The sequence below is a fragment of the Manis pentadactyla genome, chromosome 1, assembly GCF_030020395.1.
Source record: "Manis pentadactyla isolate mManPen7 chromosome 1, mManPen7.hap1, whole genome shotgun sequence".
In the NCBI taxonomy this organism is placed as follows: Eukaryota; Metazoa; Chordata; class Mammalia; order Pholidota; family Manidae; genus Manis; species Manis pentadactyla.
Genome location: NC_080019.1, coordinates 120,491,539 through 120,779,896, shown reverse-complemented (window position 1 = coordinate 120,779,896; position 288,358 = coordinate 120,491,539). Strand labels below are relative to the sequence as shown.

At 37.0% G+C, this 288,358-nt stretch overlaps 1 protein-coding gene and 1 long non-coding RNA gene across 5 annotated transcripts in view; both read right to left on the bottom strand.

The window, feature by feature from the left end:
• LOC118907074 (uncharacterized) overlaps positions 1-95,105 on the bottom strand; it is a 106,271-nt gene extending 11,166 nt beyond the window's left edge. Inside the window, exons 1-2 of the long non-coding RNA XR_008997277.1 lie at positions 93,093-95,105; positions 92,659-92,756 (exon numbers count right to left, since the gene is read on the bottom strand). This is a non-coding gene — a long non-coding RNA (uncharacterized LOC118907074). The remainder of the gene's footprint in view (positions 1-92,658; positions 92,757-93,092) is intronic.
• A 36,986-nt stretch (positions 95,106-132,091) lies between these two features.
• On the bottom strand, positions 132,092-277,763 carry CCDC50 (coiled-coil domain containing 50). Of its 4 annotated transcripts, none has more exons than XM_057501172.1 (12): positions 277,038-277,763; positions 238,933-238,995; positions 237,986-238,112; positions 233,809-233,899; positions 217,851-217,968; positions 212,896-213,423; positions 207,957-208,072; positions 207,147-207,191; positions 206,934-207,038; positions 205,040-205,119; positions 195,869-195,972; positions 132,092-132,302 (listed from the first exon to the last, which is right to left on the bottom strand). In XM_057501172.1, the coding sequence occupies exons 1-12, from the start codon at positions 277,084-277,086 to the stop codon at positions 132,271-132,273; spliced, it is 1,458 nt and encodes a 485-aa protein (XP_057357155.1). In that variant the 5' UTR covers positions 277,087-277,763; the 3' UTR covers positions 132,092-132,270. The 4 variants fall into 4 exon arrangements, with proteins under 4 accessions (XP_057357155.1, XP_057357162.1, XP_036789080.1 ...); XM_036933185.2 differs by lacking the exon at positions 132,092-132,302 and adding an exon at positions 183,872-189,879; XM_057501179.1 differs by lacking the exon at positions 212,896-213,423 and having other exon boundaries at positions 132,163-132,302.
• Between the last annotated feature and the right edge of the window lie 10,595 nt (positions 277,764-288,358).

The following is a 288,358-nucleotide window of genomic DNA, read 5'->3' as shown; positions in this document are numbered from 1 at the left end:
AGCTGGCTTTTACAAACTCAGTGCCTACCTTGGGGTCAGAAGATGATGTTTTGTTCTTGTTCTGCTAATGTATGACTTTGATCAGTTATTTCTGTATTAGATTCTGGCAAGGTTAGCAGACTAGAATATCATGTCAAGAATGGCATGCTTAAAATGGCAACATAAATAATAAATTATCAATTTGCTATATACCATGCTGATGAAATAAAACTCAGTAACCTACATTCTGCCTACTATGTGAAAGTTCCATACAAGGCCTAATATCATTGATGAGTTACTCAGAAACATTGCCTGTATCATGGTAATTTCTGTGAATCTTAAAAGACACTGAAGGTTTCCTGTGTTAAATATTAGGAACATGTCCAAAGGGAACTGCTCCTCATTACTTTTCTTTGAAGGTTTCCCTCCTCCTTAAGCTTCCTCATTAACTTAGCTATTTCCCTCTCTGGATACAAAAGCAGCTAAGGCAAAAGGGTCACATTTACGGTATGGTGATAAGTTTTACAGAATCAATTTTTAATTTTTAAAATGCTTAATTTAGAAGGCAAGAGAGGCATGAAATTAAAACAAATTACAACTAACAATGATTATCTCTGGGAAACAAAAATTCTCCTAGTATTCCAGTTCCATACATCTCTTACAAAACTTATTCTAGGTCCCTTCAAATTTAGTAGTTATCCACAGATTTTTCAGCTTTTAATATTCTCCTGTAACAGGGAAGTTGGCAAAGATCAATTGTGTGACAAGAATCTCAAACCACTGCTTATGGTTTATTCTAATTTCAAGTTTCCAGAATTTGTGGCATTTCATTAAAATTAGTATCTAAGTGATAATCATAAACACATACAAACATGCATATCTATACACATGCATACACCAATCATAAATACATATACCCCATAAGATTTGGTAAGAGACTGTAATTGTCATCTTTTATTTTTTTTGAGTGTTTTCAATTCTTGATGTTTTAACCCCATGCATAATTTTCCCTCTTAGATGCCTCCCATAAGACATCAACTGCAAATCCCTGATTAAAAGCAGGGGGAGGAAAAAGAAAAGAGGTAATTTCTTTCATTAACTTCTCTGAAAAAATACCATTCCAATAAGAAATAAGGGGCCATCCATCCGATCAGAGCTCCCTTAGGGAAGATTTCCTTCTCTGATAAAGAAAAGCCCCCTACTTAATTGGCTTGGTGCATTCATCCTATCTCCAGTGCAAATGTGTAAGCTCTTGCATCTTGAAGCTGATGCAGCCATCAGGCAACACATTTAAAGAAAAAAGGTTGACATGCTTAGCATGGCAGAATAGAAAATTAGTAGATACTTGATCATCAAAGATATTCCTACCTGGAACCAATTACTTAAAGATATATTGTTATATGAAGTCAACAGATAGCTTGTTTACTTAAACTATCTCAGGTATTCTGATATCTGCAGTCAGAAGGCATCCTAGACACAACCGAGACAAAGCATTATTAGTCCTTCAAATGATCTGGTGCGTGTAGAGCATTTAGACCTATGTCTGGCATATAGCAAGGGTTATATGAGTTTTTCTTTGTTGTTTTGTTATCTGAACTCAAAACACTTCTATTCATATGGCTATTCAACCACCCCACTTGTATGTTTAAGCACCTCAAACTTGTTACATACAAACCCAAATTCCTGATATTTTTACCTCCAAACTCACTTCTCCCTAAGTCTCCCTGATCTATCGCCATTGCTCATGCCAAAAAGCTGAGATTCTTTTTTTATTACTCTTCATCTTTCAATCCTTTCATTCAACAAATGAATGTAACTGTTGGCATTACCCTAAAAATGCATCCAAATCTAATTATTCTTCATTATCTGACCGCTTTCACCCTAGTTCAGGTCTCCAGTGTATGTAACTACCCTGCTTCTGCAACATTGTTTCTACTTTTGCTTTTATCCTGTAGAATTACATGCCCCACAGAGGAGCTAGAATGATATACTAAAAACATAAATGGAACCTTATTGCTTCCCTATGTAGCTTCAATGCCATTTCACTGCTCTTAGAATATAATTCAAGCCTTACCATGGCTTGAGGGACTGCCTAGTCAGACAACTACCTATGTCTTTGACTTTTTCTCCTTCCATTTTTTTCTCTCTCATTCATTTGACTTTAATGATGCTGGACTTTTTGGTATTCTTCAAAGACAACAATTCTTCCCTAACTCAGGACCTTGGCATTTGCTGTTTCCTCATCCTGAAGTTCTGTTTGCCCACACCTTGGTATGACTTGCTGCCTTATTTCATTCAGGGATCTGCCCAAATACCATCTGAAGAGATATTATCCCTCAATGACTCTCTTTAAAATTGCATGATAAGTAGATTTGGATTAAAGCAGAAAGTAGATTTGGATTAAAGCACCACAAAATCTTGAGAATTGATTAGTATTAGAAAAATCACTATCTCACTTTTCCCATCAGTCACTTTTCTTATCAGTCAAGTGGGAAAAATCATGCATGATTACAAGGTATGGCAAAATTCTGAGGAGGTATCTGCATAAAAGTGGCTCATTAATTGCATAAAAAAGTAAAGATGCAAGATTCTATTTTATGAGTGATTGCTAATAACTGGGAGCAATATTTGTCTGACACTGGATATATGGCAAAATCATATATACACCTATACTGGTATGATGTTTTGGATTTTACAATTTCACAAATGGCTATATAATGATTCTTAAAGTGAGCCTATGACAACATAAAAAATAAAAATATACAGTACTATCATAATCATTTAACGATGAGAAAACCGAGACCCTAACAGTGAAATAACCTGCATTCGTAGCCTACAAGTGTTAGATTTTATACTTACTCAAACATTCTTACAACTACAAATCTAGAACTTCTATATAACAACATGCAGTAGAAGACCTAAATGCCCAAAAGAGATATAAACCTAAATATTCTGTTAGTTAAGAACCACATTGATTGTTACATTCCTATACACTAATGATGAACTAGCAGAAAGATAAATCAGGACAATTCCATTCACAATTGCATCAAAAAGAATAAAATACCTAGGAATAAACCTAACTAAGGAAATGAAAGACCTATACGCTAAAAACTATAAGATACTCATGAGAGAAATTAAAGAAGATACCAATAACTGGAAATACATCCTGTGCTTATGGATAGGAAGAATAAATATTGTCAAAATGGCCATCCTGCCCAAAGCAATCTACAGATTCAATTCAGTTCCTATCAAAATACCAACCAACAGCATTCTTCAATGAGCTAGAGCAAATAGTTCTAAAATTCATATAGATCCACAAAAGACCCTAAGTAGCCAAAGCGATCCTGAGAAGGAAGAATACAGCTGGGGGGATTATGCTCCCCAACTTCAAGCTCTACTACAAAGCCACAGTAATCAAGACAATTTGGTACTGATGTAAGAACAGACACATAGACCAATGGAACAGACTAGAGAGCCTTGATATAAACCCAAGCATATACGGTCAATTAATATATGATAAAGGAGCCATGGACATACAATGGTGAAATGACAACCTCTTCAACAACTGGTGTTGGCAAAACTGGACAGCCACATGCAAGAGAATGAAACTGGATTACTGTCTATCCCCATACACAAAAGTAAACTCGAAATGGTTCAAAGACCTGAATGTAAGTCATGAAACCATAAAACTCTTAGAAGATAACATAGGCAAAAATCTCCTGAATGTAAACATTAGCAAGTTTTTTCTGAATGCATCTCCTCGAGCAAGGGAAACAAAAGCAAAAATGAACACCTGGGACTGTATCAAACTTAAAAGCTTCTATATAGCAAAGGACACCATCAACAGAACAAACTGGCATCCTACAGTATGGGAGAATATATTTGTAAACGACATATCCGACAAGGGGTTAATATCCAAAATATATAAAGAACTCACACACCTCAACACCCAAAAAGCAAATAACCTGATTAAAAAGGGGCAAAGGATATGAACAGACAATTCTCCAAAGAAGAAATTTAGATGACCAACAGACACATGAAAAGATGCTCCACATCACTAATTATCAGGGAAATGCAAATAAAAACCACAATGAGATATCACCTCACACCAGTTAGGATCGCCAACATAGAAAAGACTAGGAACAACAAACGCTGGTGAGGATGCAGAGAAAGGGGAACCCTCCTACACTGCTGGTGGGAATGTAAACTAGCTCAACCATTGTGGAAAGCAATATTGAGTTTTCTCAAAAAACTAAAAATAGAAATACCATTTGACCTTAGAATTACACTCCTAGGAATTTACCCAAAGAAAACAACTTCTCAGATTCAAAAAGACATCTGCACCCCTATGTTTATCACAGCATTATCTACAATAGCAAAGATATGGAAGCAACCTAAGTGTCCATCACTAGATGAATGGATAAAGAAGAGGTGGTACATATACACAATGGAATACTATTCAGCCATAAGAAGAAAACAAATCCTACCATTTGCAACAACATGGACGGAGCTGAAGGGTATTATGCTCAGTGAAATAAGCCAGGCAGAGAAAGACAAGTACCAAATAATTTCCCTCATTTGTGGAGTATAACAATGAAGCAAAACGGAAGGAACAAAACAGCAGCAGGACTCACAGACTCCAAGAAGCGACTAGTAGTTACCAAAGGGGAGGGGCAGGAGGGAGAGACTGAAGGGTATTATGATTAGTACACATGGTGTGTGTGGGGTCATGGGAAAGACAGTGTAGCACAGAGAAGACAAGTAGTGACTCTGTGTCATCTTACTACACTGATGGACAGTGATTGCAATGGGATATGAGGGGACTTGATAATATGGGTGAAGGTAGTAACCATGTTGTTTTTCTTGTGAAACCTTCATAAGATTGTAGTGTATCAATAATACCTTAATTAAAAAATTGTTAAAAAAAAAGAACGACATTGATGAATTATCTAGTAATTTCTAACATGTCGATTCAAATACTAAACTATTCCCACCTCTCTACACAAGGAAGAAGAGGTTTTCTTCATTGCTACACTTATAAAAGCAAGGAACATGCAAAATAGTTTGGAGTTAAGAATGCTCTTTGAGTTCCTGAGATAGTCACCACAAATGAAAGGCTTTCACAGACCATAAAATTAACTTTCTCCATTGCCAATTGTCCAGCTGCATAAGACAACCTACACATACTTGTTAATTGGGTGAAGCCAGCTTGCTATGTTTCTTTCTTCCTAAATCGTGACACAAGCTGAGTGAAGTTTTCCAGAGGAAAAACCCTCTTCGACAAGATTTACTCCTGACAAGCTCTCAAAACAGGGTAGGGCCCAGGTTCCAAGGAGTGAATATAAATGAATTACTGCCACCATAAACACAATATACAATCAGGAGACTTCTCCAGGTCATAGATCTTTAAAGTACATGTCTCAGAGAGTTTTTAACACATTAGTATTCTGAACATGAGAAACAGTGTGAGGCTCCTCATCCCTTTTCTACAATGGTCCAGGGAGCATCAAGCTTTAAGTGTAATGGTTCCAGAATGTCCTTTTCATAATGATGGATTCAAAGTTTAAAACATTATCAGAGAAATCAGTACACCACACAAAGTTTTCAGTTTGAAAATATATGTCTTTTTTCATTGTTTAAATTTTTACTGATTACTACTATGTGCAAGGTCCTGTATTAGATTCCAAGGAAGACACACAGATCAAGTATTGCTTTTCAGCTCTGTGGTGCTTCTCACCTGGAAGGAGTGATGGAACACTTTATGTAGATGACCATAGGATGAAGGCAAAAACAATTTCTATAAAAGCAGAAGAAAGTATCAAATTTGGGGAGTTTTGAAGGATGACTCTTATCAAAGATTCTGGGTTTTAGAGCTGGTAGACAGTTAGAGGTTAGTCTGTTTTCCTCTTTTTTGATAAAAGGAAATCTGAGCCCTGTATGGAAAAATAATTTCTTCTAGTACTGACAGCTAATTAGTAACAAACCCCGGAAGAAAATAAGTTCTCTGAGTTCCCTGTCTTTTGATACTTACAGGCATGGCTGTTCACAATGGTTAAGAATGACAGCCTTGGAGCTCAGAAGAACACCTGGATGTGTTTAATACCAGTCAGCCATCTAGTTGCCACACTCACCACTTAGAATCTTGGCAGACACATGTGGCATCCGATTCTGCCTGTTCCAGTCAGGGAAATACATGAGGGAACAGAGAAAAGAAACGAAACCAACTCCAGCCATCCATAATCCATAAAACACTTAATATTGTAACGTGGCTAAGGATTCTGCCACTTCCCACCTCTGTCTACGACCTTTAGCCCCAGTGCCTTGAACCACTGCCATTGTGACATACAAATCTCAGTATCCTGTTCATTCTTCTTTCCAGTACCCAGGTTCATACTGCGTATGGGACAGTTACGCCTTGATATTCAATGTGTACTTCAATCACAACATATTTAAAGCTGATTTTATCACTTCCCTTGTCTTGACATGTTTCTTCTGTTTTATTCCCTTTCCCAGTGCAATTAGAAATGGAAGATCAAAAATAATTTGTCTTTGTGTTTTTAAATTAATAATGAATTTTCTATCCTTGTATCCTCCACTGTAAAAACTCAACTGGCCCTTCTTTCCTCTAAGCTCCATCACTTTCTAGTTTGACAAGTTTCTTAAAATCTCTGGAGGTTAGCATCTTCAACTTGTAAAATATGTTTCTAAAAATGTATTTATTTAATATATTTTGGAGATTAAAATATAGATCATTCCTTTTTAACTGCTGTATTTAATATATCCCTTATTGTTGGAAACTTATTTCCACATGTTTTCTATTACAAACAATATTGCTGTTAACATTCTTTGAGGACATACAAGAATATTAATTTCTTACAAATGGCTAGGTTATATTTGCATTTAAAATTTTGACATATAGTTTTATGTTTATATATGTAATTTCCTACTGATGAGTTTGCATCAATTTACATTCTTACCACAGTTTATAAGGGTAGTTGATCTGCTTTGACTTAACAAGCATGATATATTAGCAAGATTATGTATAATCTGCATATTATCTTATGATATATTTATATTTAACTAAATTGCTTTTCTCAACTTTTATTTTGTTTCCAATATTCAGAATTATTTTAAAGTGCTATACTATACATAAAAATATATCCACATTTTTATTATTTTATTAGAATTCACTTTTAGAAGTAGAATTACTTCCATCCAAGGTTGTGAAATATTTTAAGTTTCTTAACACATCACACTGATTTACAGAAGTTTGACCAATTTACACTTCTACCAGTTATATAGGGACCTATCTCACTGTACCTTCAATCAGTATTAGATTTTACCATATTTTAATCTTTGAAAAATCTTTGTAAGGTAGGTCCTGGAAATTGATAGTAACACTTCTGAAAACAACTAACTCATGAGAAATTAGCATGTCACATTCCATGATCAAAAATACTCTAGGGGGTATATATTCTTTTTAATCTAGCATCCTTTTCATATTTAACATTATTTCTTTGGGGAAATCACACTTCCCCAGTTACGTGAGGTTCTTGCAAAGACGCCAGCCGTACCATCCTGCTGCAGGATTCCCTCATCTCCCACTGTGGCCAAGAGTCCCACGCTGTGCCAGTTCAAGATCTTCTTTAATATTGAAAGAACCTGGAATAAAGAAGTTCTCACTTCCTTTAGGTGTTGCTTAACTGAGATGAAACAGTGCTGGAGCTGCTAGAGCCATATCTTATTTAAAATATGAAGAATACAGCATTTTGCAGAATGAAGTTAAGCATTAGCAAGGAGAGAGAGAGAAAAGGGGAGAGGGAATATTTAGCAGTGCTCAGTGAGTAAGTCTTGTCCTAGATGCTTTGTTCTTCTGTAACTATTCCTTTTAACTTCTAAACTATCCTCTTCTTCCCAATCAGTGAGCTCTTTGTTGTTTGTAAACTAATTTGAGTTGAGTTCTTGATATTTGCAAGTGAAGTAATCCCAATAGTTTAGATGTAAACTTGCATCTTTCTCTGCTGCTTTGCATTCTGATAGCCAGAATATTATTCCTCATACACAACACCAATCTCACAAAATTTCATAGAGAAACCAGTATTAGATCCACAAGAGCTTCCCAAATAATAAAAGGAATATTTTTGCAGAGCTAGGTATGATTTTAATATTACTGTTAGATTAAAATGTATTACTAAAAGTTGACAGTCCTTTTTTGGATATAAATTATATTTAAAACTTGATAAGCCGAAACCTGCTAGCTTCAACATTGCTGGGTATCCCTTTCAGAAGTTGTTACTTTGTGCCCTTTGAGATAAAAATAGAGGAGTCAGCGGATTGCATTTTGGAATAAGCATTTAGACTGAGAAGCAGAGGCTTGCCTCTGGACATCTAACCAACCTTTAAGGCTTTCCTAACAGAGAGTGGCTTACTGGATAACATTGAGTAAATTGGTTTACTTCAGTTCCCTCATCTATAAAGTACCTCATTTAGATGACTTCTATAGTCCCTCCTGGTTCCCACAGTGTAATTAATATTCATTTGGTAGTAAATTTAATTTCAAAGTAGCAAGTCTCATCCATGTTGCTAAGCCAATCCAATTTATTTACATTGCTTTTATTCATTCTATAATTCATGTAGAAATAAACTAGAGGTTATAGACATTTCCTGCTTGTATCTATTTCATATAAATCACAATGTTATGTTTCTGAATAGCCTAGGTCAATTAATGCATTATATATCATTTGACACTTTGAAATCATTAGTAGAAAAGTTATATTATTGGTAGGTTGACTATTCTGTGCAGACCATGTCTAGGCAGAAAATTCCCTAACTGTATTAAAAATATGCAATTATATTTTTAGATTTCTTACAAGAACTCATTTTAAATATTTTTTATTTAATCTCATTTGATAAATCTCAGTTGGATAGATAAGACAATTTTTTAGGAAGGAATTAAAATCAAGTTTCCCTTGGGAATATAATTGCTTTGCTTTGATAAGGATTTTGAAGTAACCATACTAAAATTATGGAGTTCTTTTCTTTATTTTTAGTCTGAGTGCCCATGAATGAAATGATGTTACAGTAGAAACTACATTTGGCAGACAGTGACTGTAACACTTCGAATTGTTTACTGATTTTTCAGCCACATTAATACAATTCTATTAACAAAAAAAATCTACTGAGCATTTCTGGTATGCAAGACCACTTGCCAGATACTACCAGATAAAATGATGAAACAGAAGCACCCTTATTCTCAAGTTAATGCACTGTCCAGAAAAATGAATAAAATGCATTCAGACAAAAAGAAGAATTCATTCATTACATATTTAATGAGCATCTGTTGTTTCCAGTCACAATTCTGGAGTGCTATGAGTACAGTACTGAATGATGTAGGCAAGGTGTCAGCTGACAGTGTGTATTTTAAAGGGGGAGACATACAATAAGTAACTAAGATATGGAAGCAATCTAAGTGTCCATCAAAAGATGAATGGATAAAGAAGATGTGACATATACACAATGGAATATTATTCAGCCATAAAAAGAAAAGAAACCCTCCCATTTGCAACAATATGGATGGATTTAGAGGGTATGCTCAGTGAAATAAGCCAGGCAGAGAAAGACAAATACCATATGATTCTACTTATTTGTGAAGTATAAAAACAAAGCAAAACATAAGGAACAAAATAGCAGTAGACTTAGAGACGCTGAGAAGAGACAAATGGTTACCAAGGGGAAGGGGTTGGGGTGTGTTGGTGGGGAGAGTGAAGGGGATAAAGGGACATAATAATTCACAATCAAAATATAAGTTGGTCACAGGGACAGAAGTAGAGCATGGAGAATATAGTCAGTGATTCTGTAACATCTTACTACATTGATAGTTGTAACTGTCCTAGAGGGAGTGGGCATTTAATAATATAGGTAACTGTTGAACCACTGTGCTGTATATTTGAAACCAACATAAGAATGTATACCAACAATACTTTAATTTTAAAAAATAGTGCTAGAAATAAAATTAAACATAATGATAGAATAGCAGTCACCAGTGACTGAATTATTTTACCTTGAATGGTCAGAGAAAATATCTTTGTAGGGTGGAATGCAAGCTAAGACTTAGACGACAAGAAAGAGTCAACCAGAAATAGTATTCCAGGATGAATGAACAACTAGTACAAGTCCTTATATATCATATAGTAAAAGGAAGAGTGTGCTAAGTTGCCAAAGGGAAAGGATATGGAAATTCAAAGGTGGAAGAAGAATATATGTGGAAGTAGAAATAGGAGATTCATAAATAAATTCAAATGATCCTTAAGTTTGAGTAAGTTTTCATTAAATGGACATGTGTGTCAAGGTCAAGGAATAGAACTGAAAGTCTAAAGATATGCTATAGAACATCGTGTCTGTAGTTAATACAATGTTGTGCACTTAAAATCTTGTTAAAAGGGTAGATCTAATCTCATCTTAAGCGTTCTTACCACAAAAAAAAAAGAAAAGAAAAGGAAATAACAGGAGAAAGAAAAAAGAAAAAGCAAGAAGACACAAGAAATCTTTTGGAGGTGATGGGTATGTTTATTTTGATTATCATAGTGCTATCATGGGTGTACACATATGACCAAACTCATCAAAATGTATAAATTAAATATGCAAATTTTTGTTTATTAAGTATATCTCAATAAAGCTGAAAAATGAGAATGAATAAACTAAAAATTTCTAATACACAATCATAATCATACACTACTTCATATAGCAAGGTTTATTACTTACCAAAACAAAATTGAGAGTACCATCAAGGGGTCTTAGTGTTTTTTTTTCCCAAAAATACCATAAAGGAATACATAGTCACCTTTTTCAGAATCTCAGAGCAAGTAGATCTCCCTAATATCCAAGATATTAATAATTTCAGGAAAGAAATCTAATTTTAAACTCTTAAAACTTGCAATTATATCCTCTTTTTCTCCTGTTCTGTGAGACTGATTTTTAATATTCATTTAGAAAAGTCTTTTGTCTCTCAGAATGTTCTAGGGAATAACTGTGATTATTGGAGAATTATTCATGAAAGCATCTGTAAAATTAAGAGCAAAAAGAAACCCTAAAGCTCACCTAGTTTAAAACTCTTATTTTGCATATGAAGAAGAGGTTCAGAGAGGTATATCCTGCCCAAGACCATAGAAATAATCAGAGATTTAACCAAGAATCAAAGCCCTTCCTCGTGATTCCCAATCCAATGGTTTTATATCTTTCTCTACCATCACGGAAATGTACATTCTTACCATGCCAAATCAGTCTCTTACTTTTACAGTCTAACAAAGACACCTCCTTATTACCTGAAACTGAAATATCTGAGTGAACCCAGGAAAATGTAACACAGTATAAAGTGTATAAAATGTAGTTTGTTAAATGAAAATTTAAAGTATCAAAATATATGAATTACTTTCATATTTTGCAATTAGAGATGATTCAAGGTCATTTCTTTAAATAATGTCAAACTCATTGACTTGCATCCAGATATACTTTCTAGAGAGGGGTCAGAGGAAAAGTGGAATTTGCAAGATTTGGTGCCACATAGATAGTAATCTATTAAAATAGCATCATTCTCTCCTACAGTTCACTGAGTCTTTTTGAAATTTAGCCTTAATTTTGTCTAAACACAATGTAAAAATGTTTTGCAAATGCAATTTTTGAATATTTCATGCAAAAATATCTAAATCTTGGTAGAAGTTAAAAAACAAGCCATTTTATTTCTCTTTGACTAGATGGATGATTGAAAAGCATGTTTTTAATTAGCTTTTAAAACATAAAGATATTTACATGAAAGTTCAGCAAGTAGGTGCTCAAAGAAACTACTGACTTACGTTTAAAAAAATCTATGCCTCTTTTAAGGTTGTTCATACTGTGAAACCCGTATACAACTGCTGAATTTTTCATCTCATTGGATGCACACTATATACATATACACATATGATATTTACTCAGCTCATGAATTACCCTACAAACTCCAGTGTGTGTGTGAATTATCCTATTCATCACTTAACAATCAATTAATTACTCTTGGATAGGACACCTACACCCTTTAGTGGCAATGACATCAGAATTTAATTTAATGAGAATGGTATTGCCAGGTGAAGGAGAGTAAGGCAAGAACAGGTCGTAAGCATGCAGAATCTCCTCTGGATACCAGCTAATTGATATTTAGGTGATGTCCTAGAGCTCTCCTTTTATTTCATTAATTTGATTTTCCATATATCTTTCCTCTCTTGGATTCGTTTTTGTTGTGAGCACCATCACGACAGCTTTCAAAACCAGAGATACTCCTAGCGAACCGGGCTAGGTTGAGGTTGTCAATGGTGGCTCAAAATACGGGAACAATGAAAGGATGGGTGGAGCAAAATATCTCCAGATGGGAATAGAACAGAATAATAATCCTGCCAGTGACTGTCTGAGTATGAAGAACACACTCACGTTCGCTAACATCTGATGGACACAACTGTAAAATTAGAACACTGGACTCACCCTCTAGCTTTTAACACTGTTTTGATCTTATGAGTATGAGCTTTCAGAATTAGAGCATTAGGTTAGAGATCATCTGGGACCCAGGGGCTCCAAAGTGATCCATAAACATCCTGAACTAGATGAAAAATCTTTGTGTATTTATTTCTACACAGGGCTCCCTAGAAGTTCAGCCCAGATGAACAAAAAAATTCAAGAATCACAGCTAATCTTTCAATACGTGGGAAATAAAGGCCCATACATGGAATAGGACTCCCTCCACTCACATGTTGAGTAACAGTAATTGGAAATCTCATCCTCTGAATTACAGGCTAATGTTCATTACATGACATCAGATGGTATCTAGCCCGCTTTCAACTAAAACAGTTTGTCAATAATAACCAGACTCTTCAAAATCAATTCAGTATGGATCAGTATCATTACCCAAAATCTCTGGCAGGTTTTGGAATTTTTTAAATACTCTTTTTATTGTTAACCGAAGCTGTTTTCTCTCAGCACAGAGCATTCACTGGGCCTCAAACTAAAAACCTTCTGGAATAGGTCCTGTAAATGGTGGATAACAGCTTAAGTTTCCATTGGTAATAATAGTCTTCCATACTTTCCATACACTTACGTCTCTGCGAATCTATCTACCAGAAAAACCAAATACAGAGAGTGCACGTTAACTCTGAGTGGTCTGATATTCTAAGCTCAGTGTCAGTGAGGTCCTCTCCAGCATGGAAACCTCAGGAGATATTTAACATATTTTTAAAGAAAATGCAGCATTTTTCAATGTTTCCTCAGTTCCTCCTTTACTCTCCCACAATGTTCCTTTGTTGATGAGATCCAATGACAAATTCTCCCTTATGATTTACAAATATGTTTTGAATTTTCAATCTTAATTATTTTTTGCTTAAGAAATACTAACCAGGCAGGAAAAACAAAGAGAAGGACATTAGGGTAGTCTATATTTCCTATATTTAATTTATTTTAAGAAAGTAATACTGGGGAGGCTACAATTAATATTTCTATCAAAAATGGTGCTCCTCATTGAGAGAAAAAAACATATAAGTAGTTACTACACACTGCTGCCAAATACAATAAAACTTTCAAAATCAGAATAATTATGGTGCTTTCCCAATTGTTTGCTTTTAAAGATGGAATGGTATGCCTGCTTCTCTCAGCTCAGACAGTGGTAACGTCTCACACGCTGTCCTTGCTGAGTTCAATAAATCCAACACTTGTCTTGATGAGCTGATGTAAATCCACATCTCACCTTGCTCCAATCTGTCTGAATGCCTTTGATCACAATTGCCACATGTCCTGATGCTTCTATTCATAACTAAGAAAATATTTTGGATGATGTCATCAGCTTTCTTCCAAAATGCTAAACGAGATGTACAGTTTAATTCATCAGCCAACCCTCTATAGCCTAATCTTTTCAAGTACGTTCTGATATTTATTTTGTATATTTTTAAGTTGCTAAAAGGTTTCTAACATTTTTTCTTCCTGCAATCAAATGGCCTGTCTTTCACTGTGGTGGAAGTTGTTTTTCATCCTCTTGTAAAACAAGGCAGTTCAAAGCCAGGACAGACAGGGTAGCACTCTGATCACACTACACAGACACTTGAGAGGCATTTCCTCAAAAGCTGGCTTTAAAAGATCCAGATACTTCTTGTAAAATCTTGGGAAAAGTCCACCTACAATTATTCTGTTTAGGTCACAAGTTTTTTCCTTAACTTTGTCCTCAAGTCCTCAAATTCTGTAAATTTGCCAGCTCTTCATATTGGAAGAAAGATGTCTTCATAAATCTCTCCGTGAAGAACACGACAATTTCAACTATTAGAACTAGAAACTGTGTGAGGCAATTGTAAGAATACTTGTCCAGCGAGTGATTCCTTGCATGACCTTAGGTAAATCACTTGACCTTTCTCATCTTTATCCATCTGTTTACTTCTGTAGTGAACAGAGATTATAGTTACCACACCTGTTCTTTCATGGGATAAACTAGAGGAATGACATGAAAGAAACATCATGGTACAGACCTGTAAGTGATTATTAACAAGGGAAATGTGACTGAGAGAGTAGTAAGAATGAGTAGAACCTAAACGCCCTCCCAAAGAGGTGTAAAAATGTGTCTAATTGTGTATGTTTCAGCAGAGTGTAACATATATGATTATCTTTGAAATGAGATAGATTTGAGTCTTCTTTGATTGATATGACTGCATTTTGGTAGGCATCTCCAATCTTAGCTTATGAAAGTTTTCATCAGGCATGCATTATTATTGTTTCTACTTCAAAAATCATCATGTTCTAGAAAAATAAATAAACACATTCTAAGAAACCTTGAAAATTATGTAGTTTCCATAATTCTAATCTTAACACTATATCTAATGAGCAAATGAAATTATATACAGTGGTTTTCTGTCCTAGCATTTGTCATATTAGTTGCATTAGATGTCAGGATAAGATACTAGGCCTGGAAAATTTCTGGAATATTTTTATTCACTTCTAAAAGAAGATTGAGTAGAGCACATTATAGCCACTGTCATTGTAAGAAACTTGGTAACGGTTTTCTCTATGTTTAAAACACACTAACCCAAGTCATACTGTAGTATTCCTTATGGTTAAAACAAATGACCTCTCCAATAGTAGATATTGCATGGCATCATATAAATGTTTTTATCTACTAAACATTACCGTTTCTATTGACTATCATATAGACTAAGCTCTACATATAGATTAAATAGCACTACATATAGATTAGCTCCAAAATTAAAAAACTAATCATAGAACAACATAGGGACTTCCATTCATAGCAATATGGCAGAGTAAATATTAATTCAAACAACTTCCACAATAGTATACCTAAAGTTGATGAATAAAATGCAGAATCAAAAATCCTATCCACTGAATAGGATAGGATTCTGTGAGCACTGGAGCTTGCATTAACCTGGGGCCAACCGTCCATCATGGATGGCCTAAAGCCTCTATTACAATCAGCCAAGCACACTGGAGAGAGGAGAGAATAACTAGAGTGCTAGCAGAATGGCAGCTCAGGTAAGAGAAATTCAGAGAAAAACAGGATCTTAGACCAATTATAAATCAAAGTTGGTTAAAACCTGACTGCAGAAAGTTGGCAGAAACCTTTACCTATCTCTGTGTGATTCCAAGTAGGGCTGAACAAAAAAGAAAACTCTCCTTTGAGAAATCTTAAGAGCAAGCCTGCATTTATGTGAGTCTGGGCACAGATTTTGTACCATCCCTTCTGGTATAAAAATCCCCAACCTGGAAATTTCCTTTGAAATGGTTCTAGGCTGGTAATACCCCCAGACTCATAGAGAAGTTAAGTAATTTTTCTAGTAGAATGCACTTTAAAGCCAGGCTTCAAAGAACACACTCAAAATTCTAAGTAATATGAGGAAACTAAAATTTTAAAAAAATGTATATAAACAAGTAGATGGAAATATTATATATGTATTTCCATGAGAAAGAATCAACAGGGGAAAAAATGATGTATCAAACCTAGATAGGCTGCAGATATTGTAACTGTCAGACAAGAAAATAATGCTAGTACATTTAATATGTTTAAAGAAAGAGGATGTTTTGGAAAGAATGGCCAAGTACACTTGAAAAGAATAAAATGTAAATTCTGGGCATGAATTTCATAACTGAATTTAGAAACTCAATGGACAAAAATTGCAGTATATTAGAAAGATCTGAAAATTGATTTTCCATTAACAAAATGGAAAAGAACAATGAAGAAATTTAATAGACTGTAGAAAATAGAAAAACATGTAAGATAATAGAGATTATAAGATACGTTGGACAGGGTAAGATCTCACATAACCTATTTAGAGTTTGAAAAAGAGACAACATGAAGAATGGAGAAAAAGCAACAGTTGTAGAAACAAGGCTGAGAGTTGTGGGTAACTGATGGAAAACAACACTCCTCACATTTAGTAACACAATTAATCCCAAGAAGAAAAAACATGTAAAAACTCAAATTAGTAACATCAGAGTAAAATGCCAAAGATAAAATTAAAAGCAGCTGGTGAGAAAATACAAACTATAAAAGGTCTGTAATTAAATATTGACAATATTAGTATCCAGAGACAGTGTGATTGTATCTTTACAGTGATGACTTAGAAAAAAGTAATCCTGGAAGTCCACATCTGTTGAAATTAACTTTCAGAATTGAGAATAAAATAAAAGTACTTTCAGACAGATACAAACTAAGAGCATGCTCTACAAAAAGACTCTAACTACAGGAATTTCTAGGTCATATTTTTTACTAAGAAAGAAAATTAATTCCAAAGTGTGGTCTAAGGTACAAGAAGAAATTCTGGGCAAAGGAAATGCTATATGTCAGTAAAATTCAATACAAGTTAAATATATTACACGACAATAATAACATCTAGTTTGGAAAATTAACCAATTGCAGTAGAAATAAATCCTGGCCAACAAGTGGAAAAATGGTATATGAGAGAGAGAACGGTTGTAGGAAACTGGACATAATCAGTTCTTGCTGTGTATTGTTTGATAAGATATTAGCTTTAAGATTTATTGTGATGTATATATAAATTTTATAAATTATAGAGAAACCACTAAATATTAGATATAGATTTGATACAAATCCTAAACCAGCAGGTGGAAAAATTACAACTAAAAAATAAAACAGAAAAGGAGAAAGAAAAAAATTTTAATGGGCCAATAGAAAGTACAGACAAATCATAATCTATGTAGGGTTAAAATAGAAATTGTCAAACTATCTTTTTAACTAATTTATGGACAACAAAGCATTGATAGTCTAAGGGAAAAAAGTAAATTTAAGCAAATAAGCATATTGGTCATATCTGTATTAATATTAGATAAAATACACTTTAAAGCAAAGTACCAATGAACAGAGTAATCAGATATTGAGGAAAGATTCAATTCAGCTGAAACACTCTAAGTTTGAATGCACCTAATAACTAAGTTTCAAAATATATAAAGGAAAAAAGGGAGGACTCACAGGAAGAAAATGAAAAATTCATCATCACAATGGGAGAATTTAACATATCTCTCTCTCTGAAAAAGGATGCAAAACTTGAAAAAGTCCATAGACTTTCCATATCTTTTTTGCCCCCACTCCCTTCAAGGGTACAACTTAAATGATGCTAATGGAATAAAAGGATTGAACATATAATAGTCAAAATAGTAGAAAAGATTATTTGTAGTGAGTTAATTTTTTAAGAAAAACTTATGGAAGACAGAAATGTAAATGTAATAGAAGAAAGAAAATAGGAGAAGTAATAGGATAAAATATGCATAAAAAGAAATGCATGGGAGAAAGGAGGTAATTTTCCAGACTGGAAACCAAAGATACATAAATCTGAAAGTCTACAGAGAAATTCCAGCAGAAAACAATAAGTTAATTTAAAAACTTCCTGAAAAACCTGGCCCTAAGTTAAAGAAAAAAAGAAATCTGCCATCAGATTTTGTACCTATAAATTTTTTCCATTATTGATTTAGAGAATAATTAACATAATAAAGGATATGCAGAAAAAGGATACAGTAAAAAATAATGGTGATTTGTTTTGGTGACATTTCATTAAAATGAGGAACAAGACACAGATACTGTTCAGGGTACTACAGTTCAAACAACCTATCCTTACCCTTTTTCTAGTGATATATGCTGAGGCATACATTTTCTATATTTCCTTGCAGCTAGTAATATGAATGCAAAATAGAGTCTGCCATTAGGTGTACTCCCACAAAGGATAGAAGGCACAAATTATGAGTTAGGGACCATCTTTCTGCCTTTTTTGGCTCTTCTTCAAGCAAATGCTGTCATTAAAAAGTTAAAAATACCCTGCAGCAGCATTCCAGAGTGTCAAGATACAGTTAGAGTAATAAGAGTGGTGGCATTCCTATCAGTGGGTTCTTACTCCTGACTTTCTATCCCTGTATCTCAGCTAAAGAAACCCATGCTTCTCTTTCCTATAAGAAGTATGGGAAGTGCCTTTGCAACCAGTGGCATCTTTTTGATTAGTTGTGGTCTTAGAAATAGTACTCCTGGGCTGGAGCAGTTTTGCACTGCTCTGAATGCCACTCCTGAAGGCTGAGCCTCCAAACTGGTCCTTGGCTGCTTCAAGTCATTTTGTGAACTGCCATCTCCTTTCACCAAATCTTTCTGAAAGTACATGGAGTCATTCTGTACCCTACACTCATTCCTGACTGACAAAGGTATCCACTATCATTGGTTCTATTTAAAGTTTTTTCTTCTGGATATCTTAGCCAATATAATAAGATAAAAAAGAAATAAAAGATATGAGAAACAGAATGGAATGTACCAAACTGAGATTAGATGCAAATGATACAATTGTTTCCATATATGTCCAGGGAATCAAGCTTGTTAATTGAGTTGTACAAATATCTTCATGTTTACTGAGTTTTGTCAGTAGGATCAATCATTGTGAAAGGCATGTTAAAAAGCCCCATTGTAACAGTATACTTGCCTATTTGTTCTCGCAATTGTTTACATCTTTTGGCTCTTCATGCTTTGAAGTGAGGCTATTAGCCAATTGTTAGATATTCTTTGTGTTTTAAACTGGTTTTTGCCTCAAAGTCACAGAAGATTATGTAAAATTCTCCAGTTAACAAAATAGACTGCAGTGCTTGGATTTCGTGGGCAGACTGCCTATCAGAGTTGTCCTTTTTCAGATCAACATAGATAAATTACAATACATCAACTCTGTTTGCACCTCCCAAATCGTTATTCACTATATTTTAACTCGATCTTTTTAATCCTATAGGCATTTTTTTACTGTTCTCTTTACCAATATATTTTTAGAATCATCTACATTCTTATGACCTTATTTTTTTTTTATTTCTTCCTCTATCTCAAATCTTCTAACTAGGATCACTACGGCTCAGGAGAAACAGTGACTTAGGGGTGATAGGAGTCTCCTCATAAGAAATACTATTTCTATTCGTCTGAATATTTTCTATAAGAATTAGTTACTCTTGCCATGCTACTTTGGATCAATATTTTTGTTCAATATTTTGAGAACTTTTTCTCCTATGTCTAGGTTTCCATTTTTGTTGTTGAGAAGTTACCTATCAATCTAATTACTATTTGCTAGTAGCAATATATGTATATTTTTTCTGTCATAAGGCTTCTTAGATCTTTGTCTTCGGAATTGTATTGTTCCACTATATTGTGAACATGTGGAGATTATTTTTACATATTGTAATGAGGTTCATTTGGCTTCCTGAATCTAAAAATCGGTATTTTGTAAAAATTCATAGGAAATTTTTCAGTCGTTATTTCTTCAACTATAGGTCTCTCCATTTCTCCCAAGTTTTCCTTCAAGTGATTTAAGCATATTAGATTTTTCGTATTCTCTTATTTATGTTCCCTGATCTTTCATACTTTTTATTTCCTTATTTTTCTATTCTATAATCTGATTAAGCTTTTGAATCCATTTGTAATATATTAATTTTCTCTTCAGTTGGGTCTAAACTGATAATGCCATATATTAAATTATTTCAATTGTCTTTTATTTGTAGAAACCTTATTTTATTCTTTTTCAAAAGTCTTGGTTATTTTTATAGTCTCATGCTCATTTCTAATATTTTCAAGCCCTTGTAACAAATTTGATTTCATGTGGCTATAAATTATTAAAGAAGATGTTTTTTCTTTCCATCCAGTATCAAGTTTTGAGACCAATTTCCCTGGCAGGTCACTACTGAACTCTCCACCTCTTGCAGACTGAGATTTGTCCCCTGTCCTCTGTACTTCCTAAGATCATGAAAACTGAAGCTCAATTCTCTTTGATTTGGCAAATGCCCTCTCATTAGAGCCTGTGTCAATTCTCTGTTTACTACTCTGAGTTTCTTCTTTCAATTATATTTGGTCCCTGAGAATTCCTGTTTCCAGTCAGATTGTGTGTGCTTTCAGATAGATGGGTTTGTAAGAATATTTTATCTAGAAATCGCAGTTGATTTCAGCAAAAGAAATTGCTCAGTTATCAAATCTACCATACTATCAAAAATATGTTTTGACTTTTCTTGCTTATTATACTCTCCCCAATTAGAAAGAAGTGTAAGAGGTACTTTGCCCTGTCTTAATCAGCATTAATGAGCAAAGAATAATGCCTGGCACATAGTTAATTTTTATTGAAGAAATAAACTAAGTAGTATTTCCATTTTATTTATTTTATTATTTACTTGCATTATATGATTTTGACTGAATACAGAAAAATGTTAATAGTGATTAAAATGAACTGTACTTTTAACACTTTTCTGCATTTTCCAATTTTTCAGCAGTGAACATGTATTAAACTTTAGTGAGAAAATATTTCAAAATTAAGAATTTGGGTAAGTCATATTATGATAAATATAGTTAAAAATTTTAAACTATACAAAGAAAAAGACTAACAGGAAATAGAGCTGTAAGTGAAGAGTGGCTATCTATGTAGTGGGGTTACAGTCTTAAAAATTCTATATAAATTTTAAACATCTATTTTTAAGCTAAAATATTAATTGCTTAACATATGTCTGGCTGATGTTAAGTGCCTTGTGTAAATTATAGCAATGAATTTTCAATAAAATATTTCCTATTTTATATATGTAGAAATTGAGTAAAGTTAAAGGACTTTCCAGGGTCACACATGTATGTCAAATGCTGTAATAGCAGAGAAATGACAACTGCCAACTAAGAGAGGGCTGGAACCTTTAGACATTGTGTGTGACTTCTATCCAAGGTCAAAGCCATATCTTAAATGCTGTAATAAACTGCCTTGTTCCCTCTGAAGAAGCAGGTGTTCCTATCCATAAAGCATTAATGGGATTTTATGGAAGAAATAATATTCTGCCTGCATTAGTCTGCTAGGGCTACTACACAACATCCTATAGACTGGATGGCATAACAACAGAAATGTATTTGCTTATGGTTTCAGAGGCTAGAAGTCTGAGATCAAGGTGTCAGCAAGGTTAGATTTTTCAGAGGACTTGAAGATAACTGATTTGTACATGGTCTTTCTTCTGTGAGCACATACCCCTAGGGTCCCCTCATTTGTCCTAATTTCTTCTTCTTATCATGACACCAGTCATATTGGATTAGAACACATCCCAATAACCAGTAAAGATCCTGTCTCCAAATATAGTTCTATTTTGAGGTACTAGGGACTAGGACATCAATATATATGAATTTTAGGAGAAGACAATTCAGACTATAACACTGCAATACTAAAAGAAGTGAGCAGAAATGTAGTTCCATATTAATAATTATTCTCTAGGATACCTTCAAGCTAACCAATACCAAAATTTTGCAGCTCTGCAACATACAATCTTTGATGACTATATATGGATATTACTGTCTTGATTATGTTGGCATTTTCCCAGCTTATAGATGTAATTTATCATTGCCTTGAAAACTTGGTAGAATTTAATAGTGTGATGGTTAGCTTTTTTTATAAAGACTTTTTTAGAAGAATAGTTTAAGGTTCATAACAGGACTGGGAAGCAAATACAAAGATTTCCCAAATACTCCCTGCCCCACAATTGCATTGTCTCCCTTGTTTTCAGCATCAGTTACCAGAACAGCGGACTTCTTATCAAAGATGAGCCTACATTGACATAACAAAATAACCCAAAGTTCCTAGTGCACTATACCTTTATAGTAAGCCTTGAAGTTAGGTAGCATCAGTTCTCCAACTTTGTTCTTCTCCTTTAATATTGTGTTGGATATTCTGGTCTTTCGCCTCTGAATGTAACCTTTAGAATAAGTTTGCTGATATTCATAATATAACTTGGGGGATTTTAATTGGGACTTCATTGAATCTATAAACCAAGTTGAGGAGACTGACCTCTTGATGATACTGAGTCTTCCTAATCATTGAACATAGAATATCTCTACATTTATTTGATTCTTCTTTGATTTTGTTCATCAGAGTTTCATAGCTTTCCTCATAAAGATCTTATATAGATGATATGGATTTAATTTGCTCTTTTTCTTGTAGATTCCTCAGGTGGGAACTTATATTATTGACTTTAGATGTTTCTGTTTTTCTAAAATATGCACTCAATGCTATAAATTGCCCTCTAAGAACTCCTTTGGTGCATCCCCCCAAATTTTGGTAAGCTGTATTTTCATTTTCATGTACTTCAAAATTTCTAAATATCTCTTGAGATTTCTTCTTTGGCCCATGTGTTCTTTAAAAATGCATTGTTTACTCTTCATGTATTTTTGGATTTTCCAGTAACCTTTCTGTTATTGATTTCTAGTTTAATTTCATTGTGGTCTTAGCACAGACATTACATAATTTTTATTCTCTTAAATTTGTTAAGCTGTGTTTTAAGTCCCAGCATGAGATCTATCTTGGTGAATGTCCCACGCGGCCTTGAGAAAATGTGTGTTCTGATGTTGTTGAATGGAATATTCTATAGATTTCAATTATAGCCACTTGATAAATGGTGTTATTGAATTCAACTGTCCTTACCGATATTCTCTTTCCTGAGTCTGTCCATTGCTGAGAGAGGTGTTGAAGTCTCCAACTGTGAGAGTGGATTCATCTGTTTCTCCTTGAGATTCTATCCATTTTTGGCTCATGTTGGTTGACACTCTATTGGGTACATACCTAACATATGCTAGGCATACATGTCAAGAATTGTGTCTTGGAAAACATCATTGTCAAACTAGTGTAAAGGAAATGATGCCCTATGTTTTCTTCTAACACTTTTGTAGTTTCAGACCTTACATTAAGTCTTTAATCCATTAACTTTTGTGAATGGCATAAAATAGTGGTTCATTCTGTTATATGTGAGTATAATTTTCCCCAAATCATTTATTGAACAAACTATACTTTCCTCAGTGTGTATTCTTTGAAAAGTCTAATTTTTAAAGATTAGTTTACTAAATATAGGTTGGTTTATTTTCAGGTTCTCCATTCTGTTTCATTTGTCTGTATGTCTGTTTTTATGCCAGCCAAACCATTTTGATTACTGTAGATTGCAAGCTAGAATGATGATTCCTCCATCTTTCTTGTTCTTTTTCAAGATTGCTAATTGAAAGGGACAGGAAACTTCCAGATTCATTTTGTGAGACCAGCACTACCCTGATACCAAAGGCATATAAAAAGACAATACAAGAAAAGAAAACTATAGGCCCATATCCTGGATGAATATAGACACAAAAATTCCCCACAAAATACTACAAACCAAATTAAACAACACATTAAAAGGATAACACACTATGATCCAGTGGGATTTATCTCTGAGGTGCAAGGATGGTTCAGCATATGCAAATCAATAAATGTCATATACCACATTAACAGAATGTAAGATAAAAATCATATGATAATAGCAATATATGCAGAAAAAGTATTGACAAAATTCATCCTCCTTTCTTGATAAAAACTCAAAAATTAGGTACAGAAGGAATGTAACAACAATAAGAACAGCCCTATGTTCAATCCCATAGCTAACATCATACACAATTGCAAAAAACTGAAAGTTTGTCCTCTGAGATTAGGAATAAGACAAGAGTGCCCACACTCACCACTTCTATTCAACATAAGTAGTACTGGAAGTCAGCCAGATAAATTGGGCAGGAGAAAGAAAAAAAAGTCATCCAAATCAGAAAGGAAGAAGTTATATTGTCTGTATTTGCAAATGACATGATGTTATAAGTAGAAAACCGTAAAGGCTCCATGGAAAACTTGTTAGAATTGATAAATGAATTTGGTACATTGCAAAATGCAAAATCAACAAACAAAAGTCAATTACATTTCAGTATACTAACAACAAACTATCCAAAAAGGAAAGTAAGAAAACAATCTGATTTATAATAGCACCTAAAGAATAAAATACTTAGGAATAAATTCAATGAAATAGATGCAACAGCTGCACACTGAAAACTGTAAGAAGGTGCTGAAAGAAATTAAAGAAGAAACTAATAAACAAAAGATATCTCATGTTCATGGGCTACAATAATTGCTAAAATGTCTACCCAAAGCTATCTACAGATTCAGTGCAATCTCTATCAAACTTTCAGGGGCATTTTTAACAGAAATAGGAAAAAAATTCTTAAAATTTGTATGAACTGCAAAAGACCCCACAAAGAAGCCAATGCAACATTTTAACCCCATACATATACTAATTCCATGCTAAACCAATTGACAATGTTAATAAATTACACATCTTGGGAAAACCTGAGAAACTACCCAGTGGACCTCTCATATACATGTAATCTGTCTGAGATGTAATCAGTTGATAGAAACCAACTGATACAGAGAGGTCTAGTTGATCTCTACGTCTACTTTCCTACCTTCTAGCGTCCCTTGATCAAGGAGTCCTCTGTGTTTTTCATGTCTTGTAACCCAACACAACAAATCTTTGTTTTTCAAAGTAATTTAAAAGTGGTATTTCTTAAGTTATGAGCAAATGTTCCCTTTAAGAATTTAACAAAGGTTAGACTCTTTTCTTGGTAGTTACTCATTCAATACGCATGGGTTGAATTTTACTGTGTCAAATATTATTTGAAACACTGAATACAGCAATAAACTGAAAGGACAAGATCCCTTTTTTCGAGTAATAGGAGCAAGACCAGTCAAAAACAAAATAATAAAAAGATTACTGCAAAAACTCTTCAGTGCCCTGAAGGAAATGAGCAGATTAACGATATGGAGAAACCGCGGAAGAACTACTATAGCTAGTGTTTTAAAGAAAGTATCTCCAAGAATTTTATTTTTATGTTAAACCTGAAGGGTGAAGAGAATTCTAAGCAGGGAAAGTAACAATTTCAAGCCCTTGGAGAGAAGGACTGGACATATTCAAGAAACAAAGGAAACTGTGGCTGGGCGATAATGAGAGGAACAAAAGATGATACAAGAATGGAGATGAAAGCAGGGAGTGGAGTGTTTTAGGTCTTGAAGACATTGATAAGGAATCTGAGATTACACTTAAGTTTGATGGGATGCTGTTGAAAGCTAATAAGTATGATCCTATTAATATTTCAGAAATCATTTCTCTTTCTCTTTGTTATGCCAGGGAACAAAAGTAGAGACAAGAAGACACTTAGTAACTGAGTTTTAGTTGATCAGAATTGAGAAGATCATGACTGTGACTAAGTTGGTGGTTGGAATATTAAACAGAATTGGCAAGAGTCAAGATGGTAGTAATACATTAAAAAATTTTCAGGTTTATTTGGAAGAGACAAAGGAGGAATCAAGATGATGCCTAGAATTTCATTTGCAACAAATATGTGATGGTGATGGTAGTTCCATTTACAAAGAGGAAAAAGCCTGTTACAAGAAGGAAAAATATTGTATATATACATTTTGCATGTATATATATAATATTTATATTATATACTTACTTTTATCTATATTTATGTTTATGTAATATTTGTATATATTTAAAAAATATTTATATATAAATATAAATATATATAAAATGTATCATTGGAAATGCTGACAGGTGGGTATAAGAGTCTGGAACTCAGAAAAGAAGATGAAAATCTGGAACACAGCATAAAGTCATGGAAGTACAATTGCTCATTTCTGATAGGAAATTTGTAAAGAAAAGGATACAAGTGATATAACATTTAAAAGACTCATAGAAAGGGAAGATCTCATAAAGGGTTTTAAAAACATGGAAGCCAGTGAGGTTGATAAAAAAAACAATTCTGTAATATTATGGGAGCTGATAAAAGAATATTTCAAAAATGAGGAAGTTGCAGTCTAAAAGAACAAATATTACATGTAAAACAGACAACATGATGGAGATTCAATTAAAATATAAAGAGAATCAGACTTGTAAGGGATTTTTGGATAGTGGAAGTTTAAGACCAAAACCATAAAAACTGTAATTAGCAAGACTAGTAAAAGAAACCAAACTTGAAACTAAATTAGAAATCACAATAAATAACAACAAAATATCCTGAAAAACACCAAACATTTGGAAACTAAGTCATTTACTCATGAATAAGTCATGGGTCAGAATAGAAATTACAGAGAAAATTAGAATATATTTTAACCAAAAAATAATGAAAATACAGTATATCAAAAAATTAGAATAATAAAGGGAGAAATGAGCAATCTTGAATATCAGAAAAGGGAATAATGGAAAGAGTAAAAATATAGTTAAATAAAATACTTTATTCTCTTAAATTTCTAACCTGTGTTTAATGATAATGCAAAATTTATAACACCATCTGATGTGTTTCTCAATATATATAGAAAAAATACCTAAGATAATTATACTATAAAAGGTGGAAGTTAAAGAGGCCTAAAGGGAAATACTGTTTTTACACTTCACTTCAACTTGTAAAATGTCAATACCAGTAGACTGTTGTAAGTTATGTACATATAATACCTAAAGAAATCACAAAGACAGCTATACAAAAAGATATACTACATAGAGCACTCAAATTCATAGAGATAGCAAGTAGAATTGTGGTTGTCAGGAGATGGGAAAGGGAAGAATAGGGAAGTACTATTTAATTGGTGCTAAGTTATATGTTGGGGACATGAAAAAATTCTGGAGACAGATGACGGTAACAGATACGCTCTTTGCAATGTGAATGTACTTACTACCAGTAAACTATACACTTAAAAATGGCCAGAACAGTAAATTTTGTTACATATATTTTGCCACAATAAGTAAATAAATATATACATATATATGAGATATGCTTAAGGACACTATAGATAAATCAAAATAGAATTCAAAAAGTTGTTTAATCCACAGGAAGTCAGAAAAAGAAAAGATAAAAATGAAAAAAAAATACCCAGAGAGAACAAACAGAAAACAAAAATATAATGACAGATTTGAGCTAATGTACCAATAACAAACCAAAACTATGACCAATGAAAGAAAAAATTGATAGACTGGTCGTATTGAAATGAAAAATCTGTGGTCTGTGAAAGGCACTGTTAAAAGACTGAAAGTGCAAGCCACAGACTGAGAGAAAATACATGCATATCACAAATCTGATAACACACCTTATCCAAAATATACAAAGAACACTTAAAATTCGACAGCACACAGTGTATATTAAAGATGGCAGCATGAGAGGAGAGACAGAAGCTTCCTCCTAAAATTGGATACAATTAGAAAATTTAATTGGAGGAACTAATCCTGAGAGAGCAACAAGAAAGAGGATGCATCAGACTGCACACACCTGGAGAAAAGAGCAGACCTCAGTGAACAGGGTAACGTACCAGAGCTGTGGCTCTGTGGGACCCGAGCCCTTCCCCTACCCCAGCTCACTGGTGAGAGGAAGAGAAACGAAGCAGGGAGGGAGTGGAAGGCTTGGGACTGCTGAATACCTAGCTCTGGAGATCTGTGCTGGGAGCACAAACCTACATTTCATGGTGCTTTCATGAGACTCGCATGACTACAGGCAGAGTTTCTGGGGAGACTGGGATTCTGGCTGCTTGTGGAAAGCAGAGATCCATATCTGGCTGCTCTGGGACAAAAACTTATACCTGTGTGACTGGCCCACTGGCTCAGGCAGTGGAGACAGGCACAGCAGCCAGGAGGTGGAACAGCTCTTTCCTCCCCCCAGGCACCAGTACCGCTCCCCTGCGACCCCCGACATTGCTTCAGGGGCTGAGCAGCTCCAGAATAGAGCTTCTGGACACTAGAGGGCGCCATATACAAACATGAAATGCCAAAGGAACCTTGTCCAGCATAAAATTGTTAATACAACCCCCAAGAAAGATTTAAATGATATGGACCTTGCTATTCTTCCTGAAAAGGACTTCAAAATAAAAATAATCAACATCCTAATGGAGGTACGGAAAGACATCCAAGAACTCAGGAATGAATTCAGGTCAGAGATCCAATCATTGAAGAGCACGACGGAGGGTAATAAAAGCAGGTTGGATACGGTGGAGGAGACAATAAATGAAATAGAAACTAGATAAGAGGAATACAAAGAAGCTGAGGCACAGAGAGAAAAAAGGATCTCTAAGAATGAAAGAATATTGAGAGAACTGTGTGACCAATACAAGTGAAACAATATTTGCACTATAGGGATACCAGAAGAAGAAGAGAGAGAAAAAGGGATAGAAAGTGTCTTTGAGTAGGTAGTTGTGAAAACTTCCCCAATCTGGGGAAGGAGATAGTCTCTCAGGCCATGGAGATCCACAGATCTCCCAACACAAGGGACCCAAGGATGACAACAGCAAGACACATAGTAATTAAAATGGGAAAGATCAAGGATAAGGACAGACTGTTAAAAGCAGCCAGAGACAGAAATAAGATCACATACAAAGGAAAGCCCATCAGGCTAACATCGGACTTCTCACCAGAAACCTTACAGGCCAGAAGGGAGTGGCAGGATGTATTAAATGCCATGAAGCAGAAGGGCCTGGAACCAAGATTACTTTATCTAGCAAGATTATCATTTAAATTTGAAGGGGGGATTAAACAATTTCCACATAAGCAAAAGCTGAGAGAGTATACCTCCCACAAAACATCTCTACAGTCTATTTTGGAGGGACTGCTACAGATGGAAGTGTTCCTAGGGTTGGATAGCTGTCACCAGAGGTAATAAAATCACGGTAGGGAGGGTGGAGCAGCTGATTGCGAGCCAAATGCAAAATTAAATTGACTATCCCCAAAGTCAATCAAGGGATAGACAAAAAGTACAGAATTTGATACCTAATATATAAAGAATGAAGGAGGAAGAAAAAGGAGGAGAAATAGAAAAGAACCTTTAGATTGTGTTTGTAACAGCATACTAAGTGAGTTAAGTTAGACTCTTAGATAGTAAGGAAAGTAACCTGGAACCTTTGGTAACCACGAATCTAAAGCCTGAAATGGCAATAAGTACATACCTATCGATAATCACCTTAAATGTAAATGGACTGAATGCACCAATCAAAAGACATAGAGTCACTGAATGGATAAAAAAACAAGACCCATCTATATGCTGCTTACAAGAGACTCACCTCAAACCCAAAGACATGCACAGACTAAAAGTCAAGGGATGGAAAAAGATGTTTCATGCAAACAATAGGGAGAAAAAAGCAGGTGTTACAGTACTAGTATCAGACCAAATAGACTTCAAAACAAAGAAAGTAACAAGAGATAAAGAAGGACATTACATAATGATAAAGGGCTCAGTCCAACAAGAGGATACAACCATTATAAATATATATGCACCCAACACAGGAGCACCAGCATGTGTGAAACAAATACTAACAGAAATAAAGGAGAAAACAGAATGCAATGCATTCATTTTAGGAGACTTCAACACACCATTCACTCCAAAGGACAGATCCACCAGAAAGAAAATAAGTAAGGACACAGAGGCACTGAACAACACACTAGAACAGATGGACCTAATAGATATCTATAGAACTCTACATCCACAAGCAACAGGATACACATTCTTCTCAAGTGCACATGGAACATTCTCCAGAATAGACCACATAGTAGGCCACAAAAAAGAGCCTCAGTAAATTCAAAAAGATTGAAATCCTACCAACCAACTTTTCAGACCACAAAGGTATAAAACTAGAAATAAATTGTACCAAGAAAGCAAAAAGGCTCACAAACACATGGAGGCTTAACAACACGCTTCTATATAGTCAATGAATCAACGACCAAATTAAAATGGAGATCCAGCAAAATATGGAAATAAATGACAACAACAACACAAAGCTCCAACTTCTGTGGGACACAGCCAAAGCAGTCTTAAGAGGAAAGTATATAGCAATACAGTCATATATAAAGAAGGAAGAACAAACCGAAATGAATAGTCTAACATCACAGTTATCAAAATTGGAAAAAGAAGAAAAATTGAGGCCTGAAGTCAGCAGAAGGACGGACATAATAAAGATCAGAGAAGAAATAAATAAAATTGAGAAGAATAAAACAATACAAAAAATCAATGAAACCAAGAGCTGGTTCTTTGAGAAAATAAACAAAATAGATAAGCCTCCAGCCAGACTTATTAAGAGAAAGAGAATCAACACCCATCAACAGAATCAGAAATGAGAAAGGAAACATCACGACAGACCCAACAGAAATACAAAATTTATTAGAGACTAGTATGAAAACCTATATGCCAAGAAGCTGGAAAACCTAGAAGAAATGGACAACTTCCTAGAAAAATACAACCTTCCAAGACTGACCAAGGGAGAAACACAAAATCTAAACAAACCAATTACAAGCAAAGAAATTGAAGCAGTAATCAAAAAACTACCCAGGAAAAAAACACCCGGGCCAGATGGATTTACCTCGGAATTTTATCAGACATACAGAGAAGATATAATACCCATTCTCCTTAAAGTTTTCCAAAAAATAGAAGAGGAGGGTGTACTCCCAAACTCATTCAATGAAGCCAACATCACCCTAATACCAAAACCAGGCAAAGACCCCACCAAAAAAGAAAATTACAGACCAATATCCCTGATGAATGTAGATGCAAAAATACTCAATAAAATATTAGCAAACCGAATTCAAAAATATATCAAAAGGATCATACACCATGACCAAGTGGAATTCATCCCAGGGATGCAAGGATGGTACAACATTCGAAAATCCATCAACATCATCCACCACATAAACCAAAAGAAAGACAAAAACCACATGATCATCTCCATAGATACTGAAAAAGCATTCGACAAAATTCAACATTCATTCATGATAAAAACTCTCAGCAAAATGGGTATAGAGGGCAAGTATCTCAACATAATAAAGGCCCTATACGATAAACCTACAGCCAACATCATACTGAACAGCGAGAAGCTGAAAGCTTTTCCTCTGAGATCGGGAACAAGACAGGGATGCCCACTCTCCCCACTGTTATTTAACATAGTACTGGAGGTCCTAGCCATGGCAATTAGACAAAACAAAGAAATACAAGGAATCCAGAATGGTAAAGAAGAAGTTAAACTGTCACTATTTGCAGATGACATGATATTGTACAGAAAAAACCCTAAAGACTCCACTCCAAACCTACTAGAACTGATATCAGAATACAGTAAAGTTGCAGGATACAAAATTAACACACAGAAATCTGTGGCTTTCCTATACACTAACAATGAGCCAATAGAAAGAGAAATCAGGACAACAATTCCATTCACAATTGCATCAAAAAGAATAAAATACCTAGGAATAAACCTAACCAAAGAAGTGAAAGACCTATACCCTGAAAACTATGAGACACTCTTAAGAGAAATTAAAGAGGACACTAACAAATGGAAACTCATCCCATGCTCTTGGCTAGGAAGAATTAATATTGTCAAAATGGCCATCCTGCCCAAAGCAATATACAGATTTGATGCAATCCCATCAAATTACCAACAACATTCTTCAACGAACTGCAACAAATAGTTCAAAAATTCATATGGAAACACCAAAGACCCTGAATAGCCATAGCAATCCTGAGAAAGAAGAATAAAGTGGTGGGGATCTCACTCCCCAACTTCAAGCTCTACTACAATGCCATAGTAATCAAGACAATTTGGCACTGGCACAAGAACAGAGCCACAGACCAGTAGAACAGACTAGAGACTCCAGACATTAATCCAAACATACATGGTCAATTAATATTCGATAAAGGAGCCATGGACATACAATGGGGAAATGACAGTCTCCTCAACAGATGGTGCTGGCAAAACTGGACAACTACATGTAAGAGAAAGAATGTGGATCACTGTCTAACCGCGTACACAAAAGTAAATTCAAAATGGATCAAAGACCTGGATGTAAGTCATGAAACCATAAAACTCTTAGAAAAAAACATAGGCAAAAATCTCTTGGACATAAACATCAGTGACTTCTTCATGAACATATCTCCCCGGGCAAGGAAAACAAAAGCAAAAATGACCATGTGGGACTATATCAAGCTGAAAAGCTTCTGTACAGCAGAGGACACCATCAATAGAACAAAAAGGTACCCTACAGTATGGGAGAAAATATTTGTAAATGACAGATCTGATAAAGGCTTGACATCCAAAATATATAAAGAGCTCACACACCTCTACAAAAAAAAAAGCAAATAATCCAATTAAAAAATGGGCAGAGGAGCTGAACAGACAGTTCTCCAAAGAAGAAATTCAGGTAGCCAACAGACACATGGAAAGATGCTCCACATCACTAGTTATCAGAGAAATGCAAATTAAAACCACAATGAGATATCACCTCACACCAGTAAGAATGGCTACCATCCAAAAGACAAACAACAACAAATGTTGGCGAGGTTGTGGAGAAAGGGGAACCCTCCTACACTGCTGGTGGGAATGTAAATTAGTTCAACCATGTGGAAAGCAATATGGAGGTTCATCAAAATGCTCAAAATAGAAATACCATTTGACCCAGGAATTCCACTTCTAGGAATTTACCCTAAGTATGCAGCACTCCAGTTTGGAAAAGACAGATGCACCCCTATGTTTATCGCAGCACTATTTACAATAGCCTAGATATGGAAGCAACCAAAGTGTCCATCAGTAGATGAATGGATAAAGAAGATGTGGTACATATACACATTGGAATATTATTCAGCCATAAGAAGAAAACTAAATCCTACCATTTGCAACAACATGGATGGAGCTAGAGGGTATTATGCTCCGTGAAATAAGCCAAGCAGAGAAAGACAAATACCAAATGATTTCACTCATCTGTGGAGTATAAGAACAAAAGAAAAACTGAAGGAACAAAACAGCAGTAGAATCACAGAACCTAAGAATGGACTAACAGTTACCAAAGGGAAAGAGACTGGGAGAATGGGAGGGTAAGGAGGGATAACGGTGGGGAAGAAGAAAGGGGATATTATGATTAGCATGTGTAATGTGGGGGGATGGGAAAGGGGAGGGCTTTGCAACACAGAGAAGACAAGTAGTGATTCTACAACATCTTACTATGCTGATGGACAGTGACTGTAATGGTGTTTGTAGAGGGGACTTGGGGTAGGGGAGAGCCTAGTAAACGTAAATTTTAAAAAAAACTCAACAGCAAAGAAAACAATCAATCCATTTGATAATGTGCAAAAGCTCTTAGCAGACACCTCACCAAAGAAAAGATGCAGATGGAAATTAACCCTATGAAAAGCTGTTTAACTCATTTGTCACTAAGGAAATATATATTAAAATAACAATGCGAAATGGCACAGACACTTTGGAGGTTTGACAATTGAAAGTTTCTTACAAAGCTAAACATAGTAGTTTAGGTATTTACCCAACTGATTTTGAAAACTTATGTCTGCATAAAATGTTTACAGCACCTTTATTTATAACTGCCAAAAACTGGAGGCAATCAAGGTTCTCTTGGAAAGGTGAATAAACAATCCGTGGTATATCCATAAATGGGGTATTATTCAATGATTAAAAGGCATAACCAATTGAGCCATGCAATAATACAGATGACTCTTCAGTGCATATTGCTTAGTAAAAGAAGCTAGTCTGGAAAAGCAACATGATATATGGTTCCAATTACAGGACATTCTGGAAAAAGTAACTCTATGGAGATAGTAAAAAAGATCATTTGTTGTCAGGGATTCAAGAGGCAGTACAGTGTTTGATTAAGTGAAGCACGGTGAATTTTTTTAAGGTGGTGAAACTATTCTGTATGATTCTATAATGGTGTTTACATGATGCTATGCATTTGTCAAAAACCATAGAACCTTGTAAGTACAATGCATGAGCCTTAATATATGCAATTAAAGAATCATTTAAGAATTTGGGGATCCAGGATAAAGTGAAGACTACTTAAAATCTACTTATATTAAAATTTATGAAATAAACTCACTGAATAGAATGGGATAAAGAATCTGCTTTGGAAACAAGTGGAATCCAAAGGACTAAGGTCTAAGGAACTATAAATAAGTACTATACACTGGTTGATAAAGTTGTTTCCTTTTGAGTACAAGTTAACAATTCTGAAACCTATTTGTACATACATTGAAATAGAACAACTAGTTTAATGGATGGTAGATGGTGGGAACCAGGTGTCTCACTGTTGGAGTATGCAGGAGGTTATAGAAGAGCAAAAGTATGAAGCTATATAGTAAAGTAATGGATTAAGATGGAGGCATCAGTATGAACTCATATTTAGCTAAATATAGACAAAGTTGGTTACATATAATCATATTTTTATATAGGTGTATATACACAGACTAGTATACATCCTTGCTGAGAGGACCTAGAAAGAATGACATCTCACTGATTAGCAACAAGAACACCTTGCACCCAGATATCTTGGTTTCTAATACTACTTTCCAATGTAAGAACCTAAGCATCCTTGGACAAATGGCTGTTTCTAGGAGCAGTGAAGAAAACATACAGTATGGGCTTACAGTTCTGGAAATCCAGAAAATAAGTGCTTAAAAAACACAATGATGGAAATATGCCAACAGATACAGGGGCCAACTGAAAGATCTCCCTGCAGCTAATACTGGGACAATTTAAATGACAAAATTAAGTAGTACTGGATTATATCCAAAATTATAAAATAAATACCATGAGTCTATACTGATATAAATAAATAAGTGGGAGAAAATAGATTTCCTGTGCAGAATTCCAAATAATTTATCCAGATACTCCATCCTACAGGAAGTGAATTATAACTCCCATTCTTTATGTGTTCACTGAACATAGTGACTTCCTTGAAAGGGAGAGAAGAATCACTTTACAATAGATGAGCCAGGTAATCACTAATTTAGCCAAATAATAAGAGTGATATCAAAAGTGACTGGTCAGGATGTCAGTATACCCATGATATAATGTGATGAGAATGGCATTCTATATCATTTTTTTTAATGTTAACTCTTTTGTCTTCCTCTCAAAAACTCCCAACTCTAGTCTAACCATGAGAAACATATCAGACAAATACCACTGATGGACATTGTTCAAAATACCTGACCCACATTACTCAAAACTGTCAAGGTCTCAAAAACAGGAATATTTGAGAAACTATGATAGCCAATTGGAGTTGAGGGATTCATGGTAATTAATTGTAAGATAAGGATGGGATTCCAGAACTGAAAAATGGCATTAGGTAAAAACTAAGGAAATCTGAATAATCTATGGACTGTAGTATCAACATTGGTTCATAAATTGGAACAAAACTACCATACTAGGTAAAATGTTAAGAAGAGGGAAAGTTGGTCCAATGTGTATGGGAAATTTTCTAGTATGTTTGTAAATTTTTTGTAAATTTACTCTAAAAAATTAGTGGTAAAAAAACAATCCAAATAGAAATGGTCAAAAGGTACGAACAGACATTTCACACAAAGAGGATATACAGATGGTAAGTAAACTGATGAATTCACCATCATTTGCCATTAGGGAAGTGCAAATTAAAACCACAGTAAGATATCGCAACATACTCATCAGAATGACTAAAATAAAATAATGACAACAAATTCTTGTGAGGATTTGGATAAATGGTATAACTCATACATTACCTATTAAAATATCAAATGGTACAGCTACTCTGAAAAACAGTTTATAAGTTAAAACTAAACATGCAATTGCTATCCTGGGCATGTATCCCAGAGAAACAAAGGCCCAGTTCACACACACACACACACACACACACACACACACACACACTCACCTGTTAACAAATATTCAGAGTAGCTTTACTCATAATAGCCAAAAACATAAACAACCCAGATGTGTTCCAATGGCTGAGTAGTTAAACAAACTGTGGCACATTCATATCATCAAATTTTACTCAAGAGAAGAAAGGAAGGAAGGAAGGGAGAAAGAAAGAAATAGAATGACCTATTGATACTTGTAACAACTTAACATTAATCTTAAGAGAAGATTGCTGAGTAAAGGGCTAATCTCAAAAAGTTACATACTGCATGATTCTATTGATATAACTGTTGAAACTTCAAAATTATATAAATGGGAAAATATTAGTATTTTCTAGGTTTTAAGGATGGGGTTGGAAAAGGGAGGCAGAAGGCAAGTGGATATGATTATTAAAGTGCGATAGAAGGATCTTGTGGTGGTGAAATGTTCTATATTTTAGATGTATCAGTGGTTGTGATATTCCATCAACTCTTAGCAGAACAGAAATGGTAGGCACATCATCCAAAATATATTACTAACATTATACTTAGACTGAACACTATCTGGTTAAGACTGGGTGAAGGCTACATCTCTTCATATTGTTTCTTCTTTTTTGGTTGTTGAATTTAATTTTTTTCTACATGCATAGAGGTATAATTGACAAATAAAACTGCATATATTTAAACTATATAATGTGATGATTTGACATAGGTACACATTGTGGAATATTTATCATAATCTAATTAACATCTGTCACCTCTTAGAGTTATTGTTCATGTGTGTGTGGTAAGAACACAAGATCTAGTCTTTTAGCAAATTTCAACTATACAATACAGTACTAATAACTATAGTCACTATGCTGTTCCTTAGATCTTCAGAACTTATTAATCTTATAACCATAAGTTTGTACCCTTTGATTAACATTTCCCCATTTCCCCCACTCCCCTACTCCAACAACCACCATTCTACTCTGTTTCTATGAATTACTTTTTGTTTTATTTTGTTTTAGATTCCACATGTAAGTGAAATCATACAGTATTTGTCTTTCTCTGTCTGACTTATTAGTTTTATGCCCTTCAAGTTCATTCATATTATTTCTGACATATTATATTATTTCAGACAACTGTATGTGAATCTACAATTATATCCAAAACTTTTATATTTAATTTATCAAAAAATTAATGAGATGCAGGTAAACACAAAAATGCTTATATTAGAAAGGAAGAAAAGTATATATGAAAAGGGGGAAAATTCAGTGAAAATTCAGCTCAACTTTAGGAAGCTGGACAGAAAACAACAAAATGAAGCCAAAGTAAGTAGCATAGAAATAATAAAGATATGAATAATCCCAACAAATCTACAAAACAATAAAATTAATGAGTGAATTTAACTCTATTGCAGGATAGAGGGTTAATATGAAAAATTACATTTGCATATATTAACAGCAAATAAATATGAAATAAAACTTTAAAAAAATTGATTTACAATATAAATAAATGAAAGTAGAAACTAGAAAAATAATAAGACATTAACAAAACCAAAATCTAATTCTTTGGAAATAAAAACAAAATTAGAATCCCCTAAATAGACTACTCAAGGAAAAAAAAAGAGGGAAAAATCATTAATGTCAGAAATGAAGGAGGGATTTTTGCTACTAAATCTACACTCATTAAAGGGTAATAAAAAATAATATGAACACCATCACACCAACAAATTTGGAAATTTAGATGGAGTAGAAAATACCCTTGAAAAATACCACTCAAAAATGTTGACACAATAACAATGAACAAATCTGAATAGTCTTATATGTGCATTTTAAAATCACATTATCAAGAACCTTAACACAAATAAAACCTAGGCCCAAATGCTTTCAATGCTAATTCTACTAAAGATTCAAGAAAGAAATAACACCACACAGACCGCTTTAGAAAACAGAGGAAGAAGGCAGTGCCAAAATAACTTTATAAGGTTAACATAAATCTAATAGTAAAATATGGCAAAGACATTGCAAACAATGAATGACTATGCCTCAATAACCCTCATGAATGTATATGCAAAAATCTTTAACAAAGTATAAAATTCAACAGTAAGAAATTATAATACAACATAAACAATTAAATTTCATCCCAGAAATGCAAGATTGATTTAACATCAATACATATAACCCACTGTATTAACAGAAATTAAAAATAGTTACTATTTTAATAAATGCATCTGATAAATTCAACACCCATTCAGGACAAAACTCTTAGCAGAACAGAAATGATAGGCACATCATCCAAAATATATTACTAACATTATACTTAGACTGAACACTTTCTGGTTAAGAGTAGGAACAAAGGAAGCTCACATTCTCCATTTCTATTCAACACTGTTTTGGAAATCTTACCAATTAGAATATGGGAAGTAAATGCAATAAAACATACAAAGTTTAGAAATAAAGAGTAAAATGGTCCCTTTTCGGAAATGCTATTTTTGTTTATATAAAAATAATCCCAATAAATCTACAAAACTGTAGAACTAATGAGTGAATTTAACTGGATTACAGGATAGAGGGTTAATATAAATAATTGCATTTGCATATGTTAACAGCAAATAAGTGTGATTACTTTAAAATTTAAAAAATTCATTTACAATAGAATAATATAACAAGGATAACCAAAATCTCCACACTAAAAATTACAAAATATTGTTGAGAGAAATTAAAGAAGGTCAAAATAAATTAAATAATAGATTTTGTTAATGGATTGGAATACTCAATATCATTAAAATGTTAATTCTCCACAAAATGATTGACACATTCATTGCAGTTCCAACCAAAATCCTGTAGGCTTTTTTTGTAGAACTTGACAAGTTGATTTTAAAACTATATGGAAATTCAGAGGATGTGGCATTATCTTATAGGCACTTTCTTACAAAGAATAATGTTAGAATAACTACCATACTTAATTTTGAGACTTAAAGCTACAGAAATCAAGACACTTGTGAGTGGCCAAAAATTAGGCATATAGAGAAATGGAACAGAATCAAGCATTCAGAAATAGACCCAAACAAGTAAAGTTAGCTGATTTTTGACAAAGCTGCCAGGGCAATTCAATATGTAAAGAAAATTATTTTAAATAAAATTGCTGGAACAATTAGATTTCCATATGGATTTTTTTAAATTAGAGATCTTTATCTGTTACCATATGCTGGAAAATGTCCACAGACTTTTATGTGTAACCTAAAATTGTAAGATTTCTAGAGGGATTAAGGGTTTCCTAGAACACTAAAAGCATGAACCATTATAAAAAAATATGGATATATAACATTTAATCAAAACAACATGTTTCCTCCATGAAATCACTGTCAATAAAACTAAAAGGCAACCCACGACCTGGGAGATGACAAGCACAACACACAAAGACAAAGGACATAGATCCAGAAGATAGAAAGAACTCCCCTAACTAAAAATGAAAATGAACAGCCCAATTGAAATAGGCAAAATATTTTAAAAAATACATCAACAAAGATGTACAAATGGCGAATAAGCACTTGAAAAAGATTCTCCATATCATTAGTCATCAGGAAAAAGCAAATTTAAACCACCGTGAAACAACACTACACATCTTTTAAAAAGACTATGATTAAATGAAGACTTTATAAACCAAGTGTTGGTGACTGTTTAGAGCAACCGGACCTCTCATATGCTGCTGGTGAGAAACTATAGCCACATACAGAAGGTGGGGTCCCTGTAGAAGGAGAAAAAGTTTGGATATGCCTGGGTTTTTTCACAGAGAAAGGAGACTAAAACAGAATTATCCTTATATCCCAGTTCTGTAACGACCTCTTCTTTTAACTTTTCATTTACCACCACTCTGTTCCACAAAGCTTGACAAAGGAGTAGCCAATATACACATTTCTGGCAGTCTTGGGACTTAAAATGTGTGTGTTTTCAAAATAATTTTCTTATTTTTTATTACAGCATGTTTACAATACTTTATATTGCATATATGTGCCTGTATTCTTACTAGGTTGCTAGTTGACTATCAGAACAGATGTATGGCACCTGTCTTTTCTTATTCCACAGCACCCAGCAGAGTGCTTGACACATAGTACTTATTATCAGGAAGGAAGGAAGGGAGGGAGGAAGGAGCAGCCCACTTTCTTTAGTCTTTTATTTTATCTATTTGAACATTTCTCAGAATCTAAGGCAAACATTTTCATAAGATTTGAAACCAACACAGTTTAAAGAAAATTAATTTGCCTTTTAAGAAACTAACACTGGGCACTGGGTTCATGCTCAAGTCATTATCTGATTAACTTGACATTTATCCAGAACCCTGGCTACCACCCTGAAAGCCAGTTTAGACAGGATTAGCAGCTATATCTCAGGGATGCTCACAAGTGCTCCTTTGCGCCTGCTTGTGTGAAATTCCTGCTGTGTATCTGGCTTGCGGACCAGCCATGTGCAACATCCCAGCTGGGCCACCTGCTTCCCAAACCAATCTTCTAGCCAAATGCTTAAGTGAACGTGGCTAATTGCTCTAGGCTGTACAACTGTCTTACTCTGTCAGTCTCCAAAACCACAGCTAGTTTGTTGGTTCTCACCCTCAGGAGTTCCCTGGCTGGAACCTGAAAATGGCCCCCATACTTGCAGGGCAAGGAGAGACTGAAAAAAGTAGGCCACTCCATATCACTAGGTGGCAGGTTTAAAAAGCAAAGGAACTTACATATGAGGTTTGTCTTGGGTGCTGCAAGTAAAACAGATGTCCACACCTGCCCTCTAGAGCCTTTAAAGTTTATGTAGAAGTCTTAATGGGATTCAGTTACATACATGCATACCTTGTTTTATTGCCCTTCACTTTGCTGCACTGCCCAGATACTGTTCTTTACAAACTAAAGGTTTGTGGCAATACTGCATTGAGCAAGTCTATCGGTTCAATCTTTGCAAAAGCATTTGTTCACTTCGTGTCTCTGTTTCACATTTTGGTGATTCTCATAATACTTAAAACTCTTTCATTATTATTATATCTGTTATGGTGATCTGTGATCAATGATCTTTAATGTTACTATTGCAACTTTTTTCAGGTGCGCATGAACCATGCCCATACAGAATGGCAAACTTAATCAATAATGTGGTGTGTGTTCCAACTGTTGTACCAACCAAGAGAAAGCCTCATATCTGTCACTTCCAATCAAAACCTAGAAATGATTAAGCTCAGCGAGGAAGTCATGCCCAAGACATGTCCAGGCTGAAAGGTAGGCTTTTTGCTCCAGTCCGCCAAGTCATGAATACAAAGGAAAAGTTCTCAAAGGAAATGAAAAGTGCCACTTCAGGGAACACACAAATGATAAAAGTTCCAAACAGCCTTATTGCTGATATGGAGAAAGTTTTGGGGTCTGGAGAGAGGATCAAACCAGGCACAAAATTCCTTAAGCTAAAGACTAATCCAGAGTAAAGCTCTGACTCTCTTTTAATTCCATAAAGGCTGAGAAGGTGAGGAAGCTGCAGGACATTTTTAAGCTAGCAGAGGTTGGTTCATGAGGTTTAAGGACAGAAACCATCTCCATAACCTAAAGGTGCAGGTGAAGCAGCAAGTGCTGATGTAGAAAATGTAGCAAGTTACCTGGAAGAGCTAGCTAAGTAATCAAGGTGGCTACACTGAAGAACAGATTTTTCAGTGTAGATGAAATAGCCTTCTATTGGAAAACTGTACATCTAGGAATATAGCTAGAGAGGAGAAGTCAATGACTGGCTCAAAGCTTCAAAGTACAGGCTGACTCCTCTTGTTAGGAGCTAATGCAGCTGGTGCCTTTAAGTTGAAGTCATTGTTCATGTACTGTTCCCCCAATCCTAGGGTCTATCAGAATTATGCTAAATATACTCTACCTGAGCTCTATTGATGGAACAACAAAGCCTAGATGACAGGATATCTGTTTACAACATGGCTTACTGAATATTATAAGCCCACTGTTGAGACTTACTGCTCAGAAAAATTCTTTCTTTCAAAATATGACAGCTCATTGACAATGCACCTAGTCACCCAAGAGCTCTGATGGAGATATATAATGAAATTAATATTGTTTTTATGCCTGATCATACAACATCCATTCTGTAGCTCAGGCATCAAGGAATCATTTGACTTTCAAGTCTTATTATTTAAGAGATACAGTTTGTAAAGCTATTGCTACCATAGGTAGTGATTCCTCTGATGGATCTGGGCAAAGTAAATTGAAAACCTTATGGAAAGGATCTGCTATTCTAGATGCCATTAAGAACATTTGTGATTCGCAGGAAAAGGTCACAATAATCACATGAACAGCAGTTTGGAAGAAAGTGATGTTGGCTTTGAGGGGTTTAAGACTTCAGTGGAGGAAGGAACTACCAATGTGGTGGAAATGGCAAGAGAACTAGGAGCAGGAGTGGAGCCTGAAGATGTGACTGAAATACTATAATGTCATAATAAAACCTGAATGAAGAGTTGCTTCTTATGGATGAGCTAAGAAAGTGGTTTATTGAGATGGAATCTACCCCAGTGAAGAGGCTGTGAAGACTGCTGAAATGACAATAAGGGATTTGGAATTCTGCATACTTGGTTGATAAAGTGACAGCAGGGCTTGACAAGTTTGATTCCAATTTTGAAATAAGTCCTATACCTGGTAAGTTCTATAAGAATGTCATCAAAAAGAATCAGATGCTACAGAGAATCATTCATGAAAAGAATAGTTAATCAGTGCAGCAAACTTTATGGATGCCTTATTTTAAGAAAGTGCCACAGCCCCGACCTTGAGCAACCACCAGCCTGATCAGGTGGCAGCCATCAACATCAAGGCAAGACACTTCACCAGCAAAGGGGTTACAATTTGCTGAAAGCTCAGATGATGGTGAACATTTTTTAGTAATAAAGTACGTTTTAATTAAGGTTTCTACATTTTTTAGACATGTTGTTATGGTACATTTATTAGGCTACAGTGTAGTATGAACATAATTTATATGCACTGGGAAACAACAAACTTAGTTTGACTCACTTTATTTCAGTAGTCTGGAAGTGAAACCTGCAATATCTTCAAGGTATGCCTGTACACGGTCCAGATGACCTCAATAACACGTTACCTTCTCGAGGCTGTCTCCTAGTGCAGGAATAGTGGGTGGAATATATATTCCAAGGACAGGAGAAGTGGTAAGTAGCCTCTGATTGCCCTGCGCTACCTCATGGGTCAAACCCCCATGAGGACATTCCCTTGGTGACCTCCCACATAGGAACTGGAACTGTCTGTGGATTCCATACTAGGATTGCATAACAAACCAAATGTTTGAGTGCACCTTGTGAACCCCTCTTAATGTTCCCAGAAAGGTGTCTTTTCTTAATGTGCTCAAGTTAATAAAGAAGAGACACTCCAACTCTGCAGCATATTCCTGACCACTGTTATCTGAGAGAGTTTTATAGTGTTGCCTCAAAATAGAGTCATGACTGATACAGAAAGGGTTAGATGGTCAGTGCTTCAGAAATCAAGAAATAAAGAGAAAACACTATTATTACTACTACTACCACCAACAATCACAAGTTTTTACTTTAGAGTGTCCTACCCATAAGGATAAACTCAAAATAAATTCATGAGATAAAAATATTACACTCATTATCCAAATGAAGAAAGGGAAGCTAAGAGAACAGAGAAGCATTTAAGTCATAGAAGCACAGCAATACAAATTAGAAGTGACCTTAATGTTCCCCTAGATGAACCCCACTTTAAAGATGAAGAAAAAAGCTTGAGGGAAACAATAAATATCACCATATTATAGAAAAAATTAAAACACTATATTTTTCTACAGAAACATTAATTAATAATGATTTCACTTAAGAGGGACAGGCTAAACTAGTTCCATAGGAGAGGTTAACCTGGGTTATACTCATTTTTTTTCTAAAACCTTGCAGTTGCTATTTCCTCTGCCTAGAAATATCCTTTCCTGGATGTTTACATGGCTCAATGCCTCACCTCTTTTATGTCCCTGCTCAACAAAAGTCACTTCCTAAGGGGCCTTCTCTGAACCACCCATTTCAAAATAACAACCTCTGCCACTTTCTATCCTTTTAACCCATTATACTTTTATAACACTTATCACATCCTCACTTCATATTTGCATTTCTTTTTCTACCTGTTTATTTTCTATATTCCCTTCTAGAATGTAATCATGATGGCAGGGACTTTGTGTTACTCACAGGTGTATTCATGGCACCTTACTACAATGTCTGGTACAGATTCAGTAGTAATTATAAGTTGAATTAATGGATAGATGAGTTTTCTGAGCAGCTCATAAAAGTCACTGTTTATAACAGTGCACTGTAATGCTATCTCTACACACACTTACCCACGCAAGCACACACACATACACATACACGCCCCACACTAACACACATACACACTGGAATACATATGTAAGAATTTTTGTCTTTATCAATTTCAGCAAACCCTAACTATCAAGATTTCCACTAGTTTCTGTTCAGTTTGTTATGGAAGGGAAATGGGTTCCAAATATGATCTTTTCCTTCAGAGAGTCCATTGTTGAAGTATAAAGAAATAGTAAAAAAATTCCTGATGCAGGCCGGAGTGTCACTGACTGCCACCTGCATGGTGTTTGGTGACACAGGAACATAAACTATTACACAGATAACAACATGGTGCCTCATGACATGAGTGGACATCTGGAAAGTTTTCCACCAGACATTCTGGAACAGGTAAATGAGCAACATTTCACTCAGTAAAGAAGGATGGAGAAAGTCCAGACAGAGGAAACAATGCAAGAAATGACAAGAAAGATGACAATGGAAGGCATGTGCAGAAACCACGTCCAAATTCCTAAAGGACTGAATATGTGGTGGCAAGTTCAGTCCATGGATATATTGGTGCCAACTTCTTGCAATATTTGAATGCCATTCACAGACATTGAGGATTTGTTTTCTTGTTAATGGGAAGCCATTGATGATTTTGCCTAGGGGAGAAATATTTAAGCAGCAAGTTTGTAGTGTTTAATACCAGACATCATTCTAGAAATTTGATACACATAATCTTGTTTAATCTTTTCAGTAAGTCTGAGCATGAGATTGTAGAAGTGAGGAAACATATTCTCAAAAAGATAAATTATTGGAAAGGGTAAAACAGCTCCTAAGTACAAAGAGTGGTTTTAAAACAGGTCTCCTAATTTGGGGTCCAGAGTTTGTTCCATTCCACCTACCTGAGTAAATCTCTGGTTTAGAAGATTATTTTTTGGAGACATTACTTATGAGAAACTAGTGAGAAAAAAATCTTGCTACAGAGTTCATTTAGGAAAACTTCTCCAAGAAAGGGGGAAAATTGTAATAATGAGAGCCTGAACCGAAACAGGGGAATGGAAATGAAAGGACAGATGGGACAGGTAGTATGAGGTGATTACACAGACCACTGGACAACTGGGTATTTTCCCTTGGGGGGAGTTCAATTTTGAAGGAAATAAAACTAAATTGCATTTCATTATTATTTATTTATTTGGTCAACTAGCTTAAGGGAAGAAGAATGAAAATAGCAGTAGAATGCAGAGGCAGGTGCCAAGAAACATTTTTAAAAGAAATGGGCACCAAAATTTCTTTCCTTCTCTACCGTTCTTAAAAAAGAGTCATAAAAGCTTTTAGTGTTTTTAGGTTTCCAAATCCACCCACTTACACCTGTTCAGAAACATCTGTTTTCTTGTAAAATTGAAACTGCAAAAAAAATAAAAAGGTCAACTAATAATAAAATGGTGAAGAGAAAAACTTTTTTGTTACTTAGTTTGATTTGTTTTTTCTAGGCTAAAAAAAAGGTATTTTTTAAGAATATGTTTTTAGAGTTAAGCTGTACATTAGTGTTTGGAGTTAGGCATGTTTTTGGGTTCCCGGCATTTCATTATTTGCTAATGTAGTTAGTGCATCCATTATTTTCATATAGTTATATAGATATGAGGAAATTGTATTTTATGTCACTGTTCAAATTTATAAGATATATACAGAGAGAAATACATGTGTAAAAAATATAAATATTAATATATAGAGAAAGAATGAATTCCATTATCTCAGAATATAATCAAAACTACTGACCTCTTTTATTTTAGGTCTGCAAAAACCCTAGAAGCTCTAAGTAAATCATAATCTAGCACCACAATCAATGTTAGTAAGTGAATCTGTAGCTAAGAAGACAATATATTTGACTTAAGAAATGAGTGAAGGAGAACAGCCCTACTAAAACCAAGGGAGAGACCATTCCAGACAGAGCTAATAATGAGAGTAAAGATTCTAAGACCAGAATAACCCTGGAATTGCTAATGGACAGAAAAGTCTCGTGTGAATGAGGAAAAAGACACAGTGAGAAGGGAAATTAAGAAGGTTGGCAGGAATAAGACCATGCTTGCTTTGGAGGCCAGGGAGGATGTAGGTTTTTTCTATTTACAATGGAAATGCACTGGAGAATTTTATTCAAGATATTTTTGAGAATTTATTCTGACTCAGTGAATAATGAATGTTGGAGGGTTAGGACAAGGCAAAAAGATCAGTTAAGATCCTTAACAATAGTCCTGGTAAGAAATGAGTAGTCTTGGACTGAGGAATGGTGATGATGGCAAGTGTTCCTGTTTGGGTCACACAGTGGAGGAGTAAGTATATCTGGTAATAAGTGAACATGAAGTTTATGTCTCTAAATTCATATTCAACTGGTCCATGTTGCCCAGAATTTCCTTTATTTTAAGGAAGCAAAAAATAATCTGTGGTGTTTTGAATAATGATTAACTTAACAAAGTATTTAAAATATAGTTAAAAACTAGAAGTTCTCTATTCAATACACAATGGTTTTTAGTACCAAAATTTTCCTTAGATATTAATAGTCACTTCACCCATAAGAAAACATTGACAATATAACACGCCAAAAATAATTGCTCATTCAATTTATTCCTTATAAAATCTTCTCACTGTCTTATTATGTCATATATCTGCTTTTTAAACTCATTGAATTGCTGTTGTTTTAGCAAAGGTTTTATTTAAGAAATGTGTCACATTTATGAATTTCTACAAAATGAGGGCATTTTAAATACAGAAGTATTTAAGTGTTAATTTATTTTCCATGTACATAAGACTTACGTTATAGGTCTTTCTCTGCATGAGTAAGATAACTGAGCCATTTGAAAGTAAATAAGGCCAATACTTTCAAATAAAAGCTTATTCTCAATCTAGAGAAACACCTGTTCCATTGAAATTATGTGAACAGTTTATATTTTCTACTAAAATATGTTCAAATTCAAGTACTGCCTGTGTAATGAGATAGTCTACATTAAGCTCTAATAACAGTTTGCTGCATGATCATCACAGTGGTAATGTGTGTAATTTATCACACCTGCCATTGAAGGAGCTCTAAGGTTTTCACCAACAGCCCCTCATCAATCTATTCATTTAGCTCCCTTCCTCTTGAAAATTTCTAAAGCTAAAGCAATCATGCAGCAACTCTGGGAGAGAGAACGTTTGGGGGCACTCAGTAAAAAAGAAATAGAGTGAGGTACAGGGTCACATATATGATAGATTCTAAATGAAACTATCTGGAGAACTCTCACAAGCATGTGACAGATTCCTGTTTTGTGAAAACAGGAAACACCCTAAAATGTTAGATCAATGTCCTCATGTTAGAAGCTGAGTGTCCCTGCCTAGTTTCTTACTCCTCTGCTCTTCCTGGAAGTTGGAAGCACACTGAAGACCTGGAGGTCTGTCACTCTAAAGCAAACCCTTGTGTTGCTCCAGTGCCATAGGATTATATAGCCAAAGATTGTTTCCTATGTAACTAAAAGTGATGCTACATTTATGCATAATATATCTGGTGTTCTAAAATACTCTGAAATACTATTTATATTGTTTAATAATAAGCCATAAAGTATATTCTGAATATATTAATTAATACATATGTTCTTAGTTGGCATAAAATAGGCTAGTTAGAAAGTTAACACAACAAATAATTGTTCTTTAATCTCATGATATCTTCTTATATCTATTTGTATCATCAGATTATTGATGTTTTAAGCACTTAAAGAACATTTTCACTTGACTGACTAAATAATATTCCCCAAACTCTAATCTTTAATCAAAGATTTCTTCAAGGATAATAAATACTCTGAAAAAGATACTCTCCAGGGTTGGGGAGGGGAAGAGATGAACAGGCTGAGCACAGAAGATTTGTAGGGCAGGGAAAATACTCTGTGTGATATAATGATGGATACATGTTGCACATTTGTCCAGACTCACAGAATGGGCAACACTAAGCATGAATCATAATGTAAATTACAGATTTTGAGTGATAACGATGTAGCAATGTAGGTTCATCAACTGTAACAAATTCACTACTTTGGCGGGGATTGTTGATAATGGGGTAGATTCTGCATGTGTTGGGGCAGGGGTATATGGGAAATCTCTATACCTTCCTCTCAATTTTGCTGTGAACCTTAAAATATTCTAAAAAATTAAAGTCTTAGTTGGTTGGGTCTACCTGCCACAGGGCAAGAAAAAGTCTTCACCTCCAAGGCAGATCCTCAGGGAAGAGGCCAGATCTCAGCAGAAGTGATCAGTGCCCGGAGTGTCCAGCACTTACAGACATCAGCAGCCAAGAAGCAGAGGCACTGCTGAGAAAGCCATCCCCTTTGCAGACCAGCTTCGTGCCATGGACATGGATGGTGTGGAGCCTCTGGAGTCAGTACTGGAGAACAGATGCCTGTACCTGAGATCTGACAACGAGGCAGAAGGCAACTGTGCTAAAAAACTGCTAAAAACTCCCACGGAGTTATGGAGGAATGTTTTGCGCCCTGCCCACAATCGCTCTTTGCCAAAACTGGATGAAAGATAGCCTTTCTCACATGACTGAGTAGCTATGGTGGAAAGGGGCACTTTGTGAACACGTAGAGATGCAACTGTAGTATTTTGTTATTATGAACACTAATGTTCCTGTTAGGAATGTTAGGCAGAAAGATAGACATGCTGGAAAAGGGACGATAAGGTTCAAAGAGAAAGTCCCCCAGAAAAGGTTCAAAGAAAAAGACACACAAACTCTGCCCAGGTAGGGGGTCCCATGGGAGGACAAAAAGGCTTTGCAGGGAGATAACTTCCTCCCCAGCCAGATCCCACTAAGGGCCCAATGCAACAGAACTAAGAACTGCCCAAATCACACTTCATCATGGGGAAGGACAGGCTCACTGAGAGGGAGGACTAGATAGAGGGACCTGTTAATCCAATTATCCCACCTTGTCAGTCAAAGAGGCACCTCCCAACCAGAAAGCAATATATAACCTCCTGCCTAAAACTTCCTTGCCTTTGTTAACCTTGACTCTGGCCAGCTCCTCCTTTGGAGTGCATTCAAATGAAACTTTCCCTCTGTTTCCCTACTGTCTCTCTACCTTTCAACTCTTTGTTGTGAGTTGAAAGAACCCAGGAGAATGAACTCAACTAGTAACATTCCCACTCCCTTCAGTCACCTGAAAAAAATTGATGGTTAAGTACTTTTTAGTGACTTTTCTAAAGACATAACTGGGAAAGATCTAGTCAAAACAAGGCAATGAGTTCCTGATGCTAACAGAAGTAAAAGTTACTGGAAGTTTCCAAGGAAATGGATCAAATATTTACTCACAGTCTGTTCAGTATGGAAGATGTTAACCCTCTTGTATCTTCTCCCCAAAAGACTGTCTACTGAACTGCACTTAAGTGAATTTTTGTGTTTATGTAACTGTTGGACATTGTATCTGATCACTGTGTGACTACGTGAATTGTCCTTCTTAGTTGCTGTTTTCATAGACCTAAGCAGCTTATCTTTACCAGACACCTGAATTTGTTCCTGTGTACCCACTTTGCTCTGAACAGAGAGTTGCCTTTCTGCTAGGCTCTGCAGAGCTCTCAAAGTAGACTGTAGCTTAGGAACTCCTAACCTAGAACCACCCACCATCCCAGAAAGTGATTATATGCAAAAGGAATTACAGCCACACCTACAGTTTCTCTTTCTGAAAAGGACATATCATAAAAATAGCCTTGGGCAAACCAACAATACTGTATTGTATACTAAAGTTTTGTTAAAAGGGTAGGTCTGATGTTACATATTCTTACCATATATAAATAATAAAAGAGTAGGGAGGAAATTTTGGGAGGTGATGAATATGTTTATGGCCTTGGGATGGTGATAGTTTTATGGATGTATGCTTAACCCCAAACTCACTGAGTTGTATACATTAAATAACTACAGCTTTCTACATGTCAATCAAACTTCAATGACGTGTTCTTTTAAATAAAGTCAATTAAAATCAAATTTAAAATATAATCTGAAGATAAAAATAAATTAAGATTCATCTTGATTTAAGAGAACAAGTTAAAAAACAGATACAGTTATGGTTCATATTTACAAAGGATAATTCCCATAACAAAAAAGCTATTTCACTTTATAGAACATTTGATATAGGATTTGTATAGACATCACTTTAGATATCTGTTTAAACTGTATATTTTGTATTGAAATATTTAAAGCTTATAAAATGGGAAATAGTTTATACTGGAAAAATATTTGAATTCTTCTTTAAAAGTAATGTTTGGAGGGAGCTAAGAAGTTGCAAAGCTTTGAAAAGAAGTAGCAATAAGTAGATGTAGCAAATTAAAAATGTCAAATCAAGCATCCCTCTATTATGTGAAGTGGGTTAGGCAGAATAAAATGGCCTCTGAATTAGAAGATGATAGTCAGGTTTGGAAATGGTATATGCAGATACACGTTTCTGAGTGAATGGAATCTGAGCACTTAGTTGGATTTAAAAATAATGTTGCTTCAACATGTCTCAGATTTAGCACGAAACATACTTCCTTCTTTTCTGCAGATACCAGAATTTTTTGCAAAAGAAAGTCTATAGAATAACTCAAAACATAATTCTTGGGACAGGCTACAAACCTCAGGATGTATGATAACAAAGAATATTAATTGTAAAGAGAATAATTAAACACCTGTGTAGACAGTACTGTTAAAAATGAATCCAACTTATAATGATATCATAAAAATAATTTTTATTATGAAATATGACATTATAGATAAGGTTCCCTGCATGTTTCTCTTGCATTCCATTGCCCTAGTTCTCAAAAGATACTAAACAAACCCAATCTTGTATTTGTCAATACCACTTGTGGTTGTATATATTTACTTTCAATATTTATTCTTTGAGAATGAATTGTATTATTCAGTATTCTTTAAGCTTTCTATAAATGCTATCATGCTCTACACATTTTTTTGCAACTTGTTATTTTGCCATGATCGTATGCTCTTTGATATTCATTTTTGTTGATAACATGCAAATATAGTTCACTTATTTAAATTGCCCTACAGTATATCACATTATGTGTACATTTTAATTTATTCATCTATTCACTTGTTGATGAACATTCAGGTTTTTTTTTTTACCATAATACGACAGTGTTCCCTTCTGTTTATGTCTTTTTAATCACATGCACATTTCTGTGGAAACTGTTTTCACATCTTTGCCTTTACTAGGCATTGTTAAATTGATCTAGAAGTCTTACCTGCTATATGCTTCATCAAAGGAATGATTAGCTGTTTGGTTTCATTCTTAACTATATATATTATTATCAGGTTTTAATTTCTGCATGGGATAGGTGAAATTATTTTGTAAAGTATAAATTATCCTATTTTCTAGGATGCATGAGCATCTTTCCATATTATTTGAACAATTAATTATCCTCTGATATGAACCTTAACTCTATCATCTTGAAATGTTTTCATTTTTTTTGTAGATTTCTAAAATGCAAATGCACTTTGGATTATATTATTATCAGGTTTTAATTTCTGCATGGGATAGGTGAAATTATTTTGTAAAGTATAAATTATCCTATTTTCTAGGATGCATGAGCATCTTTCCATATTATTTGAACAATTAATTATCCTCTGATATGAACCTTAACTCTATCATCTTGAAATGTTTTCATTTTTTTTGTAGATTTCTAAAATGCAAATGCACTTTGGATAAAATTTAGAGTGGCAACAAAAGTTAAGAATCCTTTGGGAATAAATGTACAGAAGTTTGTAAATCTTTAGTGATGAATATGATAAGGCCTTATTAAAATACATTAAATAAGGCAAGAATATATGGAAACATATTTCTCTGTAGTGTATCAAAAACTAAGCATCATAAAATGTCACTTTTCTCAAGAGACACTGGTAAATTCAAGGCAATTCCAATCAAAACCTAAATGGAACTTTTAAGAATGATACTTGATAATCTGTTTCTAAAATTCTTATTGAATATGAAGAATCGAAACTAGCCAGGAACATTTTGTAGACAAAAAATGTGCTAGAAGGTGTATCCACCACCACTCATGGACCATTTCAGATCCTGTTGGCTCAGGTCTGGTTCCAGCCTCCCTGAGGCATCTCACCACACATGTACTGCAGACCTGAGGCTGCCTCCATTCTTGGACTTGTTGAGTCCCTCTTGCCTCCTGCCTCAGAATTTCCCTGTTTGTGCTTAGTGATGGGACTCTGCTCAACCTCAACATATAGACAATATGAAAGTGCAAAAGAATAAATGCCTCAGAATAAATTCCCTTCCCTTTCTGCCTGCATGGACCATCTGAGACTCCACATATGCTGCTTATCTGAGGACAGTCCTTCTTACCAGTCATCCAGTACACAAAAGGGCTCGCCCTCCTTCCTTGCGTCCCTCCCCCTGTCCCTCATTCCCCCCCTAGGGTTACACTCGCTAATAAAGTTATAGTATATAAGCTGTCCACCTTAGGCTCTGATTCTTGGGAAACCCCGAATAAGACAGAGAAACTGACCTGTAAGATAGAGTTATCCAGTGTATCACAGAGAAGGCACATAGTGGATCTCTGGCATCTTGCTGCACTGATGGATAGTGACTGCACTGGGGTATGGGTGGGGACTTGATAATATGGGTAAATGTAGTAACCACATTGTTTTTCATGTGAAACCTTCATAAGAGTGTAAATCAGTCACACCTTAATAAAAAATTTAAAAAAAAAAGAGTTATCATAAAGCTATGGTTATTAACACAACTTGACATTGGTTCAGGGGATGACAAAACAGACTACAGTTGATTCAAAACAAACCCACATGTACAAAGAAATTTAATAACACTATAATGTTAAAAATGACTAAAGAAAATATATACCAGTCAATAAATTATGATGAAACAATTGTTTACTACATGGAAAAAGATGCTTCCTTACACCATAGATAAATCATTTTTGAGCAGATAAAAGACCTGAACAGGGAAAGCAAATCTTTAAACATTTATAGAAAAATATAGGAAAAGATGAAGAATATGACCTTGAAATATGTAACCATTCCCTTCAAATAAAAGACCCTAAAAGAGAAGACTAGTAACCTTCCCTAAATTAGAAAAACAGCTTTGCTCATCAAACACCACTATAATGCAATGATAGGAAAAGACAAAGACTCGGAGAAGAGCACATATAAAATAAACAAAGACTTGGTATTTAGCTTATAGATATCAAAGAAATAAATAAGAGAAAAAAAGAACCTAAGAGAAAAATACTTAAGGATATGAATAGTCATTTATCAGAAGAGGATAATGAAGTTATCAGGTACCATATTAAATGGTGCTAATTCTAAAGAACCATCCAGGATACAAAACCTGCATGCTTGGTATTGTTATGAGTATCTTTGTGGTTTCATTCCTGATTACACATATTATTGTTAGATGTTAGATGTTTCACTTTTACACAGTCTATGTGAAATTATTCCCTGTTTAGTAAGCAGAAGCATAATTTAATCCTCATAAAGTCCTATAAAGTAAATATAATTCAGATGCAATTTCATTGCTATAAAGACAGGCCCAGAAAAATCAAGCAACTTGCTGAAATTCATATAGCCAGAAAGGGTCAGTGTCAAATTATTAAACCAAGAAGTCTGCCTTTAGGTTTTGTTATTTTTTATTTTTTAAACATTACCTACTTGGCTATCCTTGCTTGCTCTCTAAACTAACAGTGGCAAAATTGTTTCTTCTTTCCTAATCCTAGTAACTCTTATTTCTCTATCTTTTCCTGCCAGGTTTGTTACGACAAGTGAAACAATGCTAAGAGAAGCTCAATGTCAGACACCTTTTTTCTAGTCCTAACTTTAAAAGAAACACACTACCATGACAGGTTTAGGAATGACATTAAAAAAAAATTTCCTTTAAAGCAACTGAAGACCACAGTTATTGACAAGAGTGGGTCTAAAGCCAAGCTACCTGAAATTCAAACCTGGTTCCTTTTTTAATTTCTGGATATCTAAATTCTCGATTCATTTGTCTTCTCTTGAAACTGGAGCACAACAGTCCTTACGTCTAAGAGCCATATTGATGTTAAATAAGTTAATAAAGTGCTTAAAATAGAGCCTGGCATATACTGAACACTCTATAATATTATTTGTTATAGACAATATTATAATCTTGGCTATACTAAATTGTGATTTCAAATAAGTTCATTTAAACTTATCATGATTAGTTATATACCTGGATTTCTTTCTTATATATATATTTTTCCTATATATCCAGCTTTTCAAAGCATTTTCCCCCTCCTTTCTTACATTTGGCTGAAATAATCAAGTTTTATTTTCTTTTTGTCTACCCGTATAAACTTTTGGAAGTTATATATTTGCTATATATCTTAGATATAGAGTATGTATAATATAAATTTTAGAATTTTTACTTAAAATTTAGCAAAAATATTTGATTTGATGAATTCTAAAATTACCAAAATATCTACCTTTATCTTACAATAAAAGACCTTACTAAATTTTAAATCTGATTATCTCTACTACCTTATATGCTTGTTTTTTTGTATTCAATTTCAACTTGTTTTTATATCTCCAAAATTAATTTGCACACTTATATACACATTTAGATTTAATTGGATGTTTACCAGTTTCTTTTCTTTTTTCTATTGCTTTTTACTCTTTTCTCTGAGATCATTTTCCTTCTCAAAGAACTGATCTTTCTTTTCTCAGTGATGATTAATAAGTATATTAAAGACAGGAACGGGTCACTTCATTTTGACTCCACAGCAGTGAGACTTCATCATGTGTCAAATACCTTTCTCTTTGTTTCTGAACTTTCATCTGTTATGCTATTTACCTACGACTGAACAATGGCACACAATTATAGTTATTGTAGCTTTACCAGGTGGTGATATTGGGAACTTTGCATGTGAATATGACGTGTATATACAAATTTATAAATAATATTTATTATTCTTACTGAGTTGTTTTCTCAGATACATTTTTGGACTAATTTGGTTAATCTTGTTTGGATTTAATGAACAGATCGAGTTGATGAGAGCTAACTCAAACTTTAATCTGTTTTTATAAAAGTTTATTTTAAAAAGTACTTGTTAAAGTCATATAGATTCAAAATGCTTCTTGAGTTTAAATATTTTACACATCTGATTCTTAGGGTGAAATAAATTTTTCCCTTGCCTATTTATTTTCTGTCTGGCTACTGCTAAGATGGAAAGTTTTACATTTCTGAATGTTTATTTTGTGACTGGAATCTTCTTGAAGTTTCTTCTTAGTTGCAATTGTTTCATTTTGATTCCACAGACCTTTTATGTAAATAATACCATTTGGAAAGGATGATGATATTGCCTCTTCTTTTGCAATATATATACATCTTTTTCCTTGGTTAAGTTTTTTCACTATTATAATTGTCAGAACAATTTGAATAATTGCAGAGAAAGTGGTTACATTTGAGTTAGTCTTGACTTTAAAGGAATGCTCTTAGGTACACATCATTAAGAACAATGTTGACTATAGGTTTGAGACACAAAGTTTCCGAATTATATTCTGGTTATTTTTTATTTGACTTTTATTTATTTATTAATTTTTTGTAGATAATTATTTTTTATTGAAGGGTAGTTGACACACAGTATTACATTACATTAGTTTCAGGTGTACAACACAGTGATTCAACATTTATATACATGAATTCTAGGTACCAGCTATCACCATACCAAGTTGCTACAATATTTTGACTATATTCCTTATGCTATACATTACATCCCGGTTACTTATTTATTTTACAATTGGAAGTGTGTACTTTTTTTGTTGTTGTTGTTGTGAGGGCATCTCTCATATTTATTGATCAAATGGTTGTTAACAACAATAAAATTCTGTATAGGGGAGTCAATGCTCAATGCACAATCATTAATCCACCCCAAGTCTAATTTTTGTCAGTCTCCAATCTTCTGAGGCATAACGAACAAGTTCTTACATGGAGAACAAATTCTTACATAGTGAATAAGTTACATGGTGAACAGTGCAAGGGCAGTCATCACAGAAACTTTCGGTTTTGCTCATGCATTATGAACTATAAACAGTCAGTTCAAATATGAATACTCATTTGATTTTTATACTTGATTTATATGTGCATACCACATTTCTCTCTTTATTATTATTATTTTTAATAAAATGCTGAAGTGGTAGATAGATAAAAGATAAAGGTAGAAAACATAGTTTAGTGTTGTAAGGAAGCAAATGTAGATGATCAGGTGTGTGCCTGTAGACTATGTGTTAATCCAAGCTAGACAAGGGCAATAAAACATCCATGTATGCCGAAGATTTCTCTCAGAACAGGGGGGGTGAGGTTCTAAGCCTCACCTCTGTTGATCACCAATTTCTCACCTGATGACCCCCCTGCGACTGTGCCTGTCTTAGGTTGTTCCTCCCTTGAGGAATCTTACCCATCTCTGGCTAACCAGTCATCTTCCGGGGCCATACAGAGAAATGTAAAGTTGGTAAGTGAGAGAGAAGCCTTATTGTTTGAAATGGTTAGCTTTTTATTTCTTTGCATATTTATGCCCTGTAGCTTCTATGCCCAGCATTTGTCTTGAGGTATCTTTACCACTTGGAAGAATTATGATACTCGGTAAATTTGATATGAGGCACGAATTCTATTTAAAGGTTGTAATTAGGAAGGAAGAAGAAAAGCTATAGAAGTAGCAGGCGGAAGAAAACATGGGAAGATTGATTATTTCTTTGACATATCTTCTTGTAGAGTAACTTCAGCATGTATAGGTTTTAAGCTACTACTTAAATTGCGCACACACATTAACATAATAGGAGTATAGTTACATAACCAAAGCATATCTGTAATTACCACCATCTCCAGTGAAACCAAGAAAACCAGTTAGGCACCTTAGGCATTTGTGAAAACTTATCTATGATATGGTGGATATTATCCAACTGAACTTGAGCAGTCTGAGAGAAATCAGACAAATTAAAACAACCCATTCCTGGGGAATGGTCACATCTCATATGTTCTTTTAACAGTAAATAGTCTGTAGTTGTAAGATTTTGGAGCGCTACAATTTGCACTTCTCCTAATTCTTGGTTGAGTTCCAACAGTATAGATCCAGTCAAATTTGTTGTTTTACTGTATGCACAGGCCAGCTTAGCTATCTCCTTCCTCATTCCCATGGCAAGTCCAGGAGCTGGTGGGATGAGTGCATCTACAGCTGTAGCAGTGCGTGGATATTTGTTGGGGTTTTTTGATGATCATCTTCTGGCGTGAGTCTTCCAGAGAGTGCTGATGTTGGAAGTTCTTTTTCATATCGTATCTTAGTTCATTTTTGGGGTAGCCCAATTAGGCTTTGATCCTCTGTATAAACACAAACAGACCCTTTGCCTACACTTTTATATGCCCTTTATACCCTTGTGTAGAACTCATTGGAGGTTACCACACAGGAACTGCCCTTTTTTTTTTGCTTTTCTGTTTTGTTTTGTTTTATTTTTGGTATCACTAATCTACACTTACATGACGAATATTATGCTTACTAGGCTCTTCCCTATACCAGGTCTCCCCTATAAACCCCTTTACAGTCATTGTCCATCAGCATAGCAAAATGTTGTAGAATCACTACTTGCCTTCTCTGTGTTGTACAGCCCTCCCTTTTCTCCTACCCCCCATGCATGCTAATCTTAATACCCCCCTACATCTGCCCCCCTTATCCCTCCCTACCCACCCATCCTCCCCAGTCCCTTTCCCTTTGGTACCTGTTAGTCCATTCTTGAGTTCTGTGATTCTGGTGCTGTTTTGTTCCTTCAGTTTTTCTTTTGTTCTTATATTCCACAGATAAGTGAAATCATTTGGTATTTCTCTTTCTCCGCTTGGCTTGTTTCACTGAGCATAATACCCTCCAGCTCCATCCATGTTGCTGCAAATGGTTGGATTTGCCCTTTCTTTATGGCTGAGTAGTATTCCATTGTGTATATGTACCACTTCTTCTTTATCCATTCATCTATTGATGGACATTTAGGTTGCTTCCAATTCTTGGCTATTGCAAATAGTGCTGCGATAAACATAGGGGTGCACTGATCTTTCTCATACTTGATTGCTGCATTCTTAGGGTAAATTCCTAGGAGTGCAATTCCTGGGTCAAATGGTAGGTCTGTTTTGAGCATTTTGATGTACCTCCATACTGCTTTCCACAATGGTTGAACTAACTTACATTCCCACCAGCAGTGTAGGAGGGTTCCCCTTTCTCCACAGCCTCGCCAACATTTGTTGTTGTTTGTCTTTTGGATGGCAGCCATCCTTACTGGTGTGAGGTGATACCTCATTGTAGTTTTAATTTGCATTTCTCTGATAATTAGCGATGTGGAGCATCTTTTCATGTGTCTGTTGGCCATCTGTATTTCTTTTTTGGAGAACCGTCTGTTCAGTTCCTCTGCCCATTTTTTAATTGGGTTATTTGTTTTTTGTTTGTTGAGGCGTGTGAGCTCTTTATATATTCTGGACGTCAAGCCTTTATCGGATGTGTCATTTTCAAATATATTCTCCCATACTGTAGGGTTCCTTTTTGTTCTATTGATGGTGTCTTTTGCTGTACAGAAGCTTTTCAGCTTAATAGAGTACCACTTACTCATTTTTGCTGCTGTTTTCCTTGCCCGGGGAGATATGTTCAAGAAGAGGTCACTCATGTTTATGTCTAAGAGGTTTTTGCCCTTTGTTTTCTTCCAAGAGTTTAATGGTTTCGTGACTTACATTCAGGTCTTTGATCCATTTTGAGTTTACTTTTGTATATGGGGTTAGACAATGGTCCAGTTTCATTCTCCTACATGTAGCTGTCCAGTTTTGCCAGCACCATCTGTTGAAGAGACTGTCATTTTGCCATTGTATGTCCATGGCTCCTTTATCAAATATTAATTGACCATATATGTCTGGGTTAATGTCTGGATTCTCTAGTCTGTTCCATTGGTCTGTGACTCTGCTCTTGTGCCAGTACCAAATTGTCTTGATTACTATGGCTTTATAGTAGAGCTTGAAATTGGGGAGTGAGATCCCCCCTACTTTATTTTTCTTTCTCAGGATTGCTTTGGCTATTCGGGGTCTTTGGTGTTTCCATGTGAATATTTGAATTATTTGTTCCAGTTCATTGAAGAATGTTGCTGGTAGTTTCATAGGGATTGCATCAAATCTGTATATTGCTTTGGGCAGGATGGCCATTTTGACGATATTAATTCTTCCTAGCCACGAGCATGGGATGAGCTTCCATCTGTTAGTGTCCCCTTTCATTTCTCTTAAGAGTGACTTGTAGTTTTCAGAGTATAAGTCTTTCACTTCTTTGGTTAGGTTTATTCCTAGGTATTTTATTTTTTTGATGCAATTGTGAATGGAGTTGTTTTCCTGATTTCTCTTTCTATTGGTTCATTGTTAGTGTATAGGAAAGCCACAGATTTCTGTGTGTTGATTTTGTATCCTGCAACTTTGCTGTATACTGATATCAGTTCTAGTAGTTTTGGGGTGGAGTCTTTAGGGTTTTTTATGTACAGTATCATGTCATCTGCAAATAGTGACAGTTTAACTTCTTCTTTACCAATCGGGATTCCTTGTATTTCTTTGTTTGGTCTGATTGCTGTGGCTAGGACCTCCAGTACTATGTTAAATAACAGTGGAGAGAGTGGGCATCCCTGTCTAGTTCCCGATCTCAGAGGAAATGCTTTCAGCTTCTCGCTGTTCAATATAATGTTGGCTGTGGGTTTATCATAGATGGCCTTTATTATGTTGAGGTACTTGCCCTCTATTCCCATTTTGCTGAGAGTTCTTATCATGAATGGATGTTGAACTTTGTCAAATGCTTTTTCAGCATCTATGGAGATGATCATGTGGTTTTTGTCTTTCTTTTTGTTGATGTGGTGGATGATGTTGATGGACTTTCGAATGTTGTACCATCCTTGCATCCCTGGGATGAATCCCACTTGGTCATGGTGTATGAACCTTTGGATGTATTTTTGAATTCGGTTTGCTAATAGTTTGTTGAATATTTTTGCATCTACGTTCATCAGGGATATTGGTCTGTAGTTTTCTTTTTTGGTGGGGTCTTTGCCTGGTTTTGGTATTAGGGTGATGTTAGCGTCATAGAATGAGTTTAGGAGTATCCCCTCCTCCTCTATTTTTTTGGAAAACTTTAAGGAGAATGGGTATTATGTCCTCCCTGTATGTCTGATAAAATTCCGAGGTAAATCCATCTGGCCCGAGGGTTTTGTTTTTGGTAGTTTTTTGATTACCGCTTCAATTTCGTTGCTGGTAATTGGTCTGTTTAGATTTTCTGTTTCTTTCTGGGTCAATCTTGGAAGGTTGTATTTTTCTAGGAAGTTGTCCATTTCTCCTAGGTTTCCCAGCTTGTTAGCACATAGGTTTTCATAGTATTCTCTAATAATTCTTTGTATTTCTGTGGGGTCCGTCGTAATTTTTCCTTTCTTGTTTCTGATACTGTTGATTTGTGTTGACTCTCTTTTCTTCTTAATAAGTCTGGCTAGAGGCTTATCTATTTTGTTTATTTTCTCGAAGAACCAGCTCTTGGTTTCATTGATTTTTGCTATTGTTTTATTCTTCTCAATTTTATTTATTTCTTCTCTGATCTTTATTATGTCCCTCCTTCTGCTGACCTTAGGCCTCATCGGTTCTTCTTTTTCCAATTTCGATAATTGTGACATTAGACCATTCATTTGGGATTGCTCTTCCTTTTTTAAATATGCTTGGATTGCTATATACTTTCCTCTTAAGACTGCTTTTGCTGTGTCCCACAGAAGTTGGGGCTTAGTGTTGTTGTTGTCATTTGTTTCCATATATTGCTGGATCTCCATTTTGATTTGGTCATTGATCCATTGATTATTTAGGAGCGTGTTGTTAAGCCTCCATGTGTTTGTGAGCCTCTTTGTTTTCTTTGTACAGTTAATTTCTAGTTTTATGCCTTTGTGGTCTGAAAAGTTGGTTGATAGGATTTCAATCTTTTCGAATTTTCTGAGGCTCTTTTTGTGGCCTAGTATATGCCCAGTATGAACATTCTGGAGAATGTTCCATGTGCACTTGAGAAGAATGTATATCCTGTTGCTTTTGGATGTAGAGTTCTATAGATGTCTATTAGGTCCATCTGCTCTACTGTGTTGTTAAGTGCTTCCGTGTCCTTACTTATTTTCTGCCTGGTGCAACTATCCTTTGGGGTGAGTGGTGTGTTGAAGTCTCCTAGAATGAATGCATTGCAGTCTATTTCCCCCTTTAGTTCTGTTAGTATTTGTTTCACATATGCTGGTGCTCCTGTGTTGGGAGCATATATATTTAGAATGGTTATATCCTCTTGTTGGACTGAGCCCTTTATCATTATGTAGTGTCCTTCTTTATCTCTTATTACCTTCTTTGTTTTGAAGTCTATTTTGTCTGATATTAGTACTGCTACCCCTGCTTTCTTCTCACTGTTGTTTGCTTGAAATATGTTTTTCCATCCCTTGACTTTTAGTCTGTACATGTCTTTGGGTTTGAGGTGAGTTTCTTGTAAGCAGCATATAGATGGGTCTTGCTTTTTTATCCATTCTGTTACTCTGTGTCTTTTGATTGGTGCATTCAGCCCATTAACATTTAGGGTGACTATTGAAAGATATGTACTCATTGCCATTGCAGGCTTTAAATTCGTGGTTACCAAAGGTTCAAGGTTAGCCTCTTTAGTATCTTACTGCCTAACTTAGCTCGCTTATTGAGCTGTTGTATACACTGTCTGGAGATTCTTTTCTTCTCTCCCTTATTATTCCTCCTCCTCGATTCTTCATATGTTGGGTGTTTTGTGCTGTGCTCTTTCTAGGAGTGCTCCCATCTAGAGCAGTCCCTGTAAGATGTTCTGTGGAGGTGGTTTGTGGAAAGCAAATTCCCTCAGCTTTTGTTTGTCTGGGAATTGTTTAATCCCACCGTCATATTTGAATGATAGTCGTGCTGGATACAGTATCCTTGGTTCAAGGCTCTTCTGTTTCATTGCATTAAATATATCATGCCATTCTCTTCTGGCCTGTAGGGTTTCTGTCGAGAAATCTGATGTTAGCCTGATGGGTTTTCCTTTATAGGTGACCTTTTTCTCTCTAGCTGCCTTTAAAACTCTTTCCTTGTCCTTGATTTTTGCCATTTTAATTATTATGTGTCTTGGTGTTGTCCTTCTTGGATCCTTTCTGTTGGGGGTTCTGTGTATTTCCATGGTCTGTTCGATTATTTCCTCCCCCAGTTTGGGGAAGTTTTCAGCAATTATTTCTTCTAAGATACTTTCCATCTCTTTTCCTCTCTCTTCTTCTTCTGGGACCACTATAATACGGATATTGTTCCTTTTGGATTGGTCACACAGTTCTCTTAACATTGTTACATTCATGGATATCCTTTTGTCTCTCTCTGTGTCAGCTTCTATGCGTTCCTGTTCTCTGATTTCAATTCCATCAATGGCCTCTTGCATCCTATCCATTCTGCTTATAAACCCTTCCAGAGTTTGTTTCTTTTCTGTGATCACCTTTCTGGCATCTGTGATCTCCCTCCAGACTTCATCCCATTTCTCTTGCGTATTTCTCTGCATCTCTGTCAGCATGTTTATGATTCTTATTTTGAATTCTTTGTCAGGAGGACTGGTTAGTTCTGTCTCCTTCTCTGGTGTTGTCTCTGTGATCTTTGTCTGCCTGTAGCTTTGCCTTTTCATGGTGATAGGAATAGTTTGCAGAGCTGGGATGAGTGACAGCTGGAAGAACTTCCCTTCTTGTTGGTTTGTGGCCCTCCTCTCCTGGGAGAACAGCGACCTCTAGTGGCTTGTGCTGCGCAGCTGCGCGCAGACAGGGTTTCTGCTTCCTGCCAGGCTGCTATGGAGTTTATCTCCGCTGTTGCTGTGGGCGTGGCCTGGTTCGGGCCTCTGCCCCAAAGTGGTGGAGTCGCGTTGGAGGGGGAGCGGCCGGGAGGCTATTTATCTCCATAAAGGGCCTCCCTGCTCCCTGCAGCCCAGGGGTTAGGGTGCCCAGAGATCCCTGGATTCCCTACCTCTGGATTAAGTGTCCCGCCCTGCCCCTTTAAGACTTCCAAAAAGCACCCACCAAAACAAAACAACGAACCACCAAAAAAAAAAAAAAAATTAAAAAAAAAAAAAGGTGGCTGCTCTTTTTTCTTTATTCTCCGGCGCCAGCCTTAGGCTTCTGCTCACCGGTCTTGCTGCCCCATTTCCCTAGTATTGGGGTCCCTATCCCTTTAAGACTTTCAAAACGCTCTTGCCAAAAAAACAGCAAAAAAAAAAAAAAAATGGGCATTTGCTTTTCTGGTGTCCTCCTGCGCCAGGCCACCGGTGGCTGCTCACTGTTCTTGCTTCCCTGTTTCCCCAGTATTGGGTTCCCTATCCCTTTAAGACTTCCAAAAAGCGCTCGCCAATACAAAGCAGAAAAAAAAAAAAAAAAATGGTCGTGCGCTTTTCTTATGTCCTCCGGCGCCCGGCCTCCGGTGCCCACTCACTGTTCTTGATGCCCTGTTTTCCTAGAATCCAGGGCCCCCTGGGCATGTACTGTGTCTGGTCCCGGATGTCTGGGGCTGGATGTTTGGCAGTCCTGTGCTCCGTCTCCCTCCTGGTCTGCCTATTCTTCTCCCGCCAGGAGTTGGGATGGGCACTCGGCTCCCGCCGGGCCGGCGCTTTTATCTTACCCCCTTCGCGAGGCACTGGGTTCTCTCAGGTGCGGATGTGGTCTGAATATTGTCCTGTGTCAACTGGTCTTTATTCTAGGAAGGGTTGTCTTTGTTATATTTTCACAGATATATGTGGTTTTGGGAGAAGATTTCCGCTGCTCTACTCACGCCACCATCTTCCGCCCCTCTGTCAATTTAGATATCTATACTTGATTTATATGTGGATACCACATTTCTCTCTTTATTATTATTATTTTTAATAAAATGCTGAAGTGGTAGGTAGATACAAGATAAAAGTAGAAAACATAGTTTAGTGCTGTAAGAGAGCAAATGTAGATGATCAGGTGTGTGCCTATAGACTATGTGCTAATCCAAGCTAGACAAGGGCAATAAAACTTTCACGTATGCAGAAGATTTTTCTCAGATCGGGGGAGTGAGGTTCTAAGCCTCACCTCTGTTGATCCCCAACTTCTCACCTGATGATCCTCCTGTGACTGTGCCTGTCTTAGGTTGTTCCTCCCTTGAGGAATCTTACCCATCTCTGGCTAACCAGTCATCTTCCAGGGCCATACAGGGAAATGTAAAGTTGGTAAGTGAGAGAGAAGCCTTATTGTTTGAAAAGGTTAGCTTTTTACTTCTTTGCATATTTATGCCATGTGGCTTCTATGCCCAGCATTTGTCTTGAGGTATCTTTACCACTTGGAAGAATTATGATACTCGGTAAATTTGATATGAGGCACGAATTCTATTTAAGGGTTGTAATTAGGAAGGAAGAAGAAAAGCTATAGAAGTAGCAGGCGGAAGAAAACATGGGAAGATTGATTATTTCTTTGACATATCTTCTTGTAGAGTAACTTCAGCATGTATAGGTTTTAAACTACTAATTAAATTGCGCACACACATTAACATAATAGGAGTATAGTTACATAACCAAAGCATATCTGTAATTACCACCATCTCCAGTGAAACCAAGAAAACCAGTTAGGCACCTTAGGCATTTGTGAAAACTTATCTATGATATGGTGGATATTGTCCAACTGAACTTGAACAGTCTGAGAGAAATCAGACAAATTAAAACAACCCATTCCTGGGGACTGTTCACATCCTATATGTTCTTTTAACAGTAAATAGTCTGTAGTTGTAAGATTTTGGAGCGCTACAATTTGCACTTCTCCTAATTCTTGGTTGAGTTCCAACAGTATAGATCCAGTCAAATTTGTTGTTTTACTGTATGCACAGGCCAGCTTAGCTATCTCCTTCTTCATTCCCATGGCAAGTCCAGGAACTGATGGGATGAGTGCATCTACAGCTGTAGCAGTGCATGGATCTTTGTTGGGGTTTTTTGATGATCATCTTCTGGCATGAGTCTTCCAGAGAGTGCTGATGTTGGAAGTTCTTTTTCATATCGTATCTTGGTTCATTTTTGGGGTAGCCCAATTAGGCTTTGATCCTCTGTATAAACACAAACAGACCCTTTGCCTACACTTTTATATGCCCTTTATACCCTTGTGTAGAACTCATTGGAGGTCACCACACAGGAACTGCTTTTTTTTTTTTTTTTTGGTATCACTAATCTACACTTACATGACGAATATTATGTTTACCAGGCTCTCCCCAATACCAGGTCCCCCCTATAAACCCCTTTACAGTCACTGTCCATCAGCATAGCAAAATGTTGTAGAATCACTACTTACCTTCTCTGTGTTGCACAGCCTTCCCCTTTCTCCCACCACCCCCATGCGTGCTAATCTTAATACCCTCCTTCTTCTCCCCCCCCTTATCCCTCCGTACCCTACCCACCCATCCTCCCCAGTCCCTTTCCCTTTGGTACCTGTTAGTCCTTTCTTGAGTTCTGTGATTCTGCTGCTGTTTTGTTCCTTCAGTTTTTCCTTTGTTCTTATATTCCACAGATGAGTGAAAGCATTTGGTATTTCTCTTTCTCCACTTGGCTTGTTTCACTGAGCATAATACCCTCCAGCTCCATCCATGTTGCTGCAAATGGTTGGATCTTCCCTTTTCTTATGGCTGAATAGTATTCCATTGTGTATATGGACCACATCTTCTTTATCCATTCATCTATCGATGGACATTTAGGTTGCTTCCAATTCTTGGCTATTGTAAATAGTGCTGCGAGAAACATAGGGGTGCACTGATCTTTCTCATACTTGATTGCTGCATTCTTAGGGTAAATTCCTAGGAGTGCAATTCCTGGGTCAAATGGTAAGTCTGTTTTGAGCATTTTGATGTACCTCCATACTGCTTTCCACAATGGTTGAACTAATTTACATTCCCACCAGCAGTGTAGTAGGGTTCCCCTTTCTCCGCAGCCTCACCAACATTTGTTGTTGTTTGTCTTTTGGATGGCAGCCATCCTTACTGGTGTGAGGTGATACCTCATTGTAGTTTTAATTTGTATTTCTCTGATAATTAACGATGTGGATCATCTTTTCATGTGTCTGTTGGCCATCTGTATTTCTTTTTTGGAGAACCGTCTGTTCAGTTCCTCTGCCCATTTTTTAATTGGGTTATTTGTTTTTTGTTTGTTGAGGCGTGTGAGCTCTTTATATATTCTGGACGTCAAGCCTTTATCGGATGTGTCATTTTCAAATATATTCTCCCATACTGTAGGGTTCCTTTTTGTTCTATTGATGGTGTCTTTTGCTGTACAGAAGCTTTTCAGCTTAATATAGTCCCACTTGTTCATTTTTGCTGTTGTTTTCCTTGCCCCGGGAGATATGTTCAAGAAGAGGTCACTCATCTTTATGTCTAAGAGGTTTGTGCCTATGTTTTCTTCCAAGAGTTTAATGGTTTCGTGACTTACATTCAGGTCTTTGATCCATTTTGAGTTTACTTTTGTATATGGGGTTAGACAATGGTCCAGTTTCATTCTCCTACATGTAGCTGTCCAGTTTTGCCAGCACCATCTGTTGAAGAGACTGTCATTTCGCCATTGTATGTCCATGGCTCCTTTATCAAATATTAATTGACCATATATGTCTGGGTTAATGTCTGGATTGTCTAGTCTGTTCCATTGGTCTGTGACTCTGTTCTTGTGCCAGTACCAAATTGTCTTGATTACTATGGCTTTATAGTAGAGCTTGAATTTGGGAAGTGAGATCCCCCCTATGACTTTAAAAATATATATACATTTTGTAGGGTGTGGAGTAAGGCTCTGAAACATTTTTAGATCAAGTATGGACTAAATAAGAAAAAAAACTTACTAAACTCATGTTTCTACTATTGATTTATGATGCATCCTTTATCATGTATCAGATTATTAAATGTACTAGTGTTTATTTCTTGAGTATATAATTCTATATTTCTTATATCCTTGCACTTACGTGCTATACTGAGACTCATTTAATTACACCTCTGAAGTTTTGGGCATTTGAACAATAATAATAATAATAAAATAATAACAGTGACAGCAATCGTTGAATAAGCAACACATATCAGATACTGACCTAAGTGTGTTTTATATGTATCACCTCAAGTAATACTCAAAACAGTCTTATTTATGTGGGCAGATGAGTAAAAGGAGATTGAACAATTTAACGTCTCAATAATCAGATGACTAATAAGTGGAAAGACTAGAATTCAAAAATAAATCTGTTGAATTCAAGGTCAAATATAATAAGTGATCAACCATCACTATCTATCATGTGGTCGGTTATTTGCAACTTCAGAGAAAATACAGAAAAAGCACAAGTTTGCCTTACCTATGCCTATGAACTTATAAGTGGTACCAACAGCTATTAGGTTTCCTTTAACTTATCTTAATGCATTTGTAGCATCATTCAAGTATTACATATCTCTCTTATTCAAAATTTTTAGAAAGACGGGTATTGTTTTTGTGTACCAAAATACATGTAGCAAATATGATAACAAGAACCAGGCTGTTACCCAGATATTGCCTTTTCTCCATCCACTGACAAAAATCAGTTTTCCATTTCTATACCATGTGCTGTGGTCATGTCCGTGTTAGTTTATCCTATAAAATAATGGAGCTAGACTATATAATTTATGTATCTCTCTAAATCTACATGTAGACAGCAATTTATAAAAGAGAAAGATAGCATAACAAAGCAGACAACAAAGAATTGGCTGTTAAAAACTGATTCTGAATCAACTACCTTTCTGTATATATTTTAAAAATCTTATTTTACACTGTAAATAATTCCATAAATCCAGAATAAAACCTTTCAAAGTAAACTGTAAAATTTTAGAAGAAAATATTTTCTATTATCTCAGTATACAAAGGGATTTTTAAAAACAGTAATTGAAAAGCGTAAAATTTAAAGAAAAAGACAGGTAGATGTGACTATATATATTAAAATTAAATATATGAATATATAAATATATAAAACATGCAAGTGTATTAAAGTCCATGGAATATGTATATATAAATTAATAGGTATTAATATTATATACACACACAGCAAATTGAGAAATGTCAGAGATGGGAGAATATACTGCTATGAGTAAGTAAAAGACAAAATCAGTCCAGAATGGGGGATATTTTTGGTGGACTTTAAGAAACAACTAGGATTTTCCACACAAAAATGTTTTAAAAAAATAAACAGTTATTCTGCTCAATAGGTATGAAGTTTCCTTTTGTATGTTTTAGAACTAGATAGAAATAATTGTGGCTCAATATTGTGAATGTACTAAATGCCACTGAATAGTTCATTTTAAAATGGTTCATTTTATGTTATATAAAATTTCCTCAATAAAGAAATTCAAAGATATTAGGTGAAGAAAATCTTGTTAACTTGATCACTGAAACTATTATTCTTTTAAGTTAAATTCTACCATAAAAACAGAGAACAATTTGATTTTAAGTTTAAATGTAGGATATGATCAATTAAATGTACTAAATATGAAATGAAAATTGATGATTCTAAAATTCCAACAGAATCAAGGACAGAAAAGTTAAAACACACCATCTTTTGCCAGATGTCTGGCACACTAAACCAGAATGTTGTTTGATAAAATATTGTGTCCACTGGAGAAAATGTTTGATTTCCACTGAGACAAGGTTAGATGACTATCAAAGTGGCTTATTCATTCCCAGGCAACTGCATGTTCAAGGTACAAAGATTGTTCTTATTTCCTGCTCTCTTCCTTTCACTTTCCTTCTATCACCAATTCACCCCAATCCCTAAACAATTGTTAACTACACAAATAATTCTGTCATCTCATTTCCCCCTCCTCTAGTTTACTATCTGATACAGAGGGTTCAATCAGATCACATGTTCAGAATAAGCTTCATTTGGAGGGTTGGACTGGAAGCCCTGTAACAATGGTTAGAACAGGTGCCTGGACACCTGGTTCACAGGCTTCCAGTCACAGCTGGTGAGAAACTGATGTGGGGGAACATCGATTATGTGACACTGGAGATGTGATTTGAATTCCATATGCTTCAGTTCCATGATTTGTATAATGAGAATGATGATAGTAATAATGCCTACCTTCAAGCTCACTGTGATATTATAAAAGAGTTAATATAGAGCACTTAGAACAGTCTAGTCACATGGTAAGAGCACAGTAAATTTTAGCTATTGTTATGACCATCACCATTAGCATAGCCTTAGAGCAAAGACCCTTGCCTCTTAGGATCCAAATTCTTTTTGTATGAAGTTTAATAATTTTAAAATTATGAATCAGTTTCAAGAGAAAAAACTGCACCACCAGGAACTACACACACACACACACACACACCCTCACTAATGGATTCTAAGTCCTTGAGTCTTTCAGTCTACACTTGTGGTCACTGGTTAAATGCACATGTTAGGCTGTTCCTGTCTTTGTCTCTGGTGCTGAAATGGGAGGCAGGGAAGGGAAGTGGAGCAACAGCCACATATTATGCTGGATAGGCTGGTGCTGCTCTAGGAGGGGTCCCCAGGCACTGGGGGCTCACTCACTGCCACTTGTGGCTGCCTCACCTTCTTAGTGTAGGGCAGTAGGGGGACAAAGTTGCTGCATTTCCCCCAGATTCTCTTGCAGTTTCTCTGATTCCTGTCTCAGGTGCTGTTCACCAGCCTGACAAAGGACAACCGTATCATTCAAGTTGGAGGCTGGAAGGAGGTGGGGACCAGTGTGGGTCTCAGTGCATGATGGGTCCAGTTGCTCACAGGTTTATCCTCACTTTCACCACTTTACATCCATACTGCACTTTCAACTGACTGTTGACTCACTAGGACTTCCAAATCTTATGCGAGTATCTCCTGTGGCCCCCACTAACTTGAAACTCTTCAGCGAACAGAATTATTGGAATTGTAGTCCTAGTTCAGTTAGAATGAGAGAATACAAATTGATCATAGTTTACTCTTTGTCAACTTGACATTTCCACCTCTTTCAGCCATTTTCAACTTAATTTCCAAATTAAGACAATCACAAAACCATACTTCCACCTAACAGAAAAGCAACTACCCTTACAAAATCAAAAATGTGCTAACCCTTTCCCCAAAAGAGACTACAAATTCCTTAATCTATTTTGGGATGATATTCATTCTTTTTTTAGCTGAGTCACATTCCCCCTTTGATATTCTGAACTGTAAATACTGAGATATAAAATTAACTACCATTAATGCTTGTTATCATAGATAGTAGGGAAATGCAAGAGACGAAGTAAAAAAAATAATTAAACATACGTCTATTCATATCAAACCGAGGAAGAAATGTACATGACTAATACAACTCACATTTCTGTAACCAGTCACATCATCATAACTGGTATTTATAATTACTTTCTTCCACTACCTGTTCTATATTCCCTTTATTCCCAGCAAGCACCTCAGTCAGCTGCTATGTAAGATGTCCCACACTTCATTGTTGAAGGGTCTGTCCATTAGCAAACCTGTGTTAAGTCACTGAAGTTTTTCAATTGGCTTCAATCACAGGATATGCTAGTACAGAGGCATCCTGTGGGATCTCCCTAGACTGTTTTAGACATATTCCTCCTTATCTCCATTGTGTAATATATAAAATCATATATATAGTATATAAAAATACACATATACATATATACATTATATGTAATATATATGTGTGTGTCACACACATATATACAATCCAACAAAGAATTTGGTATAGGAATTTGACCTAATGCCATGTGAGAGCTGGCTAAATGTCAGTGTAAGGCTGTTGAATGAAAGGAAAGGCATGGATGTATGAGAACATGGACAACTTGGAGCCCATGAATACAAGCAGGAATCCATGAAGACAATGCGGAACTCACCACCATCTCCAAACCTCCAATTTTGGTGCTCCAGGTATTTTGCAGGACAGGCTGATGCCCTTCAACCTGCAGCTAAACATGCACCTTGCCTAGAAGTCAAAGAAGCCAAAGGATGATGCAGGTGAACTATGCTAACTAGGAACTATGCAGAGAAAGGAATTCTGGCGAGCATACATTTAGATTACTTATATTGGTGCACCAAATCTACCATATATTCCAAGGTGGTAAAAAATTCATCACTAGATAAGAATGTTAAGAGGTTTCTAATCGTCTAGACTTCATCCCCAGTGTTTGTTTCCAAAATCAGAGATGTATTCCTATTTTACATATGAAGAACACTTTCCTAGAATTTAAGTTCATTCTAGACCTTATTTTTGCAACTCAGTAAGTTTGAGACATTTAGTGATTTTCTTAACAACCAAAAGGTTCTGCTTCTCCGTCTGGAATTCTGACAAGTAGATCCAGCCTCTCTTCATTCACTGATTTGTTGATATAAGTAAATGAGATAATGGATGCTGAAATACTCTCTCACTTATAAAGAGTAATGTACAGACAAGTAATATAATTATTCATGTTTTTTTTTGCTTTTGTGAACCACAAAGACAGATGATGTTATCAGAACTACAGAAAAAATAATTGATCTTAATTCCTATGTGGCCTCAGCCCGGGTCGTTATGACATTTTCCCAGCATTTCAACAAGCTGCCTGCTTTACTTGTGAGGTGTTTCTTTCCATGCAGCCAACAGCAGGAAATGAAATCCATTATAGCCCCACGTAGGTGGTTAATTTGTTTGAACTGTCATTTAGCTGGGCCTTCAGTATCTTCCTAATGATCTCCCTGGTGCAATGCAGGGCAACTCTGGTATGTCACCTGCCACCAAAGCAGCTGTTCCCAAAGACGCTATTGGCTCTTATTTTATGGATTAGTACCTCCCATGCTTTCACAAAAAACAGATGATATATGTAAAATTCCCAGAAGAAAAAATGCAAGAGGTAAGCTCATTGACATCAGTCTTGACAATGATTTTTTTGGTTTTAACACCAAAAGCAATGTCAGCAAAAGCAAAAATAAACAAAAGGGACTACAGCAAACTAAAAAACTTCTGCCCAGCAAAGGAGACCCTCAACAAAATAAAAAGGCAGTCTGTGGAATGGGAGAAAATATTTGTAAATCATATATCTGATAAGAAGTTAGTTAATATCCAAATGTGTATAGAACACACACACAACTCAAAAGCAAAAAAACAATGACATTTAAAAATATGCAGAGGAACCAAATAGATAATTTTCTGGAGAAGCCATACAAATGGCCAACAGGTTCATGAAAGGTTCTAAATATAATTTATCATGAAGGGAACATAAATCAAAACTTCAATGAGGTGTCACCTCACGCTGGTTAGAATGGCTATTAACAAAAAGACAAGAGATAAACAAGTTGGTGAGGAGGTGGAGAAAAGGGAACTCTTTGCACTGATGGTGGGAATACAAATTTGTGCAGCTGCTTTTGGAAACAGTATGGAGATTTTTCAAAAAATTAAAAATAGAACTAACATATGATCCACTTCTGGGGTTATACCCAAAGGAAATGAAAACAGTATGTTGAAGAAATATCTGTACTTCCATGTTCACTGCAGCAGTATTCACAATCGTCAGGATATGGAAACAAACTAGAAAGAGAGAACGGGAGAACTATCACGCATCCGTGAGAAAGAAGGAAACGCTGCTAGTTGAGACAACATAGGTGGGCCTGGAAGGCATTATGCTAAGTGAAACAAGGCAGAGAAAGACAAATACTGTCTTGTGCCACTGATATGTGGAATCTATAAAAAAGTCACTCATAGAAACAGAGAGTAGAAAAGTGGGATGACAGGAACTGGAAGGTGGAGGAAATAGGGAGACATTGGTAAAAGGTACTCACTTCAAGCTATAAGATGAATAAGGTCTAAGGATTTAATGTATAACATGGTGACCATAGTGGATAATACTGTATGTATAAAATGAAGTTTGCCAAGAGAATAGAACTTAATTCTCACACATACACACAAAAGATAGAATGTGAGGTGATGGATGTCATTAAGAGGGAAGAATTTTTTACAAATTTGAAAACACATACACTCAACATATAGGGCAGTAGGCCATCCACTGTGGGTGAAGACTGGGTGTGGGTGATTGTGGAAAAGAAAAGAAACAAAGAGGGACAAATAATTAGCTGCTGCTGAGAACTTCAGAGTCTAGTAAGAAAAAAAGACCATGAATGGGATGAGAGCAACTGCTGTTGGAATCAAAATAATGGGGTTTTGGTTCCACGGCAATTAGAATGAGTGACTTTATGAAGGAAGGTGTGTTTCACCAGACCTTGAAGAACGTTCAGAACTTCATTAAGCAGAGGTGGGATATGTGTGTGCTGGAAAAGATGATAAAGGGCAGACAAAAGATTGTGACTGGAAGGAAAACTTGTCATAAGCATGGTGGGTATCGACCAGGATAACTAAAGAACATGGTTTATGTGCACTCCAGATGGAGGGGGACTGCAAACACCTGCCTGCTCAGTGAGAACTTATCCAATGAGCAAGTGAGTCATGTCAGCAGGGGTAGTGACCCAATCAGAGTCATGCTTAGAGGACTGTTCCGTTAGCCACGGGTGAGAGACCAAAGTCTGGAAAAATATTTGGCTTGTATTAGTCTGTATGAGGGAAAAGCCTCACCAAGAGTGGAGACTGTGCTCCACAAACAGAATGTATGTGAGATGGAGGCAGAAAAGAATGAAATGAAGACATTGTGTTACATCAGACCTCTGTCCTTTTTCAGTCATCTGCTGTTCCTGTCTGAAGTGAGATCTGTTTCCTTGACAAAAAAGTCAAGGTGTCAGGATAATTCAGTACAGCATCTTTTTGAAAAATTACTGCTGGAAAAAAAAAAATTAAAGGCAACTATACAAGAAGTAGGATCCTGGAAAAACCCCATGAGCCTGGTTCCCACCCTTTCAGCTCTGCAGTTGTGCCTGGAGGATCACTTCACGACACAGAGGTAATAGCTGAATGCAGCTCTGCTCTGCGAATGGCTTCAGGTCATCCACAGGTGAGCTGGATTATCAGCTCACCTCTGTGGCCAACATAAAATTATGGCACATGTGAAAGATGAATGAATGAGTCACAACATCTCCTCTCCAAAACGTGACTGAACCACCAACCGAAACTGTTCATTGAGGTACATCATTAGTCTTGTTTTTCTGTCTGATACCAAATTAATGCAGCAAGAAAACTGGCCAGAGGCCAGCCTCCCACTTTACCCTCATCACTTGCTTCTCTGGTTTCATCTTTATGCTTATAACTTACCAAATGTCCCATGCTGTTTTAATTATGCATGCTCCCATAATTTTGCACAGTCCACATGTTTTTCTCTTTTCCCAGAGTACTGTAACCCCCCCATTCAATCTGTCCCAACAACTATTATTCTTCCTCAGGAACTAAACGTAAGCACCATTTATTCTAAGACAACTTTTCTGACTCAATCAAAATCTTTTGACAAATATTCAGAGATTTATTCACTCCTTTATCTATTAAAGCTGTACCATGTGCATACTTCTGGTGTTACACTTAATCACACCTTGAATTGTAATTATTAATTCATACATATCCCTCAGCAAGCATATGCTATCCCAGAGTCTACACTTTATGCAATAACCTGTGTCTAACCATATTGTATTGCCCTAACCTTGTTCATCCTTCACCTTATTTTTCTTAAGTGCTTCTAACTCATATTATTTTACAGTGTAAAGTCATTTAGAGATAACTTGAAATCACTTATGGTGCAAGATGAGGTATATATAAATTTAAAAATGTGTGAAAATAAAGAAATAATCAATCTTATTGTTCTGGTCACTTCCTGAGGCAGCCACTGTTTTGGGGGGAACTTTGATGTCCAGAAGATACCAGAAGAGATGGCATATAGCAAATGCTCAATCAAGTTAGGTTCAAAAATCAAACCACACTTTTCTTTAAAAGCTACTTTTAGACACTCTGAAAAAACAAATTGGTGTATTCATCTTAAATATTTATCAAGAGAAAATCTACCTGTGAATAAAATTCTATTTTTATTATGTAGATAAGAATATTTTCAAGTGTTCTCAGCGGCATAAATTCAGGTATTAAGGTATATTGTAAATCTTTATGCTAGAGAAAATGGTGAAAAATAACAGAGACATTTTATGCTAATGTAAATGGACCACCTCCTGCCTTAAAATCATTTCTCTGCATACTTCTGATCTCATGACTCTATTCCTTTGTCACTAAAAGAAAAAAAACTAAACTAAACTAAAATTTACTTAAAAAGTACATAAGTATTTGAAATAAATAAGACAGTAATGTTAGATAAAAGGTGCTACTGGTTTTTGTTATTTTTTAATTGACTGCTTGGCTTAACTAGGTTGTATTGTTTATTTTTTATAACTGGTTATTTGTGCAAATATAGCCGATGGATTGAAGATTATATACCCAAACAAACATATATTGGAACTTAAAGAAAGATAGTAGACTGGACATTGATCATGATGATATAATCATAACATGCATAATTTAAAATAAAATAATCCTTCCTAAGGGAATATTTTATTAGTTAATTAATTCAACAAGTAATTATTGAGAACCTGCTTTGTGCCAGGCCCCTGTCCTAGGCCCATGTAATAGAACAGTGAACAAAGTAAGTGAAATTTCTGCCCCCATTTAACTAATCATCTAAGTAAAATCCACAGATAAATGTATAATGCATTTGTGAGTAACAGTGATATGACAGAAAGCAAATCAATACCAGGGAATGAAGTGAAGTGCTGTGTTGCTTTCAATCAGTTGGCCAATGCCTCTCTAGAGAGGAACATGTGAGGAAGAGCTTTCCTGGCAAGGGGAACAGCACATACAAAGGCTTTTATATTGTTTTCCTAAAGAGTGCCTACAAACTATCTCAACTCACCTGAATAGTAAAAATTGTCAGAAGAGTTGGTGCACAGTGACTCCTTCTCAAGTTATCAAAATTTCAGTGTTTAGATCATGGAAAAAAACCTTTGCTTTTTACTAGTTTTCTTCTTCTTCTTCTTTTGTTTTTGTTCCCAAAATCTCCAAAGACATATTTGTTAAGACCAATAATACTGTATTTTTAATAAGAGCTTTGAAAATAATAAAATGCTTTTGGTATCTTGCTCACTTATTAGTTGCCACCATCCTGAACAATTTAATATCCTAAAGTAAAAGTGTAGCTAGAAAGAAATAATAAAGTAGAAAAGAATCAAATGTAACATGATGACAGAGTTAATGTTGGCCCAGAACACTGATTATTTGAAAGTCATAATGAGCAAATATTTTCTTAAAGAAGAGAAACCAGTTCATGTAAGTCAGACCACTAGCTATATATCAGAATCAAGCCCCCTGCCTGCCTCCAAACTTCAGCAAGCCTCATCTGTAATTATTGATTTAAAGAAGTCAGTGCTGACAAAGGTTTCATTATTCATGATAATGATGTTAAAGTTAAAATAATAGAGAAATTGAAAGTTGCATCTTTGATGGAAAAATATGCAGAAACTGTCACAGTGTTAGCACAAACTGGAAACAAAAAAATCATTTCAGAGATTGATGACATGTCATTACAGGCTTGAATTATCTGTCTTATTCCTTTATATTCATATTTTCATCAACCATTTGTCCAGTGACATATTGAAGTCTATTAACCTCAGCAATTTTGTCCTCTAAGTAACTTTGGATAGTACAAGAACAACTTTAAGATTGAATGAATTTCTTTCTGCATTATAAGATATGCTATTTGACCTTTCATGCTTTTAACAGAAATGCTTAGTTATTCTAAAAGTGGTTTGATACACCATTATAATGGCCATAAAATATTTCTTCCTGCAATGTCCCTTTTGCCCTTTCATTCATTATTAGCATATATTTTATACTTTCAGTTCAATATCTGAGATCATTTCCATGGAGGGATACTCCTAGGTCATTTATGAAATTGAAATATGATACCCAGGACTAATTTATTGATAGGAAACACTTTAAAAACCTTGAAACATCTTATTGATCTTCCTTTAGGCTCAAGATACAGATATAAATACTGGGGGAGGTAAGGAGGGAAAGGCATTGAGGCAAAGGGAACAACCTAGCTGAAGACTGCTTGAGTACAGAGGACAGCGAGAAGGGAGGCCTGGTCTTGGCAGGCCTAGCTGGGCTGCAGGACAGTGAGAAAGCCAGGACCAGAGCGGGCAGCCATGCTTTTGAGCAATGTGAACTTTCTCTCTTTGTTTCACCAACTTAAAAATGAATCTGGTATCACATTACCTTGAACAATAATTTCAAATGTTCACTTTATGAGGAAAAGAGCAGTTGGTCCCCACCTCCTCTGTAGCTGCACTAACACTTACTTCTGGAAGCCAAAGGCCAAGTTAGGGGCCTTGCAAGCCAGCTATCAAATGCATATGAGTCAAAAACATCTGTTTCCTAACTAGGCTGAAGAACAAGTGCCGAAGGCCTGAACAAAAGTGAAGACAAAGGGGAAGAAAAGAGTAAGACTGAAAAATCCTGAGCATGCAGAAAAATATTAAAACAGGGATCAAAAATTCAAGGTCACTGTAAGGTCCATGAACGTAAGGTCATACATATCATGAGATGGGCCAGGTGAACTGCACAGCACATACCTCGTTAAAAGCCAAAGTGATGATTCTATTCACAGAAGGCACAAGAAACCAGAAAATCAAGTTCTGTATAAAAACTCCCATTTTCAATCAATTTTAATCAATCAATTAATTAAACACTTATGCAAGTGTAATTTTTACTTATTTTGAACATCGTATTTTTTCAGTTTTATTGAGGTATACTTAATATACAAAAAACTGTGTCTTCTTAATGTATATGCTTTGATGACTTTAGACACATGCATACACCAATATATCTGTATCTCCAAAAGATTTATGTCTTCCTTGCTGCAGCTGATCCCCCCCACCCCGCCTTCTTCTTTTTAAGGGCACACCATATCGTTAACTAGAGGCACTGTTGTTATACAGCTGATCCAAAGCTATATAAGAAATCCTCATTGATAGGAAATCAGATCTCAGTATTAAGCAAATCTGTATTTGAAAATGTCATCCCTTTATATTAGCAAGGAAAAATGGAATTAACAGTTGGGAGAAGATAAGAAAATTGTTATATTTAATCCCAGTAAGACTACCTTTACTATTATCCTGTTACCTTGGATGATTTAACTCCCATTTCCTCACTTTACTGTCCTTATCCATAAAATTAGAGGTGTAGACTAGGTGATTTCTAAGGTACCACAAAGTTTGAATATTCTTTTATTTATATGGGTAATCAGATATTTTGTCTCATTATTTTCTTTCTTTCAAACATTCTGAGTTGATTGCTGCTTTAAATATTTTCATATCATTTCTCTTAGGTGAGATGTTGTTAAAGGTTAAAATTAAATGTACTTTTCTGAATTAAGAAGTAGAAAAACTGCATATATTTTGCTTGTGTTTCATTTAGCCTTACATATATTTTTCATATAAATTTCATGGAGAAAAAATAACATTCAAGACCCTCATTGATTGTGTGGAAGTGTATCTCTGTAGAATTCTTTAAATAAATTTTCAGATGATAAAAACTTTTTTATAAAACATCAAGCCCAGGTCCTCCCCTTTGCGGAAATAACAATTCCCAAAACTGCAGAGTCAGGTAATAACTTATGACATAATCAGCAAGAGTGATGTGATTTCTGATTTAATGGGGAACTTATTCATAAACAATGTCTTGCAGGAAGACATAGTTTGAAAATAACAAATGCCTTATTGATTTATGTATCTTTTTCCATACATGGCAGAATTGACAGCTTGTTAAACAACCTTCCCAGCATGATGTTACTCTGAGGAACTAAAATTTATACAGCCACATTGTTCTATACCTTTCAAAAATATTTAAGAATTTAAGTTTAAAATTCCATGTACATTCATGGTTAAGAATGTCTACCAACCACAATTATTTGTTAAGCACATTTTACATTTTTAAAAAAGTCTGTTAGTGGGAGCAAGTGTGAAATGTAAGACAAATCTTGCCTTTGTCACATGCCTGGGTGCTTACATGCACACTTGAGTGTGCATACACACACATATACATGCACACACATGAGATAATTAAGGACTAAACTGCATGGAACAATCCTTGCAGCCAGAGGTTGGAACAGGGAAATATCAGTGAATGGGAACAATTAGGGAATTCTCTTTTTGGATCAGGTGGGAACTGAACTGAAGCATGAAAGATGGGTAGGATTTGGATAGGCATAAAACAGCGTGGAAGCACTTTTTCAGGAAATAAAGGAGAGTCTGCTTAGACCTTTTGGAGCACGCCCTGAGCAATTTACTGGGAGGAAGAGGAACTGTCAAGGAAATTGCTTCTACCCTTGATTAGAGAGTACAACAAATGCATTGAACAATATGGATTTGCCATTGGGCCATTCACAATGAGAAAATGGTTTGTGCAAAAAATAATATGGAATTGGGAGCATGGGAACAAATCATTAAAGATAAAATGTGGCAATGCCTTGAAAGACAGAATAACTTTTAAAAAAAGCTAGAGGCTAAGAGGCCAGTTAAAAAGCTCTTACAGAAATCTCAGTACAAAGTCATGATAGTCCAAAGTAAGATGAGACAAATTGACAAAACAGCATTTTAAGAGAAACACTGCTGGCATTTAATTGCGGAACTGCTGGAAAGGGTAAAGAAGAGAGAACTATCACAGTTTATTACAAGTTATGTACCTGAGAGACTGAGGAAATAGCAGTACTACAGAAAGAACGTCTTTAGGAAGAGAAGTCAATTTAGGATAGGTATTGAGACAGGAGAGATGAAAAGATTAAGACGTTACATAAGGTTAGAGTGTACACATAATTTTGCACATGATTTCAGGAGGTGCATAGATTACATCTATCCTATAAAAATCCCAGGAAAGCAAAGCTTAGTTTGGGTAGCAAAGAACATGAAGAAATGACAGTTGAAAAGATAATACCTACTATTTATTTAGAACCTATTATATGCCAAGTATTATTTTATTATCTTGCATACGTTATTTTCATATGGTATTTCCTTTCTCCATTACAATCAGTGGTGCAAAAATTTTTTTCTTTAGGAGAAAAATTGTCAAAGAACAGGAAGAAAATAAGTGAACTGAGCATTTTTGCAATTGAGCCTTCATACATCTATAACCTTGTAAAAGAGAACTTATTCTCACACTTATTAAAATAATAAGGAAGACTTTGAGGCTATTGTAATAAGGGAGAATGATTTAATTTAACTTCCAAACACAGCAAAGGTAGCTGGGAAGTTATAGTCAATGAGTAGAAGGAGGGGGTCAGTGGATAAAAATTACTAAGAATTTGATCAGATATCAAGGATAGGAGGATGCTTGCTAAACTGGATTCTTGATAAAGGCAGGCCAAGGTTTTCAGGTATCAAGGATGGAGGTATTCCCAATAAATGGGCTTAGCAGACTCTTTGCTAGAACTGAGCTTAGCAGGCCTAGGGCAGGGCCCAAGGATAAGGTCCTGTCAAAAAGAGAGGGTGCGAAGGAGCCTGACCAAAGTTTGGTCAAAGCGTGAGTCTCTATCAACTTCTTCACTTTGCATTCATCTCTTCATTCAAAAATATTTACTGAATTCTAGTTACATGATAGGCACTGTGTTAAGGATACTGACATCAGTTAGACAGGTCTGTCCCTGCTTTATGGAGCTTGGATAATTGCTACTCATCTTTTATGTCCCACCTCAGGTATTTACTTCCCTATGAAGACTTCCCTGACTCCACTTTACATGGATCTACATCCCCTTTCACAGACTTTTGTCCCCAAGCTGTGTCCCTCATTTTAATTATCTACATATCCTATTAGACTGTAAGCCCTGGGAGGGTATTGGCTATGCCAGCCTGGTTCACTCATCCCCAATAACTAGCAATAAACCTGGCCCAGTAGTAGCTCAGTAAATAGTTGATAAAGTTTACAAAATATAAATAATAAAAGCCAGAAACAGACAAGTGATACTGAATGACAACCAAGAAGGATGTCAAGGATATGTTGTTTCCCAGATACAAGGACTATAGAAAAGGTCAATGAAGAGGAATTGAAAAGATACTACCAAAATTAGAATTTCCAAGATCTTTCTGAGTTACTGAAGTCTGAAGTTCTCAGAGGGTCAAACAGCAAAGGGGCTGGGATTTCAAATACAAGTCATTAGAACACAGAACACAGACTTGATCCTGAAGCAAATGACTCTTGACTCAGGGAGCAGCTATAATGCTTTCAATTAATAGCAGCTCTTGGAGCTCAATTTCATGGTTTAGTAAATTTCTTTCTCTGGACCTCACTTTCCTCATTAGTAAAATGTGGGTGGGCGATGGGGGTAGGGTTGGCAGTGAAATACATGAATACATACTATGAGTACATATGAGCAATAACGCTAAGCTCTGTGATTCTGCAGGCTACCTGAGTGCACTGAGGCAGCAGAGAATTATCAAAAGAGTTAAAGAAATGGTGACACTTGGGGAGTGTGCTGGATCTTGGGGCCTAATTAATAGCATATAATTTTTATCTTTATGCAATTTCCAAAACAACTATCATTTCTTAATTTCCAAATTGAAAAATGATAAAAGAGCTTTGAATCAGGGCAAAAGGGTAGTTTTCTTCATGAAAAGCATGTGGACTCCAAAGACCAGCTGCCTAGGGCTCAGTCCTGGTTCTATCACCTGTTAGCTATGCGCCCACAGGCAAATGCGTGAATGCTCTGTAATTTCCTTCATGAGATAAATGCAAATGTTACACCTTCCTCATGTGGTTTTATGAATATCACACAAAAAAATACCTGTGAAGAGCTAAGCACATTACCTGGCACATAATAAAAACTCCAAAAATGCTTGACATATTGCTATGAAGAATGCCAAAATGGGCAGTGTAGTAAGTGCTGAGTGAGTGTGAAGCACTTTTACATAAATTACATCATTTGACTCCAGCTGTAATAAGATTGTAGATCACAAGTCTAACAGTCAAGTCTTTTCTCATATCCCTATATCTGGGCATCTCTATGATTCCAGTCATCTGGGTATGGGTAGGACTGTACTAGGTTGTCACTCTAATTCTAAGTATTACTTGAGTCTTATAATTAGCAGTATGAGAAAAGTGTCAGATTGAAAGCAAAAAGAAATTAAGACTCTCCCTCATGAATCTGTATAGTTTTTCCCATATTTTGTTTTGTTTTTCTGTAAATTCAGTATCATGATTGATGTTCCTATAATCTGACTAATCTAATCAAAATGACAAATCAGTACATATATAATCATATTTTATGGATAATTCAAGTGCATACCTTTATTTCCTTAGTACCTCAGAGAGTCCAGAATGATATTTCAAGGTTAAATATTTCTAAAGATTGTTACATCTGAGTCCAGATGGGTTTCATAGTCAGTCTATGTCTAAATTCATAAATAACTTAGGATTTATGTTTTTACCTATCCATTCAGTGCAAGTAACACAAATTTGCTCTTGTTAGCCCAGGTGGGAATAATTATTTCAGCTTGTTATTATTAATGATGCAATAATATCCTATAGCCCTAAAAATAACACCATCTTGGGTCATATAAAAATAAAGTAAGGTTGTATCAGAACAGGAATTTTTTCCAGTGTTTCTTCCCTCATTTCTTCCAAATGATCACTTCATATTTGAGGACTGTTTGTCAATACTGAGTGCCAATATTGAACATGTCCATGCTTGAGAGAGAGAAAAAAATTGGACAACCTGAACGTTATTTATCACCACTTCTGGGGTCTGGAGATAACGTGCCTTTAATTATGGACTTGTATTGCACAGGTCAGTGTTCAGCAAAACAGTCATGTGTATGTTGTCCTTGTAACAACCCTATAAACAGGTGTCAATTTTTTTTCCAAATGACAAAACCACGAAGCTGAGGTGCACATAAAGGAGCCAGTAATGGAACCAGGGCCAATCCCTCGGAGCCCCCTCCAGTGCGTAACCATCCCTGTCCCTCCCTGCCCAGTCCTGTCCTGCTAATTGAAATACCACTTTCTTTTCACTAATCTATAGTGATTTTGTGTGTTCCCTGGTTTTTCAGTGAGACTGTCTGGAGCCATGTGTTAACAATGCAGACCTGTAAGAGACCACCGAACTAAGCCCACTGGCTCTTGGCAAAATAATGAGCTATTTATTTCATTGCCCTATTCATTTCTTAAATTTTTTCATTTCAGAAAAAAATTCAGCTTGTTTCTTTACTCCCAAACCAAAAGACCTATATAACCAGTCTTACCTGCATTAAATAGCTACACACAGGCTGTTCATTTTGGATAGATTTTCACAATGGAATATCATGTGGGCCTTGCTATATAAATGGCTGTGGAGGCCCAGGCTTCTTGTGAAGCATAGAAGAGAGAGAAATTCCTAAATCCCTTCAGGTAAGTAATTCTAAGCTTTGCTGCACATTAGAATCACCCAGGGAGCTTTTGCAAAATACCAATACCCAGGCCCCTCCCCCAGAGAGTTGGATTTAATTGGTATGGCATGTTGCCTGGGCACTGGGATTTCTAAAACCTCCCTGTGTGATTCTAATGTGCAGCCAGGACTGAGAAGCATTAACTTAGGACATAACCTAGTGCAGTGTTCCTCAATATTGCCCACACATTAGGATTCCCTAGGGGATTTCCAAACATACTGATGCCAAGAAACCATCCAAGACCCAATTAAATCAGTATCTCTGTGAGTGGGGTCCAGGCATGGGCAGTTTTGAAAGCTCCACATATGATTTTGCTGTGTAGTCAAGTTTGGGGGATCACTGGTCTAAAATCCTTGGTCTATTTTATTTGGTCTGTACATTTGCGATATCACATATAGATTAGCCTTAAAACAACAAACAAACAAACAAACAACCTTAGTGTCTGAAAGTTTGCTGAAATTGAAGAGTTTCAGGCTCCACAGATGAACCAAATCCAAATCCACATTTTAACAAGATCCCCAGGTAATCAACATACACATTGAAGTGTGAGAAGCTCTGTTCTGGATTGTTTTTCTAAAGACCTGAGGTGTTAGTGTTCACTTTGCCCAATTCTCCCATTTCTTCTCATTTGACTCTCAGGTTCCTTGTGAAAATATACTACTGGCTAGGGTCACTGGAGTAAATCACTTATGATGTACGCCTAATCGCTACACAGTGAAAAAATGGTGACTTATGCCTAATTTTAGTTCAGTTGCTCTCTACTAACTCCTGAGCCTGAAATTTAGGATGCTTCCCATCCAAAATGATTTAACCACTTTCTTGCCAACCTTTCACTATCTATTCCCACCTTATGCTCCACCTAGATAAACAATATTCTCTTCTCCCAAGCATGAGCCACACCTTAGGGCCTCCTACACATCCATCTCTACCTAACAGTCTATGTTCAAGTATATCTTTTAAAGCTCAGTTAATACCATTGCTCCAGGAAGATTTCTGATTACACCCTATTCCCAGGTAATAATAATCTTTCCTAATTCCAGAATATTCATAGCATCCTACCTGTATTTCTATTGTGGCCCACTTTAGATTCTTCATGTTAGTTTTTCAGACTTATTTTATATCCCTTATTACATGATAAATTAAGGTTAGGAAAGGATTGACGTATAATTCACTTCTATAAAATTTATACTACCTTTTTCAGAGCCATATGTATAGTAGGTAATTTTTTTGTCTTTCTTCTTACAATTTTTCAGGCTTACCCAGCTCAAGCAAGTCTTTTTAGTAGAATGTCATCTTCCTTTCCCTCTGAACACAAAAAGCTTTCACTTATAACTGCTCATCAACTTTGCCCTGGGTAGATATGTGTTTCATTAACTGTGGTCTTTGCAGAATGTGGATCTGAATACGAATCTCTAAAGAAGATAACATATAGGGCAATTTGGAAACTTAGTTTACACAACACCTTTTTAAAGGAACTTCTCACATGCGTTGCTTGCACTTCATGAAATACTTTGGGATATTTTTAATAATAGTAAGTGACACATCATCCAAGATCAATTAAGGACTACTCAGGATTTCAAGATATATCATCAACATTCCTTCATTCCAGTGAGAACATGGGAGTCCTGGCCAAAGGGACAATGATGTGGTTCTCAGGCTGAATGGGTGAAAATTTGGAACCAAACATCATCACAGGAAGAAAAAAAGAAAGTAACAATAAAAACACTGTTCTTACTGCTATTATTAACACTTCTGTGTTACAGGTGGATAAACTAAAGACCCTTAGTTACTCTTAATGAGGTCTGAGAAAAAGAAAAGTACTCATGGAATTCAAACTATCCCAGGAAAAACTTGGACCACTGAAGTCATGGATGTAACATATTCAACTCTGCTTCCTTTAAGATTATGAAATAAAACGGGGAGTGGGAGCAAGTAGAAAATACTTTTACCACCTCCAAAAGTCTTAGAAGTTTCTATGATTTTTAGAAACAAGAAAGCCACAGAAACAGCTTTTACTAATGGTACTAATTAGTATCTTAGATTTCATTATAAACTATGTCAAAATGGACTGGCTATTTGCAAAAATACTTCTCATCAGTTGTTCTAAAAGTCCTTTCATAAGTGTATTGGGATATCCACATCATTATCTCAATGTGCAAAAATCCAAAAGAGTAAGACATAGTGATATAAACCCTATTTTGTTATTATTTCCCAGTAATTACAGTTCTTTCTCAAAGTAATGATAAATCATCCTTTCATTCCCTATTACATAACTTCTAAATGGAGAGGATAAATTGCTTAGTGTCTATAGCTAAAGGCTAAGAAAAAGAGGCCAGACATATTTATGTCTTGGTGATATCTATATTTATCTCTGTTGACTCCATATTCCAGACAATCCCAGTGACTATATCCTTTGTTCCTGCTTCCTACAAAAGGATAAAAAGGTATTTCTGGAGGTGTTTTTATTGACGATTCAGAAGAACATGGACTAAGATGATAAGATCCTTGGTACAGACTTAGTTTGTCTTTTCAAATGTTTTTCAAATAAAGTCCCACTACTTCTGTATCATTGGTTACAGTGACATTGAAAAATATCACCTAGTACACAACTTTCCCCAGCCACAGCTTTTATTTTTGAATTGTTACCCATAAATATCCCTGCCCATTGATTTGCAGAAGTTTTAACAACACTTTTTCTATCATGTAGACCAGTGGGCCCTAAATGTAGAAATACACTGAAATTACCTGGATGCTTTACAAAATATTGATGCCTGGGATCCATATCAGAGATATGTAAGTAACCTTGTATGTGGCCTGGGGATCAGTATTTTTACAAATCTTCCTATGTAATTCTAAGATGTAGACAAGATTGAAAAATAATTTATACCAAACTTTCAACAATGAATTTCAATAATTCTTTTAAACCTCAGTGTATGAGTGTCATACAACCTAATCTCTAGTCGGATATTCTCCAAGTTCAGAAAATTCTTTTGAACATCTGTCTTGCCAATGGGATTCAGCCCCAGGCAAGTTTGCTATGGATTCAATGTGACCAAAGAATATGACAGCAAAACGTTCTTGGGGTGAAAGGGTTATACCCAAGTTTATTTCCAGGTGGCAGGTCAGTCACTAGAATCCCATTCACTCAGAGTGAGTCTGCAGGCAGCAAGCCAGTCTCTGCCTCTGGGCCTGTCTGCACAGTCGTCCCACACATCCGTCCTCTGTGCCTGTCCTCAGCGCTGCCACCACTCCAGCCTCTGCTCTGCTCTCCTGCAGCCTTGCAGCCCTGCTACTGTGTCGTGCCTAGAGTACTGGGTGGAGCTCTTTATATAGAGTCAGCAGCCATGCATTGCCCACAGGTGTGCAGTGAGCTAGTCAACCAGGGCCAGGTGAGAATCCTGGCCACAGTAACTCTCATTTTATCCACACTCCAAACCTCCAGGATTCTCTCCTCCCAATCTATGTGCCCTCAATCCTCCACAATGGTCCCTGTGCAAGGAAGCTCAAACATTGTTCTCCAGCCTCTCCAGCAAAAAGTCTTGCAGATACACAGGCCGGACTCGTGGCTCTGTCTCTGACCTCTGCTTCTTTGGTCTTAATAGCTGGAACTGCTGCTCTGGTTTCAGCTGTTGCCACAGCTCCAGTAAGATCCTATTTGGTGTCCCATCTAATTTCCTTCCATCTGCTCCTGCAAGTATCAAATCAACCCACATCTGGGTCCTCATAACCCTCAGGGGGCCCCTCAAATTCCTCCTATGAGTAACAGGTCTTATTTATTTCCAGGCTCTCATTACTTCAGCTACTACAAATGTCACCTTGCATTTTGTAATCGCTGCCTCAAGGCAGGCTGCACTGTCAGGGAAGACAGCTTTCCCATCTCTGATCCTGACAGAACAATTCCATCCAGCCCTAAATCCCACAGCCACCTGCTCAGCCTGAGTATAGGGGCAGACCATAGAGTGCTCCCCGACCTGGGGAGGGGGCTGCGCCTCTCCTTGGGGAACTTTCAGCTGCTGGGTCTTTATTTTCTGTACAACCACTGGGCGTGCTTTGAATACAGGAGGTGCCAGTGCCTACAGCACCACCCCTTCATCCTTCCCCAGCTCCTCCATTTCTGGGGCTGATGGCACCTTTCTCTCCACTCCCCCAAGTGCCTCCTCTGCTACAGTGCCTTACAGCAATGCCAGCTCAGTCTTCAGAAGCTCTCTTACCTTCAGCTCAATGCTTCACAGCTGATGTTCTCATGCCACCTCTGCCTGTGCTTCCCTTGAGAGTTCATCTTTTTCCTTGATGGCCTCTTCCTCCTTCAGAGCACCTGGCAGCACTGCCATCTTGTCTCCAATGGCACCTTGCTGCTGGCGCTCTCGTGCTGCCTCCTCCCGCATCAATGCCACTTCCTTCCTCAGGGAATCCACAGAAGTTTGCAGCTTATGTTCTTGTGCCACCATTTCTTGGGTCTCCTCTGTAGACTTTTTTAATTCTGTGACAAGCAGCCAACCCACAGTCCCTGCTGCCTCACGGGCACTCTGCTTCTCAAAGGATCTACTTATTACACCAAGGGCCACCCCTACTGCCTCAGGTGTCACCTCCACTTGTCTCCAGTCCTGGGGTGGGGCCCAGTTCTCTAGGAGGCAAGCCACCTCAGACCACATACCCACTGGGAGACAATCCACTGTCTCCCCATTCAAAGGGGCACCACACTGAAGCACCCCTCCCATAAGGGCAGCCTGCCTTTTTCCTTGGTCAACAATGAACCCTGCCGACTTTCACCAATTGTCTTGCCAATGGGTTTCAGCTCCGGGCAAGTTCACTATGGATTCAGTGTGACTAAAGAAACTGACAGCAAAACGTTCTTGGGGTGAAAGGGTTATACCCAAGTTTATTTCCAGGTGGCAGGTCAGTCACTAGAATCCCATTCACTCAGAGCAAGTCTGCAGGCAGCATGCCGGTCTCTGCCTCTGGGCCCCTCTGTCTGCACAGTCGTCCAGCACAGCCGTCCTCTGGGCCTCTGCTCTGCTCTCCTGCAGCCTTGCAGCCCTGCCACCATGTTGTGCCCACAGCACTGGGCGGAGCTCTTTATATAGAGTCAAATTACCCACAGGTGTGCAGTGAGCTAGTCAGCCAGGGCCAGGTGAGAATCCTGACCACAGGAACTCTCATTTTATCCAGAACATCAGACTCTAAATCTGAACACAGATGACCTACTTAACAGGGCATTGACAAATAATAGTAAGTGTCCTATTAAAGCCCTTTCCAAGAAGAAAGGGAAACAGAAATGCACAATTACCACCAACTAGAGATGCTTTCCCCATTGCTTCTTAGAGTCATCTGAAATGCTGACCATCTGTTCCCAAACATTGGGAAGATAACCCTAATGGGCCACTTTTTCCCTCCATTAATATCAGACTCAACTACTTGTCCCATAACATACTAAGACAAAATTCATATTTCCTTTTGTGTTTGCCTTTCTGTGTTTCCATGGAAGTCATGAAAGTAAAGTATTTTAAATAACTAAATCATGAACAATATAGGCATAAATATGTGAATCAAACTGTAAAACTGTTTAGAAGTCTTATGAGTAAAACTAATGTATAAAAATGTAAATTAATGTCAAAATCATTTGCTCAATGTGACATTCATGTAGCTTCTCCTTCTGGACTATGTGTCTTAGCCAATGAAATTGGCTATATTATATGTCACATGGAAAATATCCAAGGTGGATGGCCTTCTAAGAAAGTGATATCTATTCTACCAGGAAATAACTGAGTTGTTGAATGATAGCTCAAAAAGTGAGAAAAGCCATTAATCAGGGATAGGTTCAATACAAAAATGGAAACATAACTATAAACTATAGTATCCACTGGTGTCAATCTATATTCTTCATTCCCATGCTTACTCATCCCATCTTTCAAACTTCAGAAGATGCTTTTTGTGAACTGTCCTAAGCCCATCTGTCACACACAAGTCCAGGGTCCTTCAGCAGAAAACAGCAATTGCTGAAGAAGTTTGAGCATTGTAAACTCTCCTCAACAAGTCTGCTACTAAGTTATCATGAGAGGTCTCAGAATAAATTTTGCCTGGAGACATTTATTAACTAAACAGCTATTATCAAGCTAGTGCAAGATAAATTACACAATCCATTCTGGGCCTTAAGAAAGTCTAGCCTTAAAACTGGACAGCTACATGTAAGAGAATGAAACTGGATCACTGTCTAACCCCATACACAAAAGTAAATTCAAAATGGATCAAAGACCTGAATGTAAGTCATGAAACCATAAAACTCTTAGAAAAAAACAGGCAAAAATCTCTTGGACATAAACATGAGTGACTTCTTCATGAACATATCTCCCCAGGCAAGGAAAACAAAAGCAAAAATGACCAAGTGGGACTATATCAAGCTGAAAAGCTTCTGTACAGCAAAGGACACCATCAATAGAACAAAAAGATACCCTACAGTATGGGAGAATATATTCATAAATGACAGATCCGATAAAGGGTTGACATCTAAAATATATAAAGAGCTCACTCACCTCAACAAACAAAAAGCAAAAAATCCAATTAAAAAATGGGCAGAGGAGCTGAACAGACAGTTCTCCAAAGAAGAAATTCAGATGGCCAACAGACACATGAAAAGATGCTCCACATCACTAGTCGTCAGAGAAATGCAAATTGAAACCACAATGAGATATCACCTCACACAAGTAAGGATCGCCACCATCCAAAAGACAAAGAACAACAAATGTTGGTGAGGTTGTGGAGAAAGGGGAACCCTCCTACACTGCTGGTGGGAATGTAAATTAGTTCAACCACTGTGGAAAGCAATATGGAGGTTCCTCAAAGAGCTCAAAATAGAAATACCATTTGACCCAGGAATTCCACTTCTAGGAATTTACCCTAAGAATGCAGCACTCCAGTTTCAAAAAGACAGATGCACCCCTATGTTTATCGCAGCACTATTTACAACAGCCAAGCCATGGAAGCAACCTAAGTGTCCATCAGTAGATGAATGGATGAAGAAGATGTGGTACATATACACAATGGAATATTATTCAGCCATAAGAAAACAAATCCTACCATTTGCAACAACATGGATGGAGCTAGAGAGTATTATGCTCAGTGAAATAAGCCAGGCGGAGAAAGACAAGTACCAAATGATTTCACTCATATGTGGAGTATAAGAACAAAGAAAAACTGAAGGAACAAAACAGCAGCAGACTCACAGAACCCAAGAATGGACTAACAGTTACCAAAGGGAAAGGGACTGGGGAGGATGGGTGGGAGGGGAGGATGGGTGGGAAGGGAGGGATAAGGGTGGGGAAAAAAGAAAGGGGGCATTATGATTAGCATGTATAATGTGGGGGGGACACGGGGAGGGCTGTGCAACACAGAGAAGACAGGTAGTGATTTTACAGCGTCTTCCTACGCTGATGGACAGTGACTGTAACGGGGCTTGTGGGGGGGACTTGGTGAATGGGGGAGCCTAGTAAACACAATGTTCTTCATGTAACTGTAGATTAATGATACCAAAAAAAATAATAATAGTGAAACAAAAAAAAAGAAAGAAAGAAAGAAGTGGGTGGCAAAAAAAATAAGAAAGTCCAGCCTTCTTGTTCTTGGAGGGGATCAAAATTCCATGCTGCAAGAAAAATTCACTGGGGATAGTCATATCAAGATTCCAGAGAGGGTATTCTGTTATCTATAGCTATATCTACAACTGTGAACTATATCTATATGTCTATAGTACATATGTATCTATATTTACTATGTATCTGTCAATATATAAAATGTCTATTGTGCATAGATATACTATAATATTTACTACTTTTCTATTATAGTTGTTACGCATAAGTCTTTGCTGGATAAGCAGAATTCTGAGTTTACAGCCAGACACTAGATCTCTGGGGATTTAGTTGGTGAAAGGTAGAGTGCTGGAGTCTTAGACACTGTTATTGTTCAATGTATGGAGTGTCTCTTAATTATTTATGACAATTCATATCTTTTGGAAAATTTTAATTTCACCAGTAAAGGGCCATTTCTAGAATTCACACATTCATTGTACTAAGAGGACTTAGTTCACCACTAAGTACCCATTTCTGGCATTCAGGATGAAAACTAGAGAAGCTTTGATAACTCAGAAATACAGATGTCATAGCTGCCTCTGGGGTAGAAGTTTATTGATGTTGAGAATATATGTTGCTGAAGAGAATTCCATGTGCATTGGGGAATGCTTGGTAACAATTATATTTATGTATATATTATATATGTATATACATGATATATATTTTTTATACATATGTTGTTTATAGACATAATCATGTTGTCTATACTGAAGTATTTAAAATAATTTTGTCATCATATCAGTGCTGTTTCTGCTTCTGTTCTGGAAGTTGTTTCCTTCTCGTTGCATCATTAACTTTTGACACTTCTGCCCCCTTTACTGAATTAAAAGGTCTCTCAAGGACAGAAATACATAGTTGATTTCTGTTTCTTCAACATTTTGCATGGTGTCTCACAAATAAATATGCTCAGTAAGTATTTGAATAATAAACTCTTTTCTAGAAGTTCTAATTCTTGTTTTATCTATGTTTAACCTTTTGCTTTCAGCTCCTTTAAAATTCATCTTCTTTGATAAGATGACTTGATATTTTTATATGAAAAAAAGGGAGAATCTAGGTAGAACTGGTCATTAAATGCTTGGTGGCCATTAGACTTCAGAAATCATATTATCATGCTCTGTCATTTTTTTAAGAAAAAAGACTGCAAGGGATCTCATGTGACTCAACAATCTGGTACAGAACATGTTTTCCAAACCAAGACCATACCATTGTCATCACTTAACAGCCCCATGGTAATCTCAAATTCCAGCCACTTATTTTTGTAAGAGAGATCAGTTGGAAAGATGCAATTATCATTATTCATCTACCTTGCCAGGGCTTCCATCTTATTTGCTCCAGTTTCTTCCTCACAGGCATGTTGGAAGATAGATGTAAGATGGTTTGCCAGACTCCTTTTGAGAAATCACTGATTGGGAGACAAAAACCAACGTTTATTTTTGCTTCTATAAAGACTGAATTCTGAGCTACCTAATCATTACAGTATTTTAAGAGTGAATAACTCCTAAAAGCCCCTGACAATTTCTGAGGCTAACTGTACCTCCTACAGCTTTACCCATAATCTGAACCAGGAAGATTTCTCTCTCAGCAGACAGCCTGTTCCTCGGAAACAATAAGATGGAAGCAGAGCAAAAATGATTAAATTCCTCTGTGTAGTTATTGGTTCTCTGTGGGCTGGGGTTATTAGGCAAGGGATGAGTGCCTGGTTTTCTAATGCTGCATCTCCAGCAGTCTCAAGATATACTCACTGTTGGAGCAGTTTTTTCAGAGCTGGATTTCAAAGTCATCTTCTCCAAGGATGTAAATTGTTTAGTCACCCCTGAAGAGGAATGCACCAAAGAGAGTATGACATATAATTTTCTGGCTCAGTGCTTATACGGTTCTATGTCTTCTAACACCTCAAAATTAGGGTCACCAGATCTGTCCTGAAAGAAGAGTGAGCCAGATTTTCTATTGTGAATAAGTAAATAGGTAACTTAAGGGCTAGAGAAGTTAACAATGTGACGAAAACTGTTCAACGTGTGAAATTCTGAATTTTTGTGGAGTTTTGAATCATTGCTCCATACTAAATAGAAAGAATTGAGCTCAGTTATGGACAGGGAAGAATACACATGACTGGATGTGAGTCTCTAGTGAATTACCTCACAGTGTGATTTACCTTCCTGGATGATCTTTCATCTATTGACTTTTGAATACTATAAAAAAAAAAAGAAATCATTAAAGCTGTGCTCAGTTCCTGCGTCTTGGCACATGTTCCTGATCAGCATGAAGTATATTTCAAATAATTTAGTTATGAGTGGTCTTTAGTGATGTGCTTCTTTTTTGAAAAAAAAAAGAAAATCAAACAGATACAAAGCAGCCCTTTCAATAACTTCAGTCACGCTATCTTGCCTTTCTGTTTGCTATATTGTGTGGGAGACAAAGTTAGAGTTACTTCCTGGGATCTGCAATAGCCCATCTGTCCGATGTACCAGAGCAAAACGCAGGAAGCAAACACTCCAGTGAACCAAGAGAAAAGGTCGAGAGCTCCTCCATGATCAATACTCATTGAGAAATAGAGACTACATGAAGTAGAGGGTAATTAACAAGAGCTCTGTATGAAATGTGCTTATGATTCAGGAATGTTCTATAGAAACCATGTTAGCATTATCTCTTTACTTCTCTGACATTACAGTACAGAAGATTAATCTTGGAGTTAATTCTCAAGAAACTTAAATTTAGTAAAAGAGATGAAGAAAGTATATGCTAGTTACAGCTTATTAAGCTTTTACTCTTTTTCAGGTCTGTGCTAAACACTTTACATATATAGTCTCACGCAACACTCATGAAAACACATGAGTCTGGTAAGATTATCTCTATTAACTCAATTAATGAGAAATACTCAAATTTGAGCATTTAAGAAAGCTTACCTGATGTCACCTAAATACTGATCAGAGATTTGATAATCTATTTTCAAAGTCAATGATGTTCTTAATATTGCCTGAGATAACAATAATGGAAGTTAGAATGTGCCAAATGCTGTAAGAAGATGGTAAATGAAGAATTGCTGGACTGGGAGAAGACAAAGACCTCCCAGAGAGAGATTCATAGAAAAGTCATTAAAAAACAGGTAGTAAATTAGAATGTGAACCACACTAGCCTAAAGGCACTGCAGAGTCCCTTTGTCCTAAGGCTTTCTGCTTAATTCCCTCTGTCTCTGTCCAGCCAGCCAAATGACCAACTGAATTACGAGTGTGGCACTGCCTTCAGGACCTACACACATTTACTGGGAAGATAACTTACTGTGGGATTACCATCCACTCATTTTCTGTAAGAACTGCAAAATTCTGCAGATTCTATCTGGAACTCGGGAAATCATTTATAATGTGTTATTTCCCTACTCTTGGGCTTGAAGTAACACTTTATTTGCATTATTGATTGAAAAGTAATTTAAATTGCCTTTGTGCTGAGGTGGCTTGGGAGGTGCAAATCATTTTTTAAGAATGTCTTGAAAAAATCAAAACAATACTTCCAGGTTTCATTAGTTTCATCAAATAACAAGACAGGTCACATGTTCTCTGCCCATCTAGTTTTCTGTGGGTTGAAGGTACAGGGACAGACAGGGCTCCCAATCCCATGTACTTCAGTAGCAAACATCAAGGCAGCTGATTCAGAGCCACATCGTGAATCTCAGAGGTTCTCTAAGTTTGAAGCAGTTCTAAAGCTCATATTTTAAACTAAAACTCTTATTTTTTTAATAGTTTTTCTTAATACAGGGATTACCCTTTATTTAATGATAAAGTAAATTACAATCCTGTTTACTTATTATATGAATTACATTTTAATTACATTACTTAAGAAAAATCTATCACAATTTTATTCCCTCAAATTAAAAACACCTATTTTTTTTGCCTTTTTCTTGGTTTTCTATATATTGCCATAATACACACAATTTGAACTTTGTTATATTTAGAGTATATATACTACTCTGTAATTTGCTTTCGTCTATCATAACAGAAGCATTTTCTATGTTGCTCCATAGTCTTCAAAATTAACATTCTAATGACTAAGAAAGCATTAATTATAAATATCATTTATTATTTTGCATGAAGATTGTCTTTAAATTTTAGTCAAAGTAAAAGAATAATATTCAATTTTAATGCCTTTATATTCCAGATTTTTGGATTATTATTATTATTGTTTTATTTCTCTGCATGACTTCTGAAACCTATATTGATATCTATACCTTTCTTATTTATATGGGCTATTTTTAGTCTCAGATCATTCCTAAAAGTATAAGGGCTGTGTATAATTAAGTAAGATAAACAAGCCAATGAACATATCCTCAAAATCACATGCTTTGACATTGCTCTGGGTGAGGGACGAGGGAAGTGGCAGGCAGAAATGGAGAGTGGGCCGTCACTCTCTTCATTCTGGAGCCTTTCTCTCATGGGTGGTGCTCTCCCTTATCCTCATTTGATTCTGGTAGCCATGTGCTCTGCAATCAAAACATAGGGCAAAGGATAACAGCTTTTGAAAGAGTTACTTTCTAATGGTGAAATTTCCAATCATACATTTCATGGAAAAACACTTTTAAGAAGAATTTCTTCAACCATTGAAATTTGGCTAAAATTATCCTCATTATGGTACAGGTATACTTGAGTGGTTGGTTCTAAAATGTTTTTGTAGTCACTAAGTTTTCTGGGCATTTCTGAAAACATAATTCTCAAGCCTACTCTGCTCTGGGTTGCACCATATTTTGTGTCTATACCCACCACAAGATGAAGTGCCCATTGACCCTATTTAGTTTAACAATTTCCACTAGTTCTTTTTTATAGTTTCATTGCTCCACTGAGATAGCCTATATTTTCTTTTATTAAGAGTGTATTTTCCTGTATCTCAATAAGCATAGTTTATTAACTGACTGAAATACTTATCTACTTATTCTAACACTTGAGTCATCTCAAATTTGGTGACCATTGATTGTTTTTTCTCTTGAGAATGGGTCATATTTATTCTTCCAAAGAGTGATGATATTTTTGTTTAATAGGCAATGACTTAGCTGAATATAAACTACAAACTTTGTCTCCCAGGCAACCAGTCAAATCTCAGTCCAGTTTTTTGTGTATTTAGTTTTTTTTTCTTTGTCCTGCCTCCATGGGATTGCTTAGAGATTTCCCACACAGACATGGCTCAGTGGTCAGCCAGAGATTTTGAGTGAAGTTTATACAAGGATTTGGAGTCCTTCTCTCTGGCTCTATTTGTTCTGGGAGGTCTACCCTTACTATTCAGAAACAGTAATTACCCTGAACCCTATCCTCTGATTCCGCAGGTCCAAAAGTCTGCAAATTATTGTAGCTTTGCTCCTTATGCATGGCAGTATATGCCACCTGCCCTCAGGCTAAAATAACAGGAAATTCACTGCATGCATACAACTTCTAAGTTTCAATTCTTCTCATGTTCACCCTCCAGATTATTTAGGTTGCTATTTTTTTTGTATTTTTTCCAGATTTTATAGTTGTTATTTATGACAAAGTAAGTCTATTATGAGTGAGCTCATTTGACCATCACAGAAGCAGAATCTAGCCAGAAAAATCCTTTTAAATCCCAGAGAGTGTCAAAACTAAACCAATCACATGGAGATTCCTGGATTTATGTTCAACTTGGGTCTAAGAAGGCTCATTATGAACAAAAAACAAACTCATCGAGGGTAGCATCAGGATCTTTCAGAAGTCAGCCACCCACAGCCTCCCATGTCCATGGTTATTCTAAAATGGCTCTGACACAGACTTCACCAGCACAAACACTGGCTTCTGCATCTCTTCTCTTACAGCAACTCTCTTCTGCCAATCTTGCCTGAACATCTCTCTTCCAAAAAAATGTAATATCCCATTGTCTAAATAATTACCAACTTCAAAGTGTAACTTTTTTTTTTTCACTTTCACTCATAAGTAGTAAATAGAAAACACTAAGCATTGACTGGGAAAATCAGAGCTTGCTCTATGCTGAGTAGTTGTATGACTTTGGTAAGTTTTCTAACCTCTCTGTATCTGAGTTCCCTAGAAATAAAGTGATATTAATATAATGCTACATCACAGGGTTGATTCACAGATTAAATGAGAGAATACTTGGGAGGCATGTAGCACAGTGCCTGGCACATGATGCCACCATGCGCTAGCTGCCATCCTTCCTATCTGTGTCTGGGTTCTATCCTCTGTGAAATGGGGAATATAGGTCTGTTTCAGTGATGAATGGTTCACAAGCAACAAATGTGAAAAGAAACACATAAACCTTTCTTCAGATTTGAAGGCAAAAGCACGGTTTCAGCTGTACAAACTATTTGCTATTTTTTGCTCTGTACATTATGTAATTCATATCTTCCCACATCAAGATGACTTTCCTAAGTGTGAAATGACCCTCTTCCATTTCTATCTTTTGAAATTCTTCCCACCTTTTAAGGCTAAGCAAATATAATACCAACCCCCGCTAAAACCATGCTTGATCTCACCCATCTACTCATCTTTCCTTCCTCTAACCTTCCAAAGTGCTTCTTGTATTTTGTATGTAATTTTCCCATTCATGCCATATTCTTTCCCATAGACTGTGTGTTGCTTGATAACTAACTGTAATTTGTCTATCTTTTCATCCTTAGCAGTTCTTTAAGCAATGCTTATAAATAGTAAGATGTCAATAAATATCTAATGAATTGAATTAAAACATAGTGCTCAATAATTATATTAGGAAATAAGAAAAACACATTTTTTAAAAGTCTCTATTAATGCCTGAAATATTAAATGTAACATAAATTGTCATACTTCTTGATAACCCAAACTGATGTTATCATCTTTAAAAAGAGTGAAATTTTTCCCTACTTTAACATATTTTAGGATGTGGGTTTACATGCAACTGAATTTCATTGTATAAGTAATGATGTGATTTCACATTCCAAAGTCCAGCCACACGGCCCCTTTGGCTCAACACAATTCACAGCTAGCAGAAACTGCTTAGTGCTGGATTTCACACCTGGTCTCCTGGGACTGGATGGAAGAGCAGTAAATAGTACTGAGAAAGATCATACAGATGCCTGAGACACCATCTGCACACAGTGGTATAAATGACAAACTCTAGCTTTTCACCTATCATCCCCAAAGTTAACCTCCTAGCTAGGGGACTGAGAACATAAACAGAGACAAAGTTCTGTTTTGCTGGCTGGCAGATGTGTTGCCTTCCCATCTGACAGAAAGCAAATGCCAAGTGTGCAGGCAAATAAAGCCTGCCCAGTTATCAAGCACTTGTTCCCGCTGCAGTGGAGTGATTCTAGAAGGCTGCCGTGTCAAGCTGTTTTCCTGAGATCCATCTGGAATTGTTTGCACAGTACATCTTCTTTGTTTACAATAATCAGACATCACTTCTTGTCCTCTACCTAGTCTAAATGCTGCTTTGTACATTTAGATATTAAAAGATGACTGCTTTAGTGGGTTAGAGGAAAGTCAGATACTTTGTTTATACTCCTAAAAACTCCTCAAATGTAAACTAGGGGTACTCTGAGAGACTGTATATATCTCTCCCTTTGTTTCACAAGTGTAGAAATAAGCTTCTATGCCATAATAATGGCAAAGGTGCAGAACAATAAAAGCTCAATAATGTGGAATGCACAGCCTGCCTCTCCATTCACCCACTGATTGATGGCTCTAAATCTCCAGGGCCTGCTTTCAACATCTGTTAAACAAGCAGTTGATATCGGTTTTAAAAATTCTGATTTTAACTCCCTAAATGGAATTACCTGATCGTTCAAAGATTATACATGTTGGCCAAATTCCTTTCCTTGAGTTGTGGGACTGAAGTTCCCATTTTCCTGTTAATTGTTGGCGAGCTCCTAGAAGCTGCCCATCTCTTGCAGCAGTGACAGTTTACAGCGTGTTGTGTTCGTACTTTTCCAGGTCGGCCAGAGTGTGATTCTCTAACTTTCTCTTCTGCTCCCAGCCAAAGAAACTGTACTTTTACAGGGCTCACATGATTACATCAGACCCATCCAGATAAGATCAGCTGTACCATGCAATCTTATCTAATCACAGGAGTAAAAGCCATAATTTTCATGGTCTGGGCATGTACACTGGAGTAGGAAAATATTGGGAGGCATCTTAGAATCCTGACTACCGCAGCATCTCCTATTTTTTACAGCTATAGTAAACAGTAACTGTTATTTTTCTATTAAATTTTCTAATTGGTTGTCACTATTGTATGGAAATAGTATTACTGAGTTTAGACCACCAATTGAGTGTGGGCAAGAATATGTATATGATTATTTCACTCCCAGGATTAGTTACATTATATGCAAAGGTTAAGGAATTTTATAGCTGTAATTAACTTCCCAAATCAGTTGACTTTGAGTTAATCAAAAGGGAGGCTGTCCTGACAGGGCCTGACCTAATCAAGAGAACACAGAGGTGAATGAAACAATTTATTTTTGTCTAAGAAGTTAGGAGAGGCTACCTAAATTCGTAAGTTTAACATTGTTGAGATGTAGCTGTTACCTTAAGATATTTTAGAAAGCTGTCTCAGGTGTCCTCAGAGCCTCAACAATCTCACCAAAAAGCTGTATGAGTTTGGACAGGTCACTTTCCTTCAAAAGGTCATAGTTCCATCATCTGTAAAATGAAGTATGGATAAAATTATCTCTGAGCTTTAAAATTCTTATGATTCTATGACTATCACTTTCCTTCAGATTGCTTTATTTAATTAAAATTTTTAAGAAAAGTTTGACTCTTAAACTGCTGACTGAAACACTTTATGACTCTTCATGCCCATAAAGTACATTAAAATGCTAGTAGGGATGGCTTTCTCTGCCATGAGATTGTATGTTACACTCATTTAGTGCTAATACAAATTCAGAACCTTTACATAGCTTCTCAGTTTGAAAGATTAGACTGCTGTTAAACTGTTGGGCACAAAATCAGATATTTTCCTGATCCTAATGATCAGTTTATATTGTGTAGGATATATAAAACTATCGACAAAAAGAAAAATGCTTGTTGTAAGCAAACCACTTAAGCCCATCCTTACCACAATGAATTCTAGTTTTACATTTTCTTCTCTGTCCTCTCAACTAGAATGCAAGATGCTTGAGGACAGTAGTTGCTATTTATACACCAATATATCCCTAGCACCTGATACAATGGAAATAATAGCTATGAGGCATGATGCTGATCTGTTTATATCAATTATCTTATTTAAGATGATATCAAGATTATCTGACAACCACCTTTTGAGAGGGGTACAAATGTCATCCCAATTTTACAGATGAGAAATGTAAGGAAAAGAGAGACTAAATAATTTATTCAAGTAACTTAAGTGGCAGAGGCAAGATTCTTATTTTGTATGACCCCAAACATGAGCTCTTAATAACATACAAACCTATCTCATATGGTAAGTCATATGTATTCACTCATAATTTTCAACTTATTAAAAACCATCATTTAGGTTGAGAATGAAGATAGATTTCATTAGAATTTAATTCAATTAAATGCAAAATAATATATATATTAAGCACCTGCCAAGAGCCAGATACTCTGCTAGGCAATTGGTAAGGTAGAGAGAGAAGTAGAGGACAGTTTCTGCATATAGATTTACCACAGCTCAGAAGAGTGGATAAAGCTGAATATAAAGGACTTTAACACAAGACATACTGGGGGGTTTATGGAAATCACTGAATACTTTAGAAGCTCAAATGAGAGGAGATTGGATTCTAATCAGAATAGTTTAAAAGGAGATAGCATTCAATAAAAGTCCTAAGGACAGAAAAGATTTTGTTAAGAAGATGATAATGTTTTGATAAGAATAAATACTGTAGGGATAAAGAATGAAGATAGCAAAAGCCAGAGTCAGGAAAAATATATAAGTAACAGTTTGTCTCAAACACAGGGTATCTGTACAAAAGTAAGTGGACAGTAAGCCTTTTAAAAGAGAGCTAAGGACTCCCAATTTTTATTGTCCTCTTCATCCAACTTATAGCTTTACTGGTGACCATTACTGTTTGGGCAGGAATATCAAACAATGTCAGCTGATGTTCTACTCTAGCTAAATCATCTCCAGGACTGGGATGTGGTCTTTGCCATCCAAGAGAGTACTATTTGTCATAAACATTGGCAAAAAATGTTTTCAAAAAATTGTATTGTTTTCTGAAAGGTTCCCTTTCCTGATGATTTGGCAAGGAAAAAAATCTGATTCTACCCACATTCTAGTACTCCATGAGCTCTTAGGTTCATAATCAAAGAAACAGAGGTGAACTCAAGAAATCATTGACAGTCAAATTTGAAAGGTGCTTTGCATGTGTCTTTTTTTAAATTCAGGTATTATTGATATACACTCTTAGGAAGGCTTCACATGAAAAAACAATGTGGTTACTACATTTACCCGTACTATCAAGTCCCCACCCATACCCCATTGCAGTCAGTGTTCATTAGTGTAGTAAGATGCCACAGAGTCACTATTTGCCTTCTCTGTGCTACACTGTTTTCCCCGTGACCCCTCACACCATGTGTACTAAACATAATACCCCTCAATCCCCTTCTCCCTGCCTCCCCACCCACCCTCCCACACCCCTCCCCTTTGGTAATTGCTAGTCCCCTCTTGGAGTCTGTGAGTCTGCTGCTTTGTTCCTTCAGTTTTGCTTTGTTGTTATACTCCACAAATGAGGGAAACCGTTTGGCACTTGTTTTTCTCCACTTGGCTTATTTCACTGAGCATAATATCCTCCAGCTCCATCCATGTTGCAAATGGTAGGATTTGTTTCTTTCTTATGGCTGAATAGTATTCCACTGTGCATATTTACCACATATTATTTATCCATTCATCTACTGATGGACACTTAGGTTGCTTCCATATCTTGGCTGTAAATAGTGCTACAATAAACATAGGGGTGCATATGTCTTTTTGAATCTGAAAAGTTGTATTCTTTGGGTAAATTTCAAGGAGTGGGATTCCCGGGTCAAATGGTATTTCTATTTTTAGTCCTTTGAGGAACCTCCATATTGCTTTCCACAATTGTTGAATTAGCTTCATTCCCACCAGCAGTAAAGGAGGATTCCCCTTTCTTCGCATCCTCGCCAGCATTTGTTGTTCTTAGTCTTTTCGATGCTGGCCATCCTTACTGGTGTGAAGTGTATCTCATTGTGGTTTTAATTTGCATTCCCCTGATGTTTAGTGATGTGAAGCATCTTTTCATGTGTCTGTTGGCCATCCGAAATTCTTCTTTGGAGAACTGTCTGTTCACATCGTCCACCCATTTTTTAATCGGGTTATTTGCTTTTTGGGTGTTGATGCATGTGAGCTCTTTATATATTTTGGATGTTAACCCCTTGTCAGATATGTGTTTTACAAATATATTTTCCCATACTGTAGGATGCCTTTTTGTGCTGTTGATGGTGTCCTTTGCTGTACAGAAGCTTTTAAGTTTGATATAGTCCCAGGTGTTCATTTTTGCTTTTGTTTCCCTTGCTTGAGGAGATGCTTTGCATGTCTTTTCACCAATTCTATTTCCCCATCTCCCAGGAAATTTTTTGGATCTAAACTAAAGGGCTACATAGTCTCTTCTTATAGCTCTCCAAAGGAAAAATGTCTCTAAGGCATGTCTAGATCATACCTTCTTTCATTTTCAAGTATGGAAATTGTCCTATTGCCCTGATTTACAGTCATGCATTAATGCTTCCCTCTACCAAGAAGTGTCAAGTGATATCAAGGGTGTCAATAAGGATGGACTGCAACCTTGTGATTTTGTGACAAATAGAGCATGTTATTTAGACTGGCAGAAGAAGTGAAAAGTTAATGAAAACCTGCCTCAATCTTAAGAACTTGTCTTCTCTTCATTAATGATAGGGCCAAGTTACTCAAATTATTAGTGCCTGAATTTTTCCAGTCCCCAAAATGGAAAGTCTAGCTCCATATTATAAAATTCTTTGAGATCCTTCCATAACTTGAGGCAATAATAAAATTAAAAACCATATAGCAATAAAATACACCTTATGCACATTAAACCTACTATTTTGTGTGGATCACAGTTTATGAGTTAGCCCTGTCTCTTATTTGCTTACTTTTCATTACCCACCTAGGATGTAAGTTCCATGAAGATGAATCCATACCTCATGGAAGTCTTTATCCTCCCAGCTTCCAGCACAAGCTCTGGCCCCTCCAAAAACATTTTAGTAAATAGAATTTTTTGCATTTTTACCTTGCCAGAATTGCCATTTAGAAATATTTTATTAAATCTGTGGTTACTTTATTTGATTTTCCTTTTTTATTATGTAACTCACAGTGATTACATCTGTTCGCTGTAAGAATCATGATTTAATTGTAGAATAAATGTCAGAAAACTTGTCTATTTGAAAATAATTAAAAACAAAAGATTTTATTCTCAAGATTATTTAGAAATTCTCTGGAAACTAAAGTAAAAAGAATTATATTAGGACTGTAACACACACAAGCACTTTATTCCTTAGAATTAAATAATATCTCCTTGAAAACAGATTGTATAAAAAAACTAGCAAAGGGCAATATGTGAATCAGAAATAAAACAAGCACAGCAAAGAATATTGCTGTGTAATATTTAGGCCACATGCATTTTCTAGGATAGTAAAGGATTGTGGCATATGAAATCAGCACATTTCTTTCCCCTTTTTACCTGCTCATGAATTCTGCATATTTTATTAAGGTACTCTAAGGTACAAAAGAAAATCAAAGAACACAATAAACTCTCTTCATGTGTATACCATAAACTTTCTTCTTAGTGATACAATACTGCTAAATATGAAAAATGCAGCCCACATTTAGCACTCCTTCAAGACAGATCCCAGAAAATGCCCATTCCCTGCATTGCCAAGAACTGATGCTCTCCTGAACTTCTTTGGTTCCTATTAATAGTTCCTTCTGAGCTAAGTCAGAAGAGTGAGCCTAAGGGGTTTAAAGCTGCTTTTTATTAGAGAAATTTGTTTATTTTTTAAGCCGCTTTTTGGATTTATTCTTACTACCGTCATGCTATTGGTAACGATGAAATTATTTGCTTACATATAGAAAGCTAATTCCATTACAAATTCTAAAGAACCTTAAGACATATTAGTTAGGAATGTCACCAGCTCTGATGCACCAACCCTCCCTCCACCCCTGCCTCTATCCTCAGTTATGGTTGGAGGCAAGCCAGGGGCATAGGAAGCTTCCATCTGTCTAGAGGTGAGCACTTCACTTAAGAAGGCCCATTTCAATCTACACTGTCAGCAGGCCAAAGGGGACAGAAGCACACCAGTGTGGGCTAAGGTAATAGGAAATGAGCCTTCAAACTGCAGGGCTCAAAATATTCTGAGACAACCCTATTTCTGGACTCATTGTAACAATCAATGACAGGAACTGAAAAGGAACTTCAAGCACTGAATTATAGGGCTGCTGAAATATGTAAAAAGATATTTTTGTGTCATTTGATTTGCTATTGAACAATAAAAGTCAGTATGGTTAATAGTGATTATCTCTGGGTAGTAGGATTGGGAATGAACTTCACTTTCGTCTTTATACTTTTTTGCATTTTAAATGTTCTCCCAAGCAAAAAAAAAAAAAAAAAAAGATAAAACAGTTCTTTAGAGAGACAGTAGGGCATAGTGGGGAGGAACACAAGCAGTAGAGCCCGATCGCTTGATCCAGATCCTGGTTTAAGCTCTTATCAGCTGTGTGACCTTAAGCAAGTTACTTATTCTCTGTAGCAGGAGTTTCTTTCCCCATATGCAAAGGGGGGATGATCACAATAATAGTAACTAATCATAAGAGTTTGTGGGGATTCAACAAATTTAAATAGGCAAAGTGATTAAAATAATGTTGGCATCAAGTAAGCACTTTATAACAGATAACGATCATTGTTTAAGACACATCTGTAACACTGACTCTGCTTCTCTGCCGTGTGGTGTGGCAACATCTTTCATCCATCTGGTGACCCTTGGCTCCGTATCCCAAACAAATCTCTCCAATTTTGCTAATAGATCAAACCATTTCTTTAATCCTCAAGACTGATCTATCTATTTATAAGAAAAAGGCAATGTGAGCACTAGACACAGCATATTAAGTAGAGGCTTGAAGCTACCACAGGGGAACAGAGGAGCATTGATGAAAGAACATTAAAACTGAGATGACATCTCAGTGCTGGTGTCAGTTCTATTACTAATTTTGTGGTGACATCAGGCAAGTTACTTGCCTTCTCTGGGACTTTGCAGCTTCTTTATCTGTTGTACTGCCTATTCCAATTCTCCTGTTCATCTCCTCTGTCCCATAAATGGGGATAAAAAGTACTGACCTGCTGAGTAAATAACCAGCAGTAAAATATTAAAAATAACAAAATGCAAACTATTTTAGAGTCTTGCACTATAAAAGCTGATTCTCAAAACATTTCTGTGATGGAGGAGATACCTGCACCCTACCTTAGAAGTTAAATAACTGATGCACAGGAAGTTTAAATGCAGACACCATTCAACTCCCATCAAAGTCAGAAAGCAACGGAGAGCTCCTGAGCATCTACTAAGTGGCTATGGAAGGGTGCTGCCTTCCCTGGATGAGGGAATTTAAATGAGTCCTGTCTTCGCCTGCTAGTCTAGTACTAGATATTCCCATGTTTCGTCACTCCTGCTCCTTTTTAGGTAAAGGGAATGTCTAGTAAATCAGTAATAGATTCCTGCATCAGTTAGTTATCTGTAATGATTAAATACACACTGGGAAAAGGGGCACTTTCAGAGATGACCTTGCTGTTGTGGAATTCAGAGTCCTGTAAGGGGTGGGCAAGTAGGACAAAGATCAGATTACAACAGTCAAATATGGCCGGTACCGTATGACATTCCAAGCTTTGGGAAGCCTGGAAGACTCTAACAAAAAGAAGTAACTTTTGCCTCAATCTACATGAACTCAAAATGACTTTGTTTCATTGTTATCATCTTCTAGAATACTACTTCTCAGTGGATCTACAGTGAAATCAGCATTTTTTTAAAAGTTTCCTATGAGTCAAAGACTGATATTTTTATAAAATACAATACAAATGAACTTCCTTAAAGTGAAAGGAAGCAAAGACATCACAATAAATATTTGCTATATAATCATCTGTGTTTCCAGACTGGGCAGCCATTCATTAGAATGCCAAAGAATTGAGGAATCTTGAAATTTCCCTTTCCAGCCAAATTATTTTATATATATGGACCCTAAGAATCAGAAATAGAAAGGTAAAGGGATTTTACCCAAGGTCAAATAACCAAACTTGAACAGATCAGGAACAAAAACTCAGGTGTTCACACTTCTAACACAGAGGATCTGGAGATTTCTGTTACAGCCCCTGTGTGGCTGCTTTTACTCTTCCCTTTAGAGGTGCTGGTGCTAAAAGACAGTCTCCTCTGAGTTTCCTGTAATAAAAATGTCCTGCTTTAGATAAAAATCAAGTTCTTAACATATTGACAAAATACTTTTTTCCCCAAAGTTGCCTGCCTTAACCTTCACTTACTAATGCTGGTTTGTCTTCCTTTGTTCTATCGAATGACCCTAAAGTGGAAAGAAAGAGAAAAGAGGGTGGAGAGGAGATCATTTTAATGCAGCAAATTACAGCCATTTATTGCCTATTCCTCTTTAAATTACTCATGTAAGTTAGTATCTACATCCCCAGTAACTCTACACATATACAAAATAAAATTGCAGAGCCATGACTACACCCTCAGAAGAGAAGCCCCCAGTCTCTTGTTTGGGTTTCCCTTTGATATTCAGGTCTTAACTTTAATTTACAGATGAGCAACAACCCTTCCATGCCATAAGACCAAGGGCATGTCATCTCATCACTGAAACTCGTATGGTCATTATCACCTGACAATTGTAGTTGATCTAAAATGCAGAATGTTTGTGAAAACACTAAGGCAAATAGACTGGGCGATCTATTTTTAATCCCAGAAATTCTATTAACTCTTGGTGACTCTATAGCCTATTTATGACTGCAATATTCTTAAAATAAGAACCCCAAATGAAACAATTTCCCTTCGATAAAAAAATTACACTGCTGCTTACCTGTTACCCCAGCACAGGTTTCTAAAACCTACTGAATAATGTGTTCACCACAGGAGGACAAATAATAAATCAAATCCTTTGTATTCTTCAATTCTTTAGATCAAGAATTCTCAACATTTCTGAGGGAAAAAAAAACATCTTTCTGTTTCTATAAATTATGGCATGTCCATGAGGAAAGTGGTAAATAACCACCATTATCGGTTTTACCCCCGACTCCTCTGGCATCTTGGAAAGCCAGGACAGAACAGAGAGTCAGCAGCGATAACACAGGGAACCACTGGGGCAGTCTTCCAGATCAAGTAAGGGGGAACTGTTGCCCAAAATTGTTCTTTGTTTTTAAAAAGTCCCTACGTATGTTTGAAAAGTCATTACTCTAGAAGTTAGGCAGATAATGGGTCCATAGCACGATATTAGAACCCTAATAAATTCCCAATCATCTACACTTCTTTATGGTTTCTAAATGCCATATCCAAGACTTAAATTTCAAGCTTTAGAAATAAATGGAATAAATGTGTCGGTTGTTCTTGCCTTTTCTGAACATTAGCCAACATACTGTGTTTAGTTGTAGTGTGTTTTTTAGCTACAGTTCACTTCTCTATACTGCACCTTCAATTTACTTCAATTTAACCTACATTAACAATCTGAACTAACCAGGCAGAAATGCACTGAACTACAGCCTCGGAAATAGGTGAAATGCAATCAATGTTACTAAATCCACATGTAGTGATTATAGATGGAAAATTTTCATCGTTTCCATGACAATGTCACACATGCCTTTGATTTTTTTTCACAGAATAACAAAATGTACATTTAATAGAGATGTCTAATTGTCTTTTACTCTGGTTTTTGCTCACCAGTATAGCAACATGCTTTTTGCTGAACATTACAGTATCGAAGTTGCTCTGCTTCCAGCTGCCATTAACATATTTTGCAGTCATGCTTTGTATAAATTCTGGAAAATGTTTTCAGTTGAACTTCCCAACTATGCATTTAATTTATCTTTAATGATACAGGAGAATGTTAAGTAAAAGTGACTTGATTAACTTAAAATAATTGTGTTGTGTTTATTAACAGTAGAATTTCATTGACTATCTCCTCATAAAATGATTCTTATACTAACAGATCCATCCATCCCAGGTACTTAGATAATACTTGCATGAACAAATACCTCTCTAACCAGCTGTCTTTATATATTTCTTTCTTAAATTATGAACCTAGTGTCCATATATGGCAGGAGCAGGCTATAATTCAGTGATAATATTACAGTGAATTCCAGTCCTTCCAACTCACATAATCTCCCCAAATTCCAACAGGGGCTATGATGAACTGTTTCATCATTTTGGTAAATGTCCTGTCAAACCATCAGACTGATATTCATGAACTCTGACTTTTTTAGGTGCATGGATTAAGCAGTGCTTTCTACATGGCTGACTTTTAGTGGAACTAGTAATAAGCTATTAAGACTACTCAGGAAGATAGTCTTATGGCAAGACTGCCTAAGCATTTCAAGAACACATCCTGTTAAGACAAAATTCAGAAAAGTAACACCCATATTCAATAAAAGCCTCATTAAATAAGTAGCATTTTACTGAAAGTCTATGCTACTTATAACTGAGGATTGCCAATTTATTGTCAAATAAGTGGAGAAAGACATCATATGTAGTGAACTCCTCTTAAGAGCATTGGCTCATACATTTATTTCCTTTAATTTTTTGATGGTCCCTCCATAACTGAGCAGCAGATCCAAAATTCAAACTAAGATTCATGACTCCAAAGCCTATACTTTGTATTGTATATCCAGCTTCATTAGAACTAAGACAGGACTGAAGGGTAGAACAGACAATGAATTCCACCTCCATGAAGGAATTTTCTCACTGTATTTACCATATGTGTGTTACAGTATGAACTAACTGCAACCTGGATCATGATGTCATATCATAAAGGACCCCAGAGCAGGATGGGTCAGCAAGATCTAGGGCTCTGCTTTCTGTGGACCTACCATTTTACCCTCCAATTAGCACCTACTCCTGATTTCTTCCTTTTTATGGATGATATCACCATCCTCCCTCTTCTTCTCTAAATACCCTAAACTGAGAAACCTGGCTTCTATGCCCATCTGATCCACTCTCCTTCACATGCTTCACCCAGCGCCACAGTATCACCCAAGTAGAATACCCCATGTTTCACTGTCTCTTTTCTAGCTGTTCTGTTCCTAGGGAGTAGGAGTAATCTACTTGGAGTTACCTCTAAACATGTCAACTATCTACTCAAAAGCTCTTGGGTTCCCCATTATCTATAAAAGAGTCATTTCCTCATCATTTAAAGAGTACCACAATATCTCATTTCTATCTTTCCATTCTCATTTCACATAACCCTGAGCTGATAACATACATTCCAGCCAAACTGCCGTATTCACTTTTCTGAACATGCACCAGTTTTTCTAACATTTAAGCTATTACTTTAAGACTAAAATGACTTTCTTAACCCAGGGTTATCCTATTTAACTTCAGTGAGTCATACAAGATCCATTTCAAATGAATCTGCCATCCTGAAGCTGATTCTTATTTTGCAACCACTACCATATTAAGATCTTAATCTCCATTAAATTCTTCATAGGAGGTTACTTAAAACATTGTTAATAGTACGTATCTCTCTCTCTCTCTCTCTCTCTCTCTCTCTCTCTCTCTCTCTCTCTCTCACACACACACACACACACACACACACACACACACACACACTTGCCCTGCATATCCCTTCTAGATTCAATTACTCATCTGTACATCCCCTGTACAATGGGGTTTTAATAACAACTACTACACAGTAAGTGTTGAATGAAATAAAGTAACATGAAACACCCTCTATAAAATGTTGCAGAGATGTCCCAGTGTTTTCATACCAATATGCTTAGGAGTCAGTACTACAATGCTTCTCAAAGGCAATGAAACTGCCTGACTTCATTAATGCAAGGTCAGAAATATGGGCCAGCCTGGTGCAGTAAGTACTTGCACATCATCCTCATTCCCGCTCCATCATATACTTAGGGACAGCTCTTTTTTATTATTAACCAAGTCACAGATGGCATAAGAGAGAAAATGGGGGAACAGCTGGTAGCTTAACAATGGTACCTTGGGCTCTTTCAGAAGCTTGGTTCAAACTGTCCCCCATAGCCAGAACAAAGCACTGAAGAAGCAAAGCTGCCTGGCAATAAAGCATTTTATTTCACTTGAATTGCCTGAATAATAGCTTCTACCCTCTGTTTAGCTTTAACTTAGGTGACCTGGCAGGTACCACTGCAGTGTGTGGGCTTCTTGAATAACAGTAACAAAGGCATAGTCCCTGCCAGCTGCCAGCAGTGAGAGCCTGGAGATGTCACTGGTCACCCTCACAGGCAGAGGGGGAAAAAACACAGACAGGAATAAAAGGAAGGAGAAGGGGAGTCGGGAGATGGGAGAGAGCAAACCAGTGGGAGAACAGAGCATCCCATGCCCACTCCTCTGTAAGCCTGTCTTACCTGTGAAATTAGCAACAACTTCTTCAAAGATTTAGCAGGTGTCCCACTTGAATAGACTGCAGAGCTTACCTCCCAAGCAGAAGGAAACAAAATAATGAGAAGCCTAAGCAAAAATCATATTTTATACTCAAGTCGCATAGTCACCAGAAAAAGGGATTTCTGTCCCAGATTTGGGGATTGGATGAATAATTCCCTAAGCATATGTAATTTTAGATTTAATATATAAACAGGGTTTTTTCTCTTCTTGGAAGCCTCCCTAGCTGGAGCTTCCTTTTCAAAATGTCACCACTAATTGAAACTTTGACCTATCCCTCCTACGAAATACGTATGCATTTATAAAATAAACATCAAGTGCTTACTATGTGCCAGGCAATACCTTCCACACCAGGGATACAACTGTCAGTACAAGATGCGCTGTCCTCAGATTTCATGGAGCTTATGTTTTAGAAGAGGGACTGGTGGGTAAGGTGGGGTGGAGGACAGGGATGAATAAATAAGCATTAACTAAACTACGTGACTTTAGAATGGTCTAAAGAAGGGGAAAATAAGTGATGTGGCAGAAGACTGTCCGATTCAGGCGTAACTATTAAGGTCATCAGGGAAGAGTTCTCTAAAAAAGGGGTATCTGAGTTGTGACCTGAGTGACAAAAATAAATAGATGAGAGACAAAGAGAGCATATACATGCAAGTGGGCAAACATATGTGCCAGGCAATACCTTACACAGAGTATCACACTATATGATATTCTCCTTTCATGTGTGTCTGTTACCTACCAGAGCATTCCAAGCAAATAGCCCAGACTATTTCTAGCACAGAAGCCCTAAAATGGGATAAATTTGTTGTATTTGACAACTGCCAAGAAAGCTAGTATGGCTGGATCATAGTAAATAGAGTAGAAAAGTGCTAATGTGGAAAGCTAGAACAACCGGCAGAGGTCAGATATTGTAAGATACTGTAGGTCCTAGAAAGGGGGTTGAATTTTACTCTAAGGTCAGTAACAGGAAGCCTTCTGGGGATTTTAAAAAAGAGGACTGACACAATCTAATCTGCATTTCAAAAGATGATTCCAACTTTGGTGAGGCAAACAGATAGTAACATAGCCAGAGCAAAGATGGAGTTAGGATAATAGTTGAGGTAAAAGCTTTGGTTACTTGAATCAGAATGCAAGCAGTGTTGCCTTTCCTATGCTCCTGCACTGCTCTGAGTGGAATATCACACTATATGATATTCTCCTTTCAGGTGTGTCTGTTGCCTACACTAGACAGTAAACCATTTGAAGAATGAGACTCCCTCTTACTCATCTTCTTAGTTCCCATCATACAATGCACAGCTGACTCAGTAAATGTTTATGACATGAATTACAATATTGTGGTCTTTTTCTGTGACCCTGAGAGGGAGCACTGACACAGAAGTCAAGAGCCCAAGATCCTAACCTGGGTCCACTATTCATTGCTCTTCACCTTTGGTAGATTATTTGACCAAACATCCCCAAGGCCTCAGTTTCTTCACCTGTCAAAGTGTATACAACCATTTAATCTCATGTTATTATTAACAGCAAAGTAAATAATGGATGAAATAGGGCCTCATAAAATTCTATTTCAAAGTCCCACTGAAATGTGAGGCATTATTGTTAGTTCCTCTAGCCTCCTCTGAAATACTTGATTTACATCAATTACAATGTCTTCGTTTTATACTTTCCATCAGTATTGAGAAGGCTAGAAAAACGGTGTTTGATTGTTGTCAATTAGATGCCCTGCAATGCAATTTGTGGAAAGGAACAAAGGAAACCTCATTTAACTCGAGTCAGGAAGCCCCGTAGGGGGAGCTCTCGTGCATTCTCACTCACTGTGGCACGCACAACCGCGGTAAGAAGGAAGCTAGGGATGATCTTGACAAAGAAGGACACTTTTCACAAAGGAATTTATCTCCTGCTTTTAAGAAAAAGAAGGAAGATCCCTCCCTGCCCCAGCAACCACACACTAAACCATTGTTTGCAGCCAATGAGAAACTGCCACAACCTCAAACTCTTGTTCTTCTCCAGGGAACTTTTGTTCAATACAATCCTCCTCAATTTCCTCCTAAAATGTATTAAAAGCTGACCTTCCCTTTGTCTCTTCAGACTTGCCTGTCATTTGCCATCGTTGGCTTGTCCCAAATTGCAATTCCTCTTCTATTCCTGAAGAAATTCATTTTGCTAGTAAAGTAACTGGCTGTTTGATTTTTAAGGTTGACAAAGTCAAACCTGACCGGAAATACTGGAGGTTGGGGCTGACCCACCCCCCGCCCCCGACAAGATGGCCTCAACTTCAGATGCCAGCCACAAACAGGGTCCTATGAGGCTGCAAACTCAGGGGGGTTCCTACATCCTACAAGGCACGCTTCAGATTCAAAAATCACTAGATGACTCATAAAACTCAGGAAAGACTAGACTTACAATTACAGTATTATTATAAAGTCTACAACTCAGGAACAGCCAAATGGAAGAGATACAAAGAGCAGGGTAATAGGGGAGTGGAGGTGTGCAGAGCTTCCATGCCCTCCCCAGGCACACCACCCTCCCAGCACATCAGCACGCTCCCCTGGAAGTTCCCTTACCCTTGCTGTTTTAAGATCTTTATTAAAGTTTCATTATGTGGCCATGATTGATTAAATCACTGGCCACTGATGTTTAAACTCAATCTCCAGCCTGGCTCCCCTCCTGGGAGGTTGGGGGTGGGGTTAAAAGTTATAATCCTCTAATCAGGTAATTGAATTTTTCTTCTAGTGACCAGCCCCATCCTAAGGCTATCTAGGGACCCCTCAAGAGTCACCTCATTAGCATAAACTCAAGCATAGTCAAAAGGAGTTCATTATGAATAAAAAGACACTCCCATTACTCAGGAAATTCCAAGGGTTTCAGGAACTCTGTGCTAGTAACCAGGGACAAAGTCCAAATATACATATTTTTTTATTATATCACAAAAGACAATCATCTAGATTATTTCTAAGTCCCCTTCACAGTTCTAAACATTTTGCTGTTGATTAAGTTTCATCTATATTCCAGTTTCTAAAGTCAAGTTCTACATTATTGAGCACAAAGCCACACGGGTGTTCATGTGTGAGGATTATACAAATCCTAACACAGAGGTAGGGTAAAATGGTTAGCACTGCACTCCTTATCACCATCACAGAAAGAGGAGTTCCAAATCCTAATGAAACTTCCCAAGATTAGGTAGAAAGAAACAAAAATAACAATTTAGGATGGAGGAAGAAAACAGGTTAATATAATAAATCTCATTAATTCTGCCTTCTCTGTGGATTTTACTGTATCTTAAATTGCAAATAATAACACATGTTTTTCCCACAGACAATGCAAATAAACACAGTCAATATATTGTCTGAGGGGACTACTTAAAATGTATTTAAGATGATTGATTTAAATAATTAGAAATATATATACTGAAAAGGCAAGCTCCCAGATTCTATTTTAGCCAATTGAGACCCGGATCCTATTTCACCCAATCGGAGCTTGGTCTCTCTCCCCTCCAGTCAGCAAGAAGTACACCCACCACCCCTAGACCCTGCCAATTGACCAAAGCCACGACTCATCCCCCCCCAACTACCCCAGGCCCAGCCAATCAGCCAGGGCCACGGCCATCACCCCCCCCCAAACCGCCCTGGAAACCCATAAAACCTTTGTTCTGGGGAAAACACTCTCTCTTTCTCTGGCATCTTGCCACTGCATTGGTGCAGATGAGAGACTGATCTCGAGCTAGCTCGAATAAAGGCTCTTTGCTTTTGCATCGGTGTTGGCTCCTTGGTGGTCTTCTGGGATTCGCGACTTTGGGCACAACAATACATGTATACATGGACAAAATATATAATGATACGCTATTCACAACAATTTAACTAGTCATCAAAGCCCAAATTCCCAAAGTACCAAATTAATCTAGATTTTTACAAATCTAATATTAGTCTTCAGTTCCTATAAATTTTATTTCTTTTAAATTATAGAATTTCAAACTATAAAAAGAAAAAGAAAAAGAAGAAGAAACTAGCCTTATTCCTGATGAATCAAACACAGTGAGAATTTCCTGTCTGTTCTTATGTTCTTGCCCCACTATTGTGTTTGTGGGAATTGTCACTGGAGGGGGATCACTTTGGGATATATAGGCAACTATAGTAAGGATTTCGCTCCCTACCTTGACAGTAAAGTAGATACTGTTTTTTTCTCCAGCTCATTTCCTGTATATTTTCTCGTGGCCAATAAGTGATCAGAAAGTCACTGACAAACATTTTACTGTTACCTGGCAAGTAACCTTAAAACAGAGGATTTGGCAACTAAACTTAACAATTATTCCAAAATGTACCAAAGGTATTGTATTTCAGTCTGTAAATGGAAGTCACATTATAGCACCACCTTGTGAAAGAATAAGGAACTGACTTATTCTTTCTTTTTCTTGAAAAGCCTTTCCAAGCTCATTAAAGGAAATTGTTTTAAAAATTAACTTCTTTTCAATTGTCTATTTGTTCTTTCATAACATATATGTATGTTTATAGGCAACTCAATTTGGAAAATTTTTCTACTCATTTTCCACTGTATTTTTCTCTAAGCACAATTAAATCATGTTGGTATTAATCATTAGAGTCACAGAAATAAAACTGTATGTTTCAGATTGAATAAGACTATATGAAACAAAACTACATGTTATACTTAAACAAACATGATTTCATATTCATACCAAATATTTATCATCTTCCTTTCTGTCAGTTCTCACTTCTTGTAACTTCTGTAACTGCCTTTTCCATAGGTATGAGGACACTCAATTTTTAAAACTGAATGGTAAAACTGGAGATAAGAGAATTCATTTCTAATAGTTTCTCATAACATGACACAAATCAGAGCAACATAAATGGTGTATTATCTGGTATTCCAATCAATACTTGTTTTACAAATTTAAGGTGGAAAATTTATGGATGCTATGTTGCTTATTATGAAGTTGGTTTTCCGAATTTTAGGAGTAAGATTCATTGATGTTTTACTCATTAAATTCTGCAAATGTCATTTCTTTTTCTAATTATTTGCAATGTGTACAATTACCTAGTCCAGTGATTTTCAGACTGTAGAGTGCATAAGAAACATCTAGAGTACTTTGTTATTTGTTAGCAACCAGGTATCTATCCTATCTCTAGGCTCTGCTTCCAGAGAACTGAAGTTGAAACCCTGCAACCTGCTTTTCAAGCAGCCCATAGTAATTCTAAAGTGGGAGATCAATGAACCACCCTCTAAGGAACACTGGGCTGACTCTGTACCATCTCATTTGCCATTTGAATCTGTCAGTCTCTTGTGGGACCCTTGATTTGTGCTTACTCTCCACTCCCTATTTAATCAATTAATTTTCCTCTTCTATCAGACTTTCCACATAATAGCTTGGCCCGATCTTGGATCTGCTGCTCTTCTAATTGTTATGTTGCTCAATCTTCTGAATTCCTCAGCATAACATAGATTTAGTATCCAGTGTCTGACTTTGGATGAGAGGACAGTCTGTTAATGTCTAGAACAAAGGCACTTAAAAGTACAGTAATTAAGAATGTCCCAAGAAGATTTGAGCTCCTGAAGAAATTGTGTTTTATTCACCACAGTATTCCTGTGACCTAGCATAATACCTACCCCATAAAAATCAATAATATTTACTAAATAATGACTAAATGAATAATCAGTGAAAAACATTTAGGTGAAAAAACTACCACAGAAATAAGTACCAACTCTGACCCTTAAACTTACTGACGGCAAGTTTACAGACAGGTACACAGAGGCGTGTGCCTGAAGTAAGCCAATTATGGAACAAGACTCAAGTCTTCTGATTCCCAGTAAAATGCTCCCCCCGACTCCTCCCCAACATTACTATACCAGATTATCCAGGTATTTTTTTCCACTAAAGAACCTTACAGCAACTTAGTTGTTGTTTTTAAGTAATGTTCAATTATAATCAGATTGCTTTTCCTAAAACACAGGGTTTCTGAGGGCTCTCTCTCCACTTCTGTTGTCTGACCTTCAGCCTCCAAAATCTAATTATCCCCAACTTCAAAATCTCCTGGGGTAAAATCCTTCCCCAGAAAGAACAGGCACAGCTGAACTCTAAGCAGAGCTCCATTTACTACAATTGTTCTAACTTTTCTAATTAAAGCTCCTACAGGGCATTTGGAGAGTATATGCAGTAATTTTGTTTTTACCACACTCAAGATTGATCATTAGTCCCCATAGTTTGTGGAATAAATGTGTGAGTATGTAAATATACATACATATATGTATGATGTATGTATATACTGTATATACAAGGTATACATTGCAAATGTATGCAGATATATAATATATATACACACAGATAAACAATGAAAAGGAAGCCACTTGGTGTGGTAGAGAGAACAGAACTCTACAGTGGTTATTAAGTAACAAGAATCTAAGCTTTGATTCAGTCACTAGCTTTTGCAATATCCCCATCTTTCTCTGGGCTCAGTTCCATCTTCTAAATCAGGGGTTTGAATCTGGTATCCTAGGAAGGTTAAGATTCCTTCTGGATGCAGTATCTGAGGAAAGTTAAGGTCACAGAGGAGGCAAATTACACACTTCCTAAGTGATTTAATTGGCATTTAAAGCTAGAAAGTGATGTGTACATAAGGAAAAATTAGACCATAATTCTACTGTCATCCCATTTCTAATCTGCATTGGCAGGTCCTGAGCTGGCAACGGCAGGAACCTTTAATTCAAGAAATTAAAGCACTTGCTTCTGTCATTACTCACATCAGCTGAATCCCTCACATCCCACACACTCCTCATTCTCAGCCTATGGCCTCAATCACCGAGGACTGTTTGCATGTTTCCAGAACTGATGCAGCTCACAAACATTAGTGTCAGCTCCTGCTTTCATGGCAGTCACCATTGCCACTCCATTCCTACCAGAAAGATCCATTCTCCTTCCTTCAAGGACTGAGCTTGCAAAAATTTTACAAAACCTTTTCTGTAATCCTGGAACTGAACTTCCAAAGTTTCATGAGATGGTTAAAAGAATACAGCTAGATGATGAATCCGGTCTCTGCTATTTACAAGCTCTGAGACCTTGAGCAAGTTCCTTAATCGCAGTGAGCTGCCATAAATGAAGATTACAACACCCACCTCACAGAATTGGTGTTGGTGTCAAAGATGATGATGTGCCAGAGCCTGGCGTATCCAAATGGCTAAAAACTGTTAAAATGCCCTAGAGGCCCTTTCCATTTCTCACATTTAAAAGAGCTGTGTGAGAGATAAATCCCATTTTACACAATTTGAAGTCTGTAGAAATATGTTATTGTCATTCTTTGAGAAACAAAGTTCAGTGCTGTGCAGAGAACACACAGAAGGCTGCCCACGCACATCCTGTCACTGTCATTTAGGAAGCAGTTTTAATTCCACAAAATAATGCAAAGAGATGAAGCTATGCAGCTGTACCTGGTTTCTACCTGATTTCTGACTTGGTATGTGAGTAAATCGCTTGACCTCTCTGGGTATCGGGGACCCCATCAGTGCAAAGCGGGGATGAAGCTGGGCGACCTCTAAATGTCCTTCCTGTTCAGCGATTGCAGCGGTGCAGCCAGAAGGAGGCTCTGCCCTCGCAGCCCTGAGCGCGGGCGGGCCGGGCGCCAGGAGGACTCCCTCCTCCCGCGGGAAGGGCTTCCCTCCAGCGCGGCGCGCGCCCAGGCTGCAGGCAGGAGCGGGGGCGGCTCTCCTGCGCAGCGCCTGGGAGACAAGGCGAGTGCGGGCTCCCGACTATCAATAATGCAGTCGTCTGTCAGCAATAAATTCCCTCCAAAATTAATGAAACAGCCCTTTTAAATTCTCATGGCACTGCCTCATACAGCAGGAGGTGGGCTAGGCCTCTCTAAATAAATATAAAAGCCGTATATATTGTCTGAAGGCGATAGCTAGCTTGCCGGACCACAATCTAATCTCTTCAACCACCTTACACAAACAAGGAGGAATTTGGAAACCGGGATCAAGGTTTGATCTCCACTGCAGAAGGCACTCACTCTGTCACGCACGGGAGCCCACACACAGAGGCGCTCTGCTGGCGCCCATCGCCCAGGTCACTTCCACTTTGCAGTAGTCTGCAACGTGACCTAGAGGATGCCATTCAGGAATATTAGAGCAGAGGGACATCCTCTTCCTTCTACAGGGGAAGAAACCAAAGCCTAGAAGAAACAAAAGGCTACAATCTACAGCCTTAGGGTACTAGTGTTCTAAATCAGTGCTTCTCAAGTTTTAATGTTCTTGAGATTGAGTAGGTCTGAGGTGAGGCCTAAGAGTGCATTTCTAAAAAGCTCCCAAGTGATGCTGCTGCTGGTGTTACAAGCATTCTGTCTTGCCTGTGGGTTTTGGCTCCGGGCAAGTTCGCTATGGATTCAAAGTGACCAAAGAAATTGACAGCAAAACATTCTTTGGGGTGAAAGGGCTTATTACCCGGCTTGTTCTCCAGGTGCAGGTCGAGCACGTATCTACCTCCACCCAGAGCACGGCCGAGCTCTCTATATAGCACAATAATAGCTTATTGCCTAAAATTGTGGAAGCGGTAGCCTAGCAACAGGTCAGTTACATCATCAGGTGGTTTAAGTTCAGTGAGGATCCTGGCCATAGGAACCCCAACTTCCCCACAATTCCTATTAGCAAGGGGGCTAGAAAACCAGAAGTTCTATTAGTGCAGAGCCAGATTTATTTCTTACTATGTTCCCAGCACTTGACCCATCAGTGTGGAATAATTAAGTGGTGCATAAAAGAGGCAGCATTGCACAGGGGTTAGAAATTTGTACTCTGGAGCCATTGACCTAGACTTACATCCTAGCTATGCCACTAACAAGTTGTATGCCTTGGACAAGCTATTGAACCTCTCTGTATCTCAGCTTTCTCAACTGTAAAATTGAATTACTAACACTATATATATCTTACAGGGTGTTTGAGACAGAGGAAAGTGAGCTAATATATATTAAGTGCTTAGAACAGTATCTGGAAAGTGGTTGGTAATAAGAAAATGTGACTTGCTTAAGGTCACACAGCTGCTTAGAAGATCTGGGCCCCCACTCATATCTCTTGACATTTTAGTTCAGTATTATCATGCAATACCTGGCAGGAGAACATTCTATTTAGTTACAAAGGATGACATTTCCATACAACAAGCCCTTAGTTATAAAATATGAATGCAAATCACATGAAAAGATATTCTCTGGTTGAAGGTAGCAAATAATAGAACATACACATAAGCCAACCGGAAATTTAAACACATACCACTTTATAATGAGAAGTAGCCCAAACCCAGTACTCACAGATCTGAGTTCAAATCCCAGGTAATCCATATGCAAACAGTGGAAAGGTGAGCCAGTTAGTCTTTCAAAATAACAATTGGCACACAAATAAAATTAAGAAACATTTATCTATCTTAGAAGGCTGATTTATAGAACAAATGTGGTAATGTGTGTAAGGCACATGTTACAGCTTTACATACAGCAAGAAGTCAAGAAATAATAGTTTGTAACTGGGATAGTAGTAAAGCCATAAAACATTTATAAGAGGCACAGATAGAAGAGCAATTGACTTTTCCAGTGGTACCCCTAAGGGAGAGGCTCAAAGGAGTATGAACTGGAAGACTGTTCAGGCTTCCTCTAGTTGTGACAGGAGATAAGACCATAGTTTGACTTTAAAACAATAGAAAGCTGTTGCCTAGAACATGGACTGGAGGTTTCTTCAGGCCAGCAAAAAGACTAATGGAGGTGGGGAACCAGAATAGGGCCTGTCTAGACCTAAAAGGTCTGGGCTCAGTCAGACACAAGAGCGAGACAATAGATTGTCATATGACTTTGAGTCCTCAGAGGAGAACTGTGAACCTTAAGATTTAATATTTAAACCAGTAGGGCCCTTTAGGATAGTATATTTCAAGTCTCATTTTAACTTACAGAAAACTGAGACACAGAGAGCCTGTTTTTGTTCTGAAAACAATTTAAGTAATGAATGGATCAGTAACCTGAATCGTCAATATAAGCTGAAGTACAGACCCACTCTCAGAGTAACTCCATTAGTCCATGCCCAAAAGTTCAAATAAATACATATGAGGGAAAATTTCTGGGGTCAGCTTTGACATGCAAAGTGTTCAGAAACCATCAAGAAGAAAAAGCTGGGTGAACTGAAAACCAATGACTTTTGTTGAATTTATCAGATAATTGAGTTTGCAGGGAAAATTGCTACTCCTAAAATCTGGAGAGACAGCAAATCCAGAGAGTTACACAGCAAGCAAGATCTGTTTACTTGGAGCCAAAGCTGCTGTGCCCTAAGCTGGTAGGAACACTTAATGGGTCATTTTCATGACACTGAAGGCGACTTGTGGGCTAGCCTCGGAGGAGGAATCCTGCGGAGTGCAGTTCTATGGGGGTTCCCCATTTCCGTGGGTTCTCCCCTAGAACCCAGCAGGGTCTCACTGTGAAACTCAGAAAAACCTCATCATGGTTCAGGCAAGGGGAGAGGAAGAGGAGCCATTGGGAACTATATGCAGAGTTTTCTCCACAGCAAAGGCAATGGAAAGCAAAGGCTACACTCCAGAAATTTTTTTTCTGCACACAATTCTGAAACCATAAGCAAGCTGGGGAAATGGAATTCCTATCCACTCAAGTCCTCTACAGAATTCCTGTCCAACCTAAGGGAAAAAAAGAATTAAGTCAATAGGGACACGGCTTCAAGGAAGTAGATTGGAAACTCTGTAAGCAGGAGAAGGAGTGAAGGTCAGGGAGGAAAGAAGCTATATGACTGAAAAACACAAAGGTCACAGCCTTATAAACATATCTACTATAATAGGGTCAAACTTAAGTCATCGAACACTCCTGTGCCACCATACCACTACCATACCATAGGGCTCTAGCATAATAACAATAGGTTACAGATGAAAGGCTCATGAAACAGATTCTGCTTAAGGAAGAGTACATAGGGAAACCACAAAGTGAATGAGGGAGACAAATACAAGGCCACAAGAGCAATTTGAAGGCCCTGGTACCGATAGCAAAAATGAACATTAAATACAGCTAACTAAATCTCAGGTTGAGTCCTCTTTACCTCACTCCCTATTGCCAAATGTAACATCTGGCTTTCACCAGAAAAAGTATAAGGTATACCAAAAGGGAAGAAAAACAAAACAAAACACTTCCAACTTCATCCATAGATTCAATTCAATCCCAGTAAAAATCCTAGCAGGTTATTTTGTGGATATCAGCAAACTGATTCTAAAGTTTACACAGAGAGGCAAAAGACCAAGGAAAGCCAATAGTACTGAAGAACAAAGTTGGAGGACTGACACTAACTGATTTCAAGAGTTACTATTAAAGCTACAGTAATCAAAGCTGTATTATTGGTGGAAGAATCAAAAAACAGGTCAACGGAAAAGAATAGAAAGCCCGAAAATTGACCCCCCCGCCCTCTGTAAATACAGTCAACTGATCTTTGACAGAGGAGCAAAAGCAACACAATGGAGCAAAGATAGTCTTTTCAACAAATGGTGCTGAAACAACTAGACATTCACATGCAAAAAAAATGAATCTACCTATAGATCTTATACCCATAACAAAATTAACACAAAATGGACCACAGACTTAAACCATAAAACTTCTAGAAGATAACATAGGAAAACACTTAGATGACCTTGGACATGGCAGTGACTTTCAGATACAAAACCAAAGACATGATTCATTAAAGAAACAACTGATAAACTGGACTTCATTAAAATGAAAACTGCTCTGTGAAAGACAATCTTAAGGGAATGAGAGACAGCCACAGAACTGGAAAACATATTTGCAAAAGACACATATGATAAAGGACTGTTATCCAAATTATACAAAGAACTCAGTCTTAAAACTCAACCACAAAGTAAAAAACAACTCAATTAAAAAATGGGCAAAAGCTTGAGTAGATACCTCACCAAAGAAGGTATACCTATGGCATCGAATACCTATGAAAAGGTATATAAACAATTTGTCCTCATGGAAATGAAAATTAGAACAACAAACAGATACAACTATAAGCCTACTAAAATAGTTAATACTAAAAAAATGACAATAGCCATTACTGGCATTGTTGCAGAGCAACAGAAATTCTTATTCATGTTGATAGGATGCAAAATGGCATAGCCACTTTATAAGGCAGTTTGGAAATTTTTTGAAAAGCTAAATGTAGTCTTAACATATTATTTAGCCATTTCACAGTTAAGCATTTGCCCAACTGATTTGGAAATGTATTCCCACACAAAGATCTGCATGCAAATGTGTAGAGTAGCTTTATTCATAATTGCCAAGATCTGGAAGCAACCAAAATGTCCTTCAAAAACAAGTAATCTGTGGTATATCCATATCACAGAATACTATTTGCTAATAAAAAGACATGATCTATCAAGCCATGCAAAAACATAGATGAATTCCAAATTCTTAATTCCAAAAGAGGAAGAAGCCAGCCTGAAAAGGCTACATACACTATGATTCTTACTATATGACATTCTGGGAGAAGCAAAAGTATGGAAATAGTAAAAAGACCATTGGTTGACAGGGATTTAAGAGTGGCAGGAGAAAAAAACTGAATAGGTGAAGCATAAGGGATATTTTAAGGTGTTGAAAACATTCTGTATGATACTGTAATGGGGTGGCTACATGGCATTATGCATTTTTTAAATCCACAGAAATTTACAGTATAATGTGTGAATCTTACTTATGAAATTTAAGAATAAGCATTTATGAGCTTGGGGAGTCCCAGGATAGGGTAAACTGTAACTAATGTCTAAGCATACTACAATTTCATGAAATAAACTCACTGAAGGGGATGGGGGAAAGGTGCTGATGTAAGTAACTTCAGAAATAAGTATTCTCTGTAAGAATTAAGTAAAAAACAAAAACGAAAAACAGTACATAAGCATTATACTATATTTCAGAAGTTATTTCCCACATGGGTTGGCTTGGCAGTTCTGAAACCATTATGCCTACATACTGCAATTTAACAATTAAATAAATGGATGATTGATGGTGGGAGCCAAGGGTCTCATTCCTATAGTGGGAAGTTAAAAATAACCAAGGTTAGGAGGCTAGAATGACCCATGAGTTAGAGCTGGAGACAACAGTATGAGCTCATATTTAGTTTACTAGAGACACAGATGGTTACACACAGTAACAGTGATAAATGCCTGTATACACACAGGCTAGTATACAGATGTGCTGTATTTCCTCGCTCCATCAGGTGAAAGAGCCTAGAGTCAGTGATACCCAGCCACAGTGAGCACAACTAGCACCAAGACCTTGGTTTTAATACCAAGTTTTAAATACCACTTAAATGGTGAATTTAAATGGTTTTAAATGCCATTTTTACCTAACATTTTCCAATAATAGATGTTGGTTCCTTTGAGAAATGGTTGGTGGTTGGACTGGGAGAAGAAAGAAATAAGATGAGCTTGGGACATACAGTGTTACCAGGAAATAAGGAAGGGCTCAAGATACACAATGATGCGAGTATATCCAAGGGACACAGGAACCAACTGAAGGAACTCCCAATGGCCAATGATGGGACAATATGAGCAACAAAGTAAATAACGTTAAATTATACCCTGTAAGTCCATACTGATATAAATTAGTTATCGAAAAAATAATGAGAGAGGATAAACAAATCTGCTGTGCCAAAGACTACCAAATAATTGACACTATAGACATTCTGCCTTAAAGGAGGTGAAATATAACCCCCACTCTTTAAATGTGGACTGCATATAGTGAGTTCCTTCTAAAAAGTACTGCATGGAAACAAAAAACAACTGTACAGTGGAGAAACCCGACAATCACTATGTCAGCTAAGTGACCAAGCTGAACATCAACAGGAGTAAGTAAGATTATAAATATATATTCATGCTCTGAGGTGATGAGAATGCTCTTTACCTCTTCAGTCTTCCTCCTTAAAACCCATAACTCAGTCTAATCATGAGAAAAATGACAAATCTCAACTGAGAAACATTTTTAAAAGCCCTGACCACTAATCCTCAAAACTGTTAAGGCCATCAACAAATTCTGAGAAACTGTATCAGCCAAAGGAACCCAAGAATACATGATAAATACATGTACTGTTATGCTGGATGGAGTTTTGGAACAGAAAAAAGGAAATTTGGTAAAAACTAAGTATATCTGAATAAAGTAGAGACCTTAATTAATAACAACATATCAATATTGGTTCATTAACTGCAACAAATGTACTGCGCCAATGTAAGATGTTAAGAGGGGGAGGTGGGTGTGGAGAACATAGGGATTCTCTACTATCTTCACAGCTTTTCTATGAATCTAAAACTTTTCTAATGAAATAGAAAGTTTATTAGACAGAAACTGAGGGTCTCTCAAATATCTGTAAAAATGCAAATGCTTCCTGAAATGGGTATTATTTTATCTGTTACCAACCTCTTGTATCTTAGTAAGCAGAGAAGAGTGTGATCAAATTCTGGTAGGAAGTTTGCAGAAAAGAGAAGAGTGAGATCTGTGGCTCTTGAATGGAAATAGGCAAACAAATAGGGTGGGGGGGGATATGCATGGTGGATGAGAATACCTTTTAATTTGATATCCTTGTAATAGAAAAGGCAGATAGCATGAATGTCAGGATATTCCGGGATGAGTGGAAAGAGCAGCATGACCCTTCCTGTATTTTTTGGTCATATGCTAGCTTTGGGTCTCAGTTTTTCCATATATTTAATCAAGAAATTGGATTATAACACCTAAGAGGTCATTCAGCTCTGGTCTTCTATGATGCTACAGTATGGTTCTATAGTGGGCTACGTGGCAAAGAAAATTAGTAAGGAGCTCCAAGTTTTAGTTAAATTAATTCACTTTCACTTTTGTGAGAGTCAAATTCACAGTCAAGGAAAAATGTCCTATTGCATAGCCTCATTTGACATATTATTTCCTACCTTAAAATAGAAGGAACCAAATGAAATTTAATGCCATCTCATTTATTTTTTGGTATTGAAAAATTTGCCTTTTAAATAGAAAATTTGCATTTGGCCAGAAAGAGGTAATGTATAGCTGACTTATTCCTTTGGCTTAGTTACACTGCATGCCAACAGACACAGAGGGTAATATCTGTATGTCACAGATGCCAGCAAATTATTTATGGCATAAAAGAATAGAAGCATATGTCTATTTAGATAAAACAGCATAAAAAGCACATTCTCTTCTTCCTATGCTGATTGCCACTTTATGAAATCTCTCAGATGTGACATCATCAAACTCATGTTACATTGCCAACATTCCAGAGAGATCAAATCAAGAAAAAATTATCCATGCTTAGAAAGAGATTAATGACATAAAAGTTAATGATACAGGCGTGCTTTAGTTCATAGAGAAATCATAACTGATGAAGGAACAAACCAACTGGCAAAAATGAGATGAACTGTTTCAACCCAATTTATAGTTGCTTCACAGAAGTAGATGCCTACTCAGAATTTAATCTGTAATAAACAAAACCAATAGAAAAAGGAAACTCATTTACAGCATTTTAATTTTATTATTTATTATTTTTTCCTAAGAGTATTGATGTTTGATGCTTGCACGGAGTCATTATGATTGATGAGAGGAACTTGTTCCTGAATATCTAACGACTGACTCTCACAAGCCAGTATGAGCCTGCTCCAGGACACTACTGCCCGTTCTGACTTTTTCTGAGGGTAAAGCAGCACAGAAATGGGAATCTCGTGATGTACATTTGTTTTGACCCTACTCTAAATTTGTCATGTGACTCTAGGATAGCTATTTCATGTTTCTCAAGATTCAGACTTCTTAACTGCAAAATGTGTTGGCTGAATTAATGATCTCCAAGATCCATTACAGCTGCAGCAAAGTTCCTAGAGCAGATTCCTCACTGTTCACAGCTTGAATGGTGGTCATTCTTCATGGGGAAACAGGGATGTGTCCTGTGTCTTGAGGGATGCTTTGCAGTATATGCTTAACCTCAACCAGTAGGTGCCAATAGCATCCCTCCTCTACTGCCATCAAAAATGTCCCCAGACATTACCAGATATTCCCTTGGGGGCAGAACTGCTCCCTGGCAAGAATCATAGGTTCACAGTGTAGAAATAAAGTATGTACTCAAAGAACAGATTTGGAAATCACCTTTTAGGAAGTTGTTAAATCTTACATGATAGTGGAAATCTCTCAGAAACATGTTTAAAGTAAAAAAAAAAAAAGTAGGTAGTTGCTAAAGTCAGTATTATAAGTGACAGTTACCTAACTCAAACTAAAGAAATATGGGACTTGACTGGAACTCTAGAGAGGAGATTCTGTTAACACCAACATTCCCAGAGCCAGAAAGTTATATGTGCGCGTGGAGCAGATGAAAAAAGAGTCAACAACGTAAAAAGAAACCCAGACAAAAATGGCAAAATAAATCCAAACAATTCCTTATCTTCTCTGATCAACTCTTCCCCAGGGCCTCCCTGCTGTTTAAGGCCCAGTTCAACTCGCATGTTGTCTCTTTGGTTGCTAGTATCATTCCTGTCTCGGACTCCTTTTCTTAGCCACTGTGACACAGAAGCTTGCTATTAATTGGATTCGTTTCACTAGTGTTTGTTACTGTTTTGCAAATTCTATTCTCCTTCCAACTAATTTCAGTGTTTTGGAGGACAAGGAGTGCAGGCTTTGGGCCCTGATCTTAGAAAGTCAATAGATACTTTAGTATTAATTGTGAATTGTTCCTTTTATTGTCGTTTTAGAAGAGCATCATTTCAGTAGATGTTAGTGAGTAACTGTCATGTGCCCTGATTAGTTCCAGGAACAACAGGAAAAACAAAGATGCCACATATGCTCAGAGGGTTATCGGCCTAATATCACTCTTCAGTAGTGCTCCCTGCTTCCAGCAGCAAGCAACATGCTAACTACTACTCATCAACAGCCGGATAAGCCTGATTTCTTTTTTCTCCTCAAAATCAAACTTAGTTTTCCATTTCAACATTCTAAGACATGCTTACAATTGTTCTCCAGTAACCCAATCAGGTCTTCCAGCAACAACATGGTATGTAATTTAGAAATAGTACTAAATGGGTAATAGGAAGATTCTTATGTCACCACTAACTTTTCCTATGAAATTTCATGAAAGTATTGTCCTTTCTGGTCCTTTATAGTTTCCCACTCTATAAAGTGAGGTGGTTTGATAAATGCTTCCTAGTTGCCCTTCTAAGTCTGACATGAGATTTACTGATTCACTCAAGTAAGTCATTCTACTTACTGTTTACAGCATCTGTGAAGTCAATGCATTGCAGAAGATAGCAATACACACATACGCATTTTGATGATCAGAAAAAACTAATTCAGAAAAAGCAGCAAATGAGCATGCAGTTTTATAAGTCATGCCAATTGACATCTTTTTTGTGTCAAAGAAATCCAGTTCATCTTAGCAGTAAGACTGAAGTGGTCAGGCTTATGAATGTTGTTGAAACCAATTTTGCTTCTAGTTACCTCAAGAGAATGCTGAGGTCATCAAGACAGTAAGGTAGGCAATAAATTGCTTTTCAGATAGGTGGATATATTTTACTTAAATCACAAGACTGCCTAATAAGTGAGTCCCTTAAGCATAAGTTGGCTTCTATGAAATGTTATTTAATCTTTGCATGTCATCACTTAAATTTAAATAATACTCCATATTTTACTTTTCCTGTAGATAGCTAAGCTTTGTCATCACAATGTCCTGCTGAAATATCAGTCCTTCCTATCAGATGGGTCCCTATTAGATGAACCTTTTGCTGTGGGCAGGGGCACCTTGAATCTATGTTTTATGACTCCTTTCAAATGCAAATAATTATGAGAAAGGAAAAGAGAACTGATGACTGTGTCTTTGTTTTGCAGGGTTCCTAGAAATTAAAGCATGCACAATGACCACAAGGTTAATGTATAAGCTATTTGTATTTGTAAGCTATGTATATGCACCTTAAACCTTCATATTTGCACAATATAACCATCCACAAACTACTTTCATGCATTTCCAACTATTGCTCACATCATAATAATCAAAAATGAAAAAGAACTAACTGGAATGGTTCTGCCCTAATATCACCTATTTACAATTTCTTTGTGCTTGGTATTTTTTTCCAACCTTTGTTCATGTGAAGAATAATTTACAAAGCTGAAGTTACAGCTCAGATATAATTTTACATTTGGCTTTTTTACCTTACATAATAAGAAACATTTCTCATTCTGCCTCACAGTCATTATAATGTAAAATGGCTGCTTAACATTCAAATTTCTCATGCTCAAACTAAGCCAAATGATTCTTATTCACCATTTCTTATATCAGGCCATGATTTTTGGCCTCAGAACCTTTGCATGTGATGTTCCTATGGCTTAAAATATAACTCCATCTTTGCATGTTCAAATTTTACATATTCTCAATGGTTGAGTTCTAAAAGAAAGGGTTTGGGGAAAGTTTTCCTGATCATCTCTTCTTCTGCCCTCCCCCAGACAGGAATCACTCCCCCTTTCTCTGAATTCCAATAAGCTCCTATTTGCTGTCTTTCCATACTTGGATTTTTTTCCCCATTGAATAACAGTTTTGCATAGATACATCTCTTCTGCCTAATTATAAGATACTTGGGGAGAAAATTCATGTCTGATCCTTCATTGTGTCCTCTACAACAACTAGTACATATTGGAGATAAATACATGTTAACGGAATGAGAGATATGTATGCTGCATTAATTTTCTATAGAGACATTATCAAATTACTGAAAAATTGGTGGCATAAAACAACACGAATTTACTGGTTTACAGATCTGTAGATTAGAAGTCTAACCCAAGTCTCCCTGAGCTAAATCAAGGTGTCAGCAGAGGTGAATTCCTTTGTGGAGGCTCTGGGGGAGGATACATTCCCTTGTCTGTGCCTTTCTTCCTTAGCACACCTTCTCACTCTGACTCAGCTGGAAAAGATGTTTTAAAGACCCATGTGATTAAATTGACTCTGTCTGGATAATATCTCCATCTCAAAGTCTTTAATCACATCTGTAAAGTTACTTTGCCATATAAAGTACATATTCACAGGTTCCAGGGATTAAGATGTGGGTACCTTTGGGGCACCATTATTCTGCCTAGCACAGATACTCACATGAGAGTTAAAATAGAGTGGAGCTGAGATGTGTTCTAGAGATGATTGGGAATATCCTCTTCATGTGCATATAAGGAAAGGGATAATCAGAAAGGACAAAAGTTTTGTCCTAACCCCCAAATATAATAAACAGAAAGCTTAGATCTTGATTCACTATGTCCTAATCTCCCCATTTAATTCTATCTGTTCTTCATACCACAACTCCATACTAGAAACAGAATATTCATTTTAGTAACTCTATAAAACTCAGAGAGGTACAGATATTTGATCAAAATTATGCAAATGGAAAAAAGTCAAATAATGATTTAAAATAACAAAAATGAATTTCTTCAAAATTTCTCAGAAATAAGAAAAGGTTTATTAATAAATCTAAATTACCTAGATTCACTTTGGGGCTGAAAAAGGGGGTTTGAACTGTCACCTCATGAAAGAATCCTGCCTAAGACATTCTGGACAGAAAGGTTATGCATTCCTGTGTTAGGACCATAAAGGATATCCTTACTTCAGTGCCTCTGAGAAAAGGCAAAATGTTAAAGATACCTTCAGCCCAAGACAGGCCAAAGCCAGCTAAATGGGTTGATGAGGGGAGTGAGGATTGTACTTACTTACCATCGCAGCCCCACCGACAAGGATAAGGCTTGTCTGAGTCCCTGGTGTTTCAGAAGGGAGAAGCATCCAGATGAAAGAGTTTCTGAAAATAGATTACTCTATAGAATGAAATCTAACAGTTCTATAACCCACTGCCACCTTGAGGCGTCCTAAATATCAGGGAAACAAATTCTTATCTGACTCTGACTTCTCTGCCACCACAGTCCTCTGCCTCCTTAAGCCACACTACTGGCCAGAACCCCAAACCAGGTCCAATGAAGGCCTGTTGTGATTTCTAAGTGCTAAAATTTCTCAATTATTTAAAATTATGTTTTCATGAAATGAAGGTAAAATCCCATGATCTCCACAAAAGAAAATTTTGTAATTCAGGTAAGTAGAAACACAACCCAAGCATGATGGGAAAATACGGAAACGTCACACATGAGGAAAGGGTGCTGCCTTCAGCCATTTTCTGGTGACTGACTTTTTGTCCTGCACTGCCCAATTCCTGCTTAGGAATTGCCTTGTCACTTAGAGGACTGGCATGTACCAGAGTAGCCTCTCAAAGCAGTTGTGCTCATGTTAATAAAAAGCATTAAAAAGAAAGCTTTGCAGCCTTCCAAAATCATAAGGCAAATTGTTAACCAAGCAGTGGCTGTAAAATATTTGTATGTTAATATTCTAGGATGCCCTGAAAAAACATTTATTGAAAGCAGAAATTATAAGTACACCATAAATAAATGGTAAACTGAATCACCATAAAGTATTTTTTCCCCTAAGATTACACAAAAAGCTTGCATGCAATTGCCCATCAGATGGAATTATTTTTTCTATATCCAAAGTATAATCCATGTGTGATGACTATTAGGAAATAGGACACTTTGTGTGTCATAAATAATTAGTCATAAACCATTTTCTTTAAGTCTGTAACTGAATGCTATTTTCCCCTGTTGGAAGAATTTTCAAAATTATCTGGACCATCTAAAGCTTACAAAGAATTACCAAACTGTTCTTTTCCCTTGTTTCTTTCATCCTAGGAAATAATTCCCCCAGCAGTTAGAAAGCATTTGGGTACACCACTGATTTGTAGCCTGCAATGATGTTTTTAATATAACCATAAACACTAAAGTCTGGATGGCCCATCTAGTTCATGATACTGATTCTAAGATAGCAAGGGATTAAGTGAATCTCAAAAGTACAGCTCACCAAAAGAGGGCTAGAGATTATATCGACCCATATGTGTTTAAACTGCAGTCACTCAAGAAAAAATTGCTACCATATCCCCAAGCCTGGAAGTGATCCCTGATCATCTTTGACATTTTCAAAAACAGAAAATTATTTGGCTTTACTTTAAATGTCACTCCTTTGCAGGTGAAGAACTTATTCATTTAGGAGAGTGCAGAATGGAACAAAACGTGCTGATACACACTGGCTACAGAAAGCTTAATAGAATTGACTACATTCTTGTGAAATAAAATTTGGTTATTTGCTGAGTCATATGGAGGCAATGATCAAAAAAGCTCTTACTTAATCTTCAGAAGCAGTAGGTGTGCAGGGAAGTTCCTGTTCAAAGAGTCAGAATGCAGGGAGTGAGTCCCAATTTCATCAATTACTAGCGCCAAGTCTTGGGGCGAGTCAACCACCTCCACAGGTCTTTGTTTCTGTGTCTGTAACAGGAAACATAAGACTATTTTCTTTGGTCTCTTCGAAAAGCCTTTGATTCTTCAGAGAGTCATTTAATATCTCATCCTATTTCCTCATCTGAAATGTAGCACTAAAACTCCCTGCCCTGATAATTTAAGAAGCCACAAGAATTTAACTGAGGATATGGATGTGAACTCACTTTGAAAATCATAAAACACTGCCCAAATACAAGATATTTGTCTCATTAATTCATAAAGTTGCAACATAATAATAAACTATTGCCTCTATTTGCCTAAATTTTTTTTTCTAACCATGTATTAAACTTAGGAGTTATGGCTGTAATCCAATTTGTTTGTATCGATTGGCTATTTCTTATTCCTTACTCAAATGGATATGTTATCTCTCAGGAACAGATATGGAATTTTCTTTCTGGACAAGAACATGAATTGTTTCAGCGTTTGGGCCAGCCATCCTCTAGTCCCTATCAACACCTGAAGTGTGACCATTGAAATAAAAGGAAAGTGGCGATGCAATTACAGTCAGATTCAGTGCCTTTCCTTTATCTTTTGGAGCAGTGTCACACTGGTGTCATCTGAGAAATGTAGTGGATATTTCCTCTCCAGAGGAAAGTAAGCACACAGCCATTCTGAAGCAGCTTCATTATGTGGGGCTCTTCATTGTTCTGCCCTTCTACCATTCTTTATGGTTATAAATCTGGCATCACTTGAAAGAATTTCTGTGATGAACATTCTTTGTAAAGACATTTCCCCTGACATATCTCTAGCCATATAGAACCCTTCCTAATCTCTGCTGCTACCCCAATCAAACTGAATTTCTCATTATTCACTGTATTGCTCCATATTTTCGTGCACTGTATTGCTTTGTATTTTCGTGCTTCTGCTCACACTGTTTCTCCACTTATGGATCACTTCCCTTAATGGGTGCACAGTGAAATCTACTCCATCCTTCAAAGTCCATTTGAAATGCTAATGACTGGATAAAAACTGCTATGATGTTCTTGAAAGCTTGAATTCTCTGGAATTCCATAACCTTTTCTCCACATCCTAGAAGGTACTTACATGTTTGCTATTGATGTTCATCCACATACCCTTTTTGATAAAAGTGCTGTAAGGGCAATGTGAAGTCATTACAGTATTTCCCAAAGAACCTGGCACATAAAAACTAATAATATTATTTGGTGTTATATGAATGGATATTGATTATTAAATTAAAATGCTACCAATTGTCCCATTCTTTTACCAGGCTCATAATAAAACCAAAGTCCCATTAGATTAGTAACTGAATTTTATTAATTCTGAGTCTCCAACATCTATAGGAAATGCAGTCCCCTGAAGAGAGTATCCTTTTCACCTCATATTCCTGAAAATCACTCAAAAAATCTCCTTATGTTTTGCTTAGGACTGTTAGTAATGTACTGTTACTCTTTTTCAGAGGATGATACTTCATGATACCTGCAGTGAAAGTTCAGTTGGTCCAGCTAAAAGTACCATCTCCACTTGCTTCCTAGTAGTTTTACACAGTGTAACTGAACACACCTTGAATGTTTTATCCCTGCTGCTTCATGCACACTCTTTTCTGGTTCTCACACCTTACTTCTCTGCATGTCAAAATCTTAGCCATCCTTTAAAAGCTAGATCAAGTGCCAGCCCTCTCAGTCTCCTCTTCCATGGTCTTTACCCAACCCGTGGTAAATGGGTGACTCTCAAAGGACTTGAAACTTCTCACTGAAATGAGTTTAGTACTTAGATTGGAGTGGGTGAGATTTTCTTGCCAAATTGCCTGGCCAGTGCTCTATAGGCGGAGAACAATGGGGGAATGTGGCCCTACAAGCAACCTAGTCATCTCCCTGGGCAAAGGGCGGCAGTTTGTCATAGGACAGAAGGAAGCAGCCAAGAACCTGTCCCAGGAAAGTGGGAAGTGGCAGGAGGCAGGACAGTGCCTGAGCCCAAGCCCCAATTCCACTGAATAGGCTCCCCTGTCCCATTAGACTTAGCTTACAAAAATCAGTTCACATGTCAAATTGTTAAGAATTCAATACAGGAACCAAACTCAGAGCATTAAACCTTAAGTGCCAGCACCTTCGGAGTGCCTGGCCCCGTGAGGCTGCCCCCGCTGCAGGCTCATGAGGCCTCACTAAATACAGTAATAAATCTCTACAGTTGATGCAAAGGCCGTATTTACATGTGCTGAAGAGTGAAAAGACATTTAAAACTTCAAAATTTAATCTGCTGTTTAAATTGAATCATTGGACATCAAATTACAAACATGGAGCTAGCTTTAATCTGAATATCCCTCCCTTTTCATCCTGAACCTGTATTAAGGAAAAGAGAAGAAAGGAAGGAAGGAAGGAAAAAAGGTAGGAAGCTGAAGAGTAGCATGAAGAGCCAGAAAAAAAATGCATTTCCTATAGGTCAGGAGTCCATGAGAAAGAAAATTTAGAGAGGTGAGTATTTAGAGCAGGAAAGAGATGAAATAGAGTAAGATCAGACTGAATCAGCATATCTTTCCATCCATAAGATGGAATGATAAAATAGGGGAAAATATCAACAAGTGACAGAGTTCAGCCTCTATAAATCCAGAAGTATCCATAAAAACAACTAAGATAGTAAGAGGACCAGCCTTGTCCCTTGGACAAGAACTGTGTCCCTTAGGTGCATCAGCCAATGAATGAAGGACCTGGGAGCCCAAAACAGGAAGAAACCCTTCTAGGCCCAGTTTGGTTGAAAGTGGAGGAGGTATATTCTCAGAACAAAACCCACACTGGGGCCCTATTTGAAGAAAACAGTTGGTGTTATCAAAGGTGCTATCAAAGGATAGCGATTTGAGAGACAAATCCTGGAAGGCTACGTACGATATTCCTTGTCTTCTCTCCCCCTTCCCAAACCCTTGCAAAGAACTTTGCCAGGAAAATTCAACTCATTCAACCATATGTTATAAGAAGAGAATCTGACTTTGAAAAAAGGTACTATAAGAAAAAAAAGGTGAAAGAGAGAAACAAAACTTACTGTCAGAAAAAAAAAAGATACACAGAAAGTATATTGTCACATATACAAAAATTATAACCAAAAGGTCTATCATTATATTTGCAACTTTAATAAAGGAATCATGGGTACAAAGGAAGATCACAAAATGGAAATACAAGAATTAAGGAAAGAGACAAGATAAGAGTAGGAAGTGAAATATAAACTGCCAAAAAAGAAGCAGCACAGGGAAGAATGGAAATTTTAGGAAAATACAGTAAGGAAAAGTGAGACTAGAAATACACAAATTGAATGAAGAAATGCAACTCACGTAATTGGTGGAAAAACAGTAAGTATGGAATGGGATGAAAATGAAATAAAGAATTAGATGAAATGGAGTGGAAATGACAGATAGAGAAGACCAGCAAAGCCAGCCAAGTGTAAACATAATCCAGTCTGGAGAAAAAACTGAAAGAGACAGAACCAACATTCAAAAATACAACTGAAGGAAGTTTTACTGGCATAAAAAAAGCCTTTAGTGTACATATTAAAAAAGTAAATCATGTATCAGGGAAAAGTGACTCAGACCTGTTAACACTGAGCAATTACCTAAAGAAGTTATTTGATTTTAAACAAAGCATCATTTAGGCAGTGAGGCAAAAACTGCAGGTTCTAACAAAGTGCAAAAGTCCTGTTGGTCTCAGAGCGCTCCACAGCAATGTTCAGCAGTGGAGGATGATGAAAAACACCTCTTATTTAAGGAAACAAAATGTGATCCAAGGAACTTCCATCAAACCAAGCTGAGTTTCAAATATAAAGGAGACAGACTAAAGCTGACCCCAAGAGTCTTTCTGGGAGAAAAAGAGTAACAACAAAAAAGTAAGTGCAGGAAAAATGTAAGGTGTCCAAGAGATGCCTAGAGAAATGTAAAAGGAGCAGTAGTGAAAATGGAAAATGTCTAATGGCAGAACAAATCATTTTTTTAAGTATTAGGAGTAGGTGGAAGGATAGAATATAATTATGAAAGCTGATGATACAGAAAATATATAACTTGAGAGGAGGAAGGTGGGAAAGAAAATAGAAGTTGAACAAAGCTAGAAGATAGCCTCTCCAGTGATAAATGGGACACACAGGTCACAGCTACAGTGAGGAGAAAGGCAGTAGGAGAATAGACATCTTTCCCAATACAAAGGTAAATTGTAAGGTGAGCAGTATTGACTAAACTTGGGTGAAGGAGGAAGAAAATACAAACTCTAATAGGTACTTTGCAGAGGCTTAGAGAACTGTGAATCTTATACAAGGAACAGTTATAAAGGTAATTATAAGAAAAATAATAACAATCTAAAATATCCAAAAATTACAAAAAAAGAAACACAGCAAAGAATTCAGAAGACCTAAAATAATTAACAGAATATATAATATAAAATTAGTGCTGAACTAAAACCAAATATATCTATAATATATGTAATAATTGTAAATAAGCTTATTCACTGATTAAAAGACAAATCAAAGATTTCACACTGAAGCACAAAGTAGTATGTGAGCACATGCACATATGTCAGACCAAAAGAAAGTGATTCAGAAAAGTTTGAAATAAAGGATGGGCAAAGATATATTTAAACAAACATAGAGCAGAAAAATATAGGTCATAATCTACATACCAGACAAAGGTGACTTTATGTCAAAGAGTAGGAAACTAGTCAAAGGACAGAGTAAAAATCAGTGTGAATACAGTTTTGACTCTCCGTATGCCAAATCCTATTTAAAGTAGCCTTCATAAAGAGAAAACTTCAGATAGTACAGAAGTGGATCAAAACACACTAAAGGTAGGAGAATTTAATTTACTTCGTTTAATCCAAGGCAGATCAATATTGAAGATCTAAACAACATAATCAAAAAGTATCTGATTGATGCACATTAAATTCTGTGCCTAGAAAATAAAATATGAACTTTATACTTAATTTCTCAGGTTATATTCAAGGAAACTAGTAAGACATATAGAAGATCTCAATTCCCCAAAGTGGAAATTAATACAGAACACATTTCTAATTTCAATATAATAATTTTAGACAATAGCAACAAAAAACAAACAAAATGGGTCTTTAAATTACTCATATGTTAAAAAATATAACACATCATTATCAAATAAGGTTTATTTCAGAAGTGTAAGGATGCTTATCAGTGATTATATTGATGGATCTAAAGAGAAATATCATTTGATGATATACTGTTAAACATTTGAACAACACTTAAAAAAATGAGCTAGTAGATACTCACGTAACATAACATAACCATAATCATGAAGGATATATATATATATATATATATATATATATGTAATTCAGCACAAAAGTCAGCATCATGCTTAAAAGTGACACATGAAGGGAATTTGCATTAAACTAAGGGTAAAGCAAACATTCCCAGTAAAGCCATTTTCACTTAACATTATACTAAACAAAACAATCAAGAAAAATAAATTATAAGTCTCAAAATTGGAAATGAGGACATAGGCTGCTTTGCAAATTGGCTCCTGAGCAAAGAGGGGAAGGAGACATGGAAGAATGAGGCGGGCCACTCCAGATTGGTAGGCGGCCATTTAATACGCAAGGAGACTTACATATGAGGCTTGTCTTCAGCACCAGATCTCTGTGCCCACCTGCCAGAATTTAAAGTTTTATGTAGAGGCCTTAACAGGGTTTAATCACATATTCAGTCCAGATGGTCTCACAACACCTCATTCTCTCAAGTCTACGTCCTTGAAACAGCTCCCACTGTAGGGATGGTGGGTGAAACTTACCTTCCAAGGACAGGGAGGGTGTGAGGAGCTTCTGACTGTCTCTGCCTGGCTCCAAGGTCAACGAGGGATCTCGCTTTCTCAGTGACCTCCCCTAACACAGCTGCTACCTGAAAGTGACAGGAATCTATTACTGGACCCAAGTAACTAAAACCCTCATACACTCAAGAGAATTCAGTAATATAGCAGGGTAACAAACTATAAGTCAGAAATCAAAAGAATCCATGTAAACAGAAAATAGCTAAAGGACTAGATGGAGGAAAGATCACATGGGTGAATAACAGCAAAAAAATAAACAAGATACAATTCTTGGAAAAAAACTTAAGTTTTCACATCTTACTCAAGGAAAACTTGAAACTCTACTTACAATCTCAAAATAACTTAACAAATTAAAAGACACCCCTTCTTAAATAGGAAGTATCAGCATCAGAAGGATGTTTATTTTTAAGTTTATTTATAATGCAATAGAATATTTTAAAAATAACAGGCTGTATGGGTGTGTTTTCCTATATATATATATATATATATATATATATATATATATACAATATTATACACAGCAGTAATACTAGCATAACTTTTTTCGGGTCCCGGACCCGATTTCAAGGTGTGTAAGTTTGTGGGAGGGGGTCTTTCCACACATAACAAAAAGCAATTCTTGAACACCAGCAGGTTGTTGGATAACTCAATTCTGATGCTATCTGCCCAGAGACAGCAACAGATTCCCCAGGTTAAGGGCTCTGTCCTACAGGACTGTCCTCCACCCCCCAACTCCAGATGCCATTCGCAACCCCCAGCTTTTAACCTACCAGTTACAGACTGGAGGTTCCCACGAACTCCCCCTTGGGTTCTATGATTTGCTGGAGCAGCTCACAGAACTCAGGAAAACACGTTTATACTAGTTTAGTAAAGGAAACTGTAAAGAATACAACAGCCAAATGAAGAGCTACATAGGGCAAGGTCCCAAATAAAGGAGCTTATTTTGTGCAGTTTGGGGCCTGGCTCAGTGGCACGTGGACACTTTCTGGTTCCCCCAGCTTAGAAGCTCCCTCTCCAACAGAGTAACAGTACCCAACTGAGCAGAGAGCTATAAACTCTTCTCAGGGTTTTTCGTGGGAGCTTCATTACACAGTCACAATGCACTAAATTATTGGCCATTGGCTGATTTAGCCTCCAGGCCCAGCCCTTGGGTGGGGTCCAAAATTCTCTCATTAACATGACAAAACACTCATTTCACCTTTAAGACTCTGCAATGTTTTCAGGAACTGTGGATGAAGACCAAATAAACCTGTGAAATATATAGTTGGTCATATGAATAACCGAATGTGTATTTCCTATGACTCATTATATCACATATGCTTTTGTTCTTTGTGTTTTTGTGATGATGGTATCTTACTTTTGTTGTTTGCGTGTTGGAACTAGAAAGCTAATTTTAGAATTCATAAATAAAAATAAGTGAGCAAGAATAGCCAGAAAGAGCTCCTTAAAAGAGAGTAGTAAAGGGTGTCACTGTTGACAGATATTAAAATATATAGCTTCTATATTTAAAATGGTGTGATATTGGTGCATTTTGGGACTGGCAGACCAATATTAGAGGAAAGTCAAGTACTAAAGCCAAGTAATTAGGAAGTTTAGTATGTAATGAAAATAACATTTCAAATCTGTGGAAAAAAGAAAAAATTTGGAAGGAAGCATTCTGGTACCATTTGTTAGATGACTAAAAGAATAATAAGTATCCTGAAACCATACTTGATACCTTTTGTTAGGAGGGAAAACACAAAATAGATTAAAGATTTAAAACCAAAAGTTGAAATGTAACCATAAACGAACCAGGAGTTAACAGAGGAGAATTATTTCATTACCTTGGAAGGGGAAAGGCCTTTCTATGTGTAAGTCTGGGGAAAGGAAATCCTGGGGCAAAATACTCCTAAAAACCACAGTCAGTCAAAGGGAGAAATAAAGTTTAAAATCCGTTTGTTGCTCACAAACTGCAGTCCTGGGCTGTCTCTTTTTCCTGCTCCAGCAGAAGCAAAACCAGCCCTCTCCTCACCTCTTGGGTACAGATAAGCCCTCCTTGCCCAGGTAATTACCCATTGATATGGAGATGAACTTGTCTCCAGCCCTAAGGAATGATGCAAATACACTAAAGCCATATTTCTCTCCACCCTTGAGCACCTGTTGATATGCAGATGTACTAAAGCCAGGTGAGATATTCTGGAAATATTACAATTTTACCCACACTATGACTCTAATCTAGAAGCCATAAAAGCAGTGAAAGGTTAAATCACCTACATACAATTATAGGCTCTTGCCTTTGGGGGAAAACATAAGCAAAATCTAAAGGCATGACAAACAAAAAAAATTTTGCAGCTCATATCCAGATAAGGCTAATCTCCCAGGTAAAAAAGGAGCTCCTAGAATCAATAGGAAAAGGGAAAAAAAGAGAAGAAAAAAAGGCAACAAAACAGAAAATTTGTAATAAGTATGATTAACTAGTTCATTGAGGAAATATTAATGGTCCCAAACATCCAAAAAGATGCTAAATGCTCATTCTTTTGGTGTGCTTTTTTAACAGCTTTATTGAGATAGAATTCACATATCACACAATTTAACCATTTAAAGCACATGATTCAATACTTTTTAGTATATTCACAGACATGTACACCCATCACCACAGTTGATTTTAAAATATTTTCATCATCTCAAAAAAAACTTCATATGCGTTAGCTATCACCCTCTATTTTCCAATCTGCCAACCCCTTCCCTAGCCCTGAGTAACCACTAATCTACTTTATGACATCGATTTAGCCATTCTGGATTTTCATATGAATGGAATCATATAATATATGAAGTACTAAATAATAAGTAGTCTTTTGTGACCAATAAAGAAATCAATAAAAGTAGACATCAGTACAGAACATGGTAGAAATGGGCAGAGGTGGGAATCAAGTTTTCAGTGTTCCTTTGATATTGTTTTGCATTTTGATCCATGCAAATGTATTACCTATACTAAAAAATTCAATTCTAAAAAAGAATCAAAACATAGAATTTCTAGAAGGATGAAGTTACTAGGCATGAAGCAGTCTTTCTTATCAAGTTCATCCTTGAATTTACAGATGAAGAAATGAAGGTCAAGACAGGAAAGGGAACTTGCCGTAGGACACATGGCAAGTTCTTTGTAGAATTGGGATTAGCACTCAAATGTTCCAATTCTAAATCAGGTCTTTGCCCACTTCATTGTATCTGCTTTTGATTTTAGAGAATCTTGTATTTGACTTTTACTATGTATTACAGAAGGGAAGATTCATACTGAAAGTTAACATGCTCTGAGCCCTTTCTGCCCCGCAGTGTCCTAGGTTATATATGGCCTGTTTGGTAGCAGCACCCGTACCATCCCTAATGAAGGCATAACAACTCTATGTGCAGGGAACTCTTTATTAAAATTCACAAAGCAGGTCCCAGATGGCCACATTCTGCAGTATTTTCTCCTTATAACCATTTTATTATTCTTCTCTTTTTAGCCTTCTTAGAAATACTCTGTGCATCTGTCCACCTTGATAATAGCATGGGCACCTTAACTTCATTCATACCCTTGGCACTGTTGCAAAATTATTTGTTTTCAAGATATTAGGGATGGCATCTGTTATTGATTACTAACTCAGAGATAAAAGCTAAAGAAAAGAAGACTTCATTTAGGCAAGAATAAGCAGTTGTACAGTTATTTCTTCAGACATTGGCCCTGGCTACTCAAAAAGTATGAAGTGAGCATACTTTTTCTCTGCATAGTCCCTCTTTGTGAATCTCTCTCCCACTCTTCATCAGTCCCTGGGGTTTAAAGACTGCTGACCACACTAGCTATAGGATTGGGCGCATGCTGCGGATATGGCCAATCTGACCACAGAGACTGGATTAGGTGTATGCACATAACTCAGCCCAGGCCAGTGGAAACACAGAGAACTTACTGGCACTATCAAGAAAAGGCTCACCTTTCTCTTGGGGTTACTAAACTGAAAGCATATAAGTCTGGAGATTTTAGTGGTCAACTTTGCTCTCACACTGAAAGAATCCAAGCGCAAACCAACATAGAGAAATCAGAATTGACAGAAAGAGTCTGAATGACAGTGTTTAAGTATCTGAATCTAGCTATGCCTGAAAATTCATCCATTGAACTTCCCAGTTCTATCAAAAAGAAAGACTAAGATTCCTTTTTGGTGGTTATTTAGGCTAGCTTTTGGTATCTATCTCTTGCAGCTCAAAAATCTTAACAGATAAATTTTATTATTACATTGTACAACATAGATTTAATGTTCTCCAAACTGTAGGGTATATATATATTATTCTTTGCAATATAATATTTTTAAAAAAGGAATATAATACTTAAGGAAGCAGATATTCAACATGATATATTCCTTATATTAACCCCAAATTCTCTAGAGCACTTAGAATCAATAGAAGAATAAATATTCTAGAGGGGGAAAAAAAGAATAGCAATTCTTCAAATACTCTTATAAATTATAAAACACTGCCATAATGCTAACAACTTCATTCTCCTACCCCCTAAACAAACTTCTAAGGTAGACAGTATGTTAACAATCTCATTTAGAAAATGAACAAAGCAAATTCCAAAAGCCATAATTTATCCAAAATCACAGAACTAAAGAATGGAGAAGGAACTGAACACAAGCATCCCGATTTAGTCTTTGTACATCCATTATACCACATGGACTTCAATAAGGACAAACAAAATCAGACTCTTAAATTGAAGGATCTAATCTAAATTGCAACTTCTCATTTTGAGTTGGGTTCTGGAAAGCATATGGATTTCCTGTTACATTTGCAAACCAGTAAATCTTCCTGTTCCATGTTTTCTCTACCAGCCCCGTTCAAAAAACTGTGTTCACATTATACAGAGATATTTATTTTGCTCACCATCAATTTCAAAGAAATAAATTTTTAAAGTATTATTTATGAAGAATGTAGGGGAAAACCTCTCATTCATAAGAGGAAAGTAAACAATTCTTACAGAGCTGTCTCAGGTGCCTTAAGATAATTTAATTTGACTCAAAACTATTTACAGAGTTGATACACTTGTAAACCCTGCGAAATGGTGCTAGTTGTTATGATGAATAAAGATGAGGAAAACAGTCAATGGGAATAAGATCTCCCCTATCCTGGGGAGACAAAGGGGCAGCAGCGTGGGTAGGAGAATAGAGTTCATGTCTCCAGATTTAGAACTTCAAACCACAAAGTTCCTTCCACTTTGGGAAAAAAAAAAAAAAGAATCTGCTTTGTACATCAGATGGCTCAAAATATATCTGAGGTAGAGACAGACTCAGAGTTGAATTTGAGAACCAGAAACAAAGCCCAGGGACTGCTTCTGCAGACTCCACTGTTACTACCAATGGGGACATGTACTGCAGCTGTCTGAGACACTGTTCTCATGCCAGAACCTCCAACAATGCTGTCCCCAAGGCCAGATATATTTGGCCACCATGCTTTTATGAAAATGGTTCCATGGAGGTGACTGCTTTCTCTTGCTGCTCTTTTGTGAGGATGTTTCCGGTCGGGAGAGCCTGGGTCACATGCCCATGACCCTGCTGCAAGGAAGGTGGGGAGGACAAATTTCTGGATTCTGTGTTGAGAATAAGGACACACAGTTACATTGAGGGAAATTGCTCAAACCTAGGAAGGATATTAAAGGGTTCCTGACATTTTCTAAGCATAATCATGTCTACAAAATAGATTAGAGGAAATACAAAAGGGCAGTTTTTAATGGGAGTATTACATCTTGTTTCAACAGGAAAGAGCCCCATGAGGGAAGAAGTGGCAGAGAGACTTGGAGGTAATGACTTTGAGAAAGACTACTTGAAGCAGAGATTGGGCAGCAAAGGTGTTCTCCCTCTTTATATTAATCCCTTTGCAAAAGGCTCGGCTCCCTCTGGATACTAAGGTATGAAACAATTACCAGCCTTATGAAAAGACTTGCCCATCTGGAATCTATATTAATTTCTCTTCCTGAGTTTCTTAATCTTTCAGAGGTAAGAATAAATGGAAGGTCACTTCTGAACTTAAGGTCACTTTTGAATTGCAGCAGGATTAGGTCACTGTTGATGAACTTCTCTGAAGCAATACATTTGTACACCAGCAGTGTCCATATCTGGAGAAACACTGCCTTCAACAGTTCAGTCTAATGTTTCCTGAGTGTTTTGGATTTTGTCAATTGTGAGTAACCTCCTTATTTGGATGAAATATTTCAATCTTCCTGATGCCACATTGAAAAAAGCTCCTTCAAATTTCCTTTAGATAGGAGTTCGTGCTTGAACATGATGTTCCTGTTCTCAATGGATGAAAATATTATTTTTCAATGAAGAACTTGATGTCCCATTACTGTATAAAATGGTGCTGGTATGAAAAATAGAATGTGTAGACTTAAGGGAAGTGTATGGACTAAGGAACAAAACAAACTGAATGTTTAAATGGTAGGACATGAACAATACATATTTCTTACGCTTTTGATGTGTGTTGAAGCAAAAAATAAGATTTTTGGGAGAAAAATGGGCACTAAAAGCCATATAAGCTAGTGCCCAATATAAAGTACAATAGAAATGACCAAATTTACTGTATTATTTATTTTGGGCTGAATAATTTTCTATCAAGTGTGCCAGAACATTTCACTGAAATCATCTGGCAATCCTAGTGCCAAAAGTATGCTGTATATTTCTATTGTAAGTCATTCAGAATGAATATTCTTGTCTGCTTCTAGATTTTAGTAGAGCCTTCCATAAGACATCTAGGTAGCAGAACTCTGTATGAGTAGATTTTTCTGCTTATAAAAATTATTCCTTATCTAGGTGATAGTAAACAATAAGCTGACCCAGAAACATGTAGTATACAGTAATGTCTCATCACTGGTTTAACATAATACCTTAGATCATTATATACATTTACTACGTTAACTAGTTTCACCCTGGATTAGTCTTAATTCCATTCAACTGGCATGCTAATAAGTAAATGAACAAATTCTATTCCTTTTTTTTCTATTTGGTTTCAATAAACATTTCCTTTTCTCCTATTTCTACTACACTCCTAAAATAATAACAGCAACAAAATCCAAATATATGATCCTGGGATGGAAGCCTCCTCAACGCAGTCATCATTACTACCTCACCACCAGGGCATCTCAGTGGGTAAGTAAAGGCTATTTCTATTTTTTGAGATTCCAGGTCCAAAATGAAGAAATGTGAAAATATGGCTACAAAACTGACGTATATTAGAATGTTAAAGGTTTACATTTAACAGTTTAGTCAGCCTATGCTTTAGAAAATCCCCTCACTATACATGTCACATCTTGGAGATAACAACAAAAATATGTTTATAATGCACAATGTTATGAGAGACCTGGACTCTCCAGTCATTCTTCAACTTCCTGGCTCTCATAAGTCCTGCCAGTTACACATTCACTTCATAAATACATAGACTTGTGGTTCCCCTATCATCTTCAATTCCTATAAACAATTTTCAACTCTTTATTTAGCTCTTTTGTCATATTTCTATGTAAACATGTGCCATGGTAAAGTACCACACATTGACATCACAGCAGTTAAAAACAACTGGGAAGTCTGCATCGGTATCTTTCCCACACACTTTTTGATAGGACCAGTCATTTTATATTTTCAGTATACCATTTTTATTTCATGGAACCATCAGAATTCTTGTGAAAATAAACTAGTTTGAAAATCCACAGAAATATTAACGTTTCATCATTTTTTTTAAATCACAAAGGAAACTTCTCTTACTTCACAAGGTATAGGTCATCATTAAATTTCCTGCTTTTACCCAATCCCTGCCCATCTATAATGAACCCCATTCACTCTTATCATCTCTCTCCAGTCTCACAAGAAACATTATCTTATATCAAATCTAAACATAATCCTGCAAACTGTCCCTTACGTCTCACTTCCCTTCCTTAGAAACCTCACATCTTTCTTTCTGTATCCTCAGCAGCTCTCTCTACTGCTTCCTTTCTAGTCATACATAAATATAAATCTCTCTTCCATTATTAAAATGAAATGTTCAAATTTTCTAATTTTTAGAGGTGGTCTTCTAGCCACCCTCTAATCCCTGATTTGCTCTGTAACCAATTCTTTGTAAGTATCCTACATTTTCTCCTTCCACTTGGCCATCACCCCACCGTTATCTGAGTTCTACCCTACCTCACCAGGAAACTTTTACTCACAAGGGTAATCATTACCCTATTATTCCTAATAAAATGAACACACTTCAGCCTTGATCTTATCTCATTTCTCTTAAGTATGTAGAAGCATGAGCAAACTTTTCTTGAGACTGTCTCTGGGAAGGATTCCCCCATATAATTCTCACGTATTTTTCCATTCACATCTGCAGCCACTTCTCAACCTCCCACACAGACTCAGTTTCTCTCAGTGACCCCTGAAAAGATTTCACAGTTCTTTCTTTCCTTTATTGTATTTGATCTCCCTGGGTGGCCCAGCCACTCCCTCGATTTGATTAACACTGTCCTGAAGAAACACAGCTCTATCCTTCCAAACTGGATGGCTCTTCACTGTACCTGTCCCTCCCACCCCTCACCCCCATACCCTTTGCACTTTGCTATCTACTTATGCAAGGACCACCTTAGGCTCCACACGGTTGCTCAATGCTTTTCATCACCTCTTCAAAGCTCCTCCCTTTTCAATCAAAGAAACCGCTGCCTTGCCTAATCCAGAACACAAGAAACCATGCTTCTGTTTGCCCTACTCCTCACACATAATCGGTTACCAAGTCTTGTTGAGTTACCCACAACAATTCTCTCGAGTCTGTCAGATGCTATTCCCGTACAGTTCCTGAAGCTTCAGAACTTTGCCACTTACATTACTTGCTCAGCTCTTTCCCCTGCCTGCAGTTTATTCTCCATCAATATTTCTACCACAATAGTACCAGGATGATCTTTCTAACATGCAGACCTGATCGAGTAATTTTTCATTTCCAACACTGCTTCAAACAGCTTATGGGGGGACTACAACCTTCAAAACAAGGTATCAACTCTTGAGCATGGTCCTCAATGTCTGACACTGTCAATCTCTGCAGCCATGTCTCTTACACATTTGCCTTGAAGCCTACAGTTTAATCATACTGAAATGTATATACCAAATACTGACATTTAAGTCATGTTTAAATGAATGCCCTGAATGAATCCCTGAATAAAAGATGTTCTTTCAAACATCTGCACCTCTGCACATCCTCCTTTCCTAACTGAGCTTGAGCATCACCCAGGAAGCTTTGTTTCCTCCTCAGGGACTGGGGAATTTCTCCTGCTGTGTATTCCCATAGCTCGTTGAACTCATCTCAGTTGCAAGGTTGTCTTACTGTTTTAAGACAATCAGTGTATTTACCTGTGTCTCTCTGGGTGGGGAAATGCAACGTTCCTGGAGGGCATGGATCCAGTCTTCTTCCCATGCCCACTGTCTTTCTCAGTGACAGGCACATACTGTGAACTCCATCAATGTTGAGTGGGTGAATACAAGCACTACTTACTAACACTCCTTTGGGGTTAGTCATATGATAAAAGCATATGGTCTAATTTAAACGCAGAAATGTTTTACTTTGTATAGATGTATAGACCAAAACTAAATAGAGAATTTATAGATTGCTTTTTCCTTCTACAAGGAAAGATTGTAGACACATTAATATCGTTATCTAGAAGTTTACATATGTGCCCATACACAAACATGCATGCACAAAAGCTTCTCATTTGGTAGAAATACCAAATATTATTTTAGGTAGCACTGGCAAAATTATTAAAAATGTTTCTGTGAATGGAAAAGACTATTATTATAACTAGGCACATGTAACTGGAACATGCTGATGAAAAATTCCTTATGCTAGTAAAAGGTATTCCATTGACATTTTTGAGACTATAATTCTCTTTTAAACCATATTCTTTTAAAGAGAAACATTACATTTTGTTTCTTTAAAACATTTTAAGTAATCAAATGCAGCTTTGAGGCTTCAAAGACTATCATAAATAACATTGAGACGCATGGAAAAATATCTTGCATAAAATTACATAGCTTGTAAATGGAAAAGTTACAAGATGTTGAAACTTTAAAAATGAAGTATATCTCATTCCTTTATTGAAAATGATAAATTTAACTTAAAATGTTGTCGCCTCTATGGTCTTCTCTCTAGTTTTATAGCCTCATTTAGCCTTCTTAGACAAAAAGCAAAAGAACAGTGATTCTCTGTGTAACCACTCACAATGAGATGCTTTTATATGAGTGTAATGGGTACCAGAGGGGCAGTTTACCCTTCATCTGCTTCCAGCATTAAACTGTCAAGCAGAATCTCAGATGACATACCTATGTGCCATTAAACCATCGGGGTCCTTTAATAAAGTAGAAACTTATATTTAGATAATGCCAGCCATGGCTTAACCATTCTGAGGAGAACAGCACCACCAGGTCACAAGGAAGTATCCCAAAAAGCAAAGGCTCCCCTTCCATGTCCAAAACCACATCTGACACATACAAGCTGGGCCAAGAGGTGGTAAAAGGATGACACAGTGTGTCACACAGTAAAACTACTGCCACTCCTACCACACTGCAGTTTCTTTCACTGATATCTACTCAATGCATAGGATGCCCATTAATTTTAGGTCTCACTTTTGATTTTCTTAAAAATATGAGATCATATATGAGCAATACACTAAGCATTTTAGATAAAGTTCCCTGGCCCTGGTCCCTAAGTACTCTTCTTTATTTCCCTTAAATGTTTCATTTTCCAAGAGAAATTAGATATGATTTCACATTCTAAGATTCTTATTCATTCATGATAATAAAAACAATTTGTACAACTTAATGCAATTTATAGTTCACAAAATGCTTTCATGTTTCATTGATCTCAACAACCATATAATTTAAAAAATTTTTTAATTATACAGAGTTGTATCAGGCTAAGGGAATATTACATTAATTTGGAAATTCACATACTTACTAACTGGTAGATGCTAAAATTGATCCCATGTCTTTGGACGCCAAGTTCAGTGTTCTTTCCACTATGTAATTCTGCAGTGTTGTTGAAGATATAATATTAAAAAGAGTAATGTACTTTTTTCAACAAAGTCATTTTATGTAAGTATACCAATTTAGGGTTTTAACTGTATTTGCTTTGTTAAGATATGCTTTCATTCACAGAAGAGAGTACCCAAACTTTTGATTCTCTAAATAAAAAGTGGAAACCATTATTAAAGGATAGACAAGCTGAAAAGACAGAAGACAGAAAGAAAGAGAGAGGAAGGGAGGGAGGAAGGGAAGGCACCCAACCTAGTCCATTCTCATTTGTCTTTGAGTGTCTTTTACTCATTGAGCCAGTTGAAATAGTTCCAATTCATACAGTCTAAGAAAACTGAGTCAATGAAGTCATGTGTGCCAGGAATAAATTTATTTTATCTTTTCATTACTATCTCAGTCCAGCACTAAAATCTTTAAGAATTTGCTATTGTGTGGAAATAACTTTGGAAACTTAAGTTTCATTGATTAGATGAGCTCTAAAGTCCTTCTCTAAAAATTCTGTTTCATGTCCTTAAATTCTCTTGCTTTAGAGGAAAATAATTTTGTGTATATTTTGGTTATTTTTTAATTGTTTTAATATGTTTAAAATTATGTCTTAGATTATTAGATACTGTGCAGTTGCACCTTATATGGGATTGAGTTCTAAAATCAGCACAGGTGAAACCCTGTATTCCAAATTACCCTCTATGTGTGAATATTTGTATATAAAATATACTATGGTAATTTAAAATAGTGCCTACCAAAGATACAGAGAAACAACAGAAATTCATGAATTACAGAATGAAAAACTGAAATTTAGAGAGTTGAAAATTAGTAAATTGAAGTGTCATTTGATGAAACACCATTATGTATTTACTTACAGGACACTGCAGTGATGGTAGCATATTCATAGGGAACAAGGGCACTGAGAAATCACTCTATATTATACATTATTGTGAGTATGCTGATTAGTTATCCATTTGCTCATATTTCCAATATCATTCCATACTCGGAGATGCTGGGGCTCAAAATATGCAAACTATACTTCCCAGACTCCCATGCCAGCTGGCTGACTGTGAAGTTCCATTAGTAGGAAGCACTCAGAGTAAGACTGGAAGTGGACTGAGGGGAGAAAAAACTTCCTTCCAACCTAGCCTTCTTCTACTCCTTTAGCTGCTCTAGTAATGGCACTGGGTCAAGCTTGCAGCTTCTCTCCACATTCCCCAAACCAGACACTCTATGTACCTTACCTTCACTGTTTCCTCTTACCCCAGGCTCTTCCTATAGCTATTATTCTAGGTTGCCTGTTTGCTCTTGCAGCTCTTCAACAACTGCGTAATGATATTATGAATCAAGTCTACTCCATTTTAAATGCCTAATGTGGTTTCCATTTTTTCCATCAGGATTCTGACTGATGCTATAAAGGATTTCCAATGGAATGCCTATCTGTATGTGCTTCACCAGATCCTATAATGACCATAGAATGGGTATGATGAGAAGATCCAAAAATAAAATTGAAAAGTCAATGACAGTGACCTGCCCTTTGGAACCAGAAAATAGTACAGACACAAATATGTGCCTAATCCAGTGAGCAAAAGATATAACTCTGAAGTTACCTAAGGCAATACAAAATTCCCTATACATCAATCATTCAGAAAAGAGGAAATGAAAGAAGAGCAATTTCATAAGAGAGCTTCCCACTAGAAACTGGGCCAAAAAAGGTGAGGGAGGGTGGTTTGAGAACAATTTTATCTTCATTTCAAGAGCTTCGACTTTATGCTTTTCAGCATCAAAAATTGCTTTGTTCATAAAAATTTTATGAGTAATTTAGGTATTTTCTGCAAAAAAGATACAGAATATATGAGTTCCTGAGTTCAGGGCCTTTCTCTATTAGCAATCAATTTCTGATTCCTCTCAAAAGGCACCCCAGAAATTTTCATCTCTTTCAACTACTCACACTCTCATTTAAAATAATTAAATGAAAACTGAATACTATCATTTCAATGTAACCTTGGAGATAAAGGCAAATTCTAGTATAAATGTTAAATATTTTAGTTTCAGAAAACAGCATGGCACTTAAACATCTTTTAGAGCGAAGGAAATAAATACTCTAATTGGCCACCTATGAAGGTATACTTCAGACAGAATTTTATGGCTACATCCAGCTTAAGCCTTTGATATGTGAATCATAACAGAATTGCTCTAAAAGGATTTCAATAATCACAGTTAGATTGAAATCCCATGGAGTGCTACCAGCTGAAGTAACATACAGACTAGGAAAAGCAACCAAGTACTTTCAAGACTTCTGGAATAGGGGAATGTGTTCAGCCCACAGGTATTAAGAACAAGCTGAGCTTTCGTACTCATCTGTGAGTATTCCAGCAGAAGGATTAGTTCATTTTATTGATGTTTCTAGAGGCTGACTATCCCAGCAAATATTTTTGCCCCTGCTCATTTACGTCTGTTAAAAATGCAATAATTCCATTTCATAGTTTTAGAAGAATGTTCAAATGCTTCCACATCTCAATCTATTCTGATCCACACAGAAGCATCACTCTAACTTGACAAATGAAAAACATGAATGCTCATAGAAGTGGGGCTGTAGTCCTCATCACACAGATGCTGAGCAGGGAGCCCAGGACTACACAGTCAGAATCATGAGAAAGCTGGTAAAGACGGTCCTGAATATTCCCAGAGAGGGTATACTCAGAGTTAATTCCATTTTTTCAAAGGAAAAAAAAAAAGGTTACTTTATTTCAGACCTGTTCCAGAGATATCCAAGGATAAATTATTTCAGCCCAAACCCAAGCAAGATTTTGTCCTGTATTTAAAGGGAAATAAAACAAAATTACTGAGTTACATACAGTCTATGGAGCTAAAGTACTTTTTTTTTTAAAGAGAAAATCTAAAGAATGGGAATTTCTAACTAACACAATCTAGAACTATTCTTGGATTAGTCGTATGTGTATAACAATATGAAAGACGTTGATAGCACTCCCCAAGCTCAAAAGCAATATAAACTTGTAACACGTAACTATATTAGATGGGAGTTACCAAAAGCTCACATACTCTAGGGCTGTGGCTGTCAAAATGTAGTCCCTGGACAAGCTGCAGCCATTATCACTGGGGAATTTGTTAGAAAAGCAAATTCTTGGGCCCCAAGGAATCATAAATTTGGGGGATAGCACTCAGAAATCTGCTTTTTACAAATGCCTCCAGGAAATTCTGATGCATGCCAGTTTCAGACCTCAGGGACAATGGAAGAATTACATTTAAGGTCAAATTTCAGTTTGTAAACAGATTCAACTGTCTATCGTGTAATCTAGGATAACTGATTGAATTTTTCAGGGCCTAAATTTATTCTCCAACAAAATGAAAATAACACCTCCTTGCTGTATTATTTTAGAATTTTGAAATACTAGTAATAACCAGTACTCTCATGTTGAAAACTCAGCCTAAATATACCCTAATAATAGAAGAGAATCAATCATTCCAGAAGGAAGTTACTACTAAGATAAAATTCCATGGACACCTGCTTCATTTTGAGCAATGCTTGGGCCGTAGAAGTTTAAAAACCAGAGAGGTTGCCAAAAGACTGTGCACAGAGTGACCTATTCTGTAAAAATGCTGAGCATGGCTCATGCGTTGAGGCAGAACTCAGGCTTCATCTATACTGCATTACTCCCTTGAAGAGTGAATGCACAAGATTTCAGACCATAAATAATATACCCAAATACCCACGGACCTTCTAAGTATTAGGGTTGCCCTTTTAAATAGGCCAAAACATGTGAAAATTTGCCAAAGAAAGACAGCCATGCCGATCAGCAAAAGCTGCTCTTGAATGAGAGCCAGGGGCAGTAATGGAATGGCAGGCTTTCCTGGACTAATCTCATCCATAGACATGGGGACTTTCTCACTCTCTTCTCCTGGAGTCTGGAAGGCATCAGAATTTTACCAAGGGCTCTCTCTTCCCAGGTGCATCCAGTTCATGTCTAGCTTCAGAAATCTAACTTTCAAGAACCTCACGCATACAATTCCAACTGTTCTCCTGGTCCCATAGGATTGAATTTAAGTGTTTCTTCTTTCCACAGTGGGAGCAGGAAACACAGATACTCTTCCTGGACTGGGACCTCCCTGCTCGGTTGCTCCTAGGAGACCCTGGTTCCGCCTCTTCCAAGAAGATTCCAGTGGGTTTCTCAATAGTAAACACTCTCATTTGAAGCCCCCAAACCCTAAGACTATCCTTCCTGGCCTTAACAGGACTTAGGGCTATAGAGGCTAGCCAAAGTGTTCGCAAAGGCCCCAAAATCTGGACATCTTTCTGTAATTCCCTCATACCATCTCTGAAAATCACCAAAGTTACGGAATTCCAGATAATGTGTGAATGCTGAGGGAGCCTAGAACTGTTTCTGTAGTTCACAGGAGGACTGAGAATACCCAATGATCACCCTAGATTCTTCTGTGGAAGCCAGGTTAGCCAGGAACCCTATGAATTCCCTCTCCAATCCCACAGTGGTACATGGTCCTCTAGAGGCAAGATCTTAGCACCTAAACTACTTCCAGATCCAGTAAAGATTCCCAGGTTGCTCTTGAGCTGACTGTGCCCTGGTAACCTCCAGGAGTCTTTTCCCTGATCCTCTCATGAGGCAAAGCCCTCAGGGAGAACGTGGCCTTAACGGCCACTGGGAGCGTTAGAATCCAGGATAAAGAACCCAAAGACTCGCATAGATCTTCTGGAGCAAGCAGGGGCTGTCACTTGGCCTCTCAGCTTAAAGCAAAAGCCAGCAGTCATTAGCCAGGAGCCCTATGAGGCTCTAGATGACACCTGTTGAAAATCCATCACAGTTGAGTGTGGAGGTAGCAGTCAAAACAAGGCATTGCAAATCACCTCCTGCGAGGTCGATGCTATCAAGAGCTGCTCTTACGCTTGGAATTAGAGATCACATTCTGGCCACATCCAGAGGTCCCTAATTCTGAGACCTCTGTAAACTTATGCTGGGCTTGGACAGTTAATACTACTGGAGCATGTTTTAGGTGAACACAACAAGATTCTTGGGGAATGTAGACTGCCTATGAAGAGACACACGGTGTGACTGAGTATCTCAGCCTCAGGAGCCTGGCATTAGAGGTTTTTACTACCAAAACAACCCCGGGCTAATCCAAGTGTTTAGAGACCCAGCTGTCCAGGAAGTCGACAGTTACTGGAAAACCTCATTCTCCCTGCAGTGGGAAACCTGTAGAGGAAATAATTGCAAAGCACAGAAATAACCTAATGATACTGATGACCTGCATCTAGTAAACCCCAAATGCCCTCTAAGAACCTGGGACTCTTGCTAAGGCACAGTGCAGTCAGCTGCACAGGTTACTTCCTTCCGGTCATATTTAGCACCAGTTCATATTGTTACTGCCTTAACAAAGGTCTCATGAACAAACTGCTTTTTTTCATAAAACTAAAAAGTATTACATGTTTGCTGTAATAGTTTAAAGGCAAATACAATAGTTTATAAGGTAAAATTAAGTTTCTTCCTTCTTTCACTTTTTCCGCAACACTCTGGTGTATATTTATTCATACATGTCCCTATTTTATATATTTACTACATATACACATATATTTGTTAAATCTTTCTTGTGAAACTAGAAACAGCTAGAGCTTGACCTGCAGCAGACCCAAGTTGCATGATAAGGAGCCTGAGAACTCTGTACTGGCCAAGCACCTGCATATTATCATCAAGATAATTTTTCAAGTAATAGTTAAATGATATTGCTAAGATGCTGCCTCAGACAGTGGCACAATTAGTAAAATAACCAAAACTGTGAAGAAGCCAGGACTGGTGGCTTCCAAGAGCTCCGCTTTGTCCCTGTGACCACACATGTCCTGATGGTGTACTAACTGGCAATATTACAAGCTGTGCTTAATAGACAAAAGACCTTTCCTGGTGTCAGGCAAGATTTGTTGCTTTCATTTGTTCTGCTTTAAGTGAAATAAACTTGGTGCTGAGTAAAGCCTACTCTTTCTCTCATGGTTTATGAATCCAAACCTAAGATCGACATCAGTGGTCAGGCAGAGTGGGCACTGCAGGCATTTCCCTGACTGTTACTAGGTTCTCTATCTGCATTTCCATTTCTTTTACATCAGGTATTGCGACCCTTTATCAATAAGAGTTTTACTGTTTTCTCTCACATGATTGTTTTGTGACTTTGTTCTAGTGCCTTTGGCTGTGCAGAAGTTTTTATTTGTATGTGGTTAAATTTATCCTCTTTATCACGCCTGGATTCCTCAGATTTATATGCAGAGTTTCCTTTATCTCTTCCTTTATTTTCTTCTTATAATTATATTTTTTATTTGTTACATAATCTATATGGTTTTCTCGTGTAGACTACAGTGTACCACCATATATTGTATAGCCATTTGATTTCTAAGGGAAGTCAGGTGTCCCATACCCATTTATTAAATGATCTATCCTTTTCCTTTCCCCCCAAATGGAAATGCAACTTGTTGAGATACTGAGAAAATATATATTTACATTTATATTTAATTCTGTTTCCACTCTTTATGCTGCTCTGCTGATACATTTGTCTATTTACTTTGTTAAAATAATAGTAGCATTATAGTAAGTTTTACTATCTGGTATGCAGGTCTTCCTCCATTATTATTTGTAAACATCTTCTTCAGTTTCTACTGGATAATGAAACAAGTGCTTATGCTGGGTTTACAAAAATATAATTTTGTGCAAGTCACTTTCCCTGTCTGGAATTCAGGTAGATGTTTTATTTTTTAAAGGCATTTCTGTGGGCATTACAGAAAATGGTTTTGAAGAAGATGCTTTAATAAATGCCTGAAACAGAGGGGAGCAGAGGAGGGCAGACACTGTATGGATGGAGGAGAGATAAAGTAAGCGATGGATTGGAATCCAGTGTGCAAAGATAACCTCTACTCCTACATACCACAATAGGAATAAAACTTTCCAGAACTTCTCTTACCACTCATGTGGATATTCAGGAATAAGAAGGAGGACAAGCAATGTCTCCTGCCTTCAACTTACGTTTGCAAAGGATGTCCCAGTTGAGTCTGACATGCAGTGTTTATTTCTCAGTGAACAGAGATAGCCCAGTTGCATACCTTCCTATTTAATTTCTAAGTCATTTCACTGTCACAGTCCCCTATTATTATACATCAAATTAAGACAGGCCTTGAATGTCAGACCCAAAAGGCTTTCCTTCATTCAAAAATCAGTGTAATGTTTGAGATGCTTCCTAGATTTGTACTTGATTTCAAGTAATTACCTCTTTAATTACCTATAGTGCTAAACTTCTTTCATGTAAAAAGCTAACTTAGAGACTGACCAACAGCCTTATGAGATGAAATGAAACATATGCACGATATATTGTTTACAATCCTATCAGCCTAAAGAGCCTGTACTAATGAAATATGCCCATTCACTCCATTTGAAAGTCTTGCCTGAAAACTTAAGAGTTGTACACATTTTAGTTTGCACATGAATCTTCGGGGAACCAATTTGAAATGCAGATTCTGATTCCATGGGTGTGGCGTGGGATCTAAGATTATGCATGTTAACATCCTGCCAGAGGGCATCCACGCTGCTGGTTCTCAGACCACATTCTGAGTAAGAAGAATGTAGAACCTTAGACTGCTTAGCATGAGAAAATGGAGTTTCATTCGAAAGTGGAGGGGGAACGGCACTGGAAAGAAGACAAGGGCAGGGTCAGGATAAGGAATCTAAGACCTGTCTGCCACCAATGAACTGGGTGACATGGGGCAGATCCAGTGATCATTTGGGGCCTCAGTTTCTACAATGTGGGCATCTGCAATAGAAGAGTGAATTGTTTTTCTAGGATATAAGGTATGTTTTTGTTAAAAATATAACAAAGGTCCAAACCTTCAGAATGAACAAAGTACTGTTGGCTTAATTGCAGTAAACATATTTATTTTAAAATGTTAAATGTTTTCCTGCTGAGACAGAAAAATGAAAGAAAATGAAAAAGTAAATTACCTTAGTGAGAAAGTAACCCTTTCTCTTTATGAAGTCACAGGCCAAATGAAAGTGTAAACAAAGTATGTAGCCAAAGAACCATGATTCAGGAGATTAAAATATCCCTTCTCTTTGTAGAAATGGATATACTACTTTTCTGCCTCAGGCATGGCTTTTAGCAAAATATTCTCTTTCTGAATTTGGAATGAAGTAGTTTTTCATTTCATTTCAACATCTGGCTCTAAACTGACGGAGGGCAAAGAAAAATCTCTTACTTAAGGAAGTGTTCAGATTAGTAGTGGCAGAGCTCCCAAGAAAACACTGGTCCAACTGAAGCACCCAAAATCCAAAATTATAGACATTGCACAAAATATTATTTCTTAGTAATCTGTAAGTGGCAAACTAGAAAAAAGTGATTTTTAAAAAAATAAGAGACAGTGATTCTTTAACTTGCCAGCTCTGATCGTGCACACCCTCATTCTTCCTCACGATCTCTTGGGACCAGCTGTGTTCGGCAGCAGCTGAGTACCCAGGGTCCCCTTTTGCTGGCTGCCTGAGTCCTGGTGCTTTGACCTCCTTCTCTGGCAGATGCGAGTGATTCTCTTGTCAGCTCATTCCTCTGCGTCTGCTAACTTGGTGCCTGCTGCCCTCATCTCACTAGCAGGGCTGCCTCTGGGTGAAAGCACTTAGTCCTGCCAAAGGCAAATCCCGCTCAGAGGGACAGGCCCCTGTCATTTCCTGGTAGCCCTGATGCCCCCAGCAGAGCACTTCTCCCTCTGGTCCTGGTGTCAGATTCAAAGGCCTGATCAGCTTCCACCAGCTTAATTGCTGTAGACCAAAAGTGCTGAACACGTCAATGAGAAAGAGTGGAGCAGGCAGAGCAGGCGAGGGGAGACCTGGCGTTCACCAGGATAACCCGTTTCCTGCTGGCTGATGGCTTTCTTTATGCCTCCTGATCCTGCTTGGTTAGTGGGCAGGTCGTTTCCCCACCAACTCCACAACACAGCAACCGATTTCAGAGTCTGCCTTGTTTACCCTGCTCTCACTGACTTTTCTCTTTCTTATCATTTGTTCTCCTTTGTGCCTAGAACTACGCCATATTTCCATTAGAGAAGAACCCTCCAAATTGCACAGGCAGATGTGAAGGAGGTAACGTTGTTTCTTTTCATTCACCTATTAGTCCTTTATTCTTTCCTTTTGCAGTCCATAGACATGGCTGAAATCTTAATCATGAGAGCTGGCAGTAGGCTTCACCCCCTGAGTCCAGTGCAGGAATGACCTGAGGCCCGGAGCCTTGAAGGGCCTCCTCAGGGCGCACGGGAGCTCTACTCCCTCCCTCACTTCCTAGTTAAGGTGCACTTCCAGGTCACAGCAAGGCTTCTACACTAGCTGTGTTTGAGAATCTGACTTAAGAGTCAGAGAGGCCATCGCAGGTGGTGGTGAAAAGCCAAGCTCACTGAGGTACACTGGCCCTGCCGCCCACTGGCTTCCCCCTCTGTGAGGTGGAGTTCACAGCTTCACGGGGTTACTGCAAGCACTAAGACTGTTAGCGTTGGTGAGTTCTCTGGTCCTAACACACAGCAAATTCTAGTTCTAGGACTATTTCTTAAGGGAAAATGAGGATTCAGAGAAAGTGGATGGCTTTGGGATCCCCTACTCTGGAATGTGTACCCTTGGCACACAGAATAGCCAAGGGAGTTTGAGAAAACTGCAGAATCAGGAAATGCACTCTGACCTTCCCACCTTGCCCTTCTTCCCTGAAACAGATCCTAAAACTCCCATGTGAACAGCACTCTCCCTGAACTATGGAGATACTATCACCAGAGGTGGGGGTCTGGGGCCCAGGAATCTGCATAAAACAAGCCTTGTTAAACTCACCCTTATTTTCCTAGTTACTTCTTCACCATTTACCACCCTTAGCCCAAACTCCTCTTATTTTTTAATGTAAGTACAGTTGATACACAGTATTATATTGGTTTCAAGTATATGACACAGTGATTCAACAGTTACCCACATTATTAAATCCTGACCCCAACCAGTGCAGTTACCATCTGTCAACACAGAAAGATGTTACCGAACTACTGACTATATTCTCCGTGTTTCACGACCAACTCATGTCATGACTGAGGTTTGTGTGCCCTTTTATCCTCCTCACCCAAACTCCTCTGTCTTCCTGCTTCTGTCTTCTAGCTTCCTGCTCTAGTCATTTCTTCAGGTTTTTATTATTTTGTGAAGGCTTCTATGTACAGAATTCAATAAAATTTGTATGCTTTTTTTCTGTTAAATCCATCTTGGTCAGTTTAATTTTCAGACCCCGTCAGGGACTCTAAGAAGGTGAAGGACAATTTTTTCATTCCCTAGGAAGTAAAATATTTATTGTTCACTCAACTTATTGAATGAATCTGAACAAGTGGGAGACTAATGGTCTCTAATTTAATAGATCAACAGACTGCTAAATTTTTTTTTTCCAAGTAAGCACATTTTTAAAAATACCCTTCTTAACACATCTATCTTGAAAAACTGAAGAACACTTAAACTGAAAGTAGTATATAAAGGATATAATTTGAAAAGTAAAAATAACCTTTCTCAAAAAGAAAGAAGATTTTTGCTTCTGATGGGAAAGATGTTGTCACGCCAGTATTCCCTACCAACACTGGAGCTTGCACATCCTTTGTCAGCAGCTCATCTTCTCTAAGGAAGACACATGTTGTCAGGGGCTGTATCTGCCCTCTTCCCTCCTGCCTTCCTGCCTTCCCACACAGGCCAGGAGAGGCAAGGCTCAGGGGCCTTCACTGTGAAGACAATTTCCAGGCTGCCAATCACCAGAGCCTAAGCTAGTGTTCTTCAAAGCTAAACATAAATACAATTGTCTAGGATCAAGATCTAAAAAATAATCAGCAAAGGTAGATCGCAGGCAAATCTACAAAATAAAACATAAGCTGGAAAAAAGCAAGCCCTGCCCTTCATTGCCAATTCATCTGCACTTCCGGGAAGCCCCTACTAGAGGTGCATGGGACAGCCGGCAGAAAGCTTAACACAAGATCAGTGTGGGTTTGAATTGCATGAACTTTGTCCAAACTTAGAATGGCAATGGCCCTACTTAGTTCTGTGGGATTCAGAACATGCCATGAGGTGAGGTGCCAATAAGGACAGAGGGAGATAAAAATGGAAAGAGGTGACGAGAAGTGCAAAGGCCCTGGGCTGTGTCATAAAAGGGCACTGACGACTCAGGAATGTCTATGTCAGAGAAGTGAAACTCCAGGGGAGATGGTCTTCAAATGTCTGAAGAGCTGTCATATAGAAGAGAAAACATAACTGCCAGAGGACATGAGAAGGTCAAATGACTGGACATAAAGAGAAACAGATTTATGTAACATAGAGGAAAAGCTCTTAACTCTTCTTACACCTGCCAAGAAAAAGGAAAGCAAAGCAAAGCAAAGAAAGGGGGGAAAGGAAAGAAAAGGAAAGCAAAAATAAAAGAGAAAAATGGTATAGTTTTTGTGAGCAGTGGTACTTCCCTACACTGGGAAATAATCAAAGAGAAGCCATAGAAAGCATTTTTAGCAAGCAATGCCCACACCCAGAAGGAGTTAGGCCAAATAGTCTAACAAAAACTAAGAAGATGATCCTACAGGTTCTAGCTGGGTCTTAGAGAACCTGATAATCCTGTCCTATGATCTTGACCTCCTCCTGGTTTCTTTCTCTGCTTTTTTATGCCCACAACTGAAGCTATTATATATGATAAACTCAGAGAATCACTCCAATGTGAGTATTTCTGGCTTCTACAAATAAACCTTCCTGGATTGTTATTGGTTTCTTTCTTAGTTTTGATGATGTGAACTGTCATTTACTGAATATTTTCTATGAAAATCTCCCATAGAATACTGAAGTAGATTAGACTATTACTCCTGTTTCATAGACAGGGAAACTGAGTTTCAGACATGGAGGTGTAACTTGTCCAAACCACACAGCTAGCAAAAGTCAAAAACATATTTCTAACCCAGGTCTGTCTGATGGGGTTTTTAAATCCCACAGTGCATGGCTTGAAAACAGTTCAAATATATTTTCTTGGAAGTATTCTCACTTTGCATGAGCAGGCTTTGTTTCATTGCCAAGTCCTATGCCTGGACACGGACACAGATTACTGGTTATGCAAGGATTACCATGGAGATCAGCATCATGGAATCCTTGTCCTTCTTAGATCTGATTTCTCTGCTGTTAGTGCAAGCCTCCATGACAGCACCTCCTCTCACATTCTGGGACTCAAAACTACATAAATGATACGTTAGACAACCTAGGGTTTCAAAGTCTTTGACCCCAAACTACAGTCACCTTGCTTTGCACTTCACTTCAATCCTTTATTGCTTGGGTTTCTGTCCTTTTGCAAAGCTAAAATATCCTCCTTCTGACCAAAACATTCCCCCATTTACACTCACTCCCTCATTTCCTGAGCCCTGCACTCTGACCAACGTGATCTCTTGCAGCACTGTTCTCTCTTCTCCAAGAATGTTTCTCCTCCACTTCCTGGCCCTCATCCCAAGATCTCACAGTGAGTCACATCAACCTCTTTCTTTCTGGCCCTTTTGACTCTGCTGCCCATGCCCAGCTGAACCTCAACAATGAATCACTTCCAACCTTTACGTCTCCTGATTCTCCGTATGGGCTGCTCGTGTGGCTGCTGAACACCAAGCAGCCATGGAGACTGAAGCCGTACCACAAACGCGCAGAATCCAAACACAGCTGCTCTCCCAAACTGCAAAGCTCAGCAGTTCCAGTCAGTCCCCTGCATCATTGCCTTCGGCCATTTTTCCAACCTGTCACCATTCCCCACAAGCTTCTAAATTCCACTTTTCTTTTGTAGAATGGAACTTCGCTTCTTATTTCTCACTCCTCAAACTTCCACCTTACCCCCTTGTTCTTAGCACAGGAAATTCCCTTTTACTACACAGAAGAAAAAGAAAGAATGCAGGAAATCAAGACAGCAAGAAAAAAAGAAAGAAAAGAGAAACTCCATCTACTTTCTACTACCAAATCTACATCATCTGCACCCCCTTTCCCCCTGCCGTCATACTACACGATTCTATAATGTGATCTATAAGACAAATCCCTTATATATCTGTGCTGTGCATATATAATACATATGACTCTGTCTCTGGCTCCTTTCTCTGTCAATTATTTTATTCTATAATAGTTCAATTTCCCTGTTCTTCAAACTCTTACTTTTAGTTGATCTTTCCTATCAGCTTTTAAAGGTGTTCAAATCTCGCTGAACTCCACATTACTCTTGTTACTACAATTACATGGAATTAAATCCTGTACAGAAAAGAGCCTGGAACAGAATGTAGTAAAGAGCATTTGTGTTTATGTTTCAGTGGAACTATGGGTGACGTATTGATTGATTGGATTCTGCTTAACAGTACTCTAAAAAATTTGCACAATTAACATATAATACTTTTAGAGATAAAGTATTGTTTTTGTAAAAGTATAATTTTCCCTACCTGAGCCAGGGTATTGGTTTTTATATCCAGCCAATGCAGTTTAGAGTGCTTCAAGATTTAGGCTGTCTTGCCAGCTCCGAGCGCCCTCTGCTGGCATAACATGGGTACAACATTTAAAAACCCGGTTTTGGTAACAACGCAATTTCATATTTACTAATCAGTTTGCAGTTTATAAAATGTTTTCACTTCCATTATTTTATAATAGATGGTAAACATGTAAAATGGGACTCTATCTCCATTTGAGCTGATGATGCAATAGTTTTGTGCCGTCCAATACAGCAGCCACCAGCCATAGGTTACTCTGAGCACTTGAAATACATACCTAGTTTGAATTGACAGGCCTCGTAAGTGTAAAATACACCTGATATTTCAAGAGCTATTATGGGGAAAAAGAATTAGAAATATCTAATTAATAATCATTATATTGGGTTTTACTTGTTGAAATGACAATATTTTGGATGTATTAAATATCTTATGAAAATTAACTTCATTTCATTTTTCACCTTTATATATGGTTACTAGAAAATTTTAAATTACTCATTTGGTTTGCATTATATCTACAACATGCCACAGAAGCTACATTCTAAAGTCATAGTACCATGCAGAAAATGTCAAAGTAGGTGGCTAAAATATAGCTAGATGACTCCTGAAATCCTCACGTATATTGAGGGCAAGAAAAGACTGGAAGAGTTAAGATAGGAGATCGATTTCCTTAATTTTTTTTAAAAATCAATTTTGGAGATAGTTACGCAATTGCTCAGTACCAAGAATTACCACTTTCCCAATAGAACAGGAGAGGATGGGAAATGCCCGTACTCCACTTCAGGCCTATGGAGGAATCCATAGCACCGCAGAGTTTGCCGAAAGACAGGCCACGGGGACTGCGGGGGCAGAATAAGAGTTCTATGTGCCGGGCAGTAAGGGCACTTCCAGATTTTGCCGGCGTAAAGAACTCTCCCCAGCCTAGGTGTGGACTACGTGGGCAAATGCAGAATGTGGCTTTCAGAGCTTCTCTAACAGCGCCACCTAGAGGCTGAGAGCATAATAGCTGGTGGTAATTGGAGGTGGACAATGAATGCTGGGAAATTCAGAAGACCGGGAATCCCGAGTGATCCACCCTGATGGGGTGAAGGGAGAGGGACGCAGACATGCCATGTGACACTCAATGTCCTTGTAAATTTAAGAAATCTCTTTCACAAATCTCTTAACTTGAAATGTGTGGCACTCATGTGAAATAAAAAGTCATCGATCAGATCTTGACGAAGATTCTTACTGAAATAACTTTCTAGGCCCAAGATGGCGCTGCTCCCACGCAGGGTGCCACTTCAGCAAACAGAAACTTTGATAACTTGTGACTCTGTAAAAACGCTGCTTGACCAGAAACAACCCGCATACACTAAGCCAACTCTGGGCTCTATGTTTATTTCCTTGTTCCCTGTATCATCACAAATAAGACTGACAATGTAGCACCAGCCAATCAGATATTTTCTTTTCCTCTGTTCTTTATTCTTTATCCTATAAAATCTCCCTGCCTTCCGCCCCCCATGTAGCTGTTCTCCAAAAGAAGACTGCCTCCTTCATGAAGTATTAAATATTAAGTTTGTTTATATCACCTACACTGTTTTCTTTAATCATTTTTTAACACTTCACATAGTAAATGGGGATCCAAAGAATGTCAAGATTGGAGAAGGCTTTAGGAGCTCTCTTTTCTTTCCATCCATCAACTCGTTCAACATAGAAACTATGCTTCTATGATGTGTGATGCACTATGCTAGGCAACAAGAGTATAAGAAGTAGTCTCAGCCAAGGTTGCGTTTGGTGAGAAATCACCATCTCCCAATGCAGCCTACTCTGCTTTGAGAAAATTCCTTCATTATAAATATTTTGTTTATATTTACCCACAGAACTATAAGAGCCTGCACAGGAGAGAGTGGTTGGAGGCACAGTATGGTGGGTAACGTTACTGCTACTTCTTGAGGCAGCCCAGCCTAGAGGGCTGGACTGTTAGATTCCCTTGCTAACTTTATCAAAGTCATCCTGGTGGAAGTGAATTTTCACATTTACAAACTATTATTCTTTTTCTCTAGTAATTTAAAATTTTTATTAAAGTTTGCCTTTGCTGATTTTATCACAGCATTTCTTTTGATTGGTGTTCCCATAGAACATCTTTTCTTGTCCCTTTACTTTCAATATTTCTGTATTCTATATTTTAGGTATTTCTCTTATAAGCAGCATATAATTGGGTTTTACCTGTCTGACGATATTGTGTCTTTCAACTGGAGACTTTGGTCCACAAACTGACAATGTAATTACTGAAATATTTAAGTTTTATTTTACTGTCAAACTACTGGCTTTATATTGTTCCACTTTTTTTATGTTCCTCGGCTTGATTATATTTTATTACTCCATTTCCCTCATTATTATCTTGGTAGTTCTACCTTCTCCTACTAACGTTTGTTGCTACAATAAAGATGACAGCAAGCACACTTGATGGGTCAAGGTCTAATTAAAGTTAGCTTTTTTACCTTTTCTAAGATACTGAAAGGACTTTATCTTGCTACTCAGTAGGTTCTTAGACCAACAGCATAAAAGTCATTAGAATCTTGTTAAAAATGCAAAATCTCCAGCCACAACCCAGACGTTTTATTTAAAATCTACAGTTTAACAAGATGACTCATATACTCAAAGTATGAGAAATACTGCCTTAGAGCACTTTCATTTACTTAAATTCATAATTTATATACCATTTTGTGTATATTGGTATTTTAAATTAATACTGTATCATTTTAGACAATATTATTCATTTATATTTACTAACAAATACATGTTTAACTCATTATTTATTCATTTGTCTTTACCTTTTATCCAAGTTCATATTCCTTTTGCCTGAAAATACACATATTTACTTTAGTATGTGGCTTTCCATAGTTTTTGTTGGAAAATTTATTTCCCAATCATTCAAAAAACTTTATTATGTATACTTCAAACATATATGAGTAGTGAGAACAGTTAAATAAACCTGTTTACACAACCTATTACCTGACCTATGGCCAATCTTCTGTTTTCTGTACCTCATTTGCTTCCTACTCCCTGATATCATATCATTTTCTCTATAAATATCTGAAATATAGGGGCTTTTTCTGTTTAACAACCTAACTCCAATATCATCACACCTAAAAAATTAGCCCTACATGCTTAATATTATCAAATATCCATCAGTGACCACATTTCCCCAATCATCTTATGGATTTTCTTTGTCTATTTGCAATTAAAGTATTGCTTGTATTTTTTTTAAGGAATTGCATTTTTTAATGGAATTATAGTTGATATATAATCTTATATTGATTTCAAGTATACAATACCTTGGTTCAACAGTTACACATATTATTAAATCCTTACCCCCACTAGAGCAGTTACTATCCATCAGCATAGGAAGATGTTACAGAATCACTGGCTATATTCTCCAGGCTGAACTACTATTCCCGCAACCAGATTATTTTATGACTGAGTTTTGTGTCGCTTTATCCCCCTCGCACTTCCCCACAGCCACCCACCCACACTCCCCCATGGTAACCACCAGACACTTCTCAGTGTGTATCAGTCTAAGTATTGCTTGTATTTTATACTTCTTCCTCCCTCCATTTTCCTTACCAACATATTTTATTTTGAAGAATTTTTATTATTCGTTTTATAAAGTTTCTCATAGTCTGATTTTGCAGTTTGCAACCTTATATTGCTATTTAAAATGTTCCTCAATGTCCTATATTTCTTCTATAAATCTAGAAACTTGCTACTTTTGTTGCTAGTATTGTTTCTTTCACTTGGAGGCATGTAATGTCTAATTTTCCCTCCTTTAATGAATTAACTGTTAGTGACCATTGCCCAGATCTATTAATTCTTCAAGGGTTGCAAAGTGATAATTTCATTCTATCATTTTTCATTTTACTGTTAGTTAAAATGTCTTATAAAATTAGTTAAAATTATCCTCATCAACCACTCATTTATTGATCAATAAAGTATAGGTTCTATTTTAAAAACAGTAAAACAGAAATTATAAATGCTCAGTTGTCCCCCTTGTGCACCAGTTTTCAAAATAATGAGTTGGTCCATAGCATCTGCCATAGGTCAGCAGTAACGGTTATTTTAAAGGAATAAAGAGCATTATAAATCTCTTTATGCAAAAATTATCCTATCATTGCCTGGGTGGGGACATTCTGACATGACCCTAGTAGTCTTTGATAGATTTTGTGCTATGAGAGTACAGGATATTCCAGTTTTATCTCATAAATTTAAACCCATACCTAAAATTAGCCATTTCTCTATGAAAGTATGGTTTCTTTTGGTAGGAAATCATATTTCAAGATCACAATCTGAGCATAAAGGATGTTACTGCTACCTGGTGTACTTTTTTTCTAAGTTTTAGGCCTTTTCAGTGAACACAGATGGTGGGAAATATTGTTTAAAATATGTATGTGTGTATGGAGAGATAGAGACATAAATACATAAATAAAGCCGTTTGAAATAGTTTCCTTCTGTGTGATTGTGTACCAACTGGATATAGTTTAAGTTCACTTTTTACTAAGTTCCCCTTTTACTTTGTTAAAGTTTCCTTTTATTTATAAGATTTTGTTTCATAATTATTTAAAAGAAGCTGGTTCTAACATCAAATATACAAAATAAGTATATGTCATTATTTCTAGCTTCTACATTTTCCCTACACATGTATTTCTTCCCTCTTTACAGCTTTTAAAAATTGTACTCATATTTCAATTTTCGTAGAAGAAAACATACATACACAGCAGCATCATACCCATCATACCCTCAACCTTCTTTTCCAGATACATGATAGAACCTTCCCTGCTTTTTCCATTTTGCTTTTTTCATTTAAAAATATATCCTGAAGTTCATTCTGTGGTGAGATTCTCATTCTTTTTGACAGCTCTATAGTATGCCATAGTTCATTACTCCCTTAGTTATTTAATGTAAAGTATGAGATAAATTTTCTAACATTAATCTATAAGGTGCTTTTGCCTTTTAAGAAATTTCCAAGAGTGCTGTAAGCAAAGTGACCAAGTAGGCAGCTCCAAGCTCCCCTTTCCCCATTGAATATCAAAAAACAAGCAGAAATGCTCAGAACCAATACTCTCAGAACTCTATAAAATAGTCAAAGGCTTATAAATAACCAAATAAACACAGAATCAGGGAAAAGTTAACTTAAAAATAGGTAGGAAAGCTTTGAGGCATTTTACTGGCCTTGCCCTGCCCCTCTCCCCCTCCCCCACCTCCATTCCCACCTCCTGCCTCTGGCTTGGAGGTAGTCTTGAAGACAGCAGCCTCTGCCCCCAGTTTGTGGGATCCTAGTCCCTGGTTCCAGAGGAAGTAGAGCAGAACTTACCTGCAAATTATTGTGTAAGTCTGTTCTAACCAGACTTGGGAGCTCCCAGAAGGAGGGATGCAAGGTGTTCATCTCAGTTTTGTCGAATTTGGAACTCACTGAGGCCAGAAAAGCAGTAGGCATTATTTGAAAACTTTACAAAGTGGATGAACAATTTGCTGACACTTGAGGTGGAAGACTACAGTTGACACATATGATAGCCTATTTTAGAATGAAAAGATAGAGACAGTTTCTTTGTAAAATTGGAGTATTCAAAAGCACCCATATTTATGGGAGAATTTAGAAAGCCATGCAGATGCTAGGGCAAGATGCATGCTCAGAAAAGACCTCAGAAGACTTTAAGCTTTGGTCTCAGGTAGACTTAGGTACAGTGAAAGTCTGGCTAAGTGTTAAAAGTGTTTTGGCTTCCGAACAGAGCCATTCTGCAAAAACTAGGAGATTCGTTTTTCTTTTTCATTTTTTTTCACCTCTAGTGTTCAAAAAAATCTCCATCAAACACAGGATGAACAAAAGCTAAAGAACAGAGACTAGAGAGATGACATATGAAAGAAACGCATCTCTATAAAAATAGTTTGGAAAAGTCACTAGACGAAATGTAATACTACAACCTTCAACAATCAAAAACAAACAAAAAGCAAAAATCCTGGGGAAGGCAAAAATCTGATCTTCAGGATTATACTATTCAAATATCCAGTTTTCAACAAACAAAAATAAGACAAATCACAGGAAATTATATGCTACCTAAGAGACTCACTAAAGTATCTAAAGACACAAATTGGTTAAAAGTGGAAAGATGGCAAAGTATAATCCATGGAAATAGTAACCAAAAGAGAGCTGAGTGACTATATTAATACCAGAAAAAGTAAACTTTAAGTAAAAACCTGTTATAAGAGACAAAGAAGGGACATTATATAAAAGGATCAAGTAATCACGAAAACAATTACAAACATATATGCACCAAACAGCAGACCTTCAAAATACATACAGCAAACATTAACAGAATTGTAGGGAAAAATAGTTGTAAAATGGTAGTTGATGACTTTATTACATCACTTGTAATAATGCATAGAATGCCTAGATGGAAGAACAATAAGGAAGTAGTGCACCTGAATACTATAAACCAACTAGATCTAACAAACATATACAACACTTTACCCAACAACAACAGATTACACATTCTTCTCAAGTACACATGGAACATGGTCCAGATGAAGCTCTATGTTAGACCACAAAATAACGTTAATCAATTTTAAAAGCCTGAAATCATACAAACTATCTTCTCTGATCACAATGTAATGAGGCTGGAAATCAACAGAAGGACATGACAAAAATTACACATATATGGAAAGTAAGCATTTTTAGACAACTAATGGGCCAAAAAGGAGAAACACAAAGGGAAATGAGAAAACACTTGGTGAGAAATGAAAACAAAAATGAGAAAACACAACATACCCAAACATGGAATGCACCAAAGGTAGTAGAATTCAGAGGGAAATTCATAGCTATAAATGCATGCCTCAAAAAGAAAGATCTCAAATCAACAATCTAGTATTATATTTTGCAGGACTAGAAAAAAAACACTACACTGAAAACTATTAAAAGGAAATAATAAAGATTAGAGTGAAGACAAGTGAAACAGAGACTAGAAAGAGAATAATCAACAAAAACAAAATTGTTTATTTAAAAAGAAAAAAAATTGACAAGCCTTTAGCTAGATTGACAAAGAAAAAACAGAAGCAGCACATAACAAAAATGAGAAGATTGTTTACATTACTATCGAGCTTACAGAAATGAGAGTATTAAAAAATACCAGGAATTACACCAAAAAAATTATACAACTTAGATAAAAAGAACAAATTTTTAAAACTACCTAAAATTATTCAAGAAGAAACATAACTCAAGAAGAAAAATAGATCAAATCAGTAATAAACTTCCAACAAAGAAAAGCTCAGAAACATTTAGAATGAAAAGATAGAGACAGTTTCTTTGTAAAATTGGAGTATTCAAAAGCACCCATATTTATGGGAGAATTTAGAAAGCCATGCAGATGCTAGGGCAAGATGCATGCTCAGAAAAGACCTCAGAAGACTTTAAGCTTTGGTCTCAGGTAGACTTAGGTACAGTGAAAGTCTGGCTAAGTGTTAAAAGTTAAAAACTGTTGAATTTTACCAAATATTTAAAAATTAAAATTAATCTTTCCCAACTCTTCTAAAAAACAGAAGAGGAGATAACAATTTCTAAGTCATTCTGTGGTGCCAGAATTATTCTGATACCAAAGCTAGATAAAGGTGTTACAGAAAATAGTTACAGATATTCCTTGTGAATACAGATGTAAAAATCATCAACAAAATACTAGCAAGAAACAGCATAAAAGGATTATTCACAATGACCAAGTGGAACCCCAGGAATTGAAGGGTAGTTCAACTTAAAAAAAATAAATGGAACCAAAAAAGATAACAGTGTGAGAAGTGAGGCAGAAACGTCCTCCCAAACGACATATAACACGAAAATACAGAAAATACAACTAATCTTGAAAGAGCAACCCAAAGATATCAAAACAGACTGCCAACATCTGGGGAAAAGAGAAGGCATCACAGAAAAAGGTAAAGTAGAAAAGCCATGCTACAGTGGGACCCAAGCCCTACCCCCACCCCAGCTCATAGGCGGGAGGAAGAGAAATGAACCAGGGGGGGAGCAGAAGCCCAAGACTGCTAAACACCTGCCCCTGGAGATCTGCTTTGGATGCACAAACGCACATTACATGGTGCTCTCAAGATCAGAGGGGTTGGAAAACAAAGACAGGCAGAATACTCAGAGAAACAGGGATTCCAGCCACTTGTGGAGAACAAGTATGCAAAACTGGCCGTCCGGGACAAAAGAAAGGTTGGCACTTTGAAAGACTTCCCAACAACAAGAGGGGTGGTAAAGGGGAAAAGATTACAGAGAACTTGCTGCTCAGGACAAAGGGCAGGTGGACAAAATTGTCCCGGCACACTCAGCCTAGCAGGATGGGAACTTTCAGGAACTTCAGGCGCTCCATCCCACTGGCTGGCAACACATGCTAAGGCCCCCCACTGCTATATGCAGCCTGTTGCTCCTTCCTCCCAGCAGGCAATGGTCTGCACACTTGCTGACCCCGTCACTAAGCCAGGCCAGCCAGAGGGTGACCCCACATACGGCAGCAACAGGGGCTTAATGCAGAGGCTGCACCATGTGCTCTCAGCCTACTGGACCTGGCAGTGGAGGCAGGCACTGCAGCAGGGAAGCAGGAAAGAGATGTTTCCTCCTGGCAGGTGCCAGTGCTGCTTGCCTGAGACCTCCACCATTGCTCCTGGTGCTCAGCAGCTCCAGAGAGTAGAGCTTCTGATTACTAGAGGGCACTGCCTACACAGAGTTATTACTCCATAGAAATCACTAGAAAATTGAAACAGCAAAAAAATTTTGCACAAAAAATCAGTAGATGCCAGAAAGAGGCTTAGGTGAAACTGATATCACCAATCTTCTTTATAAAGATTTCAAAATAAAAATCATAAACATGCTCACAGAGCTACAGAAAAATATTCAAGATTTCAGGGAAAACTTCAAGAAAGAGAAACTTTGAAAAATACAGTATCTGAAATGAAACATACAATGGAGAGATTTAAAACTAGATTAGATGAGGTACAGAAGATGGTAAATGAAATAGAAATTAGAGAACAGGAAAACAAAGAAGCTGAGGCACAGAGAGAAAAAGGATCTCTAGGAATGAAAGAACATTGAGAGAACTGTGTGACCAATCCAAATGGAATAATATTCTCATTATAGGGTTACCAGAAGAAGAGAGACAAAAGTGGATAGAAAATATCCTTGAGGAAATAATTGCCTAAAACTCCCCTGATCAGGGGAAGGAAATAGTCTCTCAGGCCATGGAAGTGGACAGATCACACAATACAAGGCACCCAAGGAGGACAACACCAAGACATTAATAATCAAAATGGCAAAGATTAAGAACAAGGAGAAAGTATTAAAAGCATCCAGAAAGAGGAAAAAAATATCATATATAAAGGAAAGTCCATCAGGGGTGTATTACAATACAGGCTTACCTCAAGAAACCTTACAGGCCAAAAGGAAGTCACATGATACATTCAATGCAATGAAACAGAAGGGCCTGGAACTAAGAATACTTTACCCAGCAAGATTATCATTTAAATTTGAAGAAGGAATTAAACAATTCCTAGATAAGCAAAAGTTGAGGGAATTTACCTCCCACAAACCATCTCTACAGTGCATTTTTAAAGGGACTGCTCTAGATGGAAGTGTACCTATGACTAAGTTAGCTGTCACCAGAGAAAATAAAACCACAGAAAAGGAACTAGACCAACTAAATACTGGCCAAATGCAAAATTAAATCAGCTACCCATAAAGTCAGTCAAGAGATACACAAAGAGTACAGAATATGACACATAACATATAAAGAGTGGAAGAGGAAGAAAAAGAAAGGAGAGAAAAAAGAATCATCAGACTGTGTTTATAATAGCATAATAAGTGAGTAAACTAGATAGTAAAGAATCTGCCTTGAACCTTTGGTAAACATGAATCCAAACCTTGCAATAGCAGTAAGTACATATCTATTGATAATTATCCTAAATGTAAATGGACTGAATGCACCAATCAAAAGACACAGAGTTAACAGAAGGGATTAAAAAACAAGACCCATCTATATGCTACCTACAGGAAACTCACTTCAAACCCAAAGACATATATGGACTAAAAGTGAAGGGATGGAAAAAGATATTTCATGTAAATAATAGGGGAAAGAAGCAGGAATAGCAGTACTTGTATCAGACAAAATATATTTCAAAACAAAGAAAGTAACAAAAGACAAAAAAGGACATTATATAATGATGAAAAGATCAGTGCAACAAGAGGATATAACCATTATAAATATCTATGCACCCAATATAGAAGCACCTAAATATGGGAAATAAATACTAATAGGATTAAAGGGGAAGTAGAAAGCAATGCATTTATTTTAGGAGACCACAACACACCACTCACTCCAAAAGACAGACCAACCAGACAGAAAATAAGTAAGGAGATAGAGGCACTGAAGAACACATTAGAACCGAGGGAACTAACAGACATCTACAGAAGCCTCCACCCAAAAGCAGAAGGATACATATTCTTCTCAACTATGCATGGAACGTTTTCTAGAATAGATCACATACTGGGAGACAAAATGAGCATCAGTTAGTTCAAAAGATTGAAATTGTGCCAATCAGTTTCCCAGACCACAAAGGTATGAAACTACAAACACATTATGCAAAGAAAACAAAAAAGCCCACAAACACATCAAGGCTCAACAACATGCTCCTAAATAATCAGTGGATTAAAGACCAAATAAAAAAAAAAAGATCAAGCAATATATGGAAATAAATTAAAACAACTCAACAACCCAAAATCTGTGGGATGCAGTGAAGACAGTACTAAGGGGAAAGTGTATTGCAATACAGGCTTACCTCAAGAAAGAACAACCCCAAATGAACAGTCTAACCTTACAATTAATGAAACTTGAAAAAGAAGGACAAATGAAGCCCAAAGTCAGTAGAAGGAAGGACATAATAAAGATCAGAGGAGAAATAAATAAAGGTGAGAAGAATAATACAACAGAATCATTGAAACCAGCTGCTGATTCTTTGAGAAAATAAACTAAATAGGTAAACCCCTAGTCATACTTAAGAAAAAAAGAATCTACACACATAAACAGAATCAGAAATGAGAAAAATAACTATGAACACCACAGAAATGCAAAGAATTATGAGAGAATACTATGAAAAATTTTGTTAACAAACTACATAACCTACAAGAAATGGACAACTTCCTAGAAAAATACAAACCTCCAAGACTGACCCAGGAAGAAATAGAAAATATGAACAGACCAATTAGCAGCAATGAAATTGAATTGGTAATCAAAAAACTACCTCAGAACAAAATCCCTGGTCCAGATGGCTTCACTGTTGAATTTTATCAATTTGGTGAAGACCTAATACCAATCCTCCTTAAAGTTTTCCAAAAAGTAGAAGAGGAGGGAATACTTCCAAACTCACTCCATGAGGCCAACATCACTCCAATAGCAAAACCAGGCAGACACTACAGAAAAAGAAAATTACAGACCAACAACCTTAATGAACATAGACACAAAAATCCTCAACAAAATACTAGCAAATCGAATTCAAAAACACATCAAAAAGATCATTCATCATGATCAAGCAGGATTTCTTCCACAGATGCAAGGATGGTACAATATTTAAAAGTTCATCAAAATCATACACCACAACAACAAAAAGGACAAAACTCACATGATTATCTCCATAGATGCTGAAAAAGCATTTGACAAAATTCAACATCCATTCATGATAAAAACTCTCAACAAAATGGGTACAGATGGCAAGTACCTCAACATAATAAAGGTCATATACAACAACCCTCAGCCAACATCATACTTAACAGTGAAAAGCTGAAAGGTTTTCCTCTAATATCAGGACTAAGACAAGGATGCCCACTCTCACCACTTTTATTCAACATTAGTACTGCAGGTCCTAGCCACGGCAATCAGACAACACAAAGAAATAAAAGGCATCCAGATTGGTGAGATAGAAATTAAACTGTCACTGCTTGCATGGTATTGTACATAAAAAATCCTAAAAAAACACACCAGAAACTATTAGAACTGATAACTGAATTCAGAAAATTTGCAGGATACAAAATTAGTACACCGAAATCTGTTGCATTCCTATATGCTAATGATGAACTAGCAGAAAGAGGAACCAGGAAAACAACTCCATTTACAATTGCATCAAAAAGAAAAAAATACCTAGAAATAAACCTAACCATGGAAGTGAAAGACCTATACCCTGAAAACTACATGACACTCATAAGAGAAATTAAAGAAGACACCAATAAATGGAAATTCATCCCATGCTCATGGATAGGAAGAATTAATATTGTCAAAATGGCCATCTTGCTTAAAGCAATCTACAGATTCAATGCAATCCCTATAAAAATACCAATGGCATTCTTCAATGAACTAGAACAAACAGTTCTAAAATTCTTATGGAACCACAAAAGACCCCGAATAGCCAAAGCAATCCTGAGAAGGAAGAATAAAGTTGGGGGGATTGTACTCCCTAACTGCAAGCTCTACTACAAAGTCACAGTAATCAAGACAATTTGGTACTGGCACAAGAACAGACCCATAGATCAACAGAAAAAAATAGAGAGCCTAGATATAAACCCACACATACATGGCCAATTAATATACGATGAAGGAGCCATGGAAATATAATGGGGAAATGAAAACCTCTTTGACAAATGCTGTTGGAAAAACTGGACAGCTACATGTAAGAGAATGAAACTGGATTATTGTCTAACTCCATACACAAAAATAAACTTGAATTGGATCAAAGACCTGAATGTAAATCATGAGACCATAAAACTCATGGAATAAAACATTGGCAAAAATCTCCCAAATATAAACATGAGCAACTTTTTCCTGAACACATCTCCTTGGGCAAAGAAAACAAAAGCAAAAATGAACAAATGGGATTATATCAAACTAAAAAGCTTCTGTACAGCGATGGACGCCATCAGCAGAACAAAAATTCATCCTACAGTATGGAAGAATATATTTGTAAACAACTTATCTAACAAAGGGTTAACCTCCAAAATATATAAAGAGCTCACATGCCTCTACACCCAAAAAACAAATAATCCAATTAAAACATGTGTGGAGGATCTGAACAAACACTTCTCCAAAGAAATTCAGATGGCCAACAGGCACATGAAAAATGCTCCATGTTGCTAATGATCAGGGAAATGCAAATTAAAACCACAATGAGATATCACCTTACACCAGTTCGGATGACTAATATCAAAAAGACTAAGAATAACAAATGCTGGCAAGGATGTAGAGAAAGGGGAAGTCTCCTACACTACTGGTGGGAATGTAAACTAGCTAAACCATTGTGGAAAGCAATATAGAGGTTCCTCCAAAAACTAAAAATAAAAATACCATTTGACCCAGTTATCCCACTCCTAGGAATTTACCCAAAGAAAACAAGATCACAGATTCAAAAAGACATCTGCACCCCTATGTCTATTGCAGCACTATTTACAATAGCCAAGATAGGGAATCAACCTAAGTGTCCATCAGTACATGAATGGATAAAGAAAATGTGGTACATATACACAATGGAATATTATTCAGGCATAAGAAGTAAACAAACCCTACCATTTGCAACCATGTATAGGGCTGGAGAGTATTATGCTCAGTGAAATAAAACAGGCAGAGAAAGACAAGTACCAAATGATTTCACTCATTTTTTGGAGTATAACAACAAAGCAAAACTGAAAGAACAAAACAGCAGCAGACTCACAGACTCCACAAAGGGACTAGCTGTTTCCAAATGGAAGGGGCTGGGGGGTGGTTAGGGAGGGAGAAGGGGATTTAGGGGCATTATAATTAGCACACACAATATAGGCAGGTCACAGGGAAAGCAGTATAGTACAGAGAAGACAAGTAATGACTCTATAGCGTCTTACTATGCTGATGGTCAGTAAGTTGCAGTGGGGTGGGGATAACTTGGTAATATGGGTGAATGTTGAAACCACAATATTGCTCATGTGAAACCTTCATGAGATTGTATATCAATGATACCTTAATTAGGAAAAAAAGAAGAAAGTTAATCAATACAATATACCCCATTAACACAAGCAAGGAAACACACACACATAATCATCTCAATTGACACAGAATATGTTAATGGAAAAAACACAACATACTTTCATGGTAAAAACACTCAAAAACCTAGGAATATAAGGGAACTCTCATGACATGATAAAAGGCATTTATAAAAACCCACAGCTAACATTATTCTCAGTGGTAAAAGACTTAAAGCTTCCCCCTAAGACAGGAACAAGACAAAGATGGCCTTTCTCACTGCTGTTATTCAACACTGCACTGAAAGTTCTAGACACAGCAATTAGACATGAAACAGAGATAAAAGGCTTTCATATTAGAAAAGAAGAAGTAAAGCTATCTCTGTTTTCCTGTAACATGATTTTATATATTGGAAATCCCAAAGAATCCACAAGATACTAGAGTTAAAAAATGAAGTCAGCAAGTTACAGGTTACAAGATCAACACATAAAAATAAAATGTATTTCTATACACTAGCAAAAATCTGAAAAGAAATTTAAGAAAGCAATTCCATTTACTCTACATTACAATGTAGTAAAATACTAATGAATAAATATAACAGAAGAGGTGAAACACATGTATTGAAAACTAAAAAAAATTCCTGAAAATAAATTAAGAGAAAACATAAATAAAGGAGAGACAGTCCATGCTTATGGATTTGCTAATTTTTTTTAAAGATGGTAATATTATCATAAAATACCTATAGATTCAGTGCAGTCCCTATCAAAATTATAAGTCTTTTTGCAGAAATGGTAAAGTCAACCTACAAATTCACTTGGAAATATAAGACTTGAAATAGCCAAAACAATTCTGAAAAAAGAATGTTGGAAGATTGACTTAGTGATTTTAAAACTCACTACAAAGCTACAGTAATCAAAACTGTGTGGTATTGGCATGAGAACCAACTACAATGGAATCAAAGTCCAGAAATAAATCCATACATCTATGGCCAATTGATTTTCAACTTGTATACTAAGTCAATTTATGAGGAAAGAGTACCATCTTCAACAAAAAGTGCTGGGATGACTGGATTTCTTCATGCAAAAGAATAAAGTTGTATCCCTACATAAGACATATCAGGATAGCTACAAAAAAAAAAGTGTTGGTGAGGACATGGTGAAATTGCAATCCTTGTATACTGATGATGACAATGTAGTAAAGTCATTGTGGAAAACTGTTTAATGGTTCTAAAGGTAAACAGAAATCCCATGACTGAGCAATTCCAGCCCTAAGCATACTGACATAAGAATTGAAAGGAGGGACTCAAACAAATAACTGTACGACAATGTTCATGTAAGTATTATTCACAATGGCCAAAAGGTAGAAACAACCCAAGTCTCTCTCAACAAATGCCTGGATAAATAAAATGATATATATTATTTTCCATTATAGTATATATATATATATATATATATATATATATATATATATATAAAATTTTCCATTATAGTATATACATATATACTATAATGGAAAAGAAATACTGGCTGAGAACTCCCCAATTTGGCAAAAGACAAATACCTAGAGTTAAGCCTAGCAAACCCCAAACATGATAAACCCAAAGAAACTCATGTCAGTACACATTATAGTCAAATATCTGAAAACACAAGATAATGAACAAGTCTTAAAAGTAGCAAGAGACAAATAATACCATACCTATGGGGGAAAACCAATTCAAGTGTCAGTGGAGTTCTTATCAGAGGTTATTAAGGTCATAAAAAAGCTAAGACAATTTTGAAAGAACAATAAAGTGCAAGGAATTGTGTCTAACAGAATTTGAAGACTATTTAGCTACAGTAATCAAGACTGTGTAGTATGGGCAGAGGAATAGACAAAGATCAGTGGAACAGAACAGAGAACCATGAAATAGGCCCACACAAATATGCTCAACTGATTTTTGACAAAGGTGTAAAAGCAATTCAATGAAGGAAAGATGGCCTTTACAAAAAAAAAAAAAAATGGGGCTAAAGCATTACACATCCAGGAAAAAATATAAACCTTGACCCAAACCACACACATTAGATAAAAATTAACTTCTCAACAAAATATTAGCAAACCAAATTCAAAACTACATCAAAAAGATCATCCAGCAAGATCGAGTAGAATTTATTCAAGGGATGCAAGGATGGTATAATATTAATACATCAATATCATACACATTAACAAAAAGGATGAAAAACACATGATCATCTCAATAAATGCTGGAAAAGCATCTGACAAAATTCAACATCCATTCATTAGAAAATCTCTCAACAAAATGGGTATAGAGGGTACATACCTCAACATAATAAAGGCCATATATAACAAATGCACAGCTAACATAATACTTAGTGGTGAAAAGCTGAAAGCTTTTCCTCTAAGATCAGGAACAAGACAAAAATGCCCACTCTCACCTTTTTTATTCAACATAGAACTGGAGAGCCTACCCATGGCAATCAGAGAACACAGAGATAAAAGGAATCCTTTTTGGTAAGTAAGAAGTTAAACAGTCAGTTCAGGGTCAACCTGATATTATACATAGAAAACCCTAAAGAACTCATCAAAACACTTTCAGAACTAATCAATGGATTCAGCAAAGTTGTGGGATACAAAATTAATACACAGAAATATGTTGTGTTCTTATATACTAACAATGAACTAGCACAAAGAGAAATCTGGAAAACAATTCTATTTACAATTTCATCCAAAAGAATAAAATACCTAAGAATAAATCTAACCAAGGAGATGAAAGACCTGTACTATGAAAATTGTAAGACACTCATCAGAGAAACTGAGGATACAAATAAATGGAAATCTATCCCCTGCTCATGAATAGGAAGAATTAATACTGTTAAAATGGCCATCCTGCTGAAAGCAATCTACAGATTCAATGCAATCCCTATCAAAATATCAACAGCATTTTTCAGTCAAGTAGGAGAAATAGTTCTAATGTTCACATGGAACCACAAAAAAGACCCGAATAGCCAAAGCAATCCTGATAAAGAACAAAGCTGGATTATACTCCCTGACTTCAAGCTATACTACAAAGCAACAGTAATCAAAATAGTATGGAACTGGCACAAGAAAAAATCCACAAATCAGTGGAAAAGAACAGAGTGCCCAGATATAAATCCACACATATATGGCCAATTAATATATGATAAAGGAGCCATGAATATACAATGGGGAAAAGATAACCTCCTCAATAATGGTGTTGGTGAAAATGGACAGCTACATGCAAGAGAATGAAACTGAATTACTGTCTAACTCCATACACAAAAGTAAACTTGAATTGGATTTAAGACATGAATGTATGACATGAAACCATAAAACTCTTAGAAGAAAACGTAGGCAACAATCTCTTGAACATAAGCATGAACAACTTTTTTCTGGACACATCTCCCCGGGCAAGGGAAACAAAATAAAAACTGAACAAGTGGGAGTACATCAAACTAAAAAGCTTCTGCACAACAAATGACATCATCAGCAGAACAAAATGGCAACCTACAGTATGGGAGAATATATTCATAAATGACATATCTGATAAGGGGTTAACATCCAAAATATATAAAGAACTTTTATGCCTCAACACCAAAAAAACAAGTACCCAATTAAAAAGTGGGTGGAGAACCTGAACAGACATTTGTCCAAAGAAATACGATGGCCAATAGGCACATGAAAAGATGTTCTTCATCGTTAATCATCAGAAATGCAAGTCAAAATCACATTAAGATATCACCTCACACCAGTTAGAATAGCCACTATCCAAAAGACAAGAAATAACAACTGTTGGTAAGGGTGTGGAGAAATAGTAACCCTCCTACACAGTTGGTGAGACTGCAAATTGGTACAACTGCTGTGAAAAGCAGTATGGAGGTTCCTCAGAAAAACTAAAAATAGAAATACCATTCAACCCAGTAATCCCACTTCTAGGAATTTACCCAAAGAAAATAAAATTCCTGATTCAAAAAGATATATGCATCCCTGTTTATTGCTGCATTATTTACAATAGACAAGATATGGAAGCAACCTAAGTGTCCCATCAGTAGATGAATGCATGAAGATGTGGTACATATACACAATAGATTATTCAGTTATATATAAAAAAAGAAATCCTGCCATTTGCAACGTGGATGGATCTAGAGGGTATTATGCTCAGTGAATTAAGCCAGGCAAAGACAAATATCATATGATTTCACTTATTTGTGGAGTATAAAAACAAAGCAAAACAGAAGGAACAACACAGCAGTATAGACATATAGACACAGAAGTGACTAGTGGTTACCATCACCATACAGGGGTTGGAATGGGTGGGTGGGGAGGGTGAGGGAGATGAAGTGGCACAAAAATTCACAGTCATAAGTTGGTCATGGGAATAGTAGTCAATTATGGAGTAACAGCATGGAGAATATGATCAATTATCCTGTAACATCTTTCTATGTTGACAGATAGCAACTGTACTAGAGGAGTGAGGATTTAATAATATGGGTAAGTGTTGAACTACTGTGTTGTATACTTGAAACCAATGTAAGATTGTATATCAATGATACTTCAATAAAAAGTAGTTCTTTAAAAAATTAACTCAAAATGAGTCAAGGACTTACACGTAAAACTTAAAAACTACAAAACTTTTAGAAAAAAAAATATACAGAATAAAATCTTTAGGATGTAGGGCTTGGCAAAGGATTCTTAAGACTTGGGACCAAAAGTATGATCCGTAAGAGAAAAAGTTGATATACACGACTTGGTATTCAGCTATCCAGGACAGCAAAGTCCATTGTAATTTATACATACACCTTTAAAGTTTATGTCAGATATATATGCAGACACACACACCACACAGTATGACAGCCCTAAGGTTGGCTTGTATGAGAGGCCCTGAGAGCTTGGCTTGTGATGGCAAATCAGGTTAAGCAATGATGCCAAATGACTAAGTGCAACACGTATAATGAAGGGCACATCATGATTAACAAGACCAAAACCCAAACCAATCAGGCTCAGCAATTGGTAATAAAAGTATGTTTTGGATTTTAAAAGCAAGGTATACCATTGGGAGGTACAAAAATGTGTAAGAACATCCAAACACTATTTAATAAAAGAGGTTCACATTTGAAGCTCATGGATAAAAACAGAGATGAGACTGTGGTTATGAGAACACACATAAATTAAGGGCAATCTGCTGGGTGTGGGACTAGAGGTAGCAGAATAGTGCCGGCCAGAGCACAAGATCAACAATGGGTACAAAGTTTCAGTTATGAGTAAGTTCTGGAGACCTAATGTACAGCATGGTGACTATAGTTAATAATTATGTATTACATACTTGAAATTTCCAATAAATTAGCTAAATTGTTCTCACAACAGACAAAGGTAACTATAGGAGGTGATGGCTATGTTAGTTTGATTGCAGTAATCCCTTTACAATGTATACACATTTTAAAATGTTACATTGTACACCATAAATACAATTTTTGTCAAAAATATTTTTTAGAAAAACCAACACTGGTAAGGAATGAGACCTTCCAGCTGATGCCTAGGATATCTTTGTGACTTTCCAGGACCCCAGTAATGTAGGAGGCTGCTGTTTCTGAAGTATGTTAAAGGAACCTAGCAGCCATTGACAGGAGGCATCCTGTGATGTTAGACATGAAGTGCTTAGAGATCACCAACTCACTGCAACGTGCTTACTGTAAAGTAAGAGAACTGAGGATGAGGCTAACTGGTGTCTCAAGTCCTAAATCAAGTTCACAGCAAAGCCCTGGCTAGCACCTACATCTTATCCCTGTTGACTTCCAACACACGTTGCAGCCTTTAATTTGTGTTTAAGTATATGACCCAGATATAATGGGGAGGAGGAAACCAGTGGTCTTTCTGCCCCTTTGAATTGGGGGGTGAAACTCTTCAAACCCCTTCCCTATGACTTGTAGTAAACCAAACCTTCATAAATACTTCAAATTTCCAAGGTATGGGAGGTGGATGTTCTCCTGGCCGCCTTTGTTTTTTAAGACTTTCCAGTGTGCTACCTCTCCACACCCCATGTTCTCAGCTACATTCCACAAAATCCACCCAATCATACTGGGCACCTCTCCAACAGATTAAATGGAGCTACCTGAGTTACCTGTTTGTTTTAACTGGCTTCTAGACGTGTCAACTTTTTCCACTGGCAACTTGCACCCAGTACTTCTTTAGAAAATGAAGGCTGAAACTAGCACACCCACTTTCTTCAGCTAAATAATACCACCTGCACATCACTGGTGACCCTGAGGCCTCTATCACTGTATCTGTTATAGATACAGAACACAGCATTTAGATTCACTACTGTATTGCCAGAAAAGAAACTGAGCCCTCTATTACGTTTAGTACACATGTTGTGGGGGTTCACGGGAAAACAGTGTAGCACAGAAAAGGCAAATAGTGAATCTGTGGCATCTTATTACACTGATGGACAGTGACTGCACTGGGGTATGGGTTGGGACTTGGTAATATGGGTGGATGTAGTAACCACATTGTTTTTTCATGTGAAACCTTCTAAGAGTGTATATCAATCATACCTTAAAAAAATAAAAACTGAGCCCTAGAGAACCTGCCCTGGGAAATGAAATAATCAATTAATAGTTAATGAAAGTCAATTTAATAGTCAATGAAAACAGTATCTTATTTTTAAGACACCTGCTAAATCTCTGCAAAATCAGTTTCCACATCATGGTTATTCTACAAACCAAATAAAGAAACCAGCCTCATAAGGTAAAATGTTAAATAGATGGTAGTTATTATTAATATGCTTTTTCAAAATCCATAGAGTGCCAGGTACACTGCAGACTGAGCTGTACTCCTGGAGTCTTCAGTCATTCAGATGATTGTGTAAAGATCCACTTAACTGTTTTTCTCCCAAATACATCAACCAAGCCACCAAACACCACACACAAAACAAAGCTACTTCTCCAACCAATTTTAGTCTTGGTAGCATTTGTTGGGAATCTCAATGTAGGCATCAGTGTCATGTTACAGAAGGTGGATGGAACTGGAATCAAAGAAAGTCTACTGTTATTTCACAAAGATAAACTCCAGTTACTTTGTAAAGAAGGAAAAACAAATAATACTCCCAGAAGTTCCCAAGTCCTTGAATGCAGTAAAGGAAACGAAACAGAGACTACTTGCCTTAACAAATGATGACTTTATTAAGAGAGAAGGACAAGACTGACATTTGCCTCAATCCATCCAGGAAAACAAGCACAAAGACATATACAATACTTTGACTTAAAAATTATTCATAATATTAATGTTAAACCTGATGTTTAAAAATAATCAAATGGTACATAAGGCATAAAAAACAAACCATAAAACACAAGTTTGCATAGGTGAATTAATGCAAATGTATAACTGGCATTTAGGGGAGGCGTGAGCACTGGAGAGCCCTGACTGATGTTACCACCTCCACCCCTGCAAGACACAGAAAAGTCCCCAGCACCATTTCTCGTTTTCCTCAGTGAGGTCTTGAGCAGGAACAACTTGTGCTGTTTGAAGCTGAACTGAAATAGACTGCTTCCATCAGCCTAGTCCAGATGGGGTGCATCCATACCCACCAGTACCCAACACCAGTCACCTTTAAGGCATCCACAGTGTCCCTCACAGTTTCATTTAATCTCTAGATAGGCATGTGGTTTGAGGTGGCCTGTTTTCTGTTCTCAGAAAGGCAACCGTATTCCATTAAGGTTCTGTTCAATTCCATGAAGTCGCTATTTCAAAGCTGCCTTTCCCTCTGGGGCTTGGCTACAAATTGATGAGCACTTTTGGATGACATCTCACTTGTTTTTTAAATGTATCCACATTCCAGATGTCACAGGGCTTCTTGCCTGGGCACTGTGCAGTCTCTCTCCCAAAAGAGCACGTTTCCAAATGGTAAGATATACAGCAACACCACCTCCAATTTCCTGAGCAACTCTTGTACTTTGTAATTCAGCACCTTTTCAGAATACAGCATTGTGCTGGAATAGATTCTTTTTCAGAAAGTTCTTATTTTGGAATATCATTTTTTATGCTATCTTCTCACTATATCTCATCGGTATTTACAGCATTTCATGAAATGAATATTGGGTTGCCTTTAAGAGGCAGGTGAAAAATATAGCTTTTCTGAGAAAGGGCATTTGGCTTTCAGTTTATAGCAAATGAAGTTACAGCCTCCAGGGATTTCAGAGGCTAATTCAATCAGGAAAAAAAAAAATTCTGACATCAAAATCCCTCTCACTAAATTTACCAGCTAGAAACTATTTTAGTAATTAAAGTCTGAAATTTAGTGCAACAAAAATATCCTAATACATTATGTGTAATAGTATATTCTCAAAACTGCCTTTGCTGTTATTAATCCTTGCTTTTTTGTGAAGGAAATGTCACTCAAACCCTGTCTTTCCGTTCTCCTATTCTTTATATATGAACTCCAGCAATGAATAATTGGGCAGTAAGTTACACAATTAATTATTTCCTTGTCTGAAATGCTGAAACCAGCACAGTGCTGGCTCCCTATGTAATGACGAGCTACTCGAAAAGAGAAAAACATTTTCTAGTTTGCTGAGAATACACAAAAGGCTATTAAGTCTATTAGGAACATGTTTCTAGGCAGTGTTCACAAATATAAAACAGAACAGGTTTTAGGACCATATATATCCATAAAATCAACATGATGACCTGAGATGACTGTGTTAGTTTGTGGCATCAAATACAATCTAAAAAAAAAACACTCTGGTGTCTTCCTTACCACAGCAAAAGTTCTCCTGGTTACTTTTCTCTTAAAAGTAATAAAATAGAAATAGATACTTCACAATGACAAATCTCCATTTCAAGTAAATGTCTTTTGTTTGGTTTTTCTCCTTGTTTGTTTGTTAATGGTATGCACTTCAAGACACAAGCGTTTGGTAGAGTTCTTACAAAACAATAATGAGCAACTTCACTGCTTATAGGACTTTTGGAAATATCTTCTACATTGTCACTGTAGAAAAGGAAGACAGTCAACTCTCAATTGTCCAGGAAATGATCACATGCAAAATCTGGCCAGGATATTCGCACTCTCCTTCACCAGCCTTTTTGGTCATGCCACTGCTCATTCATAGCCTGAGAGACACTTAATGAAATGATACGTCTCTCAGTGTACAATGGGTCCTACAGTTCAGCGGGAAAAGGCCCAAAGCTTCTGGTGGCAAGGATATTTGTGGATCATCTGTGCATTTTATATCTCAATGGAGAGCTGACAGCCAGTCACATAAAGGAAGTATGGCACCCTGACCATGGTAGGAATAAACTCATTTAAGGCAATACCACTGCTCACAGACATTGCTGGCATGAAGTACGCATCTCATCAGAAAAGTGACTTGGTGAGAAGTGAGATTTTTCCAGTTTACCCTTCCTCCCTGACTTCTCTAGAGATAAAGTTCACCATTTCTAACAGTAATTAAATGGTAGGAGCAACAACAGCCTCAAATCTTCACTTTAATAACCTCACGTTATTATCTGGGATAAAAGGCATTCTCCTGCCAGGAATCTGGATGACACTCTGCCCCCTCAGCATGATCAGGACAGTCTCCCGTTTGCTTCTCCCCGCCCGTATGACCCACCGTGGGCCACGGAGGGAAAAGGGCTCCGTCAACATTCAGATAAACAGTTTCGGCTTTAGGGCTCACAGGCACCGCCAGATCTGAGGGGAAAATGGGACCCTTTTATCTAGTCACTTCTCTGACTGTGAGCAAAAGGGATGGACTAAAAAGCTGCTTTTTCTTTTTGGCTGAAAGGGCAGGTTTTGATTTTTCTTTTTTTGACTGCTCCTAAAAGCTGACATTAAGGGAGCATGGCACACGACATGCAGCGAGCTCTATCTGAACAGCGCTCCCTTCCCACATGAATGTTCCTATGCAAGTACTATTTTCCCAAAAGGGGAAAAAGCTCTTAAGTGCAAGCTCTGTTCTTTACTCAGGCCTTCAGAAAGCTGAGTACACAGGGATCTCACTCTTTTACTAGGCTGAAGATCCTGTGGCCAGGCACCACAGTTATCTTTCAAGAAAAGTATCACTGAATAAACAATGTTGGGATTCCCCAAAGTGATTTTTATACAAAGGCAACAGTCATTGAAAAATCAAGGCCCTAAAATGTTAACCACTTATGTGGAAACAGAATGCACCATATTATAGCAGGCGTTTTAAAACAATTTGGCACAAGACAAAAATCTCAAGAATACCTGACAGGCACTAAAGAAAAATAATAATCAGTTAAAAGTTAATTAGTTTTATACTGAACAGTCCTGACACTGATGGTAAAGTATGGGCAGTCAGCAATACATCTACCTGCCAGAGTTGAGAAGGAAAGGAGAAAATTAGTTTAGTTCATAATTTTCTATAGTGAATTCGGTGGAACACAAGGCCCAAGTCCACACACTTTGGAATCTAAGTGGATCTAGAGCTAAGTGGTCATGCCATTCTGAAAAGATTTTCTTCCTGGGAGCATCTATCCCTATCTTCTTTTATAATTTAGACGCTTCTCTATGATCAAAACCCATATGGTCTTTTTTTTTTTTTTTTAGTTCATCAGTCTGTTGTTGGTTGTCGTAAATAGTAATTCAATGAAATTTTTGAGAAATAGTAATCAAGTCTGCAAAGTCACTTTCCAAAAATCTAATGTTCTTTTAAAACGTGTGGTAACTGTCCAGTCTGCCAATTATGTCTAACAATGGTTTGACACTAGAGTCAAACTTTTTTCCACTCAAAACATTTAATCTGACCCTTATCTAACTTTGCCTCCAGGCAATGACTTACAAAAGGTCACAGTGGGGGCAGGAGGTGTACATGTCCAGAAACCCTATGATAAGATTCCGTAAGATACTGTGCTCATTCAAGCAATACTGGTGTTACTATGGTCTGGCCTCCAGAGAACAGGGGTATAGAAATGGAAAGATTTTCCAAGGCCAGAAATATTAGTTTATATCACAACATTAAAGCATTACACACTGTGGGCCTAAAAATAAAACTGTGTGTGCTCCAGCAGTAGGAACAGAAAGAAAATAAATGCTTCCATATTTATATAAATGTAACAAAGAGACAAGCAGAGAACACAGTGAAGAATGTTTGGCAGTTCCTTAAAATACAGTTGTTGGGTGCCTCTATAGTCTTAAAGATAATAATTACACTATTTGAATGAAAATAAGAGGTACTAGTTAAGTTTGATTTCTTTCTTCTTACAGGGTAAGAATTTCTCTGATATTCTTTAAAAAGTGTTTGCTTTACAAAAAATAAAATAAAAATATTTTTAGATTCTAATCTTTTAAAACCCCGAAAAGAACAAAAGTTGGGTGTTACAAGGTAGCTATCACCTTTGGTCACTCCCTAAAACACCTGAAATACTGACATCCTGGTTAAGTGTTAAGTGGCCTGAATGTTTCTGAATGAAATACCTCCAGTTAGCATTATACAGTAATAAATATGATTGGTAAGGTACAGGAAAGGCAAGAGAAATGCAGTTTTAAAAGTAAAATTGCTCATTGTATGAGATAGAAAAATAAACATTTATAAAATAAAAATATGGCAAATGATGTTGCCCATCTGCCTAATTATCAAATAAAAATACACTGTGTTTTCTAATTTAAAGATACCATAAAAAACTTTTTAAAACTACAGCAAAATCACAGGGCAAAGAAAAATATAGCATTACTATTAAGTCAACAAGACCAACGCTTTGCACATTGAAACCACCTCTAGAATTTGACTTAAGGCCGGGACCACCATTTTGTCTGCAATTGCTTATTTAGATGATTTTGTTCATTCATTTCATCATGGCCAAAATCCTGTTATTTTCCCTTTTCCCAATTCTCCAAATGACTCTGTTTCTTAGGGTTTTTTTTTTCTAGATTAGTATTTCCCCCAAAACTTAACTTTCATATATACCTTTTACCCAAATCCCTACAACACATAAACTTTATGAAACTAAAGATCTTTCTCAAAATGAAAGATCCAAATCCACTCTGAGAAACTACTCTAAATAGCTTCCTGAATATTGTCCGGCTTTAAAAAATATCTGGAAAAATAAAGCAAACAGAAGGCAATTCCCAGTGGGAAAAGAAGAGATTGACTACATTTTTCTAGTCACCTATATATTTCTTTCCTGAACAAACACCATACTAGAATGCCAAAAATATCAGATTTATACGATGAAAAATAATAGGAAGCCATATTGAAGGGATATTTATATACATACTGCATGACTACTATTCATGTGAACTCACCAGTATGGGGAGAAAAGCACTTCCATGAGTTCAGAAGATAGACAAAGACTCCAGATTTCTTGAAGAGGGGTTTAAAGGCCTTGTACAAAGGAATCCAATGCCATGTATCATGGATGAACATGCAGAATCAGATACTTAAAAAACTACATCAACTTCAAGTTGAGTTAATCTCATTATTGACAGATGCACAAAATATTTTTGAGAGGTTGCCAACAAATATTGCTAAGTTTTTTTAACTAAGAGGAAAACTTCAATCTATGGCCAGAGAGAATAATCTCATCATCACTTACATAAACATCTTCCCAATTCCATTTCCCTTGACTCTATCAATCGATGTGGTCAGAGTAACATATTTCAACTATTTCAGGTATTTTTAAATTACTCTATGATTGTAACTTTTTCTCCTTTTCCTGAAAAGTATAAAAAGCAAAAGGCTCTTTCTTTCAATATAGCATACACTAATGCATGAAAAAAAGCTATTTCTTATATAGTTTTTATTTTGCATTGCAACCAAACATTATGTTTTACTTTGATCATTACCTCCACAAAAATTCTAATTGCTAAATAAAGCCTAATCTCTAGATATCAATATTCCATACTTAACAAAAATGGCATTTTACAGAGCTCTTAGACACTACATCCCAGGAAGCATATAGAGCAAAGAGGTGGCCAATATTAAGCTAGATTTTCCTGTGCTGCCCATGTGATCAGGAATAACGAAAACATTTAAAATGCATTAAAGTTATTTATGGTCAGAAAAACATTTAAGGATAAATCCCAGGAAGATGAACATGGGAGGAAAAAAATAAGCATGGAATGCATTTTGTATCATCAAGTAATATTCGTTACAGTGACTCCATTTTCAAGGCAGATTCCTAGGTTTTTACTGCTTATGATGGAAACCTGGGGAGAGGAGGAAAAAAAGAAGAAACACCATTAAGGAAAAATCTTTGAAACACTCTCAGTTTTTCTCCCTGCTCAGACAAAATAATTCATCTTTATTTCTTTGGATCTCAAGTGGCTCATGTTTTCTTTGTTTACAAATGTCCTCATTGTAAAATATTAATATACACAGTCATTTGTTGTTTTAATATTGTGTATCAAAAGCATGTCAAGGACAGGAAGCCACCCCCTAAAAAGTAATGCACCCATGTAATTTGAGGAAACAAAAATCATGAGCTACTTCCAGTTAAACAACTGATGTTAAAAAGCCCATCAATGGATGGAAATAGCAGTGTATGGGTTGTTTTGATCATATTCAACTAATCTCATCTTTTAAATAAAGTCTTTTGTCTTAACCTCAACACTTGATGAGTATCAAAATGGAGGTGGAAAAGGAGAGCTTTTTAAAAAATACAACTAACAGCCTGGCAACTCCTTCGCCCAGAAATTCTGATTTAATTAGTCTCGAGTAGCACCTATACATTGGTATTTTACAATGACTGCAGAAAAGAAAATTTAAAGAAGTCTGAGAAAGCTATCATTAGATTTGGAAAAGGATAATAAAACATCACCTAAGACATCTTCAAAAACTGTTACAAATAATAAACACCAGTTAATAACCTAGGAGGCCTGGGTGAAGATGGCAGAATGGGATGACCCTGATCTCACCTCCTCCCGTGGATACACTGAAGCAACAACTACATGTATTGCAACTCTGAAAGAGACCTGAAGACTCTTCATACCTAAAGACATAAAGAGAAGGGAGAAGGGCAGGAGGGGCAGAGATGTGGTTGGACTTCAGCTCCCCAACGCCAGGTGCAGCAACCCATAAGCAGGAGAGATAGCCCAGGCGTGGAGTTAGGGGACCCAGTTTCACACTGGGCAACCCCAGTTCTGGGGACCTGCACTGGGAAGACAAGCTCTCGTAACATCTGTTTTTGAAAAATCAGTGAGGCTTGGCTCTGGGAGAGCCAGAGGACAAGAAACCAAGCCTCTGTTCTTAGAGGGCTGGCGATCTATATCAATCAGTCTGAGACCCAGCACAGAAGCAGCAGTTTGAAAGTGCCTAGGTTATATAAATGAAGGACATTACTGACTAATTTAAGGACAGGTGGAAGGACAGGGATCTGCAGGGGGTTTCTCCAAGAATAGAAGTGCTGGCAGACACCTTTTCCTTGCCCTCCTTCAGCCTAGCTGCCAGGATGTCGACAAGAGCCAGTTCTGACACTCTGTAACTACCAGGCTAGCACTGCTTGCCATACCTGGCAGGCAAACCCTGCTGAGACCAGTGTCCCTTCAGAGCAATCCCTGCCTCTGGAAGAGGGAAACTAGCCCTTCCCACCAGCATGCCCACAGTGGATACATCCAGGCCTCTCAGGCAGCCACACTGGGACAAGCCCTGCCCACCAGTGCACCCACCGTATAATGGTCAACAACTGCCCATAACTAAGCTGAGAACCAGCCCTATCCACCAGCATGCCCATGGCAGTTGCAGCCCAGCCACAACAGAAGGGTTCATGCAGGATACCCACACAGGATACCTCTGGCGCACCTGATTCTGGAGACCAGGGGTGTTGTGCTACTGGGCCCCACTGGACAACTCCTGAAAGCCCCTATTTTCATAGCTGACCTACCTAATACATTGAAACAAACACAGTCAGACAAAATGAAGGGCAAAGGAATATGTTTCAAATGAAAGAACAATAACATGTAGAAAAAGAGCTAAACAAAATGTAGAAAAACAATCTAGCTCATAATGAGTTCAAAGTAATGGTCACAAAGGTACTCACTGGACTCGAGTAAATAGTGGATAAATTCATTGAGATCTCCAACAAAGAGACACAAGATATAAAAATGAACCAATAAAAGCTGAGAAATACAATTACTGAGATGAAAAATACACTAGAGGGAACCAACAGCAGAGAGAGGATGCAAAAGAATGGGTCAGCCATCTGGAAGACAGGGTAATGGAAAGCAACTAAGCTGAATGGCAAAAACAAAAACAGAAAAAAATTTTAAAATGGGCTGATGTAAGAAATCTGTGACAATGCAAACACAGTAACATTTTCATTCTGGGAGGGGGTCCCAGAAGGAGGGGCGAGAGAGAAAGGGGCAAAAAACTTATTTGAAGAAATAATGGCTGAAACCTTCCCTAACCTGGGGAAGGAAACAGACATCCAGGCCCAGGAAGCGCAGAGAGCAGAGAACACATTGACCCCAAGGAGGTCCACCCTAAGATGCATAATTAAAATGGCAAAAATTATAGATAAACAGAGTCTTAAAAGAAGCAAGAGAAAAGCAGTTACACACAAGGAAAACCCCACATGTCTTTTAGTTGGTTTGTCAGCAGAAACTTCCCAGGCCAGAGTGGTATGATATATTCGAAGTGCTGAAAGGAAAAAAACCTACAATCAAGAAAACTCTGCCCAGAAAGGTTATTATTCAGAATTGAAGGAGAAAGAGTTTTCCAGATAAACCAAATTAAAGGAGTTCATCACCACTAAACCAACTTATATTTATATAAGAAATATTAAAAGTACTTCCTTGAGTGGAAAAGAAAAGGCTGTAACTAGAAAAAAAAAGTTATGAAAGGAAAAACTTCACTGGTAAAAGCAAACATATAGTAAAGGTACTGGATCAATCACTTACAAAGCTAGTATGAGAGTCAAAAGACAAAAGCAGTAAAATCAATTATATACACAAAAATTAGTCAAGGTATATACAAAATAAAGAGATGCAAAATATGACATCATATACATATAAAATGGATGTGGGAGTAAAAATGTAGTACTTTTCTGTGTCCAAATTCAAGCGACCATCAACTTATTGTAGATTGCTGGATACAGAGGATGATATATATGAACCTCTTGGTAACCACAAACCAAAAACCTATAATAAATACACAAAAAATAAAAAGAAAGGAATCCAAGCAGAACACTAATGAAAGTGACCAAATCACAAGGAAAAGAGCGCAAAATAAGAACAGAGTAGAACTACAAAAACAACCAGAAAACAATTATCAAAATAGCAATAAGTACATACCTACCAAAATTATTTTAAATGTATATGTACTAAATGCTCCAATCAAAAGACATAGGGTAATTGAATGAATAAAAATATAAGATCCATCTATATACTGATTATAAGAGACTCACTACATACCTAAAGACACACACAGAATAAAACTGAAGGGATGGAAAAAGATATTCCATGCAAACAGAATTAAAAAAATAAACAAACAGGAGTAGCAGTACTTATTATACAAAACAGAGTTAAAAATAAAGACTATAACAAGAGACAAAGAAGGGAATTACAGAATGGCTATGGGCTCAATTCAGCAAGAAGATATAACAATTTTAATTATCTATGCATTCAACATAGGAGCACCTAAATATATAAAGCACGTATTAAAAGACATAAAGGTAGAGACAAACAGTAACATAGTAATAGATGGGAGCCTTTAACACCCCATTTACATCAATGGATAGATCATCCAGAGAGAGAAAATCAGTAAGGAAACAGTGGCTTTGAAAGACACATTAGATCAGATGGACTTTAACAGATAAATACAGAACATTTCATCCAAAAGAAGCAGAATACACATTCTTTGCATTCTCTAGATAGACCACGTTAGGCCACAAAATTAAGTCTCAAAAAGTTTAAGAAGACAAATCACATCAAGGACCTTTTTCAACCACAATGGTATAAAACTAGAATTCAATTAAAAGAAAAAATGAAAAAAAAAAAAAAAAAAAACCCCACAAATGTGTGGAGGCTAAGCAACATGCTAGTAAACAAATGGATCAAAGAGGAAAAAAAAATACCAGGAGATAACTATGGCAAAGGAGGCAAGAATATACAACTGAAGACAGCCACTTTAATAAATGGTGGGAAAACTGGACAGCTACATGCAAAAGAATGAAACTGGACCACTTTCTTACACCAAACATACAAATAAGCCCAAAATAGATTGAAGACCTAAATGGTAGACCTGAAGGCATAAACTCCAAAAAACAAAAAACACAGACAGAAAACTTGGACATTAGCCTTAGCAATTTTTTTTTGAATATGTCTTCCCCGGGCAAGGAAAACAAAAGCAAAAGTGAACAATTTTTGGGACTACAACAAACTGAAAAGCTTTTTTGTACAATGAAGGAAACAATCACCAAAACGAAAAGGCAAACTACTGAATGGGGAAAGATATTTGTAAATGATATATCTGATATGGGATTAATATCCAAAATTTATAGAGAACTCACACAACTCAATACCCTAAGTAACAAAAATAAAATAAATAAAATTTAAATAATCCTATTAAATAATAGGAGGACCTGAACAGATATTTTTCTAGAGAAGACATACAGATGGCCAACAGGCACATGAAAAGATGCTCCATATCACTAATCATGAGGGAAATGCAAATTAAAACCATAATGAAATATTACCTCACACCAGTCAAGATGGCTATTATCCAAAAGACAAGAAATAACAACTGTTGGCAAGGATGTGGACAAAAGGGAACCCTTGTTCACTGTACATGGGATTGCAATTGGTTCAAACACTATGGAAAACAGTATGGAGTTTCCTCAAAAAATCAAAAATAGAAATACCATACAATCTACTATTTCTACTTCTGGTTATCTACCCAAAGCAAATGAAAAAATAATTTGAAAAGATCTAAGTACCCTTATGTTTATTACAGCATTATTTACAATAGCCAAGATATAGCAGCAACCTAAGTATCCACAGATGGATAAATGAATAAAGATGTGGTATACATACACGATGGAATACTAACTCAGCCACTAAAAAAATTGAAATCTTGCCATTTGTGACAATATGGATGGTCTCTGAAGCTATTAGACTAAGTGAAATAAGTCAGAGAAAAGTAGATATCATGATTTTACCTACATGCAGAATCTAAAATACAAAACAAGTGAATAAAACAAACAGGAAGACTTATAAATACAGAGAACTAACAGTTGATTGCCAGAGGGGAAAGCGGTGGTGGGATAGGAGAAACAGGTGAGGAAAATAAGACATACAAACTTCCAGTTATGAAATAAATAAGTAATGGGGATGAAAAAAAACAGTACAAGGAATATAGTTAATAATATTATAACAACTTTGTATGCTGACAGATGATTACACTTACTGTGGTGAACATTTCATAATGTACACAATTATCAAATCACTATTTTGTAAATCTGCATCTAATATATGTCAACTATAAGTAAAAAAGGAGACAATAGTTAAAGAAACATGAATAAAATTGCCTAAAAAGATAAAAAAAGACAACAATATTTGTAAAGTCTACTGCACTTAGCTTTCATAAATTTTACTTACATGATCCTCACAATGCTGACACTATTAAAATCACCTCCATTTTTAGATGAGGAAATTAAGAAACTACCTTTTCACTGTCTCATTTTACAACTATCATAAAAATACATATAAGTAAACATATATGCTTGGAAGAGAAACTACATCCAACTATTCCTTTCATTTTAAAGATCTGGCCAACTTAGATCTCATTTTCTTTTTCCCATTTTTCTTATGCCTAATATTTTTGAGTGATGTGTGTACTTTATATCTAATTAACAGAGTAATGGGTAGATGCAAATAAAAGCCAGGATAGAAAAAGCCCAGGATATCTAAATGGGGAATATAGTTACCCTTTAAGAATCTGATGAAAGCCATGAACTCTCTTTTCTGGAGGAAAATGCAAACAGACAGACAACTTTGCATTCAATTAAGGTACCTTGTTTTCTGGGATTTTTAAAAATCATTTTTTGTTGTTTTCTAATAAATGAAGAATACTATAATCTGCTAACGGGAAGGGTCACTTATTTTTCCACTCTAGAGATCTATATAAGACAGCATGATTTTCCACCACAGCATGAGGATTATAAAAAAGGATCCTAAATTTGACCATACCCATTTTTCTTACCTTTATGAGAGGACTCGATTTTGAAATGACGTGTGGAATTATGCTGGTTTGTAAAATGAGTGTGATCCACATCCTCAGCATCTGCCATGGCAGGTGGTGGTGGCCTAAAGGGAAGTCAGAATTAGAAGATATTCTCAGTGGTGGTAACTAGGATTCCACCTCTCATTGGATCACATGGTAAAAACAATTTTAGTAGAAATGCAAAGCCACAATGTATTAGAATTCTCATTTTCATTCCTGGCCAGCTGACTGACTTTGGATAAATTGTTTTTATCCTACTGTTCCTTTGTTTTGATGCACAAAATTCAATAAAAAGTATATTTTGAACACCTACTATGTGTGAGGCATTGCGATAAGGGATAGAGAAAGGTTAATGAGAAGTGACCACTGCCACAAATGAGAAATTCACCTTGTTTTGGTAGGTTTTATGAAGAAAAGAGGAAGAAAGTAAAAGATAGAAGGGAGTAATAGAGTTAAGGAGGGAAAAAAAGAAAGGGAGAGAGGGAAGCAGGTTAAAGAGGAGGGGACCAGGGAGGGAGGAAGGAGACATTGGTCAACATATAAAATTTAGAGCAGAGCTCCTTAATCCACTAGGTGGCAACACAGAGCTCAAAAAGGAAAGGGCTGTCATACATTCGCAACTTTCCACCTCAACAGAAGACAAAATGTAAAAAAGAAATTGGTATGTTTTTAATATTCCAAACATTTTATTATTTTAATGATATTACATAGATTTTTGCAAACATTTGTTGTTGATGAGAATGAAGAACAAAATCCCTCATTGTTTTTTTTCTTGAAGGTGTTTTCAAACTTTCCATTAAAGCACAGAACCAGATGAGGGAAAGAAAATTTGTCAAATATATAATCATGAAGTAGGATGATTTTTGTAATTATATGTACAATCTAGAAGGTATAAGTATTCTAAAGTAAGGGAAGTTATGGTTAGTATGATACAATGCACTCTCTCATATAAGACTAAAAGGCAAGTGTTTCCAAATTTCTCACTGCGTCCACAAGAACATCTCTTCCTGGGTATTTAGTGACTGGGAATGGGGAGCAGAGGATATAAACTTGTATACATATTAAGGACTGTGCTGTGGGTTCTACATAGATAATCCCAGTGAACTTTCAGGACAAGTCTGTATGGTAGCTACCATACCACTTCGGAGTTAGGTTAGGTTAGATGAAGTAAGTGATCTGTCGAAGTTCCCACAGTTAAGTGGCAGAGCCCGGGCTCAAACTCATCTGCACTTCAAAACCAGTGCTCTAAACTACACCATGTTCCACTACATAGGTGTGTACTTTTATCAGCAGCAGCATCTGTATTCAAGACTATATATATGTATCTTACAATTTCAAATGGTATTTCACATATATTTTCGTATTTTAATGCATTTTTATATACATATAATTAATATGAGCATGGGGCATTTTTCTTGTTTTTCTCTTTGAACCATCCATTTATAAATATTAGAGATTAAATACAGTGTTTTCTTACATTGACATTTATAACATTTACCTTAAAAAAGTAAGACTTGGAAAGAACAGTTTAGACAAAATAATATGACTCTAGAATTAAGAAACTCAACCTCAAGAAACAGGTGGCTAGAGAAGTCAGAGCACAAATACATGGAGGGCATAAACAACATGCTTTTAAATAATCAATGGATCATGAACAAGTCAGAGGAAATCAAAATACATGGAGCCAAATGAAAACAAGAACACAATTCAAAATATATGGGATGCAGCAACAGAACTACAGAGAGAGCACCCAGCAATACAGTGTAACTCAGGAAACAAGAACAATCTCAAATAAACGATCTAAAATCACAACTAAAGCAACTAGAAAAAGAAGAATAAACAAAGCTCAAAATTAGTAGACAGAGAGGCATAAGATCAGAGCATAAATAAACAAAATACAGAGTAAGAAAACAATAGAAAAAAATCAAAGAAACCAAGAGCTGGTTGAGAAGAAAACTGACAAACCCCTAGCCAGACTTACAAGAAAAAAAGAGAGAGAGGACACAAGTTGACAAAATCAGAAACAAAAAGCGAGAAGTTACAACTGACATAGAAACTCACAGAATTGTTACAAAATTCTGTAAAAATTATATGTCAATGAAGTGGACAACCTAGAAGAAATGGATAAATTCCTAGAAAAGTACAGCCTTCTAAGATTGACCCAGGAAGAAGCAGAAAATCTAAACAGACCAATTACCAATAACGAACTGGTAATTAAAATACTCCCAACAAACAAAGAGTCTAGGCCCAGATGTCTTCACAGATGAATTCTACTGAACATATAAATATGAGATAATACCTATCCTTCTTAAGGTATTCCAAATTAAGAGGAGAAAATAACATCCAAATTCATTCTATGAGGCCAGCAACACTCTCAATACCAAACCAGACAAAGACACAACAAAAAAAGAAAATTACAGACCAATATCCTTGATTAACAAAGATGCAAAATCCTCAACAAAATATTAGCAAACCAAATTCAAAAATACATCCAAGGATCATCCATCATGACCCAATGGGATTTATTCTAGGGATGCAAAGACAGTAAAAAATTCATAAATCAATCAATGTGATATGCCACAGTAACCAAAGTATAAAAATCATACGATCATCTTAATAGATGCCAAAAAAGCAATTGACAAAATTCAGCATCCATTCATGGTAAAAACTCTCAACAAAGTGGGTATAAAAGGAACATTCCTCAACATAATAAAGGCCATATACAACAAACCCACAGCTACATCATACTGAATGGTGAAAAGCTGAAAGCTTTTCCTCTAGATCAGCAACAAGACAAGGATGCCTACTCTCACCACTTTTAATCAACATAGGAGGTCCTAGCCATGGTAATCAGACAAGACAGAGAGATAAAGGCATCTAAATTGGTAAGGAAGAAGTAAAATTTTCTGTATTTGCAGATGACATGATATTATATACAGAAATCCCTAAAAAATTCACCAAAAAACTATTAGAATGGATTTAATAAAGTCACAGGGTACAAAATCAATATACAGAAATCTGTTGCGTTCCTATACACTATTAACAAACTAGCAGAAAGAGAAATCAAGAAACCAATTTCATTTACAGCTGCATCAAAAAGAATAAAATACCTAGGAATAAACCTAACCAGGGAGGTGAAAGACTTGTACTCTGAAAAGTGTAAGACACTGATGAAAAAAATGGAAGACAACACAAATAAATAGAAATCTATCTCATGCTCATGGATAGAAAGAATTAAAATTGTCAAAATGGTCATTCTGCCCAAAGCAATTTACAAATTCGATGTAATCCCTATCAATTTACCAATGGCATTTTTCAATGAACTAGTGCATAATCCTAAAATTTATGTGAAACTACGAAAGACCCCAAATAGCCAAAGTACTCTTGAGAAAGAACAAAGCTGGAGGTATCATGCTTCCTGACTTCAAGCTATACTACAGAGCTACAGTAATCAAAATAGTAGTGGCACAAGAATAGACCCATAGATCAATGGAACAGAAGAGAGAGCTCAGAAATAAACCCCTGCATACATGGTCAGTTAATATATGACAAAGGGGGCAAGAATACACACTGGGGAAAAGACAAATGTCTTCAATAAATGGTGTTGGGAAAACTGGAGAGCTACATGCAAGAGAATGAAACTGGATTACTATCTAAAACCAAACACAAAAGTAAAGTCTAAATAGATAAAAAGCCTAAATGTAATACATGAAACCATAAAACTTTTAGAAGTAAACAAGCAAAACTCTCTTGGACATAAGCATGTGTAATTTCTTTCTGGCTACCTGTCTCAAGTTGAGGGATACAAAAGCAAAAACAAGTGGGACTACATCAAACTAAAAAACATCTGGACAGCAAAGGACACCATCAACAAAATGAAAAGACAACCTACAGTACAGGACAATATATTTGTAAATGATATATATGATAAGGGACTAATACCCAAAATATATAAAGAACTCATAATGACTGAACACCAAAAAAACAAATCACCCAATTAAAAAATGGGCAGAGGACATGAGTAGAGATTTTTCCAAAGAAGACATACTGACAGCCAACAGGCACATGAAAAGATAGTCCACATCATTAATCATCAGGACAAGGCAAATCAAAACTACAATGAGATATTACCTCACACCAGTCAGAATAGCCAACATCCAAAAGAGAAGAAATAACAAGTGTTAGTGAGGATATGGAGAAAAGGAAACCCTCCTACACTGTTGGTGGGAATATAAATTGGTGCAGTCACTGTAGAAAGCAGTATGGAGGTTCCTCAAAAAACTAAAAATACAAATACCATACAACCCGAAAACAAAATCTCTGACAGGAAAAGATGTATGCACTCCTATGTTCATTACTGCATTATTTCCAATAATCAAGAAAGGGAAGCAATTAAGTGTTCATCAATAGATGAATGGATAAAGATGTAGTACATATACACAATGGAATATTATTCAGCCATAAAAAGAAAACCTGCCATTTGCAACAAAATGGATAGACCTACAAGATATTATGCTAAGTGAAACTATCCAGGTGGAGAAAGACAAATAGCATATGATTTCACTTGTATGCGGAACCTAAAAGACAAACAAAACAAAATGAACAAAACATCAATAGACTCACAGACACAGAGAGGTGACTGGTGGTTATCATGGGGTAGGGTTTAGGTGGGTGGATGAAATAGGTGAAGGCAATAAAGAGGCACAGAGAATATAGTCAGTAATTCTGTAACATCTTTCTATGTTGACAGATAGTCACTACTCTAGGTGTGGTGAGCATTTAGAATGATTTTAAAAACAGGGGGAAAAAAAAGACCCAAGAAAGTAGGATTGGCAATCAGGATTTACTAACCTCATTAGGCAATCAAAAACCAGAAAAACAAAAACCAAGGGATTCTCTCAAAAAAACACTCCATCATCACTGCCTCATCATCGACTCATTATCAAGGAAAAGGATACTAAAGTGTGAAACAAAGCCCAAATCACCAACAGATCTCCAGGATCTCCACTTAAGAATGAACCAATGAATCTAGAATGCCCTCATTTTTCTTGGTACACTGTTCTGTTCAGTTTTTAGTTACACAGAGAATAAGTCTTACTGATTCCAAGGGTCCTATCATGTAATTTTGCTGTGGAGACAGTTGTTTCACAGTTAAGGGTATTCATATCCAAGGCTGGAAAAAAATCTTCTTAACCAATAGTTTGTTTTATAGTTTTAGATGTATTAGGATTACCTCTTTCCTACTGTTCGCATGAAACAATTTATATCTTTAAGTTAGTAATATAGACAAAATACCTTCAGAATTCACTCAAGTCACTTCTTTAAGAAGCCTTCCTAGACACTCAGATTAGGCTGTCTCCTTATGCTCTTACAATACCCTGTACATTTCATCCATAGTATTTACTATCATAATAGTTATTTGTATAATTATTTGTTCATATTATAAATTTCTTGAGAGCAGGATGTTGCTTCCTATAGTTTTGGGCAATTACTAGGGTGTTCAATAAATATCTGAAGAATGAATAAGTGTAACAAATATATTTCACATGTACAAGAATGCAGTAGGACCTAAATGAGATTTATAAAATCCTTAAGTTTTCCCAAGAAAAAAAATGCAAATAAAATGCCAAGTAGTATTACCAATGCAAAATCCTGTAGTTAAAATAATTTGGAACTTGGGTTGAAACTTTTTCCAATTATAAAGAGCTGGAATTAATTCAGATTGCCAGGTGGCTCTCCATTTCCTTACAGAGAGTAGAAAATCTTGTAATGGACAAAGAAACTGTTTTTGACCATGAATGCTACAAGTTCTACATTAAGAATTTGTTTCCCCTCTACTACTATTACCACACTAAGCATCTTGACCCGGGAAGCTCTGTGTTTTCCAGTCCTGTCCTCTTTCTGTATAAATAACTAAACTTTTCCAACATGATTAAATGTAACAAAGGAAACCATAGACTCAAACCAGCAAGTATATATTATTATATTAGTTGTACAAGACATTTAAAATAGTTTTAATTTTTAACTACAAAAATAAAGGTTTCATCAAATTTTGTTTTCACTTTATTGTTTATTACATATATATAATTTCCATAAATGGTAGACAAATGTTCCTTTCAAGTTGAAGAATTTAGTTCTACTAGTCATGGATCACTTTTCGCTCATTTATAATAGTCATTTTTTCGGGGGGGGCAGTAAATCCTGGTTTCTGAAAACCTGTGACCTTTTTTTTTTTACTTTTTTTTTTATTAAGGTATTGATATACAATCTTACAAAGTTTTCACATGAGCAACACTGGGGTTAACTACATTCACAGATATTATCCAGTCCCCCCCACATACTCCAATGCAGTCACTGCCCATCAGCATAGTAAGATGCTATAGAGTCATGACTTACCTTCCCTGTGCTCTACTGCCTTCCCCATGATCCCACTACATTGTGTGTGCTGATCATAATTCCCCTTATACCCCTTCTCCCTCCCTTCCCACCTACTCTCCCTGCCCTCTTTCCCTTTGGTAACTGCTAGTCGCTAGTCCCTTCTGGGAGTCTATGAGTCTGCTGTTTTGCTTTGTTGTTATACCCCACAAATGAGTGAAATCATTTGGTACCTGTCTTTCTCTGCCTGGCTTATTTCACTGAGCATAATACCCTCTAGCTCCATCCATGTTTTTGCAAATGGTAGGATTTGTTTTCTTCTTATGGCTGAATTATAGTCCATTGTGTATATGTAACACATCTTCTTCATCCCTTCATCTACTGATGGACATTTAGGTTGCTTCCATTTCTTGGCTATTGTAAATAGTGCTGCAATAGACATAGGGGTGAATATGTCTTTTTGAATCTGTGACCTTGTTTTCTTTGGGTAAATTCCTAGAAGTAAAATTACTGGGTCAAATGGTATTTCTATTTTTAATTTTTTGAGGAACCTCCATACTGCATTCCACAATGGTTGAAATAATTTACATTCCCACCAGCAGTGTAGGAGGGAGAGTTCCCCTTTCTCAACATCCTCACCAACATTTGTTGTTCCTTGTCTTTTGGATGTTGGCCATCCTGATGTGAGGTGACATCCCATTGTGGTTTTAATTTGCATTTCTCTCATGATTAGTGATGTGGTGCATCTTTTCATGTGCCTGTTGGCCATCTGATCTTCTTTGGAAAAGTGTCTGTTCAGATCCTCTGCCCATTTTTTAATCAGGTTTTTTGCTGTTTGGGTGTTGAGGCATGTGAGCTCTTTATATATTTTGGATTTTAACCCCTTGTTTGATATGTCGTTTACGAATATATTCTCCCATACTGTAGGATGCCTTTTTGTTCTGCTGATGTTGTCCTTTGCTATACAGAAGTTTTTTACTTGGATGTAATCGCAGTTGCTCATTTTTGCTTTTGTCTCCCTTGCCTGAGAAGATGTGTTCAGATAAAAGTTGCTCATGTCTATATTCAAGAGATTTTTGCCTATGTTTTCTTCTAAGAGTTTTATGGTTTCATGATTTACATTCAGGTCTTAAATCCATTTCCAATTTACTTTTGTTTATGGAGTTAGACAATAATCCAGTTTCATTCTCTTACACGTAGCTGTCCAGTTTTGCCAACACCAGTTGTCAAAGAGGCTGTCATTTCCCCATGTATATCCATGGTTCCTTTATTGTATATTAATTGGCCATATATGTGTGGGTCTGTTCTTGTGCCAGTACCAAACTATCTTGATTACTGCGGCTTTGTAGTAGAGCTTGAAGTTGGAACATAATCCCCCCAAGCTTTGTTCTTCCTTCTCAGGATTGTTTTGGCTTAATAATAGCCATTTTTAATACAAGATCATTTGATTATTCTTTCTTTCAATATCAGGTATTTTTAAGAGTATCTTCTACATTCCAGAAACTTGTTTTCAACTTTAATACATCTTTTTAAATAGCCATTCTTGGTTGTTCTATCATATCATATCTGATGCTGAAGGTATTAGTGTTCTAAAGAGCTCAAGGACTTTGAAGAATGAAAAATAATCCTAAAGATTATTTTAATTCACTTGACTAAAAAAAGTGTAATAAACCACACCTATTCACCTACTGAGAACAAATTAGTTACTTCTTGTTTTACCTGGATATTCCAAGGAAAAAGTAAAACTAATAAGCTACCTATATGGTTCTAAAGTCCGTTTTAAAATATGTTTGGCATGAGCATAACTAACAGAAACAAGAAAAAACAATTTTATAAATTAGATTACACTACTGTTGCCCTAACGGCTTTACAAACTTGATATAATCTTCTGAAGAGTATTTATCTTGGGAGAGCCCATTAATTTTAAAAGAGAATATGGCTTTTAAGTCTAGCAGCTTAAGTGTGTATTTTTCAGTGTGACAAAACTTATGTTTTAGAATTAATAAATATACTACTAATAATTAGGACCAAACTCAAGGTTTTAATAACTTAGCATTTTCACAATATTAGATTTAGTTTTATTTTTTCTTTTTCTAATTACTTTTTTCCTTTTCTAATACTATTTTCTTCCAAAAAGCAACAGAAAGCAATAAATGATTAAAAAAATAGTTGCCTCCCCAGAGACTTAAATGTTGACAACTTGAGGTAGAAAAACAGTAATTGTCCCATTAACTATTACCCAAGACTGCTTAAAAGAAATCAGAAAGTACATATACCAAAGCCACAGCTATTTGATCTAGTGGGATACAGAATAGTCCACAGTGACTCAAATAAGTATTTGCTTAGGACACTGAGACTCATAAAGAAATTAAGTTAGGCATGCGGAAATGTCATGCATACACCAATATGTCCATGAAGCTTTAAATTGGTAAAGATTTAAAACCTGAGATTTTTACTTAGGAACAGGGTTATCTCATCCCTTTTTAGCTCAAGGTATCAACTGAGTGAATCCAGAAATAACAACTTGTTCTACAAAAAGCCCATCCTTATACAGCTCAGCTTCTATAAAATTCTCATCTTCCCAGTTTGGGTTGTTCAGCCCAATTTTGGACTAGAAGCAAAGTTTGACAATAACCCCGAGAGACTTGGATACCACCTCACAATTACAGATTTCTTCATCCCCTCTCCAAAGAACAAACACTCTTCTCTGGCAGCCAACACTCCCTTCCCCATCCCAAAGTCAAGTTCCTCCCTCCTTTTCAGGTGTCACCTTACCGTGCTGGCCTGTCGTTCTTAAAACGGTGAGGTTCATCACTCTCTTTTGACTTTGAGTATGCCGATTTAATTGTTTTTGGCTATAGACAGAAAAAAACACACACAACTGAAAAAACAAACCTCAAAAGAAAAAACACATATAGAAAAGAGCAAACAAAAAGGTTAGACTTAGAAAATATCTAAGACCAAGCATACTAAACTCTACTTTAGTAATTTCAGGTTACTTACATTCAGTTGAACAACATAAAATACAGCCACTCAGAGAGAAAAACAAAATCATAGCCACAAATGTGTATTCGAAGCTGTCAATGCGGCCAGATGGGTAAGTGGGCAAAACACACAAACATGAGCCCCCACAGAAGTGTGCTTTGCCATCCATTGTTAACATAATAGCTGCACAGTAGCTGATAAGAACTAGTAGACTCCCCAAGTCTATGGCATCTAGGTTTATGCCTTTAAACTTAATGCTGAACATCTGACTCAGGAATGATTTTCAAGCCAGGAAACCAAGACATATTCAGGCCAACTTTTCCAGTAGAGGAACTGTACCAGCACCAATTATAGAATCTAGAAATTATAGAAACCTTGATATTTACTAGAAATGTAGCCCTCTCCTCTTACTTTCCTGATTTGTAATCTTTAAAAATATCTACTACTTCACAGCTGAATTAACAGAGTCTAAGTAACTTCTGATAAATTATTTGTAGCTTAATTTATATAAGCAGATGCATCTGGGAACCCTTCTATTAAAAAAATACATCTTTTAGGAGAAATTATGAATTACTAATAGGGTAAAAGAGGGAGATAAATATAAATAATTAACACGGGAATAATACTTTTGTTTGTTTTTAGACTGACTACTGGGTAATTAATTGAGCAACAGGAAATAGTAGAGCAATACTATTATCATGGTTCCTATGTCTTCTTTTTCCTTCAGTTTCCAATGCTGAAACTGTAAGACCCAAGGGAGGAATTTGTTCTAGAGAGAACAGTGCTAAACATCAACTCTATCATGGATATACACCCTAGTTGCATCCCTGCAGGCCTAGCAGAACCCCTGTCTAAAAAACCTTTACTGCAGGAATTCTCTCCCTCCTCCTCTGCTCTTCTTCTATTATGCTTTCTTCAACCAGCTTGACCTTATATTGTTAGCTATAGCTTGTAATCCTCTTTATGTTATACATTACTATGAGGAAAACACATCTTTGTCTCTCCCTGGAAATCCTGAGTGGTGCACTGAACAAAGCAACCAATGAGTAAAACCTGTTAAATTGGACTTGCAACCACCTACAACGATACATTACTTTACAGCAGGATGTACTGTAGTCATTGGTTATTTTGTCTATTTCTGATTAATGAGGGGGAAGATAACAGTCCAAGTTCAGTTCATGCTAGACAGTTCCTGTACTCTGATGTACACAATGACTACTTGGTGGTATCTGTCAGTGTGCCGTGGATGAAGTTATATCAGAGGAAAGAGAAGTAGTGCACAGTCAGGGACGAAGGACAATATAAGCACGTAGGAAAAGTAGCAAGAGGAAGAAAAAGGCCACTGTGGAAACTTGAAAGCATGTGAAAATGCTACATTCACCTGTAAGGTTAAGAATAGTAAAACTAAAATTGCTCATGACCAGAAGCACTTGCATCTTAGGTAGTCTTAAAATGAATGGAATGAGTTTTTCAATCTTAACAGTAGCTTTTTACATAGTCACTTTAAAAAAGTCAGTATGATTTTTCATAGTGAAACAACTTTTACAAGTCAGATTCCCATATATGAGAGAGATAATTTGTACATCCTAAACATATTTGCAGAGCTTACCCTAAAAGCAGAGTCCACTTTCTGTTTCTAATTTCATTTCTAATTTAAAAACAGAAACAAAAAAACAGACTGCACCTTCCAATCAGGGTCATGCTTTCTTTTGTCCAAAGATGATTTCTCCCGCTCCTTGGCTTTCTTGTAAGCCTTCTTTTCTTCAGCCATTAGAAGTCTAGCGATTTCCTAAACAAAATCCAGGCACTGTCACTGACTGCAGTTGTTAGTAAACAATTTCTGGACTATTTCCAAAGAATACTGGCTAAACAAATTCACCACCTAAAATGAGCTCACCTCGTCCTGGGCTACTTGAGCTGCTCTCATGTCCACCTGGGTAGCCTATGGTATAGAAAATACAAAAGAATAATTTAATAGAAGTCTACATTGTTCCTTCTTTAAAAATCTTCCATAAAAACAAACTGGTATTTGAAAATAGTTTTGATTTACATCCCTGAATTGGATAATCAGTTGGTTATACTTGTACCAGCCAGAGCAGGGTCTATTTTTATCAAATTCTACAGCAGATTCTTTGAGAATTACCAGAACTCAACTATGGAAAGACTGTGAGAAAGTGAGGGTTCCTATGGCCAGGATTCTCACCTGGCCCTGGTCGGCTTGTTCACTGCACACATGTGGGCAGTATGTTATTAATGACTCTATATGAAGAGCTCCGCCCAGTGCTCTGGACTGCATGGCTGCAGGCAAGCAGAGAGGCCCAGAGGCAGAGACCGGCCTGCTACATGCAGACTCGCTCTGAGTGGATGGGGTTCTAGTGACTGACCTTCCACTGTGGGAGTAAAGTTGGACATAAACCCTTTCACCCCAAGAACGTTCCATTGTTATTCCTCAGTCTCACTGAATCCACAGTGAACATGTCTGGGGCCGAAACCCACTGGCAAGACCGGGATATGGCATTCTGTTGCCAATGCTTACTCAGTAAGTAAAACTGGACACTCTATCCCTACTTGGATTTTTCTATCCATAAAGAAGATTCCAGTTTCTCAACTTCTCCAGGACTACAATGCCTATTATATAATCTCAAGAATGATCCAATTTAAGATAAACTACTGATTCCCCTGAACTCTTGCATTAAAATTTGCTCACCAAAATTTCTTCTTCTTGCAGTTTTCTAGCAATTTCAGCATCATACCATTCCTGATCCCTGTGGGCCGCTTGTGATGGAGTAGAGACAGCTTCTTTCTTCATCCTTGGCTTCATTCCTAAAAAAAGCCAGTATAAGGCAACCAACTTTGTTTTCTGAAAAGTTTCAAATGTGAGGATTTAATAATATGGGTACCTGTTGAACCACTCTATTGTACATCTGAAAACAATGTAAGATTGTATATCAACAATACCTCAATAAAAAAGTAAATTTTAAAAAAAGTTGCAGACTTTAAGCTATGTAAGTTTTTCTTTAATATCCAACACTGACAGATGTTGCCACTCCAAAATTCAGTGTAGGGTACACATAAAATCATTTTTTCCCTTAGGCATCGAAGTGGTGGTGCAAATAGTCCACACATTTAAACAAAGTTACACACTCAAACCTGCCTGGTAAAAACTCCCCTCTCACACAGTTTCTTCAACAGCAGAAAATCATGCAAGGATCTAAGTGAGGCCTGGGCAAAACAGGAAGTGAAAAAAAAAGGTCAAGTCACTGAAAAAGAATTTAGAAAAAAGAGTCAAAGTTTTAGAGACTCAGTGGTCAAGACAGGAGAAATGAAAGACTTGCTTCTATGTAACTCAGCCTTGCATACCTTACTTCAGAGGCAATAAGAAACAGCATCACCTGGGAGTTATGTGACAATACCTGTTAGCCAACTAGTGGCCCCACCATGGCTCACTTGCTTTAGATCTTTCCTATAGCTTTGATTGGTTAAATGTTGTTGCTAAACTTTAGGGATGCTATAATATAAAATAACATGAAATGGTGCACAGTGACATCAGAGTACTATTCCTCTGAGGGAAAAGGAACATAGGGGACTGGTGGGGAACTTGGGCTCTTTACTCTGAAATTTTATAAGCAGCATATATTCCTAAGTGGTAAATGCTAAAGGTTATTTCAAAAGTGTGGGTATTTCCCTTTTTACACTTTATAAGTTATAATTTCCAACAATGTGAAGCTATTATATTCAGAAATAATAAAAATTTTTATTGTGGTGAACAAGACCATCTGAAGTGACTTTCAGTAAATGGATTACTGAAGGGAGAAAGAAAATTTACTCCTAATTGCCTATTTCTTTGTATCAGTGGTTCTCAGCCATGGCAGGTATTAGACTCATTCAGTGTTCTTTAAATAAACAAAAATCTTTGACCCAAACCCCAGGGATTCCAATTTAAGGAACCTGGGTGAGATCTGACCTTTGGTAGTTTTAAATCTTCACAGCTGATTCTTATTAGCAATTAGCATTAGAAGTACTAGATTAGTGTATTATGTCCATCAAAATTACTATACATTAAAACAAGTTTTAATATAATGCCTCACCACAGTTGATTCACTTTAAATAAAGTGATTGCTTTAAACAGAGAAAAGGAAAGGAAAGGAAAGAAAATACAACTACATTCTAGGTGAATGAAGAGAATTTAAGTTTTCTGATAAAGCCTCTCTTATAGAGCTTTAAACCTAGCATAGTGGTAAATCCAAAGGCCACAGACTCATCCGTATGTCCACTGATGGATAAGGAAAATGTGGATACACACACACCACAATAGAATATTATTCAGCCATAAAAAGAAGGAAATCTTGCCATTGGCAACAACATGGATAGACCTTGAGGGCATTATGCTAAGTGAAGTAAGTCAGACAGAGAAAGACAAAATACCTTATGATCCCACTTCTACGTAGAATCTTAAAAAAAGCAAACAAACTAAAAGACAAACTCATAGATAGAACAAATTAGTGGTTGCCAGAGGCATTTTTGGGGAGAGTGAAAATGTGTGAAGTCAAACTATACAAACTTCCAGTTATAAAATAAATGTCAGAGATATAATGTACAGCATGATGACTATAGTTAATAACACCATATTGCATATTTGAAAGTTTCTAAGAGAGTAGATCTTAAAAGTTTTCATCATTAAGAAAAAAAGAAATTATACCCTATATATTGTGACAGATGTTAACTAGACTTACCGTGTCACTTTGCAATATATACAAATACAGAATTATTATGCTGCATACCTGAAACTAATATGTTATATGTCAACTATACTTCAATAAAAATAAATAGTTACAATTTGAGGTAATATCTAAGTCCCAAATAGTTAGTAGGAAAATAGTTTAACTCTTGATATATCACTCTGGAACTTACATGTCTCCTAAGAAGGGTAACTCCATAGCCTGGAATGCTAGATTTCTGGACTGACAGGTACTGCCCACTCTATGTACTGTCCTCTGTACCAGAGGTGAGAAGAACTTCTGTAAGTGTGCAAGAAGGAACTCCACATAGTCACTGCAAGACCATCCTTACAGAAAAGAGATACTTCAAAAAACTTGTAAACATACTTAATGAAGGAAATTAATAATAGCTGCCTTTATCTTGGAAGCCCAAATATATTTGGAAACCAGCTTTCAAAAGATCAGGTGAGCCATATTTTTAACAGCTTCACATTCATTTCTTAATCTAATTCTTCCTTGGTGTCCTATTTGTTCATGTTCTCCAGTTTATGGACTTAAGAACCTCCCTCAATAAACACAAATAAAGATTATGTGAAAACAAAGTCTGATAGAATATAAAATTGTTAAAAGAACTGATATTTAAGACAAACTTATCTCAATCTTGAGATAAGGTAAAATGATGACTGATAAATTATTTGATATCATGCAAGACTATTTTGTAATAAGCCAGTCTGACACTTAGGGAAAAAGCCAGAGTAAAAAGGTAGAGAAGTATTATTGCCCTGAGAGGTTGGAAGTTAGCCTGAAGAAAATCATTAGGTTATGATTTAACAGCTCAATAGAAAAGTTAATCTCAAAGATGGTATGGTTTTACTGCCCTTTAGAAAGTAAACCAATCTTATATTTAATTTAGCAATTTTATTTTGCATTCCTTTTTCAACTGACTATAAAATCCTGTTCTGCAAAGGATTTTAGAATGAATTCTTTGTCATCCTGCTAGTTTCTTCATTATTAAGTAAAACTTCAGCCTACAGTAACATGAAGAATTATGCTTTTACAACAAGAATAGATATACCAGTACCCAATAATTGTATCTTAATGTAATCCTCTAACTATTCAAGGAGTTCACAAAATCAGATGCCTTTAGGAGCCAGGAGGTAAAATTTGTAAAGTGGAATATAAAATGAAACACACTAGCAGCTATATTGTAGCCACTTTAGTACCTGCCCAGTCACATTATTTTTTCAACTCTTACGCTGGAAAAAAAAATTAAAAAAAATTTTGCCTGCAACTCAGTGTTAATATTTTCCTAATAGTTTCACCCTTCCTAAGCTTGTTTCAGATACTCTCAAGTGTCACTAAAAGTGATAAAGGTTAATCAACCTTCAGGGCACACTTATAAGGGCAGATTCACAGAATCCTGAAAAGTAGAGGCCAGTGTAATACTTCTGCTCACCCAACACCTTTAGGACTCCAACATATCCTTCTAAATGTGGATATAGTATAACTTTCTCATGAAGCCTACTCCAGATAGATTATATCACATCCTGTTTTATTCTTGCACAGCTCTTTATTTAAAGTATGTCTCATTTGCAAATATTTGTTTACATATCCATTGTTTTGCCTTGACTTATTAACCCTCTGAGCTCAGATCCAAGAATAAATCTCCAAACAAAGCCTGAGGCAAAAATATTTTTAGCATATACTCAGTATGGCATACTGAAATGAATTTTCATTTTCTTTACAGTCAAGTCCTTTAATAACATAAATAACTAACGTGATAGGATGAAATAACATAATAGGAAGAAGCAATTGGCTCAACCTGAATGTGCAACTTAGAAACCAGTTTCCAGACCAGAAGTATAGACTGGCTGGGCAACACAGTAAGGAAGAAAAATAGGAACAGATGTATCCTGGGCACTCCTTTCCCAATAACCTTGCATCTCTGTAAAACTTCAATAAGAATAAAACAGCACTCAACAGGGAGATGAGTATGGTTTAACAAAAATGCCAGTGTAGTGCTATGACTTCTGGTACAGCCACCTGGAAAACATAACCACAGCAGTTTCCAAATAAGAACAGAGAGAACCACTACTGTGTCAGTGATGGGCTTCAGAGTTCAGCCTCAGAGATGCCAGAAGCTTAAGTCTGTATTTGCCTCCTTTCTACACAAATACCACACTGGCATTTCAGAAAACCAATTGCAGAGTTAGAGTTGAAGAAGGTTAGAACATAAAAGTAACTTAAGGGAATGCTTTTCAAACTTTAAGTATGTAACAATCACCTCTAGGTCTAAAACAAACCCAAACTGCCAGGTTGTACTCCAGAGATGCTAATATATTGGAGACCCAGAAATGTGCATTTTTAGGAAATAGCCCAGCTGGTTCTGACAAAAATAGACTGAGGTTCACAATTTGAAGAATGTTGTTTAAGAGATTGCCTACCAATCTGTCTCACCTTACAGATGGGAAAGATGAGGTCAAGAAAATCTATTACTTCCAGCCCTGCTGTTGTTCTAGTAAGGCAAATAGAATGAAGGCAATGTCACCAGATCTTCTGAGTTCACTGAATTAACATCAGAAACTTAAGAGTTTTGATCTGGTATCAGAATCTCTATTGTACAGTCTTGGAAAATAAAGAATTGTATCTGGGATGGCACATTGACTGAAGCTGGGGCTGGAGGAACCTTGTAAAAAATCAGAGTATTTTCATAGAAGTCAGAAAGGGAAAGGTGCAAATATTTTTATCTTCTTACAGACTTGAGATTAATAAACACCTTTTGTAATACCTGGCTCCAGGTTTTATTCCAAAGTCAAGGACAAATAGACAAAAAGAGCAGGTTGCTTAAGATGCTTATTAAATATATTTGTTTGAAAATAGTTCTATACATATAACACCCATACTTCCAACGAGACTGTCCTTTATTACCTGTGCTATGGAGTTGGAGCCGTTTCTCACTCTCTGAGAAGGGCGGAGTCCTGAGCCTGTGTTTCCTTTCTCTGTGCTCACCTTGCCCATGGTCCCTCCCACACAGAGCTTCCTTGCAGTGAAGCCCTGCTTTCTGAGAGGACTTGGGTGAAAGTCGGTCTTGGTGTCTGGACTGTTTTTCCAAATTCCGAGTTCGATGGCTACTGTTAGCCTCCCAGTTATCAAATTCAGTGCTCAGAAACACCTCACCACTGATCTTGGGAAGTGGAGGTCTCCGGAGCTTCTCATGATCAGACTGTTTCCTTTCACGCTGTTCAGTGTTAATTTTGCTATTGTCCCTCACTTTGCCCAAACTAGAGGATGACAGAGATTTCTCTGATGACCAGTGCTCTTCCAGTTCTTCCAAGTTCTCCACTGGATGTTTGGTTTTCTCCTTCCTCTGCTTCACAGTGCTTCCATCACTTTGGAGTCTATAAGACCTTGAGACTCCAGAACCCAATTCCCTTGCCCTCCTTGACTGTGGCAGGTCTGAGTGGAGGTGGAGGGATGTGAAAAATAGAAAGGCAGGTTAACTTAATCAGAGTACGAACTCACTACACAGGAGAAACAGGGCCCAAATTTAACATATTTTTAAATGGAGACTATTTATTCAACTTTACAAACATAAAAGAGGGGATGGGTATTTATTGGAGTGATCCATGAATACATGAAGGACTCTGGGTACATAGACAAAAAGGTAAAAGACTAAAATAAAATTAAGTGAAATAAATTTGAAAGAGCTTGATCATGATTAGGGAGAGTTAACACAGTACTCTGATGTTTAACAATAATAAAGATTACAGTAATTAAACATTAAATTCTACTCATAAAACCAACTTGAACCACTATGGCAGGGAATGTAGGGGTTGAGGGAGTCTTATAAAACAGAAAAGAACTAAGCTTTGTGATAACTAAACGTTCTAGTCAGAGGCTTTCAAATATTTTTATTGGAAATAACAATAAATCTGCATCAGAATGTTGCTACTTTCTACTTAGCTCAAAAAAATGACCACAGACTAGCATTCCTCTATCCTCTCCCCTACATTCCCAGCCATATTATAGTTCAGAGTGGAAGAATACAGGGGTAGAGGAGAATTTTAAGTGAGTCAATGACCCTGTTATCTTTAGATAACTCTGCTTCCAATCTTATTTGAAAGGCAGAGGAAAAAGTTAAAAAGGGATACCATAATAGAATACATAAAAAGGAGTCACTTCCTAAATTCATTTTTTAAAACTTCATGGAATTATATGTGATTAAATATACAAGTCCCTAAGTTTAACAAACTTCAAAAACAGCACATAGCTGGTTTCATTTGTCAGGTTTCATTTAAGCATAAGCACCCTGTGAAAACAAAGAAGTAAATTAATGTGCACTTTGCAATTTACTTTAATGTTATTTAAGAATTTTAGTACATTTTGGAAATAATAAAAAGAAATCCAAATTGCATGGAAAATTGCTAAGATAGCTAAGATATGTCTCCTGATGGAATCAGCTACTTGCTGAATTGCATTCAAACAGCTACCTCTAATTTGATGGGATGTAGGAGAAATAAAGAGCTATGCATTTTCTTAGTTTTTAGTTTTTTTTTGTTGTTTGTATTGGTTTGGATTTCTTTTTTTAATTTATTATTGCGAACATAATAAAGAAATAAAAGGAGGAGAGGTATGTCGTAAATGAAATACTGATGCCATAGCTTCTCAAACATCAAATTGTTTCCTCTTGAGCTTCCCAAAGAAAATTTGCTTCAAAGATGACATCTACATTATTGGAGTGATCCAAAATTTAAATCTTTTTTCCAAAAGTCTGTAAAAGTATTTATCTTCATAATTCACAGTTAAATTTATTTTTTACATAAAAGTAAAAGTGAAAACAGAACAATGACTCTTTGCGATAAAAAAAAAAGTATCTACTCTTTTAACCAAACTATTATTTTAAGTGTTTCTTGACAACTAAGAAAGAATCAAATTACTGCTGTGAATTAATATAATATTGGCAGCTCCTAAAAAGATGACCACATCCAGGGAACAATGCTTTAGTGTTAATACCAATGTTCCCACAGAGAGCTGCATGAGTGAAGTCTGCTTTTAGGCCCAAAAGAAACAAGAATGATTTTGTCTTTGACATGAGTTTCTGAGTACACAGCTGTTTTACTGTTGCTGTTTTTAATTCTTTCTAAGATTATATTAATAATTTTATTTTAGGTAAATGCGTCTGAAGAATTAGACCAGAGCTATCACTACATTTTCACAGAACTGACAGGAAAAAATAATTTATTGTCTAGTTCACTTATTGTGACATCTTTAACCTGGGAAAGAAATAAAAAGAAAAAAAAGACAGGTGGAGGAATCTATTTGAATCCTTTAAAATCTTGTCCAGTTAAAACTGAGACACGTATGTTTCCTGGGACCAAGTTATTTGGCAAATATAATTAACTTCTTTATAGCCAATACATATACATATGTATATCACAAATATATGTAAATAAATACACACACATATTTTATTTGTATGCCTCCATGTTTGTCTTTCAAAACTAGATGGTTTTTGTTTGAATATACAAACTACTATGTTATACACACATAACATTGATTTATATACTAATAGTAGTACTTCAGAGTTTGTCTTCACCAAAATGACATTATTTGATTTACTCAACATCCATATGAAGGATGTATTTATCATCTCCATTTTATTATAAGAAAAGTCTTAGTATGATTATAGTAGATAATTTCCTAAACATTACTAGCTGTTCTATGGAAAGGATGGAACTTGAACCTAGATCTTACGACTCCAAAGACCATGACTTTAAAAAAATAAACACTATTATGCCTGTAACACAAGTAAGCAGCTTTGAAAGAAAAACATGGACTCACAAATGAAAAAGATATACTACTTTGACCGAAATAAATCTGACAGATATTTGGGTAATTTCAAATTTGTAGAAAATCCATAAATGATCATTTTAAAGACATTAATTTATTAAAAGCTGAAAAGACCATTTCTGTAATGGTATATTGCGATTATTACTAAGTAAGGTAAAGATCATTCTACACATAAAGACAGAGAAGTACATTTAAAGAATATTCCCTAATGTGTTGGGAAAGGACCACTGCAAAAAACCATCAGGATTTCTTTGTAAATATGAGCTGAATTGTAATGTGGTTTCTGTGGAACTCTACTTGGTCTTCTCAAGGGCGTACAAGTGAGGATCACATGTTCAGCAATATATAATCTCTCAACAACACAACTGAAACTCCAAGTTACATGCATGTGCTAAGGAGGTCACTTCTTCTATTCCCAATTCTCCCCGAACTCCAAAAAGGTGGCATCTATGCCACTCTCTAAAAGTTCACAGAAGCAATTAAAATACATACAAATTTTTTTAACTTTCAGGTACTCAGAAAAATCACTGGATTTCCTGCCCTAGAAATGTGAATCAGGAAGACAGCACTCTGGTCCAAACAACCAGATTTGAGTCCCAATTTCAGTTAGTATTAAGTTTTAATAGAGGAAGGCTAAAATGAATACTTAAGTGTACTTAATTAATTGCCATCCTAAGGTTTTTACAGATGTCAAAGTTTTAAAGTTATTCTTATTTGCAGTGAACATGCCTCCAGAGAATAATTAAAAATAAAAATAAACAAAGAACACCAGACCACAGTCCGAAGATTTTAATTAAAGCTGAAGAGTACCTCTTTATCTTTCTTCTGGCCATGTAGCAAAATATGGTAATAATTTTTCTTTTTAAATAATGTACTACATGATTTCATTAGAAACAGCAGCATAAAGAAAATGGCTATCAAAAAAGAGCTGAGCATTTTATTTTACATATGGAGGAAAACACAACAAGCAATAAGAAGAGCGTCAACCTGCTTACTAATTACTCCACAGAGCTGAGCTCTGCTGGTGACAATAAATTCAGAACAATATGACTGGGCAAGATATTGCCCAAACTGTAATAATCTTATCTTGTACATATTCATTTCTTCCTTTCTATTTATTAAAGACAAAGACCTACTTATCTTTTATAATGAAACCATAGAGAAATATCAACAATTAGTTAGCAAGGGACTTTGGAATCACTGAACTTAAAATTTTTACTCTCTAGAAGTTGCCTTTAGGTTTTATTTACTTGTTATTCTAAGTATCGTCTCCAAGCTGAATTACAATAAATACTGACACTATAAATTATAGGACATGTCTTTCTTTCGGCAGATCTTTGAAAAGGGCTGAACAGTACTTGCAAATACTCATTTCCCAACACTTCTAAGAACCACCACCACCACGATTACCACCACCACATCCTCACCAGCACCACACTGCGTAAGCAGGGATGAGAGGAGAGAAGCTTTGAAGGGACTTCTCTCCCTCAGACATATTTCTGGATGGTAATCAAATAGCAGAGCAAGCATCAAGAGCAAAAGATAAACAAATAGTCTTAAAATTCAATTCTGTAATCAGCAAGTTTAACCATTGGCCTATGTTTAAAAGATAAGAAGCATGGAGAAAAAAAGCTTTGTTCCAGGAACTTATGCATGGTGCACCTTCTTTATTATTCATGCCACTTTGCTGCTTCAAACAGTACCTCCCAGACTTACTACCTAAGAAAGACCACACCTAGGGATTCATCTGCCCTTTCCCACTCCCCAGTTTATGTGATTAGAATATAATACAGCACTCCAAGTAGCTAAAGCCCAAAAGAATGCATGCCAAATATTGCAAAACCATATCCAAACTTTAACAGCCATAAAAATGGCTCTGGTCATCCAACTAAGGAACAGACGAATTCATTAGATTCATATAGAATTCCACCACAAATCTAAGAGGGTCCTGATAGCCCTTCATGGACAAGTTTTAAGGGGTGTCTTGCAGTTGAGTCTAAGGATAGATTAAGTCATGATGTAGGCACTGTTACCTCCATCTTCATAATAGTAACTATCTCCATAAGCACTGGCCCCAGAGGACTCTGGAAAGTGTTTCTTCCGCTTTTTTTCTTCCTGTAATTCCTTTTCTTGCAAAAGGCGTGCTATGTCCTGCAAATATAAAGAGAATGGAAATGAGTATTTCCATAGAATGAACAAACTCCACATGATGACTCTCCATATGGTAGTCAATGCTTAGACATTCCACTACTAAGCTTCTGAGGGCTGTCTACTCCTCTCCAGACTTCTGGCATTAAGCTTCTGGTAGTCAAACGCCACAGACGATTGTTCAACAGAGGTGGCACATTATACAGATGAGCAAGAAAGCCTTTTTTTGTTAATTGAAATTTATATCTCACTCAATCTGAAGATATTCAAACCTAGTACTCCTAAAGCTACTTATGCAACAGAATTTTAAAAATACGTATTTGTGGGCCCTTTTCCCAAGATGACGATTCAGTAAGTCTGGATGGGAAGAGTGAAGTAATGTGTAAAACTTCATAAATTGTAACTTAATTTAAAACATTTCAAAAGAATTCTTCAGCTGATTCTGATTTAGCTTTGCATTAGAGTACCACTGTCTTGACTGAAAAAAACGAAGTCTTCCTCCTGTCACCCCTCTGCTTCGGTCTCCAGGCAAGTTTTTAAGCAGTTTCAGAGCGATGAATAACATTCTACCCTGTCCCCAAAAAGATTGCCATCCCCTATGAAAACAAAGGTATATACAAGTAACTACAACACAACTAAATCATAAATCCCTCAAAATAAGGGTAAAAAAGTCTATGGGAATACACAAGAGGGGATAGTATTTCTGCTTAAATGAAGTAATACAAGTCTTCACATTTGTGTTAGGTTTTGAACAAGAGCCAATTCCAAAAGGTAAAGTAAGGAGAGAGAACATCAGCAAAGTAGGAACACTTTAGTGGGCATCAATCTAGGGAAAACCAAGAGGCCAATTCAAACATTGGATGTAGGGTGTTGCAGAGAAAGGAGAAGCTAGAAAACAGTCTGAGGCTACATCACAGACACTCCTTATAGACAACCTTAAGAAGTCTTAAGTCTATGATATAAGGGACGAAGGGTTACTAAAGTTTGAGCTAGAGAGTAACAGTGTTCTGTATCTGAAGATTATTTCTATGAAAGCCCCATAAAATAGCAGCAATCTTGTTCATGTACACTGAAAAGGTCCTGTCACTAGATTTTTAAAGATCATACAAATATGGCAATAATATTCACTGGTGTAAATAGTAACAACAGTCATAGGTGGTTTTAGGTGCTTTCTTTATAAGGAATACAAGAAGCACTTTGATATCAATAATGTAAATTTTGAAGCAAGAATTAATTACTATTTCCTCTTTTGCAATTTTCTGAAAAGTCAAAATGAAGAATATTCGAAGATTGGGAAGCAAACTTAAAACAAAATCAATGAATCAATTTCTTCCCACCAGTGTAGAAACAATACTGAGGACAGACGGATTACCAAAGATTATCTGTATACTCAGCTTTTAATGTTCATCAAAATAGCCTTACAAATCTATGTTACAATTTATTTATGTTAAATAAATAGCTAAATTCAAGCTTAAATATACTATGAATGCCTTCAACTGATTTTTATGCTAGAAGCTTCTCATAAAACTGTGAAATACATATATATATCTGTGTGTGCATGTGTGTGTGTGTATATATGTATATGTATGTATGTATTTGATAAATAATCTATGTAAAGCCCTTGCTATATAATGTCACACACTTGAGCAGGCACTCACAAAATGTTGTGTCACAGAATGAGAGTTAACACAATCCTACTTAACATAAGCATAAACTGCATGCAAAGAAATCTGAATTTCTAATACAGAAAAAAATCCCCTAAGTCTGGAAATTAGGATGATTTTCTTCTCCCTTCTAGTTCAAGCCAGAGATGCTTCAGAAATACTGGGAGATAAATATTAAGTACTAAAATATATTTCTTTAGGCTTCCATTCTTTATCAGTACAATCAAGAGTTTACACTAATCAATCTTAAAGTCAAATGTCTTGACTGCCTAATGCAGCATTTTAATAAATCTGTGTGACAAGGTGCCAGAGCCTGTGCCAGGTTCATTACATTTGAAATCTTATAAAGTAATAAGTCAATTAGTTAGAGAGAGAGAAGTGGGGCAGATAACTTGTTCTCCCAAAACTAGTATTTGCTACACAATTTCTCAAATCCCTGTTTTACTGAAAAATAGGGAGAAAATGCAAAACTTTCCTGAGTTGCCTTGTTAACTAAGTACCCAATACTTCATTTTCCTAAGTGGTTTGCTTCACAGGCAACAACATTTCCCTTGTTATAACTGAGTAAAAGTGTAAAGGAAAATGACCAGATCCAACTGCCAGCATAAATTATTAAATTATACTCCTGGGACCTTATAATTGCTTTCCTGCTATAGAATTTAGTCCTAATGAATACACAATAATAAGCTGTTTTCTCAGTGTGAAGAACCAGGAGAGAAACAAGGATGATGTCCTATCTTTATAATCCATTAGCTAGTCAAAAGAAGAGATTTTAATCATGTAGAAAAAATAGTAATCATAACGTGTCATGTACCTTGGCACCACCCAAGACTTTTTGCTCTTTTAAGCTCTCAGCTCTTTTTGGAGTAAGCATCTATTGGAAGAGAAGAAAGGCAAGCTAGGCTTGAGAAGGGAAAAGATAAAGAATTCAATGGAAAACGGGTGCCATATTATAACCGGTTTAGCCCAAGTCAGTTCTCCTCTGTGCTTTCCAACATTGCTATGCAATGACTCCAGTTAGTTGATATAATAATTTCCCTCAAGCAAGCCAAAGAGGCAATTATTAGTCACAATGCTTGGATGCAGCTTAGTCACCCTTGACATAAACAATCTTGGTCTTTAGCTTTCTTCCTGTTAAAAATTAAGCTTGAATAGCATTTCCCAAGCTGTGTTCCTGAGAACACTGGTCTCAAAAGTTTCTCCAAAACTCACAAAGCATTCAATGGAAGGCATGTATTATTTACAACTCTTTAAAATGCATATTAGGGTATTTTAAAGCTTTGATAAAAGAAACCTGTTATCTTCCTATAACCCAAGAATTTCCAAATTTACAACAGAAGGCTTTTTTTTTCCTACATAAAGAATATAAATCTTACGGAATTAGTATGCTACAAAACACAACTTGGGAAAACAAATCTAAAAGAATGCCTAAGCCCATCTGAAGTCATTTTCAATTATTTCATAATTAATCATATTAACCAGGTATGCTTACTTTGGGCTAACATATAATAACAGTTGTACAGAAGGCTTTCCAGTATATACATTTATTTGAATGAGAATTTACCATTATATCTCATTTCTCCCTTTTTTTGTTATCCAAACTCACCCAACCCTGGAAAATTGAAAACTGTGAGCAAAAGAAAGGACACAATTAAGGATCTCTAGAATGCTACAGGAAAGTCATTTTAATCAAAACAGATTTACTGATAGGCTTCAATGGGCCACACATTTTGCCTCAGATGTGCAGACAAACAAATCATCTGGTCAATATCCTGAAAGTTCTTATCTAGTAAGTGGTAGAAGCAACATGAGTGGCATAATGTAGGACATGAAAATATGAGTGATCGAGAGGCTTTAGCACAAGAGGCAGTGAAGCCCAGAGGAGCCTGGCACATCTTCCTCAAGTAGATGGCAAACTACTGAACCATGGTGTTGGATTCCTTGGGGGTACTTTTATGGTGTATATGATTTTATATTAAGGTTATTTCTCCCTCAAAGTTTTTACCTTTATCCTTCAATGATAGTGAGTTTCAAAATGAGGAAATCTGCGGTATAAAAACAATCAAGGAGATCTGAAAATGTGATTGTCAAATGACTGTCAGAAAGAAAAAAAAAAAGGAAAGCCGTACCATTTCATTAGATGGCTAAATTTCTTTATTAACTAGCAATTAATGTTTTAACATCTAACTTGGCAGGGACTCAAGCAGATATAATCCCAAAGGTTTATAAAACCAGAAAACAAGATAATACCAATTCTATGGATGAAAAAACATAATGTAACAAAGACAAGAAATAAGCATTTTCTCAACCAGAAGCTGCTTCTCACTCTATTTTCTGGCCATATATGTATAAACTTATTTTTAAAAACATGGGAAAAGAATTAGTAGCTAAAATATATTGCTAACTGAACTATTGTCTAAATATTAGCAAATTATATATTCTTTTAGAATGTGAAATTCTAACTGCTTTAAGAATGTTATGGGAGAGGCGGAGCCAACATGGCGGCGTGAGTAGGACAGTGGGAATCTCCTCCCAAAAACATATATACTTTTGAAAATACAACAAACACAACTAGCCCTAAAAGAGAGACCAGAAGACGCAGGACAGTGGCCAGACTGCAGCTACACCAGCGAGAACCCAGCGACTGGTGAAAGGGGTAAGATACAAGCCCCGGCCCGGCGGGACCCGAGCGCCCCTCCCCCCAGCTCCCGGCGGGAGAACAATAGGCAGAGCGGGAGGGAGACGGAGCCCAGGACTGCCGAACACCCAGCCCCAGCCATCCGGGCCAGAGCGCAGACACAGTACGTGCCCATGGGGCCCTGGATACTGGGGGAACAGGGAGTAAGACCTCTGAGCGGGTGCTGAAGCTGATGCCCCTGAGACAAAGAAAAGCGGGGGCTTTTTGAAAGTCTTAAAGGGACAGGGACTTAACAGCTTGACGGAAACAACCCAGGTCACAGTACAGCAGCTGGAAATTACAGGGAAAACCGGGTGCACTAACCCCCTGGGCAACAGCTCTGAGACCCCTCACGGAGACAAACAGTCAAGCAGCACCCCCCATCCATTACCCCACCGGGCGCTGCGAAAGCAGAGAAGCAGCCTGAGACAAATTCCGCCCACAGAAAGGAAAATTCCTCCCTTCCGGCCAGGCAAGACACAAAGACCCAGTCTACACGCAATTACCCAACACAAGCCACTAGGGGTCGCAGTTGTCCCAGTAAAGAAAGGCCAGTAGCAAGTGAAAATTTTGGCCCTCCCAGCTGACAGTCAATAGCACCTGTCAACATGAAAAGGCAAAAAAATATGATCCAGACAAGACTAACCCAGACAGCTTCAGCATCTGCTACATCTTCCCCTGAGAAGGAATCTGGGGAGATAGATTTAGCCAGTCTACCTGAAAAAGAATTCAAAACAAAAGTCATAACCATGCTGATGGACTTGCAGAGAAATATGCAAGAACTAAGGAAGGAGAATTCAGAAATAAAACAAGCTCTGGAAGGACTTCAAAACAGAATGGACGAGATGCAAGAGACCATTAATGGACTAGAAAACAGAGAACAGGAACGCAGAGAAGCTGATGCAGAGAGAGATAAAAGGATCTCCAGGAATGAAAGAATTTTAAGAGAGCTGAGTGATCAATCTAAAAGGAATAATATAAGAATCATAGGCATTCCAGAAGAAGTAGAGAGAGAAAAGGGGATAGAAAATGTCTTTGAAGAAATAATTGCTGAAAATTTCCCCAAACTAGGGGAAGAAATGGCCTCTCAGACCACAGAGGTACACAGAACTCCCATGACAAGGGATCCAAGGAGGGCAACACCAAGACACATAATAATTAAAATGGCAAAGATCAAAGACAAGGACAAAGTATTACAAGCAGCCAGAGAGAAAAAAAAGGTTACCTACAAAGGAAAACCCATCAGGCTATCATCAGACTTCTCAACAGAAACCCTACAGGCCAGAAGAGAATGGCATGATATACTTAATGCAATGAAACAGAAGGGCCTCGAACCAAGACTACTGTATCCAGCACGAATATCATTTAAATATGAAGGAGGGATTAAACAATTCCCAGACAAGCAAAAGTTGAGGGAATTTGCCTCCCACAAACCACCTCTACAGGGCATCCTACAGGGACTGCTCTAGATGGGAGCACTCCTAAAAGGAGCACACAACAAAACACCCAACATATGAAGAAGGGAGGAGGAGGAATAAGAAGGGAGAGAAATAAAGAATCATCAGATTGTGTTTATAATAGCTCAACAAGCAAGTTAAGTTAGACAGTAAGACAGTAAAGAAGCTAACCCTAAACCTTTGGTATACACAAACTTAAAGCCTGCAATGGCAATAAATTCACACCTTTCAATAATCACCCTAAATGTAAATGGACTGAATGCACCAATCAAAAGACACAGAGTAATAGAATGGATAAAAAAGCAAGATCCATCCATATGCTGCTTACAAGAGACTCACCTCAAACCCAAAGACGCGCACAGACTTAAAGTCAAGGGATGGAAAAAGATATTTCAAGCAAACAGCAGAGAGAAGAAAGCAGGTGTTGCAATTCTGGTATCAGACAAAACAGACTTCAAAATAAAGAAAGTAACAAAAGACAAAGAAGGACATTACATAATGATAAAGGGCTCAGTCCATCAAGAGGATATAACCATTATAAATATATATGCACCCAATACAGGAGCACCAACATACCTGAAACAAATATTAACAGAACTAAAGGAGGAAATAGAATGCAATGCATTCATTCTAGGAGACTTCAACACACCACTCACTCCAAAGGACAGATCCACCAGACAGAAAATAAGTAAGGACACAGAGGCACTGAACAACACACTAGAACAGATGGACCTAATAGACATCTACAGAACTCTACATCCAAAAGCAACAGGATACACGTTCTTCTCAAGTGCACATGGAACATTCTCCAGAATAGACCACATACTAGGACACAAAAAGAGCCTCAGTAAATTCCAAAAGATTGAAATCCTACCAACCAACTTTTCAGACCACAAAGGCATTAAACTAGAAATAAACTGTTCAAAGAAAGCAAAAAGGCTCACAAACACATGGAGGCTAAACAACACGCTCCTAAATAATCAATGGATCAATGACCAAATCAAAATGGAGATCCAGCAATATATGGAAACAAATGAGAACAACAACACTAAGCCCCAACTTCTGTGGGACGCAGCAAAAGCAGTCTTAAGAGGAAAGTATATAGCACTCCAAGCATATTTAAAAAAGGAAGAGCAATCCCAAATGAACGGTCTAATGTCACAACTATCAAAATTGGAAAAAGAAGAACAGATGAGGCCTAAGGTCAGCAGAAGGAGGGACATAATAAAGATCAGAGAAGAAATAAATAAAATTGAGAAGAATAAAACAATAGCAAAAATCAATGAAACCAAGAGCTGGTTCTTCGAGAAAATAAACAAAACAGATAAGCCTCTAGCCAGACTTATTAAGAGGAAAAGAGAGTCAACACAAATCAACAGTATCAGAAATGAGAAAGGAAAAATCACAACAGATCCCGCAGAAATACAAAGAATTATTAGAGACTACTATGAAAACCTATATGCTAACAAGCTGGGAAACCTAGGAGAAATGGACAACTTCCTAGAAAAATACAACCTTCCAAGACTGACCCAAAAAGAAACAGAAAATCTAAACAGACCAATTACCAGCAACGAAATTGAAGCGGTAATCAAAAAACTACCAAAGAACAAAACCCCCGGGCCAGATGGATTTACCTCGGAATTTTATCAGACATACAGGGAAGACATAATACCCATTCTCCTTAAAGTTTTCCAAGAAATAGAAGAGGAGGGGATACTCCCAAACTCATTCTATGAAGCTAACATCACCCTAATACCAAAACCAGGCAAAGACACCACCAAAAAAGAAAACTACAGACCAATATCCCTGATGAACGTAGACGCAAAAATACTCAACAAAATTTTAGCAAACCGAATTCAAAAATACATCAAAACCATCGTACACCATGACCAAGTGGGATTCATCCCAGGGATGCAAGGATGGCACAACATTCGAAAGTCCATCAACATCATCCACCACATCAACAAAAAGAAAGACAAAAACCACATGATCATCTCCATAGATACTGAAAAAGCATTTGACAAAGTTCAACATCCATTCATGATAAAAACTCTCAGCAAAATGGGAATAGAGGGCAAGTACCTCAACATAATAAAGGCCATCTATGAAAAACCCACAGCCAACATTATATTGTATAGCGAGAAGCTGAAAGCATTTCCGCTGAGATCGGGAACTAGACAGGGATACCCACTCTCCCCACTGTTATTTAACATTGTACTAGAGGTCCTAGCCACGGCAATCAGACAAAACAAAAAAACACAAGGAATCCAGATTGGCAAAGAAGAAGTCAAACTGTCACTATTTGCAGATGACATGATACTGTACATAAAAAACCCTAAAGACTCCACCCCAGAACTACTAGAACTGATATCGGAATACAGCAAAGTTGCAGGATACAAAATCAACACACAGAAATCTGTGGCTTTCCTATATACTAACAATGAACCAACAGAAAGAGAAATCAGGAAAACAACTCCATTCACAATTGCATCCAAAAAAATAAAATACCTAGGAATAAACCTAACCAAAGAAGTGAAAGACTTATATTCTGAAAACTACAAGTCACTCTTAAAAGAAATTAAAGGGGACACTAACAGATGGAAACGCATCCCATGCTCATGGCTAGGAAGAATTAATATCGTCAAAATGGCCATCCTGCCCAAAGCAATATACAGATTTGATGCAATCCCTATGAAACTACCAGCAACATTCTTCAATGAACTGGAACAAATAATTCAAAAATTCATATGGAACCACCAAAGACCCCGAAGAGCCAAAGCAATCCTGAGAAAGAAGAATAAAGTAGGGGGGATCTCACTCCCCAACTTCAAGCTCTACTATAAAGCCATAGTAATCAAGACAATTTGGTACTGGCACAAGAGCAGAGCCACAGACCAATGGAACAGACTAGACAATCCAGACATTAACTCAGACATATATGGTCAATTAATATTTGATAAAGGAGCCATGGACATACAATGGCGAAATGACAGTCTCTTCAACAGATGGTGCTGGCAAAACTGGACAGCTACATGTAGGAGAATGAAACTGGACCATCGTCTAACCCCATATACAAAAGTAAACTCAAAATGGATCAAAGACCTGAATGTAAGTCATGAAACCATTAAACTCTTGGAAGAAAACATAGGCACAAACCTCTTAGACATAAACATGAGTGACCTCTTCTTGAACATATCTCCCCGGGCAAGGAAAACAACAGCAAAAATGAACAAGTGGGACTATATTAAGCTGAAAAGCTTCTGTACAGCAAAAGACACCAACAATAGAACAAAAAGGAACCCTACAGTATGGGAGAATATCTTTGAAAATGACACATCCGATAAAGGCTTGACGTCCAGAATATATAAAGAGCTCACACGCCTCAACAAACAAAAAACAAATAACCCAATTAAAAAATGGGCAAAGGAACTGAACAGACGGTTCTCCAAAAAAGAAATACAGATGGCCAACAGACACATGAAAAGATGCTCCACATCGCTAATTATCAGAGAAATGCAAATTAAAACTACAATGAGGTATCACCTCACACCAGTAAGGATGGCTGCCATCCAAAAGACAAACAACAACAAATGTTGGCGAGGCTGTGGAGAAAGGGGAACCCTCCTACACTGCTGGTGGGAATGTAAACTTGTTCAACCATTGTGGAAAGCAGTATGGAGGTACATCAAAATGCTCAAAACAGACTTACCATTTGACCCAGGAATTGCACTCCTAGGAATTTACCCAAAGAATGCAGCAATCAAGTATGAGAAAGATCAGTGCACCCCTATGTTTATCGCAGCACTATTTACAATAGCCAAGAATTGGAAGCAACCTAAATGTCCATCGATAGATGAATGGATAAAGAAGAAGTGGTACATATACACAATGGAATACTACTCAGCCATAAGAAAAGGGCAAATCCAACCATTTGCAGCAACATGGATGGAGCTGGAGGGTATTTTGCTCAGTGAAACAAGCCAAGCAGAGAAAGAGAAATACCAAATGATCTCACTCATCTGTGGAATATAAGAACAAAGGAAAAACTGAAGGAACAAAACAGCAGCAGAATCACAGAACTCAAGAATGGACTAACAGGTACCAAAGGGAAAGGGACTGGGAAGGATGGGTGGGTAGGGAGGGATAAGGGGGGGAGAAGTAGTGGGGTATTAAGATTAGCATCCATAGCGGGGTGGGAGAAAGGGGAGGGCTGTACAACACAGAGAAGACAAGTAGTGATTCTACAACAGGTTGCTACGCTGATGGACAGTGACTGTAAAGGAGTATATGGGGGGACCTGGTATAGGGGAGAGCCTAGTAAACAAAGTATTCGTCATGTAAGTGTAGATTAATGATTAAAAAAAAAAAAAAATGCAGTTCCTATGTGGTGACCTCTAATGAGTTCTACACAACGATATAAAGGACATATAAAAGTGTAGGCAAAGGGTCTGTTTGTGTTTATACAGAGGATCAAAGCCTAATTTGGCTACCCCGAAAATGAACTAAGATACGATATGAAAAAGAACTTCCAACATCAGCACTCTCGGGAAGACTCATGACAGAAGATGATCAGAAAAAAAAAAAAAAAAAAAAACTTCAACAAAGATCCACACACTGTCACAGGTGTAGATGCACTCATCCCACCAGTTCCTGGACTTGCCATGGGAAAGATGAAGGAGATATCTAAGCTGGCCTGTGCATGCAGTAAAACAAAAATTGGACTGGATCTATACTGTTGGAACTCAAACAAGAATTAGGAGAAGTGCAAATTGTAGCACTCCAAAATCTTACAACCACAGACTATTTATCGTTAAAAGAACGTATGGGATATGAACAGTCCCCAGGAATGGGGTGTTCTAGTTTATCTGAATTCTCTCAGACTGTTTAAGCTCAGTCGGACAATATCCACCATATCATAGATAAGTTTTCACAAATGCCTAAGGTGCCTAACTGGTTTTCTTGGTTTCACTGGAGATGGCTGGTAATTACAGGTATGCTTTGGTTAGGTAACTATATTCCTATTATGTTAATGTGTGTGCACAATTTAATTAGTCGTTTAAAACCTATCCATGCTGAAGTTACTCTACAAGAAGATATGCCAAAGAAATAATCAATCTTCCCAGGTTTTCTTCTGCCTGCTACTTCTGTAGCTTTTCTTCTTCCTACCTAATCACAACCTTTAAATAGAACTCATGCCACATGTCGAATTTACCGAGTATCATAATTCTTCCAAGTGGTAAAGACACCTCAAGACAAATGCTGGGCATAGAAGCCACAGGGCATAAATATGCAAAGAAGTAAAAAGCTAACCTTTTCAAACAATAAGGCTTCTCTCTCACTTACCAACTTAACATTTCCCTGTATGGCCCCGGAAGATGACTGGTTAGCCAGAGACGGGGAAGATTCCTCAAGGGAGGAACAACCTAAGACAGGCACAGTCGCAGGGGGCCATCTGGTGAGAAAATGGGGAGCAGCAGAGGTGAGGCTTAGAACCTCCCCCCTCATGTTCTGAGAGAAATCTTCTGCATACATGGATGTTTATTGCCCTCGGCTAGCGCGGATTAACACATAGTCTACAGGCACACACCTGATCATCTACATTTGCTCTCTTACAACACTAAACTCTGTTTCCTACCTTTATCTCGTATCTACCTACCACTTCAGCATTTTATTAAAAATAATAATAATAGAGAAATGTGGTATCCACATATAAATCAAGTTTAAAAATCAAATGAGTATTCATATTTGAACTGACTGTTTATAGTTCATAATGCATTAACAAAACTGAAAGCTTCTGTGATGACTGCCCTTGCACTGTTCACCATGTAACTTATTCACTATGTAAGAATTTGTACTCCATGTAAGAATTTGTTCGTTATGCATCAGAAGATTGGAGACTGACGAAAATTGGGCTTGGGGTGGATTAATGATTGTGCATTGAGTATTGACCCCCCTATACAGAGATTTGTTGTGGGTAACAACTATTTGATCAATAAATATGAGAGATGCCCTCACAATATATATATATATATATAAACACACTTCCAATTGTAAAATAAATAAGTAACCGGGATGTAATGTATAGCGTAAGGAATATAGTCAAAATATTGTAACAACTTGGTATGGTGATACCTGGTACCTAGAAATATCATGTATATAAATGTTGAGTCGCTGTGTTGTACACCTGAAACTAATGTAATGCAATGCTGTTGTCAACTACCCTTCAATAAAAAAAAATTAAAAAAAAAAAAAAAGTGGCTCAAAAGTGGGGAAAATGGATTACATTTGTCAACAGTAAATTTACTTTTATAAGATAAAATTCATACCACTGGAAAAATTATTCATTAAATAGGAAATTATATGTTTCAAAGAGAAAAAAAAAAAAAAAGAATATTATGAAAAAGTACCATGGTTCAAAGTAGATTAATTTTTCATGTAAATTGGTTACTAAATTTATTCCTGAACAGTTCATACTATAAATTACTTCAAATTTTTATACTAGTGCCACAGACTTTTCATAATATGGTCATGCTAATGTTTACTTAAGCACTTAAAAACTTCCTAAAATAGTTACACATACACATATATTTGAGCCCAGGTCCAAACACTATGTGTATCCACGGATATTCACACACACACACTCACACTTAAGGGTTTTATTAAAGAATAACTAAATTAAATCAACTAAACATACATTTCTCGGTCTTACCAACAGCACTGAAAAATACTTACACTGTGACTAAGGAGAAAAACCCCAGTGGGATTTGTCTGCTTTTAATAATTACAAACTCATACAGTCCAATATTCCCAAAGGCTACAAGCCCCCTTCAACAGGGCACCTAAAGAGAAATGCAACTACTATATTCAAGACACTGTGTAAAAGAGAGAAAAAAAGGAAGGAAGGGAGAGAGAGAGAAAGGGAGAAAGAAAAAGAACAGGGGGGAAGGAAATGAGAAGACACAATGCTGGTAAGAATACAGAAAGTTTTCTTTTCTTTTACTTTTCTAAATCTGTCTCTGCATGGAAGCGCTACTTTCCTTCTATCTGTGCTCTGTATATATACCATAACAAAGCTAGAAATGCTAAGTCACTCATACTAAGTTGTGACTCTACCTCTCACGTACAATGTTGTTTAGAAAAAAATCTCTGTCCCAAAAGGAAAGGGGCCTTGGATTCTATATCTGGTTGGGGAGGGTTAAAAACTACTCGAGAGTTGACCCAAAAAATCTCTAAAAAAGAACCGAGTGAAAATTCACTGAGGAATTTTCCACTCTATTGGTTAATAAAACTTATTAGCTAAGCAGACTCTACAGGGAAGTAAAAGAGCATAGAGGGAAAAAAAAAAAAAAAGAATTAGGTCAGTTTATGCATAACAGGCAATGTTTTTTCAAGAGTTGGCCAGAAAAATTAGCACTATTGTCCGAGTCCCAGATTTCTCTATGAGGCACCCTGCACTAAGATAAACAAGCATTATGATAAATCCTTCAACAACAAACTATACTCATGCAAATTTTGTTCATTTAGTATTAACAGCATACCAGTCAGCTGAGAGTCACATTTTTCTCTGATAAAAAAATATCTTGGCATGGTACCTAAATCTAATTTAAGGCATTAGCTAAAAAGTCAAAAAGTCTGAATGGTATTTTTAAAGGTTAGTCTCACTAAATAAAAAACTGGGAGATTTTTCATTTAATCTCTCCCCAGTACTGGGGAAAAGGGAGTATTTCAGTATTTCAGTAGCAGTGGATGCCCAGGTAGTGGGAATTCTGTAAAGGCAAGTAAACTCCTGAAGATCCCTCAGATCACACCATACTGGAATGCACTTAAGCCCATTTATTTTCCACCTTTTAGTCAGCATGTATCCTTATTTAAGAGAAATCAGAGTTGTTTTATTATAAAGAGCAAAATGCAGGGAAAACACCTGGCAAGAAAGCAAAACAAAAGAGCAATTATTAGCTTAATATGTACCAGAGGCCTTATATATGTGATCTCATTTAAAGCTCACAAGAGCCCTTGAGGGTATGCACAATTAATCATGACTTATCTATTTTGGAACCTGAGGTTCTGCATGGTTAAGTGAGAGGCTGAAAGCCACAGCTAGACGTTTAAGAGCTGAGATTCAAACCCAGGAAAATCTAACTCCAATGTTTACATGTTTTATGTTGTGTCACAGTATGTCAGAAGTGGTCAGTCAAGGGACCTGAACTGTATAACTGTTTCTCTGTAATCATATTATAGCTTGGGACCAATCAATTACTTCTTCAAGCATTAATTTCTCCCTCTGAAAATGGAGCCAATCACTACACTGCACACAGTGATTTCTGTACACAGCACAGTGAATACTTTACACAGGAATACCGTAAGATTATTTACTGTGGTTGCTATTTAGATTCTACATGCCTAAAATAAAGTGTTTTGGTTTCTCCTTCTATCCAATTTTTATGTGAATGGGGGAAAAAAAAATCACAGGACACGAGTAGCATTTATAAGAAGCCAACTTCATTACTCTGTTATTTTTAAAACAGAAGCTTTCCTGTCCACAAAATATAATCACTTCTTTCAGTTCCCAGTTTTATCCTCAAAGCAGCCTTGACTATAGAAAAGCAACACATCCTGTAGTAAAAAAGAGCTCCTATGATGAAAACAGGAAGGATAAAAAGTAATCCCTAATTCTCACTTATAGTTCTGATTATCACATAATCGTGGTTTGTTTCTTAAAGAAACAGCTATATACACACACACCAGATGACACACTCACCTGGCATGGAACAAGGAGTCTTGCTAACTCAGTAGGAGGATGACTTAGTAGGAGTAGCAGTTTACTGATGAACCTCATCATACGTATTTAATAGGGTGATCATATTGTGCTGGTTTGCCCAGACAATCCCATTTTATGTAATTAAAAGTGTCCCCCCTTTAACACTGACAAGTGTTTCTGAGTATATGGTCAATCATATGGTTATCCTACTATTAAAAATGATCAATCATTTTCTTCCTTAATATAATTAAAGACCGTCACCAAGAACAGCACAACAGATGTGAAGCAAGGCAGACACAGGATCAATGCAAATTGAAAAGGCATTGTTTGTAACAGATGCTGAAAAGAAGGACAAAAGCAAGTAACGGTTAACTGCAAACTGAAGTGTTTTTACAAACCAAATACTATTGCTAATTTTAGTGATTTTCATCTTTAAAAACAATGTAATTTAAAAATACATATAGAATCAAACAGATTAGAGTTCTTTTGGGCTGCATAACATAGGAGAGTGAAATCATTAACAAAATAGAGTGAGAGCAATGAATACTCCCTGACTCCTATTCAGGTGACACTCAAGGCCTGTTCTTTCTAAAGTTAAGGAATACCCACAGACAGACACCCTATATTGGGTTGAATTGCATCCCCTAAAAAATTTCATTTCTACTAAGCACCTCAGAAAGTGCCCTTATGTGGAAACAGGGTCTTTACAGATGTAATTAGTTAAAAGGCAATCTTACTGGATTAGGATGAGTTCTCAATCCAATGACTGGTGTCCTTGTAAGACAACAAGAGAACATAAAGATGCAGGGAGGAAGGCCATGTGACAATGGATATAGAGACTGAAGCAATGCAATTTTAAGCCAAGGACTGCCAATGATTATCAGGAGTCACCAAAAGCCAGAAAGAGGCAAAGGATCTTTCCCAATAGGGAGCATAGCCCTGCCAAAGCCTTGATTTAGAGTTCTTAAACTCCAGGACTGTGAGAGAATAAATTTCTGTCGTTTTAAGCCTTCAAGTTTGTGGTAATTTGTTAAAGCAGCCCAAGGAATCTAATCCATACCTTATGTCAAATTATTCATATCATCTTTTAACATTTCCCCACTTAGATCAAGGGGCAATAAAACAGTGGTCCACGGAGAGAAATACTTGGACTATATAACCCGAAAGAGAAAAGTTCTGCTGCCCATCCAGCAACCTTACATGGAGCCCATGGATACAGAAGTAACTGCTCCAGAGCTGAACAGCCCTTCCTCCAAGCAGTGGAGGTTAAGATTAACTAAGTTGTACCTCATCCTTCTTCTCCTGAATGCGTTGTCTTTCTGCCTCAATAGCCAGCTTCTCCTGAATTTCCTGAGCAATTTCACAGTCTTGTTGTTCACTAAAAAACAAAGGTGAAAACAATATGAATAAGGAACGATTTTTCCTAAAACACAGTTTACTGAATACTCACTATGAGCCAGGATACATTTTTATCACACTTAATCCTCACAATAATGATGCAAGGAGTATTGTCATATTTTACAGATGAAAAATATGAGATCCAGAGTAGGGAACTAATTTCCCTAAGATCACAGATAAGTAGCAGAACCAAAATCTGATCCCCAGACACTACAATGGAGAGCTCCATGCTTTTTCTACACTACCATATCACCTTACCCTACTGGGGCCTTTTTTCCCAAGATTCTGCAAAGGAGATGTACATTATGAGATTAATATCCACAAATATCCAATATACATTATAGAGTACACAGAAAAAAACTGTCAATAACACTATGGTCTTCTAGAGGTGATGGTATGACTTTAAAATGATTTTTATAAATTTTTTTAATTTGATACCTTTTTTTCTGTTTTAATAATGTTTTTAAAAAGAGGGAAAATGTATATATTCCCCAACTTCAGTTCCCAATAGGAACCTCTCTGGTTGATATAGTTTTCTTAATACTCTGACCACTAAGTAAACCAAATGTTGTAATACTGTTACTACCATAGCTTTGTTTTGTTATGGCATTCAACAAAGATTTTAAAAATACCTGCTATGGTCCCAAAACTGCTTAACACTGAGGACACAGAAATGAGTAAATCTTTATCCTGCGCTCAGCAGCTCACAATATATTTTGGTGGGAGAAACAGACCCTTTATAATAGCACCTCTAAAATTGCAGTTCCAGCAGAAAATAGGGTTTGGGATGGCCACAAGTACACAAGCCTTCTAGTTTCAGGTTTCAAGAAAAGCCAATGGGCAGCTTAAAACTCCAGAATGAGGCAGCTCTGGGGAGCGAACCTTCACAAAAAAATTATTGAAAGAGGAACATAAACATGCTTACAGTTTACTATCTAAAGAGGAACATAAACATGCTTACAGTTTACTATCCTAAGAAAGAGGAACATAAACATGCTTACAGTTTACAATCTAAAAAAATGCTGGAATAAAATTACAATAAACTTATATGCTATTTGTTAAACAAATACATCCTCTTATTCTTCCTACTGACAAATGAACTTAAAACAATCAGTGAAATCTCACTCTTGAATGCATATTCCATGTTTAATGGCAGTCATGTAACTGAAAATTATTGAGGGAGTGGGGCAATATCCTAATTTCTCTGGAGGAATCAAAGCCCATATATTCTGTTCTAACAAAATTGAGACTCAGGATAAAAATTATTCTCATTTGTAGAAGGGAATTGGCACTTTCAATATGTTTGGAAATACATAGACATAGATGAAGATAGATGTCTATACACACATGTAGATGTGTATGTATGTGTGTATATACAAACAAAACAAGGGAGTTAGAGAAAACAAAACAGAGAGCACAGGCCAGAGATAGCAAGACTTTTTGATTCAAGAGAAAATCTCCGGACAAGATGTCTGTCTGCACACCTGATTTCTGGTCCTACCACTGATAAACAGTGAATCATGCCCTCTCATGTCATCTTATCAGCTTTAAAAGTTTTTAGACTTAATGACTTTTGTGTACAGGTCTAGTATTTTAGGATTCTTAAACTATTCAAACCAAATAATTGAAAATAAACAAAAATCTACTCCAAACAATTATTTATATATCCTCTTTTTATTCATTATCTTCTAATAGTTAATAATAATAATACACAAATTCATGGTCTTAATTTTCAAAGACTTCTCTATATGGATCTCCAAAACTAATGTAAGATCTATACAGAAGTAAGCAACTACTAACTACATATAAGGTGAAAAAAGATGGGAAGAAAGCAGAAGCACAGCAACAAAGGCAAATTTAAAAAAATGCTAAAGGCACTAGTGCCATAGAAGATGTATAGCTTAGTAGAGAAAATAAAGTCAAGTTTAAGCTGAGTTTAATTATTCCAAACCCTATTTCCAAGAAGTACCAGTTCTAGTTCACTCAGTTAATTATACAGAATCCTGGGAAAACAAAATCAAATGGGAAAGGATAATCAGTAATTGGTATGCCTGACTTCAGATGGGGCCCCAGGATACATACAGACTGAGTGAAAGATTCCAGTTCATTAGAATCTTTAGTATTTCATCCTTCCCTTAATGTTCAGCTATGAAAATTGCCAGGGTGTGAAAACTGAAAAACTTCCTTTCAAACTTACTTATGCTAGCCAGGAATACCTCCAAAACCCTGAAGTCCTGGGCAGAAATTAATACCTGGTTCTTCTCTAATTTAGGACCTATAATCCACATTCTCCTAATCCTGATGTATACTTTACAGTGGTCTGTTTCCATAATGTCTTCATAACCTCATTAGACTCACTATCATCACCCTAATTCAGGATCTTTAACTGCTGCACCAGCCTTAGAATTGACCTTCATCACAGAGAATTATGAATAAGGTAAAATGCAATGATCTAGAACTCTAGAGTATTCTAGCTTTGGCTCTCATCTTAACACTGCTGGTGAAATCTGTCTCTTCTCTGTTAACACTACCCTAAATTCTGGCCTCATCATCTCCCTCCTCTACCATAATCATTCATTGTCCTAAACTTAAGCCTTGTCATCTCTTAATCTGACCACTGTTCAAAAGCTGCTGCCAATCTTTCCCCTCCAAGCTTTTACTTATCCAGCCCCCAGAATAGGGGAGTCCCTAAAGGAAAATCCCAAACTCATTGGTTCCCTATTGTTCATCCTATAAAACCTACAAAGTCTACATTCCTAAAAAACATAACCTTTATGACCTCTTGGCCCAGCTTGTGACTACTTTACCTGCCTCCTCTCCTACCTGTGTCCCTAGCTGTACTCTCACTCCAGCAATACTGAACATCTTGCAGCTACCATGAAATTCCAGGTCCTTTCACTTCTTACCTTAATAAGTGCTATTCCCTCTGGCTAGAATGGTTTTCCCTGGTCATCACTATAAACTCCTAATTAACCATCAAGTTTCAGATTAAATATATCATCTGTATTGGGGTAGTTTTCCCAGTCTCCTCTCTTGTCATATGCATGAGATTTATTATTCAATTCTCTGCATCTTGTGCGTGTATTTCTAGATACAGAATGCTCAGAGTTTCTTTCAGAGGCCCTTAATGGCAATGGGCTATTTTTTATTATTTTACCTCAGTGGTTTCCAGTGCCTTTCACGGTGTCAGGTATAGCAAGAGTCGGTAAGAGTATTTATTACAAAATAAGAAAGCTGAACAAAATGGTGAGAAAAGTCATCTCTACAAATAGTAAAATAGCAAAACTTCTTCAAAGGTAGCAAAAATCACAGTCTTTCCTGGATATTTGAACATGACAACTAAAGTAAACTGAGAAGTACTTTCATGTCTTCCTTTGCCCCTTCCTCCTCAAAACAAAACATTGCAGTTAAATCCACCATTAGAGATTTAGGTATAAGAGCCCCTCTCAAAGAAGAAATGTGCCCTGTGAGCTTTTAAAACACTGACAAAGAGTAAAAAGTCACTATGCTGGAAGAGACCATAGACATGATCTTTCTATTTATCTGACTATTAAAGGAGAAGACTGAGAAAGAACTTTTGTCAAATGCTGAACTTATGAAGAAAACTGAGTGTGCAATTCAGAGCTTTCCAGAAAGATTCTGTCTCTACCTGAAAAGCAAGGAGTTCAAGGAAAATAAGAAACAGAACACCATTAGGAAATAGTAAAATAATCCAATATGACTCAAAGTTCTTCGATACCCAGTTTTTCATTAGATCCCTCAAACAACCTATAAAGCAGAGGGGACAGAGAGTATTTTCCCTGTTAGAGGTGAGGAAAATAGATTCAGAGAGGTGAACCAAATGGCTCAAAGTCATACAGTTGAAAGTGCTGAGTTCACAGCAGCATCCACATGTCCCAAAACCTAGTGAAGTGTTCCAATAACAAAGAAAACTTTTCAAATCAAAGAAAACTATGGAACAGCTAAAATAGGATTTGTAATCTAATAGTGCAAGAAATCAGAAAGACGGACAAACAGCCTTTTTCTCTGCCCTGGCACAATTCCCTCCCAATTCCCAAATCCTCACAGGTCTTTGTAGTGCCTCTGGAGCTGAGCCTGAGCTTTCAGATCTTCCTCTTGGAGCTGCTTAGCCACCTGGAGATCATGCTGGACCAAACGGTTCCGCTGAATGTTCGATGCCAAATGATGCTCAACTGGACAGAAAGATTGAGGAGAGGAATTACAAAGCCTTGGCTTGTTAATAATAAACCTCAGGATGAACTTAAGAAAAGCTTTTCCATTAAAAAGAGCTTTACATCCATCAATCCTATTTTATGCTCTCAGCAATGCTGTGTAATAGGCAGCACAGGAATTAATTCTGCTTATCTTTCCATAAAGTAAAAAGAGGATCAGAAAGGTTAAGTAATTTGCCTTTGGTCACATGGCCAAACAGTGGCAGTGCTAGGACTTTTACACAAATATTTTAAAGCCAGAGCCAGTGTCCTTTCTGCTCCACAAGCTGCCACTCTATTCTGAACTACATTTTTCAAAACTTTTATACTGATATATGTATTAATGATTCACAAATTATATATTCACAAATATGTGTTTTTATATAACACATATAGCTTAGATTTACTTTCCATACATACATAAATATTTGGACATCACCTGGGAAAAGATGTTCAGGCCCCTCTACTAGGAAAAGGAACAGATCTCTATGCCAGCATTTTACACGCCCCAGATACAAGGATAACGAGTGTCTCCCTCCTACAATTCTAAAGCAACAGAGATGGTTCAAGGGGTCCCTCTTTTCCTTCAGTGTATCCAACAGGTTTTTAATCCCAGGCAGCTGTCTTATTTCAAAATGCCCAACTTTATTATTTACCCTGGTGTCCTGTCATTTGCCTAGACAAACCCTGAGGATGGATGGGTAGCATATTTCAGTGACTCTGCCTCACCCAAAGAAACCTGCCTCAGAGCTACCAGTAAAGAAGAAAACTGATGGGAGTGTGAAAGAGGGCCATTACTCACTCTCCTGTTCCTGCAGGCTGTGAGCCAGGGTGTGGTCCTCTAGGACAGCAAAATCTCGGCACACTGCATAAGGAAGGAAGAGCAAACAGGAAGACTCATTGGTAGTATTTTAACATAAAAAGAAAAGGATTTTGTTTACTTCAAAAATCAATTCTAATATTTTAGGGTGATACCAACTTTATAACTGACAATGCACAAAATAGCAACCAGTGATTATAAAGTCTTCATTCACAAAGACTCACATAGTGAAAGGGCAAGCTCCCAGATCCTATTTCAGCCAATCAGAGCTTAGTCTCTCTCCAGTCAGCAAGAAGTACACCCACCACCCCTAGACCCTGCCAACTGACCAAAGCCATGACTCATCACCCCCCCAACTACCCCCAGGCCCAGCCAATCAGCCAGAGCCACGGCCATCACCCCCCCCAAACCGCCCTGGAAACCCATAAAACCTTTGTTCTGGGGAAAACGCGCTCTCTTTCTCTGGCACCTGGACACTGTGTTGGCCCGGGTGCTCGGGCTAGCTCGAATAAAGGCTCTTTGCTTTTGCATCCGTGTTGGCTCCTTGGTGGTCTCCTTGGGATTCACAACTTTGGGCACAACACGGAGGAGTTAAAGGAAATCTAGCTTATGCCTCACCCATCTGGGATTCAGAGGATCCTCCCCCAGAGACTTATGTCCCTAAGGAAAAGCACAAAGCACACCTTTGTTAGTCCCAAGGGTAGGAGATCTGTACACATTTTTTAATGGGTCCACGCCCACAGGTACGAGTTAGAACTGGCTCTTTAGGTCTCTCTAAATGTAGAGCTGCCTAAAAAGAATCTGCAAAACAAAAGGAAATGAGAACCTGGGAGTATACAGGAATCTGCCACTAACTTTGCGTCCACCTGAAGATTCAGGCAAGGGCATTTTGGAAGCAATGGGAAGAGACCGTCTTCAAGGTCTATTCTACCCCAAAATGCAATGCTAAACCTCTGCTTCTTAAAACAAACTTAAACACAAAACAATTCTTATAAAGAATTCTTATCATGAAAAGTGCTGTGTTATTTGTTTTAAGGATATATAGTTTAGGTGATATGTTCTTACTCTATTCCATACATGTAACTCCCATTAAAAAGGAAGACTCCCCAAACCCTCAGACTATTGCAATGTGTTCAGACTCATGAAACTGTCCCCGAGGGCTTACCAAGGGTTATAAATTTGTTTCTGCAGCTTTGGATTTGCCTGTGAGGACACTTAACTAAAAGAAAATGAAAGAACACTCCTTTGCCATTCTTAGCACTATGCATGTTCACATATACATTCCCACGGCCCCGTCCCTCAGAAATAATGCTACAAAAAAGTAGGCAGATCTTGGAGATGTCAAGACCACTTTGGAATGGTTTAATGGTAAATTTACTTTGCCTAAGAGTCATATTAAACTGTGTATGACCTGCTTGCCTCTTGCTAAATGTAACTGCAAAATTAGTATATAATTCCAGTATTTAAGTCCTGTTCTTTTGTCAGATATATTCTCAGAAAATTCTGACAACTTGGTCCTAGTGAGACAGAGACCTTGGGTGTAGTCAGAGTAGGGTGAGGGCCTCAGGAAAAAGCAAGACAGGATACTTACAGTTAAAGCAATGTAACAATCGATGTAAAGTCCCTATTGAAACTGTGTTAAGCATTATGCAAAGTCAAGGTCACACTAATTCTCTAAGGTAAAGATACCAGACTAGGCATATAGACATTTTCAGTGAGATCAGTTAAAAATTAAAAGGCCAGGAGCAACTTGGCCTGGAATGTTTGAGTGTTCCGCAAATAAAGAAGGGTATCTCAGCATAACCTGTGACTTCACTGTAAAGAGCTAGCAAACAGACAACAACCCAGCCCACCCTGGGGGCAGGGCAGGTGGTACAAGTCCATACCCTAAGCCCTTTATCAGTTCCCAAAAATCCTCAACTGCCTATAAATCCCCTAGACAACGCACCATCCCTGGCTCTCTTGTCCCCTCTGTCCTCTCACTGTATCTCTCATTAAAATCCTCTCCCTGGCTCTCCTACCTTGGGTGTTTGCTAAGTTCATTCTTCGACTCCACAAACAAGAACCCCGGCATCACTAGTTACTCTGTATTTCACAGAATGAAAAGTACTTTCAAGATGAGCTAGTTAACACTTTTGTTTAATAAGTGAGGAAAACAAGGACAAGAAAGAAGAAAGGGCTTATTAAGGCTACACATTGTGACAAGGCTAGCAGTCAGTTTCTGAGCCAGCAAGAACTCCTTCCTCTCTGGACACCAGGACAGGCCTCATGGACTACAGGCAAACCATCATCAGAACAACTAAAAGGAGATATTCTTTATTGACCATAATGCTTTCTCTAAAACACTTGGCTAATATCAAACCAATTAGTATCAGTCAAATTAATATCAATTAGTTTAAGAGATATGTATGGATATAGTTCATAAAAAGCAAATATTCAGAATGAATTAGCCAAAGTGAATGTAATCAAATATTGTGCATAAGAATGCTTTATAATACTGCATTATTTGAAGCATTTCTATTATACCACAAAGGCTTATGTTTGCATACTAAAGACAGTATTACTTTTAGATTAATTATGGTTAAATTATTTTTAGATTAATCTAAGTGTTTTTCAAATCATAGGTGACAACCTATTATTAGATCATAAAATCAATGTACTAAATCGGAACAAGCATTTAAAAATGAATAGGCTAAAAAACAGTATTACACAAATAGTACAGTAAACTATGGTTTGGAGAACTTCAGTTTTATAGACACGAACACACAGGTATATCATATATATCAGGAAGCAATGTAAAACATTCTGTAGAAAAGTTTAAAAACCACTTTTACTTGTTATTTGGACAGAAAGTTATGACAAAACACTATATGTTTTTAAAAAACATGCTGACTAAAGTAGAAAATTATAAAATAATTGCAGTTTTCCATGTGGATCACCATATGAAGAACCGCAATTTTATTTATTTTTTTGCTTTAGTCAACACTAAAACATTAAAAACATGATGTTTATAGATACATACACCTGCAGAAAAATATATTTTTTAAATATATGTCATTGACACAAACTGAATTTAGAATAGTGGTCACCTATAGAGAGAGAGGCAAAGAGGCAGGAATGCCTTCCACCTACCTATATGCTGTTCTGTTTACAAATAAAATAGAGAAGACTGAAGCAAATGAGGCAAAATATTAACATCTATTAAAGTTGGGTGGTAGGTTCCTTGGTTTGTATATTCCCTATGTTTTTTGTAATGTTATATATATATTTTTAATTCTATATATAAATTTTTTTAATCTACATATTTTATTTCATCCACAGTATATATTGCTAAACCATAATAAGCATGAAAATATGTTTGATGTATCATTACAGGTACAAGGAACTTATAAACTACTGATTACCTTAAAATAACTCTTCTCAGTCATTTTTAAAAATATTTAAATAGCAAGATTGAACTATTTTCAATTATTCTGATTTTGCCCTAAATCTTGCAGCGGAGGATGACATGGTACACACAACATATGGGTAGAACCTGAGATATGAGAGAACCCAGATGTTTAATGACTACAAAGAGTACAAACACACACACACAGAAAATTCTCTGATTTAGCACTTCATAGTTTACCAACAACTTCCAAATGTATCTCATTTAAACCAAAATAATATGTGCTCAATCCACAATTTCTTCAGTATCCATTTCTTTCAAGATTTACCCCTTTCAAGATCTACCTCTGTATTGTCTGCATTGCTGCTCTAATACAAGCTGGAAAACAGTCACACATCCAGTCACTTTTTTAAGTCAGTAATGGGGTTGGGAATTACAAAAAACCTCACAGCCAGGCCAAGTTCAGAGCCTGAATCTCTGCTCCTTCTCTAATCCATTCTACTTTGTAGTAAACAGTATAAACAGTACTAAGCATAAACAATATAAACTCATCTCACTACCTTTTTCTCCAGGCACATTAAAGATGAACCACTGGACCCTGGGCTTTTATTCTCCCACTTCTCAAATTTTTGCCCTTCCATGTTCACTTTCACTCATCCCAATTTCAGGCTGATCTTGCCATTAAGCCAACCTCATCATTCTCCTTCACTCCCAGCAGACCTCAGTGGTCATGTAGCCCCTTCCCTCCGGCCCAAACACCTCCCCAAAGTTAGGTCAGGATGATTAAGCCTCTTTTAAAGACTGATAACCATGCAATTTTATTTCCTTACTTAGAAGAGCATAAGCAGGTAGAAACACACTTTATCCTTCAACTTGAGCACACAGCTGCCTCTCCATCCAGACGCAAACTCTTCAGGGCAGGGACCTGTGGGACTCATCTCTGCATACAGTAAGCATGTAAGTATAGCATATAGTGAGACTTCAGGAGATGCTCATTAATAGAAAATTGAAGACTGGTCAATAAAGTCAAAGAACAGTAAGAGTTCTACAAACAAAGAAAAAAATAATGTTATGAATAGAATTACGCTCTGCTGTTATGACTGAAACCTCCCCCATTACCATTAAAAGAAATAAGGCTTCAGTGATTTTTTAAAATCCAGACATATATACAGGTATATAGAGAAGTTGTTACATTAAGCCAAGCAAGTCTCAGAAATGGGAAATGGGATATATGTGTGTGTGTGTGTGTGTGTGTGTGTGTGTGTGTGTGTGTGTGTGTGTGTGAATGCTATTTATTAGTAGCAGATGGAATACATACATATATTATGTCTGTAACATACACATTCTTCTTCCTTGAAGAAAAAGATGATTCTCATTCATCTATGCATCCTTCTAAATAAAGCAATGGCATTATTTATATTAAGCTAAGTGAGATAATATACTCTAATAAATGTTATATAAAGACCTATAGAAAATTATTTGAAAGCATAAACAATGGAGCAGAGATGCTTGTTATAAACTGGCAGTAGGTGCAAGGAGTGGAGGCAATTTGGGCAGAACTATCAGGAAGCTTTAAAGGAGTTAACATACAAAATGAACCTCAAAGGAAGGTGAAAACTGCTAAGGGTACAAGTAGTAAACATTCTTGGCAAAGGGACCAATTAATTCTTATGAACTAGAAGAGGAGAGAAGAAGCCATTCCTCTTCAGTCAATTCTTTTACCCACATCCCAACATTTTACCTTTACATGCCTCCACCCACATTAAAATGCCTGGATTAATAAAACATTCACTAGAAACTATTTCTTTCAAAAAGGCATCTGTATTGCCTTTTATGTTCTGGCATAATTTGGTGAATTATTCTGGGTTTGTGTAAAGGTTATCAGTAGCAGATGGAATACATATCCACCGCTCTGAGAGCAGGGCTTGTGTTGGGTGTCTTTTCTTCTGTACACATGAAAACACCCTCCATGAATTAGGAAGATGTTCCAGACACACATTTTGTCTGGAAAAATTTGGTAATGACAGACAGCTGTAACTGACACTGATACAGAACTTTGTAAATTACAATGAATTTTCACATTCATTCCTCCTAGCCACCTGAGGATAAAGGTTTTATCAATATCCTCATTTTACTCATGAGGAAACTAAGGCTCAGAGAAATTAAGGGGCTTGACAAAGATAACCCAACAATAAACAAGTGAACTGGAAAACAAACTGAGCTCTTCTGGCCCCAAATACTCCTGCTCAAAGAACTCTTGGAAGTGCTACATCTATATTTCATTATGTCAGAAAGAGTCATATTATTAAATACTAATTAAATAAGACAAATACACATTAGGTTCTTTGAAACGGAGGATGAAATAAAATTTAGGTAAGGGTGGTATGTGTGTTCAGAAGGTGGGTTTCAGGACCCAAAATAGAGCAATAAAAAAGGGACACAGTTTATACTCTGTCTTTCAGTCTTTCAGTCTTCCAAGAATAAGCCTCTAGCAATCACAGTTGGCCTGTTTTTTAATTCTGAAAAACCAGGACAATAAAAAGTTCCTTTCATCTGCACAGTGTTTCATAGATGCCCTAAAAGAAGAACCCTAGGTAGTGACTGTAATGGAAAATTCCAAGAAAAATCTCCCTTTGGGATCTAACCACCTCACCCAATAGCCTCCATTATCCATCCAATATCAGTGAGTTTCCTGCCCTTTGTGGGAATATTAATGAATATTAGACTACCATGTCTGAGATATTAATGACAATTTGAACTAAGGAATAATGACATATATAAATCCCAACACATCTGTTTGCTACCCTAAAAGGAGTGTCTCCCTAATTTATTAAAGAAGAGTTTATTCTATTTAAAGCTCTAATAAAACTGCGTGAGTAGATGAGAAACGGAATGCAGAAAAACTGAAGAAATCTCTTTCTAATGCCAAAATCTTTGACATTCTCAGCCTAGCGAGTTATATATATAGGGACTAAGATGACATCAACATCACCACCACTAAAACCAACACCAAAAGCAAACCCCACCCCCATCACCACCACCATCATTGGTAAAGCAGCAGCCAGGGAGATTCTTAATGACGCTCAGCTATGGACTGCAGACACTCTCCTAACCATCTGCCCCAATTAATGAGTCCCAAAATAGCAAACTGCTTTAAATCACTTTGACAACTAAAATTTCTCACTTTCAGGCAAAAGGCTGAAAACAATGAGAATAATATCTAAGTAACGTATGAGCAATTAATTTACTACAAAATAAAGAGTAACTGAAATCTTTGATCTGTCCTTTAGTGTCCTAAAATTTCCATTTTGTTAAAGTTAACAACGTCCAAGTACAGTATGGCAGAGGGAGAAGAATTCACCTAATTTTGGCTCATGCAAAAGAAGTAAAACAACACAGACATTCCACCTTCATTTACTGTGTTTCTACTTGAAGTAGCCAATGACAAGGCTACTTTTCTGATCAAATTTCCAAAGCCCCTGTTCTTTCCAATATACTGTGGTTATTCCATGTCCAGGAGCTAGAAAATCCTTCTGAGCAGAGATTTATAATTAAAACAGACCCACCTGTAGCTATTATCGGATAATTATCCCCCCTTACTAAAGTACCCACAAAGTACACATAGATCTTGGCAATTCCTTTAGGAAAAACAAAGATTTCCATTCCATACATTGCACAAATTACTGAAGTATCAAGCATCATGTCCAAAATTTCAACTGTTTGGAGATTTTTATGGTTATTGATTTTGGTTCATGTTTTTAGTTGTTCGGTTGTGGGTGTGGAACAAAGACAATGGGAGGATCTTACGAGTCTAAAGGAAGCTTTGGCCCCACTCCACAGATAGCAGGGGTAACAACCCCATTCTATCTGCATAAGGAACCCCTGCAATATCTAAAATATTCATAATCAACCTTCAAAGACCTCATTCAAACGTCATCTCCCTTATTAAACCAATCCTCTAGGACATACAACCAAAACTATCACGACTGAGTCTCTCATACACCCAGATTTACTGATGCTTTTTTTTCCCAGTGATCTCATAGCATCTAGTAAATACAGTACTGCAGCACCAATCATGTTATGATGACTTTTAGTCATCTGTTTCTCCAGCATACATGCAAGATCCTGAAAGGCAGGACAAATCTTATGGATCATTTTTCTTTCCAACAGTTATCCCAGTGCCTGAGATAATGACTTTCAAATAAATATGGAAAGGAGAGCTCCTGAGAAAAACGATGACTAGTATAAATGATATATCAAGAAATACTGCATTTTTTTGTGGATATAATCTATCCACATACTTCAGCTCACCTAAAACAAGGCTAAGGAGCTGCACATCTACCCACCATGCTTTAAATGACAGTAAAGTGTTTCTGATTCTCTCACTCCAAATTCCACATATATTCCAATGAAAACATTAATTACCTGAGAGAATCCTGGAATACCTAGAAAGGTGGTACACTCAGGCAGGTGGCCAATTGTTAGTCCCTTTAGTCCACAATTAAACACACCACTCTATGAAGAAACAATGCCTCTGAGAGTTGGAATAACGTACCAAGGATCACAGTTAAATAAGTAGCATTTCTAAAATTAAACCCCAGGACTATGAAAAATGTGTGTATACATAAGGACATGTTTGTTAAGCTCAACAACCTGACAGGGTGCACAGGATATATGTGGCATTTTGAAGAAGAGAATGTGATGTGTGCAGAGGTGCTGGCAGGAACTTTTGGAATCTGGAGCTAGTTCTCCTGAGTCATTTGTTTGAGAAAACTGTCCCATGTCCTCAGAAGTCTTCTATAGTTGCAGGTTGCTGAACAGCCCTGAAAATTAAAAAATGCTAGGAAAATAAGGTGAATGAAAAACAAGTCAAGGTTGACAGAAAAGGAAGTAAGGAAGGGAGGAAGGAGTGGGGGGCGGAATCTTGAAAAATCTTTCCAACAGGTAGACATTTTTGGGGTTAATTTTTCTGCCACAAACATTACAGAAACATTAAAAGCTACCCTTCTCATAAAAAGCTCTACAAGGACCAGAACAGTAACTCAGTAATCTTCTGCAAAGTTCTACCAAATATCTGATTTGCTAAAGTCACCACCTTGGTTAGAAAACCAAATTGTGTTAGAGTATCAAGAATCTTTAATGCCAAGGAAATATTTCCAAGAATATTAAAGGCCCTTGACAGGTTTGGTTCCGAAGTTTCCTCAAATATTTCTAAATTTCAGTCAGTATTCATTAAAAGGTACTAAGTGATACATCACTTTCTTAAAATTATAAAACTGATTATCAGAAAGGGTTTTAGTAGTTGTCAAGTCAAGCCTTACCCTGTCCAAATAATCACCTGGACTCCTCTTAAATATTTCAGTCACAGGAAGCCCACTTCCTTTCAACACAACCCATTTTCAGACAACAATAAATAAAATGATCTTTCTTCAGAAGGCCAAAGCCTGCCAATCTATAGAGATTTTCCACTGATCCTACTTCCAGCCTCAGAGCACTCATATTCCCTAGAGTTTATATGCGTGCTTCTTAAAAATAATTGGCACTATGGAGTCTGTTGTTTTACACACTCTATGGATGACCACCTTTGTGACACATCATATGGAACTATGTACAGATAAAGTCCTAAAGGGACTCTCCGCCATACAGGCAGGGCCCAGAGCTGATCTTACAAGCTCTTTTACAGTGTACTGACTATAGGTGACATACCTGACTTTTCAACTTAAATTTTATTTAGAAAATACTAGAAAGGATATTAACATCAAAATCCTAACATTGATTATGTACTATAGGATTACAATGGAGTTTATTTTAATTTTTAAACATTACTTATTTTCCAATTTGTCTACCATGGAGTCTTATTATATATAATCTTTTCACAGTATTTTATAACAGTTCCTAATAATTACAATCCTTTTCATATTGTAATATTTTATAATTTTACAATACATGTTTTTAATCTAATTTAATCATCTAAACAGTGAAACAACAAATATTAGGAAAAAATGATTGCAATAGCAATGTTTTATTGATTCAATTATACTGTTTCCTTAAGGTTACGGAAAGTTTTTATTTTGTTTTGTTTTTAAGGAAAAGGTATGCTAACAAAAACAAAGTCCACTTGAGACCCCAAATTTGTATCTGATCTTTCTGAAAACCAAAACAAGCAGGGAAATATGAAAAATTGTTTGGTTCTCATTACCGTAAAAGAGAGAAGTAACCCTAGTACTTCACTGGAGAGAAATGTTTCATGTAGCAAACATGATTTAGTTATAATGCTGGAACTAAACAGGAAGCACTAAATTAGAGAATGGACATCTTCAATAGTTTTAGCATAATAGTTCTAAAAACATGCTTACACACACACACACACACACACACACACACCTTCACCAAAGCACAATAGATGTTTTAAAAAGCAAAACAACTGATTTAATCCCAACGTTTCATTCTGATGCAACTTATCAAAATAGGTTCCCGAGTTGTTTTTTTTTTCCCCCGAATTCAAATATAAATGAAAAGCTCAGTAACCCAAACCACTTGTTTGGCAAGTCGACACATTATAGCTAACCACTGACACAGTAGATTGAAGGCAAGTGGGTTTTGAAAATGCTGAGATAATGTTAACCTTCAAATCTGAAGTACTACTTGTGATTTAATATCACAGACCATCTACATTATTATCAGAGTACAGAGTAACTGGGTAACTTATTGGAAAAGTAAAAAGGGCTGAGTCAGAAATTTCCATTTGACAGGGTAAAAGGTGAGGGTGAGGGAAATAGTAAAAAAAAAAAAAAAGAAGGGTGGGCGGAGATAGCAGGGTGGAAACACAGCACTTTTTACTCATCCTGGTAGAGCTGTCAAATAGAGATAAGACATTCCATACAGAAATATCTCACTCAACTTGTTATAAATGATAAAAAAAAAAAAAATACACTCAAACAACCTCACAAGCTTTCTGTGCTGCAGGCATCCACATTTATAGACTGGTGCTTTGAAGCCAAACCTTTTTGTGTTGTCAGTAACAAAATAAAAAAGCTACTCAAGAAACTCAGACCTTGTCAATTCTCAGAAAATGCAGATATAGACATTAATGCCAAGCACTCAAACTGAGCTTCCTTTCTCTCAAGAAACATCCCATAATCTCAAAATGAGCTCCATTCAGAAGTCACTTAGGGTGAGTCCCCAGCAAACGAATGCTCGGGTTCCTTCTGTCTCTGCATCCCACCAAGTGCTCACTAAGGCTTTCTTCAAAGCCCCAAGTGATGTGCATCTACAGGAAAAAGATATTAGAACAGATTTCCTTAAACTAAATCTGTATGTTCTCCACTGATCCATTATTATCAACACATCATTATTCTATTCCACTAGGGTCACAAACATTTGTTTTCACACTGTATGTAGTAGCCACTAGTCACAGGAAGCTATTTCTTTAAAATTAACTAAAATTAAGTATTAAAAATTTCACTCCTCAGTCTCACTAGCTACATTTCCAGTGCTAAATAGCCACATAGGGCTGGTACTTACCATTTTGGACAGTACAGAACATAGAACATTTCCACCATAACAAAAGTTCTTCTGGACAGCACTACTCTAAACGATAATTATAGTGTGACAGACAGGTAGGGCTAATTTAGACAACTGGATCATTTAAAACCATTTTAACCATTGTTGTGTGTGTGTGACGTTGTGTGCATACACACACCACACACACATGCTTGTATTTTAACCAACAGACATAACTCACTTTGCCAGTATGCACAACCAAGGGTCTTGAATATATTGCTGGTCTTGTGTTAGCGACCAATTTATCTTTAAAGTGCTTCTATTTCATGATTCTTATGCTTCTTTTTCCTCAGCCCTAAAGTGATGGTAGTTTTTGTTAACCTCAGCAGGGTGAAAAGATCAAGAGCTTTTCTGTATTTATCAAGCAACCACTGTGCAGATATAGGCACAGAAACAAGGTGAACAAATACCCACTTGGAAAGGAAGTGATCTGGTATTCAATATAGTTAAAGGAATTCAACTCTGGGTAATACAACTACTATTGATAAACCCACCAGATCTCTAATACTTCACCAATCAGTTACTAAAGAACTCTGAATCTTGATTAGCAAATGTGTACATTTGTGAAATTCAACTGATCTTGAAAATTAAACTGACCACAAGTAGAGAAACATTCTCCTACATTTATTGTCTTTGATGCCTTCTTTAAAGAAAAATTAATTTTACAGGGGTTTTCCACTTCAGGACAATTCATGAATATATGAATTAATACAGCTTTTTAATAAGTAATTAAGCTTAACATCATAAAAATGATTTAAAAGCACTCTTGCTCTTAACATAATTCAGTTTATTTTTAAATGGATTTATAAAATTTCAAAATTAAACACAAGAAGATGACTATCAAAATTACACTTAGAAAAAGATGAAACTATAGAGTGTTTTCTGTAAGTACACCCACCACACAGAGCACTGGTAACATGAGATATTCAGTGAATACTTTTGCACAAGGATGCAGTACGGTGTAACCAAGAATCCTGATTTCAATCCTCGCTCTAATACTCCATAAATTAATAATCTTGATGCTTACCTGTAATATGAGAGTAGTAACAACCACTGTAAGTACTTGAGCACTGCAAGAAAGTCATATTAATTTTAAGAAGTACTCACAACCCAGACATATATGGTCAATTAATATTTGATAAAGGAGCCATGGACATACAATGGCGAAATGACAGTCTCTTCAACAGATGGTGCTGGCAAAACTGGACAGCTACATGTAGGAGAATGAAACTGGACCATTGTCTAACCCCATATACAAAAGTAAACTCAAAATGGATCAAAGACCTGAATGTAAGTCACAAAACCATTAAACTCTTGGAAGAAAACAAAGGGCAAAAACCTCTTAGACATAAACATGAGTGACCTCTTCTTGAACATATCTCCCCAGGCAAGGAAAACAGCAGCAAAAATGAGTAAGTGGGACTCTATTAAGCTGAAAAGCTTCTGTACAGCAAAAGACACCATCAATAGGACAAAAAGGAACCCTACAGTATGGGAGAATATATTTGAAAATGACACATCCGATAAAGGCTTGACGTCCAGAATATATAAAGAGCTCACACGCCTCAACAAACAAAAAATAAATAACCCAATTAAAAAATGGGCAAAGAAACTGAACAGACGGTTCTCCAAAAAAGAAATACAGATGGCCAACAGACACATGAAAAGATGCTCCACATCGCTAATTATCAGAGAAATGCAAATTAAAACTACAATGAGGTATCACCTCGCACCAGTAAGGATGGCTGCCATCCAAAAGACAAACAACAACAAATGTTGGCGAGGCTGTGGAGAAAGGGGAACCCTCCTACACTGCTGGTGGGAATGTAAACTTGTTCAACCATTGTGGAAAGCAGTATGGAAGTACATCAAAATGCTCAAAACAGACATACCATTTGACCCAGGAATTGCACTCCTAGGAATTTACCCTAAGAATGCAGCAATCAAGTATGAGAAAGACCAATGTACCCCTATGTTTATCGCAGCACTATTTACAATAGCCAAGAATTGGAAGCAACCTAAATGTCCATCGATAGATGAATGGATAAAGAAGATGTGGTACATATACACAATGGAATACTACTCAGCCATAAGAAAAGGGCAAATCCAACCATTTGCAGCAACATGGATGGAGCTGGAGGGTATTATGCTCAGTGAAACAAGCCAAGCAGAGAAAGAGAAATACCAAATGATTTCACTCATCTGTGGAATATAAGAACAAAGGAAAAACTGAAGGAACAAAACAGAAACAGAATCACAGAACTCAAGAATGGACTAACAGGTACCAAAGGGAAAGGGACTGGGGAGGATGGGTGGGTAGGGAGGGATAAGGGGGGGCAGGAAAAAGAGGGGTATTAAGATTAGCATCCATAGCGGGGTGGGAGAAAGGGGAGGGCTGTACAACACAGAGAAGACAAGTAGTGATTCTACAACAGTTTGCTACGCTGATGGACAGTGACTGTAAAGGAGTATATAGGGGGGACCTGGTATAGGGGAGAGCCTAGTAAACAAAGTATTCGTCATGTAAGTGTAGATTAATGATTAAAAAAAAAACAGCAGTTCCTATGTGGTGACCTCTAATGAGTTCTACACAATGATATAAAGGGCATATAAAAGTGTAGGCAAAGGGTCTGTTTGTGTTTATACAGAGGATCAAAGCCTAATTGGGCTACCCCGAAAATCAACTAAGATACGATATGAAAAAGAACTTCCAACATCGGCAATCTCGGGAAGACTCATGACAGAAGATGATCAGCAAAAAAAAAAAAACTCCAACAAAGATCCACGCACTGTCACAGGTGTAGAGGCACTCATCCCACCAGTTCCTGGACTTGCCATGGGAATGATGAAGGAGATATCTAAGCTGGCCTGTGCATAAAGTAAAACAAAAAATTGGACTGGATCTATACTGTTGGAACTCAACCAAGAATTAGGAGAAGTGCAAATTGTAGGAATCCAAAATCTTACAACCACAGACTATTTATCGTTAAAAGAACATATGGGATATGAACAGTCCCCAGGAATGGGTTGTTCTAGTTTATCTGAATTCTCTCAGCCTGTTTAAGTTCAGTCGGACAATATCCACCATATCATAGATAAGTTTTCACAAATGCCTAAGGTGCCTAACTGGTTTTCTTGGTTTCACTGGAGATGGCTGGTAATTACAGGTATGCTTTGGTTAGGTAACTATATTCCTATTATGTTAATGTGTGTGCACAATTTAATTAGTAGTTTAAAACCTATCCATGCTGAAGTTACTCTACAAGAAGATATGTCAAAGAAATAATCAATCTTCCCAGGTTTTCTTCTGCCTGCTACTTCTATAGCTTTTCTTCTTCCTACCTAATCACAACCTTTAAATAGAACTCGTGCCACATGTCGAATTTACCGAGTATCATAATTCTTCCAAGTGGTAAAGACACCTCAAGACAAATGCTGGGCATAGAAGCCACAGGGCATAAATATGCAAAGAAGTAAAAAGCTAACCTTTTCAAACAATAAGGCTTCTCTCTCACTGATCAACTTTACATTTCCCTGTATGGCCCCGGAAGATGACTGGTTAGCCAGAGACGGGTAAGATTCCTCAAGGGAGGAACAACCTAAGACAGGCACAGTCGCAGGGGGCCATCTGGTGAGAAAATGGGGAGCAGCAGAGGTGAGGCTTAGAACCTCCCCCCTCATGTTCTGAGAGAAATCTTCTGCATACATGGATGTTTATTGCCCTCGTCTAGCTCGGATTAACACATAGTCTACAGGCACACACCTGATCATCTACATTTGCTCTCTTACAACACTAAACTCTGTTTTCTACCTTTATCTCGTATCTACCTACCACTTCAGCATTTTATTAAAAATAATAATAATAGAGAAATGTGGTATCCACATATAAATCAAGTTTAAAAATCAAATGAATATTCATATTTGAACTGACTGTGTATAGTTCATAATGCATGAACAAAACCAAAAGCTTCTGTGATGACTGCCCTTGCACTGCTCACCATGTAACTTATTCACTATGTAAGAATTTGTACTCCATGTAAGAATTTGTTCGTTATGCATCAGAAGATTGGAGACTGACGAAAATTAGGCTTGGGGTGGACTAATGATTGTGCATTGAGTATTGACCCCCCTATACAGAAATTTATTGTGGTTAACAACTATTTGATCAATAAATATGAGAGATGCCCTCACAAAATATATATATATATATATATAAACACACTTCCAATTGTAAAATAAATAAGTAACCGGGATGTAATGTATAGCATAAGGAATATAGTCAAAATATTGTAACAACTTGGTATGGTGATAGCTGGTACCTAGAATTATCATGTATATAAATGTTGAATCACTGTGTTGTACACCTGAAACTAATGTAATGTAATACTGTTGTCAATTACCCTTCAATAAAAAAAAAAAAAAAAAGCAGTACTCACAATTATTCTGATGGAGATACAGAGACCTTCTATGTAAAAAACAACAGACCACTGATAATCACAAGGGATCCTCAAAAGAGTAAATGCCATTAGATAAGCAGAAGGAGAATTTTTTTCAAAGCAATTTTCCACTAAGAATATCCAGAGTATAAGAATTTATTGCTTTTATTTTGATTCCATGTATCCCTAAAGAAACTCCAACCTGTTGTTCCACTATTTGAAAACGTTCCCTGGCACTTATGGCTTCAAATGGTTTGGCAGCTCTTGAATGGCTTGGTTTCTCTGTTTGCCTTAACCTAGAAAGAAAAGCCACCCATCTCCTTAAACCTCTGTAGGATAAACCCAGTCATGCCCATTAAAACCCAAAAGATCGCATCCAAACCAACTTAAGTACAAGTTTACATCAAGGGAAGAAAAACCATTTTGGTTTACTGGCTTCATATGACAAGAGAATTTCCTTAAGCACTGGCTACTGCAAGTTCTGTTTATCTTTGAGTCAAATATTTCCACTTTCAACTTCTCTTCAGCAAGTAGATACTTTAGTTAGCACTTTCTTTCCTTTTAGGATTAGTAAATTCATTTCCATTTCAAATACTGAGACTATTACTCAAAATTCCCTAAAAAGTTTACTTTAAATAGTGGTCATGGGATACGTAGGCATGGTAAAAATATTTTCTTACTAAATCTTGCTCCTGTAAATTGCAACACTCACAGTTCCACTATGGTAGCCATTTCTCAGAACTCTACACACATTTCCAGTAATATTGTGTTATGTAAATATAAACATCTGAACATAAAACAAGTGGGTAAATCTTGAGATATGCTACCATAGGCTCAAGAATTTATATCATAGACTCAATAATTTGTCATGTTTACTGAATAGAAATTTGTTTTTCTAAAAGTTATCTTGAAGATCATGGGTATATTCCTGGAATCAACTCAGTTTTTACAATGATCTAGGGGAATGCCTCCCCAGAAGATCAGATTTATTTTCCTAATTATAAGACAAGTAGGCTTACATTAAAATTGCATATCCTCTCCTAGAAATACAATCTATACAGAAGAAGAAAGTGACCCAACAGTAAAACTGGAAGCAGTTAGCCTGTTTCAAAGTACACCCAAAAAGGTTTATGCAGATAGCAGGGAGTTGTGTGTAGATTTTATGTGATCTGTCACACACTTTGGCTCTCTATGTAGTTCATCAGAAGGGAGAATTTATTTATTTTTTCTTTTTGAGAAAGAAATTTGTATTTATCTTAGTGGCACTTCAGTTAGATGTGAATTTTTGATAGTTCTCTATTCTCAAAGAATGCTGGAAACACAGCTAGTGCTGTGGGAAAAGAGAAGCAAAAATTGAAGTTTAGTGGGAAATTCCAGTAAGAAGGAAGCTGAGATTTCTTCGATAATACAAAAGTGAACAGAGTACATAATGTGTCAACGTGGTTCTATTTTGGATTTCGCCTAGTGTTTAAAAAGTATTTCAGAGAAGAAAAAGCAACTCTGGAGTGTACAGGATTCCAATATTTCTTACGTACAGGCTAAAAGACCTTGGACAAGTTATTTAATTTCTTTGAGCCTCAGATTTCTCATCTGTAGAATGAAGATAAATGCTGTGAGGACTAAATTAGACAAGTGAAGTGCCAAAGAAAACGTCTATCATTCAGTAAAAAGAAGTTCAATAAATGAAACCTATTATTACTGGTATTAACAGAGCTAATGAATTCTTATAAATATTTTCTATTAAGTATTTCTTCTAATCAGGCCTCACTAAGTCACTGATTAACAGATCTAGTCACTTTTCTATATAGAATTTTTAACAGAATATGCAGTCACTACTTCCTCTTATCAATGTCTGGAAATGCTTCCTGCCAAGAAATTACAATATAATCGATAGTTTACTCTATTCCTACAGTTCTTTCTCACCTCACATGACCAACTGAGGGAGAACATGTTTCCCATACATATTGTGGGCCTTAGTTGCAGGGAAATTAGTATGTCTAGAATGTTATTAACTCTACCACTCCTAACTTTTTTCAGTTGGATTAGATTAAGATTAGAAAGCAAAGTAGAATTCTATGAGAAAGTCATGCAATTGTAACTTACTAAAATAAAAGAATCATCAAAGTATCCCATCAGGAATGATAGGAAAGTAGAGGGTTGAATAGAAATATAGCCAGTCAAAATCTACACAACATTTTAACATGCAGGTTAAAAATAGTTCATTCCTAAAACTAGATGGATTTTCCTAATTCCATTCTCTGAGTTGCCCTAGTAAAAGCTTTTTGCCAAATCCACATGATATTTTGGTATCTTCACTGTAAGAAATGTGAATATTTCTTGTCCAATTTAGGGAAATACAATGGCTTTATATAGCATATATAAGGAACAAACTGGTTGGAAGTACAGAGCCCTGTTCTTAATTCCAGATAACTGTCAGAATTTAGTTCTGGCTCTGTCGGCAGCTCACCAAGTGACCTCTGACAAGTCGCCTCCAAATCAGAACCTCAATGCCCTCACTGCAAGGAAACCGTCTAAATTTAATCTTTAAGAATTTATCCAACTTTGCTGAAGGGCTGTATTAAACATAGTTGATTTCGTGTGAGGGATATACACTTGTCTCTTGGATACAAGCACACCACCTAAAATGTGATAAAACACAGCCTCCATGAAAGACTCCCTTACCCACTTCCACACAGGCAACCGTTGGGCTTTGTCCTGAGGCAAATACTGCTTTCCTCACTGTTGCTTATATTTCTATTATACAAAATGGCAAACAATTGTGTTTACCTATCATATAGTAGCTTTAACCACCAATAAGTCTTAAAATAATCTTTCATTCAATCTGGTGCCTTATAAAAAAGATAGAATTTTCCTGTTTCATCCAACAGTTCTCACATAGCCTTCAGCATTAGGGTAAAATGAGACCTTGCTTCAGTCACTTACTGTCCGTCCAATGAATACAAATGTGGACTGTACCCTCTACTAAAAGGGTTACCTGGGACCAGATGATCATAATACAGTCTGGGAAATACACTTTTCCATATTCAGAGGCTTCTTGAAAACTAGAAAATGTTTTAAGTTCACCTAGAATGTGTTCTAAAGTGCCTTGGATTTACCTGTGCACTGCTTATGAAACTGACTTCAGTATACCCTACAGTATGTTTGGTAATCATGTAATTCCCCTGCAGAGGAAGTGAAAGTAAATCAGGGAAGCCTGTATCTGTGAACAGGAAGACAAGCTGTCCAAATACCTTTCTGCTCTAGAGGATGCACTTGCCTCACTTGTTTTTTAAGGAGTCACTTATTTTGATGATAAACTGACAAATTAAAAAATTGATACACCTAGAAATATAAATTCGTTTTTTGTAGCACTGCATGTTTTTTAAGCAGTGTTAACTTCTAATATCCAATATGAAGCTGAAAGAGACTAGCGCGCCCTAATTTAGAAAACCATTCCAAAATAAGTACTAATTAAACACATCCAGTCCCAAATCAAAAACTCTTCAGCTGACTCTTTTGCTCATGCTTTCCCACTCTCTTTTGATTAAAAACCATTCCAAATTTGCAATCTGTACATTAATCTTTTTAGTTTCAACCCAAAACTTTGAGATTGTACAGTTACCGCCCCTATACTCAATAACTGAAAAAAAAATGTTATGTTATGTCTATCTGTTCAGTTAAAACTTTTTAAGAACCATACCCTTTTATCTAAAAATAAATCTAAAGGAAAAAATAGTAAACATAAAAAAATTCTGAATGGAACCCAACACCATCTAAGAAACTAAACTAGCTGGATCCTCTAGTATCAGTGACAAAATGATACCATAACACATTCCTGGAAAATATGTGCACATTAACAGGGTCTTACATAACTAAAATCAATCCACAAATAGGTAAGATCATTGCCTCCAAAGGGGACTACTGTGTGTTTAGGTCTGAGTAAACATCAACATCAACCAACTTCCTAGGGAAATTTGAGAAATGGAAAAAAACCCATACAGCAGAAAGTAAGTGACCTGCTCCTAGCCCTCTACTCCTACCCCAGTGAATTCATGCAAATGATCATAGTTCTTACTGTAGTATCATTAGCTCAGTTACCTCAGGTCAGTTTGCCTGCTAAACACAAGCTGTCCATCCGATAGGCCAACAAGTGTTCTGGAGTATCTCCTAAGTGTAAGGATCCCCAAAAAAGACTTAGATCAGTCAGTTACCAGCCTCAACTTGAGAGAGAGCTAGTAGGGTAGATCAGTACAGAGAATGAGTCAGTGTTGCTTAAGGCAGTAAGTACTTCAAGGGAAGGGTGAAGAGCTACAAAGGAAAGAAGCAGAGTAGATAAACAGAGAATGAGAATTTAAACTTGTCCTCCCTAGGCTTATTTGAGCTAGCCTAGACATAGGCTACATTTGGATAGTATAGAAGGAAATTCCAGGCAGAGGGTTAGGACTCACAGGAAAAAAATGGTCTGAAAGAAGGAACAGTAGCATTGCAAGGCAACATGTATAGTAATAGCATCAAGATTGAAGGTATACTACTGCATTTTACAAAATGTTTTCATGTCCATTTCTTAGTTAAATCTCATTGCAAGCCCATGTATTGCGCATAGTATTATTTCCAAAAAACAGATAAGGAAACTAAAGCATAGAGATAAAGTGTTTTCTGAGTCCTTACACCTAACAAGTGGTAAAGAGAAGATGTGAAGCCAGATCTTGCAAGTCTAGGTTAAAGGTACTTCCCTTTACAAAGAAGTTAGTCTGTTAAATTATACAAGTTTGATTTTGATTTGGATGATTTATTTAATGTATCAGTAAACTAGACCAAATACTGCAAAATAATTCTAGAAGGAGCTCAATTACTGAAAAGATGCATACCAGAAAAGTAAAGAATAAAAAGGTAGAGCTTCCGGGGAAGATGGCGGCGTGAGTAGAGCAGCGGAAATCTCCTCCCAAAACAACATATATCTATGAAAATATAACAAAGACAACCCTTCCTAGAATAAAGACCAGAGGACACAGGACAATATCCAGACCACATCCGGACCTGAGAGAACCCAGCGCCTCGCGAAGGGGGTAAGATACAAGCCCCGGCCCCGCGGGAGCCGAGCGCCCCTCCCCCCAGCTCCCGGCGGGAGAAGAGCAGGCAGAGCGGGAGGGAGACGGAGCCCAGGACTGCCGAACACCCAGCCCCCGCCATCCGGGACAGAGTGCAGGGCCCTCGATACTGGGAAAACAGGGCAGCAAGAACAGTGAGCAGGCACTGGAGGCTGGGCGACAGAGGACATAAGAAAAGCGCGCGACCATTTTTTTTTTTTTTTTGCTTTTTTGCTGCTTTGTTTTGGCGAGCGCTTTTTGGAAGTCTTAAAGGGACAGGGACCCCAATATTAGGGAAACAGGGCAGAAAGACCGGTGAGCAGAGGCCTGAGGCTGGCACCGGAGAATAAAGAAAAACGAACGACCACCTTTTTTTTTTTTAATTAAAATTTTTTTTTTTTTTTTTATTAAAAAAATTTTTTTTTCTTGTTTTTTTTTTGTGGTCGTTGTTTTGTTTTGGCGGGTGCTTTTTGGAAGTCTTAAAGGGGCAGGGCGGGTCACTTAATCCAGAGGTAGGGAATCCGGGATCTCTGGGCACCCTAACCCCTGGGCTGCAGGGAGCAGGGAGGCCCCTTACGGAGATAAATAGCCTCCCAGCAGCTCCTGCTCCAACGCGACTCCACCATTTTGGAGTAGCTGCCCGAGCCAGGCCACGCCCACAGCAACAGCGGAGATTAACTCCATAGCAGCCGGGCAGGAAGCAGAAACCCTGTCTGCGCGCAGCTGCGCAGCACAAGCCACTAGAGGCCGCTGTTCTCCCAGGAGAGGAGGGCCACAAACCAACAAGAAAGGAAGTCCTTCCAGCCGTCACTCGTCCCAGTTCTGCAGACTATTCCTATCACCATGAAAAGGCAAAGCTACAGGCAGACAAAGATCACAGAGACAACACCAGAGAAGGAGACAGACCTAACCAGTCTTCCTGACAAAGAATTCAAAATAAGAATCATAAACATGCTGACAGAGATGCAGAGAAACACACAAGAAAAATGGGATGAAGTCCGGAAAGAGATCACAGATGCCAGAAAGGAGATCGCAGAAATGAAACAAACTCTGGAAGGGTTTATAAGCAGAATGGATAGAATGCAAGAGGCCATTGATGGAATTGAAATCAGAGAACAGGAACGCATAGAAGCTGACATAGAGAGAGACAAAAGGATCTCCAGGAATGAAACAATATTAAGAGAACTGTGTGACCAATCTAAAAGGAGCAATATCCGTATTATAGGGGTCCCAGAAGAAGAAGAGAGAGGCAAAGAGATGGAAAGTATCTTAGAAGAAATAATTGCTGAAAACTTCCCCACACTGGGGGAGGAAGTAATCAAACAGACCACGGAAATACACAGAACCCCCAACAGAAAGGATCCAAGAAGGGCAACACCAAGACACATAATAATTAAAATGGCAAAGATCAAGGACAAGGAAAGAGTGTTAAAGGCAGCTAGAGAGAAAAAGGTCACCTATAAAGGGAAACCCATCAGGCTAACGTCAGATTTCTCAACAGAAACCCTACAGGCCAGAAGAGAATGGCATGATATATTTAATACAATGAAACAGAAGGGCCTTGAACCAAGGATACTGTATCCAGCACGACTATCATTCAAATATGACGGTGGGATTAAACAATTCCCAGACAAACAAAAGCTGAGGGAATTTGCTTTCCACAAACCACCTCTACAGAACATCTTACAGGGACTGCTCTAGATGGGAGCACTCCTAGAAAGAGCACAGCACAAAACACCCAACATATGAAGAATCGAGGGGGAGGAACAAGAAGGGAGAGAAGAAAAGAATCTCCAGACAGTGTATATAACAGCTCAATAAGCAAGCTAAGTTAGGCAGTAAGATACTAAAGAGGCTAACCTTGAACCTTTGGTAACCACGAATTTAAAGCCTGCAATGGCAATAAGTACATATCTTTCAATAGTCACCCTAAATGTTAATGGGTTGAATGCACCAATCAAAAGACACAGAGTAACAGAATGGATAAAAAAGCAAGACCCATCTATATGCTGCTTACAAGAAACTCACCTCAAACCCAAAGACATGTACAGACTAAAAGTCAAGGGATGGAAAAACATATTTCAAGCAAACAACAGTGAGAAGAAAGCAGGGGTTGCAGTACTAATATCAGACAAAATAGACTTCAAAACAAAGAAAGTAACAAGAGATAAAGAAGGACACTACATAATGATAAAGGGCTCAGTCAAACAAGAGGATATAACCATTCTAAATATATATGCACCCAACACAGGAGCACCAGCATATGTGAAACAAATACTAACAGAACTAAAGGGGGATATAGACTGCAATGCATTCATTCTAGGAGACTTCAACACACCACTCACCCCAAAGGATAGATCCACCGGGCAGAAAATAAGTAAGGACACGGAAGCAATGAACAACACAGTAGAGCAGATGGACCTAATAGACATCTATAGAACTCTACATCCAAAAGCAGCGGGATATACATTCTTCTCAAGTGCACATGGAACATTCTCCAGAATAGACCACATACTAGGCCACAAAAAGAGCCTCAGAAAATTCCAAAAGATTGAAATCCTACCAACCAACTTTTCAGACCACAAAGGCATAAAACTAGAAATAAACTGTACAAAGAAAGGAAAGAGGCTCACGAACACATGGAGGCTTAACAACACACTCCTAAATAATCAATGGATCAATGACCAAATCAAAATGGAGATCCAGCAATATATGGAAACAAATGACAACAACAACACTAAGCCCCAACTTCTGTGGGACACAGCAAAAGCAGTCTTAAGAGGAAAGTATATAGCAATCCAAGCATATTTAAAAAAGGAAGAGCAATCCCAAATGAATGGTCTAATGTCACAATTATCGAAATTGGAAAAAGAAGAACAGATGAGGCCTAAGGTCAGCAGAAGGAGGGACATAATAAAGATCAGAGAAGAAATAAATAAAATTGAGAAGAATAAAACAATAGCAAAAATCAATGAAACCAAGAGCTGGTTCTTCGAGAAAATAAACAAAATAGATAAGCCTCTAGCCAGACTTATTAAGAAGAAAAGAGAGTCAACACAAATCAACAGTATCAGAAACGAGAAAGGAAAAATCACGACGGACCCCACAGAAATGCAAAGAATTATTGGAGAATACTATGAAAACCTATATGCTAACAAGCTGGGAAACCTAGGAGAAATGGACAACTTCCTAGAAAAATATAACCTTCCAAGATTGACCCAGGAAGAAACAGAAAATCTAAACAGACCAATTACCAGCAACGAAATTGAAGAGGTAATCAAAAAACTACCAAAGAACAAAACCCCCGGGCCAGATGGATTTACCTCGGAATTTTATCAGACATACAGGGAAGACATAATACCCATTCTCCTTAAAGTTTTCCAAAAAATAGAGGAGGAGGGGATACTCCCAAACTCATTCTATGAAGCTAACATCACCCTAATACCAAAACCAGGCAAAGACCCCACCAAAAAAGAAAACTACAGACCAATATCCCTGATGAACGTAGATGCAAAAATACTCAACAAAATATTAGCAAACCGAATTCAAAAATACATCAAAAGGATCATACACCATGACCAAGTGGGATTCATTCCAGGGATGCAAGGATGGTACAACATTCGAAAGTCCATCAACATCATCCACCACATCAACAAAAAGAAAGACAAAAACCACATGATCATCTCCATAGATGCTGAAAAAGCATTTGACAAAGTTCAACATCCATTCATGTTAAAAACTCTCAGCAAAATGGGAATAGAGGGCAAGTACCTCAACATAATAAAGGCCATCTATGATAAACCCACAGCCAACATTATATTGAACAGCGAGAAGCTGAAAGCATTTCCTCTGAGATCGGGAACTAGACAGGGATGCCCACTCTCTCCACTGTTATTTAACATAGTACTGGAGGTCCTAGCCACGGCAATCAGACAAAATAAAGAAATACAAGGAATCCAGATTGGTAAAGAAGAAGTTAAACTGTCACTATTTGCAGATGACATGATACTGTACATAAAAAACCCTAAAGACTCCACCCCAAAACTACTAGAACTGATATCGGAATACAGCAAAGTTGCAGGATACAAAATCAACACACAGAAATCTGTGGCTTTCCTATATACTAACAATGAACCAACAGAAAGAGAAATCAGGAAAACAACTCCATTCACAATTGCATCAAAAAAAATAAAATACCTAGGAATAAACCTAACCAAAGAAGTGAAAGACTTATACTCTGAAAACTACAAGTCACTCTTAAGAGAAATTAAAGGGGACACTAACAGATGGAAACTCATCCCATGCTCGTGGCTAGGAAGAATTAATATTGTTAAAATGGCCATCCTGCCCAAAGCAATATACAGATTTGATGCAATCCCTATGAAACTACCAGCAACATTCTTCAATGAACTGGAACAAATAATTCAAAAATTCATATGGAAACACCAAAGACCCCGAATAGCCAAAGCAATCCTGAGAAAGAAGAATAAAGTAGGGGGGATCTCACTCCCCAATTTCAAGCTCTACTATAAAGCCATAGTAATCAAGACAATTTGGTACTGGCACAAGAACAGAGCCACAGACCAATGGAACAGACTAGAGAATCCAGACATTAACCCAGACATATATGGTCAATTAATATTTGATAAAGGAGCCATGGACATACAATGGCGAAATGACAGTCTCTTCAACAGGTGGTGCTGGCAAAACTGGACAGCTACATGTAGGAGAATGAAACTGGACCATTGTCTAACCCCATATACAAAAGTAAACTCAAAATGGATCAAAGACCTGAATGTAAGCCATGAAACCATTAAACTCTTGGAAGAAAACATAGGCGAAAACCTCTTAGACATAAACATGAGTGACCTCTTCTTGAACATATCTCCCCGGGCAAGGAAAACAACAGCAAAAATGAGTAAGTGGGACTATATTAAGCTGAAAAGCTTCTGTACAGCAAAAGACACCATCAATAGAACAAGAAGGATCCCTACAGTATGGGAGAATATATTTGAAAATGACACATCCGATAAAGGCTTGACGTCCAGAATATATAAGGAGCTCTCACGCCTCAACAAACAAAAAACAAATAACCCAATTAAAAAATGGGCAGAGGAACTGAACAGACAGTTCTCCAAAAAAGAAATACAGATGGCCAACAGACACATGAAAAGATGCTCCACATCGCTAATTATCAGAGAAATGCAAATTAAAACTACAATGAGGTATCACCTCACACCAGTAAGGATGGCTGCCATCCAAAAGACAAACAACAACAAATGTTGGCGAGGCTGTGGAGAAAGGGGAACCCTCCTACACTGCTGGTGGGAATGTAAGTTAGTTCAACCATTGTGGAAAGCAGTATGGAGGTACATCAAAATGCTCAAAACAGACTTACCATTTGACCCAGGAATTCCACTCCTAGGAATTTACCCTAAGAATGCAGCAATCAAGTTTGAGAAAGACAGATGCACCCCTATGTTTATTGCAGCACTATTTACAATAGCCAAGAATTGGAAGCAACCTAAATGTCCATCAATAGATGAATGGATAAAGAAGATGTGGTACATATACACAATGGAATACTACTCAGCTATAAGAAAAGGGCAAATCCAATCATTTGCAGCAACAAGGATGGAGCTGGAGGGTATTATGCTCAGTGAAACAAGCCAAGCGGAGAAAGAGAAATACCAAATGATTTCACTTATCTGTGGAATATAAGAACAAAGGAAAAACTGAAGGAACAAAACAGCAGCAGAATCACAGAACTCAAGAATGGACTAACAGGTACCAAAGGGAAAGGGACTGGGGAGGATGGGTGGGTAGGGAGGGATAAGGGGGGGAGAAGTAGGGGGGTATTAAGATTAACATGCATGGGGGGGTAGGAGAAAAGGGAGGGCTGTACAACACAGAGAAGGCAAGTAGTGATTCTACAACATTTTGCTATGCTGATGGACAGTGACTGTAAAGGGGTTTATAGGGGAGACCTGGTATAGGGGAGAGCCTAGTAAACATAATATTCGTCATGTAAGTGTAGATTAGTGATAGCAAAAAAAAAAAAAAAAAAAAAGGGCAGTTCCTGTGTGGTAACCTCCAACGAGTTCTACACAAGGGTATAAAGGGCATATAAAAGTGTAGGCAAAGGGTCTGTTTGTGTTTATACAGAGGATCAAAGCCTAATTGGGCTACCCCGAAAATGAACTAAGATACGATATGAAAAAGAACTTCCAACATCTGCACCCTCTGGAAGACTCATGCCAGAAGATGATCATCAAAAAACCCCAACAAAGATCCACGCACTGCTACAGCTGTAGATGCACTCATCCCACCAGTTCCTGGACCTGCCATGGGAATGAGGAAGGAGATATCTAAGCTGGCCTGTGCATACAGTAAAACAACAAAATTGGACTGGATCTATACTGTTGGAACTCAACCAAGAATTTGGAGAAGTGCAAATTGTAGCGCTCCAAAGTCTTACAACTACAAACTATTTATTGTTAAAAGAACATATGGCATGTGAACAGTCCCCAGGAATGGGTTGTTTTAATTTGTCTGATTTCTCTCAGACTGTTCAAGTTCATTTGGACAATATCCACCATATCATAGATAAGTTTTCACAAATGCCTAAGGTGCCTAACTGGTTTTCTTGGTTTCACTGCAGATGGCTGGTAATTACAGATATGCTTTGGTTATGTAACTATACTCCTATTATGTTAATGTGTGTGTGCAATTTAAGTAGTAGCTTAAAACCTATACATGCTGAAGTTACTCTACAAGAAGATATATCAAAGAAATAATCAATCTTCCCATGTTTTCTTCCGCCTGCTACTTCTATAGCTTTTCTTCTTCCTTCCTAATTACAACCCTTAAATAGAATTCGTGCCTCATATCAAATTTACCGAGTATCATAATTCTTCCAAGTGGTAAAGATACCTCAAGACAAATGCTGGGCATAGAAGCCACAGGGCATAAATATGCAAAGAAGTAAAAAGCTAACTTTTTCAAACAATAAGGCTTCTCTCTCACTTACCAACTTCACATTTCCCTGTATGGCCCCGGAAGATGACTGGTTAGCCAGAGACGGGTAAGATTCCTCAAGGGAGGAACAACCTAAGACAGGCACAGTCGCAGGGGGGCCATCAGGTGAGAAATTGGGGATCAACAGAGGTGAGGCTTAGAACCTCACCCCCCCGTTCTGAGAGAAATCTTCTGCATACGTGGATGTTTTATTGCCCTGGCCTAGCTTGGATTAACACATAGTCTACAGGCACACACCTGATCATCTACATGTGCTCTCTTACAACACTAAACTATGTTTTCTACCTTTATCTTGTATCTACCTACCACTTCAGCAATTTATTAAAAATAATAATAATAAAGAGAGAAATGTGGTATCCACATATAAATCAAGTATAAAAACCAAATGAGTATTCATATTTGAACTGACTGTTTATAGTTCATAATGCATGAGCAAAACCGAAAGTTTCTGTGATGACTGCCCTTGTACTGTTCACTATGTAACTTATTCATTATGTAAGAATTTGTTCTACATGTAAAAACTTGTTTGTTATGCCTCAGAAGATTGGAGACTGACAAAAATTAGGCTTGGGGTGGAATAATGATTGTGCATTGAGCATTGACTCCCCTATACAGAATTTTATTGTCGTTAACAACCATTTGATCAATAAATATGAGAGATGCCCTCACAAAAAAAAAAAAAAAAGGACAGACTTCCAATGGTAAAATAAATTAGTAACCGGGATGTAAGGTATAGCATAAGGAATATAGTCAAGATATTGTAACAGCCTGGTAGGGTGATAGCTGGAACCTAGAATTATGTATATAAATGTTCTACCACTGTGTTGTACACTTGAAACTCATGTAATGTAATACTGTGTGTCAACTACCCTTCAATAAAAAATAATAATTAAAAAAAAAAAAAAAAAAAAAAATTTTCAAGCAAAAAAAAAAAAAAAAAAAAAAAAGAATAAAAAGGTAGCCTCCTACTCTATTTAAAATTTTAAAAATGATAGTTATATTACATGCTAAGTAAGCAAGGATCTGAAATGTGTGCATTTCTTACCTCAATTGCATGAATCTTTTCAACCTCTGTTACCCACATTTTGGGGGAATATATTGGGAGAACCCATGAACAGGGAACAGAAAGAAAACTAAAGTTTAATAGAATTTTGATAAACCCAAAGAATAATAGCTAAATGAAACCCTAAGGATTTCTACTACATTCTACAGAGTATATTTCATGTTTCACTTACTAATCAATTAATTATGAAATAAACAAATTAAGAACCTCAAGACAGTCTACAGGAGACAGGTACCCTTCTGGTTTTATATACCACTGAAAACTTTACATTATATATCCAGAAAGGGTTGTGTAACTCAGTCATCACACCCAGTCATCACATTCAACTGCCTACGGTATTTCCACAATGTCTCCTTCAGTTGAGTGATCACTAATACATATACATCCATTTTGGTGAAATTATTAGAATCACCCTTTTTATTCACAAAGCATCTGGGCCCACAGATTTCTTGGTAACCCTGTCTGTAAGTGTCAGTAGTAATCCTAGCTTAAGAGCCATTGAAACTAAATTCCTGAAATTCAGAGAAGTTAAAAGCACAGTGAACTGGAGTCTATCAACAGCTCCCTAACCATTTTCTAAACCTCCAGTGTGTCCCCTCCAACATACACACAGAGCCAAAATGATCTTTCAGAAATGAGCTCTGTGAACTATAGAAAGAAAATTTATTTATGGTATACTAAAGCCCAGTTTGAAATAGTGAGTTCTGACCATGGAAACAGGAAAACAATGGCAGATACATCAAGTTAAAATCCAGCAATCACTGACAGGATAAGGAACCTTTTGTAGACATGGCCAGAAAATGATCTGTAAATAGACACTGAGAATGAACAGTTATTTCCGAAATAGCTCTCGGCCCAGATATTAGGCCAAACTCAAGCTGTGCAAATGGGAGGACAAAGACTTTAATCGAGTCCCTTCTTTCTCTGTGTCTACTTCAGGTCTCCCATTCAGACAGTAAGAATTTTTTGACAGTATTTGCTAACTCTGACATTCTATATTTTCTGGACGTTCCCAAGATGACCGAAAAAGCTAGTATTTTTAAGTATTCGGTGGGAATGTGCTACTTAAAAAATAGTGAATGTTAATACTTAAACTAAATCATGGACCACATATATAGTCAATAAAACAAAAATTCTGTTGTTGATGGGGAGGCAGTGAAGGCAGAAAGATCCCCTTTATAAGTCATTCACACTTTGATTATATGCTGTAGCTAAAAGTCCTGAAGTAAAGTTAATGGAAAGTGACTCAGCCTTTATGACTCATTAGAAAAATAAAAGCCCAAAAAGTCCAGTGGAGAATCCCTTGGTATTTGAGGAGCTGTGTCAGGACCAGAAATGCTCATCACACCCTAAGCCTTCAGAGTTTAGTAGTACATCAGCCTAGACACTTATGATAGAAGTTTTAAGACAAAGTGACACTTCCTTCATGCAAATGTCAGTAACACATTTTGAAGAGATCCAGTACAAAGGAATAAGCTAAAAATCATAAGCAAACTTTTCTAAGAAGCTGAATGTTTACTCATACACTTCATTCATGAAAGCCCAAATACATATACTCAGGGTTGGCATATGGCATACCCTTACTTTACACTAAGATTTCTACCTACATAATCAATTTTGAAGTCACTGGAAATTACATGGAGTGTAAATTCTTTCTTCTTAAAAAAAAATAAGAAAAAAATCAAGAAATAAAAGTCTGTATTTTTAGAAGTCACTACAAAAATAAAACATGCTATGAGTTCAATCAACACATACATATATAATATATATAATCCCACAACACTGATATTAAAGTTATGATAATTGATATTTATAGTGACAATTGAAATATCAAAAACCATTTAATAAGGAAGTTTTTGTTTTAAGTTTCAACAAAAATGGTCCAAAAGAACCATTTCTGATGAAACTTTTTTTTTCTATTAAGTATACAACAGTAAAAATTTTAAGCTTTGATGGTCATACGGTCACAGTTGCTCATTTCAACTACTGTAACATGAAAAAAGTGGCCACAGACAATATATAAACAACTGAACATTATGTTCCAATAAAACTTCACTTATAGAAACAGAAATTTGAATATCATATCATTTTCATGTGTCACAAAACATTTTATCTTTTCTTTCCAATCATTAAAAAATAAAAAAATTTTTTTAGTACCAGCTCACCTGCTATGGGTAGACTGGATTGGCTCACAGGCCACAGTTTGCAGACCCCCTCTTTTAAAGGAACAAATCTCAATTACTGGACAGGGGGAAATGCTACTAATTCTTTAACACTGATAGCGAAATGAGTTGTCACTGCAAAAACTTAAGAACTTAAAGTAGGACAGGATCCTTGCATTAGGGTGACCACATTATTCGGTCAGCATATTCCAAGTATCCATTCTTTAAGTCCAAATGTATATTGTGAGTATAAAACTACAGATTTCTGGAACTGTCTCCAAGAGATCCAGCTGGTATCAAGTAGGGCCAGAAATATGTTGATAGCAAAGTTCCCCACATCATTCTAATTTTGCACCAAGGTTTGAAGACTATTGATATTTGCAAACTGTATCTGATAGAAGACTTGAATCCAGAATATGTAAATGAACTCTCAAAACTCAACTTAAAATGTCTGGTTTTTTTTTGTTTTAAAGGGCAAATGCTTAGAACACACAGTTCAACTAGCTATAAAAGAATGGCAAATGAGCAACCTAAGTGTCTATCAGTAGATGAATGGATAAAGAAGAGGTGGTACATATACACAATGGAATATTATTCAGCCATAAGAAGAACACAAATCCTACCATTTGCACCATGGATGGAGCTAGAGGGTATTATGCTCAGTGAAATAAGCCAGGCAGAGAAAGACAAGTATCAAATGATTTCACTCATTTGTGGAGTATAAGAACAAAGAAAAAAACTGAAGGAGCAAAACAGCAGCAGACTCACAGAACCCAAGAATGGACTAACAGTTACCAAAGGGAAAGGGACTGGGGACGATGGGTGGGAAGGCAGGGATAAGGGGGGGTAAAAAAAGAAAGGGTGCACTATGATTAGCATGTATAATGTGGGGGGGGCATGGGGAGGACTGTACAACACAGAGAAGACAAGTAGTGATTCTATAGCATCCTACTACGCTGATGGACAGTGACTGTAATGGGGTATGTGGGGGGGACTCGGTGATGGGGGGAGTCTAGTAAACATAATGTTCCTCATGTAATTGTAGATTAATGATACCAAAAAAGAAAGAATGGCAAATGAGCACTAGAAAAGAGGTTCAACACCATTAGCCATTAGAAAAATGCAGAGTAAAGCCACATGAAATAACATCACACACCTATTAAAAGAGCAAAAATTTTTTTAAAAATAGGCAAGGATGCAGAGCAACTGGAGTTCATATATAAATTGCTGGTGGGAATGCAAAACAGAGCAGCCCCTTTAAAAAACAGTTTGGCAGCTTCTTATAAAGCTAAACATATACTCACCATATGACCCAGTAATCTACCCTAGCTACTTATCCAAGAGAAATGAAAGCTTTCATTCAACTAAAAAAAAATCTGTATGCAAATGTTTACAGTTACTTTATTTAGAACCACCAAAAGTGAAAACAACACAAATGTTCTTCAACCAGTGAATGGGTAAGTGAAACTGTGGTATAGTCATACACTAGAACTCCACAATAAAAAGGATCAGAATTGTTGATACATACAACATAATATCAAATGTAGTATGCTAGCTAAAAGTAGCCAAACTCAAAAAAGCTCCTTGGTGATCCAAATTATAACTTTTTTGCAGAGGCAACGCTATAAGGGGCAGAAAACAAATCAGCAGCTACTGGGGGTGGGAAAAAAAGGTGAAGTTTGAGGTTTATGTAACTGTTCTATATCTTGATTGTTGTGATGGTTACAAGATTTGTTAAATCTCAGATGTTACATTTGTTAAAACTCAGAATTATATACTGAGAAGGATTAATTTTTTCTGTATGGAAATCATCATAAATTTGATTAAAAGGAGAAGAAAAATTACTGATACATAGATAAAAATGATTGTACACTTGATCTGGTTTATTAGAAAGTTTTCATTGTTTTTATGTCAGTATATAGTTAACAATTATCATATGCATACATACATACCTTAATGTGTGAATTTTTTTAATGAACTTAATTGTAAAAATAAACAGCTCTTGTTTTGTTTGTTTGTCATGCCCTCTTTTGCATTGGTTTCTAAATTCCAACATCTAGGAATAAATGGTCTACATAATCTTCAAGGTTCTTCTGAATAGAAAAACCAATTATCTTTTCTAGGTCTATCCAAGATCTAGGGTATTCTAATTTTATAGTTTTGAAGCACCGAACACCTCTAAACATGTCATCAGTTAAAAACATTAATCCAATGGACCTTCCAGTGGCTTTATCTGAAATTGCAAACATAGCTGTGATAAGGTTTATTTTTTCCCTTATAGAGCAGGGTAGTTCATTTTAAAATGTGCTCCCATACTTAGAAAACAGGGATTCAAGAAGATTTTACGGTATCTATAACTGCTTTCTTTATGAGCAGTAGAGTATCATATTGTTTTCTGTCACTCAGGCAAAATTCATTTATCTCAATAAAAACTTCTCTATGCCTGACAAGAACTGTGAGAACACCATGGCCTATGGCTTTCTTTATTTCCCTAATATGCTTAATTTTAAAGTATCTGAGCCTTTAAACATTAGACCCTTCGGTCTGGGTATACCAGAAAAGAAATACATTTTTTAGATAGGAGAAAACACTGAGGCAAGAGTGTGACCTCCTGTAGCTCACTTACTATTAATTCATTTCCTGAATCAAAAATAACACCTAAGAAAGGTTTATAATTTAAAAATAAAACAGAAGCTACATTAACTCATTAACATTCACATCAACCATTATCCCTAAAATAACTTCAGAAAATCTCTGAAATTATTTTGTCATTCATTATTTTCATTCTACTGTGTTCAAGATGTGACAGTATTAATGAAACACATTAGGCATACACTTTACGTATCTACAGAAAATACAGAAAAATTTAAAAGGAGGAGGGGGAGAGAGAAAAAAAGGAGAGAGAAGGGAGAAGGTGGAGAGAAGGAAGAGGGAAAGGAGGGAGAAGGTAGGAAAGGAAAGAGAAGGAAAAATTGAATTTTAAATATTCATTGATTTAAACCTTTCAAATTCTATGCCCCAGAGTGCCAGTTCCTAGCTATTTATCCTCAGTGATTTGGTCACTCCCCATTGCGGTCCTCAGATTTTAATTTGGAAAATGAGGTTGGCTTAGATCAGTGGTTCTTATGCCTTCCACTTTGAGATGTTTTTTTAAAATACCAGTTTACTTTACAGTTTCTCACATGGAATAAGCTGTCCTTTAATAAACTGTTAGGTTTTTAAAAATTAATATCAGAAATGCTTATTAAAATATTTTATCAATAACATATTTTTTTAAGTATTAATTCTTTTAAGAAAGAATCTTTTTTTTCAAATAAACATTGGGAAAAAAAGGAGTAAAAGTTTTTATAAGTTTCATTTTGGCATTATGATATATGATACCCATGTTTAAAAGGCATTATCTCTACCTGTTAAGAGCTGATACTTTGAGAAGGAATATGAAATAACTGTGCCAGAGACACGATCTCTGAGCCAACAGGGAGCCTTTAATAACACATTCATTCATCCACTCATTCATTCATTCACACATGCAAGTATTTGCTGGATATTTACTGGCTATGTGAAAAACCTTAAGCCAGGTAAGAGTAAAGAAAGATATGGAAGACACAAACATCCCAACTCAGGGGAAACATTGAGCCATTAAAACAACGAAAACCTGCTGTAGAATTTTGAAGACGAGAGAAAGTGAGTATGCCCTGGAGCCAGATAAGGTACATCTCCCTGACACTGGCAGCATGTTAACCAGCTTCATGCGCATATGATACGCTTTAGATTGTGGGGACCACTTGGTTAACTGACTGCACCAGACATAATTTTCTATCTCTCCCCTTAATGCTCTGAATTTATACCATTAATTTAATTTACCCCATTATGCCACTGGGGTGTTCTGGACCTAAAATGAATCAGTGCTTTCTAGGCATATTTCTGAAAATGTGTTAAGTTGTATCTTTCAAAAAAGAAAAAGGGTATACTCAGAATAGCTAGCTACCTTTAATTCAAGAAGTAAGTCACTACTAGGTGAACCTCTTTCAGATGCTAAATGTGCACACACACACACACACACACACACACACAGTTACCCAACTGTGGAAATGGTGGAAATTCCCATCTGAAGAACAGTAAAAATACATTATAAACTTCCTCGTTGCTAAAAGAAAAGAAAAAAGGTTAGCGATAACATATGATGGGAGAATTAGTATGTAAGTGCTAAATCGCTATAAGTGGGAAAACTCTAATGCCTAAAAAATTACAAAAGCGATGATATATGTTAAAAGGTCTAGAAATGGAATGGATGAACAGGCTAAGATTGCTGATCAAAACTTTTAAGATAATGTGAAAACTCTGTTAGATGAGGGAAAGGACAAGAAAACAGTGGTAAGTGATGGATTCAAATTAAGTAGTGATATGGGAATCACAGTCCCTCCCAATTGAAGGGAGCACAATGGAAAGTGGAGAATCTAAATTGTTGTTTCAGAAAGAGAATTCAGCAAAGGAGCTAAAATTGACCAGAAAAAAATCTAAGTTTAGATTATATAGATTATTATAGAAAAATAAATTCCCAGGTCTGATCTAAACCAGGAAACTTTCAGAATATTATCGGAACGTGACATACCTTTGTCTAACATTCACAAGTTGCATGATGCATCTGTGTTACACATTAACTAATAAAGAAAACTGGCTGGGAATTAGAAGTTTCAGAAGAAATAAAGCATTATTCCTCAACACTGACAACACTAGTTCCATTACAAAAAATATGCAGATATTCCAAATATGCTTTTTAAACAAGAAAGAATGTGTTTGACATTTACCTTTTTCACCTACAAATGAACTAAAATAAGTATCTTTATCTCCTAGTTTAAGAGATTTCTGAAAGTAAAAATACTGTAATAATTTTTTTTAAGTTCTGTCCAAATGATGAATATCTTTGACTACTTTAAAACTAAGTAAGTGAGCATTGGATTTAACTTAGAAAGGAAAATTTTCAGATATTATCCCTCCCTGATGTCATCTGCTACCCATGATCTCTGCTGAGATGGTCTCAACAAAAATCCCAGAGCTCCCAACCACTGCATTTTCAATCTCTATTGGAATCTACCCCATGATCCCAAATTGTAATTGCATATAAACCTACCAAAGGTTTATTAGACTGTAAAAAGATGTGGAGGAGACTAATTTTTTTTAAATGGGACTTAAAAATCTGTGCCATATTTCTTAATAATAAGAAAAGTAACATTAATATTAAGATTGCTACTAAACTTCCTTTTCAAACTGAGTTGGCATTTCAGTATTAAGAACAGTCTCAATGTGTATATTTTATCCAATATATATGGGAACCAGCTTTTTTCTCTTTAAATTAGGGTTCAAAGACACTGTTAGGGAGTAACTGGGACATAATTAAGAGTTATATTAGATAAAGTTACACTTTATCAGACTTGAATGCTTCCCAGATCAAAAACTACACCACCATTAGGATGTTTCTAGGATAATACATTTCCTTTGACTTTTTTCTAACAAGAAAAGTCAAATACTTACAAAGACAATGCTCTCAACAATTTCTGACCACGGCCAAAACAGATCAATATTTAATTGTAAATAAAAGAACCACACTAAATTTCCTTACCAATTTACTGTATTATGTAAACTGGATTGTCAAACACCATACTACACAAAATGAAAGCCAATTCAAATGTGCTAAACTGAGAAATCTTGCATTTTTAGACAGAATTTGTTGACTCCCTTGAGGAAGAATATACCAGAATAAATCATTCATGTCTTGGTTAGAAACTAGGAGACCTAAAAGTAATATAAAAACATATACAGAAAATGAGTTACAAGTTTGTTCCACATCATTGACATACACAGGGAACTGGGTAAAATCATAGCACTGTATGCTTAATGTTGAGACTGTTTGAATTCCAGTTCTCATTCTACTCATTACCCACCCCCAAGGAAGGACTACACACTACACAAGGACCACTTTTCTTTGAGACAACACACACACACACACACACACACACACACACACACACGCACGCACTCATTGATTGCCAAAGGCTAAGGCCAACAATCTCAAAATAAAGGACTTTCAAAGTGTTGATTTGTCTTCCCTATCCCTCAGGCCCAGGGTCTTGACATTGCTGTGAAAACTACATTTACATGTGAATGCCATAATCCTCACCAAAGTCAGGCTGGGAACCAAAAGGTTGAAAAAAATACCACTACTACAATCTCAGGCCTAAACGCCAATACCCCTCAAGAACAATAGGACAAGCTCAAGCCCTTTAAACATTCCACATAAAACCAGTAACTCTGTCTCCTAATATTCGGAACTCTTGGGATTTGACGGGGGTAGGGATCGGCCTAAACACTCACAACACCATCTGAGTCAAATCGAGTTGGCAATGAAACACGCAGTTTCAAGAAAGCCAAGATTCCTATTTTCATTTGCACGTTCCCAAGACACCGCAGACCACAATGCTCAGCTGAAACATGACATCTACACAAAGCCCGGAGAGCACTCGGGGGCTTCTATGCTTCCTGGGACCAAAGAATGGCTAAAGGTAACTAAAGACTAAGATGATCCAGCAACCAAGATCTCAAGTGAAAAAAATGCTAGGTCTTGGGCAGGGGACGAAACCATGGAAGGGAAGTCACCGGTATACTAGCCGGTAACCAAGCCGGACCGTACTAATGAGCCTTTATTTTTCAGGGTATCAGTACAGCGTACCACGAAAAAGTAAGGTCACTAGTTAGTCCCCTGCCCCCATCCTTGCTGCTTTTTGTTAAAATATGCTTATAGCAGCTTCCCGTCCGTTTGCCCGCCCGTGCTGGGCAGTGCCAAGACTAAACTTTTAAACCTTGAGGAAAGTGGATAAGTCAGCCAGCCAGAGGCTGGGCTAGAAAAAGTGGAGAGAAGGAGGGAAAGAGTCAAGTTTCAAAACAAAGGCTCCACACGCAACTGGACGTCAACCCCTCCCCACTTCCTAGCCTTCAAGCCAGCTAGGCTGGGCCTTGATTTTTCAAGACCCGAATAAACCAGATTGCCCAGCTCTTGAGCGCTCACCAGGGTTTTGCTATGCACTAGAACATTTGCACAACCACTTGCTGAGGGTGGTGCCATCCTCTCTCCCCCATCTTCTTACAGTGGAAAAAAATGAGGCTTGGAATCTAAGTGACTCTCCGAAGGAACCAGAGAAGAGCCTAAATTCCATTCTCCGCACGGCCGGGACAGGCCAGCACAAGGCGGGCTCCGAGCAAGAACACGGCCGCCGAAATGACGGCTACCCTGCCTGGAGAGAACCCCGGCTGGGAGAGGGGAGGCGCCCGCGAGCCTCACGCCCCGGGCCCTACCTTCCTTGACTCCCGGCAGCTTGGACTGGTCGATGCTGACTTCAGCCATGTTGGGCCGGGGTCCCGGCCGCCGCCCGCACCGAGCGCGGCCCCGCGCGCGCAGCAGCAGCGCCCAAGGCGGCGCAAAGTCCGGCCGGCGGCGCGCACCGCCCCGGGCAGGGAGTAGGTGGCCAGGGGAGGGATGGCGGCAGGGTCGACAGGAAACCGACTCCGGCGCACCAGGCTGGCGGCCCAGCTGCCCGGCCACTGCCACCTGCTCCCGCGCCCCCCGCCCCTGATCGATACCAAATATCCGAGGCCGGAAATGGGCCCGGGCCGTCCAGTACGGAGGGAGAGAGGAGACAGAAAAGGCGGGCGGGCAGGCGGGCCTGGTGGGGAGGCGGGGGGCGGGGAGCGGCAGGTCTGCAGCCGCAATTGCCAGCGTCTGGCAAGCTCGGATCCGCTCCCGCGGCCGCCTCCTGCTGTCTCTTTGGTGCCGCGTGACGCGCCCGAGGCTGGGGCCCCGCTCTGCCCCCGCCCCCAGGCCCGGCCTCCTCCCAGCCGAGGGTCGCCGCTCTCCACAGAGGCTTTGTGTCCCGAAGTCCTTAACAAAAGGGCTGCTCGGGTCACCCAGAACATAATCGTTCCTGTCGCCGGTGTATTCAGCGTTCTGTGCTCTGGTTCTCAGACGGAGATTTCCACAGGATGCCTCCTGTTGCCTGGCTGTCTCACGCACTCTTTGCCTCCCTAGATTAGAGGAAACATAACATATGGGCATGAAAAACCTCTAACACAACGTACGGAACTAGAGAACAGCTGACAAAAATCTGGGCCAGTTTAGACAGAGTATTCACAACCAGCTGGGAGAACTGACTCATCCATTCATCAAAAACGCATGAATGTTTCTCTACCAAGTTGTGATGTTAGGTATTAGGGATAAAACGTGTGTTAGACCTATCTCTTTTATGGCATGTCATGCATTGGACTGTTAGTGTGACATTTTTTATCTCCCCAAAATAGACAACATCTCCTGTCTGCATTTCCTGGCAACAGAATTCTCCCTTCTGAGAAACACTCCTCAGCTCTCCCTGACATGTGCAGTCATGGAACCTGGCCACCACCATTCTTCCTCCCTTCTCCGCCCACACGTGTACATCTAAGGATGGTGTGTGGCCAAGACAAGTCCCGCAGAATATTTCCTTGGGACTCCTACAAAAGGAGGGACAGATACTTTCTATTTCCTGTGGACAGTTGCCCTCCCTAGTAAACAATGAAGGCAAACTGAAGACAGAAGCAATGGTAAGAGAAAAAGAAGTGAGGAGGGGATGTTCCGATGTTACCAGGAGGTTTCTGGAACAGCTGGGCTTCCTGCAGCTCCCTGGTTCTGGGATCTACTCCTAGCATTTCTCAATTTAAGCTAATAATTTTACTGTCTTAAGATTGTAAAAGTAACTTTTCTGTCACTCACAACTCATAGTCCCAGTATGAGAGGCCACATAGAGGAGATACTATTTGAACTTGACACTGAAAAAATAGAAGACTTTAGGCTTCAAAAATTTAGGGGACATTTCTAGGACAGAGATTGGCAACCTATGGCCCACAAACCAAATCCAGCTGATTTGAATGAATCTGAATGACTGTTTTTTATATATTTATATACATTTTAAGTGGTCGTATAAATACACCGTAAAATTTTCCATGTTGCCTCTTAAGTCTCAAAGTCCAAAATATTGGACCCTTTTCAGAAAAAGTTTTCCAACCCCTAGGAAGAACACCCAGGAAGTTAAATATGTGAATACAAAGGAGGTGATATCAGAAAGGTAGTTTTTGGGGGATTTTTAAGTTCCCTGCCTTCTAGTTAATTTTTTAAACTTGCTGTGGTCATAGACAATATTTATAATTGCAGTACTTGCTGTTTTATTCTCCAAATCCATTGTCTCCACTTCTCTGCCACACTTTGCCCTGGGAGGCCAACGTTAATGAATATGTATATCCCCAGGGCCTCATAGATTTGTGCTTTCTATTGAGTTCAACCAAAGTGAAGTAATAGCAGAAAATCAAAAGATGGGAGGAGAGAAATACCTGGGCATGCATTACACTCTCCTCCCCCTTATGCTAGACCAAAAATTTGGCCATGTTGTGTCCCTCTGACTAGGATGCCTGTTTAGAGGCCTGTTTTCTTGGCTCCAAGTCCCATAGGTCTCTAATAATACCATTTCCTTCCACTGCCACTTTAGATGTAGGATGATAATGACTTCCTTCTGTTGCTAGTTCCCTTAACCCATACTCACACCTCTGTAAATAATCTCTTCATTATATTCTTTTCAGTTAAACTATTTTGAGTGTAGCTTGTTTCCTGCCTGGATCTGACTGATATGGTAACATATGCCAAAGGGTCACTGCTTTGTTTTCCTTAAAAATATTCACGTTTCTGCCCTAGAGAAAAATGAAAAATATATATACAAAGCCATGCCTGTTGTTTAGGGAATTAGCTGCCTTCAACCAAAAAAGTAATGAAAAGTGGCCAGGGGTCACGTCCAGTTGATGGAGCAGATGATCTGGATTCTCCAAATAGTCTGGCTTTTCTTCTCTAATTCCACGCTTACTTTGTATCTGCTCCAACCTGAGCAAATACTTAGAGCTCAGGGTTATAGGACCAGCACCTTCCAACATGTGACAGAGAACAACATAGGTAATACTTAAATATCTTTTGAGTATTTATTTAATAGAAAATGAATGTATGGCAAATTCCTGTAACAAGTTTATATCTTTTAGCATCTTAAAATGCCAGTTTTAAGGCAAAAAGAATCAAAGGATAGGCTTCCCAGAGGGAGTACAAATCCGTAATTTTCAGCAGGTCTCAAACAAGTAATTCAGGGCTAAATCACAACTTAAATGCTACAGGGAGAAATAGGATTTATTTATAAGCCAGTATGGAACTGGTAACTGATTTGGTTCTTTTAGATGGAGAGTTATATTATATAATTTTTACTTTAAGAAGGTTAATTGGGAATAATAAAGATGTGGATTGAACTGGAGAGAGTTTGGTCATAAGAACTCCAGTAAGAAGATTAAAAGCTTTGAGAAACATAGATAGTAAGCTCCATGAGGGTAGGGATTTTGAACATGTTGAATTCACTGCTATACCTTACATCTAGGATAGTACTTGGCAAGTAATAGGCACTCAATAATCATTTGAATAAAAAATAATGAACATAGTTAACCAACTCTATTACCAGTAAGAATCACAAATTAAAGGCTAACAGAAAGTGATATGGTCAAGTAACAAATGATACTGGACCTTTACAAGACAAGAAAGGGGACCCACAGAGTGACACATGGCCCTAGAAAGACCTTTCCCTCTTCTTGACACCAAATGCTTCCTACCTCACCACCATACTCTAAGAAAGCACTTCCCAAAAAGCAGCTGTAATTAGAACTGGTTTTCCAACTTCACCAAGGAGACAGTGTTAGTTTGGTAGGGCCACCATAACAAGATACCATGGCCTGAGTGACTTAAACAGCAGAAATTCATTTTCTTACACTTCTGGGGATTGGAAATCCAAGATCAAAGTGTTGACACATTGGGTTGCTTCTGAGCCCTCTCCTTGGCTTGCAGAGGGCCACATTCTCACTGAAACCCAGGTGTCACCTAGGGAATTGTTTTTCCAGCAGCCCTCAAAGTTAGTGGCTGTATCTTCTCACACATCCTATATACCACTGTACCTGGAGGTGCGTGGTTGTATTATTTTTTTCTTATTGTCTCTCCTAGAACATATGTATCTCCTCTTCTTAAATATGTCTAGCTTCTTTGATGCTCATACCCAACTCTTACAACTCACTACATTTCCTTATGGCAATTATCTGCACACCTCGGGGTAACTTCTTGTTCCTTAAAGATGATAGTTTCTTTCTACTGTGCCCATTATCACATAACTTGGTGATTTCAATGTCTATAAAGGCAGTCCTCATAATCTGATCTCTCTTTCCTTGACTAGGATCCTTCCAGTGATTTTATACCCCTCCCCATCTCAGCCAAATGTTCCCCAGGTCACTCGCTAGAATCTGTCATTACTAAAAACTGTGATCCTTCATTAGTCTCAAACCCCATTCTTCACCTACCATTTCTATCTCTCCAACTCAGTCCTACTAATATCTCAACCTGAGCAATCCTTCAACACCACCAGAGCCCATAATTTATTTGCTCTACCACCTTGTTTTGATTCTCACCTGACGCTATGCTCCTACTTTCTTCTTCACGAGTTTAAAGTCTATGACCTATTTTTATAATCACTCTCTACAAGATACTTTCAATTTCTTTGCATCTATCTTGCTCTGACCTACTTGCATGGCAGTTTCTCAACCAAGGTTAATCTGCTATAAATTCTGCATATTACCTAGATCAATTCATTTCCTATTCCTTTGGACACCAATTGCATACCTTCTTATCTCATAACTACAAGGTCCCTTGCCAATCCTTACTCTTAGTTTCTTGGGCTACTGAGAAAATAAAAGCATTGAAAAGAAGACTCCCAATCTCAACTTTTCCAAATCTATCAACCTGCCTGCCTATTTCTCCTAAGACTAACACCTCCACAATGCACTGGATCCTTGGATGATAAGCAAAACACATAATAATAATAATGGCAGATGTACAAACATAGCACCAGAGCAGGTTGTGAATCTTCCTCCTGTTCCAGGTGTTACTGTCTTGTTTCTGGATGGTGGGAGTTCTAGGGCGTCCTAAGGGGAAGGAGGCATAATCTAGGTGAAGTTGGGGGCATTCAGAGGGCTCAGGACAGCATTAAATTACAAACCAGTGTGAAAGTATTACTATTTTAATGTTCATTATGTCTGTGGTTGTACATATCTGCTGAATATCAGTCCTGATAAGACCTCATCCTCTCACTTTCTCAAGGATATTACTCCCAAAATAATCTCTCCACTGCATTGTGTCTTTTTCCTCTCTGCTAAATACTTTACAATAACATTCAAACATGCTATAATTCCTCTGCCTTAACAAAAACTTCCTTTGGTCTAAAATTCCCCATCAGCTATTAATATATTTTTTGCTCCTGTTTGTAGGAAACCTCCTTGAAATATTCATCTATTTTATGATCTCCACTTCCTACTTTCTCTATCTTTTCTGAACCCATTCTGATTATAGGCCAGTGCTCTAAAATAAAATGTTTATAAGCATTAATAATGACATCCATGTTGCCAAATCCAGGGTCAGTTCTCAGCCCTCCTCTTATTGGCTGATTGTTACCACTTAATAGATATGATCCTACCCTCCTTCTTAATATATATATTGGCTTATCTCATTTATCTTCCCAAGGGCCTTTTTACTTAACTGGTCCCTTTTTCTGGAAAGCCCTCTTGCCCCCACCCCACTCTATGACAAATAAACCCATGATGTGTGCATCCAATTTTGTTCAGGCATGTGCTCAAATGCCATCTTCCCTTTATCTAAAATAGTAGTTGAATCCCTGTCGTCCCACATCTTGCCCAGTTGTTTTTATCTCTCCAAGTCAGTTATCCTGCAGATATTATATGTTTAAATGTTTATTATGTCTATCCAAACTACCAAGAGGATTGGAACTTTGTCTAAGTGGGCTACTACTGTGTCATGTACTTCAAACTGTAACTACTACTACTGTATTCTTTTATAATAGAATGGTGTTAGCACATAATATTTGCTCATAAAATATGTATTGTATAAATTGTTGGATAAAACGTAGTAAAGAATTATAAAGCAGATCATGACTATACTGATCAAACAATATTTTTAAAATATAATTTTTTAAGAAAAATGTGTTTTTCAGTAATCAGTTTTTAGAAAAAGAAATCTAGACCAACTTTTCTACATGCTATTTTTTCCCCGTGTTACCTGTAACTAGAAAGTCAGGGCTATAAATTCAAATGATGAAAAAGAATGAGAATAAAACTGCAGTTCAATAGATAGTAGACAATTTAACACATTTAGAAAAAAAACTGGACTTAAAATGACAGAGGACCTTGTTTTACCAAGAGGAAACTTCAGCTAATACCACCTTCCCCTCAAGCCTGTTTTTTGTTTAAGGGCCATTTATTTATCATATATAAATGCATTTCTAGTTGAAAAAGAAGGAAAAGAAAGAATAATAATAAATTATGGACACCATCGTCATTTGGGAGATTTTTCCATGGCTGCGATGAGTGCAGGCAAGAAACAATGATTTAAAAAGTGAGTTTATGGAGCTAAGGCAAGGGAATCTCATCCACATCCATCAGCAGGGACTAGGGTAAGAGTCAACAGTTTTCTCATCCAGGATATTAAGTGTACTGGAACCGGTACTGATTTGTGCAAGGACCATAACATAAGGAGGACCAAGAACTAACACAGAGCTAAAGCAACATTCAGTAGCGTGAGTTATGGAAAAAGGTTCCTAACCCCTGGGCTGCAATAGCTTGTATGTTGGAATTATTATGATAAGTTCCACAAACTCATATACACATCAAGAATTATCTTGAATTATCAAGAATCATTAAGAATTGTTTAAAGCTAATGAGCTGTAGTGTATTTTGCAGTAATAGATAACCAAAAGAGTATGCTTCAACTATATTTTCAACTACATGCATAAAATATAAATCTCTCATAAAGTGCATTTCTATTTTTTAAGTGAACACAAGTACAGTTGTGATTAATATAAATTCATTCACAAGTATTACTAAAGTCAGTGTGACATTTTTGTGATTATGTACTTTTCAACAAAAGTTTCCTTAAAGAAAATTAGGTATTGAGGGAGGTTTTAAAGACGTTTAACCTGGGATAGATTGGAATCTGTTCTTATAGGATGAACCCTGCTATCAGTTTTCTGCAGTAGACCCTTAAGTTAAGAAACAACTTTTCTACATGTTATTTTTTCCCCATGATAACTGTAACTAGTAAGTCAGGGCTATAAATTCAAATGAAAAAAAGGAATGAGAATAAAACTGCAGATCAAGCTGTCAGCAACATGATACCCTTCACAAATCCTTAGGTAAACACATGTAGAGAATCTTTGTTCTATAAGACATTTGTGAAATTTCCTCAATATTTTGCTTGGCTCTACGTGGAGAATGCTTTACATATCAATTATCATTGCTGCCTGAGTAGAGCAGTCAGGAATAGACATGTGTGAAAATGTGTGCCATAGATATTTGCACAAAATGATCACATAATTTCCTAAAACACATGCCCTCCTGCAATATTACATTGAAACCCTCCATCAAAATGTGGACTCTAATTATTCTCCCACTGAATCTGGACTGGACCTGTGACTATGCTGATCAATAAAATGTAGCTGAAGTAACATTCTGAGACTTAGGAGCCATTACAAAGGCTAGGCAACTTTTGCTTTCATTCTCTGAAAGAAGTCAGTTGCCTTATAAGAAATCTGATTATCCAAAATCTCTCTGACGTGAGAAACTCAACCAGCCATATGGAGAGGCTATGTGAAAGAGAACAAAGACCCCCAGCCAACATCCCTGCAAGAGCTCCAGACTGACAACTAACACCAACAGGACTGCCAAGCATTTTCTTCAAGACCCAACTGAAACAGGTATAACCAGTCTTCCCAGGTAAAGCCATGTGGGACATTGATAAGCTGTCCTCATTGTCCTTACTCAATTTGTAGAATACTGAACAAAAAAATGAAGGTTACTGTTTAAAGCTAATAAGCTGTAGAGTAGTGTATTATGCAGTAATAGATAACCAAAAGTGTATACTTTAACTGTATCTCTAAAGTTTCAATTCGTTGTGAAAAGGCCAGGTATTTGAGATTAATATGTAGAATTGTTGACCTTGCATCTGTGTTTGGTACATTAGTGCCAATCTTATTTTCCATTTTTTTCTTTACACAGGAAATATTACATATTTCATAATTCAAAATTTAAAAACATATTTATACTTGCACTTCTGGCTAGGTTGGAGTACATAATTCCAAACATGTCCTCCCTCCATAAATAGCTATATAGCTGGAGAAAACATATGTGGCAACTGTTTTGAAGTACTGAGCAACAGGCAGTATGATTTTTGAGAGAAGATAAATACATAAAATGAATCTCCCAGTCTCTTGTCAACTCTGTAACTTGGTACAATATTCCAGCTTCTGAAAGAAAGTAGAGCTTAAGCAAAGTTCTCTCTGAGAAGGCACAGAATAGAGCAAAAGCTGCTGACATATTTGAAAGTTCTGGGGCAGGGCACTGAAGAAAGGGAGCTGCTTTAGAGTTGCCCAGTCCTTGGTCAAAGCCTGCACTAACTGTATGCAAGGTGAATTTCTGTGAGGCCTCATAGAAAGCAACATCCACAGAAGAGAGAATCTGACGTCAGTAGATGCTGGGAAACATTGGATTAAAGAACCACTTAGAGTGGACAGATCTCATTAACACATCCAGCACTCAGATAAGATACTCAAGAAGCCAGAAGTTACATAGATAACCTGCTTATTAAGGCTATACTTTAGCTTACTTAACAAAACTGAAACCAAATCTTAACAGAAGGAAGGATAGTGTCTAGCAAATACTTGTTTGCCAGAACAAAACTCAACAATTGATTTTTAAAAAAGGCAATCTAATCCAGCTGCCTTACAATATATCTTTCACAATGTCCAGAAAAAAGTTGTCCACCAAAAACTACTAGACATGCAAAGAGTAGAAATATGTGGTCACTAATCAAGAAATTAAACAAATTATAGGGCACAGACACCAAGATGACTCAGACATTGGAATTAGCAAGCAAGAACATAAAGAGACTATTATCAGTTATTAAAAGTATTTTCAAGGACTTAAAGCAAAATATGGTCATAAGGAATGAACAGCTGAGGAATCACAATTAAGAACAGAAACTATACAAAAATCGGTGAACAGATATAGAATTTTAGCAGATAAAAACTGGAAATAGGAGAGGAGGAGCCAAGATGGCAGCATGAGTAGGGCGGCAGAAATCTCCTTCCAAAACTATACATATTTTTGAAAATACAACAAATACAACTATTCCTAAAAGAGAGACCAGAAGATACAGTACAATAGCCAGGCTACATCTACTCTTGCGAGAACCCAGCATCTCACGAAGGAGGTAAGATACAAGCCACGGCCCGGAGGGACCCAAGTGTTCCCCCCAACCCCAACTCCCCGGTGAGAGGAAAGGACTCAGAGCAGGGAGGGAGAGGGAGCCCAGGACTGCTAAATACCCAGCCCTAGTAATCCACACGGGGGGCACAGACACACAGTGCATGGTGTGCTGGATATTAGGGAAATGGAAAAGTAAAATCTGCGAGCAGGTTCCTGCAGCTGGCTCCCCTGGAACAAAAGAAAAGTGAGTGCTTTTTGAAAGTCTTAAAGGCACAAGGGATTCACAGCTGGATGGAATGATCCCAGCACACTCAGCCCAGCAGGCAGGGAATCCTGAGGACCTTCAGGCACCCCAACCCCCAGGGAGGCAGTGCAGGCCTGAAGCCCCTCACAGTGATAAGCAGCCTGCCATTTATTTCCTCCAGCCAGAGCTGCCTCGCCACAGTGGCTGAGCAGTGGGAGAGGGGCTGAGACCACAGCAACCACCCAGTGGCCACCACTGGCGTGCAGCTGCCCGTTGCAGGCAGAGGAAGCAGGGGCAAGGCACAAAGGGGCACCGTTCTAACAGGAGAGCACACCTGGCACATGTGCCACTCCCCACAGGGCTCTGGGCAACCCTGACAGTGGCCCTGCCAGTGGAAGCTCAGGGGATTAACCCAGAGACTACTCCCAGTGTGTGGGTAACCAACACAGGCAGCAGAGAAGGGCAAGGTGACCAGCAAGTAGGAAGGGACTTTGGTCTCCCAGCTGACACATGTGCCACTTGTCTATGACTACCTCTATTGCTATGAAAAGACAGAAGAATTTGGTCCAGTCCAGAATTACACAGACAACCCCAGAGAGAGGGCCTGGGGAGATAGATATAGCCAATCTTCCTGAAAAAGATTTCAAAATAAAGGTCATAACCATGCTGATGGACTTGCAGAGAAACATACAAGAGCTAAGGGATGAAATCAGGAGGGAGAATACAGAAATAAAACAATCTCTGGAAGGACTTAAGAGCAGACTGGATGAGGTGCAAGAGACCATTAATAGAATAGAAATCAGAGAAAAGCAATAGAGAAGCTGAGGCAGAGAGAAATGAAAGGATGTCCAGGAATGAAAGAATATTAAGAGAACTGTGTGACCAAACCAAATGGAACAATATCCACATTATAGGGGTACCAGAAGAAGAAGAGAGAGAAAAAGGGATAGAAAATGTCTTTGAAGAAATAATACTGAAAACTTCCCCAAACTGGGGGAGGAAATATTCTCTCAGACCATGGAAGCCCACAGATCTCCCAACACAAGGGACCCAAGGAGGACAACATCAAGACATATAATAATTAAAATGGCAAAGATCAAAGAAAAGGACAGAGTATTAAAGGGAGCCAGAGGGAGAAAAAGGGTTACCTACAAAGGAAAACCCATCAGGCTATTACCAGACTTCTCAACAGAAACCTTACAGGCCAGAAGAGAAAGGCATGATAAATTTAAGGCAATGAAACAGAAGGGCCTTGAACCAAGAATACTGTATCCAGCACAATTACATTTAAATATGAAGGAGAGATAAAACAATTCCCAGACAAGCAAAAGTTGAGGGAATTTGTCTCCCACAAACCACCTCTACAGGATATTTTAAAGGGACTGCACTAGATGGAAGCACTGAAAAGGCTAAATAGATGTCACCAGAGAAAATAAAATCACACCAAAGAAAGCAGACCAACCGAATACTAACTAAAGGCAAAAAATAAAATCAACTATTCACAAAAGCAGTCAAAGGAAACACAAAAGAGCACAGAATAAAACACCTAACATATAAACAATGGAGGAGGAGGAATAAGAAGGGAAAGAAATAAAGAATCATCAGACAGTGTTTATAATAGCTTAATAAGTGAGATAAGTTAGATGGTTAGATAGTAAAGAAGCTAACCTTGAACCTTTGGTAACCATGAATCTAAAGCCTGCAATGGCAATATAATTACATATCTTTCAATAATCATCCTAAATGTAAATGGACTGAATGCACCAATCAAAAGACACAGAGTAATAGAATGGATAATAAAGCAGGACCCATCTATATGCTGCTTACAAGAAACTCACCTCAAACCCAAAGACATGAACAGACTAAAAGTCAAGGGATGGAAAAAGATATTTCATGCAAACAACAAGTATAAAAAAGCAGGTGTTGCAGTACTAGAATCAGACAAAATAGACTTCAAAACAAAGAAAGTCACAAGAGATAAAGAAGGACATTATATAATGATAAA

Bases quoted from the DNA above. Each gene is read 5' to 3' on its own strand.
- CCDC50 (XM_057501172.1), bottom strand. From the start codon at position 277,086: ATGGCTGAAGTCAGCATCGACCAGTCCAAGCTGCCGGGAGTCAAGGAA. The intron at 207,192-207,956 runs GTGAGCAAATTT...TCTATACCATAG, and splicing joins TGCAAGAAGAAGAAATTTTG to GCTACCCAGGTGGACATGAG. The intron at 132,303-195,868 runs GTAAGAAAAATG...TTCCTGTTACAG, and splicing joins AATCGAGTCCTCTCATAAAG to ACACAGAAACAAAGACCTGT.